This window comes from Camelus ferus, chromosome 19 (assembly GCF_009834535.1).
Source record: "Camelus ferus isolate YT-003-E chromosome 19, BCGSAC_Cfer_1.0, whole genome shotgun sequence".
Lineage (NCBI taxonomy): Eukaryota > Metazoa > Chordata > Mammalia > Artiodactyla > Camelidae > Camelus > Camelus ferus.
In genome coordinates this window covers 39,716,131-39,979,076 of record NC_045714.1, presented here as the reverse complement: position 1 = coordinate 39,979,076, position 262,946 = coordinate 39,716,131, and the positions used below count along the sequence as shown (strand labels likewise).

General features: G+C 43.7%; 1 protein-coding gene across 1 annotated transcript; it reads right to left on the bottom strand.

Annotated features, from left to right (window-relative positions):
• Window positions 1-26,942: 26,942 nt before the first annotated feature.
• Window positions 26,943-170,890, bottom strand: CTNNBL1 (catenin beta like 1). Its single transcript, XM_006188621.2, is given in 17 exon segments — window positions 26,943-27,135; window positions 37,753-37,825; window positions 38,059-38,196; window positions 51,105-51,185; window positions 53,699-53,796; window positions 83,286-83,467; window positions 100,396-100,517; window positions 100,519-100,545; window positions 101,856-101,914; window positions 102,151-102,223; window positions 109,521-109,612; window positions 112,561-112,654; window positions 120,198-120,295; window positions 129,477-129,616; window positions 138,291-138,397; window positions 142,138-142,326; window positions 170,740-170,890. Coding segments are annotated over 17 exon segments (1,692 nt in total). The 5' UTR covers window positions 170,770-170,890; the 3' UTR covers window positions 26,943-27,046.
• Window positions 170,891-262,946: the final 92,056 nt, after the last annotated feature.

Genomic DNA, 262,946 nt, shown 5'->3' with positions numbered 1-262,946 from the left:
GCGCGCTCGGACTCAACTTTGCTAGCCGGTCGGTGGCGGGGTCACAGGGGGGCAGGTGGGGATGGGGGTGGAGTGGAGAGTGATGTAGGGTAGGAACCTGGGCTGAGTCACAGGAGATCTGCTTAGAGCCCTGCCTCAGCCTTTGCCTCCCTGTGTGATCATGTCCGAGCGTCTTACCCCAGTGTGAGCTTCAAGGTCTTCACCTGAGAAGTGAGATTAACAGCTGCCGTCAGGGATCCTGGTGAGCATTTACGAAATCGTGTTTATAAAGCGCTAAGTGTAATGCGGCCCTCATGGTAGGAGCTCAATAGTTATTATTGTTGCTCCCCTCTCTGGGACTCAGTTTTCGTGTCTGTGTAGTGGGCGTGAGGCAGGCCAGTTGCTGGGTCTCCTAGTTTAGAGCTGCTAGGCCCTGAGTGGTGGATTGGATCGCCCCCTTCTGGACCGTAGGGCTCCCTTCCTCGGACCGATGGGCCTAGTGGAATGTTGGGCAGGTGGCGGGGAGCAGGGAGTTGTTAAGGAAGCCACTTTCATTCCCAAGAGCAAGAATCCAACGAGAGCCTCTGATTCCTTCTCTGACCGTTTTACTGGGGCTGTTGGGACAGACTTTCAGTACAGACACAACGCGGACCTGTGGGCCCATTTAAAAGATGATGAAGCATATTAAATCAGAGAAGCAGTTTCTCCAAGGCCTCAAAGCGAGTCTGTGGCGAAGTCCCTGACTCCCGGGCAGGGTCCCTCCTACTCTCATTCCTTGTGCTTCCCCAGCCTCTTTCCCAACACGGCCCTGTCTGCCGCGGTTTCAGCACCACGGAGGAGGACAGCGTCAGTCCAGACACCCCGTCTTTTCAATCTCACTGACCGCACCGTCACCCCACCCCCGCTCTTAGATGCGAGGATTCAGCACCATGACAAACCTTCTGATTTCCTCCCCTGCCCTCGCAGAATGGGAGTCAGCACCGCAGATGTCCCACAACCCTATCCAGACCACAGGTGGATCCAACATTATGGACAGCACCCCAACTTTGAGAATGAGGTTAGAGCCCGAGGGACAGCCCCCCACCCCGTCTTTACTCTGTCCTCGCATACCCCTTTCCAATACTATGGCAGGCAGTACTCCAGATAGGGCCTGTGGTCGCCAGCCACAATCCAGTTTATTCAAAGCTATAGGCAAATTCAAAACTATGGCCCTGAAGTGTCGCTCACTTACAAATACTGTTTCAGTATTGACGCTCAGCAGTGCCTTCAACACCACAGACAAATCCCTGTCGTCATCATCCTTGCTGTTTCCAGCCCATATTCACAAGATGAAGAGGTCTCTCTCTCTCTCTCTTTTTTTTTTTCCTTTTTCCCTGATCAACTCATTTCTCACTTCCTTCCCACATAGAGGTGGTATTTAGACTATTCTGGGATGGTCAGGCATCTTGGATGCTACAGAAGCATTTCCTCATTCATTAATTCACTTGACCTTCACTCCCAGTGAATAGACTTCATTGCCCCCATTATAAAGACAGAGAGAAATTGAGAATCTTTAAGATTACATAGCAATGCTTTTTCACTTCCAGCCTAAGGCCTCTCCAGGAGAATGTGATGTCAGGAATGGAGCTCAAACCCAGGACTTTCTTCTCTTAAACCTCAGATTGGAGGGAAGGGGACACAGGCAAGGGAACAGGGAGAAAGAGGAGATTAGAAGAGAGAAAAGAAAACAGGAGACTGTGCTTGGGGGAGCTGCAGAGAAAGGAGGTCAGTGTGGGAGAGCTGCTCTGTGACTAACCCACTGACTGACCTTCAGGAATCCTTTCTCCTCGTGGTCTGGGACAGGGTTAAACTCTGTAACCTCTATGGTTCCTTCAAGGACAGACCTCCAGGGATTTTATGAGTTTGAAAAGGCTCATGCTGCAATGGCTCTGCTCAAAACCCCCCAATGGCCTTGCTTATAAGAAAAATCCTGATGTTTCTAGTTTGTATTCAAGGTCCCAGGCTCACCCCTTGAACATACCTTCTGCTCCAGGCATCATTCCCCTCATGTTCCCTCCCTGGAACATGCCCCAGCCTCATCATGTCCTTATCCTTCCCAGTGCTTCCCCCTCCACATGTATGCCTTTCCCTTCTGTCTAGCTGAGTCTCCCACTGGCCCAGGTCCAGTCTTCCCACAGGAAGAAATACCTTCTGCCTTCTCCCAGTCCTTAAGCCTCTGTTGGCCCATTATTGTCTACCCAGTGCCATGCTAAGATCTTTGATTATCCTACTCAGTCCTCAGAACAACTAAACTGTATAGGGTAGAGTGACCTTAGACAAGTTACTTAGCCTTTCTGTGCCTGAGCTTTTTCACCTGTAAAATAAAGATAATACCTCTAACACAAGATTATTGTGAGGATTAAATGACTTGCTACATGGAAAGCACTTAGAACATAGCCTGGCACATACTAAATAGCAATACAGAGGAGACAGTAATATATAGTAAATATATAGCTCTATACATGTTGAGTATTACTGTCATTACTATTATTATTATTTACAGAGGAGTAAACAGATGCTCAGAGAGGTTAAGTATCTCTCCCAGTGCTTCACAAGACAGTTGCAGAGCCATGATATGTTTGAGCACAGAGCCGATGCTCTTGGCATAATATCTAAAAGCACTTCTAGTTCAACTCACCCAGCTTAGGAAACTAAGACCCAGAGAGGATGAGTGAATGGAAATTCTCAGAGTTACACAGCCAACCATGACAGAACCAGATCCAGGACCTCTTGTCTCCCAGCTCAGTGCTCTCCCACTATACCATATTGTCCCATTTGTATTTCCTGCAGCACCTAAACTGTACTTTACAGTTTGTAAATCACAATTATATCCATGATCTCATATAATTCATGCAACAACCCCCAAGGCCACTATTCTTACCTTCCATCTTTTACAGATAAGGAAACTGAAGCTCAGAGAGATGAAGTAACCTGTACAAGGTTGCACAGGGAAGCAGGATAGAGGCTAGATGTGAAAGGATGACTGCCCAGCCCATATTCCTCCTCTGAGAAATTCTGTCTCTTTTCTATTTTGTGATCCAAGTGCAAACTGCAGACACTGTGGAAGCTAAGAGCCTAGTGGAGGCACAAGGTAAACAAAAACTATTCCAGGAAACAGTCTCTAGGAATTCACTAGGGTGGGTGACTGTTGTCACTCATTTCACTCTGGGAATTCTCCAGGAGATAGTAAGTTTCCAGTCCCTGGAGGCAATTATACGAGCATCTAGTGGTCACGTGGGTGCCATGAGGCAAATATCACTGCTATTTCCATTACCCAAATGAGGCTCAGAAGGTGAACATCATATTAAGCATTTCAGTCAGGAAAGAGGATCTTTTTAAAGTTCCCCCCAAGCAGGGGATCTTGCACTGTCCCCTGCCTCTGAACGAAGCTCCCTGGAGAGTCTCCACCATTCCCTTGACTCAGAGAGGCCACCCTCCCTTTCCTCCTTGAGATGTGTCACTTGAACACCATGGCTCTGTCAGTCGTAACAGCCATAAGATTTGTCCTTTTAATCCAGAATCAATAACAAATTTCATTTAAAAATAAATTAAACCAGGCATTGGAAATCATTCACCGTGTGGGCCAGGGCCCTATATAGCGCCGTCTAAATGGCTTCCTTCTGCTCATCTATCAATGCCAAGAGGGGGGGAAATACCTAAGCTGCCTGATTCATGGAGAAACTGCTTGAATGTATCAGCCCCTAACAATGAGCAATTGAGCCCCGAGTTGCACCTTTTAACACACCAATAACATGTGGAGCACGGCTTCATGAGAGCTTATCGGAGACCCCACGGTCGCTGGCTTGGAGGGATCCCATTTATAAGGGGGAACAATGGCTTCAGTATGTAGCCACCTAATTTCCAGAATGCATTACTGAGCTCAGAGGAGCCACGGAATTCTATTAACTCTTATCTGCCATGGGAGGGTATGAAACCGGCCGGGAAATCCAGACTTGGCAGAAACAGGCCCAGAAAGCACCAGGGCTGACCCCAGAAAGTGGGTGAACAAACCCAGAGGGAGAAGAGGGGGCAGGCGGGGCCCTGGATGTGTGAAAATATGTGCGTTAATAGAGCTCCGGTTTCCAGCGATTACGTTTACATCAGCGAATAAAACTTGGCAATAAAACATCGGAGCTGCGTCTCAGACAGCATTTCCTTTTACAGCCTGGTGTATTTCACTCATTATAACAGGAGGCAAGGAGCTTGAGGTGTCCCCATTTCTCCCCCTTTAATTAAATTTCCTAAGTTACTGCCCAAGATTTGGATAAAGCAAAGGACTTACAGCTCTACAAGTCGCCATCGTGGCTCCCACCCCATTCCTGTGATAGCCCTGACTGTACCAGGTTCCAGTATGATTAAAGTGAAATACTGTGGCCATTGCCTGCCTGGGCTCTGGTTTGGAAAAGGAGATACAGCCTCAGGAGAAAAACTGGCCCAGGCTCAGAAAAGAGGCCTGGATTCTGGGACTGGCTTTGCCATCACCTTGCTGTGTGACCTTGGACAAGTTACTTCCCCTCTCTGAGCCTCACAAGTTCCCTTTTCCCCAAATATCCATATTGAGGCTTTTAGAATTGATTTGGAGCTAAGAATGCACATTGAGATACACCCCGTGAATGAGATGACTTAGGAAGCTTTAAAAAAAATTAATGCTCAGACTACGCCCCAGGGGTGCTGACCCAACTGGTTTGGGTGAGGCTAGGCTTGGGTATCAAGCTTTTCAAAAATTCCCTAGGTAATCCTAGTGCACAGCTGGGGTTGAGCACCACTGACCTAGACACAGAGTTATGTTAGCAGACTTTAGACTCTCTGGGGAGGCTGGTTGTGCCTGCAGAGGCCCACGCCCTATTCCTGGGGTTCCTTTTTCAGTCTGGTGAGGGGAGATATCTGGGAATCTGCTGGCTCACCAAGCACTCAGGTGGACCTCATGCAGAGATCCAACAGGCCACAGTGAGGACCCTGACAGGGTGGGAGGACAGGGACTCCTCTTCGTCTGTTCCTTGAACTGCACCCAGCCAGCCTCTTGGGGTGAGGGAGCCACCTGCCCCAGCCCTGATCTGGAGGGCAGCACAGGGGGCTGAGCTGTGACCTCCCACCCATGTCGGGACACTCCTCTCCTCTGATGACTTATTTCTTTATCCGTTCCCCTACAAGCTGGGCAGGAGCCAAGAGTGGCCTCTACAGTCAGGCCATGTCCCAGTCACTGTGAGCCTCCAGGTTCTGACCCTTCTGCCCCTTTGGCTCACCCTTGACGCTGCCCAGGTTCTCCCATCTGCATGGATTCTGAGCCTTCATCTGCACTCTTCCTCCCTCAGAACTTGTGGGCCAACTAAGGAAGCCCCTAGCTAGGCTGAGGGCCATGCCCGGGCCAGAAGCCAGGGGCAAGGGGAAATCACCCAGCCTTGTCCCTGCCCCTGCCAGGCTGAATAATCCCAGGAAGACCCATGGGGCCACTCTGAGGTTTTCCTTTTGGCTTCCAGCCTGGATGGACCACAAAGAGTGGGGACATCATCTAAAGCCTAGAATTTAAAATATCTCCGTTTTTTTTAACAGAGAAGGCTCATCAGGATCTACCACCGTTGCCCCATTGTACAGATGGGGGAACTGAGGCCCCAAGAGGGGTGAGGACAAGCCTAGGGTCTCATAGGGAGGCAATGGCAGAGCCAGCCCAAGGACCCAGGTCTCTTGACTCCATCTAGGTTCTTTCCTCCACATGTTGCTGCCTAAGGAGAGCAGACAGAATCCATCATCACTCCTGCTGCCAAGCACCCCTCCAGAGCTGTCCCACTCTGGGGTTTCCCAAAGAAGGCACCCCTCTAAGGTCCAAAGAATATCTCTAGGGTTTGGCCCTTGAATTTGACCCAAGCCCGTAAATTGCTCTCTACCAAGGCCAACAAGACGTACACGAGACATATATCTGTGTTGTCCCAGCAAGGAGCCCAATGATAATCCTCATCAAAGGCAATTAATTGCATCAGAAAGACTGGGGTTCCTAGGGCCCTTCACCCTGCAAACCAGGGTGCTTATTAAACAGGACAGGACAGCAGGGTCTCTGCCAATTTTGAGACTCAGCCTATGGGAATATTTTTAAAATCCTGAAATGACTTTAATGGCGTGGTTAATGCCAGTCTAAACATTCCATGGCTGTGAGTAATTAGCTAGACCAATTCTGTCCAATAGAAATCAAATGTGAGCCGCATGTGTAATTTTGAATTTTTCTAGTAGCCATAGTAAAAAGTAAAAAGAAATAGGTAAAATTAATTTAATAACATAGTTCATGTAACCCCAAAGTATTGTCATTTCAACACATAATCAATATAAAACATTACTCCTGATATAATTTACATTCTTTCTATGTAGAAGTCATTTGAATCCAGTGTGTATTCACACTGCTGGAGCATCTCAATTCAGACTGGCCACATTTCTGGTGCTCAGTAGCTATGTGTGGTTCATGACTACCTTAGTGGACAGCAAAGAACTAGATCACTCCAAGGGGAGGCCGGGGCTGGTATCTCCATGGATCCCACACAGGGGGAGGTAACAGGCATCTACTGAGCACTTACTGTATGCCAGGCACCGGAATTGATATCATTAAATCCCCACGACAAGTCTGGGAAGGAGGTAGTGTTTAGCCTATCTTACTGGGACAGCTGAAGCTCAGAGAGGTGAAGTGACTGGGCTAAAGTCACACGGTGGCTAGAACCAAGGTTGCTGCTTCAGGCTTCTGCTGTTGGAGCCTTTAGGTAGCTCAGCAAGGTGGCAGCAAGAGCTTATTCATATGAGCCCAACCCCTCAGGGGTTATTTCCCTCTCATTTCCCCCTCTGTGGGCCTCAGTTTCCTCATCTGTAAAATGGGCATGAAATAGCTACCTTTTAGTGTTGTGAAGATTTAATTTAAAAACATGGTAAGTACTTGGCATATGATTAGGCACATTCTAAGTCCCCAGCAAACAATGGCTGAGGGTCACGGTAACACAGAAGTGATAGCCTTTCCCAGGATGTGTGTGTTCAGTTTCACTCAGCCAGTAGCAGCTGAAGCCTCACTGTGTGCCGGGCCCTGCAGAAGCAAAGTGATGAGCAAAACCAGCTCGGCCCATCCCTCAAGTACGTCCCAGTCCATGGAGGCGACCGGCACAAACAAGTTCCAACAATCACATTTGTGTGCTCATTCAATAATTAGTTTGTGAGCACCCACTCTGTGCCAGGATCCAGGCTGGAGAACAAGACAGCCGCCACTCTTGTTCTCATGGGGTTTCCATTGCAGTGAGGGCAACAGAGAGTCAAGAAAGAAACATGTTATGTGGCAGTTGACGGTCAGTGTTCAGAAAAACAGAGAAAGATAAGGGGCTTCAGAGTGGAGGGACTGTGGTTTTAGATTAGATGGTCAGGGCGACATTTGATCCGAGGCTGGATGATCTGAACGAACTATGTTTCAGGGAACACGAACATCAAATGCAGAGGCCCTGAGGCAGGAGTGTTCCTGGAGTGTTTCAGGAGCAGTGAGGAGGCCAGTATGGTCAGGGGGCAGCGAGGAGGACAAGGGCAGAGAGGTGACTGGTGACGGGCCCAGATCACAGTGGGTCCTATGAGGTGTGAGGAGCACCCTGGTCTCAGCCCGAGTGAGAAGATGAGCCCTGTAAAAAGAGTCACCAGCAGGGTCCAGGCCTTGGGACCCTTGGGTCTAGCTCCGGTGCTGAGCGCTCGGTGGGCAGCCAGACACTTCAGAAGAGAAGAAAACAAGCAAAGGCGCTCTAGCAGGGGAGAGGGCTAGGGACACCTGGGGCACAGACAAGAAATCATGGGGGCCTGGTCCCTGTCTTCAAATATCTGAGAGAAACAGAGCCCTCTTCTCAGGCCCAGAGGGTCCACTGAGGCCCCACATGTGGAGGTGACATGTAAAGTCTATTGATAATAATAGAGGCAGCGGTAGGTAACTGACACACATACAGCAGAGAACAAAGTACTTCTCACATGCCTTTCCCTCTGGTCCTAAAACAACCCCGTGAGACTGGCTCTTTTATTCCCATTTCACAGGGAGGACACTGAGATTCAGAAAGTTGGGTGACTTGTCCAAAGTCACATGTAAGTGAATGTCAGAGCTGGAGCCCAAGCCCAGGCTGAAGTCCTAGAATATGCCCGGTCATATGCCAAGTGCTTATCATGTTTTTTAGTCAAATCCTCATAATACTGAAAGGTAGCTGTTTCACGCCCATTTTACAGATGAGGAAATGGAGGCCCAAGAGGTGCCCAAGGTTGTGTAACTGGCAAGTGCAGATCCAGGGGCCAGCTTGTCTCTTCCTCACTCTGAATAGGAACACGTCGGCCCTGTTGGGCACTGAGCTGAGTGCTTTCTGTCCACTGTGCTCCTTGCAACAACAGTGATCCAGTGAGGTTGCACCACTGACACCCCTGTTTAATGATGAGCAGCCTGAGACTTAGAAGATCAGAGGTGTGCACAAGATGACACAGCTGATGGCCATCAGGTGACCTGTTGGCCTGAACTCTAAGCTGCAAGAAGGTCCCTTCAGTTCCTAGGGTGTTGTTTGGGGCCAAAATCCCAGCTAGAGTGGAGAGGGTCAGCCTGGCCCACTCCTTCTGATGTTGGGATTTGGCACTCCTGTCAGGTGGACCTGGGAGTCAGGCACGCCTGGCCTTAATCCAGTCCTGTTCCCCTGAATTCTAAGTCACCTCTGCCAGCCATCCTCTCTGCACCACAGCTTTCCCATCTCTAAAATGGGAGGGCTTAACTTGATCATCGCTGGAGAACCCTTCCAGCTCAATACTCTAGAAGGAAATGAGGAATAGTAACTTGACCAAAACGCACAAGGTTTCCAACGTAGATCTCTAGAGACCCAGGACTTTGTTCTCTGCAATGAAGCAAATGCCCTTTAAAACCAGAGCTGGAGTATCAAACCAAAGGAATGACATTCTAATGGTGAAATTTCAGGCAAGGATGAGGAGGTGGTAATGACAAGTCTAGAGCAACTTGACCCAGACTGCTGGACCTGGGTGGGGACAGAGGGGTTTCCCCAGGGGTCCCGGCTGAAGTGGAAGCATCATCAGGTGTCCTGGGTCTTTCATATTAATGATCAGGAGACTGGATGGAGGTGCCAGGTAATTATATTTAAATGGCTGGAACCTGCTCCAGGTTTTCATGGCACTCACCAAGGCCTGTAAATCATGCCACAGCAGCTCTAGGAGGGGATAAATTCCTCTCTAATTCAGGAACATCTCCAGCTGGGATTCTGAATGCAGCACAGCATTTGGGGGGGGGGTGACAACTTTCAGAGCCTCCCCCCTCCCAGGGAAAAGCAGCCTTCTAGGAGCAGAAGAGGGGGTGGGGACACAGCAGGACGAGCAGAAGCAGCTCAGGATTCTGGAGCTGCAGCCCTCTGCTCCCCTCCTCCCCCCACATGAGAAACCAGGTTAAGAACAAGGCACCTTCAGAGAGCAGAGAGTTCCCAGGACGGTGTGACTGTTTTCATTTTTTTATCCAGCCAGCCAGTCAGCCAGCCAGTATTGATCATCTATCCAATATCTTCTCTTTGCTGGTGCATGCAGTGGTGAGAATTCACCCACTGTGTTCCAGTCTAATCTGTGTGAGCTTGGGTGAGTCTCTTCACCTCTCTGAGCCTCAGTTTCCTTGAAGGAGAGACATGCACCTTCCCTCTCCCAACCCTAGGGCTGTTGTAAAAGCAGATGAGACAGCATCTTGGCATCAGTTTAACAAACAGGCATTGTGCCTATGGCTTTAAATCTGTCATCTCATTGAAACTGCCCAGAGAGGAGGGCTATGATTTTCCCCATTTTATGATGGAGCAACAGAGACTGGAGAGGATAAAGAAACTTAGCCAGAGTCACACATTGGCTTATTCTTGCTAACTTCTACCCACAGTCACTGTACTTTTCTTCCCATGCTCCCAGCCAGCCCTTTCCCCCAAACCTACCTGCTCCAACACCCTTGAGGATACACTTCCCGTGGGGGTACACAGCCCCCCATGTGCGGGGCTGTGTGTGGCAGAATAGAAACCAGACAGAAGCAGGCTTGAAGCCAGGCTCACCCCATCCCATCTGTGTGATTCTGAGAGAGTTACTCAACCTTTTTGTGCCTCGGTCTCCTCATCTCGAAAGTGGAGTCGATGACCCTCTAGCTTACTGAGTTTCATGTAAAATGAAGTGAGATGTGTATGAAAAACCAGTCTTCAGCATCTGGCACACAACAGAGGCTCAGTAAGTGTTAGCTATTGGATCTGTCTGTCCTTGCTGTCTCTAGGATAATCTATAGCTGTCAGGCACTCATTTTATTGCTTTACCTCACTGTACAGGTAGGCAAATGGAAGTCCAGAGACTTCTGGGACCACACATCCCATGAACAGGCAGAGACAGTCCTGGATCCTGGGCCTCCACCTCCCTCCATCACAATCCTCCACCCTGTGCCCCACTGGCTACTCACCACTGGGGGAAGTAGATGCCTCAGCACTGAGTAGGCTGGAAGGTCTGTGTCCCCAAGGAAGCCACCTTTGGCCATAGGTCAGATGTGCATCCTATGGGCACCTGCTCCACCTTGGCCTCAGCATTTCCTGCATCCAGTATTCAATCACTGTTCCTCTTCCCTGCTCCCTGAAAAGATACTTTCCAAGAATCACCATTCCTTTCTCCCATGCTTCTGTCCCCACAACCAGGTGGGGTGTGCAAGGCCCCACTGCCTCTGTCCCACTCCTCACCCCACCCCAGTGAGGCAGGGACGTCCCTGTCCATCTCTCAAGAGGCAGCTGGCCAACCACCTGTCTGGGTTTGGATCCTGACTCTTGCCTTTTCTGGGCTGTGTGACCTTGGGCCCTTTCCCTCTCCGAGCCTGTTTCCTCACCTGTAAAATGGGAATGAAAGCAGAGCTTATCATGAAGGGTCACTGTTGAACTAAACAGCCATCACTCAGACTGCAGCACCCGGTAGATAACTGGGCTCAGGATCCAGAATGGGAGCAGTGAGACCCAACTTTCCATGTCACTGTTCTGATTCAGTGAATGTTCTCAGGATGGGCTCCAGCTCAGGCCTGGAGAAGTCTGAGGAGTGATGGAAGCTCAAGGCTTCAAGGCTCTCGGGAGGATTCCAGCTCCACCAACAGGGTGAGGCCAGTGACCAGGCTATGTGGCCACTGGTAGCACTGACAGGGAGGGGGTGGTCTGTTCTGTTCTGTCCAGCCCTGGCCTCTCCCAGCCCTGTCCCCCACCGAGTCCCAGAGGGACACTGACTCACTGGCAGGGAAGAGGGCGTCAGGGAGGGGCTGGCCTGCAGACCACACATCCTTACCTGTGAGCTCATCAGCCTCTGGGGGACTCTAGTCTGGCTCAGGCTTTCATCGGCCCTGACCAAGTATCTCCCTCTCGAGAGCCCTTCTCCTCTTGAAAATCTCCCCAAACATAACACGCCCCCGTCCCCATCCCAGGTTCTATCTTCCCCTCAAGCCTGGCCCCTCCTCTGGGTTTCCCATCTCAGGAATGGCCCCCAGCCACCCAGCCCTGTGGCCCTTGAGATGGACTCCACCCCCAAGCCCTGTCTCTGTGTGTGTGTGTATCTCTCGCTCTCTGGAGCACACACTTCTCCCTGCCCTCCACCCCTTCCCTCCCCAGCTGCAGGAAGCCAGGCTCCCCTATCCACCCACACCCACCCCTCACCACAGTCACTTCTCCCATAAAAAAGCTGGAAAGGTGCCCTTTTACAAATGCAAATCCTACCAACCTCCCCTCCTTAAAACTGGACATGCTTCCCACTGCTTAGAATAAACTCCAAACAGCTTCCTTCTGCGACCTCACCTCCCACTGGCTCCCCCTCACACTCTCTTCCAGCCATTTGGCCTGCTGGTGGGCTCTAGAATGTACCGGTTCCCTCTCACCACAGTCCCCTCCCACCACATTTCCCTCTGCCAGGAACACTCCCACACCTCTTTCAGAGCTTGGCTCTAGTGCCACTTCCTGGAAGGGCCCACTGTTCCTCTCACGGGCCCTCCTAGCCCCTAGCCCCTCCTCTTTGCATCCCTGCCACCCCCAGCTGGCCTGTGAGCACCTCAAGGGACCAGTCTGATTCTCCTCACTCATATTCTCTGAGACACACACACGGTGTGGTCTCAGTGAAGGTTGTTGAATGAATGAGTGAGGAAAGTAATGGATGAATGAATGGAGTCGACTCTTCAGCCTGGGGAGCAGAAGATGTGGGGCACAGTGAGGGGGGCAGTATTTCAGCTGCAGGGGAGCCCAGACCCTGCACCCACCGACACCCACTCACTGTGTCACTCTGGGGTTTTGGTCCCTCTCTGGGCCTCAGTTTCCCCAGAAGAATGAGGGAATTGGATGATGTGACCTTTAAGGTGCCTCCTCCATTGGTCTATGTTCTGGGATAGGAAGGAAGAAGGCAAAGGGCTGAGCTAGGGCCTGGAGGTGGGGCTGGAGGGAGGGACACCAGGTCCACACAAGGACAAATGTTTCCAGAGTCAGAGCTGTCCTGCTGCTGGATGGGCTGCCTCTGGAGGAAATGAGCTCACTACTGCTGGAGGTACGTAAGTTGGGGGGGTTGCTGTAGGGAGGTCCCCACCCGGCAACCGCACTGCCTAGGAGGTTGGACCCATGTCCAGGCACACAGCCTGGAACTGGGAAAGACACACTCTAGAGGTCAGTCTCAGCTGTGTGACCTTGGGCATGCTGGTTTAGCTCTCTGAATCTCCCAGAGCACCTAACGTAGAAAAGAGTCACAGCCTTGACCTTGCAAGGTTTTGAGCTGATGCACGGGGCCTGGAGCTGTGTGAATGTTTGATAAGCCTCCACATCTTCCCATCCCAGCCTGTGCATCCAGGATGCAAGGTCTGGCCATACCCAGGACAAGCTGTCTTCTTCGTCCCAAGTCCTGCAAGGGCCTGCCCCCATTTCCAGGGTCTCATTGTGCCTGGGGGACCCTGGCCTTGACCCTGGAGCCTAGAAGAAAGGGCACCCTTGAGAGGGCCCCTCACAACGCCAGGTGCCTCCTCCAGATCCCCAGGTCTGTGATTTTTTTCCCGCTGCCCCCTCCTCCCTTGCCTCTGTGCAGGGAGCCCCATCCTTTCCACGCCTCCCAATCACGGCAAACTGCCTCATCAATCATGTTCTCTCTAATTAACTTCTAATTTACCTCTTTAGTCAAATTTGTTTACAATCAGAGACAAGAAAACACGCAGCAGCTTAAGGTGCGGCGGTGGGACCAGCTCTGGGGATGGGAGGGGCCAATCAGCCCTTGGCCGGGGTGCCAGCCCGGGGAGGCCTGAGGGCTCTGACGGGCAGGGGTGGGGGTGCTGCTTGGCCCAGTGGCCTGGCCCCCAGCACCCGTAGAGGCCTTCCCTCCCAGCTGCGATTCACCCTGCCCTCCCCACCCACGTGTTCCCCTCTCTCCAGTTTTTCCACCTGCCCCTCACTGGCTGCGTGGCCTCAGAGTATGACTGGACATCTCTGAGGTTCTGTATTCAGGTTTGCAAAGGGAGGAGTAAAAATCACATCACTCACCTTGCAGGTGGCAGCCCTGCCCAGCTGTGCCTGGACCCTGAGCCCAGAGTGGAAGGAAGACAGGCCTTGTTTGTTTGGTTTTTGTTTCTGTATTTTGGATGTTTTACATTTTTAAAATTTTGAACTGATCTCCAACTTACAGAAAAGTTGTAAACATTGTACATGATAATGCCATCACCACCGAATATTTCAGTGTGCATTTTCTAAACAAAAACATAGTCTCACATAACCACAACATAACCATCAGAATCGGGAAATTCGTGTTGAAACATCACAGCTGTCTAATTTCAGCCAGGGCAGGAGTTTTAATCCCACTGCATCATTTACTGGCTGTGTGACTCCAGCCAAGACACAGGGCTCCCCCTAGGCCCAGTTCCTGCATCTGTAAAGGGGGTGGGTGAGGCAATAATCCTATCTCTATCTTGCAGGGTTGCTGTGAGTGGGAGTTCAATGAGCCAATGTGTGGGAAGCAACATGGTGGAGGCGGTGGGGGTACTGCCCCCATCTCTGTGTTCAAGATGGAAAGAGCAGCTGAGGGAGGCCAGTAACTTGTCCCAAGTCACATGACATGAAGCCCAGGAGTCTGCCCTGGGAAAGCCTGGCCTGGAAGAGGCAGAACCCCAGGGTCATGGGTGTGTCTCACGCTCTCCAACCAGGGATGGGGAACCTGAGACTTTGGAAAGCTCAGTGACTTTTTTCTTAGGCCCCTTGACCTACAGTAAGGTGGAAAGTGAAAAGCAGGGGGCAGGTGAGGGGTTATGATTATTAATGGCGCACCAGTAATACTAATAGCAACTAAAGAGCAAGTCACCTTGGAGGAAGCCTCTGGTGGGGGCTTTGGGAAAGAGGATGCACTGATGCTGGGCGCACAAGGCTGGTACATGGGACGTGGGACTCTCGGGGCGGGGGGGCGGTGTGGACTGTGAGCCATCAAGGATGTGGGGTGGGGCAGGGGGACACCTGCTTGGCCATGGCTTCCGGCCTGTCTTCTCACAGGAGACCCCCCTCCTGCTGACTTCCATTCCCCTGCTTCGCTTATACATCCACCCACTGGCTCATCCAGTTCTAATTTTCTCACTGTTTCCTCTGCCTAGAACATTCCTCCAGCTCCACCCTTGGCTGCCCCTGTTCACCTTTCAGGTCTCAGCTTTACCTCACCTCCTCCAAGAGGCCCTCCAGCACCACGTTACCTCAAGTAGATGTCCCTCCACCCTGCCATACACACTCTCTAATTTGCTCTTTATCTCATTAACTCATTTTCTTTGCTTTACCTGTTTCTATCTGAAATTATATCATTTCATTCTTTTCTTTTGGTTGGTTTGGCTTGCTTTGTGCCTGTCTCCTTCCACTCATAAATTCCTAGAGAGCAAGGATCTTTGTTTTGTTCCTTTCTGTCTCCCCAGAGCCCCGCAGGGGCAAACAGAAGGTGCTAGATAAATATGGTGAAATGAATTTTGAATTCACCCATTCATTAGTACCTGGTGCCTGCTGATGTGGGGGACATGAAAATGGAAACAGACCACGGTTCTTCCCTCACCTGCTCACAACTTGGCCCAATATGTAATTGCAGGATCTCAGCAAAGCCCAGGCCCCTGCATCTAACACTCTGATGGGACAAAACCTCCTGAGACGGCCCTCGGCGGGGCCCTGGCCAGAGGAGAGGCAGCACCCAGACAGAGCCCTGGGTCCTGCCTGGGACAGAGCTTTGGGGCCAGCCCAGTGTGGGCTCCAGCTCAGCTCTGCTCTACCTCGTCTGGCCCCGGAGGTCCCGGCTGGAGCCCTGAAATGACATCAGTTTTCCCTGCGGTTCTGGAGGAGGCTCTGAGAGGGGGCACTGCTCCAGCCCTGAGTGCACAAGCTCCAGTTTGTCCCTTTGGGGGTGTGTGTGTGTGTGTGTGTGAACCCCAGCTGGGGAGCCCCTTCCTGGGGAGCAGGGATCTTATTCAAGGACCAGGAGGTAAGTCCTGTCCGGAGACTTCGGGAAGATGATGGCTTCTGCCAAGGGGGAGGGTGCCTCTGCTGTCTCGCTGCACTGTTTGTTCATATTTCTATTTCCCTGCCTGTGTTCCTTGTTCCAGCCTGTGTAATTAGGTGTCCAGGGGTGTCTCTGATTCTGTTCCGATAGAATTTGCCTTGTTTAATCAGGCAGAGGATGGCTGCCTCTGACAGCTGTTTTTCCCAGGGGGGGAAAAGAAGGCTGTTAGGGAAGGGGTGAATTGGGAAGCAGCAGAAATCAGGTTTCTTGGCTTGAATTCACCTTTGCCACAGACTTGTGGGTGACCCTGGTGCCTGTCACTTCCCCTTCCTGAGCCTCAGTTTGCCCATCTGTAAAATGAGGGGAGTCAGATCCTGTGATCCCTCAGCTGGGAGTTTGAGACACAAGGGTTGGAGATGCTGCCGCAGTGGGGGGTGGGCCAAGTTCAGGGAGAATCACTCACTTGGGTGCCAGAGAAGAGGCATTTAAATCCAAGGTGGCATTTTTATCACTGTGTTCTTAATTGTAATTGCCATTTAATTAGATTAATGATAATTAATAACAGTAATAATGTACTGTCCTTTGTCTGGGACGATGACATTGCAGACCCACCATCCCCAACTGCACGGAACCCCCTCCTCCTCTCCTCTCCCCCCACCCCTCCTCCCAACTTTGTCTCCCTTCTCACATGTGCTCGGCATGTGACCACTTCTTGTTACTATGGTCACGTCATTAGACCATGAAGAGCTCCAGACAGCTGGGGACCAGGCCAGGCATCCCATGCCCCCCAACATCCACCCACAAAACACAGAGGGACCAACCCAGAGATGCGCTAATATAGGCCGGATGGAAGTGGGGGTAAGTGGTGGGTGGGTGAATGGGTGGTCCAAGAGATGGATAAATGCATTCATGAATGACTTTAGTCTCAGGCCAGGGGAGGTGACCAAGCTATTCAGCCCTCTAGGGGACCCACCTCTGCTCTCAGCCCCCTTATCCCTGACCAAGCCCAGCCCACTCTAACCCCGTACACATAGCTCTCAGATATGTCTCCTCCTCTCCATCCTTAAGGTCACAGTCCTGCCTGAAGCCACCAGCCTGCATGCCTAAACAGTACCAGCCCCCTTCCTGCTCTCTCAGCCTCCTAACCTACCCTTTTCCATCTGTTGTGCGTAAAACAGAGTCTTTCAGACACATGCAGTATGTGACCTGCCTCTCTCTCTGGTTCAGAACCCTTCCAGGGCTCCTCTAGGCCTTCAGATAGGAGTACAAACACTTGGCCTTGGCATCTGAACTTTCCTCATGTGGTTCCTGCCCATGTCCCAGTCACCTTCTCTACTACTGCCCCACCCCCCTCCCTACCTCGCTCCCTCTGCTCACCCATGCTCAGGCCACCCCAGAGCTGTCACACTTCCTCCAACACACTTCCCTCCCTCTGGGCCTTTGCCGCGTTCTTCCCTCTGCAACCTCTCCCCTCCTGCCCCACTTCCTCTCTCCATCCAATTCTCTACCCTTCATGATTGAGTTCAAACGCCACCTCCTCCACAATGCCCTCCAGGATGCCCCAGGAAGAATGTGCTACACTGCCCACCTGCTGTATTTCTGTATGTCTTGACAGTATCCTCTCCCTACCCCTCGCCTGCCAGGTAGGCTCCCCATTTCCCACAAGAATGTTGGGATGTACTTTTCTGACCATTCTTGGGCTTTGAGTTCAAGTCTCAGCTCTCACCTGGAATAGCCTTGTGACTCTCCAGCCTCTTCCCTTTTCTGAGCCTTGGTTTTCTCATCTATAAAATGGGCTGTGGTGACAACTAATTGGATTTGGGTCTGTAAAGCCCCCAGCTCAGAGCTGGACTCTTTCCTGCCTCTCTACCTCTGCCCACTCATCTCTGCTCCTGAAAGCCCCTCCTGTCTTCTCATCCTGGGGAAATTCCACTCTCCCTTTTATTCCTGGGCCAGAGCTGCCTTCTCCTGGAAGTGGCAGGGACCTTCCCAGATATAACTCAGTTCAGATGTTCCTGGAACCTTTGCTTTGCACCCTGACTCAAACTACTTTTGTGTCTGCTGCTCTGACCACTGTGAGCCCAGGCTGGGTGCCAGCCACTCCAGACAGTGAGCCAGAGGGACGCAAAGGACAGGAGGGGCCCAGATCCTGCTCCACATGGTGGCGTTGCCTCCATGCAGGAGGCCAGAGTCTCAGTCTGCCTGTCACTCCATCATTCATCCTCTCATCCTCCCTTCCTCCACCCATCCCCTCCCTTGCTCCATGACTCAGTGGTCATATTCCACACATTTCCCTTCTCTGCTTAAAACTCTCCAATGGCTTCCCATTGCATATGAGAGAAAATCCTAACTCCTTACTCTGGCAAACAAGGCCTTGTATGGTCTGATCCCTGCCCCTCTCTGCAACCTCATCTCCCCATGCTTTCCTTCTCATTCCTATGGCACATCTGGCTATTTCTCACCATGTAAACTAACTCCTGCCCCAGGGCCTTTGCACTTGATATTTCTTTTGTCTAGAATGTTATTCCCAACTTCTCCTGGCAGCCACTCTGCTCATCAGTCCTGTCTCAACTCCAATACTACCTTCTCAGAAAGGCTGACCATCCAGACCAGAGTAGCCACCCTTCCTTCCAGTCACTCTTTTATTTCCTTTATAGCTCCTAGCACCACCTTAAGTGGCCTTGCTGGTTTATCTCTTACTTGTTTACTTCTGTCTCCCCTGCTTAGGAGGCAATGGGGCAAGGAGCAAGTCTGTCTTATTTGTTCTCTATCCCCATGGAGTCTGGCACATAGCAAGTGCTCAGAAAATATTTGCTGAAGAAATGCTGCGGGAGAACCTACAGGATGGCAGGCCCTGTGCTGCAACACAGAAATGGATGAAACACAGCCACGCCCTCAGGCAGAGGGGAGGAGCCAGCTCAGGGGAGGCTCACTGGGGACCTGGGGAAGGTGGGGTGTGGGGGGAGAGGAGCTGGGGGGCCTCAGGGCTGAGGGCAGAGTGTGTGGGGTTCTTGGCACCTCTGCTTGTCATGCTCTGGCTGATGGTGGTCATGTCTGCCTGTCTCTCCCACGAAGCTGGGAGCCCCCTGAGGGCAAGACTTGTGCTCCGCAGAGAGGGAGCTGGTCTTGAGGAAAGAGAAGTCAGCAGGGGTTTGGGAAAGTGGGAAGTGGGGCAAGTCACACAGAAGGAAGGGCATGGACAAGGGTATGGGGTGGGGGAGAATCAGTGAGGCCCATTTGTTCAGGCCCACCCACGGCACTTTGGTTCAATTCCCTGACCTCTTAGAGAGCGCTTGTTACATACAGCACACTGCTCACTCTTTGTTCCTGAAGGACCTTGGCTTGGGAGTTTGCTGATGGATGGATTGACGCCCTCATGGGTTTGCACCTTCATTCTGGAAGGTATAAATAAAGATGAGTCAGCTCACAATCCAGTGGGGAAAGTGAACAAGAATATCCAATAAGATAAGGGTACTGGTGAGGATGTTATGACCTTTGGTCAACACATTACAGATGCTCAAGTACTTCCTAGATATCAGGTCATTGTTGGTCTAGACAGTGAGCAGTATTATAGCACTGTCGCCCCATTTTATAGATGAGGAGACTGAGGCTCAGGGAAGCGAAGTGACTCACCCAGGGTCACACAGCTGGGGAGCAGCAGGGCTGGATTTGAAGCCAGGTAGTCTGTCTCCAGCATCCATGCCCATGTGGATCCACAGGGTCAGCTTGGGGAAACTTGTTTGTCCATCTTTTAATCTTTCCCAATTACAGAGAGACTTTTACTTGCAGCTGCTGAAAACAAGAACCTGTCCTCAGGCTTTGCTCCCAAGAAGGCTGGAGTAAGGTCGGGAGGGAAGGCAGCTGGCCCAGGCCACAACCTGTTGTGGCCACTTAATGAGCTTAACTGATAATCATGGGCTCAGGCGGGTTGCCAGTTGGGTCTGTCTGTTTGGCCAAGGTTCCTGGCCTTAAACCCACCAGCCGGGGGAGGGTGGCAGTGGGGCCAAGGGAGGGGCCTGAGGATCTCCAGTTATTTGAGTGCTGGCAGCCATGGTCAGCATCAGTGACTCGGCTGTGTGACCTTGGGCAAATTCCTTCATCTTTCTGTGCTTCCTTTTCTTATTTGTAAAACGGAGGTGAGCGTGGCACCTTGGAAGAACCTACTGGGATGCTGCAAGTTGCTGGGGACCTTCGGTTCAAAGACTACCTGGCATGTAGTAGGCACTCAGCAAAATTTCCACCCCAGTCCTTCGAAGGACTCAAGGAAACAATCCCAGCCCCACCACGCTTGAATAAAGCAGAAAAAGGCTGTGAGGTAGGCTGGAGACCTGGACTCTTACCTGGTTGTCACTAACTGATGGGGTGACTTGGATCCTAGTCCTCTTTGGGCCTCAGTGTTTTTATCTGCAAAATGGTATAATAATAGTCTCCATATCACAAGAATGTGGGGAAGACCCAAGGAGCCAGGCATGTAGTCAGTGCTGAATAACACTGCTGATGCTGTGGTGGTTTTGGAGGGCTGGATCTGCTGATCCTGTGTGATCTCAGGACAGCCACCTACTTTCTTGGGGCCTCTGTTTTCTCATTTGTAAAATTGACCCTAAGGTCCGCTTTCCCTAAGCTCTGTTGTTCCAGGAGTTCAGCAATGTTAATTACTGCTTCCTCTGAGACCCACCTAATCTGCATGAGATGAGGAGACAGTAAAGTCCCTGCAACCAGGGGAGGGCAAAGGTGGGGGCAGGAATTCCGGTGCCCATTTCCCAAATAAAGCGAGGCCCCTGGATTTCAGTGCCAAGCTACATGTCCCTGCCCACTGCTGCCTCTTGCCTGTTCAAGTTGTAGGTCTGTTGCAAAGATGGACCAGACTCCCCTGGGCCCCAGGAAGGCCTGGGGAGAAGGGCCTGGGTCTGGATTCTCCAGGGAGTGGGGCTGCGTCAGCTAAGAGAGGAGGCAGGGCCTGAGGGTGGGTGGGCAGATTTATTGCAGCCATCCCTCTCCCCCTGCAGCGCCTGCTTCTAATGAAATTTTACGGCAGGTGGAAATGATACAACTCTGCCAGCCCTAAAAGCACTTCTATTTATTCATTAAAGATATTTATGTACTGAGCAGCTCTCTCTGCTGGCCCCACCTGACTCCTGCTGGGCCTGTGAAGTTGCTCCCAGTCCTCAGAGCTGGGGGAAGGCTCCCTGGGGCAGGGGCCCCTCCCTGCAGAGTGACTGGTCGGTTCTGCCTCAGCACATCCCCAGTGCCCTTGTCTCTACCCACTACTTCCTCCTGGACCAAAGCACCAGTATCTCCTCTTCCTGGGTCTCCCGCTCCATCCTGGTCTCTGCAGTGTGTCCTCTACTTGAGCAGTCCCTTTTCAAAACCAGAGCACATCCCTTCCCTGCTCAAAGCCCCTCCACAGTCCTCAAGGCCCTGCAAGACCTGGTCCCTGGTCACCTCTCTGGCCTTACTCCTCACCAGCCCCTGCCTCACACTTGGGTCCACAGTGGCTTCTTTGGGCTATTTTCTGGAGGCTGGTGGTGCTTTCTGTCTGTCTTGGGAACTTTGCACCTGTGCTTTTGCTTGGAACCAACCCTCTTCCTTCAGCTCTTGGGCTACCCAGCTCCTTGGCATCATTCAGAGCTTAGCTCAAAGGCGTCTCATCAGAGAGGACTTCCCAGACCACCCAACCTCAGGGTGGCTCCCCTAGCACCTAGTCTCCATTGCTTTGCTCTGTGTTTGCTCCTTGATGATGCTGAGTTATCACTCTGTGTATTTGTTTACTTGTTTATTGTCCTTCAGTCTGTCCCATGAGGACATGAACTCTTGATGGTAGGGATGATGTTTGCTTTGTTCCTACACAGCTTGTGGTGGGTGTTCAGTAAATGATGGTGGGAGGACAGCTGAACACCTGGGTACCATGAGTTGGTCACAGGTGCAGGGCTCCCCAGGATGGTCCCTCAGAGACCCTCTCAGTCCCCACGTGAAGGGGAGCCAAGATTCCAAGAGTGCTCGTCTCACAGGGGCTGGGCTGGGGGCCCCTGGTCCTCTACCCTCCTGCTCCTGGGTGTTTCCTGGATGCACGGGCTTGCTGAGGCCCCAGGAGCTGGAGCCAGGCTGGAACCTTCCTCAGCTGTGGTCAGACTGTGGTCCTGGTTACTGTAGACCCACCCCTGGTGGCTTTTCCCCAGCTGATCTTTAGGGCTTTAGAGCAAAGACTCTTCCCAGGGGCTGTGGGAGGCCTCCTGCAGCCTTCCCACTGCCTTAGGAGCGGTGGCCTCACTCAGCTAATATTGATCTATGTGGTGCCTGGGCACTTTCTGGACGAGCCTGCGAGGCTGGATCTTGCTTGAGGGGTCAGAATGGAGGCTTCACCAACACCCAGTGGTACCTGTTTCCCCATCACTTGAGGACTGAACGAGCCTGGAAGAAGCAGAGACTTGAACTGGAACAAGCTGACTCTGGACCCACATGGCCCCTGAGCTCCCATAAAGCCCAGGACATCAACACACAGGTGGTTCCGTCAGGTTCTGCCACAGCCAGGAGCTCATTCAGCCCCGGCCTTGCCAACCTCAGGGTAGCCGGGGCATCCAAAGAGGTAACTGAAAACCCCCAGGTCCCCAAAGGCCCCTTGCCTTGTTGTGGCCCCGTCCTTGTGCTGGTGCAGTTCCCTCTGCCTCGAATGACTTTCTTCCTCTTAGTTTTTAAGACTCACGGCCAGCCTAAGGCTCCTGTGAAAGTCACTCAGGACACAGTTATGGTGCCAGGGCCTGTCTCTCCCATCTCTCCCGCCAGGTTTGGGGGCCCCTCTCTGCCCCCTACCTCTACTGCAGCCCATAATCGCTCTCTTGTGACACTGTCTGGCTACTGTGGGGGAGTTCAAACTGCCTTTCAAGCTGGAGTGCATGGCCCAGTGCCCAGCATGGGGCCTGGCACAGAGCAGGTGCTCAGCAAACGTTTCCTGGGGATGACTGGGAGGAGACAGTGACATTAATGTGGGATGAGGAGCGCAGAGCAGGGAGGTGCTGGGAGAGGGGTTTGGGCTCCAGGGACGGCAGAGGCAGGGTGGACTCTGGTAGAAGGGTGAGGGCGGGAGGTAGGCAGGGACCCTCTCTCCAAGCGGGCATGAAGATGGCTCCTCCTCACTGCTGCAGAGGGAAAGGGCTCATGGCAGGTACAGGTGAACGTTACAGCTGTTGCTCTGTTGCTCTGTTGTGGCGGAGAGAGACAGAGGTGAGAGACAGGGAGGGAGCAGGGGCCCTGCAGGGCCTCTAGGGGCTTCCATCATGAAGTCAAGCTGGCTGCTCCTCTGGGGCTGCCCCCACACTCCCCAGGCTTCTGCTTCCAGAGTGATAGAGTGGAGCCCCTTGTCTGCCACAGAGTTGGGGGGCAGTGTGGCTCTGGGGTCAAGAGTGTGGGCTTTGGAACCACTTTGCTTACGTTCCCCTCCCAGCCTTGTCACTTTGTAAGCCACAGAGGCTCTCAATCTGCTTTCCTCATTGGTAAAATGGGTCGATGATAAAAGTACCTACCCCTGGGGGGTATAGCTCAGTGGTAGAGCGAGCGCTTAGCAGGCACAATGTCCTAGGTTCAATCCCCAGTATCTCTGTTAAAAAAAAAGTACCTCCCCCTCACGAATGAGGGTTAAATGTGCTCACTGGAGTAAAGCTGACAGCAAGAGCCCAATGAGCATCAGCTAATATGGCACACACTGAATAAATCCATTCTTTTGAGACACTGAATGACTTCACTCACCGGAGAAATGCAAACAGACAACAAACTGTTCCCGAACAGAGAGGCAGAGACGAGGTCGGTGAACAGGGTCACAGAGGGTGTGGGGCGGCCCTCACCGACACCCTCGATGGAAGGAGGGCAACGTGACAATACCTACGCAGTGAAAAATGCACATTCTCTGACTTAGCAATTTGGCTTGGGAATTTAAGCTCACACATGTGTGAAATGACGTTCTATACAAGGATGTTCACTGCAGCACTGTAATAGTCAAAGATCGAAGACAACCTAAATGTCCATTAACGCGATTAACTAAATTATGGTACAGCTCTGCAATGGAACTTGGCTATTAAAGGGGTGGGGAACCCTGAGTTTGGTGGATGTAGAGTGAAAAGCAAGGTGCAGAATAGAATATGCCACCATTTGTGTTAACTCTATTTTCATTCACTTGAAAACACCTAAGACCACCTCTGAAAGGCTATTCCAGCTCATTAGCAGTGGCTGCTCCTGGGGAGGGGCCGGGGAGGCCGGAGACGCAGCTGGCAGGGAGATTTATGCACTGTATCCCCTTATGTACCTTCTGAAGTTTATGCCAAGGGCGTGTGTTACCTCATCAAGGAGAGGTGACTGGAGGAGTGCTTGCCATTTTCTCGGCACAGATAACGAAGGCCCACTGCTGTGATACCAACCACTTTCCATGTGCACTAAGGAGCAAGACAGATTGAAAAATGTGGCCCTGCTTTTACCTCCACTGTGGGGTAAGAAAATCTAATCAAGAAGTTTTTGCCTTTAGGAAAGCAAGTCTCGTCTCTCTGTTGACACTGAATTGACGCTCTTGGTAATGGCAGAAGATGCCACCTGGGCACTGGTGCTGCTGTGAGGGGTGACTGAAGGATGCCTTCCAGCTTCCCTGACAACGCATTTCCCCTAGATAAAAAAGGAATGCAGCCTGCATGCAAATATCTCTAAATTAGACGTGGCCCATCTTGCCTCCTGCCGCTGAATTCAGGCGTGCCGACCAACACAAACATAGCAGCGAGCTGCGAAGGGAGAGGAAAATGAAATCCTCACTTCCCTTATGAAGACATTCTGCCTAATATTGTTTAAAGGCTATTTTATTGCCACGTTTAGATAGGAGAAGGAATATTGCCCCTCTGGGATGCGATGTCCTGGACTCAGCTATGGGCACGAGGATACACACAAAGGGGCTCTGTTTGAAGGGGAGAGCTTGTGAACCCCAAGAGTGGCAGACACAGAAGTCGAGTTCTGAACCACAGGGCAAAGGGGGCCTTTACTGAAGCCCAAGAAATTCTCCCAGAGGAGTGGGGCCGCTCAGAGAGGCAGTCTCAGCCATGAGCAGACACAAAAGGTAGGACACACCCCAGGAGTCTAAGGGTGAGCAAGGCTAGTGATGAGGATCTTCCCCTTGTTCTTGAAGCCTTTCTCAGCCTTGCATGGCGCTCTGTAAAACGGGCCAAGGTTAAGATTTTTCCTCATCCCGTCTCCTTGGTTCCCAAACCCCTGGAACTGTACACTGCTTCTGAATCCTAAAGGATTACCTTCCCCTCAGGCCCTCCCATCCCAAAATCAATGGAAAAGGGGACCACTTCCTCATTTGAAGGTGAAGGTGTGAATTCAAACTTCCTTTTAGCACAGGAACTTTACAGAAAAAGAAAACCTTAGAAAGCAGCCCAACATCAGAAGCAGGGCAGAGTGGGGTGACTGTTGCTGAGGGCGTGAGTGGCCTGGAGTCCTGACCACCTTCTCTTCTATGTTGGCCTTTGATGCACTTGTGGGAAGCCTGGGGCTTTGGTAGAACACAGCTGGGAAACTGCTGAATGGAACTTCTCTGGACAGATCATCAGGTGATAGCAGTTGCTTCTAAGGACAGGGAGGCCTGGAGTGGGGGGAGATGGGAGGGGAGACTCCTCACTGTATACCTTTTGTTAAATTTTGAACTCTGTACCGTGTACAAGCATTACCTAGTTAAAAACAAAACTTAAAAAGAAAATAAAGCTGAAGGACTAATGATATCTAAAGCATGAAAAAAGTAGTTCAAAAGTCTAAGATTCTATGGGTTGCATCTGGACATGCTTTATTCTTTGTGAATTCATTAAATCCCACATGGACAGTGGAACAGATCGAAGCAGACTGTGGCAGTCAGTGATCCGTGATTGTCTCTTGGACAGAGGCAGCTAGGGGGAGGGCAGAGCATGGGCTGTGGAGTCCGACAGACCTCGCTTTGAAAGCTGGCTCTGTGCTTACTGGTCAAGGGCCTTACACAAGTTACTTACCCTCTGGGAACCTCAGTCTTGGCTTCGGAAAACTGGGGATAACGATGCCGGCAAGGCTGCTGTGCAGGTTAGAAAGAACGGATGTAAATCGAGTAGCACATAGCAGGTGTTTGATACATGGCAGGTATTATCATTGCAGAAAAGTGAAATAAAAAGAACCAAATCCAAAATGTGACCGTACGGCAACTCTAAGTCTGTAACAGGCCCTGCAACACGCTCTGGCCACCTCTCTGCTGGAACGCTTACCTCCTGGTGGTGACTGGCACACGGCCCATCTTCCCACCGGGCAGGAGGTGAGCAGCAGGAGGGCAGGGCCTGTCTCACTGTTCTATCACCAGCCCAATCCAGGCGCGATACAGGTGCCATCTTATTCAGAGTCCTTTGGGGGACTGCCTGGGATAGCAAACAGGTTTCACTGGCAAGTCAATTCTGGCCAGATGGTAGTGGCTGCCGGAGGAGCGCTGCCCCTTGGGGCTCCCTGAGCAGCGAGAGCTGCTCTGACTGAATGGTGGCCACAGGCACAACGCAGGGCGTGTGGCGTCCCCTGCAGCCTATTCGCTGACCCTGGGCTAAACACTTCATTCTAAATTGGTTCTTCCACTCCTCACTCATGAGGACCCTGTTCTGTGTGATGGATTAAGATCAGGCTAAAGGATGCCGACTTCTGTAAGGGAGGAGACCAACCTTCTCACAGTCCCTGTGAAATGGGTGCAACTTGCAATTCTGAAGCCACAGACTTATGACGGAAAGACAAATCACCAAAGGGGTATTACTATCCACACTTTGCAGATGAAGGAGTGGGATTCAGGAAGGTAAAGGCACTTACTCAAACTGCCACAGCTGGTAGACGATGTGGCCGGGATCTGGACCCAAGGCCTGCCCACTCTAAAGTGGTAGCTCGCTCTCATTCTGATGCTTGGAACCACCTGGAAGCTTAGAACAAGTAAGTACCAGCACCCGGGCCGCACGAGAGACTCCAATTTCATTGTTCTGGGGCGAGGCCCAGCACTGATACATACTTTTAAGTCCCCCTCCCAGTCAGAGTGATTCTGATGTGTGACTGGGGTTCAGACTGCGGCTCTGAGGACCACACACTCTGGCCGGCCTTGCAGCACCATGGAGGCCCTTCCCAGGATGCTTCTGCACAAGCGATGTGCCTCGTGTTACACACCCGGGCTCTCTGTCAGGGCTGGAAGCCCCAGAGGGGTGCCTAGTCCATGCCCTTCCCTCCCCAGCTGCAGATGGGCAGCCTCGCCACAGTCCCTGGGGCAGCCACAGTGGCCACTTTATCCCTGATCTGCTCTCTGAGCCTCAGTTTGCTCACTGAAAGGGTGAGGCCAACCGCTACCCTTCCTCAGATGTGTCCTGTGACAGCTGCCAGGAGGAGGTTAGAGGGTACAAAGAATGCCAGCCCAGGAATACCAAAACTAGCTTTAATTTGTCCAAAAGTCACACTGAGCTGTGTAAAAACTGCTTCTGGGGGAGGCCCAGAGAGTCCATGCCGCCCAGGGCCAGGGCCCCTAGAAGCTCTCCAGCAGGCCCAGGACGCGCTTCTGCTCGCTCTCCCGGAACTCCGGGCTCCGGCCGTCCCCGATGTTCTCTGCGTACTCTGGGGAGACAAAGGCAGCGTCAGGCGCGGGTTGGAGGTGTGGGGTCGCTTCATATCCCTCCCCGAGCCCCAGCTCCAAGGGGGTGCGTGCTGTCTGGTGCCTCCAGCAGCGCCTGTGGTGGCAGCTGTGGCCAAACTCCCTGGTCCTGCATTCGAGGCCCTCCCCTCTCCTTGCTCACAGTCCTCTCCGAGCGCTGGCCTTTACTCACTCAACACACACAGTGGCTGCACACGGGTGGGCACTGTTCCAGACCGGTGGTTCTCAGCGCGTGGACCCCAACCAGCAGCACCAACACCGCACAGGAACTTCATCAGAAATGCAGATCTGGGGCCTATTCAGACCTACTTTTTAGGGAACTCTGAGGATGGGGCCCAGCAGTCTGTCTGAACAAGTCTTCCAGGTGGTGCTGATGCTGCTCACGCCTGAGAACCACTGTTTGAGGCAATGGGGATAAAGCTTGCGATCAAAAGAGATGAAAATCTCTGCACTTGTCGATGGAGCCTACTTTCTAGTAGGGGAGACAAACCAGAAAGTAAAGGAAATACATAGGGTCGCTATAAGAAGGCCTCACAGAGACGGGAGGGGGGGATTTGACTAAAGGCTTCAATCACGTGTGTGTGGGACTATCTGGGAATGAGTGGCAGAGGGACAAGCAGGGCAGGGGCTGGGGAGGGGAGCGTGCCTGGTCCCTTCAAGGGTGGGCAAGGAGGTCGGTGTGGCCAGGGCTCACAGCCAGGGGAGGGGGCGGGGTGCAGGTTGTGTGGGGCCACCATAAGACCTGAGCTTTTCCCCTGAGATGGGAAGCTGCAAGAGAGTTTTAAGCAGATGAGTGACATGATTTGACTTTTTAACCAGCTCACTCAAGCTGTTGTGTGGAAGATACCCTGGTGGGGGCAAGAGCAGAAAGAAGGAGTTGTGATTGAATGATGGCTTGGACCAAGGAGGTCATAGTTGAGGTGAGAAGTCTTCAGATTGTAAATATATTCTGAAGGTGGCTCCAGCAGGATTTACTATTAGACTGGAAATGGGATGTGAGAGAAAGAGACACTGAAGTCACCGAGAAATAAGACAGAAAAGTGGAGAAGGTGACAGTGAGCCCAGAATTCCTCCAGGGAACTAGGGGAACAGCTGTCTGCACCACCACAGAGAGGTACAGGGGTACAGTCCACTGACGTGAGAGTCAAACAGCTGGGCGTTTTCGGGAAAAAGGAGGAAGAAAGAATGGTCTAGACACGCCGAGGAGGAGCATGGAAGACCCTCCACTGTCTCCAGTGGACAAAGGCGTGTGGGAGAAAACAGGCACCACTTGAGAGGGCCAACCCCAGGGAGAGGCACTTTCCGTTGGAGCAGGAAGACAAAGGAAACACACCTAAGAGGCATGGGGATACAGGAGATGATGCTGACGACAGAAGATTTCTAGAGGACATAATCAAAGAGCTTTAAGGTGGGTAACTGTATGGTCCAGTTTACCTGGTTATCCCAGCACAATACTTAATAATCCTCTACTTTATTCCCCAAAGTGTCCTGGTCCCCCTAGATTATGTGGTCACCTGGTTTTAGGAGGTGAGGAGGGGTGGGATATGGCACAGAAATGATGTGTAGAGTTTAGAGAGTGCAGGGCCTGAGTGGTGAGCAGGGGCCCTGGGCTTCCTGTGGTGACTTCCAGGAGCAGGGAGACAGAGCTTGGTGGAGGGGGAGGGAGGACGGTGATCCAACTCCACTGCCAGCTGACTGCGCCCTGCCCTCGCCCTTGGAGGGGAGATGGTGCAACACTGTGGGCTGTGTTTGGATCCTGCCTCTAATTCACAATCCTAAGTGGCCTTGCAAAATCTCCTCCTCTGAAAATGTACATAAAGAACCTAGTAAATAACGGATGTTCAAGAAACGCTAGTTCCCTCCCTGAGCCTGCTTTGCTCAGGCCAACAATGCCACTCAGAGAAATCCCACACATCCTTCAAGGACCATCTCAAAAGGCAACTTCTCTGTGAAGCCCTGCCTAGTCACCTCTCAATCCTGCTCCTGTCCTCAGGCCCCTCGTCTCCATCACAGGCCTGACTTCTAGGTCATCCTCTCCTTGTCCCCTCTCTCCCTCTAGACTGAGAGCCTCATGAAGGTAGGGGCCTTTGCCTTACTTTCAGCTAAATTCCCAGCAGAGCCTGGCTGAGAGCCAACTAGCTGTTTGGTGCAATGAATAAGCCCTCAGAGCAGTTATGAGATTGACTGCGAGCACACCTGCCCCCTGCTCCCTGACTGGGGTGGCCTGAGACGGAACAATAGAACGACTCTCCTGCAAGAGGCATCTGCCTAATAAAACATCTGCTGATTCAAATCAGACAGAGACTGGGGAAGGAGAAGAAAGTGTGCAAACCCTCCCCTACCTCCCACCGCCACCATGCTGGGGAAATAAGCTTGCTCCGGCCGCTTCTTCATTTTCCCTCTGTCCTCTATATTACTTTGGACATGTGCCGGAAAACAGGATTTGGGATTCACACATGTGCCAGCTGTGTGTCTCCCCCCGGAAATCATCCTTTTCTGTTAGGTCCATCCATCACCTCCAACAGTCAAATGGCAGTGACTCCTTCTATTAAGGCTCCTTAAAGGGACGGCTAGGGTGCTGGGAGAACAGGAACTGGGCTACCAAAGAAGGCTATGGGCTGTACGTTAAGTGGCATCTCTCACTCACGTGAGAATGATCTAGTCGCTGTCCCAGGAGAGACCGTTATAGCATTCAATACCCTCAGAGGCATGGTCTGAAAGCAAGAGTCTTAATGGATTGAACTAACACTTTGCTCTCCTCGTGTATTCTCAGACCTAGGAGAGAGGGACGTGGAGGAACGTTTGATCCTTTGGCGCAGTAATTTTCCAAGGAAAGCCAGCTTCCCTAGAGGGACCTAATCTCTTTCTAGGGATGTGCAAAGTAGAGGAACAGAGTCTGGATCAGTCCTCTAGCTGAATCAGCCCTACCGAGGCCTTAGGAAAACACACGCCACCATTGAACACAGAGCACCCGTCCGATGGACGGGTCTCCTCTTGTCTGTGTGCGGGGAAGGACGAAACAGTCAGATGCCTGTTCTCTGGGAACGGGCTACGAAGGAACTGGGCACAATCTAGAAGAGGGGCTGTCTTGCACACAGCGGCATGGGAACTCACATGTAGTGAACACTGGTCATGTGCAGGCATTTATATCTGTTGTCCCACTTAATTTCTGCAGCAATCCTATAAGGCAAAGAGCACCATCTCTGTTTACAGATGGGGAAACTGCAGCTGATTAGAGAACTGAAGCCACTTGCCCCAGTCTATAATGGTTCAGGAGCTGAGATTCAAACCAAGAACCTGTGTGAGAAGTGAAAATGGCACCTCAAAATCCATGGGGAGGTGGGGGAGCTGGTTCCCAAAGTGGCGCATTCTTACCTGAGCAGTATTGCACCCTGCCTCTTCCCCATCCTTCAGGAGAAAAACCTCCACAGCAGCCCAGCCTTGGCAGGGCATCTGGCTACAATGTCCTCATAAAAGGTAAAGCTCTGGAGGGACTGTCTTGTGGGAAAGGGGCCTCAGTGGCCAGAACAGATGTGGAGTGGGTTGCTGGGGCCACGCTCTCTCATGCTCTCTCATGCCACCAAATGTCAGAGCTGCCAGGTTCTCAGGAACGTACCAGCCAGGGTCCCACAGTGAGCCAGGCGCAGGGCCAGGCACAGGACCAGACCTGATGAGCCCTGGTGCTCTCCTACTGCCCCAGCAGCTGGCACCAACGGTGCACCTCGCCGCACATCCTCCACCCCTTACCCCAACTCATTCTTTGTTTCCAGAGTAGAATCCTATTTGCAGCAAACCTTGGTGGTGCCAGCTACTTCTGGTTATTACAGCTGCTACAGCAGTTTATAAATATTGAACAGGTTCCTCTCAGAGGTCTTAGGAAAGAGTTCTCTTTGTGTGTGTGTGTGTGTGTGTGTGTGTGCGCGCGCGCGCGCTAGATGAAGGGAGAACTTTGGGGTTGGGGATAGAGGAAGAGGGGGAGTCGGGCTGGAGAGTGAGAAAGGTGGTGTGTACATCAACTCCCTTCTCTACTTCCCTAGCATTTTCAAATGCTCTTATAATAAAGGCTTTGATGGAGCTCAAAAACAGGCAGCAGTGCTGAACGCATAAATATTAAAGCAAACTTTAGACAGCAGGTTTACGATTCAGACATGGAATACAAGCTGTTCTGTTTATGTTAAGAGGGAGAGGGAGGGGGCACCCGGGCTGGCATTTGAGGAAGAACTGTCTTCCAGGACAGAGACTTGGACCAGTACTCACAAGCCTGGTTCAATCCCTGGACCTTAAACGCTTACCCTTTAAAAAGTGCAGGAGGAAGTGGGAACAGGAAAAAGAGGGATGCCAGTATTTTTAAGCTGAAAACACTCGAAGACATATAAGTGATCACAAAATACAAGCTGGGAAAGTAAAATCCATGAGGTCTAACAGAGATTCCTCAATGACAGCAATGGGCGTGGAAGGTCTAACGTCACACTGCTCGGGAAGGAGAACGTGCTGGGTCTGCTGTGAGGGAGTAAGTTTCATCAGGGTGTCATTAAAATGAAACCCACTTAAAGGAGAAGGGAAGGAAACCGACCCTTTGGATGCTGGCAGGGTCACATTCCCATAGCCCACTTTCCTAGAGACATTTTAGCTGGTTGGAAAAGCACCCCCGCCCCCCAACCAAGCCCTGAGGAGGGTGATCTGGGTGCTGGTACAGGCTCTCCTGCCTGCATCTGAGTCCCGGCTGCTGCCAGCTCTGGTGAAAGGATTAGGCCAAGGAAGCGAAGGAACTGTATTTACTGAGTAAGTGTTCTGTCCCGGGCCCCCAAATGCATCTCAACCTCAGCCTTCCTTGGGGTAGTATTCCCTTTCGGTTTGTTTTTTACAGAGTTGAGGAAACCATGGCTCAAACATGTTATCTACTAACTTTTACCCCAAGTTACAAGGAGCCAGAATTCATGCTGGTCTGTGCATTCTCTGTTTTACTTATTCCTGGGTTAGCTCGGACACGAATCACAACACTGGAGGTAGCTACGCTCTGAGGCACCCATTATGTGCCAACAGGCAAGCACTTTACCTCTAGCATCTCATCTAATCTTCACAGCAACCTTTTGAGGCAGGTTACCCCCATCTTACAGACATGGGGACTGTGGCTTAGAGACAGGGTAGGCAGTTGCCTAAGGTTAACGCCCAGGCCTCTCTCCAGGATCCTTTCCTGCCTCTGAAAACCCTAGAGGCCACAGTAGCCACATCCCTATGTATCAACATGTCATCAAAAGATAAATCCTATCAGCTTCTACAGCTTTAATATTACAGAGGCAAAGAGTTACCAAGAGCCCCAAATCAATATGGAAATACATGTTTATGAGCTTCTAAGAAAAGACTCCAAGCCATAAAGAACACAAGCAAATCAAAGGCCAGGAGCCAGTTTCTGAAAGCATTTTGAAGTCTTTGGCTCAGTCTTTTCACCACCAGTGAAAGAGTTTTGAGTCAGCCAACCTCTAAGCTTTCCTCTGCCAAACAGCCCAGCAACACCCGATCTTGCAATAAATTTCACCAGTGCCTAAAACATTTAAGAGACTCACCAGAGGCTTCCATGCTAACCCTTGGCACAAATATTTTACTAAGAAGTATTCCCAGGTCACAGCTCCTACTCCACGTCCAAGGAGAGGACGACTCAATGTACAGGTGCATCTGTCTGTGCAGGTCTTTCACATTCACAGGGACAGAATGCACAAGGGCGGTTGCCAGGGGCTTGGGGAGGAGGAGGGTGGGGAGTAAGTGTTTAATGGGTACAGAGATTCAGTTTTGTAAGACGAAAATAAATTCTGTGGACAGATGGTGGTGATGGTTAAAATGGTAACTCCTATGTATATTTTATCAAAATTAAACAAAAAAGGCAAACACCTCCTCTGTGCAGCTTCCCTGGATCGTCAAGCTCCTTTTAGTCTCCAGGAGAACTAACCGTGCTTCTTGAGTCCCACTCCAGTCGTAGCACTGACCTCAGTCTGCTTTGTGTTGTGGTTATTTATCTCACCTGTGATGGGAACGTATTCCCCTTGGGACAGGGACTCCTAAGTGTCTCAGTCATCTCAGGAGTTCACCTAGTGCCCTGTGACGCCAGGGTGCTTTGTAAAGGAAGACGCCCTGAATTTTCTTTCTTAAAATGCCACAGGAGTGTATCAGCCAATTGGCACAGTTAGACCTTTTCTTTTTGCCAGATGGAAGGCCGACTGCGTATAGGTCTGAGTCTGGATCCAGTCTGCAATGTTAAAAGTGACTCGGGTAACATCCCCTTAACCTCCATGAGTCTCGGTTACCTTGTATGCAAAATGGAGACTGTAACTCTGCTTTTAGGGCCTTTGTGAGAAACAGACTATACATGAAAAGCCTGGCACAGAAGTGGCTTGGGAGTGACCACTCTACCTACTGTGGCCCCAGATTTCTGGAACAGTACAAAGAAGCCTGAAGCAGCACCCCAGTATGCACCCCCAAAAAGCATTAGCTGAGCCCCTTCTCCACGCCACTTGTGGGCCGGACACCGGAAGACAAAAGGCGGGACGGCTGTCAGTGCGCCTGCGGAGCATGTGGTCTGATCCGTCCCTTCTCTGCCATAGAGACCGTCACCCCCTAGGTGGGCACCACAGGCCTCAGGCCAGAGCTGCCGCCAGTTCCAGGGAAGGCTGGACTTTGGGAACACCGAGTAAGCAGTCTGCAGAAAGAGGGACTTTAATGAGCCATCAATTATTCCCAGCTCTCTTGGCACCCCCACAGAAGAGGAGGAAAGAAAATTGTGAGAAAGGGACCGAAATATAATGGGAAGAGTCCCCTGCTGGGCTTGCCTCATCAGCGTTTTCCTGAGACCTCAAGGGATACATCAGCTGTCATCCTGCCAGCAAAACTTAGGAAATATGTAGGCCATAAAATCAAAGAAAAAAGCTTGCATCTAATTAGTATGTTAAAAAAAAAAAAAAAAAAGGAAGCAACCCAAACTGAAAAACAAAATTAAAATCAAAGAGGACAGACTGATGAGCTGGTTTCCTTTATGAGGCTTTGTTTCTTCACGCATTTTGATAGAATGAAGGGTGGAGGAAGGAGGGGAAGGGACTGAAGGCTTTTAAGGGGTGGGCCTGAGCAGAGCTCAGCTGCCACCCTCATCCAGCCCCCCAAAGAAGCCTCACCACAGCACTGCCCTGAGGGTGCTCCCTGCACCATGTCCCGGGGCTGCTGAGAGACAGGTCTGTGGCACACACCCACCAGCCGACACAGGCAGACGTGTGAGCCGCGGCGGCAGAGGCATGCTGGCGAAAGGGGGGGGGGGTCGAGAACCCTTTATTATATAAACTTAACCTCCCATTGATTTTTTTCTTCTTTTTTAGTGGTCAGAGTCCTGTGAGGGTTTCTTTGACCTGGGCAACGGCATCTAATTCCCTGGCTTTAAATATCACCTCTATACTAATGACTTCAAACTGTCCAAACTAGCACCTCTCCAGCCGTCATGAGAACGTCTACTGTCTGCTGGCCAACAAAGGGATGTGGGTACCACCTGTACCCCTAAACTCACCCTGTACCGAACAGAACACAAGAGCCTCGCCCAGCAATACTCCCAACCCCATCCAATGCTCCAGCCTCCCCACTCCTGCTTGGCCTCCACTGACATGGTTGAGTTCTATGAAGGCCACTGATGTCCTGTTCTCCTGTCCTGCCTTGTGCCTCTGCTCCCCCTGCCTGGGATGCGCCTTTCCCTCTGGGACACCATGCCCAGTCCTGGGAGGAGCCTCTCCCTGCTGTGGGACTCCTTGGCATGGCCTGTGCCTCTGTTACCGCCACCTTATCACTCCCTTAACATTCTGTTCACAACTTTAACGCAGCACTTATCACATTATAATTAGCTCCGAGCATCTCTCCCCACTAGACTGCGAGCCCTCAGGGGTGGGGATCGTGCTTACTCCTATTCTCCCTTGTACCTCTAGTGCTGGATACAGAGCCCGGCAGCCAGCACTGCTAGCTGAGTCGCTGCATTTCACTTAGCTTGAATTATAGGTTGGTCATTTCTACATCTATGTCCCCCAGGAGACTCCATGAGGGCAGGTGCTATGTGACACCTTAGTAGACAGTGTGTAGCGCTGTGCCCAGCCCTGAGGAGAGTCTCAGTAAACATGTGCCAATTTAAATTCACACAAGGGCAGAGTTTAATTCAACAATGTTCACATATTCACCGGGTACCCATTATGTGCCTGGCATTGTTCTAGGTGCTGAGGAGACATGAGGAACAAGCCAGACAACGTCCCTACATCATGGTGCTTACATTTTAATGTATGAGACACATAAAACAAGTAAACAAAGACATAAATAAAAATAATTACAGACTGTGATAAGGGCTAAGAAGGAAATAAACTTGGTGCTATGATGGGAAATAACAGATGGAGAGAAGTGGATGGATTCAAGATTGAGACTGGAGGCAGCAGAAACGGCAGATTCACTAGTGAATTGGCTGGGAAGGGTGATGGAGAGAGAGCTGAAGGGCTGGACTTAGGTCTGGAGATATGGGTCTGAGAGTCTAGACAGAGGTGGGGAAGAGGAACAGGAGTTGTGGGGATGAATGCAGCACCTGCAGGCTGCTCACTGGCTCGCTCACCTGTTCATCCACCCAGACACTCAATCAACAAATATTTGGTACCCAGGATGTGCCCAGCACTTTTATAGGCACTTGGGGGAATAAATGAGGATCTGAGGGAGACAGGCTGGCTCACAACAACTGAAAATTCTGAATAACCTAAAGTGTATGTGTCTGGGTTTCTGGAAACAACAACAACAAAACCAACCACCTACTACATGTTAGCACCTGTTAAAAACACTTTTCCTTTCTCAGAAGATCACTGTTTTGATTACAGGGATGGAGGTGCAGGGAGAAGCCTAAATGCAAGAGAGTAGGGCTGAGAGTAGTAAAAAGTTCTAATTGAACATGTGGGCATTAAAAGTAAATGCCACTTAAAGGCTGGGGTTGCAAATCACCACAGCTACACCTTAGGGAGGAGGTGGCATGACACTCTGAGCAGTAATTCATGTGAGTGTGACACTGAGAACAAGAAGGGAGCACCCAGGATGCTGCTATGGAAGATGCTGGGTGAGGCTCAGGAGCGGGTTCCCCTGAGGCTGCTCTCTGAGGGAGAAGACCATAGATTCCAATGCCTCAAATGCTCCATCTGCAAAATGAGTCTAGTGAATTTACCCTCCCCACCTGCCTGGAAGGGCTATCCTGGACATGTGATTTCCAGTCCCTATGTTTCACTCACACTGCTCCTTTGTTTTGGAATGTTCTTGTCCCAGCCTCTAAGACACAGCTCAGTGTTACTACTCCCACAAGGCCTCCCCAGGACCCCACTTATAATACGATGATGATAATTATCATCACAGTATTTTACAATGCTCATAGTAGCTAACATTTACTGAGAACTTACAAAGAGTCAGACATTTTCCACGTATCATCTCATTTAATCCTTTCACTCATTCCATGAAATCCCAGATGGTACCCTGTCCCAGGTAACACAGTAAATAGCAGAGCCAGGATTCAGTTCCAGGGGCCAGATCCCAGGGCCCACGGCTCTTCACTTCTCTTCACTTTATTATACATATCATTTATCTCCCTATTTCATGTCCCACCTGTAATGGGAGTTATAAGCCACTTACAGGCAAATCCTTTGAATAAATCTAGCCTAATCCGTCACCTTAGAAAACTGGCAGAACAAGGGTCAGAGAAAGAAATGATCTGCCTGCAGTCATGTCCATCACGAGTCTCTCTGAACCCTGGAGTTATCAGTACCATAAAGTCCAACATGGGCCTCTCTACCCGCCACATATGTGAAATCTGTGCGAAGTGGCTCGAGGGTGGGGCTGCATCAGAGCTGACTGAGAGCTTGCTAACCGACTGGAGGCCTCTTGGGAACCACTCCAGCTGAGTCAGGTCCAACCAAAGATGCAACAGTGTTTGAGGGACTCCCTGGGGTAGGTGAAGGAAACTCACTACAGCACTTTAGGTGTGCTGGGCACTACACTGGATGCCGTCATACAGCATCACATGAATCTTTGTAAAATTTCGAGATTATGCTCACACTGCTGGGGGAAGGCAGAGCTGGCACTGGAAAGCGGGCATGCTCTTTTTACTACACCACACTGCCTCAAATTCACCTTCTTCTGCCTTGCGTAATTCCAGGTAGTTCCTGTTATTTCCTGGTTTTTTCCCCTAAGAAAGAAATTTCCTTCTACTACATGTAGTTTAGAACTGGATTTTTGTTTGTTTCTTGTTTGGTAGTTCTTTTTGTTTTGTTTTTTCTTAAAATTTTAACAAATATTTCCCCTCTCTAGTGCTTCTTGTTACGTGTTTTCAAAATTCAGGAACTGGAGGGTCAGAGGCAGAGAATAACTATGTTAGTCTTCGGCATTCTGACAAAGATGACCTGGACACACAGTGAACTGGACAACACACTTCAGCCTGCAGCACAGAGGATGCTACACACCAAATTCTGGGGATATTGATAGAGACAGAAAGTAAGCATCATCTAATCCCCTGGAGCCCCAGACACAAGCAACATCCAACTCACCCTTGATGATGTGCCTGACAATCTTGATTGAGCTTCCTCGCATATTTAGGATTTGGTGAACCCTCTGGCGAATCTAATAAGGGAAAGAGTGGGGAGAGAAAGAAAAAAACATCATTTGTCCTGGGAGACAGCAGAATATACTGTATTGAAAGTATTCACCTCACCCCCATCCCTGAAAAAGCAGACCTGTGTAGAGTGAAGGAATTCAAGGAGAGTGTGACTCACTTCTTTCTCTGAGAGCCTCTGTGGGGATGGACAGGCCCAGCTGGAGGCAGCCCCCTCCTACCTGGGGCAGCCCGCTCCTACCTGGGGCACGTTGGCATTGCAGATCTCTGCCATGATGTAGCAGATGTGCTGGAGAACAAACAGCCCCGCATCCAAGCGCCGGAGGTAGAACTCATCCTCGATGTCATTGTCGATGATTTCTCCACGCCGGACCATGTCCTAGAAATGAATGAACATTTGAGAATGAAAGTTGGACAGTGAGTGGAGGAGGAAAGAATAGGTTTCTAGTCCACCCGTAATACACAAAAGAATAGCAGCTACAACAAAAACAACGAAAGAAAAACCACTCCGCCTTGATCTGCCTCCTGCTTCTCCCACCATTCTAAAATACCTTTCTTATGTTCTGTCAATGGACGAGAGGCCCAGGAAGTCAAGATTAAAGCCCATTTTCTTCTATATGATGAGTCAAGGCCAACATGGTCTCATCCACATATTCACACTGAAAAAATAAGAGTTGATGGGGACACAAATCTAAGCTATTTATCTGCTTCTTCTATGCATTCTTTCCTCTACAGTTCCTGCCTCCACAAATAACCTCTCTACAAGATATACTTAATTCTCTTCCCCTTCCAAATCAAGCTATACGCAGGGAAAAGAGGCACCCTTTCTCCACAATTCTGTCTTGGTACCTGGTGATGACACAGGTACCCACTCCATGTGTCACTTTCAGCTTACATTTTGTCAGATGCAAAATGCTGCCAACCTTTCCATTTCGTTCCACAAGTTCAACACTTCCTCAAGGCCAAAGCCCTAATGAGTGACAGAAGTCTCTTTCTTAAACCTGTGTAACCCCAGACCCATCAGAATAGACGACTGTCCCCATATCTATTCCTCTCTAGCAGATTCTTTTTTTTTAAACAGCTTTATTGAGATACAATTCACATACAATTCTCTCATTTAAAGTGTACGACTTAGCAGCTTTTAGTATAGTCAGAGCTGTGCAGCCATCATCACAATCACTGTAGACCATTTGCATCCCCTCCACTCTCATAGCCCCCATCCAGTTGTTTATTACCACCTCTGCCAAGAGAACCCTCTCCCCATCTCGGGGCCTTTACTGCCTTCTTCCTGGGGGTTCTGGGGTGTCTCTCAAGCCGAACCCCATTTTCAAGCTACCTCTCCCACAAAGCATTCCCTGATTATTCAAGGCTAACAACTCCTCCTTTCCAAAATTCCTGAGAGCACCCTCGACAGGCCACTCCATGACACGTCCTCTCCTTGCACGTCACATTTACACTGATTTCAGTCATCATCAGCTCCTCCCGTTTCTATCACTCCCTTTATTTCACGAGGGTGGGTTGTGAGCTCTGTGAAAGTGGGGACTGAATTTTGTCTTCACATCCTCAGCGCAGTAAATATCCACGCAGTAAATGAAAGAAAAGAGACATCTCTGTTTTAGGCTGTCAGCTCTCAGGAGTCAGAACTGGGTGAGGGACTCACTCTGCACGACTAGCAGGCTGGTCTAAGGCGACAGGTGCTTGAATACATGCTTTTGACGACAACAATCCATTTCTTAATTCTGTCAGTGGTTTTATGGCCATGGTTCCCTCTGATGACTCAGATTCCTGTCACTGACAGAAGCCCTTGGGACCCTGCTTTCCACCATCCCAAACTCAGAGGAGCAATCATCAATCTCCAAGCAGGATCCTTCAGAGACTATTTAGATGCAGATAATGCACTTCTTTATTTGCCCAGGAGGCCAGCCTGTAGCAACACGAGGCTACTTTTCATTTCGCTCCTAAAGGCCTCTGTCTGTGAGGCAAAAGAGGGCTCCAGACTTGCCGGGCCCTGCACTGCCTGGCAACTCACCCGCACTAATTCGTAGCTTCATTTAGTAGCAAATTCCTTGGTAACCTGGTAATGGTGTTAATGTTCACGAGGTAGTCATGGAGCACTGGCCTGATGTCCAAGGAGTTTAAATACAGAAGGGCCTCTTTAGTTTCTCATTTACTCATAATCATAACTTCCTACTCCAGAACTCCTAAGAGTTCGGCAGCTGGGGGCACAGGAAGGAAAATTACTCTTGACTTCTACTCATGCAAAAAGCATTTGCTGCTAATACTTCACATTTCTATAATGCTGCAAAGTTTAAAGCGTTATTATATATATGGTACTTATTACCAAATTTAAAGAGAGCAGGGAAGGGATTATTAATCCCATTGTACAAATTAGAATCCAAGGCACACAGAGGTTAGGTAAGTTGCTCATAATTACATAATTACCAGTTACTAGAATATGGGCTCCCTAGGGACAGGAATCCCGTCTGATTCATTGCTGAGGTGGAAATGAATAGCATGAAGCAGAGTGTTCAGATCTGGACCCTGCTATATGCCTAGTGGCAAGGACACCTTTCTAAGCACTGATTTAGGGTAGAAAAAGAATGAAAATGGAGGTAAAGGGATACCCTGGTCTTAGTCACCGAGGAGCTGATTGTCTGGGAAAGTCACAGGGATGTGGAAAATGACCAGAAAGTAAAGGGACACAGTGCACTCAAAATTTAAAGTAATTACAAGTAGTAGGTGCTAATCAGGGTTGGTTAAGATGTTAGGGCATTGGGAAGAAGTGACTTTTGGGTAAGGTTTCAAGGCTTCTGATTGGCAGACAAAGCAGAAAGAATGCCTTTAAGAATGAAGGCATTCCTGTGGTCTGAGGCCTTACGCCCTGCATACTTTCTGCTCAACACCCTCCCCCCCACCGCCCCCATACACACAGCACAAACAGGCCTGCTCTCCCTTTCTGGCCTTCTAACCTTTGCTTGTAATGTTGGTGCTCTCCCCACACTCAATCTCTATCATAATAAAGTCTAAAATGTGATATTCCTTATAAAACTTTTCCTGAGATCTTTAAAAACTTCTCAGAGTTTTCCAACTTGACATGATTTTTTTCATTTCTTAAAACCCCCAACCTTGGATTTGTACCTCTTTTATGGCACCTTCCATGGTCTGCTCTGTAAGAGTTATTCAGATGTGTACCTCTTTCCTGTGTAGGTTCTTTGAAAGAGTTGTGTTTTACTCATCTTTGTACCCTAAAAAGCACCTTGCAGGGTACTTTTTGCATAGTAGACCCTTGAAAAGCATTTGTGAAACAGGATTGGAAAAATGCAGGTAGAAGTTCAGCACTATTAATATGCTGTGGTGGGGAGGCTCAGTCAGTGCTTTGGAGGGCTAGCTGGTGGGAGGCCTGAATGCTCAACAGAGGAGTGAGATACGAGAGGCTGCAGACTACACCGTGCAGGAAAATGTCATGATGAGAATATGCAAATGCCTGTATGATGGACACACTGGCTTCAAGTGTTGAGAGGCAGGCAGGGTATACAGCTAGGAGGCCACAGTATTAGCCTTTGTGAGAAGCAGATCAGATGGGGAAGACAGGAGAAGAGCGGGGTGGAGAGACAAAAGCCTTAGAGGTTTGCAAACATGGGAACTTGGAGTGAAACACATTCATTCACGCACCTGGTGAAGATTTCCTGAACGTCTAACTATGAGCCAGGTGTTATATGATGTGCTGGGGGTAGTAAAGAGAAACAGGACAGTCTACATAATCAAGGACATTGAAGTCTAATAAGGTTAATAAATATGAACAAACGAATTTTACTTTAATGTAGCAATGGCTATTATGAAGGACCTCTCATACTGAGTGCCATGGGCCTCCAGAAGAAGGACAGACTGAGTCTGTTTTGGGGAGTCAGGAGAGTTCAAGGGAAATACAACATTTGAGCTGGATTCTGAAGGAGCCTGACAAGCTGGAAGGAACATTCTAAGCAGAGGGAAGAGCAGCACAGGTTAAAGCACAGAAAAGTCGCCTTGACCCGGGTGGGAGAGAATAAGAGCGCACATCACTGTCACCGAGAGAGAGAGGACAGAAGAAGGGACTATTTCTTTGCTTCTTAGATCCTAGCTATCAGGCAGCTCATAGTGTTTGATGGATTACTACATACTAGGCATTGTGTGAGGCAGTCTGAATAAGAACCATTGCTACCACCATCTGTCCAGCTCGGAGGAGCAGCTAACGTTGACTGAGGGCTTATTATGTGTCAGGTACAGTGGCAAGTGCTTTCCCTAAACTGACTCCTTTACGTCTCATAAATATTGCAAAGTAGGGATTATTACCCCCATTTCAGAGGAGGAAACTGACTCAGGCAGAGCAACCTCCCCAAGGCTAGTGGGTAGCAGAACTGAGATTTAAATCCAAGTCTGCTCTTTTCATATTACAGTGTTAGTGTGGGTACAGATTTCAGAGCTGTCTGAAGAACAAAGGAAGATAGTAAGAGTGGTCGAAACGCTAAAGAATGGAGTTTAGCAAAATTAACTTTTTCCGCTTAGGTCAGAAGTGCTCCTGGTGATCCTCCCTTTTCTGCACTCTTTACCACAATCTGATCTCCTTTTAACCAGACACACTGCACCTTCAAGTTTCTCTAAACATTGTCATGTAGGAAGACCAGACCCAAGAGAGCATTGCCAAACCCTATTTTTAATTCTTTCCTCAGAACTTCAAGATTCTGACAACATTCAATTCGACATTCTACTTTTAGACACATGGCCACATGATTTGAAAGTGAAATTTTCAAATGTAGATCTGAGATATGACTATAGCTCATCTCCAAGAAAGGCATCACCATCACTGCATTGAACATGCACAAAGATGAAACAGAGATTGGCTGCTAAGATGAAGTTTCTGCCCTGACAGTTTTAGAAGCATCATAGAAACCAGGATGCAGAGAAGGTGACTGCTGTCAGGATAGCACCTTATCTAGCCTGTTACAACTCTGTGGCATGGAATATTTACTGCTGAGTGGATTCAGGGAAGTCGAGCACAAAGGTATACTCCATGTTGAAAGGGAAATAAGAGAAGCAGGGTGATTTTTATTCTGATGGAAAATAAGGAAGTTTGAGTACAGTTCTTTTAGGCACATCTTCTCAAGTTTTGGTCTGTTTTAAAAAGAGGTAGGATGTCACTTTTATTAACCACCTGTCTTACTATATGTGAACAGAGTATAAACTTCTTTAAAATGGATTAATGCATGTTTGGCTCCTTTTCTGGGTTTCTAAGACACCAGATAAAATTTTGATCTTGAGATAAGGATGTGATATGGTTCTCTGGATATCCCTGTGTGAGGAAGAAGAACCAGAAATCTGAAAGAACAAAGCAAATGAGGTAAGATCCCAACTCTAATGCTAACTTACTAGTGTCTGCAGGCAAGTCATTTAACTTTTCTTGGCCTCAGCTTCTTTGCTTGGAAATAAGAAGCCTGAGCTAGATAAAGGAAGGGAAATAGGGTTCATGAGTGCCACCTCTAATCCACTGTAATGACTCTTAAAATGGGAATATGATTAATTTGATTAAGGAGAAATTCCAAAAAACTTGAGTAACCTCTTGAGTATTGTAAAGATACTGTATGCTACAAAATTTCAAAGTAAAAATCTATGTATACATTGAATTGCATTTGAAATAAGACATGAGGGTTAAGATTTAAAGGATGTCTCCCACCAATGAATTCATTCAACTCTCGCCTTTAAGAAGAGTGAAGGTGACTGTCTCTTTGTGAAGCAATGACAACTCAACATCCACATACAGCACTTTTTCCGGTTCAGAGCAGAGGATCTGCACTAACCTCACTTGCTGTACATGCCCTCGGGTTGAGTATGTACAGCAAGTATCATTTGCAGATTTCACAGATGGAAAAATTGAGACAGATGTCACTGAATTTTGGATAGAGACTTGAGTAGAATATGATTTCCTAGTCCAAGACCCTTTTTCTGTCAGTTCTTTGACTCTAACAAGAGATGGGTGGCAAAAATGGAATAAAAACAACAGCAAAATTTCCTGGGTCCTCACTGTGTGCCAGGCATTCTGCTAAGCACTTTGATGGATTTCTCATTTTCCCCTAAACTCCAAGAGATAAGAACCATTACTATTTCCACTTTCAAATTAGAAACTGAGGCTTACAGAGGGGAAACCTCTGCTAAGGTCACAAAGCTCATAGTCGAGTAAGTGTTGGAGACAGGATAAAAATCCACGCAGGTCTGGCTCCAAGTCTGTGATCACTTCCACAGTTCAAAGTAGAAAAAAATCTTTGCTTTATAGACCTTTTCTGGTATTAGCATATGAGCGAATAGATGGGATTTTTTCTTTATGCTATTTCTGGGAACTACTGTAAACTAGCAGCATTAAATGTAAGGTCATCTAGCTTCCAGGTCTGTCTTTTCTTTATAAAATGAAGAAACTTAAGAAAGAGGAAGGAAGAGAATCGATAGCTAGACCAGCAAACTCTACATGCGATTTGGGAGAGTTTAAAAAAAAAAAAAGACACTCTGAAGAGTTTTATTTTGTTCATTCCATAAGAGAGGGCTAGAATAAAGACCTAGATGGTAATTCAGTGAACAGCGCATTAAGTGGAACAGACTTGCAATTCACAGCAGCACGGGCCTGTTTGGGGGCTGCTAAAATAAACAGATCCATCTCCAAAGATACACAAGGAGGTAGCACGTGTGGCATCAAGGTGCCATTTCTGCAGGGCTGTGTGTGTTCCGCCCCTCCCCCAGCCACATCCTCACTTTAAATGTTAATCTGTCTTCTGGAGCACTACCAAATCGCTAACTTTCAGGTGCCTCCATCTCTCTCTGCAGGCAAGTCGCAAGCCTCCAAATGAGTCTGTGGATGCCATTTCTAATCTGTCCCCTGACAGACAGGTGGTGAGCTGCCCCTCGCTGATGGGAGGAGACAGTCATAAAAGAAACTGCTGTGAAGCCAAGAGGAATCCCTCTTTTCTTAATAAGAGGGGACATGACTCAGAGGCCCAGAAGGGGTCACAGTTACAGTCTGTAGTCATGGGCAGGAACTGTCCCACCATTTAGAAAAGGACAATTTCCTTTTTACTTCCAAAGCAAGGGGAGAATTTAAACCATGGGAGTGATAGGTAAGTGGAGAAGGGAGAGGCACAAATACTAGCAAAACAAAATCTTCCTTCAAGAGCTTCGAAAATAGAGCAGTCTGTTAGAGAGGAATCCTAGGGACTGCTGGTCATTTTCAGTGGGGGAAACAGAGGCTGGAGAATTAATAAAAGGGATATTTTTTTTTTGAGACTACTCAGCTAACTGATAGCAGCTCTGAAGCTCTGATAAGAACCCAAGGATATCACACCAGTTTGCCCTCAAAGGAGAAACTGACTATGTGTTAGGCCAGCCTTAACACATGAGTATGTCCCTGGTTTTTATAAACAATCTCATTAATCTTCAAAATGACCCTCTAATAAAGCTACAATGAAAAACACACACACACACACATACACACATGCATACACACACAGAGCAAAGCATTTCCCCAAAGAACAGAGTTCATGTGTGGCAGAGCTGGGATTTAACCTTGGGCTGTAAGATCCCAGGGTTCATGTTCCTTTTATGATGCCATGATGCCTTCATCATTAGCATGCCTTCAATTTCTAATTTTACTAAAAACAAACAAATAAATAAAACAACTAGATTGCCCACCTGAATTCTGACAACATATACGCCAGCCTTGAGAGAACCAGGGCTTCTGTGAAGTCAGTATGGGAGACACTGTGGACCCCACTGAGAAAGGACAGAGAGGATGAAAAAAGCAAAACGGAGTGCTTAGGCCACACTGCAGGGTAAGTGGCAGAGATGTGGGACCCGGACTCAGGCCCCGCAACTTCTCCTGCAATGGTAGAAAGGATGATTGTGACTGGGAAGGGGGCAGGGAGAGGGCAGTAGAGAAGGGTGAATGAGCAGATGGCTAAATCTGTCTCGGAAAGAAGGACACAATAGACAGGGAGAAGCACCAGCATCCCCTCCCCCACCATCTGTGGCTTCTACTGTCTGTTAGCTGCGTTCTGCCAAATTCATGGACTGAGACGTGTGGGAACCACCGGCTTAAAGAACAGCTGAGAGGAACTCTCAGCAGGATTCCCTGTTTTGAAGCTTGCCCCAGGAGCTTCCCACACTGTCCCTGGAACAGTCAACGGCAGCCTCACACGTCCACTGCCTCCACATCTCCCAATGCTTTACCACCACGCATCCCACACATCCATTCCTGGGCCTTACATCCTTTGTACAGGTCTTTAAGTGAGTTTCAAACACTAAGGAAATAGTCAAAGTCTGTTTCCGACATCTAGTCCTGTGGATACTGTTTCATTACAAGGAGTCCATCTTTCTCTTTCCAGGATAAAGCCTGGGATGATTTAACTGTGGCAAAATTAGCATGCAATTTGTAAGTCATTATGGTGCAAAGTATGTGGCGAGAACACTTTATTAAATAAACCTGCTGAGAATAATTTTCCCAGGAACTAAAAAAGGAAAACCTCTCTCCAAGGCTCTCCTCCCACTTTTAAAATCCCTACCAATACCTATGTAATTATGCCTTACTTCTGACACTCAGAAGCCTGGCATCTCTACATGCAACTAACAGAAACCAGAAGGAACCCATGAGAAGTCAGGATAGCTTCCCAACAACAGGGACCTTGGTGTTTTCTGAGCTTCGTGTTGCTTGGGGAGTCAGGTGAAATCTGCTGAGACAAGCACCCTGGGTATTTACAGATCACAGAGAACTGCTGCTCACTAGAAGAGTCTTAAGAATTACATGCCCTTTAAAAGTTCAGGTCACATCTTGTTAACCAGGAACCCCAAGGGTATGTTCAGATACGCTGTGGCCCTGGAGTCGCGTGGACACTGAATATAATGTGAATGCAGTAGGCAACTGCCAAGACGTGGAAGGCTTTGCTAGTTACCAAGTATTGCAGTAATGTGATCCAAACTGGGTGTGTACAAAATTATCAGTAAAGCTTGTAGATTGTTCTAAATAGGAGTATTTTTCTGTGTTGAATATAGCTATAGTTATGCCACAGCATCCACACAGCTATACTTAAATATTTTTGATGATTGGGCTAATAACAGAGAAAACAAAAATTAGGGTTAAAAATGACAGTTCTGACATAATGTAGAAAGCCCAGGACCCTCTGCCTTCCTTAATACCCGTGGACAAATATTAACTTTATCTCATGAGTAGTGCTCCTCCATTTACTGCGTGTTAATCACTATGTAAGTCCTGAGAATATGATGAACAAGAAAGATTACAGCCCCAGAGATAGAATAAACAAACAAAATAATTACAGGTTATGAAGAAGCACTGGCAATGGGGGCACCACTTTACATACGGCGACCACTGAAAACCTCTCTGAGGGGGTGACATTTAGGCTGAGACCTGAAGGTGGAAGGAGGCACCAGAGTGAGAAGAGGCAGGACAGAGGGAGAAGCACAGGACATAAGGCGGGAAGTCAGTGCACAGTGGCAGGGGAGGAAGGGGGACAAGCAGGGAGGGCTCAGGTCACACATTGTCTTGCGCTACCAGGGAAGTAAGAGAATGCAAGCAGATGCAGAGGGTGGTGGTATAAATGGTCTTTACAGAGAAAAGCTTCTCTGGCCACCTCTACACCCCAGGACCTGTGAAAGCAGCTTTCATGTGTGTTATATCTACATCACCAAATGCCTAAATATGTAATTCCTCACACACCCACAGGTTGGGACACACATCTTAAAAACAAAACACAAGGAAGGAAGAAAACAGCTGGAGTAGTTAGGCTGTTTGTCCACAGCTGGAGAACCAGAAGAAGCCTGGCTCTAAAGCCCATGTTCCCCCCTCACACCCTCTGCTCCTGAAATGTAACATCACTCATCCCAAAACTCAACTTGGCTCCCCACTGCCCCTCCTTTGCTCTCGCTCCTCTCTAGTTTGAAATGTCCTAAAAGTCTTTTCCTTTTAAGGTTCAGCTCAAATCCTGTCTCATCCACAAAACTGTTACAGGAAACTCGAGGAGCAGACGGCTTCCCCCGCCCCTCGGACTCCTCCGGCCCCCGCAGCAGCAGCAGCAGCAGCAGCAGGAGCTCCTGCGGCCCACGCTTCTGCTGGCACTTCCACCCGTGCTCACCCCCTGCTGTGTCCCGCACGGAGCAGGTGCCTGTGAGAGACATCTGCCAAATGACTGGACTTTCTCCAGTGAATCTTGGTCAACTGCAAACCACGGACACTTGTACTGTGCCCACGGGAGTCACCTGTACTGTGCCCACGGAAGTCTGAAGTTTGTAGGGAAGATGGTGGCTGTGAGACACTAAAAAACGTCAATATCTGACCCTGTTATTTAAGGTTTTGTTGTTGCAGACTTGGCAAAGTATATGAGGTATTTAGTCATTACTGATCTGACAGTCAATGTCATCAAATGCCTGAGAAATAAGCATTCAATTCAAGTCAACAAATATTTGCTGAGTTCCCAATGGGTGTTGGACACCCAAGTTTAATGGAGGTTGGATAAGGTGACGTGACAAATTGTTTATGACTTAGGAGAGAAGACTGCATAAAGGAGAGACAAAAAAGAGATGGTTTTGTTCCAAGTCACTTCAGGCCTGTGAGGCGGCTTCATCTGGCAGGGCGGAGCCTGCATGCTGGCATGGAGCACCGCTCACAAATGCATCCCTCACTCCCACCCCGCCCTGACTCTCTGAGCAACACTGAGGCTGCTGAGCACTAACGGCCTTGGAATGTTTGCCAGTGCCCAGCAAAACGGCCTTGGCATCAAGGAGACAGATGTTTGTCAGGGCACGGCAGGGGCCCTGCGCCTGTAGCACACGGAGGCACCGTGAAAGCTGGGGAGAGTGGCTGCAGAGATTTCTCTCGTCAGTCCTAATCAGTTTCACACCCTCTTCAATGCTGATAATAGATAATATTGTGGGAAGCAGGCCAGGTTTCCTAATGGCTACACAAAGCTGCTTCCTGACCCCAACAGCTTATTCTGGTCTCCCTCAAACAAAACAAAGCAACCCCCCAAAACAAAGCCTATTTCAGCTTCACCTCAAACGAAGCACCTGATGGTGCCAATGCCCTGGTCTGCTAAGACAACTCCTGGGACATCTGGCAAGGAGGATGCTCTCAGAAAAAGGACTGCCTGGCTTAAAAGTTACAGAAGAATTCCTAAGGAAGCTAGGAAGAGCTAGTTACAGCAGCAGCTTTTACTTACTGAGCAAGGTATTTCACATACTTAGAGCTCAGTCTTCTAACAGCACTGAAAGAGAGGTGTCATTTCCATTATACCAAAGCTCAGAGAGGTCAACTCATTTGTCCAAGGTCTCAGAGCTAGGAAGTGGCAGAGTTCAAATTCAAATCCAGGCTTATCCGACCCCTACCTCCCGTGCACCTTTTCTACCTGGCTGCCGCTGCTCTACACAAAAGACAGTTGCTGACCAACCTCTCACTGCGCTTTTAATCCATTCCATTTTCAAAAAATGGCAGAGTTACCAAAGTGCGTTCATCCGAACCTCAGGGAAAACGTCAAGCTGAGGGGATTTGAGAAATTGACTTTGGACTTTGCTGATAACCACGTTATAGCTAAGAGACTGGAGCTACCTGAGGCACGGTGACAAGGCATGGCTGGGCAGTGATTTAGAGGTGGTGCCTGCACTAAAATTCTAGTTTCTCTGACTCCAGATGCTTCCTCTACCACCCCTGAAAAGCTTCTTCAGCAGGTAACATGGGGGATTCTGTCAGAGCTGGAGTTCTAATTGTCTCATGGCTGTTTCCCAATGAAAGTCTAGGGAAAGTTCAATTTGTTTCTAATTATCATTCAGACAAAGAGAAAGAATATATTACTCTGGCATTTTAACAATCACTAAGTGTCCACCATGTACAAGTTACCATAAAGAGAAGAAAAGATGAAAAAGGAAAGTTTAATCAAACAATAAAATAAAGAGGGTGAAGTGTGTGGAATGAAAGGACTGTGTGTGGAACATGCTAGTATCTGAAGTCCAGCCTCAGAATTTAGAGCCTGCCATTTACCTTGTAGTATCACCATATAAAAGAAGAAAGTCCCAGTCAATCAATTCAATCAATCAACAAACATCTGAGGACTCACTAGGTTTAGGGAGCACAGGGAAATCACAAGAGTGATAAACATGGTCACCCCTCTACTGGTATTCATAAATGGAGGTTTATTTTGGGAAAGGGGATGGATGGATGAGACGAGGTGAAGAGAAACAGGGCACAGACAACAAGGTCACTGTCTTCCCCCCAAGCTCTAGTCTCTCACCCTGGCCTGAGGCCTGAGGGAAGATGCTAGAGTAACTCCCATACACACAGCTCTTGCGCACGGCTCGACTGCCCCATCACAGATGGGAGGGGGTGCTGGAACGGGCTCTCCCACCAGGGAGGTTCAAAAGCGAAAAGAAGGTGATACAGCAAAACAAGATCACAAGGAAAATGAGTCTACTACAGACTCTGAAAAAAGCAACAAAAGGATCATTTTGCAGTGTGACCAAAGATTGAGGAATGTCTTGTAGGGAAGAGAATACATATCGGACATTAACCAACAGACACGAAAATCTGCCCTGATTAAAGAGACAGATGAGAAAGCTACACAGGCCAGAGATGGCAGAGGGCAAAACAGAAGCAGGTGAAAAATACAGGAGGAAGGATAACTCCCTAGGTAAGCAAGGCTCCGCAAGAAAAAACATCTAGCAGGTTTCATTTCCCTCAGCAACGGTCAGCACAAGACAATGCGGGTCAGTCACTTTGAAACTGGTGTGCAGGCTTTGCCACAATGCACTCAGCGTCTCTTCTCGAGGTCTCCAAGTGTCACCTGGATTCAGTGACTCCCAGTGCCCTTGTAGCTCTTATCCCCGTAACCACCGTTCCTGCCAGTGCTTCCCTAGGACTACAGAAGCCAGCCAGACACACTCTGCCAACACACTACCAAGTCACAGCACTGTACTGTGGTCAGATTTTCGAAGAGAAGCTCTCATCAAGGGTACTTGTGCTATCACTCAGTCTCCCGGTGAGACCTGGATCAATCGTACAATCCATCCTCCTAAGGGACTTCACACCCATTAGAAGAGCAGTTATAACCACTGGCAGACTGTCAACTGTTCTGCTCTTCCAGTATGTTAGGTGGCACACAAAGGTGGAGGGCACCCCTGCTCTTGTCTGTCCTGTGGGAAGATAGAAGGTGCACAAGGGACCAAAATGGAGTGCGAAGCAATAGTTGGCAAAAGATAGGCAGGGATACATACATGTTTCTCTCCTTCAATCTTCTTGTCGGCCACCTGCATTGCATCCAGATATTTAAAATGCAATTCCATCAACCTGTCGACCTGAAAGAGAGAGATTTCACAGGCGTGAGTGAAAAGGAAAGAGAATATCAAGGCAAGAGAAGAGCAGAGCTCCTATTCATCTCCCTGTCACCCCTCACAAAGCAAGAGCCGCTCTACCACTTCTTGCCCTGGATCTGAGCTTTGCTTAGGAACACGTAGGAAGGGATCAAAGGGCTGGGGCAGAACAAAGCAAACACTTGGCATGGAGGCAGTTTGAACACAGACCCATTTCCAAAGGACACTACGCATTCCCAGCCCTTCCAGGATTCCCATGAATTCAAGTTGTTAAAAACAAACAAATAAATAAAAATTCAAGTCCCTTCTTACAAAGAGAAGGAGCCTGAAGTTACATACTTGATATTCACTTAGAACTTTACAGAAATTTCTTTTTCCAAACTGAAACCTTTCATGTTCAGATTCTGCCCCAGAGCTGATCTTTTTTTAAAAAGGTCTGAGTAAAATCTTTTTCGTTGCTTTTGAGTCAGAAGAGAGTGCAAGAAAAACTCCTTCAGCAAGTTAAAAAAAGGCCTTGACTTTTGCTTAGCAATAACCTAAAAATCAGTTTTAAACTTCAAACGTGGCCTGAGGAACAACTCAGCAGGTTTGAAAAAGTTCCATTTATTCCCCCCTAAGATTTCCAAAAGATTGAAAGAACACTATCTCTTTTACCAGGCTGGCACCACCATGGAACTTGGCAACCCTGGTATTTCCCCAGGAGCTGATGCTGATTAACAGCAGACGTTGCTTCAACCTGGCATCAGACAGTCCAGGAAGGCTGTGCCCAAATCTTCCCTGGGTAACAATGACGACCCTAAGATTTTATATACTTCAGTTTACAAAGTATTCTCATAGCCATTATTTTTTCTAAACTTTAGAAAAACTTGATAAGGTAGGCAGGGAAGATAGACAGCAATCCTAATTTTAAAGATGAGGAAACTGAAGAACAGACATTAGATGATGTCACCAGGGTGACAAGATTGCTAAGATGTTCTGTCTCCTAACCTGATGGCCTCTCTCTCACTTTTTTTAAACAATTGAATTTATTCATGTTAATCACATGGGAGCAATTGGTTTCACTGCATGTTAAGAATTTCTAAAGCACTGACTTGGTCTTTTCCTCCTCATCTTAATGATCCTACAGAGATGGTTTCAAAATATTTGGGGTCAAGAATGTCTTCGAAAAGAAAAAAATAAAAATAAAAAAACCAAAAATCAAAAAACAAACAAAAAGAATGTCTTTGAAAAGCTCATTACAGTTTTGTACCCTTGTCTCCTCCCCTCATAAAAGTACATACACATAGACAAAATATATAATATTTTAGGTTCCTTATGGACACCTAACATCAGCACATGGAACTCAGGACGAGATTCTTTGGCTTTTAAGATAGATGTCTATCTGCTCACACTCCTTTCAAACTCTTTAACCTGATGGCCTCTTCACCATGGTATATTATAGTGAGGGTAGAAAAAATGGTTACAGGTAGGCTCAAAGAGATAGTCTTAAATGTCTCTCCAAAGTAGGAAAAAATTTCAGCCTCACCTTGGACAAGGGAAGGAAAGAAATTATTTTAAGTTAAAAAGGGGGCTTTGGTTCTTAATTTTATTCATCTGAACTATCTACTTATGTTTAGTGTGATAAAATACATGGGTTTTCTGGACTCAGACAGCCTGGGTTCAAATCCTAGCTCTGCTTCTTGTTACTGGTATGACCTTGGGCAAGTCACAGAATGTCTCTTAGCTTCAATTTCCTTATCCGTAAACGTGAGTAATACTGTAGTACCCAATCCACGGTAGTCATTCAATAAATCGTAGTTCTTATTACTGTTAAAAAATCCTATGGTTTGGCAATTCTACCTAATAAAACTGAAAAGTGAAAAAAAAAAAACTTATGGTTTGGTACTGTAGAAAACAACGCAAAATATCTATCTAATCTCATTTACACGATCATTTCCATGTTCTGTAGCCCATCTAGGGCAGGCTCTACCGTTTTCTATCATCATGTCATTTTCATCATCACTACCATCAACACCACCTAGTAAGACTTCACTTAATCTTCCTCTCATTGACTCTTCAACATGGGTATTAACATCTCCATTTTAAAGCCAGGGAAAGTAAGGCTCGGAGTGGCACACATCTTGAAAGTAGCAAAACCAGGTTCAAATCCAGACATGTGAATCCAAAGCCTATGCTCTCATTCATTTGTAAGGCTGTGCAAGCTCCCTCTCCCCCAACCACAATCCTATCATAATCCACTCTCATTGGGTCTAAAAATCCCCCTAAAGTGCTAGTTGATACCAACCTGAGGTTTTACTACTTCCAGGGGAATGCATTTGAAGACGAGAGACAGAATAACCAGAGAAACCTCTGAGAGCCAAAGCAACGGGGCCCAGATGCTGGAGTAGATATTTTAGGACAGGAACTCTCAACCCAGCACCCCTCAGATCACATCTTAGATAGAGTCCTTCTATCCTCGCTGGTCCTGGTCCCATCTTTACAGTCCAACAAGCACCTACCTTCTCACTGTCATTTTCAGTGAATTTATTCAGAAGCCGAGTTCGCTGCTGCCCTCTCAGGTTCCGCAGGAGGGAAGCCAGGATCGAACAGACATGCTCTGGGTTGGGAAGGAGAAAAGAGAACACGCTGTGATCAGAGCAGTGATTATTACCTCTCTTCAAGCCTGGTCTGGTTCTATTGAAGGAGGAATAAGCAGGCCTTCCCTGACTGCTGCTATTGATCAATAAGACAAGAACCTAAACTGCCAATGGAACACTGAACTGACTTTCACATCGGGCACAAGAAACATATTCAAAAGGGATGATATCCTCAAGGACAACTTGAGCGAGTGAACTGAAACTTAGAATTTCTATTCTGCCTGGAATTAATTGATTTTCATTGTCCACAACAGCACCTCAAACAAATCCCCCCATTTACAGAAATAACCTGTGAATAGGGTATGAATACTAGCCATACACGTGCATAATGAACAAATCAGACATTTCTATCATACTCTCAAATTACCTTATAACCTTCCCAAGTAAGTATTCCAGAATTAAGTAAGAAATATGATGAGGTCCCAGTGCTAGCACTTACATTCTGGTGCAGCTAGAACCCCTTCAAGTTTAAAAGCAGCTGATCAGTAAGTACTTCAAAATGATAACAATGTTTTTTAAGTTCACATAACCTGTGGGCTTCTATTACGAGATACTATTTTTTCTGCCCAGAAAAGAAGAGAGTAATTGAAGGGTTTACTACAGGTTTCAGCTGTAAAGAGATTCTTTTCTTTAAAAAGAATTTTTAAAAATCAAGAATAATGACCTTGAAAAGGAGATGGCAGAAGTCTACCCAAGGAGAAATGGCAGAGTAAAGTTTATTTTGAAATAAGATGCCCAGAGCATGGGCAACAAATATTCTATTTGAAAACTGACTGAAGAACATCGCCATATGCCAAAGTTCCCTTGAAGTCTCAAAAAAGTCACTTGACTGTTAAAGCCACAAATAAGCATTCTTATGGTAGCACAGATATAATTTTGTATTTGTTTTTCTCCTCACTTATATCAGAAGCATTTCCCCCCACTTCATTTCTCTAATCTCTTAATGCTAGAGCTATTCCGCCCTTAGACTTCTATTTTCTATCTTCCATCACCTCCCTGGGGACCTCATCTAGTCCCACAGCTTTAAAAACCACTTACACATGCTGACAACTCTCAAACGTGTGTCTATAGGCCAGTCCTATTCTCTGAACATGGATTCATGCATTCATCTGTCTATCTGCTCTCTCCACTTGGTTGTCTAACAGGTCCTTTAAACTCCACAAGTCCAAAACCAAGCTCCTAACCTTCCTTCTCAAACCTGTTCCCCACCATCTTTTCCACTGAGTTAATGGCAACCAGGTTTTCCAGATTCTCAAGCCAAAAACAGTGGTGGTATCCTTGATTCTCATCTTTCTCACATGTCCCACAGAAGACTTCTCAGCTTTAAATTACATTCAGAATTCTATCTCCTCTTACTACTGTCCCCACTGCCATTACTCTGGTCCACATCACCATCATCTCTTGCTTGGAATACTCAACAGCCTACTGTGGGTCTCTCCATTTTCACCCTTGCATCCTCTGGCCTAATCTCCATAGAGCAGCCAGAAAACCTAAGTCAGGTCCTGTCATTCCTCTGGGTAAAACCCTCCAATGACTCCTCAACTCAGACTAAGTGCCATTTCTAACGTCAGGCAGGCTCCTGCACTGGGGACTCTGTCCTTGCTCTTTCCCCTGCCTGAAATGCCCCTCACCAGAGTATATGCACGGCTCAGTCTTCAAATCTAGTTTTACTCAACTGTCATCTTCTCAGTAAGGATTTTCCTCAACCACCCTGTTTAAAAATGCAATGCCCGAATACCACCAAGTCTTATCTGCTTTATTTTACTCTTCAGCATGCATTATCTTCTCAAATACTGTATAATTTACTTATATGTTTTGTTCACTGTCTCCCTTCAATTAGAAAAAAGCTTCTTGAAGGCAGGAATTTTACTCTGCTTTGTTCATTGGTATATCCCTGGTCCCACAATGCCTGGCATATACTCGGTGTTTTGGAAATACTTGATGAATGAATGGGAAGAAAACAGGCTCTCAATACAACTTTTGGGTGGTGGGGCATGGGGTGGGGCAGGACAAACAAACCACTCTTGAATTCTAGGTATTTTTCAAATACCTCTGAATAGCTTTCACCTTTTAGTATATAATGCCTATCCTAGGTTCAGCATCTTTGCATTGGTAGTATGCTCTCCAACTATCAGTTACCAAATGGTCCTTAAAGATATTTTGCATTTGGGAGTAAGTAGATGGCTTTTTCTTAGGGAGCCATCAGTTTCAATAAAATATCTCTAATCAGTAGATACAATTTTTTAAGTACAAAGTTTTTCTTAAAATATGCTATGGACAGAGATATTATTTACCCTCTCAAGACCCCAGGTTCACCTCAACTTTAACTTTTGTTGTGAGGCTGGGATTGAGGTGGTATAACCTCCATCCTGAACAAAAGGAAGGGGCAGGGAGCAGGAGCAGGATGAGATGAAGGTACAAAGTGGAGAGTGGCCAGAACAGGACCTATCTTCACAGGAAGGCAAAACACATCATGAACCCAGGGTAAGGACAGTGAATCAAGACAGCTCAGCCCAGGGTGAGAAAGTAGAGTAAGCAAGGGACGTCTTTGGAGGCTCATGTCAGGCAAAGTCCTGTGACCTCTGTGTATGTCCAGGAGAGAAGATCAGAGGAAGGAAGAGCGGGAGACATAATCAGTTCTGTAATCTTGGGCCAAGCCACTGGATGTGGCTCTGATCTCTTCAGCTGGTGAACAATGTGGGACAGGCCATAATAAATGCAGTGAATTTTAACAAGCTTAGTTCTGAAACTTTGAAATTACTCTGCATGACAACTGGCAACAGCCTCCATGTATATATATGACAATCTGACAACCACAGAGGAAGGAAAAAAAATCAGCCAGAGAGTTCTCATAGATTATCTGGGCCAAATCTCTTATTGTATAGATGGAAAAATCAAGGCCCAGAAAGTGTCTTGTCCACACAGCTAATTAGTGAAAGAAGTAGAACTCAAACTTCAGATTACTCACTCAGTCATTTACTGACTATTTATCTCTGTGCCTGGCAAGCACTTGGTGATCAGGGCCCCCAAACAACATAGTATCCCTAACCTTAAGGAGCTCCTTGTTTAGTGGGGACAACAAAACAATCATCACAGTGCAGTGTGACAAGTTCCATCACTGAGGTAGGCAGAGGGGGTCTGGGGAGCACAGAGGAGGCACAGCAGACCTATAAGAATACCCACTGGTGGTAACAAATAATTGAAAATCTTAAAACAAAACGTAACAGTCATAGCTGACAATTAGGTAGAGAAGAGAGAGCATTCCAGGCAGAAGGAACAATACATGTAAAGGCCAGTTTGGATGGAGTGTCACATACACATGGGAGAGGAGAGGTCAGTCGGGTGTGGAAAGGCTGCATCATAGAGAAAAGTTGACAAGGATCCATCGATGAATTTTAAGCTTGAGAGGGACAAGATTAGACATGAGTTTAGACTAATCCTTGGCAGCTGGATTCCTTTAGAGATCAGTATCAGGAAAATACTTCTCTTTCTTGATGAATTTTTTGTGCTTTTTATCTGGGTTCCTTCTTTGCCTTGGCTACAAGGAAGCTCAAAGATGAGTTTACGCTCAATCAGAGGAAGCAACTTCTTTCACTGTTTTATTATTGATTCTCTCCATCCTCCACCAAGGATTTTAAAATAAAAGCAATGGATGCGTGTGGTAAAAACCAAAGAATACAAAAAGGTATAAATGTCCTCAACAAATATTTATTAAGCATGCACTAATGTTTTTCATTTCCCATAGTCTTCTCACTACCCTTTTCATCTCTTCAAAGGGGCAAAAAAATCTACTAAGTATCTTGTGTACATTTACAGATGAGGGGAAGAAATATATATATACACACACACATACACAAATATTATCTACTGTAATCTTTCCATATCAGCACACAGTTCTTCTCCTTTTTTTTAAAGTGGCTATCTAGAATTCCATTGAACTCATTTATTATAATTTAACTAATGTTCCAATCATGGGTATTTAGGTGGTTTTCAGTTTTTGGTTGTTTGATTTTTGCTATTAGAAACAATGCGGCAATGAATGTCCACACCTACAAGTATTCTGGCATGTATACCTTTATTTCTGGCCTGGCTACACTTCTGCATGCATAGTCTTATGGCAAATTGCTAGCAGCAGAATTGGTGAGTCAAAGCTATCGACATATAAAATGCTGAAACACTGACAAACTGTCTTCCAAGAGGGCTGTATCAATTATACTTCCACTCTCAGTATGTGTCCGTGCAAGTTATGTATGTACATAACACACACATGTACACACACATACATCACACATACATACTGAGAGTGGAAGTATAATTTTATATACATATTGTAAAAGAGTATCTGTTATCCCATATCCTCACCCAGGTTGGATATCACCCAATTTAGAAATTACGACGAACTGGTAGGTGAAAAATTGGATCTCTTTTGATTAGCATGGTTTTCTTCTTGTTATGAATAAGGTTAGACACGTTTTCTAATGTTTACTGACCATTTATATTGCCTTCTGTGTGAACTGCCTGGCTTTACTCCTTTGCCAATTTCATTTCTATGAGCTCTTTGTAAATGAAGAATATTACTTTTTTGTCTTATACATTGCAAATATTTCCCCCAATTTGACATTTGGCTTTTGACAAATTCTTATTCAGAGCTAAGATTTAGTATCCCCACACTGTTTTGCTGCAAGTTGCTCCAAATTCCTATTTGAAAGTAAGCAGGGTACAATAATAACTGTCAACACTTTATTGTCTATCGATGACAGTAGGCTTCTTTGACTCTGTACACAATTTTTGTTTTGAATCCTCACTACTAAGCAATGAGAAAGGTACTACTCTCATTTCTGTGTTCTAATGCAGAATCCAAGTGTCAGGTTAATAAACTTATTTAAGGTCATGCCCTTGAGTAAGTGATGGGAGCTAAGATTTGAACCCACATTGTCTCAGTCCAACATGTAAGCTTTTCCTACTAAGTTACATGCTTCCCAAATATAGAACATAATCATCAAAGCTTTAAAGAAGGAAAATAAAAGAGATCAGAAACTAAACCACGCAAAGCCTGAAAATGTGCTTCGTGTGGGGGCTCACTGTGTAAGGCACAAGGTAAATGTGGATTAACAAAAAATTCAATAGTTTTAATGAGAGGAAAATGAAGCAAATGACCATATGGAGGTAAGACATGAATAACAACCCCTCTTCTCTCTTTTACTGAATTTATCTTTCCAGAAACAATTTCTAGCAGAGTCCAAATAAAGAAGAGACTGTGTTTTAGGTAGTTCCACAAATACTGAACCAGAACCCAATAATTTTCCTGTTTATTCTTGGTGGTTAAGATGGATGAGAAGGAGTTGCAAGAGAATGTTCTTTATATACCTGAACAAGATGGTGTATGGGGTCCTAGTGTCAGAGAGAGGGTATCAGGAGCTGTAGTTTTCAAAGAGGAAAATATAATATATAGAAGAATCATTTTTGGGCAGGGAGGGGGGAACTAGATCACATTAGCATGCATTTCCATAGTTCATCCCAGCCTGGAGCAGAAGATAACTTGATCAACTGCAGCGGTATACTAAGAGTAGATGACATATACCAATTGTTTTGGATTTTAGGTAAAGGACAGGTGGTCCATTTCAGGAAACTCGAATCTCCTTATGCTCCTTCCATCTCTCTCTCTCTCTGGGTGGTACAGCTGGCTGTGGGTCACTGGTGCCTGTCAGATAGGAAAACACTTCACCCACCCCAAGTTTTACACACAAACACGGTTTCATTAGCCACTAATAAATGTAGCTTCCCCAGGAACAGATTTCAGCCCAAGGTGGTGTCAATTTTTCATGCACCAAGGAGATGGGGAGAGCTGCTGGCACAGAGAGCAGGGGAGATAACAGGTTTATCTGCTGGCCAGCACTGCTCAGCTGCTCTGTCATTTCGACAGGATAAAATGGAGGTGAAGGATGGCTATGGAGCTGTCAACACAGACGGGGTGGATGCAGTAGCTCCCACTGCAGAGAATAACCTCTAAGGCAGGGCCCAGGAAGAGCAGAACAAATGAGTGCACACACATGAAAGGAATCCATAAGGCTCCAGAGAAGGGAAGGCTAATAAGCAAATCTACACTTTGAAGTCACTAGGTGAGGAGGCTGGGGTCTCGACGGAGTATTAAAGAGCCAGTATGAAAAGTGTGTGCCCGTGTGAGTCCCTGCCTGCTGGATGTCTTGTTTAACAGTCAGACAACTGGCTGCCTCAGACACCAGTCAGTGAAACTGCCTAGAAGGATGGTTCTGGCCCATTCTTCCCTCAGCTCAAATCTCTTCTTTCTCAAGAGCGATTAGCAATGGATTAGAGTCCTGGGTATATGCAAAGGGGCTAAAAGTATGATTCTCTAGGGTCAGAGTTCTGTAATTTCAGAGCTAGAAGGAGAATTAGAAATGTTTGGTTCAATTTCTCTGGGATTTCAAGCACAGAAACAATAGTCCTGACAAAGGATGTGATTTTACTTCTGGTCAAAAGTATCTCTCTAGGCTCCTGAAATCTAGATCTGTAATTTGTCTTTTTTTTTTTTTTTAAATCATGACAAATACTTTTGAGAATTGGATGACCCCTTATACATGTTATCCCCTCTGAAATATACACACAAATGTCACATTTCCATGGAGTTACAGAGTGTTCCCATCTCTTAGGGATGGCTCCTTGTGTTCAGACCCATGGTCTCGTATACCCAAGCCAGAGGTCCTTCCAGAATGGCACAACCAGACTGTGGCAGTCACTCTAACCAGTTTTCTTACAGTGTGTGTGCCATTTTTGTTAAGAATGAGATGGAATAGCATTTTCCATCCTCATTCTTAAAAAAGTATGGTCCAAACCCAATAGGTTAACATAACTTCTCTCTGTGAGGAGAGCTATTTATCCACAACCAGGCCTGTAAACAACTAGGCCTATCAGGGCTCAACTGCTAAGAGATACACCGAAAGGACTAACTCCCGAGCTAACCTGCTCCAGAAATGCCAACAAATGAGTTAGTTAATTTATTGTGAATTTATTATGTGGGGCTTTAGGAACGGACAGGCTTGTATTCAAATTTTGCCTTAGGCACTCACTACCTGGTCAAACTAAACCATGGGCATACTGTTTAATCTCTGAATCTCCGGTCTCTTATTTGTAAAATGGGGCTGTCCTTCCATCTATAAAATCCACTGTGTCAAATGAGGTATGTGCACAGTAGGCACTCAACAGACATTAGTTTGAGATTCGCTGGACTGAAAAAGAGCATCACAAGAGATTCTCTCACCCATGCAGCCTGTCAGAAGTTACCATGCTCACTCCTTCATATTGCATCCTGATCACATGGCCGCCACTGACCCACTGGAAGTGCTCCGGTCAGCCTAGGTTATTCTAACTAGCTGCTGCTGAGAAAAGTAGGAACTTAGATCACTTGACTTCTTCAGCTGGCAGTGCTGTTTCCTACAACTCAAGATTTGTTCTAACCCTAAAATGGAGCAAGGCCAACTTCACTCAGACTCTTTAATCCCACAATAAATTAAAATAAAGAGCTTACGTGTGGCTGTCTATAAAGCCAAATAATACAAGATTCTGGGAGACCTGCAGACAGCCCTGAGGTGGGTAGTGGCTATTTACTAGTAAGCTGAAGGACACAGTGCATCTAAGCAGAGATGGTCCTTCCTTTTAATAAAAATAAATGTTCTTTGCCATGGTAATCATTTGCCTTTTGATCTTGCTGCAAGAACTGAAAACACAACACATGATCTGCAGAGGAAATGAAAAAGATCTTCTCCTTTATGAGTTTTATAACCACAGAGCAACTAATTTCAGGGCACAAAGTGGTACAGACACCAGCCATCCCTTTACTCAAACTTCTGAGAACCTACTATGTGCCACGCAATGTACTCAGTCCTGGGACTGCCGAGATGAAAGGAGGTACCCACCTAGAGGAGCCCATCTGCATCGTCTTCTGAGCAAGGCTAAGAAATACAGCCACAATTGAGCTCACAGCTGACTGGCGCACAAGGATTACGCAGAGCACATATGTGAAGGATCCCCTAGCTCAGCTGGGGATGCGGCGCAGAAAAGCAGGGAAAGGGGAGGGGGTGCTGTGCAGATTGGAAGTTAGGGAGTTGGAACTGAGACAACAGGAAACATTTTTCTCAGAGACTTTTGGGAGTGATGCAGAGCTGGACGTCACACAGCAAGTAAGGATCCGTGAGCTCACAGCTCCAAGTTTTCTGTGGTAAAGTTGGTAGACAGGAGCTGGGATTTTGGGTTCTAGGGGCACATTTAATTCTTGAAGCACAGATCTGGACCATATTCTCGAATCCAGGGACAAATGAACTATTCATATTAACAAATCTCCCCAGGTGAGGATTGGGGTGGGAGGTGGGGAAGAGGAAGAAGGTGACGAGGTCACAGTAACAATCCCCAAATGTGACCTCCTCATCCTTCTGTGCCAGGAGAGGTGCCCCCAGATTTCAGAGGTGTCCTGCTTGCATTTCTGTAGGAATTTAGGCCCCATGAGGCAGGGGAAGATGACACTCACCAGAAAGGAAGAAGAGGTACTAACAAGCTGAGCTGGGCCACAGTGGGAGGCCTCCAGGGATCTTTGGCACAGGGACTGACACTGATCCATTCATTTATTCATGAACAGAATCCTATAACATGTAAGATACAGTGTTTTGGGACAGAGACAAGTCAGACAATGATCCTGCCCTCTGGGTGCTTACATTTAAAATTACTTGACAGAAAGTGATAGTGAATGGGAAATGGGCAGAACCTACTAATGAGGCAAATACTCTCCCAGTGATGATACTGGGGCGACTGGTAGACAAAGCGGCCCCTGAGCTGACCCTTGAAGAGAAGCAGGGAGGAGAGAAGCCTTGATAGGAGAACGGACAATGGGAACAATGGTGTTCCAAGCAGACAGACAAGCATGAAGTAAAGGCGTGAAGTTGGAATGCACAGGGTGTGGACAAAGAACTGGAAGAGATGAGTGTGGCAGGAGGGGAGGGGGGATGATAGGATGATAGGTAGTTAGGTTGGAAAAGTGGAGGTGGAGTTCAGATCACAGACAAATATACATGCTGGACTATGGAAAGTGGACCCAACCAACATCCTGATGGCCTGGCATTTAAATACTGGCCCAGCCTGGCTGGCTGGGGAAAGAATTCAGGACTGCTCTGCCCACCCAGCTGCAGAGTCTGCACCTGCCTTCCAGTAGCCCAAATGGTTAAGAAAGATATGGGTCAGTCAGAGTTCTATTCTTAGGATGGAAATGGTCCATGTACTTCAACTATCAGGTCCATGTCATGGCCAGATCTTGCAGGGCCACTTTAAAATTCAAGGCCATGCTGCAGAGCTGCCTTTGTTTCCATGGAACATTTAAGGCCATTAGCTCTTTTGTTTTAAGGCTATCATATGGAAGTGATCTCTCATTTCTAAAATTAAAACCATCTCCGTCTTATTGCTGAACCTTGCTGCCCACCTCCCCCTGAGCTCCCCCAGATGGAGAGACATCCTGCTTTCTGGTAAGACTCTAGATGCAAACAGGATGTTTAAAATACCCTAATTAGATCAATCTTGACTTCAGGAGTGGTGTATTGGAATATAGATTAATCTGTTCCATGCCTGGCACTGGCATTTGAAGTAGCAGGAGGCCCTGTCAAATCAAGCCATAACATTACACTCCTCTGCCTTTATTATTATTTTTTCCCTTTTTATATTTCATTATAATGGACATCTGCTTAGCAGGGGATGTGGTAACCCAAGAAAAGTCACGCATATGTGCTCAGCCACTCCAGTTGAACATTGATGCAAGTCAAATCAAACACTCTTCTCAAGACAGATGGATCTGTGTTAGCATCTATATATAGCCCCTTTTAACACATACACAAAATATATGTATTTCTATTCTTCAAAAACATTTACTGAATCCTGGCAGGCACTGGGCTAGAAACTGAGGACTTAAAGAGGCAACATTTATTGTAAACCTACTATGTCCCTAAGTGTGCTTTGCACGCATTACTTCATTTAATTTTCTCAACAATCCTATGAAACATATTTATTATTCTCCCCATTTCCATTTTATAGATCAGAAACTAGAGACTCAGCCAGGAAAAGAAATTTGCCTCCCAGGGTTTCACAGCTAGGAAGTGACCTAATTAGTTCCACTGTAATAAAACTTGATCACTATGCTGTACACCAGAAACAAACATAACATTGTAAATCAACTACAATTAAAAAAAAAAAAAACAGCATTGCAAAAGTTAGCTATAAGAGGTACATTTACATAAAAAAAGGAGTAACTGACTCCCTGAGATGGTCTGGATGAGACAAACTCTGAGGAATAAGGAGGAGTTTATCAGAGAGATAAAGGGGGAAAAATGGCATTCTAGGTAAAACATGAGAGGTTTAAACACATGGGGATATGAAGGAGCACAACACAGGATAGGCTGCAGGGGTAAGTGATGGGATGGCAGATGAGGCAAGAGAAGTGGGCAAGAGCCTCTGGACTTTTTCCTACAGGACCTATAGAATAGTTGATGGAGAACAGGCAGCACGATCAGATTTCTGTTCCAGCAAGATCATCCTGGAAGATTTATAGGAGTGCACACTGGAGGAGAAGCAGGACCAGATCCAGACGGTTACAGAAACATACATACAAAACAAACAAACACAATATATTACATTTGGACATCTGGGTATATCTAACAGTTAGTTCTCCCTAAGCAAAACCTGAAATGGTTAATGATCTTTCAGAAAGAACCCCAACTTCCTTGCCCACTCTCTGGGAGAAGAAGGGTAGTGTGACATAAAGAATATCACAGTAAAGAGACGTGGGCTTCCAGTCCAAAGACTGAGAAAAATCTTCTATGTGACTCTAAATAGGTCTCTTTTCCACCTACTCTCTGGCCTCAATATCCTTGATTGCAAAAGGAAAGAAGCAGCTTGGACAATATTGTCAATTCAATGACAAAATTCTAGTTATCAAAAAAAGATGTGAACAATTATCAAATGACCCGGCAATTCCACTCCTTGGTATTTACTCAAGGCATAATGAAAACATGACTAGAAAAAGACTTGTACAAGAATGTTCACAGCAGCTCTATTCATAATGGCCAAAAACTTGAAACAGTTTGTCAACAGGAAGAATGGAGAAATATATCCGCCCAATGGAATACTACAACATGGATGAAACTCAGAAACAGTCTGCTGAGTGAAAGCTTTACCTGCCTGAGTCCACTGACAGGAGGTTCCAGGTGAGGCTAACCTATGGTGAAAATTTCAGAACAGTGGACCTTTGTGAGGCTGGGCGGACAGATCTGATTAGGAAAGGGCATGAGGGAACTTTTTGGGGTGGTGGTAATGTTCTGTACCTTGACAGAGTATGTATTTGTGCAAATCCATCAAATGTTGGCATTCAAGATCTGTGCATTTCACTCTATGCAACTTTATTTTTAAAAATTGAACTCTAAGTTAATGATATTCATGCTGAAGTGCTTAAGGGTGAAGTGTACTGATGTCTGCAACTTACTTCATGCATCAAAAAATAAAATGGACAGATGAGAGATGGATAGATAAATGACAAAGTGAATACAGCAAAATATTAAGAATCCTCTAGAATCTAGGAGGTAGGGACATGAGCATTTGCTGTACAGTTCTCTCAACTTTTCTGTATGTTTGAAAATTTTCTTTGAAAAAATGTTGGGAGAAAGAAGGCAAGAAAAAAGTGAGAGATGTGAACTTGGAATATAAACGATGAGATTCTTAAAGGCCGTTTTTCTAAAAAGTAGTTTTTAATATGTCTGTTGTTTGAAATTTTGAATGCGTTTTCTATTGAAAAAGGCCCACTGAAACCCATTTAACCTGAAATATAGCCAAAATTAATTCAGTATTCTCATTTTTCACTTGCAGCAGTGAGATTATACAAAGTGTCTAAGTACCTACTGGGTGCAAAACAATATGATAGGTGCTACTTTTTGTTGATTTATTTTCACTTCCCCATGGGATTTCTTTCCTTCCTTTCAGAGTCCCAGTAGCACCAGGAATTTAGGAAAGTGTTTTTTAAGTGCTAGCTTGACTAATTTACAGCCTTGAAACTGTGGGAAAATGGGTCTTCCAGCAAGAAAGGGATATGTATGCCCAAGAAATGCTTCTTTTTGCTACACAACTCTTCTCCAAGGACTCAGAGTGAAAAAAACTGGAGTGATGTGGTATCTAACACTCCCTCTCAGGGCCTGAGCTGAGAGCAAGAAGTTCCCTCAGTCTAGTGTTCATAGACCAGGGAAGGCCCATATCTCAGGTGGGTTGAAGGAGAGGTCCATGAAGCTTTAAGTACTTGCCACGTGCCTACGCAACTGTCCCCTGTGGAAAATTACTCTGATCTGTAGTTTTCTATGCTCCTACAATGTGCTTTGTCAGTGAAACAACAGTATCACTCCAGCAGTGCAGTGTGGATTTGGGAATGCTGGTTCTGGGGGGCACCATGAAGAGTGAGCTGGGCACCCATGACTTCAGGACCTCTGAGAAGGCCTGGACAAACTCTGCTCAAGGGAGATGTTCTATACCAAGTGGCAGCATCCTGACTGGCTGAGACGCCAGCTGCCTACCTAATTTCTCCTCTTATTTCTTATTAATAGAACCTGTATTTATATGCTCAGCTTAAAAAACACAAACAACAACAACAACAACAACAACAAAACTACAGCTTCCCTTATAGCTAGGTATGACTGTGTGTCTAACTTTGAGTCAAGACTTAAGATGAACTGGTGTTTGGGAATTTCAGGAGGGTACATGTCCCCTTCTGCCCTGTCCCCTCCCCATTTTGGTCTCCTATGGTTTGGAATATAGACATAATAACTGAAACTCTAGTAACCATCTGGGACCATCTTGAAAACAGAAGCCACTTTTATAGGTGCCTGGGACACATTAACAAGCAAGCAAACATCTTTGGCCCCATGATAAGGAATAGAATGACAGAAGGAACCTGGGCCCCAGATGACATTTTGAAGGTGCCAGTCCAGTCCTGCTGATCTCTGGCCTTGTTTTACATGAGAGAGAATTAAACCTCTGTGTTCTATTATGTTTAAACCACTGTGATTTCCAGTCTCTGTTACTAGCAACCAACTACAATTCCTGATACACTTATCTAGTTAGTTCTTTTCCAGGAAGTCCAAAGAGAAACTGTATCCTGAGAGTTCAGGTATTTACCCTAAGAAAGCTGAGTGTAGTCTCACTCATTTTTGGAACCAGCCACACATCCCGGTGGGTAAAGTCCTAGAACCAGGAGTAACTGCTGGTGAAAAGGTACATTCCTTTCTTTTCATCTGTCTTGAAGGATCTCTTTAGAACATTTTCCATTATATTCTAGAGAACCTGGCTGGGAGGACTGATACAGCTTAAAAAAATTTTTTTTTCTTTTTTTTAATTAACCCTCATTCTTGTAATGGCAGAAAATAAATGCCTGGAGTCTCGGCATTTCTGTTTTCTCTCTGCATTCCCACCAATACTCACATTAGCAGCACCCACAGCTGGCAGTATTCTGAGGAACTGGTATGAGATGGCTCAAGTACGTGGCTTCTGACTCACCACACTGCGTCCTTTAGTGAGCCCCCTAGATGAGGCCGTCTGAATGTCAGGCGTGGCTGGTTACCGTTTAATTTCCTTTAACACATCACTTAGGAGTATTTCATCTAAATTATTTTAAACTGACTCTGTGGCCTAGAAGACCTTTCAGGGTTAAAAAATTACATAGTTACCACTCCTCTCCCTACCCACCCTACAAAAAACATAATAAAAGAGTCCTTTTCAGTGGTTAGTTTACTGTATTCTCAAACAAGCCTAAAAGGCTAGGGAAGCACGGCAGAACCCTGGCACAGCACAGATCCAGCACACACGGGTTAAGTACAAGTGCCAGAATTCTCCCGCATTCTTCCCTCACCAGTGACTTGTTCGCTATTCCAATTTCCCACTTTCCAAGTATCAACCTGCCTTAGAGCAGGAGAGTTAATAATCACAGCCCCAAAGCAAGGGAGGTGTTTTCACACTCTGAAAAGCCATCCCTGGATGCCTGCTATAGATCAGAAATTCAGTTTAGAAAACAAAACAAAACTAACCACCCCCCCGCCCCGTTCCCAGGGCCTTCAGGGAACCGTCTACACCGGCCTCTTCACTACTTTCACCTTGTTCACCAGTCCCTGCCTTTGCTCTCTTCCGACAGCCGCGGGCTCCTCCTCCTATTTATTCTTCCCACAGTTAGCAGCGACGTCCTCCTTTGGGCTCCTGCAGCCTCACCAGCTGCTGGGCTCCACGCACTCTTCCTCCAGATTCCAGGGCTTCAGCTGATTTCCACAGAAACCAGAAAAACCTGCTCACAGCCCCAAGGCGACTTTATGTTCATTTTTTTGAAGTGTGACTTCTTAACCCTTCCTTCCATCAGCCAGTAATATAGCAGAGTGAAAGGACAGAAGGAATTTCAGCACTGCACTAACTTAGTTCTCTCATTTCCAGTGTGAGAGTAACGAACTAAACCATTCTATAATCTTGCACACACAAAAGCTACTGGGAACATGTGCAGTCATATCTGTGAAAATGCTTCAGGATCATATTCTAACTGGTATTAGACTCACAACACGGAGGAGATACAGGAACCTGGTTAATCCTAAAAAACACTCTGCATTTGTGAAGACCGATTCCATGTTCTGTTCTACTAACAAGATATCATCAACAACTGGCAAGTATATGGAGCATTTTGCCATCGTCATTTTCCCACAAGCTAATCTTTCCACACACCCAATGCAACCATTTTACAGTTGTACAAATAAAGAACTAAGGGCCTGAGAGATGTATGTGCCTTTCCCAACGGGTCTTCCTTAACAGGAAAGAAACATTTATCAGTGTTATGTGTCAGGTTATTGTGCTACGTGCTTCACATACTCTTTCTCACTTCATGTTCATGACCACCCTTGGAGTGAATTATTCTCCCCAATTACAGATGAGGGGAAAAAAGGCCCAGAGAGGTTGTGTGTCTTATCCAAGTCTTCAGAGCTAGTAAGAGCTAGAGACTGATCTGGCTGGCTTTCTTTCCTCTGCCCCAAGTCTGCCTTTCTAGGGGTGAACTAAACTTACAGCACCCAAATTCCCAGGATACTGGTTAGCAAACTGAGTTGTGAAAAATACGCCCATTTTGAACAAAGCTATAGCTGAATGCAGTGTCCCTTTGCTTTATACAAAGCAGATGGTTTCTGGAAAAAACTGACTTCAAAGTAATTTCTGTGAAACAAATCCTACTGGTTTATTGCTCTGGAACCCAAGATGCATTCCCAAGGAAAGAATTCCCTAGCCTGCTTCATCATAAATATCTGGTAAAGGGGAATGTGAGCAGCCTTGGCAGATGTGCCCTTGCTGGTAGCGGCATTCCAGAACCGTCATGCTACGGAGTGTAGACTCCATCCTCACCCTGTATTGAAGCCCTCAAAGTTGATTAAGCAGCAGAGTCACATGATCAGCTTCTAGCAGTAGCGAGGCAGTTCATCTGAGCATTCTAGGACTGTGGAAGAAGCAAAGATGGACTGGGGAGAGGAGACAATTCCAATAGTGAGCCAGTTAGAGGAGAAAAAATGTTGCAACCATCTGAGAAAGGAACTAAAGGAAATGAGGGTTAGTAGGGATGATAGGAATTACAAGATTAAATTTGAGGTATTTATGATTATAACTGACGTCATCAAATGAACTCCAAAGTAGAGACTAAAGGAGAAGTTTGCCTTAGGAAGACCAAAATTGGGATTAACAGAGAAGAATCTACAAAAGGTTTTGAAAAATAAAATAAACTTAGTAGATTTATGAATGACAGCCAAGGAAGACAACAACATGTGGGCTGCAGCTCCTTCCTTTCTCAGTTTTTGAAGATTTAGGCACATACAAGAGCTATGATCCTGTGTCTAGGGAGTGTCTGCTGGGCTGGGTGGTTTAGAAGACTGTCTTGGTCTGGCTGTCCTGGTCACCCTCTACTGGCCTTGACAGATACAGTCAGCAGTCTGGCCCACTGAGCTTAGACCCTAACCCTAAGACCACAACACTGGAATCTGCCTTTTCCAGAGTTCCATCACATTCTCGGTGCCGACTACATGCCATTTCCTCTGTCTAAAAGCTCTTCCCTTTCTTGTCCGCTTAGGACATTCCTACTCGCTTTCAATCTTTCTAATCCCCTCATGGAAGATTTCCAAGTAGACTGGAAGCCTATTTCTTCCTTTAGTGCTTCCATTTGCAACTTGCACCCACTCCTTTATAACCTTTATAGTATTGTATTGTAATTATTATTTGCATGCTATCTCCCCACTGGAAGGTGAGTGCCTCCAGGGCAGAGGCCTGAGGTGGTTCAGGTGTGTTTCCCAGGATCTAACACCTGTCAGGCATCATTAGGTATTCAGCACTGGCTGAAGAACTCTAGAATGAATAAACTCAAGGAAGGGGTCAGCTGAGGTTTCCTCTGGGCCGCCTTACAGACAAAGGTTATCACAGGCTTCCTAAATGACTCCTAGTTCTGGATGGACAACTTACAATGAGCCTCCTACGTCATCAAGCTATGTTCAGACATGGGTATCTCTCATTTTAAAGCTTAATCCTGAGCTTATTACTTGCGAAATGCCTTCTGTAGCCTGGGACTTTTGATAGAGATAAGACATGCTGGGAATACACATTTCCAGATATACTGCTTAAATAAAGACCATGTTAGGAGGAGACGGGAAGAGGGCTAACATTTGTTAAGCACCTACTATATGCCACAATAAATCTGAGAGGCAGATATCAACGTCTACTTTAATGTAGCCCTGCTACTCACAGTGTGGTCAGAGGACCAGCCGCAGCAGTACCACCTGGGAACTGGTCATAAATACACAATTTCAGGCCTCACCCAGACCTACTGAAGCAAACTCTGCATTTTAAAAGATACCCAGGTGATTTATCTGCAATATAAATATTGAGAAGCACTGTTGTAGACGTGGTATATCTGGGATCAATGAAGTTAATTAACGTGCCTAAGGTTACTGTGACACTGTGATTTGCAACAGAAATATATATCTGGTCTTTGTCCCCTTTCTGGCAGAGAATGCCTAAAACCCTTGAAATTTCCCGATTAGAGCCATAAAGGTGTCCCTTGTTATGTTAATGAGGTGACTTTTTAAGGATAGGGATTGGTTGCTAGGAGAGCCAACCGAGTGATTAGAGTGATTAGAGCAGCAATTTTCCAGTCCCACCCCCAGACCTGGGAGGGGAGAGGGGCTGGAGATTGAATCAATCATTAAAGGACAAAGATTTAATCAATCATGCCGATGTAATGAAGGCTCCAAAAAACCCCAGCAGGTTGAGGTTTGGAGAGCTTTCAAGGTGCTGGGAGAGTGGCATTCGAGGAGGAGGGCCCGGAAGCGCTGCACCCTCCCCATGTCCTGCCCTACCCATAGCTTCCATTTCACTGTGCCTGAGTTATATTCTTTCATAATCAGTAAGTAAAATGTTTCTCTGAGTTCTGTGAGCCGCCCTAGCAAATTAACTGAACCCAAGGAGAGGGTCTTGGAAACCTCTGATTTATAACCAGTTGGTCAGAAGTACCAGTAATAACCTGGACTTGCCAATGGTGTCTGAAGAGGGTGGAGGGGGACAATCTTGCAGGACTGAGCCCTTAACCTGTGGAAATCTGATGCTATCTCCAGATATACAGTGTCAGAATTGTGTTGAATTCTAAGACACCCTGCTGGTGTCCAAGAATTACCTGCTGTTGATATGTGGAAACCACCCCCACCTCCATGTTGGACACTGAGTCTTAGAACACCTAATTTAGTTACACAACCGGTATAAGCTGGGATTTGAACTCAAGTCTGCATGTTCTATGAGTGCTTTTTCCTCTACACTGCTATGAAGAATCATGCCAAGCTTACAGCTTAGAAAAACACATCTAACTTAATATAAAGTATATACAAAAAACTTCATTATAACAAGCCTCATTATCTCAAAAATTTGCTTTGAAGTTATAAGAAATTTTCACATCCCACATTACAAAAATACCAAAAAAGAAAAAAAAATTCACATCCCACATATACCAAAAAACTTGGTAATAGAGCTTTTCTGCCCTGTCCTGCCAATATTATAAATTTTCCTATTTTATTTCTAGAAATAACTAAAGCACAGGATCAAGAATATAGGCTTTAGGTTCTAGCAGATGTTAATTTAAACTGTGTGCATGATTTGAGAAAGCACTTAACTTCTTGGGGGCTGTTTCCTCAGTAATAAAACAGGCTAATGATACCCCACACAGAGCTGATGTTAGGGATAATGACATCATGGATATACTGGAACACAGCAAATAATAAATGTGAGACACCATCACTGCTATCATCACCAATAGGAACCTCAGCCTGGCTGGCACATCACGAAAATCAGCCTGTTAACGAGGCAAGCAAACATTGTTATTCTACAAGTTTGCCAGCCAGCAGGCACACTCAACAGAGACATAATTTATTAGTAATCAATACATTTAAGAAAGTTGTAGGCATATTTTTTAGTGATTATCAAAATGATACGCTTAATTTATTTTATGGTAACCCTACAGCAAATATGGAACACATTAACCATATTTTCTTTCTACTTTAGAGCTAGAAACAAGGAGGAAAAGTGTTACGAGGGAAAAAATGTAAGGAATGTAGAAGAGACAAGGGAAAAACATTGAGTGTAATACACATCACCACCATATTGTGCATGTGCATAAGTTTATAGTATACAAAGCACTTCCCTATATATTATCCAATTCTCACACACTGAAATACTATTACCTTCCTCTTTAAAGGTGGGGAAACAGGTTCAGAGAGGGCAGACTCGCCAAAGTCACAGAGCCTGTGGTGGAAACACAACTTCAAATCAGAACCCAGCACAAAGCTCCTTTCTAATAAGCTACTTAAGGGATTTAAAGTTAACTACTCTCAAACAGAGGTCTCAGCTGCAGAAAATCACCCCCATGATGGTTCATAGCAAGGTTCTCCAACCCCATCCCCAGTGGTGACCTCCCCAGCCCAACCCAACACTATATCCTTTAATAGACCAGCATCTTAAAAGAGGTAAGAGCTGCTTCTCTTTAACCTGATACCTGAGAATAATTTGTTTGGAGAGCCTTTGTTTGGCTACCAGAAAACAATGTTCAACATCTTTCCAACCTCCTTCTTATGCTAATTACAGTTCATCAGCATCTGGACACCCACAAGCAAAATCAATCTGACTATAAAAGCCAGCCAAGACTTTTTCTTACCATTAAAAAAAAAAAAGACTGCAACATGATTAAGTACACAGAGCATTTCCCCAGCAACCTGCAAGCTGCTGCATATATAAATCACATCTAATATCACCAGAGTCCAGGAAGGTGGACACTAACAAACATCTCACACCTGTAACTGTATTCTTCATGAGCAGTGAAATGTATACAGGTTTATTTTCAGTTTATCCTCTTCCACATCATCTGTTAGATGCCAACATGTCTAACACATTAAAACAGTCACACATTAAAAAAATTTTGAAAGGCATCTTCACTTCCCCTTATATTATAACCAGATGAACACAGATGCTTTAGCCTTCAGTCCACGCCTCGTCTCCTTACCATCCTGAAGTCCCAGCACATTCACAGTGCTTGGAAGAGCCAACATCATCATCCAAGCACAGCTTACCTTTCCAAACTGCCATCACCTCCACAAGCTAATCATTTAACCTGAAATCTATCCTGCCTTCTAAAAATATACAGTCCAGTTTCCTAATTATATTAAAAGACTCACCCTTGTCAACATGCACATGACACACAGAGTGAAAACAGCAGGTTACAAAATAGCATATACACCATGGCTCCATTTACACAATTATATGCACATATGTACAACCCCCACCCCTAACAGATGTTTGAATGGATGGTGTCAGTGATGCTTCCAGTAATTAACTGTGGGTGGTGAGACTGGGGGTGATTTTTACTTTTTCTCCCTTCTTTTCCACAATGTTTGAATTTTCTACATTAGGTTATTTTATTCAAACTCAGAAAAAGCAATAAAGATATTTTTAACAAGCCTTCCTCTAAAGACCCACCATGTCAGGAAGCTTCTCTTGGCACAGAGAAAAGTAAAAAGTATGCTTACCAAGGCTTATGCTCTGAGCATTCTGGCCAGTGGGTCTCAGCACTAGCTGAGCGATAGACTCCAGAGCATCTAAAAAATATAGATGTTTGGAGTTCTGATCCTCAGATTTTCTGGAGGTGGGGCCCTGGCATGTGTATTCTGTCAAAGCCCTTCGAGTGATACTGATCAGTGAGGGTCGAAAACTACTGACTTACGGCTCATTCTCAAGGGGACCAACACAGGGAGAAAAAAGGCCCGAGTGCTGGGTGAGGTGTTTAAAGGCAGGCAATTCAAAGTAAGCAGATGGGGGTATTCAGGAATGTTTAGGAACAGAAATTGAAGGCTGAAGTACCACTGAGCTTCAGATATGAAAGGCCACTGAGAAGAGAGGAGGCCATTGTACGCAGATACACCCTGAAGTTGGAAGGCAAGAAGAGGTGAACAAAGTATGGCAGGGCAAAATGTTTGCAATTGAGAGACAGAGTTTATGCAGTACTAGGGGCAGGACTACTGATAACTTAAAAGAAATTGCATAGGAAAAGACACCAAGCAGTTTAAATTAGTCCCACTGCTACTGAGCAACTTTGATTTATGATTAAAAGAAGAAGAATAAGAAGAGCAGTGCATATGATTCACTTTTCAGAAACCACAGAAAAAAATTAGCTTAAAATCCTAGTGGGGCCATGTACTAGATGTGTCTTTGGAAAATGACAACTTCTCTATGCCTCAGCGTTCTCACCTGTAAAACATGGTAATAATACACGGCTCACAGGGTTCCTGTGAGGATTAGGTGTAATGATATAATGTTTTTACCTGATAGGTTTTTATCTGATGATAGGCTTTTGCCTATTAGAGGACTCAACGAAAAAAGCCCCCATATGGTAACATTAGGAGGCACAACCCAGTAAAGGCTATGTGTTGAATTTTAATAAACCAGGTTATTACAAACCAAGTTTAATAAGCCAGTTAATTACTGCCTAGCCCCTCGGTCATTTCCTCATTTTGGCACCACCTAATGCTAAAGAAATAACCTAAAGAGGTTTGGCTATTTCTCTCCTGCTTCTACATTTCTGCTATTTGTTTTACTTCTATAAAGGGGATATGCTGCGTACTAAACTATTTCTATAAAATTCAATCAAGATTATAAATGAAAACTAACAGAGTCATATTGACAAAATAATAAATGTACCAGTGGAAAATTCTATATCCAAAATAAGAATTCAGCTAATGTGGCCACTGAAGAACTCAGTTTCTACCTGGAAAAATGAAAAACGTGTGAGAAAAACAGGAATGATAAATGTTTCTCCTTCATCCTTTCCACCCAGGCCCTCAATATCAAAATTGGGTTTGCGCTAAATTAGCTGAAATACTCAAAATATCTAAAATTAGTACTATACCTATGACCTGTAAAAATTTGAGGGAGTCCTTTTAGTGTAACACAATAAAATAACTGTAAGAACAGCAATAACTATTAACATTAATGAATGTTTGCTATGTGCCAGGTTCTGCCCTAAATATATTAACTCTGTCAATCCTCACAACGGCTCTGCAGAGTTCTTCTAGGTCTGGTTTCTGCTTAACTAATCTAATCTTTTGCTCCATGCTCTTTTCACCAAGGGCTGGTGCCAAACTGGCCTCAGAGGGTACTCCTGGGAAGCTTAATAAAAGGCTACATTTTAAACAAGATTCCAGACGATTCTGATGGGCAGCAAGGTTTAAGGCTCACTGTAGTCTGTCCCTCCTATCTTTTATTTTATACACGCTGCTTTTTTCAGTTGACATTGCTCCATCTGGCTAACTCATACCTAAGATTTGGCTCAAGAATCACCTTCCTTTCCTTCTTCCTTCCTTCTTTCCTTTCCTTCTTCCACTCTCTCTCTCTCTCTCTCTCTCTCTCTCTCTTTCTTTCTTTCTTTCTTCAGTGGAGGTACTGGGGATTGAACCCCAGACCTCGTGCATGCTAAGCATGTGCTCTACCCCCAGGAGCTACATTTCTAAGATGGGGCTGTTTCTAATCTCCACCTGTTCTCTCACTGCCCAGGCTAGATTAGGAGCCCCTGCTCCATGCTCCCACCCTGCCTCACACTCTCTTTTACATTTTCCCTTGTACTATAAACACAGGTTTCTGTCTCCATAGCTGGACTGTGAGCTTGTTCACCTTCCATTAATAGCACCAAACCTGGCACAGAGAAGGAGCAAACGGTTTGTTTAATAAAAGAATGAATGAAGTCTCAATGACCTACCTTTAGGACTCTTATTCATAGAAACAGATCCTCTGCACAAGCATCAACTGAAATAGAAGGTCTGGTACCTCATTCAAGACGGGATGAATTTTGACAGGATCAGCAAAACCAAGATTATAACTGAGGGTCCAGATTAACAGACCATGATAAACAGTGGCTGTCTTATCTCTTGGTAGCTCTTATTATGACCTAGCTTGTCTATACATGGAGTCCTGGTCCACAGCTGGGCTTCACACCCACAAAAGCCAAGGAATTTGCAACCTACATGTAAACATGGAAACTGAGAGAGGTAAGGATGACTATTTTTGAAAGGAGGCTGATATGCAGTAACTGTATTACCATTTATTAAATGTCCACATGCTAGAGATTATGCAGGATGCTCATGATCATTATTCTTCACACAAGAATTTGAGAAAGGTTTTATCAGGCTTGTGGACTGAAGAGGTATTCAAGGTCTAGAAAGAATAAACTGCCTAAGGCCACCAGCTAGTTTGGGGGTAGAGCTGGGATTTGAAGCCAGGTCTGTTTCCTACAAAGACAATCCTCCTTCCCCTACTCTGTGCTGCCTCTGGATACCAACCGGAAGACCAGTGGAGCCACCATGGTGTTGTAAGAAGCTTTATAGAAGCAGACCTCAGTTCAGATCCTGCTTTTGTCACTCACTTGCTGAAAGACATTTGGTAATCAACAAACTCTCTGAGACTTATCTGTAAAAAGATGATAGGAATGCCTAATTCATAAAGTAGGTATGCCTGTAAAGTCCTGAGTATATTAGTAGATGCCCAGTAAAAATGTGAGCAGGCCATTAACCCATTTCCCTCTCCTCCAACAAAAGAGAAAACCAGTTTCTTCCAAGATGGCAGGTACATCCTGTTTCATTGTCTTCCTCAGTAGCAAACAACTATGCTGTGCTCTACTTGAGAAAGGCCTGTGGGTTAATCCTTAATATGACTGGAACCAGTTAGCAAGCCAGATGTGCAACACTTAAAATCATCCCCTCAGGCCTGACGAGAGGAACCCTAAGTCCAAACACATTGCTTATTTCAGCATCCTTACATTCTGTCATCCGAGGTCAGGAATGAGACAAGCAGCTGGAGAGAAAGAGAAAAGAAACTGATCCAGAAACGACTCAGTTATCAGGTTTTCAAATAGCAGCAAAAAACAACAGCCAGATATTTCCATTCCTTGTTTAACATAAAGTGCCTGTTAGTACATGGCTTAGTGCTACTCTTAAAATTAAACACCATTTACTATTCACTTGCTCATTGTTTTGAGCACTAAAACCAACTCTGTGTGACTTTCAAGCTTGGGGAACACAAAAAAGTGGGGTTGGGGGAATCTTTGAATTCTCTGTTTACGTTATATAGAAAAGTGACGGACCTGGGGCTCCCTGGTACGTCCTCTCTGGGGGAGTTTTTGTCTTACATTTCACACAGGACCTGCATGTTTATAGTCTACCCCTACAGAATGTCAGGTTCAGGGAGGAAAAGGATTTCTCCAGGTAGGGTACTTTTAAAACTACCAAAAGAGCAGAAGGAAGAGGAATACAAATGGGAAACCTAACCTCATCTGAGCCACTAGCAGGCACTGTGCTAAGTACTTCATCTGTATTATTTCATTTAATCCTCACATAGCAACCTTGTGAGATAGATCCCAACATTATACTAATTTTACAATGAAGGAAATACAGGCTCAGAGAGGTTAAGCCCAAAGTCATACAGCTAGTAAATGAAAGCACCAAGACAGCAACCCAAGTCTTGTCCTGTATATGTGAGGAATACTAGAGTTAAGCATGGTGTATTGATTTCTGCCTTGTGTGGCAGAGTAGAGGATGGTGCCATTTACCAAGACAGGAAAAGCAGAAGAGACCTGGGCAATGAAGGAATGAGTATGATTTTCAATGAGCTGAGTTTGAGTATCTAGTGGAGTTGTCTTCTGGTTAGTAACAGAAACAGACTCATAGACATAGAATACAAACTTGTGGTTGCCAGGGGGATGGGGGGTGGGAAGGGACTGGGATTTCAAAATGTAGAATAGATAAACAAGATTGTATTGTATAGCACAGGGAAATGTACACAGGATCTTGTGGTGGCTCATGGCTAACTAGAATATAACAATAGATGTATGTATGCTCATGTATAACTGAAAAATTGTGCTATACTGCTGGAATTTGACACAACATTGTAAAATGACTATAACTCAATAAAAAAGTTTACATAAAAAAAATAAGCTGCACTGATTAGAACTTGGGGTGGAGACAAGGCTGAAGATTTGACAATCAGTGGCAAAGACACAGAAGTTAAAGCTGCAGGTAGTAGATGAAACCAAGAAGAGTAAGTGGAGTTAAAAAAAAAAAAGAAAAAGAAATAGGAGAAGACACCACCAAGCTATGCAAAAAATGAACACCTGAGGGGCAGGACAAGGAAAAGAATCTGGAGATGGAACACTGGGAAAGAGCAGCTTCCCCCTGCCCCACCAGGGCAGGCATTCTATTTTGTTCCTATCGTATATTAGGTCTTAAATTCTGAACATAGCAGGAGCCCCAATAAAAGTTGGCACCAAATGATGCCATGCCGTTGCCACAGCCCACCATGAACATGTTAAAAAGGTTTCTTTCTTGCCTAAGTTGGTTAAACGCCCTTCTGTTCTGACTGCAGGAAAAGTTTTGCTATTTCCCTCTTCTAACCCTGGTAGGTGGTGGGAGCTCTGGTCTGCAATTCCTCACTGTTAGAAGCCCGAGAAGCACCTGGCAACAGCATACCTCCTGACTTGAGGAGTCCGCCAGATTCACTTACATTTCTTTGCAGATGACAGAAAAGTATTCTTTCAAGCAGTGACCTGTTATCAACTGCTGTCATTGTTGATGAGGTAAAATGTGTGCCTATGCCTCATATGCACACCACACAACCACACACTGCTTGCTTGGTAGCTCACCCCCCCTTAAAGCTCATAATAGCCTCCAGGGAGCCATGTTAAAACAGCGCAATTAACTAGAACTGCTATAAACTCAATAACTCACCTACCTAATGAAGCAATACGAGGAAAATTGGACCTATTTTAATAAGAATTTTTAAAAGAGACAAGAAGTAAAGGTCAAATGCCATTTCTGGATCCCAGCTCTTTTCTCCTTCCCTCCTTGTCTGAAGCAGCTGATACCAAGGAGACAACATACACTGCGCTATTCTTCAAAAAACCAAGGAGGTTGCCAATCATGCTATTGCACCCAAGGGCACATTTTTTTCTTTCCAACCCATCCCCCAAGCTAAGCACCTCCCCCGATCTATTTCTGAAGGTTTCATTATACAAACCTGAATGGATTTCAATGGCAATAATCCTTTTCCGTCTCCACCCCAACTTACAAAAGGAGAACTAAATTACCAGGAATTCTGGGTTTTAGGGGTGGTGTTTGCTTCTCTCCTCTCTAGAGTCTGCTCAATCTAGAGATTCACCTCTCTCAGCCTCTTTTGTTGGCTTTGGGAACAAAGATGTTTTTAGGCCACCCCACTATTTAGCATATCACGAGTCCTGACATCCCAGCAAGAATGAGTTTGCCATTCTCATGCAGCTGTCACATAGCAATCAGACCGGGGGCAATAAAACCCACACTCCCAGTTCTCCCGCAGCCAGTCTCTTTGCCTGGCTTCCCAGTGGCCTCTTAGAAGAATAGGTATGTCTGTCTAAGGCCAGGGTAGGCAGAACTGGAGACAGATTTAGTGCAGAAGAGATCTTAACACTTCTTGAAGTGCCTAATCTATTCCGGGGTCTGTGCTAAGCTTACACGTGTCACCTCACCTGACCCTCAAATCCACCCTGTGTGGCAGACCTAGCATTTTACAGATGGGGCAACTAAGGCTCAGAGAGCTTAGGAATTAACCCAAGACCACATGGCTGATGAGCAGTGGCCCCATGTGTACCACACCAGGCTATACTGCTACTGTAGGAATCTGAGGACGGTCCTGAGAGGTGACAAGGGCTGAGACTGGACCAGGATGAACTCAACGCTGATACGCGACAAGCCCCTGAGTTTGACAAGAAAAGGAAGAGTGCCGGGCAGCCCTCCAGAGGGTTGGACTGCCAAGCTGATTCCCAGCCCACAGTGCTTTATTATGAGTTGTTGGATTACCAAAAGCTTGTCATAGGGTGGCTTCACCTATAAGGAAGTTCTATCCATAACATGGCTCTTAAGGGCATGGCTCTAAAGGAGGTGTGGGGGTGGGGGGGAGTGTTCTGCCATAATTTCTAAGCCCATGAGACAAAGAAAAGCTTAAGGCCAGCAATCTACTTGTTTCTGCTTCTAAACAAGCTGGGTCCAAGACCACTCATCCCAGATGTATGACCAACAACTGTCAACTGTATTGTCTCAAACTTGCAGGGTTCTGGGAGAGCCCCCAGTCCATGTTTGTCTTCAACGAGCAGTCTTTTAGGGAGGAGGTTGATCATTCATGTGGTCAACGAATATTTACTGTGCATCCTCCACATGTCAAGCGCCAGGCTAGGCTCTGGGACCCAGTGGTGACAAGGCCACTGGTTTCATAATCTTTTTTTTTTTTAACACTGTTTTAATTGAGTTATAGTCATTTTACAATGTTGTGTCAAATTCCAGTGTAGAGTACAATTTTTCAGTTATACATGAGCATACATACATTCATTGTCACATTCTCTTTTGCTGGGAAGTTTCCATAATCTTAGGGGCTATGAAGTCAAAAGTCCTGGGGCCAAGAGTCCATTTAACAAGAGGCTCTATTCCAGCCTAGGAATCACATTATGCTTCCCTGAGAAAGTGACATCAAAATTAAGGACTTGGAAGATGATTAAAAGCTAGCTAGGCAGACAGGTCAGAGAAAATTGTTGCAGATGGAGGCAAGAACATGGTGGAAACCTGGGGGCGGAATGAATGAGGCATGTTTGCAAATGCTCCTGTGCTCTAGCTTACCACACAAACCTGGTCCACTTGCATCAGAAGGGTCAGCACATGAACAGTAATCCAGAAGACAGGACAAAGAAACCTCGCACAATGCACCCCTGCTCTGCCCTGCCTCCATTCTCACTCTACCATTCATGGCCAGGAGCAGGAGCAGCTAGCAGCAGTGGGAGGTGGCCAGGGCTGTGTTTTCTCCTTGGGGTTCATTTCTCTCTGAGTGCTGGTGTATTCAGGACGCAGAGCTCATCCTCACCAGCCATTACAGTCCAAACATGTCTTCCAGGAGCTGTCTTACCAAGCCATTGCCCTCACTAATATAATGTTATGAAATTCCTAATGCAGGTACTCTAAAGCAAATGTACTGTTACCAGCACGCCACCGGGCACATTTTTCAGAAGGAAAACAGCTGCTCACTGAATCTGTCGCTTCTCAGCAACACGCACACAGAGCAAGAGCCTGGTAAGGGCTGTTTTCCTTCACTTTCTTTGAGCATACTGAAGATACAGCACCAAGTCTCTCAACCGAATCTAGCAGGTCAGCCACACACAGTCCTTGAGGAGTCTCCTGGATTACAGGAAAAAGCCTTGACAACTAGGGCCTGTGCCTCGGGATCTTAAAGTTCAAGTATCAGAGCTTCTAGTTCACTTGTCTAGTTTCTACATTGTATAGACCAGGAAGGAAAACGCAGTTCAGAGAAGTTAAGCAAAAGGTCTAAAGTCACACAGCTAGTTAGCTGGAGAATTATAGCTTGCTTCCTTTCTCAGCTGATTTCCTTATCTAAAAAAACAAGGCTACCACCATCTACTTTACGGATCGGGAGTCCTAAATAAGACAGCACACAATGCAGCAGCACAAGGAATGTGGCAGGTTTTCTATGAATAGTGACTCTCTCCAAAATCTTACCTCCTAGATCTCCAAGACCACCCATTCCCTCTCCTCTAGTCTCACTTTGCTGAATTTCCATTGAGGAAAGAAAAAAGACCAGCAATAGGGTTAACATGTTCATAGTGGGTGTTTGGTTAGTATCTGATTTGAGGTGAATTGAACTGTCTCCGTGTCCTCACAGCTCCAATCCACAGCGCATGCCAGGCCTGCTGCGTCTGAGAGCTGATTTGGTCAGAGAGGGTATCACTGGAGGTGATCACGGAAAGCATGTCACATCACCTTCCCTTTAGCCACTTCAAGGTGGAAGAGACTAAGCCAAGTCAGTTTGAGGAGAGACAGACAGGAACTCTCAAACTTTTATCTAGGATGGTAAGGAATGCAAAAGATCCTGCAGAGACTGATGCCGTCCTACCAATCACTGATGAGAAAAATCACCCAAACCATGGGACAAATGTCCACTTCTGACAAGACAACCAAGTTAGCCAGCTAGCAGTTCAGGTTTTCCCTCCTCTTTCAAAAACGCCTCCTCCTCACTCCCCTCTTTGCCATCCCCCCACCACACTATCAAATAACCATCCAACCATGTAAATTCCCTGGTGCAAGTGTCTGTTAGGCTCCAGCAGAACTGTCAATGCTCATAAATCCCGGGCCTTCCAGACTGCACTGCGGCAATTTACTGGGGGGAGGGATGCGGCAAGCCACCGGACAATAGGAGGAGACTGGCCTAGCAGTAACTACTCTGGTTACAGCACCGAAATTCACGGCATTTTGCTGGGAGTGTGCACCATCAGGGAGGAGAAACATAAAAGGGGGAAGCTGGGCTGTAAATAGTTTATTTCGGCAATTCCTGATGTTGGCTGAATCATACTTTAATACAGAAATACACGAAAGCACTCCTCTGGAGGTGACATGTGTTGCCACCTCATTACTCTTTTCAAAAGGGTCTTCTATCAGAGAGACACCTGGCTACAAATTATAGTGAAGAAAACAAAACCTTCACGCATAGACTTATTCACAGGCCAGAAGGAAATGGAACCACTAGGAGTCAAACAAGCAGAGAACCAGTGCAACAAAGGCCATCAGTGACCTCGGGTCTCTGGGTTGCTTTTCCATACAGAGAAAAGAAGATGAAAAAGAAAAAGGTAGCACTCTTCCAGCTAAGAGTTGACTCCTCAGCTGCACAACAGAACTTTCATAGTAGCTTCTCATTTCCTCATTTTTCCTAATGCACTTAAATTGGGCTGATTTTCTTCAGTGAACCCTACCTTCATGCTCCTTCTCAGTGGTTCCCACTTTCTTGATCTTCCTGGGAGATTTCATAAAAAGGGGAAAGATGGTTCGTAAGCCAAGAATGTCAACAAACTTGTGGCAATTGTCTGTGCCCTCGGGTCCAATCATGGCGTGGTCCAGCACTTTCAGGGCACTGCTCCGGGAGATCTTCTTCTCTCTGGGAACAACAGAGGTTTCATGTGAGGCATTTCATGGGTATGTTCTAGCCTTTTTCATTTGTTTTTAAGTTGTATTTACTGCAGTTCTCATAATAATGGAAAAAGAAAAACAAAACAATTAAATGTCCACCAGTGAGAAAATTACTACATTATAGTATATCTACATGAAATATTACACATTCGTTAACAATAAGGAGAGTCTGTAATAGAATGAACAAATTCTTATGGTCAGAATGCTAAGCACAAAAGATAATATTAAAAATTCTACATGATGCATTACCTCAATTATGTGAAAAATATGCATTAAGAGAGACCGGGAAGAAAAAGATCAAAATACTAACAGGTTATTCCAGGGTAGAGGGATTATGGATCACCTATTATTCCTTTTCCTTTCTCTTTAACAGCTCTACCAAGATAGAATTCACACAACAAACAATTCACCCACTTACAATGTACAGTTCAAAGGATTTTAGAATATTCACAGATATGTGAAACCATCACCACAGTCAATTATAGAACATTTTCATCACCCTAGCAAGAACTCACCTATCCTTAAGCTATCACCCCATCCTAGCCCTAAACAACCATTGATTTACTTTCTGTCTCTATGGATTTGCCTACGCTAGGCATTTCAAGTAAACAGCACCATACAATATACAGCCTTTCGTGACTGGCTTCTTTCACCTGGCATAATACTTTCAAGGTTCATGTTGGAGCACGTAGCAGAAGTTCACTTTTTCTATCCTTAAATAACAATTGTATGGAGATGTCACAATTTGTCTATCCATTAATCCACTGATGGACATTTGGGGTGTTTTACCTTTTGGCTAGTATGAACAATAATTATGAATAATGCTACTACAAACATTCACATACACATCTTTGTGTAGAAAAATGTTTTCATTTCTCTTCAGTATATGTATATCTAGGAGTGAAATTGCTGGGGTACCGGGTAACTCTATGTTTAAACCTTTTGAGGAACCGTCAGACTTTTTCAAAGAGGCTGCACCATTTTAAATTCCCACCAGCAGCATGTAAGTGTTCTGATTTCTCCACATCCTTACCAACACACTCATCATTTGACTTTTTGGTGCCAGCTGTTCTGTTGGGTATGAAATGGGATTTCATTCTGCTTTTGATCTGCATTTCCCTGATAAATCATGATGGCTATTTGTATATGCTATCTGAAGAGATGTCTATTCAGATCCTTTGCCCATTTTTAAATTAGTTTATCTTTATTACTGAGTTGTAAGACTTCTTTATTCTGGATACAAGTCCTTTAACAAATAAATGATTTGCAAATATTTTCTTCCATTCTAGGTGATAACTTTCCACTTTCTTGATAATGCCCTTTGAAGCATAAAACTTACCTATTTTTTCTTCTGTTGTTTGCTTTTTTGATGTCACAACTAAGAAACCATTGCCAAACCCAGTATCATGAAGATTTACACCAGTTTTCTTCTAAGAGTTTCATAGTCTTAGTTCTAACATTTAGATCTTTGATTCATTTTGAGTCATTTTTTGTATATAGTATGAGGTAAGGGTCCAGCTACATTCATTTGCATGTGGATATCCAATTGTCCCAGTACCATTTGCTGAAGAAACTATTCTTTCTCTATTTAACGGTCTTGGTATTCTTGTTGAAAATCAACTGATCATAGACACATGGTTCTGGATTCTCAATTGTGTTTCATTAAAGTATGCCAGGGCCACACTGTCTTGATTACCACCACTGCCTTGCAGTAAGTTTTAAAAGTGGGAACCCTACATTGTTCTTTTTAAGACTATTTGGCTATTCTAAGTCCCTTGCAATTCCACATGAATTTTTGGATCAGCTTGTCAATTTCTACAATGACGTCAGCTAGAATTCTCATAGAAATTGTGCTGAATCTGTAGATTACTTTGGGGAGTACTGCCGTTTTTAACAATATTAAATTTTCTGTCCCATGAATGTGGAATATTTTTCTATTTTATTAGATCTTCTTTAATTTCTTTCTACAATATTTTGTGGTTTTCAGAGTATAATTTTACAGTTCTTTTGTTAAATTTATTCCTAGGTATTTTATTCCTTATGCTATTATAAATGGAATTGTTTTCTTGGTTTCATTTTTGGATTGTTCATTCCAAGTGTATAGAAATACAATTGATTTTGTATATGAATCTTATATCCTGCAACCTTGTTGAACTCATTTATTACTTCTAATAGATTTTGGTGGATTCCTTAGGATTTTATAAATACAAGATCATGTCATTTGCAAACAGAGATAGTTTTACTTCTTCCCTCCCAATCTGGATGCCTTTTACTTCATTTCATTGCCTAATTGCTCCGGCACAGCTCTAGTACAATGCTGAATAGAAGTGATGAAGGTGAGTATCCTTGTCTTATTGCTTATCTTAGGGGGAAAGGACCCAGTCTTTCACAATGAAATGTAATGTTAACTGTGGATTTTTTACAGAGACTATCTCAAAGGTTGAAAAAGTCCCCTTCTATTCCTAGTTTAAGTATTTTTATCATGAAAAGGTGTTGGATTTTGTCAAATGCTTTTTTTGTATCTTATTACTCCTTTTGCTACTTTTCAGTGTCTTTCATTTTTCCATAATGAATATAGGGTACTTTTTAGAATTAGAAAAGATAAACTATTAAAAAAATAAAGGTGATTTCCCCCTCAAGTCTAAAGGTCATAGAATAATCCTGCACGGGCTACTACTCTTCTCTAAGGAGTATAATTTTCTATAACCTTACATTGTTTTCTTTGACACTTCATGAGGTAGAGAGGAACAAGTCAGTCATTTCATATCTTAGTATAACTGGTAAATCAACCAACCAAGCCAATTTTCAATATTTACTGAGCACTTAGTATTGTGGCAGACACAAGAGAAAAACAAAAATTAAAGATACGGTTTCTGCTTTTAAAACAGTTAAATCTATTTAAGGAGACCAATATGGAATAAGCAAGGAAAAGTATAAGTCAGCATATAATTTTCCCCCATGTATTTACTCAATCCACAAATCTTTACTGGATACCTCTTATGTGAACAGGACAGATCAAGTCCCAGTTCTCATGGGGCTTCTATTCTAACTGCAGGAGACAAATGGGAAATCAAGATACCTGACAGTGGTAAATGTCATGGAAACAAAGCAATGTGAAATAATGACTGAAGAGGATATTTTAGGTTAGGTTATTAAGGAAGGCCTCTTTAGTAGTAACATTTGTATTGAGAGCTGAGAGATGAAATGAGTTGGTCACGCACATTTTAGGGGCAGAAGGAACAGCAAGTACAAAGGAAATGAGCGGGCATGGTCAAAGAACAGAAGGCTAGCATGTTTAAAGCCTACCAAGGATCAGTGTTCCCAGCTTGGATCAGAGAGGGAAGCATGGCCTATATCAAAGGTCATGCCACCTAGTCTTGTGAGATACAATAAGGCCTCCAAGTAAAAAACTGATTCTAGGAGTTATGAAGACACAGTCCAACATGTTTGTTCTGAGACTATTATGTGTTAGTTATTTTAGAGTGAGAGGGAGACATTACATGTATTTGGGGGAGTATGGGAAAAGACAGATACACTGTAACACTTGAAAGGTGAGAAAGTAAGAGTGGTGAGTGTGGGCTACTCATTAGTAAAGCCTAGAGAAGAGAGTTCATCAGCTTAAGAGGAAAGTCAGGGTAAGATTTTCTTTAATTATTATTTTTAAGAATATGGATAATTTAATCATATTTTAAGGTGTCAAGAAGCCAATGGTGATCAGGAAACTAAAAATAGAGGGGAGAATTAATAGAAGGAGCAAGGTGGTTGATCAGGCAAGGAGAAACAAGCCTAATCAAAAAGGTGGTAATAACATAACCCAAAGCCCTTTGTCCAATTGTTACCTGAAAGCCAAAGAAGAGGAATCAGAAATGATATCCCTCTTTTGTATAGGAAACACTATTAAAACATTGTACTATTAAAGTGTTAATGATGCAAAGCATGCTATCCTGGGTCAGAATAGCCAGCCAAGGACTGGGTCCTAATGAGTGCAGGAAAGGCAAGTAGACAAAAAGCTTGCTGAAGGCATCTTTTGGTGCTAGATCATCCCGGTTTACCTGAGACCATTCCATTTTCAGCACTGAAAGTACAACATCCTGGGGAACCCCTCAGTCCTGGGCAAACCGAGATAGTTGGTCATCCTACCTGGTGCCAACTTCAAAGGATCAGGGATGTACTGTGAATATTTCTGCCTTTATTCCTTTGCTGTGAGACTAATCAAAATAATCCATAGATACTCACAAATGACATTCAACCCAACTACTGAGTTTAAAAGAAAAAAAAAAGGCTACCACTAAGCATGCAGGCTCCATGCAGCAGGCACGGCACTAGCTGTTAGGAATTATAAGCTCTCTGTCTTTAACCAATTTAAGAACAGGTAAACAAAAATAATTTCAAAAGCCCGAAGCAATGGAAATTAAATCCAAGGAGGTGAGAGGTAGAGATAATTGACTTTATCCAGGAGAAATCTGTGAAGGTATCAAATGGAAGGGTTGACATCTGAACTAAGTCTGAAGAATGAGCATTTGCCAGGCAGAGAAGGGAGAGTGTTGACACGGGTGGTGGTGGTGGGTAAGCTGCATGTGCAAAGGTGCAGGAGGTCTGTAAGAACATGTCACTTGGGGGAACTGGAAGTAGGTATGAATGACCAGGGTGGAAGATGACTGAGGGGAGGTGGGCAGGAACAGGTCACAACAGGCCCTAGATGTGCTGCCAGGGAACCTGGGAGTCTATGCCATAGGTGTTGAGAAGCCATGAACTGTTTAAGAAAAGGAGAGCACTACATGGATAGATTTTAGAAAGCTTAATCTGGCAGTAGTGTGACAAAGAGACTGGAGCAACAGAGATTGGGGTCGGGGAGCACAGTTAAGAGAATACGACAAGAGTGTAAGTGAAAATGACAAGGAGTGGTAGTGGTATGAACAAGGCATATTTGTGAGACATGGAATCTTAAATATCAGGAGCAGAATAAACACATTTCTAAATTCAATAGGAAGGGGTTTTTTGGCACCATGAAGAAATTCTAAAAGGAAGCTAGGCAAATAATATATCTATTTTCATTGCAGCTAGACTTTAGCATCCTACTCTACAAGCTTAAATTTACAAAGGTTATGACTAGGGCAGATAATCATGTGAAAAGAAATTAGGAAACTGAGATACAATATCCTTATTGTTTAGTCACTCAGAAAAAGTCCTCTTGAAATGAATGACGGTCATGTAACAGGGCACCTTCAGTTACCATTCAGCATACACTCAAATCATTTCACATATAACACAGAATTGTTTGAAATACTAAAGGTAAAGGACTCTAGTTTAGCCAAGTCTCTCTTTTTCCCCTGCCTAAGCAAATTCAACAAACAAAAGATTTTAAAAGTAAAACCCTTCTTCAGGTAGGCAGTGTAAGACACGTTTAAAGGGGGCAGTAATTGCATATTGATCACCATTTAGGCAAGCTGCATGGAGGTGAACTTTGGAATATTCATTGGGCTCAAGTTCAGGCTTTTAGCAATCAATACCTGTTTGGCCTGACTTTCTAGGGTTGACTTTATTTGAAATATTTATTCTACTTGAAGACAAGTAGTTTATCTTAGTCTTGGCTGGGTTCATCAGGCTGTCGATCATGCCAGGACCAATGTGAATGCTAGCCTCTAGACAATGGGTGGTTGTGGGAAATGACTGAGAGTCATCTACTGCTCCCTCCTCTGCGAAGGTGAACCTTCTGAGGAGGAGAGGTGGGGAGAGGGAAGTTTCTGTTGTTTTAATTAGCTTGTTCTTTCTTATAATACGGAAACACTTTGTAATTAACATGCATTCTGAGTATAGTTTTTTTTTGTTCTTTCTTCAAATATTTATGAGGTCCCTAACAGGATGCCAGGTATTAAGCTGAAGATGTAGAGAGAGGCACAGCTCATGCTTCTGAGGAGCTCAGTCCACGGGGGAGACAGATGTGCAGACAATGGTACACTGAGAAGAGCCAAGTACTGCAGTGGAGGTGTACACAAAGTAGGACACAAATGCAGGAAGGAGGGCTGACTATGTCTGAGTCAGGGAGGCCTCACAAAGGAGATGATACCTGAACCAAGCTTCACTGGATGTCTTTCCCAGGCAAGCAAAAAGAGAAAGGGTATTTCAAGCAGAAGGAAACAACAGCACATGCAAAGACAGCAGTAAGCATGGAACAGTTGAGCACTGGTTAGAACAAGCATGTGAGGAAACTAACCAAAGCAGCAGAAAGGAACCACCTGAAAGAAGAAGGGGGAAACAATCCCTAGAGCTCACCAAGGACCAGAAGTAGTCTTTGTTCCCACCAGTTGCAATGGAAAAACCTTGTGAACTCCCAGTTCAGCAGGTAGAGTACTTAGAAAGGTACTGCTTTAGTAATGAATTAAATTTGCCATACATTACATGTTAGTCTGGACCCAACTAATAGAGATCAAAAATAAGCTTCAAAAGGAGCAAACCTATTTCCAAGTAATTTAACTACAATCTAGAACAAAGTTCAAGAATATTTATAAGGATGCAAAAATAAAAAAAATCCAAGTTATATCCACAACATCTGAATTTCTTTAAAAAAAAAAAAAGAATAAGCATCCAGGCATTCAAAGAGCTTAAGCATGTTAACTAGAAACAGGGAAGATATTAAAAAGACTCAAAGTGAACATCTAGAGAAGAAAAACACAATGTCTAATGAAAAATACACTGGATGAGATTAATTGGAGATTACATACTGCAGAAGAAGAGTGAGCTTGAATACGTAACAACAGAAACAATCTAAAATAAAATATAGAAAGCAAAAAAAACTGATCACCAGTGATCTGTGGCTGGACAACTTCAAACAGGTTAAAGTATATTTGACCCTTGAACAACATGGAGGTTGGGGAGCCAACCCTGGGTGCAGTTGAAAATCTGAGTATTTTATAGTTGGCCTTCCAGACACAGTTCCTTTGTACCCATGGATTCAACAACCATGGATCATGGCTGACTACTTAAACAAAAATAACAATAACATATAATGGGATTTATAACATATGTAGGAGTAAAATATATGACAACAGTCGCACAAAAATCACAAAAAAAAAGAAAAAAACTTTGTTCTTAAGAGTAAAAAAACTAGAAACCTAAATGTCCATCAACAAGTTAATAAACCAACTGTGATATATTCATAAAATGGAACACTACTCAGCAAATAAAAAGGAACAAACTACTGATAGATGTGGATGAATCTCAAAATAATTATAGTGAGTTAAATTGGGCAGGTCAAAAAAAAAAAAAAAAGAGTACATACTGTATGATTTCACTTACATAAACTTCCAGAAAATGCAAACTAACCTATGCACATAAAGCAAATCAGTAGTTGCCTGGAGACACTGAAGTTGGGGTGAAGATTTATGGATTACAAAGGGGCACAAGGTAACATCTGGGTATGACAAATACGTTTGTTATCATGCTTGTGGAGATGGTATGATGTGTCTACACATATCACAAAACTCATTCATTGTATACTTTAAATATGTGCAATTGAACTATATTGGAATGATAAACAGCTCTGTAGCTGATGGAAGGGCTCAGATAGGTCCTGTACCATTTCCTGCCAGGTAATCCCTTTTCAGTTTAATCTGCCTTCTCAGCCATAGCACTTTCTCATTTATGAAGAGGTAACACCAGCCTGGAGGGCTGTTGGAAGGATTATTTAGTGCTTTTGAAGCATCTTTCAGGTTTGTAGAGAACAGGGGCAAACTACTATTATCCCATCCAAGTGAGAATGGAAATATTCAGTGAGTAGGGAAAGGGATACTTGTTGGACAAATAACAAGGAAGATCTGTGTGTGCAACTTGGAACACAAACTGGATACAGCCCCATCAGGAGCACAGATGACTTCTAAAAGATGTTCATTATTATTTTGCTTTCGCAGCTGAATCTAGAGACTGAAGGTCAGAAGAAAAGGTTCTAGCTCTTAAAGCAACACCACAACAATAAGAAGAACAGTGACAACAAAACCTTCTGTAAAGGACCATAAGAATAAAAATGCAGCAGAGTTTTTGGATCCTCACATGTTCATTTGGAACAAAAACAATAAAGAACAAAACCAAGGGAATAAAATTTCAAGGTTAAAAACAATTCCCCAGGCTGGTATACCTACCTATATGCTTTGGTACAAACTTGTAACCCCATATTGGACCTGCAAAGACTCACTCTGCAGGTGATATACCATCACCATTTTATTTGTTTTCTTTGTCAGAGACACATTTTTTTAGATTAAGGAAAATCTTACTGAAAAAATCTCAGAGGAAAAAAAAAAAACCGGTGGTTCCTGAAATGGATGTATCTGTATACCCTTCTGTTTCCTTTCTTTCTTTCTTTTTGACTACACAGTTAATAACCAAGATGGGTTCACTGTATTTCCGCTAACACAACCCCAAGTTGCATTTGTACACATCCCTTGGGGATCACGGTGGTCTCTTCTTTTTCTAACTGGAACAGGGTTTTACAACACAAGTAATAAGCTTCATGTCAACATTTTCAAGGAAACTGACAGTGTAATTCTTCTGTCTCCCACTGGTTTTGTTGTTTCTTAAAGAACACTGAATTATTTGATATAAACACATACTGTTATAAAGTGCTTGGTGGGGGCAAGAGGCAAATGATTTGGAGTATAGTCTGTAATGAAACCTAATATATTGAAATCTTCTATTTGTAGCAAATCTTACCAAAGAGAGACATCTGTAACCAAGAACATGGAAACAGCAAACCAGTCTCTTTCCAGGGGCAATGAGGGCATTTTAATAGCTCTGCCTTTATTTCCTGCTAAATTGTAAAATGGCTATACCTTCGTAAGAGTAATTTAGCCTTATTTCTATGACTTGGGCCCTCTAAATCTCATCATCACTCTGTTAAACTGAATACTAAACTATAATTCTCCTAAATTTTATTTTCGTCTCAACTGTCCCTGACTACCAAAATAGCACTTGGTTCATGTTCATTATTTTAACTCTTTTGCTGCCAAAGAACATCCAAATATTCTGTCTGTATCCTAACTCTTGACTATCAAACTAAAAGAACGGGGCCAAGCTGCCTGACACACAGGAGCAGGATTTTCTCCAGCAGGGACTCTCTGGTTCCCTCGTCCTTTCAGTATACAGGTCCACACTGCCCACGAAGCTCTGCATCTCCCACCCTCACCTCATTTTTCTCTTTCCTTATCAAAACACTAGGGCTGAATAAGGAGTTCCCCCCCACCACTTTTTTTTTTTTTTTGAGTTCTTATACTCTAGGATGGCTACCTGCTGCTTTTTTCACAGCATGAGTTCTATTTTTAAATATCACCTCAGCAATCTTTTCTTCTTTTTCAAAATGTCTTCATCTGTCCTTTGGCAGAGATAGAGAAAACAACAAAAAATAGTCCCTTTTTTTTTCTTATTGATTCTGTCAAGCACTATGAAATCCAGGTGCTCTTTTAATATAGGAATGAAAAAAAGTCAGCTGCCAACTAAACTAACACTGGGGTGGAAGGGTAAACCAGAGAGGAAAGGCCTGCAAGGTGATGGCAAAGAGGTACTAGCCTCTAAACAGTCTCCAGAAACAAAAGCCGAGACACTACAAATCTATGTGAAGGATTTCTTTGAACACTGAGTATAAAGGTTATAAGAAATAAATATCTAAACCATAACCCTGAAATACGTAGGAGGATGATGGAAGAAGAGAGTTGAGAAGTTCAAGTGTTCCAAAGGGGGATAAACTGAAGTGTGGACACTTGTGTTGGCTTCTGCTCTGAAGCCCAGCATGGGCACAGGCAAAACAAGGCAGTGAGCCCAGGACAACAGTTGACGCCTGGATTCCCTGCAGCCTTGAAGATCAGGTTGACAACCACTCTGTGGCATGTTTTATGTTCTTCACACACTAAAAGATTTCACATGGGAAAACAGGACTAAATATCTCCAGGCAGGAGTCTGCATTCTCAGCTACATGGCTTTTCATAAGTTACTCCTCATCCCTTGGGTCTACCTATGGGATCTGCCAGCAGTTCTGTGACTCCAGGATTCTAAACAGCAAAAATGTTTCTCAGATTTTTCTCATTCATTTAGAAAATATTTATTGGGAGTAGTGTTGCTCGGTTCTGGGGGTGTGAAGAGGTTGGCCTGTCTCTGCTCTCGAGAGTCTTACAGTACAGCCAGAGACAAACAGATGCTTCCCGCATAGGGTGGTAAGTGCTCCCACAGAGGTGCACGAGGGATGCCAGAACCTCATCTCAAAATCTCGGGGTGGGGGGGGAGAAATGGGTGTAAGGACATGGCTAGGAGAAGTGATATAGGGGCAGAAGTTTCTTAAAGAAGCTTATCCTAAATATCAAGGGTGAGCTACCCTTAGAAAATAATGAAATGTGTTAAGGAATCTAAAATAGTTTGGTTTAGAGAGTAGGATGTAAAAGTGTGGGAAAAGGAGAATGAGAAGAGATGGCCACAGGAGAGTTAGGCAGAGGCCAGACTCTGAAGGGACTTGATACCCTTTCAAACGTTCATAGACAAAAAATAAAGCTTCATTTTTTAAAAATTAAACTTCAGTAATAGAAAAGGAACAGAATAATTTCTATGTTTATACAGAAGAAGGAAAATGATGAAAGAACAAAAAGACAAGACAAAACAAAACCATCGAGGTAATCACTAGAACAAAATAAATGGAAGAAAAGGACCAAACATAACAGTCATTACAACAGAAATAAATACATTAAATTCATCTATTTAAAGACAAACTCTAATATTGGACTAAAACCCTAAAAAACAGCTACATGCTGTTATGAAGAGTCACATATAATATAAAACGACAAAAAGTTAAAGATAAAAGGAGAGGAAGGGATACAATAGACAAACACAAATTACAAAAGGATTCAAGACAAATTCATTACGTGCAACAAAGAGGGTATTCAATATTGACAAAATATACAATTCAAGATTGAAATAAAAGTAATTAGCACTTACTTGCTGAATAAGCAAGTAAGAATATAACAAGCCAAAAACTTCAAGAATAGAAAAAACTCCACAATTAGTCTAATTCTACATTCAGAATTTGACAGATTATTAAAAAAAAAAAAAAAGAAAATTGGATACAGAAGAGTTAAAAGTATATTTAAAAATTTATTTAGGTGATATTTATAGTACTTTGTACCCTAGGAACACAAATTTTATTCAAATGTCCATGGAATATACACAAAAACTAGCCATCTACAAGGCCACAAGTGAAATCTCAAATTCAGAAAGTAGGTATTTTTCAGCCTATATTTTCTATTAATATAATAAGAAAGCAAGACTTAACCACTTGAAAATGTGATGAAGCTAAGCAATTTTAAGAGAAAAAAATTTAACCTGAAATGTTTTTGTTTTTAAATAAGAGAAATATTTTAAAAAGCATTAACCATTTAATTCAGAAATTTAGAAAAAGGGCAATAAAACAAAAAGAAAAGAAAGTAGAAAAAGAATTAAAGCCAGAAAAAAAAAATTCCTGAGAAGGCAAAAAAATAAAGTATCCAAATAAACAAAATACCAAACCAAAAGCAAGAATAATCACTATCATTTCTAAAAAATCTGACTGAGGAAGAAAGCAAGGAAATTTAAATACATAACATTAATTATGATAAAAGGGACATAAAGTACAGAAGGTGAAAGAGAGGAAATGAAATGGAGGATACGGAAAAGAATTGTATGAATACAAGGACAAATTATATTCATTAACTTGAAAGTTTATGAAATTGAGAATTTCAGGAAAGTATAAAATATCAAATTGTCTTAAGAAAAACTATAACACTGATGACAGAAATCAAAGACCTAAATAAATGAAGAAATATACCATGTTCAAGGATTGGAAGATGCATTATTACAAAGATGTCCATTCTCCCTCAAATAATCTATAGATTCAATGCAATTCCAATCAAATCCCAGCACGGTTTTTCTATAAATTGACAGGCTGATTCTAAAATTTATACAGAGAGACAAAGAAACTAAAGAACCTGAACAGTTAAAACAATTCTTAAAAAGACATTAAGTCAGTGGATTCACAGCACATGATTTCAAGACTTAACTATGAAGCTATAATCACCAAAATAGGGTGGTGCTAGGCAAAAAGACACACAGATCAATGGAGCAGAATAGAAAACATGGAAATAGACCTACACATATAAGATAAATTGATTTCTGACAAAGGTGTAAAGGCAATTTAATGGAACATGGATAGTCTTTGCCAGAACTGGACATCTATATGCAAAAATAATAAATAACACCAAGAACCTCAATTCATACCTCACACAAAAACAGAAATTAATTTAAAATGGATCACAGATCTATAAATGTAAAACCCCAAACTGAAAACTTCTAAAAGAAAATATTAAAGAAATGCTTTGAGATCTTGGGTTAGGCAAACACAATTTATATACCATACCAAAAGAACAACTCAAATAAGTTTATAAATTATACTTTATCAAAGTAAAACTTTTAAAAAGACACTGCTAAAAAATGAAAGGGCAAGCCACAGATAAGGAGAAAAGATTTCCAAAGTATGTATCTGACAAAGACTTGTATCTAGAATAAAGAGCACTTAAAACTCAATATGACAACCCAAATAAAAATCAGACAAAAGGTTTGAAGGAAGATTTGACTTTAACAAGACATAGGAAAGGCCGATATGCACATGAAAAAATGCTCAATATCATTAGCCATCAGTTATACGCATATTAAAACCACACTACAAACTCACTTAAATGGCTAAAATTGAAGTCCGACAATACCAAGAGTTACAAAGGATATGGAGCAACTGGAGCTCTTATGCCTTGCTGGTAAAAACTAAAATGATACAATCATTTTGGAAAACAGCTTGATAGCTTCTAACAGTAAACTTATATTTATTTATATGACTCAGTCATTTGTCCAAGAGAAATGAAAATACCTGTTTACCCAAAGACTTTATTCACAATAGCAAAACACTGGAAATAACCCAAATGTCCATCAACAAGTGAATAAATAAACAAAATGACATGCTGGAATGAAGAAATATAATGCAATACTCCTAAGTATAAAAAAGAAACAAACGACTGATATATGCAAGATGAAGGATTTTCAAAAACAATTTGTTGAATGATATAAGCTAAACAAAACACATACTGTACAATTCCATTTATATGAAATTCTAGAATGACAAATAGTTGCCTGAGGCCTAAGGTGGACTGTGGAAAATAATGACAAAAGGGAGCAAGAGAATTTTGGAAGGTGATAAAAATAATCTATACATGCACTGTCCAATATGGCAGCCACCAGCCACATGTAGCTACTGAGCATCTGAAAAGTGGCTAAGTTTTAGATTTAAATTGAGGAGCTAAAATTTAAATTTATTTAAATTTAAGTTTAAATTTAAAAATTGATACTTGATTCAGTTACTGGGAAACATTTAAGGATGTCTAGAAAAACTTAGGTATGGGAATAGACTTTTTCAATTTTATGTAAATTTTATGAAGTCTAAATATAAATCAATGAAAAATTAATGAAAATTTAGCACTGAATTGAGATGTAAATGTAAAATAGACACTGAATTTCAAAGACAGTATGAAAAAAGAATGTAAAATGGCTTAATAACTGTATTTTTTATTGATTACATGTTGAAATGATGATTCTTAATATACTGGGCTATGTGAAATACATTATTAACTTTATTTGTTTCTTTTAAACTATTTTACTGTGTCTACTACAAAATATAAAATTACGTATCTCGCTTGCATTACATTTCTATAGAATAGGGCTGTTCTATACATTCACTGTGCTGAAAACAAAGGTGTGTGCATCAGCCAAAATGAGAACTGTACACTTAAAATGAGTGTGATTTATTGTACATAAACTATGCCTGAATAAAAATGATAAAAATATTAAATTGGGTAGTATATATATATATATATATATATATATATATATATATATATATATATCTGTATGTGCTAATTTGTGTGTATAAATGATTATCTCATTGTTGACCTTTCCTTATCAATAATCAGAAATGTAAAAAGAAAATTCACAAGGTATAGACATGCAAAATTAACTGTTCCTCTTAATAGTTAATACACTCAGTTATATTACCGTTATTTAATGTCGGCCTCTCCCAATAGCTATTGAATTTCTTGAAGGCAGGAATACTGTCTTGTTCATGTCTGTATAAGCCTAGTACTTAACATAGTAAGTTAACCCTAGTACCTCCTCTAAAAAAAAGTAAATAAATAAATCAATCTAATTACCTTCCTCCCCCCACCAAAAAAAAACAAACAAGTAAGCAAACAAAAACCACAGCAAGTTAACACAGCACCTTACCAATGTTTTAACATGCAAAATTATCCCAGACACTTTATATACAGTCTAAATCCCACAAACCCCCTGCAAATTTGGCATTGTTATTTGGCATTCTCAGTTTTCAGATGAAAAAACTGAGGGTCAGAGGTCAGAAAGGGTAGGGTAACTCACCAAATATCCAGAACTAGTAAGTAAAAGAGCTATGTTCCAAACCCACACTGACCTCAACTCCAACGCCCTTTCTTCCACACTATACCACCTCTCTAGGTGAGCATTTCATAATTGTTTGATGAGTGCCTGAATCAAAATAAAGATTAGCATTTAGGGGCAATAGAACCACAGAAATTTTCCTGAACTTTTAGTGTTACAGCTTCATAGTCTTTGAACGAGTCCCCTCGAGACAGGGAGCAACTTGGCAGCTCTTCCCAGAAAATCAGGAAGCATGAATCTAGTATGAAAAAAAATTTCGTCCTATTAAACTTTCCATTTGGGAGCCTGAAGAAGAAAAATAACACAGAACAAAGAAAATGAGAAAGAGAAAAAAGGAAATGCTGAATCTGCTAATATACCTAATTAATGAGAAAGAATTAATCTAACAGTTAACTTCAGCATTCAAAAACGAAAAGTTAGGAGATCCTAGAGAGGAAGTTTCTAAGTCTTTTGGAACTCCTTTTTAATTAGGCTCCCAATCTCAGCATTCCTGTTTGAATAATCCATATCTCTGGTTATTTATTCAGCTCCCTACTGCTGCACATTTCCAAGCCATATGCTACAGGAATACATCACCTCGTATTTGCTCTCAACCATCGAAAGACACTGGCAGTTCAGACCTTTAAGAAGCTTAGAGAAAAGTCCCTGCAGAGTATAGTTTTAAGGTTAGAAGGCCCAGGAAGCCAAATGCATCTTCTTTATATGCTATTTGCTTGAGAAAAGGTAGGTCATTTCAACAAAAGGACAGGCAATTAGAAGGGTAAATGAGACAAACAAACAAAAGACTCAAGAGAGTAAAGCTAGCAAAAATCAGCTGAACACTGAAGGCCTCTGAATAATTCCAATGCTGCTCTCTGCACTTTAAAATAAAAATTTTAAAGCAATTCCAAAAAGGAAGATTTTCCCATCAATCCAAGGTCTGGTATGTACTAGATAAATGAGGTCTACTGTGCCCCCACTCCAGCTCTACACAAATCTTTAAAGAGAAGATATTTTAGAAACATAAACCTTTATAATCCTAAAAACAAAAATAGTTTAAAGCATAAAAATTGTAGAATTTGTCATTGGAGAATTTGTTATAATAACAAAACACTGGAAATAACCTCAATATCAATAACAGAAGATGATGAAGTAAGCTATATTCCCTTAGAGTCCATTATGCAGTTATTGAAAACTCTCAGGAAGATTATGGCACAGCACGGGAAACAGCATGTAAGTTTAAAAAAAACAGAATAGAAAATTACATGCGTGGTAGGCCTAAAAAGCTGTTAAAAACAAGAAAAGTTACAGAAAAAAAGACCAGAAAGATTATGCATCCAAAGTTGGCTTGTGTTTCAGTAACAGAGCTATTTTTAGGTTCCGGATGCAGGAATTCTGTCTTATTTATTTCCGTATAAGCTAAGCACTTAACATAGTACCTTATCAGTGTTTCTAACAGCAGTTTTGCATGTCTATATTGTAAATTATATTTAGTAGATATGTATCAAATTTATAAATAATTTTTTTCAAACAAGTAGTTTAACAGAAGTTTCATTGTATGTGAATACAAGTTTCAAGATGTGGACTCTGGCTCAAGTTCATAAAGAATAATCCCATAATGATTAGTCTTCCAACCATGCAAACATGCTCTTGTATGTCTCAATTTAAAAAACTGTCCATTGACACTATAACACCTTCACCTCATTTCTCTCTTTCCCTTCCAAGCTAGATTTCTCAAAAGAGTTATCGGTAACAAGTTACCTCCCATTTACTTCTAACTTCAGGACTCTGTGAAATATACTAACATGGTATCTACTTTAAATACTTTAAGGAATCAAGGCATAAATAATAAGATACACAAGGAAAGTACCATAAAGAAAAGTTCTAGAACTGTCTTGCACACTTTCATGTTTCCTATGCCAGGCACACATCACATGCACAATTCATTACTGAAAATAATATATAATGAAAATATGTACAAATGAGAAATATGAATGACATTCTGCTGTTAATAATAAAAATACAGACAAACATATGGCATAGATAGGTCTACGTGGGATATAAAGAAAATTGAGTTGTTAAGAAATTAATATAGGATATGTCTGAAAGTTAATGACTACAGCTCCGAAAACCTATGCATTAAGAGAAAAAAAAAAAAAGTAAAAAAATATTTCCCTTCAATGGGACACAATAAGGGGCCACAAACAGACCAAAATATACTTTTTATTCATCCAATCTAACTTTAGAAAAGACCATACACATACCTGAAAACTTTATTGTTTTATATATCTAGGAAACTTAATGGAATAAAATATCACAGCTACACGTTCTCAAATTCAGGTTAACAGTGAGGAGCTGTTCAAAAAGAGATGGAGAGATAGGAGATACGAAGCATACCTGAGCATGAGATTCATCAGCTGAAGACCCTCGCCCTTCAGGAAGCGCTCACGATTGGAACTGAGCATTAGGCAGGAGCAGAGTGAATCGAACAGATTCTCCATCATCTCCTGCTCCTCAGCAGGTGCTAGGATTGTGTCTTTTAAACACCTGTAAAGCAAAGACATCAGAAAGCACAGAACCATAAGAGAATGTCTTTTCATCAACCAGCACTCAACAATTTCCAAAGCCTGTCTGTCCTGATTACCACCCAGTTGAAGAAACAGAAACTTACCAAACAAAATTCTCATCAGTTTCCATTTTAGAGAAACTGGGTTTTCTGATTCACAGGTATTAAATAAATGTCTTGTTCATGTAAAAACCAAAACTCTCAACTGACCATTGTGTCCATGAGTGACTGATAGTTGCAAGGAGGCAGAGCCCCACCCAACCACAACCCATCTCTTCCCCTTCGAAAAGAAACCACAATCCAGAAGGGCAAATCTTGGCCCGATATAAGGAAGAGTCTCCTAACCATCAGGGCTGCTAAACTGCCTCGTATACCAGTTGTGGCTCTAAGTCATGGGAACAGCTCAAAGCACAAGTTTTGTCTTTTCCAGAAATATATGGCATGTTAAAAGGAAAAAGCCTTTTAACAGTGTATGCATATCCATACAGTCTCTTACAAAATGATCAATAATCTTGCAAGAATAGGACAAGCACTTTCCCAGAACTGGAAACAGATTCACAATTCAAAGATCTATTTTTTTAGGATGGAGGCCAAGTCACTCAGGCTGCTGGCACCAAAATGGAAGCTGTATGCAAACTGACATCTCAGACACTCCCAACACTCTCAAGACTTAATCCAAATGATCTATTTTCAGTCCTGGTTTGGGAACAGTATGGATGAGATTTGTTACAAAAATCCTAACAGTATTTTCAGAATGCCAGCAGAACATCATTTCAACTGGATTTATATTTATTACAATGAGCAAATGGCAATTCCTGATTCCTTATTCCAACCTCCAATGCCACATCCTTCCCTCCCCTCTTCTGTGACCTCTATCCCATTGTATTGGAAGTTGTACTCCTGGAGCTTATCTGGATCCTAAGTGAACTAACTCCATGTTAGCAGCAGATTGACAGGAAAGAAAATGAATAATCTTTGGAGTGGGTCAACTGAAAATAATTTGGTATTCTTGGCCCAAGAACATACACTTAAGCAGGAAGTACACCTCTTTTGGACTGACAAATATCAAAAGTCCACACCAGATACACAGTGATATCTGGTTATAAAAAGCAAATGACTAAGAAAAGGAGACAAAACATGTACCTCCAATGTAGTCTCAAACCTGCCAACATACCCCATATGGCTTGCATCATATGGCTTATTCCTTCCCGAAACTTCCAGCTCCACCCCCCACTTAAATAAAGCAAGCCATGTATCTTCATGGCAGACAGGAAGCATAAGAATTACTCACGGATAACTGCTGAAGAAGCACATCGATTCCATCCAGCTCCCCAAGCAATTCCCTGTTTTCTAAAAAGGGAAAAAAATAGGAAGAAAAAAAAATGAAGCTAACTGTCAGATTTTACAGCCGTCTAACACTGATACATCAGCAAACAAAATCAATACAGCTTGACAGAGTACAAAAGCTGCACAGAGAGCGAGAGGGAGAGCAAGGGGATGCCAAAGGCAAGAGAGCTTGCTGTCATGATCTGAAACAAGCCTGGCTCCTATCCTAACAGTATATCAATACCAAGAGGGAGCCTCACCATCGTTGTCCTGGAGCAATATGGCCAGTACTTCACTACAATACAGTTTGTTGGCGTCGAAAGGCATCTTTGCCTGTGGGGAAATAGGAGAAATGAGAAAAAATATTAAGGGGCCTTGCTTCCTTCCCCAGGACCAATTTTTCATAAGTACTAAGATCTGAATTAGAGAGAAGTATACATTAGAAAAGGGAAAAGGCAGGTTAAGGGTAACACAATGTCTGCCTCTCCTCTCAAGAGACCAGACTCAAGTACTACATAGTAAAACCATAAATGGTAGAAGTACACAATGGTTCTTACACTCCTACTGCCCAGTATGAATGTCACCTCCTCTGTGAGGCCTTCCCAGATTTCCCATTTTGAGTTCAGGACAGTTGTCTAGCATATAGTACATACTCAAATGTGAACTAGATGAATAATGGAAGTTTTGAAATTTTAAGGCTAAAATCCATGAAATTTCATCACAAGCTACAATCATAAAATTAGGCTACAAATTAGCAGATAGATGATCAGAGAGGCTGAAAAGAAAGCAAGTACTTGTTTAGATTAGTTGAATGTCTTTATAACAAAGTAGTTCCTTTTGGATTTTTTTAATGCTGAAAATTTAATTTGAAACCATAAGCCTATCTGCTCGTGGACCATAATCTGCCTACTATTTAAAAAGGAAACCACATTAAATATGCAGAAATGTGTTAATATTTTAATACCCAAATTACTATCCACAATTCTTCCCCTGCAGCATGCTCTGCTACTTGGAGTTGCAGAGGGGACACATCTACTGCAGAGACTATCTTTCATGGCCATCCACATTGCTGTTTCAGTAGCGACACTCAAGTATCTCTCCACTTAACAATGCCCCTCAGATAAAGGTACACAGAGAGGAGCAAGCCTCATTGATGTGTTTTTATGTACTGTACCCTTGATCCTTTAAATGCAGGCACCTAGACAATGACTGTTAATCAGCAGCAGCCTTGCTACTTATCCAAGTTTTTGAAATGACAAATAATTACTGTACCTGGAAAGGGAAAGTGTTTATTCTGGAGCTAACACCTTCATCACCTTAGCACCATTCACAGTTCTGTTTGGACATTGATTTTGTACTTAAGAGGGAAGAGTGGCCCTTAATGAAGCAACACACAGCATCTTTTCAGTTCTCTTTGCACGTCTTCCTCATCATGCCTAAGAGCACCCCATGGGATTTCAGAAGGCTGACCAGGTATGACCCATCTTAGGTTAAAAGATCTGTAAATACAAGGTCTTACATGTGCTGACTACAAGGTATACTCCTTGAGCAAATTTAAGGCCTTGTTTCAAGAAATTCAGTGTAACAGCCAGGGTTTAAATGGATTTTTCACTTTAAGAAAAATAGTTTTATACAAATCAAAACACAATAGTCTAAAGCCAAAGGGTGAGCATCTCTATTGGAATGAAGGATTTACTAATGAAATTACTTCCTCAAACATTTAAGTTACAAATATTGCTAGTTTAAATGATTTAAGCCATACCAGCTTATACACAGCTTTTCAAGGGTCAGGGTTCTTGTTTGAAACAGGTACACTTACTGAAAGAAACCAAACAACATTAGGCCACTAGAGCAATAGGCTTTCTATGGTTCCAATGCCTCTTGTCCTTCATTTGATTTTATAAACTCCTGTCTCCAAAGTAGGAGGGAGGTTTCCTCTTTTTTCAACAAATATTTATTGGGCACTTGCCATATTTAAGACAAAACAATTGGAAGTGATAGCAAACAGAGGCGATTTGACATGAACATGGTCCATTGTCATGGCATTTTTTTAAATTATGCTGAATTAAAATCAATTTTATCAAGTAATACAGTCATGTTTAAAAAAATAAGGACATGAATCTGGGATCAGACACACCTAGATTTAATTCATGAGCATGCACTACCTATGTGACACAAGTATGCAGTTCCCAAACTATGTGCCAAGATCCCTGGGACATCATACTGAATTCACAGGGCATTCCAAGGATTCACAGGATTTCCAAGGAAAGCACAGTGACATCCAATATCTGTTGAATAGTGAGTGCATTAACCACTAGTTCCAGGGTACACTTCTTTTGATGACATCCTAGCTTTGTGAAGCTGGGTTTTGGTGGTTGCTGTGATAAAAGAACTGTGTGAAAATCAATGTGGAATAGGAATGAAGGTGGTGGTGTTTACTCTGATTCCAAGGTTTTAGAAGTTGTGCAGTACTCAAAAGGTACACATATCTACTGGTAAGTAATTGTGGTATTTAAGATGAACTAAAAATGCTTTTAATTCATGTATATTATTTTCTCAAATAGATACTAAATTGTTAGGACATAAATATGTATTAAACTGTTTGGACCTAATTCCTTTAAATGGGACTACTAGGTCCTTTTTGGCACAGGACCCTGTAAAAACAAAATTACTAAGACACTAATGGCACCATAAATTAAGAATGGTCATCTACCAGAAATTGACACATTGTAAGCGACTGTAGTTTAAAAAAAAAAGAATGGTCATCTATGACCAAAGAAACATTTCTTGGTCTCAAGTTTCTTTATCTGTAATATGGAAATAACAAAATAACAACTTCTTTGGAGAGTTACTATGAGAATTAAATATATAATATGGAAGTACCTAACACACAGTAGGTACCACAAGTTTTTCTGACGTCTGGAAATTAGAAATATTCAGGTTAAAATCTCAGTTCCAACAGTTACCAGCTATGTGAGCTTGGCCAAGTTACTCTGCCTCGCTAACCTGATTGATATCTCCTATGTTAAGCGAAGCTGTGGGCTAGATGGGGAAGAAGGAGACTAATCTTTCATGTCTAGTCAAAGACAAAAGTCACCAAGGAAGTTTTATTTCTGTTTAAATCTCAGTTAGAGATGACAGCCTCCAAGCCTGCAAAACACCAAATGCCAAATTACAAGGGCATTTAGTCAGAATCAGCAGACAGGAGAATTCATTTAACAGGTATAAGGTCTCTTGGATTTTGCAGAGTTAGCCAATGAAGGTTGGGGCTTCTAGGTCTCTCTTCTATCCAGGAGCCTGGTGATCCTAAATCTTTCAGCTGTCAGTGTAATTACAGAGCCAAACATAGGTTTGTACTCAGCATGTACTAGCCCTGAATAAAATTAAACTTCACCTTTTTGGGAGCTGCTGCTTTTTTGGAAAGTACGAGACAATTATGCTACCACCCGCAGCAAGAAGCTGCAGGTTATTTCTGCCGCTCACCTCTGGTACCTGGAACACACAGGGCACATTCAGACACATCTATAGTCCTGTATAATCGTTAAGGCAGCTTGTGCCCTGCACAGTCCCAACTCTTGGTCATAAGAGGCTAAGGACTTAGCATCAACCAGTTGTACATGTAGTATAGTATAGCCAATTCTCAATTCATGGGCTCAAATGCTGAATATGACAACTGTTTTTGAAGCAGTGATTTAACTGGGGAACAAAAAAAGAGTCTTCACTTAGTTTCCTTAGAAAAGAAAAAATAAAACTTTTGGTTTTGCTGTTATTGTCAATAGTACACAATATCCTACAAGTTTGTATTCCCCATTGAAAAATGAACTGTGATGCAGCATCTCTCACACTACTGCTATCTGCCACTTAATGAAATCCTCTGCAATGGGTTTCATCCTCATTAGCAGTACAAATTAGTGAGGTTTCATTTAGAGAATGAAGAAATCCAAGAGTATCTCTATATACTGCTGGGCTACCAGGACAAAACGGAGACTCACTGACGTGCCACTCACTTAAGAATTACTCAAGGACTACTGAACAAACATGGAACAGTCCGTTACATAGCAAGGTTTTATCAAGCAATGTAAACATTAGTACTTTATGATGGAGGTTCTCAGACTTCAGCATGCATCAGGATCACCTGAAGGGCTTGTTAAAACACAGATTATTGGCTCTTCCCCAAGCTGGGCAAGATTTGGTGGGTCAGGGGTGGGTTCAAGAATTTGCATTTCCAACAAGTTGCCAGGTAATTCTGGTGCTCCTGGTCAGGAACCATACCTTGAGAACAACTGGGAAGAGATGCAAACCTGATGGAATTCCAGTCCCTGCCCTTAAGGAGCTTAAGGACATTTGAAGAAAGACAATGAGTACAGTACAAAATACATAAAAGTCTGACAGGTGATGAAGAAAAAATGCTCCATGAGGTAACTGTCACACAGTTACTGGTATATGTTAGAACCCAGAGCTGCCAAATTCCACAGGAGAACCAGTAGAAAAAAACAAAATGGTTGATATTCAGAAAATAAAGAAGGCAGAATGGGTTGGTGGCAAAGCAGAGCTATTGAAAGGGTGCCTGAAGAAAGTGTGGAGGCTTGGTTTTTAATCCTAGCTCTATCTCTAATAACTACTATGTATTTGGGCAAGGTACTTAATCTCTATAGGTCTCAATTTTAAATTTTTTGTCTGCAGTAGAAGTTATAAAATTCCCTTCAGTTCAAAAAATGATGGAGGCTACATGGAAGAGTAGCGATTTAAGCTGGTTAATGAAGATTACGTATAACTTAGAAACACATAACAAAGACAGGAGTCATTCCTGGTGGAGGGAGGAACATGAACAAAGACAGATACAGAGATCAAAATAACTGCTGACCTTTGCGGAGCAGGGGATAGATGAAAGAGACGTGTCAAAACCGAGAAATGGAAGGGTCAGATCAGGCCAGGAAAAGGGACTTTAAAAAGTAGGCACAGAGTGGGATCTGATGTAGAGGGAGGGCATCAGCATCACTGCAGGAAGGTTCTTGAACATGTAATGGCGCCATGAAAATGGAGTTTTAAATTCGTCTGGAGTAGTACAGAACAAAAATAGGTAACAAAAATGTTCACATCTCTAGAGACCAGTAGATCTTAGTGAGGGCTGTATATTATAATCACCGGTGGAACTTCTCTAAAATACACTAAAGACAGAGACTGAGACGGTAAGTCTTGGAATCCATATTTTTTAAAGTTCCACTGGTGAAAGTAAGGATCTGGTTCCAGTACTGACTCTGATTCACCATGATGTTTATGATGGTGAAGATTACAACAAGCACTTTCCCAGATTATGAGAATTAGGAGCAAGGCATTGCTTCTAAAAACATGCCTTCTTGCTGGCCTCACCCTTAAGCAGGACCTTCACTCATTAATGTTGTGGGCAGCACAGGATTATTCTAAGAGCACTGGCTTACTAGTAAAATAACCAAATAGTATTTTAATGTTTAGATATCCTAAAACCTTGAAATACTTTAGAGGCAGCAACATGGCTATTTATGCCCTGAGGATTACATAAACATGATGCTTGAAAGGCATGAGTCCAAAGCTTGCTAGACTACCAAATGGGCCTCTTTACTACTCTCATAAGGGTAATGGAATCCAAGCCAAACACTCAAAGGTCAATTTCCCTTTCTGTTACCGAGTCACAAAAAGACTGGCAAGTTTCAACACCTTTCAAAAGGCAGATGAAGCCTTACATTCTGGTTTAATGAAAGATCCTCGAGTCAGTATCAAGTCTCAAGTAACAGAAAAATTGGTCCTGACTTTACAGAGACAAAAATTGGATTATTTTGTATATTTTAAGGTTGCAGCACCAACCCATGGCCACCTCATCACAACTCAGGTCCCTGCCATTTACCCCATCCCATTAACTCTATGCTCCAATTTCCTCTCCCCTACTCCTCACTCCCAAAATGTGTCAAGGCTTTGGAGAACAAAGATTTGTTGAATATGGAGAAAAGAAGAAACTGAGGGAGGTGTGAAGGTAATTACATGGGGAAACAAGTCTAGTTCTAAAAACAAAGGACACCAAGACTCATGAGAGGAGGTTAAAAGGAAGCTGCATGACAATGAATGAATGAACCAAACCTGATTTTTTCCTGGAAGGAAAGGCGAGGGTGTGTGTGTGTGGGTGGGGAGTTGCAGTCTACTGAGCTATGCATTAAGTTTAGACTGCCAGGCAAATGTGCCCATACCCACTGACGGTAACATTTAGGCTAGCTGAATATCCTCAAGTCATGTTATGTATGTTATAGATTTAATGGGAACAAATGTTTAAATAAGTAGGACTGGAGGAAGACTTAGATTGTCAGAGAGGGATGGAATCGTGGGGCATTTGATATTTTAGGCAGAATCTTCTTCCTTAGTCCTGCCAAGTAGCTGGGGAATAAATCTGACCTGATGCATCTCAGACCCTCTGGATCTCTATGATCCTCTGAGATACAGCAAGACCATGACTACTTAGAGAATTATTCTAGCTACAATCTAGTGCCTCCTTTTCACTGAAAAGTTGGGAATCCTTGCCTGCCGAGACCATTTCAGTAGCATACAAGCAGTTCTAAACTGCCTCCCATCACACCTTTGATTAACCCTATTTTGACAGAAGCTCCTGCCTCTCCCTTTCATTTATTCATTGGTACAGCACTAAATGTTAAGAAGATGGTCAAAAGAACCATGCTAAGAAGGAAAGAGGATGAATAATTCAACAGAGATATGAACAAAGAATATAAACAGAAAACTAAAAGAGATGAATACAAATGGCTAATAAACAACTGGAAGCCAATATACTTTTCTCAGTTTTAAAATTCCAAATTAAAATAAAATTCCAGTTTTCACTTATCAGGTTAACAAAATTTTAAGTCTGATAATACCCAGTGTTGCTAGGGGAAACAGACCATCTCAAATCGGTGGGACAACTGATAGAGGACAATTCTGCAATATCTACCCAAAATGTTAGTGTGTATACCCTTTGACCTACCAAATCTACTTCCAGGAATTTATCCTACAGATAAACTGCCACAAGCGTGCAAGAAAAAAAAAATGTGCATGTGCATTGTGCACGTGGGGATATTCACTGCGGCATTGTTTTGCAGTGACAAACTTACAAACAGGGGAATGGTTAAATTAATTCTGGTACAACTGTAAAATGGAATACTAGGCAGCCATTAATTCAGTGAAAAAATATCAACTTGCAAAAGAAAATACTGTGTAATTCTATTTGTGAAACACAAACACTCCTATTTACACACAGACAATTTCTAGAAGGATAGATAAAATACTGTTAACAGTGGCCGACTCTGGGAAGTGGACCTAGAGGGAATCAGCAGAGGGGAACTTTTATTTACAGTTTTATACCTTATGTACCACATGAATTTCTACTGACAACATGTTTCTATTATTTTCAAGGGTACTAAAGGCTATTTTAAAAACAAACAAAAGAGGAGAAGCAAAAAAAAAAAAAAAAAAAAAAAAAAGAAGCAAGAGGTACCAAAAGATTCCCAAACCAGGGCATAAAGCCCAGGAATAACAATCTGTGCCAATGACCCAGCATGAGCCATTCCCAGAGCAAAAGGAGGTTTGAGATGTGGTCGCCCATGGCCAAACTTACCTTCAGCCTCTTCAGCAGCCACTGGAGAAGACCCTGCTGGGCAGCCTCTGTACACATCTCAGGCCGGAACTCAGCCATGTTTTCCACAATAGCTGAAGAGAGACAGACACCGGTAATTTGAGAGGGCAACTTTGTTTCCATCTACAACAAGCTTCAGTCCTACCACAGGCATTTTATTCCTCTTCCCACTTCCCTGTATCCTCCCAGCTAGATGCTGTTGTCATTTTTAGATTAACCAAGGAGATGCTATTTTTTTTTCCTTCAAGTTGTGTTACAAATAAAACTCATATCTGAATGTGATGGAATTCACTAAAGGAGTAAGTGAAAGATTTTCTGTGTTAACAGGAAACAGCACTACAGCCGAACACACAAAAGTGTGAGTATCTGCCTATGAAGACCCTCTTAGTCTCATTTGTACTACAGTCCCCTAGACCTGTAACTAAAGAGATGGGGGCAGGCAGAAGCCTTAAGGAAAAATAGGGGGAAGAATCTGAAGCCTCTTTCTTTCCTGTTTTCAGTTTTTTTTTCTCTGGACTCTGCAAGAAAGGCAAGCATGATCTTTTAAAATGAACAAAATAATGTGTATACAGGGGAAAGGCCAGAGGTCAGTGTCAGGTACTCAGAAGCAAACATAATTGGTCCTGCTGTCTCCTACAACAACCAAATTATTGTTCAATTTTAAAAAATTAAACATAAGGAGGCAAAAAATGATTATACGATTATGATACTAAAAAAGGAGATATTAAAAAAAAATCTGTTGTCCCATTCTAATGCATCCAATGCCTTCATTTCCTTCAGCGCCCCTTCTGCTCCATATCCCAGGCTATGTTACTTTCACAAAGCAGACAGAGTTCTGTGTTCTCTAAGCACAATGCCCAGAACACACTGGCTCTGCGTTTTGAAGAGAAAGGGCTGAAGAAACCACTGTACCTCCCATCTTCTTCCTCATTCTTTCACCCACATCAGCCTTGCCAATGGCAAGGTAAAGAATGACCAGGTGGCCCCTCAGGGAGTAGGATACAAAGTTGTGGGGGCAGAGTAGCATTGAGACCCCTGAGTGATGAAGATCATTACAATACCTTAAATTACTTTCTCACATTTTCTCAAGAAATCAGCTCATTCATTTTAATCTCTTATGCCTTTAGCTTATTCTTCTGCTTACACTTTAGATAGCTTCCTGATGTCCACTAGGATAAAATCCAAACATCTTGCCATGGTTAACAAGGTCTTCCATAATTTGGATAAACGTATTCCACCAGCCCCATCTCCCACCACCCACCACTCCTACCTCGTGCTGCCACAGTACATTTCTAGTCTTTCCCTAAAGCTCTTGCTCATTCATAGCTTTGCAAATGATACTGCCCAGCCCAAGGGTCCCACCTCACATTTCTCCATCAAGATGCACCTGTCTTCATATTCAGCCCCAATCAGCTACCTGCTCCAATATCCAGCAATTTGGAGACCACTCCTCTTCACTTCTATGGTCCTCCCCACTGACGCTATTATACCATTTATCACCCTGTACTATCTTACCTTTCTGTTCAAGACTTTCCCATCACTCTGCCTCTTAAAACAGTAGAACTATGCCTAATTCATCTTTAATCTACCCAGTGCCTAGCATAGTGCCTAACATAAACATCAGGTGTTTAATAAAGAAAAAGCTGAGACCAGACAGATCTCCAGAGACTGCCAGGTCAGCGCTTTTCCCATAACACCAGGCTCTTTTTATTAACAGTTAAGACTTTTGATAAGCTTTCTATTCAGCAAAATCCAGCATTAGGCTAACAGATGGTAATGCCAAATTCTGGCTCTAGACTAGAGCCAACCCCCAAATTACAGATTGTCGTGTTCCCTCTTCTCTTACTCCCTAGGTGCTATGTCTTCCTCCTTCTTTATGGTAATCTTCACAGTAGAGAGTATAAAACTACAAGAGAAATCTGTGGTAGGCACAAAGGAGCTGAGAGAAAATCTAATCTCATCAAAATTTCTGCTTCTGCGGGGTCTTGTTCATTTCTCAAACTCTGCTTACAGATATGTCACCTCTGGTTTTATAAGACAGCGACCAGTGATAAAGAGGACTACCCAAAAGCACAATTCTAAATAGGCTATTGGTTCAGCAACTTTGCAGGGGGAAAGACTGGGGAGACTGGAGGAGAAGGTGGAGGAGGGGAAATACTGCAGAGGAATCCACTTAAATGAACATATGATAAAGTAGCAGCCAAGTTAACAGGAATATTTCAACTCACAGTTTAGATGGCAAAGTACACATGAGAGAGAAACACTAACTCTTTTTCAAATAAAATGTCCTGTAAAGGTACAGGCATACCTTGGAGATATTACAGGTTTGGTTCCAGACCACTGCAATAAAGTGAATATCACATAAAGCGAGTCACATGAATTTTTTGGTTTCCCAGCGCATATAAAAGTTATGTTTACACTCCACTGTAGTCTATTAAGTGTGCAATCGCATATGTCTTTAGAAATGTACATATCTTACTTTAAAAACAATGTACTGTTAAATAATGCTAACCATCATCTGACAATGCAGGGCTGCCACGAACCTTCGATTTGTAAATGTAATACCTGCAAAGTGCAATAAAGCATAATAAAATGAGGTATGCGCGTACACGGTTGTTCAAAAGTTTGAAGATAAGTGGGAAGAAAAACCATCAGAGGAGATTCAAAAATTGTAAAATACACACTTTGCAAAGCAAAAAAGAAAAGAAAAAAGAAAAAAAAAGAATTCATCCTACACAGACTTCATCCTAACTTTTGGAGGCAAAGGCCTGCTAAGGGAAGCAGTTTTTATCCAGGAAGGTTACCTACTTAGTGGATTTCTTTTATTACCTGCAAGCCAAACCAAAGCAGCAGTTATATGAAATTTACACAAGGGTCTTCATTTCTGAAAAGGCAGTTTAGGAGCAGAGAAGAAGAACACTCTCCTGCTGTTGACTCTATTATGAAGGAGGAAGGAAATGAGCTCCAAACCCCAAAACAAACACAGAGAAACTCAGGGAATGCTGGCCACCCTCCCCCTTACCCAGCGTGTTGTGGACGCCATCCGCCTCTTCCTTCACAGACTCATCCAAGCGCTCCAGATTCTGCACTAGCAGTGCTACCACTTGCCCGTCCACCTTGAGCAACAGGGAAGCAAAAGGGATACACGTCACAAAACAGTCCCCCAAACCCCCCCATTCTCTGAATGAACCAAGTAATTATCTGCCATATCTCTCACCCCATCATCTCTTTTGAGCCTTGAAGTGACCCCAAGGCAAGGAAAGAGCAGGCATCATTAGCCCTAATTTTAGACTGAAGCTTAAGGAAACAAAGAAAATTCAAGATTACAAAGTTATTGAGTGACATGCTAGCACCTGAACCTAGGTCTTCCGAAATCAAGTCCTGTGCTCTTTTGACTTTTATGTGGTATTTAAACACCTTAGAAAAATGTCATCTTAAGTCAACAGTTCATTTGAGTCAACGTACATTTGTAGACCACAACACTAAGATGTTTAATTGGGAAGTTTACTTGCCATACTTTACACTGCCCTCAAAATTTAGGGTTAAACTCAAAACATTCTTAACTTTCCACACTAAGCTTTTATGAAACTATTACTTCTGATGAACTTCTGATTCCTTCTTGAAAAGGATATTAACATAATAAAATGCCTTATGTTTGTATTAATTTAATGCATAAGAAAGTAATTATATTTCTCTTATTTAATTTGATTCACATAACACTTACAGAAAACTTTAAGTAACCACTTCATATAGATGATATTCAAGAGATTAATGATGGAGTCAAGACCACACAGCTTCTAAGCAGTGGCAGCAGACGCAAAACCAAGCAACCTTCTAAAATGAAATAAGGCTTATACCACTTCACAAACCTTCTGGCACAACGTGTGCCCTTACAGAGACTGCCTTTGGGGAACCCCGAGGTACACCAAGGAAATAAGTAATGAAACACCTAATAATAAAGAAGTGATTATCTATCTGATAACTCATTCCTAAGTCATAGCCAATAAGTAAACCTATATTGGAAGATAAGATACTGCTACATATCCATATTTATAACCTGTCTCTCACTGTCTCAGTCTCTTCACTTAGGAAATAGGAATAAATTAGTAAAGATTAAATGAAATTATGTGGCATGCCTTACGTTGGGGTCTGATTCAAAAGTTAAGTAGAGAGTTTGAATCTAGCCCTTTACTTCTTGTGATACTTGATTATTCATTGTTCATACCTCCCGTAGGCTAAGAAAAACACAAATTCTTTGAAGGCAGGTACTGCAGCCTCATTCATCTTGGTATGCTCATCAAAGTCAAATGCAATACTATACATAGCAGACATACAGTAGTTTTGCTAAATTTAAATCAACTGACAAAACACTTAGTGTACCGTAATCATATTTTTATGTCTATTGCTCCATTTATTCTCATGCAATCCTCACAGCTTTTACAAGTGAGAAAACAAAGGTCCAGATTGGTTAATTAGCTTGGCCAAAGTCACAAGGCTTGCAGCAGAAGTGACCAACTCTGAGACTATTTTTTTCCCATCATACCCTATCACTTCGATGTAGGGGGAAGAAAGGAGACAAAAGAAAGGAGGGAGAAGGAAATGATCTCATATTCAACTGACACTTCCTGAACACTTGCATTTAAGGCACTCTACAGACACAACTCAAACTCAGCCTGAGGCTGGAACAATGGCAAGAGAGACACGTCTCGAAATAAGGCCTCTACTCCTTCTGAGTGTGACTTAAGGGAAGCATCTGGATGGGGGAAAAACTGAAATTATTGACTACTCTGTGATACCTGAATCACAAATGAAACAGGTTTATCGAGCCTTTCCTTTATGCCCTGGTTTGAGAAACAACTGAGAGATATTAGCTGTGTATTTGAGGGGATACTGATGCCAGAACGGAGAGCTCCTACAAATACGAGAAAGAGCTGTTTCCCCCTCTTATATCAAGGAGATATACAATCATGCTCTCAGATGTCACAGCCAGCAAAAAGCTTCACCAAGGAAATCCACTGCAAGGTTTTCCTTAATTAATTGGACAATTTGGGTATGTGAGAGAAAACAGAACAGCATCTGGGGGAAAAACATGAACCATGTCACAGTTTGTTTTTCCCTAAATCACCCCGATTGACTTGTAATCTGCCTGAATCCTAAAGCAGCAGACACTGCAACTCCGCTGGGTATCACTCTGCTTGTCAGTTCTGCAAACTGCTTCACCAGTTTCAATTGCTTATTGCTGCTTTATCTGCATTATCCACCCCCGCCCCCTTCCTTGATTCTTACTTATGTTACCCATGTCTGCTGTCTGGAAAATGGTGGGGACAGTGGCAGGAATCAACACATTCAAATCTCAGAACTGAATGGTTATTGGTAATGGGTGTCTGGCTGAAGGAAATCTTTTTTCTTGCTACAAAAATCTAACTTCTAACAGCCCTTTTAAGCTTGCAAAGTGTGAAACTTTATGTTTAGCTTGGTTAAATGTAATTTTATCTGACTGCAGGAGGGTCAAAACAGTCAAAATACATCCAGCTGAGAAAATGCTTGGAAAAATGTTTATATCATGCATAGCTCTGGATATCATCTAGTAAGAAGTACAAATTAGTGTTCTGTCCCTCTAACCCCTTGAGCCTACCACCTTCATGTCCGTTTCTCAGATCTGTAACTAAGTCCTAAAACTAGAAACAAATATTGCTTAGGGATTAAAGCATCAGCCAGAGTAACCCTGGCCCTGGAAATCATGGCTGCCTGAAGCCTGATAAGCCATTGGTTATTTCTGCTTATTAGCAGGTTTCCCAAACAATACTCCACTAGGTCCTACTGAGACAAAGTTCAAGGGCATGATCAGGCATACTTTTCCACTTGACCAGAGAGGTTAGATAGAAGAGAAGAGAAGGAAACAAAAAAACAGCCAAATAAGGAGAGATGAGAGGGTTTGAAGGATTCTTTTTCTATCTTGGACAATCTGCCAACAAGCTTTCTCAAGAGTTTCACTGGAGTTTTTCTACCTACTATGACTTCTGGAAATTTCATACATAAAAAAACAATAATAACCCCTTTCTCCCTGGCCCTCTTCCCCAACAACGCTGATTCTTGACCAAACAGTAAATTTTGAAAATACATATAGTAATATGGTCACGATGTAAAACTAGGCTTGCCACAACCTAACTAATAATATATTTTAGCTTCCACTCTTGCCCCCCTGATCCCTCCACAATCCATTATCCACACAGCTCCCAAGAGTGGTCTTTCTAAAATGTTAGGTCAGGCTACGTTACTACTCCCTTGCTTGTGATCCTCCATTACTCTCTCTCACACTGGCAATTCCACCTGAACTTACTACAAGGCCTACAGAGCCCAGCGTGGTCTGGCCTCGACCAGGCGCTCTCCCTTCACCCCAGCGGCACGCTAACAGTACGAGCCTTTTTTCCGTTCCTCAAGTATGTCAAGCTCATTTCTTGTCCTTGGTCATGCCTAAATGGCTGGTTTTCTTCTTGTCATCCAGAACTCAGGCCTTTACTGACTATCTAATCTAATGTGATTCTCCAGCTGCTCTACAGGACATCACTCTATGTTAATTCTCTATGTAATGGAGAGTCACTGTTTTCTTGTTTACTTATTCAGTTTCTCCCTACACTAAGAAATGAGATCCACAAAAACAGACTTTCTCAGTCTTGTTCATTGCTGTATACCCAGTTCCCAGAATCCAGAACACACCAAGCATTCAATAAACATTTAGTAAATGAATGAACAAATGAATTTTGCTTGGAAACAAATACAGATGAAAGCGAAGATGTTAACAGAAACGGGAAGGGATAAAAGGGATGAGTCCAGAAATTTACATAATAAATATCCTTAGAGCAACCGAAAACCTGCCAACCACAGCCTCACCTGAGCAGCACAAATGCATTGCCCACTAGCCCAAGCCAAAACAACATGAGGCTTCAGAGTCTAACATTTAAGTAGGGTTAACTGAGGGCAAGAATGAGTACAGGGCAATCTCCTGGCTCACCACATCAAAGCCACTTTTAGTGAAACTCTTTACAGCAAATGGTGGCTCCCAGCCACATTTCCACCTCCTCTGGTGGTGACAGCTCCACGCACCCACATGTGGAAGCCTCCCTACAGAAGCTATGGACACTACCTGCAGCTCTGCAGCCCCTCCTGGTGCTTCTCCATCATCAGAAGGGATCGCTCCCTCCTCCTCATTTCCACAGAAGCTTGCATCTCTCACAGGCATTCTTAATACTCTGCCCTGCATTAACATCATTACCTATTTTGTTCTTTTTTTCCCTTCCTTTTTCTAACTAAACATCTGTCCTCCTATGTCTCATTTAGACCCACACCCTTCAAATGTTTTTTTGAGTATTTATTCAAAACATTTTTTGAACATTTGTTGAAATGAAAAAAAAATGTTTGTTGAACTCAACAAACATTCACAAACATTTCACTAAGTGGCATATGATACATATCATTTTAACTTGACATTTACTAAGTATTAACATGTTCCAGACATAATACTTAATGAAGATAATGACCATCATCTATTGTTTACTCTGTGCCAGACACTGTTCTTAAGACCTACTAAATATCTCACTTATTCCTCACTTCCGCTATGTGCAATAGGCACTACTGTTATCCACATTTCACAGAAACAGGAACTGAATATGGAGAAGTTAGGTAACTTTCCCAAGGACACACAGCTGGTAAGTGACAAAGCCACCACTCTGGCTACTCCCCTGATGGGGATCACATCTCAGGAAAGACAAACTCACAAACAGATGTCTATAAGCCAACATGACAAGTACCAGGATGTAAAAAGTGCTGGGGGAACCTAAATTCTACTGAAGCTTTTTAAAGAGGCTTAAGATTTAAGTGAGGCTTTAAAGGATGAATAAGAGTATTTCAGTTAGCCCAGGAAAAGCAAGGCTTGCCAAGCTGAAGGCACATGTGAGCAAAGGCAAGAGACTGCCAAGTACATGGTAAGTTTTGAGACTAGTAAGTAGGAAATGGCTATAATCTAATTATGACTCTCAAGGAGTCCAAAGCCTTCTTCAGAGAGGCATGCCAGAGAATTATCATCAAAGCAATATAGTCTGGTGTTGACCAGTCTTCAAAAAAGAGTCTATTTTCTAGGCTACCAGATCAACTTGTTACAAAGCACAAATATTCACCTTTCGTATAAGAATAGCAGTGGATGTAAACCAAATTTAAAACCCCAAAGATCCCTGAGAATGCCAGGACAGCACTCTCTCCCCACAAATGTGCTATTCTATTGCTTAGGACTTCCAACTGGGAAAAAGACCAAGGCAATAACTGCAAACTGCACATCACAATAAGTTCTGCTACATGCCCTCTAGCCTCTGCTCATGTAATTCCAGGCCTCTGATACTGGCCCCAAATTAAAACTACGAAGACAACTCAACCCTTATAATACGAAAACACTTATCAAACTTCTTCCTGAATGCAGCAGCACAAGGGTAGAAAAAAAAAAAAAAAAAAGACCACCAACCAGTTCTGCTCTCTGATATTTACCGATGGCTCCTGACTGGCTGTAGACAAGCAAATAATATACGGGAGTCTAGAAACATTCAATTGTCTGTGATTCACACCAGCACCACTAGGATAAAGCTCTAAGAGTCAAAAATCTTAAAATAATAAAAAAGAAACTAAACAAAACAAACAGAAAATTCTGTAGAGCAGCTACCTAATGGCTCCCCAGACTGAGGATGAACTGATTCTTTCCAAACAAACAATAAAATCTGCAAGATCCAGCTTTTGTTGGTGGGCTTGGCAACACAGAAAACACAAAGGGGGCTTCTGTGTGAACTGCTGTTTCTGAGTACGTTTTGCAGGCAGCAGCCAGGCTAGCTATTCCTCTCTCCTCTCCTCTATTCACACAGGCAAAGGATGATAATTAAAATCAGCCCAGGGACCAGGCAGGAAGGCTCATTCAGGGCCACTGTAATTAACCTCTGGAAGGTAAGACTACACAAATGACACTGTGGGGACATGGAGAAGGATCAAGTGCCACAGCCTTCCGTCAGATGCCCCTCCAAACAAAAAGACACCCCAACATCCTTTTCTTTCTGCACAGTGGCTCACCGGAAAAATAAAGGTCCTGAATTCTACAAAAGCGGCAGTTCGCTCCAGGAAGGAGCTTAAAAGAAAAATAGCCATAGACATTTCCATCATACTCAGTCACAAATAGCCCTGCTGGACTCCAGCCTTGCTCTCTATAAGAGACAGTTCTTCATATCCCATGGGTTGACAACCCCTTCATTCACATCAAATGCCAGCTGCAGGCATGGCACATGGGAAAGTCTCGTGTCAAGATGTTGAGAAAGAAAGGGTGAGGAGGTGGTGGGCAGTGTAGCAATGGGGTCTCAGAATCATCTGGGGCCCTGGTCCCAGACATTCTGATTCAGCAGGTCTTGGGTCGGGGCAGAAAGTAGCCTAACAAGCATCCCAGATGCTTCTAATACAAGTGGCTGCAGTGATCTTTGATAAATTCCACAAACGGCATCAAAACCAGAACTGAGTAACATTTTTAAACAGAGAGTAAAGCCCAGACAGCAGGAGACAACAGAAAGAAAGGAAAAACAACAGAAACTTAAGGAGAGAAATAGCTTGGTGGGTGGACAGAGTGCCACAGGAGGTATCAGCATAAGAGGTTGGACTAGGCTCACTCCTGCCAGCTGTGGTGCCTTTTCAATCTTAGAACCCTCTCTGATGACTGGCAGAGGGAAACTGGTGTGGTGGGAAACAGGGAAACAGGATGGCAGTGGGCATCAGAGTAGGCAGGATCTCATCTCAGCTGTTACAGGGACTGGCTGAGCGAGAAGGGGAAGGTTTCACTTCTGCATCTGGGTTTTCTCACGTGTCAAGTGAGTTGATGAGACTGCCATCGGTTCACCTCACATATAAACTCCTTTTGATTGGCTGCTGCCTGGAATAACAGCGAAGGAAGATTCTGAGGCTTTGCCTAGGCTCCACAAAGAGGTGCGCAGAAATTACCTGACCCTGCCTTCCACAGTCAGGGCTGCTACTCGGGTCTGGATGAGCTAGAAGGTTTGTTCTCATTTTTAACACTCTCCGATTCCCTACCTATAAAATAAGCAATAATGATACCTGTCCTCACTAGCGCTTGGGATTATAAAGCCCAGAGGAGAAAAGAAATTCTTTTCTGTGAATGTTCTTTGTAAAAATGTCAACACCACATTTTTAGCAACACACTGGGGGCAGGGGAGCAGGAACACGGACTCAAAGAGAACACGGTTCAAATCCCAGCCATGTGACCATGGCAAGTTGTTTTGCCTCTCTAAGCCTCAGCCTCACAGCTATAAATGGGAATAGTAACAATAATACCCTTCTGAGAGGATATGGTGAGGATTAAATAAAGTGTAAAAGAATGAGAAAAAGCCTGCCTGCAGCAGATATATAACAAACGCTAGGCCTGTACAACCCCTTCCGTAAGACAGTTCCAAATAAAAAAGTACCCCACGTTACGTTTTCTTTTCTTACTCTCCTTATTCAGTCTAGCCTTGCCACAGAGCTCTCCCTCACACCCACCCCGTGCGTGCCACTCACAGAGACAACGGTGGGAATGATGCCAACACCTTAGACACCTGCAAAACCCCAGAGGGACGTGCAACTTACCAGAGCATCAATGAGTACTTCTGCTCCCTCTTCACTCTCATGGAGGGTGTCTATATCTGTTAATTCCTGAAGCAAATCAACCACAGCTATGGACACATGTGAAAGATGTTAAGGGTAACACACACATACAAAATCCCTACTGACATTTTATTAGAATATTTGGTTCCCTTCCATTTCCTAGTCAATCGCTTCATCGCGGTTTACCTTTAATACACTCTAATTTTATTAACATCTCTTCAACAAGGTTCTACTCACAATGGGCGTTCAATAAATGGTGGTAACTGCTTCACTTAGTCTCTTTTTTTATGCTGCCTTCCTGGCAACTTATTCCATGGGTTCACTGCATTTTCAGAAATTTCAAAACTTCAAATAGATCACTTGGGAGGTGGCTTTTCCAGTGAGAGATAGGCCAACACCCTTAATCTTATCTCGTAATTTAAATTCTTGGAACACAGTATAATCTTAATTACCTTGTACAGTTCCCCTTCAAAGACAGTAAAGGTTTCGGAGATGATATGGCTGGTGTTCACCAAGGAGCCTTCAGAAATCAGGGCACGACAAAATAGGTTTAAAAGGTACAGGGAAGGATTTACATTGGACTGTGCTAGACCCCACCAACCTCCCTTCCCCTTAAATACCATGTGGCTTTGGTCATAAAAGGAATGAGAACAACGATGATTACACACTAACAAAAATAGAGAGAAAAAGGGACATACAAGAGAAAGAAAACATGAGTGACAGAAAAAAAGAATTACGTTTAAAAACTGGAAACCAAAACTAAACTAAGTTTCCCTTTCCTCAGCCTGGACACATATACACACACACAAACCCTCACTCTGTCAACCAGCATTTACTGAATGTCTGTGATGAATAAAGCACTGTGACAATGACAAAGGCAAATCCATTCATTCTGGGTCCGTTTCCTCATCAAGAAGATGAAGAAGTTAAGATAATCAAAAACATTTTAAAAAATTACACACCCCAGGCAATTACCAACATGTGACAACTGAGAAACACAGACACCTGAACTGCAGGTGTCTTGAAAAAGGAGCAAACTGAACTGGGAATCAGGAATGATTCACTAGAAGACTGATCAGAAAACAGGCAAACTAAATAAAAAGATAAAGGCAGGTAGGCTAGAAAGCAAAATGTCAGGAATAGAAGCAGAGATTAGACTGCACAAAGGCATATGAAGAGGAAAAGAAAGGTTTTGGTAAGGGAGGGGAGGGGAGAAGAGAGGGGAGAGAACAGAAAAAATTATAACTAGAATTACATGAAGAAAATATTATTTTGAAAGACTAATCTAACAGTTGTGTACAGGATGCACTAAAGCATTGGGGTATTGGGGGTGGGCAGATCGGGGTGCAGGGAAAAGCCAGGCCTGGAAGAGGAAGGCCTGTTCTGAAGCTACCACATATGAGAGAGTCCAGAAGTGAAAAAATAAGGATCAGAATCAGGGCAGTTTCACTAGAAACAGGAAAGAAAAAATAAAAAGGATACAGGACATATTAACAAGAATGATAGGACTTGCTAACTGCCAACTGATGTTCCGGGTATTTTATGAACTTCTTTTGTTAAAAGAACAGTTATTTGAAGGTTCGTTTTATTTATCTATAACTGATCAGCTGACCATCATGAATAAGTAATTAAGTTGTATTTTATTCTTTTGAACTTTAAAGTGGTATTTACCCAAAACATGGGAGTGCTATGACACTCGATGTGTGTAAAGAACTTAAAGGTCTTTGGACAAAACTCCTTCACGCTTATATAATCTTTACTAGCTGTTGACACAAAAGACCATGAACCATACTTCACATACGGTAAGCCAAAACACGTTGTTTGAATTAATTAAAACAATAAAAATAAAAAACAGGCTACTACCAAACTAACCCCTAGAAACCTTGACTAGGAGGAATAGTTCTCCCTCTCTGTACACCTCAGTAGTCACCAGTCATTAAAATCACCATTTTTTAAAAGTCATCATTATGCCAAACGTGGTGCTACCAAATTCTTACAAAGGCATTGTAAGTGTGATCCCCATTTTACAGGTAAGAAAGCTAAAGCTTAAGTAACTTACCCAAAGATCACTGCAGTAGTAAGGGATAATGTTAGGTCCATCTAATTCTGAAAACAACACTTTTGCCACTACTCTTCATACGAATGCACTGGGGAATATATATCAGGTTTAAACAGGACTAGTCAGGTAAATTCTAGCTATTGACCTTACTGTAATCACAGAGAAAAGGACTGTCATTTATTTTCACCATAGATTATTTAAATCCCAGGAAAAAGAACAAAATGCTAACAGCTCTTCCTCATTCTCCTCATCTAAGAAGCTCCCATATTTACTCTCTTGAAAAGTTCTTAAATATGAGATGTAAAATCTTACTTATTAATCTGCATGTTTAATATGCCTGACAAGATTTCATCTATCCACCCATCCATCCATCCATCCATCCATCCACTGAAGAGTCAGATGTCTACAGGACAAAGATGTGAATTGGGCATGCAGTAAGTACTACCATTACATCCCTGGAATAACACCACGCACCACTAAGTACTTATCAACTATAATGCAATGATTATTAATTAAATAATAGCATCCAGAGACAGGTGAGGTATAATGAAAGAACAACAGATGAAGAATCAGAGCAAACTTGAGGACAGGGGTCGTATCATATTTATTTTTGCTTCCTATCTTTAGTGAACGGAACTATCCCCAAATTATTATTAGCTATGGAATCTTGCTCAAGCCCCTTTATCTTCTTATAGCTTAGTTTCCTCATCTGTAAAAAGGTGGTAAGGATCTCTGGCCAGCCTGTCTCACTGAGTAACTATAAGGAATAAATGAGGTTCTGTGTGTCGAAGGGCAAGTAAGTCAACGTACTGACAAAATAAAGAAAGCTCTATAATATAGATTGTTGTTAGGCAAGTCTTACCAAAGAATGGCCAAGATCCTTACTGTTACCTTTGCTTTTTCTAAAGCTTCCAAAACCTAAAATTTAAGCTAACAACAGAATGATCCTCCCTTCCTGGGTCACAATGGGCTGGAAGATCTAATTTTATATTTCAGCTATGCCACAGACATTCAGATTGATCAAGTCCTTTTTCAGCCTCTAAGGTCTTGTGGGACAGGTATCATATTTTTCTTTGATTATTCTTATACCATGCTCACAAATCGTTCACATTAAACCTAGGAACTTAAAAAAAAAAAAAGGAAAAGAAAATTTGACAATGGTAGTGGTTTTATATAGGAACAGGATAAATGTCTAACTTTTACCAAGAAAAGGCATTTCTTATAATGGTCCAGTGGATACCTCCTTGCCTACACTCCTACCTCGGTTGAGAAGTCAAACAAGAAATCAGTTACCAGCTACTAGGTCTGGTAAGCAACTCATCAATCCTACCACTAACTGATTTTACATAAATTCCCAACTTTCACCAAATAGCATTTTAGCAAGGCACTAATGAGTCCATAATTGTAATCACCAACTCCCGGGTAATATAATATGACCCAGAAGATAGAGGTCATTTGAAGACCAGAAAAAGGAATAAGAACTGAAACTAAAGATAGACAGATGAACTCTCAATCTTGATGAGAAAATTCAGCATGGTCTGCCAACCAGCCAGCATTTCTTCACAAGCAGACGCTGGGCATGGGTGATAAGTTTTTCCACTGTAGTTACAATTTCATTTCACAAGGTAAAAGGCTCTCCCATCCTAGTGTAATAGGAAAACAGAGAGTCTGTCTCTCTGCGAATTACTAAAACACAGTTTTTGATAGCCTATTTTGTCACGTCAGGTAGAAAGGCCATCCCACTCACTCCCTCTGTACCTGTCCACTACTGTGGCAATAAGCTAGTATAATAAGAAGTGAAGTAGAAAAGACCAGCTGGGCACATAATGGTCCATAACACAATGACTCTTGTAAAAGGAAGAGTGTTTACTTCCACATTTTGGCTCTAGATATTTGCTTTTTGGCCTGATCTCATGTAGAGACTTGGGATAAAAACTGAGCATTAATTTCATTAATCTCCAGTGAGGTATGTCCATAAGGAACAAAATTATTAAAAAAAAAAAAAAGATAAAGAGGAACAAAATGTATTAAGCAGATGGTTTTAAAACAGTCATTTCAAAAAGGCTTCCTTAAGAAAAATGAACCAGTCTAGATTCACAGTATATAACTAATTTAATGGAATAAATGTGGGGTTTTAAAAAAACTTTTTTCTTTTATTCCTAGACTAGGACAATGATTAGATATAGCTCAATTAATACAGATGAATTTCAAAACACAGACAAAATGGTCTTTTTCTCCTTTTAAAATAGTTGGCAGAGAACTACCTAGAATGAAACTAGACTCTTACTTTTATCCCAATCCTAAATCAAAATAAAATGAGGAAGAAAATGCACTCATTCAAGATGTATTAAGACCTACTAAATGCTAGTGGGCACTATTATGCCACAGGAGAAACGTCCAAACCAAGAGTACAACCATCCTGACCTTCCAAGGACATGGAATGTACCGAAAACTCTTAAGCAAGATCAAAAGTTACATTAAGAAGTCCTTTTCCTAGATTGCCATTTTGGCACTTTTTACCTAATCTGACTTACTTCAGAGCATACTTAAATGGCTAAAATATGGATGGTTTATCAGTACAGATTATTGAGGAAGTTAGACTACAAATGAGAAAAAGAAGTCAATTCTTTTCCATGTAATTTTGATTCTAGAAATACCAAGATGAGAACAGCTTCTAGAAAACAACAGGTTGAGATACACAAGTCTTGTTAGACAGTGTTTGCAGGAAAGCACTGGAGCAACAGCCATCTCCCTCCCAGTCCAATTAGAAGAAAGCCCTTAGGAGGCTCAAACCCTTCCCAGCCCTACTCCTGCTCATTAACACTGGGGTCGAACGCAAGGCACCCCTGACTATTGTACATACCCTCTGGGGTAATATGGTGTGCTGCAGTTTGTTCCACTTTAGCATTCTCAGACCCAAACTGCTCAAGTTCAATTGATCCCTGTTGGCCTAAAAAAACTGTCTGGTCTTTATTTTCCAATTCCCACAATAATTCTTCACAAAATCCAAGAGGACAACTTTGCAAGTTCTCCTGGATTTCTACAGTCTAAGAAAACTAAGCAGTAATTTAGAAAACAATACTGCTAATGGCTACTCCCTAAAATTACTCCAGACCAAAGAGAGCTGTCCCACCAGCACCAAAGATCTACTCTGTGACTAACAAGCCTCTCCCTCCCTGCGTATTAGTGTGCAGGCCGCTGCGCTGATGCCTTGTTAACAGTGCAATGAGACCTCATTTTTCTGAATCACAAATAGGTGGAGAGAAATCAGACTTTGAAAAAGTTGGTTTAGATTACTCAATATTTTTATTAAAGAATAGGACGCTTAGCTGGGAAGCAGTAGTCATGATTAAAAAAATAATAGTAAAGTCATGGACCTGATATCCTTGTAAGTTTGTAGGAACTATATGAGCATATCAGCTTCCAACATGTGAGGAATGGCAATTTCCACTGACAAGGCAGAGACCATGAAAATAAACTTGAAATGCATACTAATCTCCACATCTATCAAAAGCTTACCCATCTCTAACGCCCAATTCCCTAATCACTGCCAAGCCAGGGATGACCTACGTTTTCTTAGAACTCCAATGGTATTTCCTGAGCATAACACTCGAAGGGCACTTACCACACATAGTAATGTGAATGCTTTTGCTACTGACTGGAGTCATTATTTCTTGTTTCCCTAATAGCACCCAACAGGGCTTATTATCCAAAGAAAACAGTAAATGCCGTGATCTGTCACAAGGACTTGAGAAAGGATTCCACTGACTTGTCACTCAAATTGAGAACAACAACAAATGACATACAAAATAAGATATTTATGGATTTGGTGTTGTGGTGATTTTTTTTTTTTTTTGTGATAGCAGAAGGGGTGATCAACCACCATCTGGGGTTCTATTTTCCCCTTTTTATTCCTCCCTGAACCTTTAGGCAAATTGAGTAATTTTGGCTTAAACTGGGCCACAGAGCTGATTGTTTAGCAATATCTTCAGAAAATATCTTCAAATGTACCTTTGATTGTATTTTTTCTGTAGAAACACTCCAAAAAGGTTCACAAAAAGGGGCTCTAAACATGTTTAAGTGATTTACTTTAAAGGAAAAATTGCTTTAAAAAGCAATATATCTAAAAGGCAGCAGATGTTGGATCCCACCTTGCGTCCCCTCCTAATGCATTCAGAGTGACTCTTCAATACTGTGTGAGGGGTGTGCCCCTCCCTCTCTGCCCCTTACCCCCAGAGGTGCTCTTCACAAACCAGAATTCTGCTCTGCAGCCAGCCGATGGCTGAGTTCCAGCCTCTCAAGGGGGCAGATGAGGCACAGAAGCGCTGACAAGCCCTCACCAGCAGCAGTGATGCAGAGCGCTAGAATAAACTCTGAAGCTGCTTCTCACGGTTGAAAGGACAAGGCACAAGCTGTTTTCTCACATCCTCTGCCTCTTAAGGTTACAACAAATCTGCCTCTCTGATCCAATTAAAATCCCTATAGTTTATGTTTTCTCAGAGAAGGACAAAGCAAAGATGACCTGTGCTTGCTGGGAACATAACCAGCCATGTGTGCTCTTGGCTGATAAATGAAGAGTTAAAAAAGATTAAAAATTTAAGTCATGACTGCCACAAAATTGTTTATTCATGGTAAGGTGTTTCGGGCAGTTACAGCTATACAACAGTAAACTGTTAACAACCGTTTCCTGAAGAAAAATTTCCATTATAGATCACAGATAAGACAAGCAGCAGAGTGCAAGGCTGCTGGGACAATGCTCCAACCGACAGAGGGTATGTTAGACTCAAGCCAAGAGGGCCTACCCTTTCCTGAAACCACGTTCAAGAAAAATGGTACACTGAGGATGACATTTACCCTAACTGCTGCATCTAATTAAAATTAGGTAATTAAAAAAATTTCAAATGCACTTTAAATTTGATGTAGGGCATAATTAAAAATCGGATTTTAAAAAATATCATTAGGGCAGCAGGGTGAAGGTTAGCAGACAAGAGGGAAGAAAAACAGTTTAGCGCTTAGAAAACAGGAGGGAAATGGCAGTCTGTCAAAGTTATTACAGAGGGACTTGTTTTTCTCCTTTTGAAAGACCAGAACTTAACAACTTGGAACATCTGTGCCCTTGCCTTTCCCAAGCATGCCGACGTCGAGCACACTTCTTGTGTCAGTCTTCTCCCCAGCAGGATCCAGGCTGGTGAATCAGCAAAATGTCAGTATCTTCACATAGCTGCCACTATTATTTTGAGTTAGCAGGAATAGAAAAAAGAATGAGAGCTGTGTTTCCAGAAACAAAAGAGGTGGTTTCTGAATTAACACACGAAGTAATACATGACTCTGCAATTCTGTCACGGATGTAGTAAATCCTATAGGGAAGAGACCCAAGGTGCACTAGAATGGACACTGGGCTGGAAATCAGGGGCCTGGAGTGCCAGCCTCAACCTCAACAGCCGGCTGCCCAACATCCAGACCTTAGACTTGTCACCAAGTAAATAAGGCACTAGGCTAAGTCATCTCTAAGGTCTGTTTGGATTCTGAAACTCTACCGGTCCGTAGGCAAATTGAAATGTGAAGTCACAACTGGAACTCCTGGTTCCTAGTTCTGTGAGGACCGGTGAGTACCTTGAACAGGGCTAATCATATGATAGATACCCAATATGTTGACTGACAGATGCTGCTTGAGCATCAGTGAATCCTATGGTTCCTCGGGTCTAGCACAACGCCTGGTATGTAGTAAGTACTCAAAGCATGTCTATCAGACGAATTCATGAGACCCATATCGACCTCACCCAGAAACAAGCTAACTGGCTAGGGTTTTTGTACAACCAAGAATCTCACAGCAAACCCTGGGGAACACACGCATCAATCTGGGGACTGACAGATTCTTAATACTAGCATTACATGAAGTATCAGAAATGGCTTAAGATCACCTTTCAAGAAGCCTGCACTAACATTACTCACTGATTTATTTCTATGAGAATTATCAGGCAGGAAAGAACCTAGTCAGACATGCTCTCAGGAGAGAGATTACCAGAAAGATGAAAACAGCATGAAGCAGCAGCAGATTCCCCATGAATACCCTCAAGCAGACGGACTACATTTGTCTCTTACCTTCAGAAATCTGGATTCAAACAGAACACCTATCAGAAGGGAATCTGCTTTAATGACCATAACCCCAACCACAGGCACATCAAAAACCTTTTCCATTAAAGTAGTCGCACATCTGATAGCAATGCAAAGTATAAAATAGTTTTGGAAGTCACAATTTGGATTCATTTATAAGTAACATTTACTAAGTACCTACTATTATTAGAAACTGCTTAGCATTAGCACTTACATGAACTCCTTTAATCCTCTCAGGAACACTGAAAGGCAAAAGTGTTTTTGTTTTTGTTTTTGTTTTTGTTTTGTAAATGCAGTTTATGAATATAGACAGTATCATTCCTACAGAATAGCCTACCACATTTAAGTCTTGAAAAGTACGGTGACAAGTGAAAAAAAGAATTCATAATTTTTAGAATCTCCAATAATTTAATGTTCCATGTCCTTAACGCTGTTAGACCTGAAGGTACCCAGGTCTCGTTACGTCGCAGGGACGTACTAAGGGCTGGAGGGGCACCAAATTTCACATAATAAATGACACTGGGAGTCAAACCTAGATTGTCTGTTTAGGTCTAATGTTCATTCAACAAATACCAAATGTTATGGTGCACCCAGGCTTTTTCTAAAAGAAATTGGGAAGACAACAATGGACAAAACAGAAAAAAATCCCTGTCTTCCAGGACATTCCCATGTGCTTTCTAGCAGGGTTCACTGCCTCCCCTAGTCTCAACTCCACTGGGCCATCAGTTAGCAGAATGATGTCTAGAACAACAGATTCAAATCCTGTCTGGATCTGCCTATATAAATGGGCCCCCAAATCAAGATCCTGAAAAATTAATGTTGTTGATATATGAACAGATACATCACGATGAATTCTGGTACTAATAAGAACAAATAGGGCAATTAAGGATTGCCTAAGATTTATTAATAGATAAAAACCAGACTTTCAAATGAGTAAAAAGCAGCATGTGTTTAAAGATGGGAGATAATGAGAATGGAGGTAGAACACCAGACATGACAACAGACATCAGCAGAGACAGACAGAAGAGAGTAAACAGCATTCCCCAACCATGTCTGTCTTCCTATTGAGGACAGATCTGAAAGGATATCTGTATTATCATGTCCAAGCAACCCGAGAAGAGACTGAACAGCATTCAGCTCTACCAGAAGGTGGTACAGGTCTGGCATGGTGGCCACCACATGCATCTCCTGAATGATGTCATTTAGGTCCAGCTCAGATTCCATAAACCTAGGAGGAGAAAACAAGACAGCATCATTGAAAGGGAAGGCGTGCTATCAGCACTGAGGAGCAAACAGCAACATAATCCAGACAGAGACAATCTGTCAAAGTGTCTACAACAGACCAACCAAGAGGTATGCTCATCCAAACACCATACTGTCACACAATTTCCTTGGGAAATCGATTTCCTCATTACAGAAATCAATCTTGGATTCAGATCTCATTACAGGGTTCCCCTTACTCTTGTAGTCACACGTTGTCTTTTAGAGGCTCCCAAAGCATTTTACAGCATTAAATGATCTGCCCACCAGTTCTGTGATTGGCTACCATTACCCCTTGGTATGGCAATTCACTGCCCTGAACATAGTTATCCTGTAATTCAAAAAGAGTTTCTCTTACTTGCCACTTCAGACCAAGGGCCAATTGTTCCCTTTAGCCAAAGGAAAACACTGAGGTTCTGCTGCCATCTGGAAATACTTCCCCTTCCCCCACATCCTTTCCATTGAGCCGATTAAAAGGAAGATCTCAAAGTAAAGCAGATATAGTCTGGCATCCTGTAATTACCACCATTTCTGAAGTATGATGATACTTCACTTACATTTCCACACCTGAACCTTTCCACAAACCTATGCCCAGGCACTAAAAACAACTGCTTTGCATTCACCTCTGCCCTCTGCATACCCTCCCCCAGTGTTTGACACAGAAGAAATGCCCACTAAGCCTTTGATGTACAAGACAGGAAGGTTTATTCTGAGAAGGAAATGAGCTAATCCATGTAAAGCAATTCAACAATACCTGACTGAGAGGAACCAGTGTTTAAATACCCTAGAGCCAGACTGTCTGGCTTTGAACCTCACTTAGCCACTTGGCCTCTCTAAGCCTCAGTTTCTTCATCTGTACAATAAATGAGATGATAAAGTTACCTAACTCACAGGACTACTGTAAGAAGTAAATGAATAAATACATCTAAAGCACTTAAAAATGTCTAGTATATAAAAAGCACTCATTTCTATTACTTCTACTACAACTATTGTCATTATGATGTCTATAGATATGCTATTATGTCTACATATAGACATTATAATGTCTAAATTCTTCTAGTATGTAAGCTTCTTAAAGACAGGAATTTTATTTTTTGTCTCTAAATATCCACAGATGCCTGCTTATCTGAATTGAGGCTACAAAGAAAAGGAACATAAGCAGGGACTCTTGAAGTCACAAAGGACTCATCAACTTCCAGACGCTGAGGAGATGGGCAAATCCCACCTCTCCAGAACTCTGGAGATTCTGTAAGAAACAAAATCTGAAGACTATAATTCTTTAATATTATAGGGAATATAGACATATTTTAGACAATATTCCTTACCACTGTTTTTCCTCATTACTATTTTAACCATAACATTTATATACTTTTTTCTGATTATAAAATACTACTTTTTGTAAAAAACTGAGAAAAGAAAGACAAGCCCTGAAAAAGTAAACAGAAATCATCCATAACTTTATTAACCAAAAAGAACCATTGATAATACTCTGGTATTTTTAAGTCCATTTCTTCCACTCATAGCCTCCCCATCCCCATCCCACACCAAAAGCAGCCTACACGGTATAGGTTTAGATTTTTGCTGTTGTTGTTAACAGAGGCTGAAAAATTCCTCTTATCATTAAACATTCTTCTACAACAGGAAAAGCCAGTATCTGCCACAGCTGTCAGTCCTTCCACTCTCACTGCAAAATTACTCACTGAGCACAGCATCTTACCTGCTGAGCCCTAGATATGGCCTCAGAATCCTTCTCAACGTAGTATTCCGAGAAAAGACTACCAATCAATCACAGAGAGGGTATTGGAGATTAAGCCTATCTGAAATTCCTATTCCAAATAACATTAAATAGCATTTTAAAAAGCTACATGGTATTCCCTTGTGCAGATGTACCATAATTTATTTTACCAATCCCCCTTTGTCAAACATTCAGATGGTTTTCAATCCCCACCCCCATACTAGATGACACTAGGATGCATATATTCATAATTACTGTGTTAGATAATTCCCAGAAGGGAAGTGCCAACTCAAAGAGTATGCATAACTTAACAGATTTTGATAAATCCCACCAGAAAGGCACCAATAGTGTATGAAGTGCCTGTTTTCCCCCTTGCTCTCTTCAAAAACAGTATTATCTATTTAAAATCCCCTCCAAATGAGATGGGAAATGTAACTTTTCTTAATTTTGCATTTCTGATACCATGATGGTTAAAATTTTGTTAATGTTTACTAGCTATTTGTATTTCTTCTTTGCCCATTTTTATATCAGGGTGCTCATCTTATTTACTGATTTATAAGCACTCAATATATTAAGGAAATTAATCTGTCATACATATGTTGCAAAAAAAGCCATTGAAAAATATCTGCCTTTTAATTTGTACATCGTGCTTTTTGACATAAAGGTTTTTAGTCAATCTTAGCCTTATGATCCCTATTTTACATGTATTCTGAGCAAGGTTTTTTTTTTATAGATCAGATCAGATATATTTTATGATGTACTTTCATGTTTATATATATTTAAATGTTTAGGAGAACTAAAACTGAAATTTATTTCAGTACATAATATAGGGCAAAGATCTAACTTAATTTTCTGCAATATCTGGCCAATTGCCCCAATACCATAAACTATCCTTTTTCCACAGATCTGAAGAAATGCTACCTCTATCATACACTAAATTTTAATGTGTACTCTAATCTGTTTATGGGCTTTTCACTCCATTTTATTGATTTGTCTGCAAATGCCTAAGCCAGGATCATACTTCCATATTGTTACAGTATATTTTATGTCTGTTACTGCAAAACACTCTACGTTAGTATTCTTTTTGAATGCTTCCTTGTCTATTCTTACAGGCTTATTATTCTAAGTAAATTTCAAAACTATTTTTGTCAAGACACCCCCCATACCACTTTTTTTAAGGCTCCTTCCACTGTGCTTATAAATAGATTGATTACCTTTTAAATCACCAGTTCCCTAATACCTAAAGTGTGGAGGCCAAATTAGAATCATGGCTTGGAAGGGCTGGTGCAGAATCCAGATATTCCATGGGGCAGTAGATCTTTGAATCTAATGGGCTCAGCAAACCTCTAAGGCCTATTTGCCTTACCAGGGTAGTTTTGTTTTGTTTTGCATTTTAAATCTGATTTTTGGAGAGTGACTTGACAAAAGATTTTTACAGTTCACTAGGAAGAACTGGCAAAGGATACTGGGCACTAAATAGTAATAAACAAAATCATGTTGATTACAAGGAAGAGATTTGGAGACTTCAGTGATAATCAGTGGCTAAATGTCAGCCTGGAGAGAAGCCTCTGGAGGTATCCTGCAGGGCTCCATCCTTAGCCCTGTTTAGATCAACTGTATTATTTTACTGTTAGTTTTTGATCAACAACTTGGGTGAAGATATATAAAAGGCAAACTTAACAAATGTCATATAACACAAAGCTTACAGGACAGTGAACACACAGCTGATAGAATCAGCTCAGAAAATTCCTGTCAGGTAATGATGATGGGCCTAATTTACCAGAAGAAAAGCTACCTAGGATCCACATAGAGCACTGCATTGAACCAAAAAGTCAAATACAAATGCATGGGGCAGGAAAAGATACAGTTTAATAAGAGGGCATCTGTAGAAAGGACTTGTTGGTTTTAGTCAACTGTAACTGCAATACAATCAGACCACTGAGCTCTGAGCACTGAGCACGCTCCCTGGTCCACTGGAGAAATTCAGCAGATGCCTGCCAAATGGAGGAGCAAAGGAAAGTAGCTGCTACAAACGCTGCTGCGGTTTTAGGCTGCTTAAAAGAAGACAAGATAGAGTTATGCTGATTAGATAACCCTAAAAGTCTGTGACATCTGTTATGGGAATCCTACTTTAGGAGGGATATGGAAACTAATTCAGGGAAGCAATTGAGATTATAAAGAGTCTAGATATTCTCTCATATAAGAAGGTCTTGAAATTATTTTTCATTCTGAGTTGAAATCTTAAGAGTCAGAGCTACCAAGTGATGACACAGGTTTCTTTGGAAAGTTAGATCCTTGTCACTGGGGGTAATTAATAAAGGGTGATATTTTTTAAAAAATCAAGAATTAGAAGGGAGAAATGGACTGTGTGGACTCTGTGCGCGCCTTTCAGTCCATTCCAACTTTCAAATTCTTCTTCCAAATACACACTCTTAAGTCAGTAATTTTAAGTTTAGACAGTCAGAAAATTACCAAAACAAAACAAGCAGGTCAACTGTGAGCAAGGAAACGTAATAAAAATACTGCTGGGGTCTGGTGTTACATGAATAATGAGGTAAGTGGGAAATGTCTGGAGTTGGGGATGAGAATGACATGGGCCACACCCCCAGTCACATTATTTACTGCCTGTGTAATGATTAGCAGTGTGTCAATAAGCATTTATGGGCACATACTAGGTGCCAGTCACTGTGCTAGGTACTGAGGATATAACAGATAACAAAATAATCCCAGCTGTTAGCGTCATCGAGATCCTAGCATAGAAGAAATAAAAATAATCTATTACAAACAGTTAATTGTAAGGATATCTGACGCTCCCCAGGAAAATTGCCTTTGGAACACAGAGCACGGGGCTCCAACCTGGTCAAGGGAAACAAAGAATGTTAACTAACCTGTCTCTAAAACTCAACTTCCTTCATCTCCCTAGCTGAATTATAGGGAGGACTAAAAGATAATAAAGTGCCTAATGACTGTTGACACATAGTGGGTAATCAACAAATAAGGTACCCTCAAGCTTGCTATGCTATAACAAAGAAAATTCTTCTCTTTTTGCTCACAAAGTATAAGTCTACTCATTTAAAGCACACACTCCAGCATCTGCAGAGGGCTGTCTAGGGATTCGGCATATCTTTAGCAACAGATGACTCACAGCTGGGGGAAAGGATCAAGCTAGAGGTCAGTGGGAAAGCAAGAGCAACATATTAAAACAGTAACCCAGGCTGCGATGGGGTCACTGATTCCATCTGGTATGACGGGGAATATTCTGCTGGCCTGCCCACGTACATTTGCTTCAGACCAGCAGGATGTTCTCCTTCAACCAGAAGAGTGAATTTTAGCAAATGACCAGCAACGTTCAAAAATATGATAAAAGCAACAGAGATTTCTGCAATCACAAAACCAGCTATTAAGTACACAGAGAACATGATGCTACCTACACCCAGCCAAATCAGTAGTTCTCACCAGAGTGTGGCCCTGGGAGTTGCAGGGTCAGGGTGGAAGGTGGTTGGAGATCCTTTCAGAGGTCTATAAGATCAAAACTATTTTTTTATAATAACTCCAAAACATTATTTGTCTTCTTCACTCTCATTCTCTCAAGAATGTATGGCGGAGTTTTGCAGAGGACTATTCAACATGTGATGATATCACTGCCCTAATGGCTAATGAAATATGCACTAGAATTTTCTAGGATAAGCACTTTGGAGTACTCAATAATTTAAGAGCACAAAGGGGTCCTGAGATTAAAAAATTTGAGAACCACTAAACTAAATAATTTTGCCCCTGCAAAAATGAAGAGAAAAACTACTAAAGGACTTACTAGGGAAAGAGCGCACTCTACTTGATGTGATGTTTGGGAGAAAGATCACAGTGCAAAGCAGAGGATGCATAAGGAGAATTGTCAATTGAATCTGAAATGCAGCCAAATGAAGAGAGGCATTTTTGGGTATGCAATCAAAATGACAATTGCATATATGGGAAAATAAATTTGAATGTTTCTGATCTCAACCGGAAAGTTTCATTCAAATACGCTCTAGCAATTTTCATCTTAATTGCACTTCGCTGGTCTAGAGAATTATAGAAGACACTACACAAGTAAGAATTCAAGAACTCAAGGTTAAAACACAATGTAGTTTCCTAACTGCTTTTGGACATTAAAAAAAAAAGTTCTTTATGCATGATTTCAATTTTCAAATGTTTCAATTTAAAAACGAAGATGGTATATAAATTTTGTCTGAATGGAAAACGCTGTTGATTTGTTTAAAATAAAATAACATTTTTTAGAAACCAGTTCAAGAATTGTAACATTAGAGAATCTGTGGTACCTAAGATGTAGATGGTGAACATAAGCTGCAGAAACTCATTGCTCTGAAAAGTGACAGAAGTATGTCTACCAAGTGGGCAAAGGCAATGTTGGCATCCCAAGAAGTAAATTCAGTTTTTTAAATTTCCAGTGTCATCAACCTATGGCATAGCTTCCTTATAATGTATCCTTAGGTTCCAAGCAATGGGGATATAGTAAAGATAACATCAACTGTATAAGATCTCTCATGTTTACTGAGTACCTACAGTATGGCAGGAACTGTGCCTAGGTACTACAGAGATAAACAAGAGACAATCCACCTCCTAAAAGGAACAGAGTCTAATGCAGCAAGACCCCTGAGTAAAGAAATAACAATAAAACAAATGGCAAAGATGTTAAAGACAGATCGCATTCATTGTAGGCAATAACATAGGAAAAGAGATCTGCTTGTGAGAGAATTAAAGGCTATAATGGGGAATTTGGCAGTAGCTGTCAAAGTTTAAAATGCACATGCCCTTTAATCTGGGAATTCAACATTTACGTATGTATCCCACAGAAATACATGTACACTAAGACACATGTACAGGGAGGTTCACTGCAGCATTGTTCATAAAAGTCAATATTTAAAAAAACCAAATGTCCATCTATAGAAAAATGATAAATAAGTCATAATATATCCAAACCATGAAATACTATTCACTAGTCACAAAACATAAGGTCAATATGCACGTACTAACAGTGAGAGATCTTCTGTTACGTGACCAAAAAAAATCAAGGTGTAGAATACGTACAGTATGATTTATGCAGGAAAAAAATTGCATATTTACATATATATGTAAATCAACATACAGAAAACAATCTAAAAGGATACTCACAGAAGTGTTCACAGGCGCTATCTTTAGGTGAGGGAATGGGAAGGGGGTGCAGTGAAAGAGAGCTTTCATTTTTTATTCTACTTTTGCCCTGTTGGTATTTCTTATGATAATCTATTCATGTACTACTTTATAATCAAACACACACACATGCACACACACAGGGCAGTATGACAAGCACAACCACTGTATGGTGGAGAGCAACACAAAACCTGATAGGACTCTGGTGTTGGGAGAAGTGAGTTCTGATCTAGCTACTCCTACTGTCAAAGAGGGCTGTGGCCCTGGGTCCAGTAACCGGGTTCTCCTCCCTCTACCTCCCTCCTCACCTACAGTACAGAGAGAACACAGTGGACCATGTTAGCCTTACCAGGTTGCTGGGAGAACTGGAAGCCCTCTGATACCTCTGTGCCTTTGTTCATGCAAGTTACACTGCCTGCCATGCCTGTCCATGTTCTTTTCTGCCTAGTAAAAATCAGAATCACTCTTCAAGGCCCAGCTCTTCTGTGAAGCCCTCTATAGCCTCCACCTTGGTATTCACTGCTTCTCCCTCTTTGCTCCCACAGTACTCTGTTTGTATTCCTTTTAAAGTGTACTGCCTTCTACCATGCACTTATAGTCAGTCTCCCTAGTAACCTATAAACTTGAGCGCAAAGACTACTATTCAACTCTTAATTGCCTAGGGGCCTTGGGCATATTAAGATTCATTAAAAGTGTATTTCCTGGGAGGGAGAAAGACAGGGAGGGAAAGAGAGATTTAGGACATTAAAATCTGTAAAATTATGAAAATTCCTTTACTTAGGATTCAAAACTGATTGAAAGCTATCAGATTCCTTATTATAGCACTTCAGAGTGCACTGAGGAGCTGAGACAGTAACAACCATACTAATTATCATTTCATGAGCACTTACTATGTGTCAGGTATTGAGCTAAACACTTATCCTTATTCTCATTTATTCTTCACAACAACTCTGTGATGGAGATACTATTTCTTTATACAGATGAGACACCTGAGGCTAAGAAAGGAGAAGTGACTTATTCAAGGTCCTGTGGGAGTTACACCCCTATCTGTCTAACCCCAAAGCCTTTGACATTGGACATTTTCTCAACGGTAAAGCTATCACTAACGGCAGCCACGGTCAGTTTTCTTTGGGCCTTGAAAAGAATAACACAGAAAAGACTTAACAGGCCTCACCTTTAGAAGGGCCTGGTCCTAGGCTGTCATTTGGGAGCCTGACTTTTGAAACGTTCCCTAAGTGATAATGTTTTGCTCCTCTGGGGCACTGAACATCTGCTTTCCTTCTCAGTCTGGAATTCTGGTAGTTGTTGCTGGCAGAGAATGCCATGATCTGTCTTCAATAAATACCCCGGCCTCAGAGTCTCAAATGGGCTCCCGTAAACAGAAACACTGCACATGTGATGATGTATTTCACTGACAGAGAAAGGTACACATCTGCCCGACCCCTCCCAGTGGAAGGGAGCACACACAGGAAGCCTGTACGTGAATTTCTCCAGACCTCCTGACATGTCTTTTCCCCTCCTGATCCTACTGTGTACCCTTGAGCACCACTGACTCTGAGTCCTGTGAGTACTTCTAGTGATTTCCCAAACATGTGGGTCATTCTGGGACTCCTGACCCAAATCACAAAAACCAAAGTAGACAAAACACACAAAGAGCAAAACAAAAACAGCAAACACAAAACCTCAGAGGAGAAAGAATATCAGCAAAACATTGCCTTACTTCTCTGGATTGTCTGGAAACTTGATCCGCAGCTCTTGGTTTTTATATGATCTTTTTTCAAACGTAAGGATCATTTTCTTCACCGAGCTTTCATCCAATGGTTCTTCCTGGTGTAAAGGGACAAATGCAACGATTTCAGTCCAAAGAATTTCTTCTTCACTAATCACTACTTCTTTCTCGTGGCTCTTACATACCATTTTGTCACTCACCTTTCTAAGTTAAGTGCACAGTACATACTTTATCCCCGCCATTAGAATGAGGATTAAGAGTCTACATCATAGGCTACTTTGTATCATCACTCTGTGTGTCACATTTACCACAGGACATTCAGCTTAAGGTGTTAAAAACTCACTCATTCAACAAGTATCTCTTAAGCATACAATATGGCATGGAGGAAGCAACAATATTAAATAAACATTATTTATCTCGTCCTTCACATTTGTTGTACTAGCTAAGATAACAGAGGTTTAAAAGAACTCGTTCAAGGTCAAACCCTGAGTCAGTGACAGTGGCCCTCAATCTTTTCCCCACAACGGGTCAGCAAACTATGGTCCACAGGCCAAAGTCAATTTACTGCCTATTTTGGTACAGCACAAGAGAAGAATGGTCTCTGCAATAGTCACTGCTTCGTGTTTCTTACACATTACTGCATCTGGTCCTTACTAGCTGCTAAGAAGGGAATCAGACAGGTTCCTGGAATCCTGATAATAACAATAAGAATTTAGTAACCTTGCTTAGAGAAAGCATAAAAAAACTAGTAGACCATACAGAGTTTTCCTACTTCATAAACTAGAAGAATACCTACAAAGGTAAATAAAACGAATTTTTGAAAACAGAATCATTTCCTCCCCAAAAAATCTATGCTAAAATTTCAGAAATATTTTCTCAGTATATTTTCCATTTCAAACTAATGTGCTGTAATGCACTCTGCCTCTTTAACACTCTCTCAATCCCTAGCTTCATAGCTTTGTAGTCGCTGACGATAATTCACACCTAAAAGCAATAAAGAAACTACTATTAAGAGAACTGGAAATAGACTCTTTTGGAAAGCATTGAATCATTCCATAATTTTTTAAATACCCAAAAATGTTAGTTATTATTTGATTAAATTTCAATTTTTATACATTGGGCTTTTAAGTGGGAGATACCTATAAATTCATTTTGGGCATGACATGTTTCTTAGATTTTATCAATGACTTCTGGACCCTGAGGTACTTTGTTGGACCACCACCCACTTCCCAGTGTCTACAGCTTTAAAGAGAGCTTCCCTGACATGGCAAAAACTGAAATTATTGCCATGGCTCAGTCAGGACTCAGAGTTTAGCTTCACCACATACTAGCCACATGGCATATGTTACTTGGGTGAATATAATCCTCAAACCCTCACCAAGACTAATTGATTCCACCTCATAAGTCGTTCCTGAAGTTCATCTATTTAGCACTTAGAATAAAATCCCAAATCTTTCACATGACCTATATGAGAAACATCTGGCAGGATCTGGCCCAGATAATCTCTCCAACCCCAAACCCCTGCTGGCAGCCCATGTCTACTTGTTCACTGCTGACTCTCCAGTACCCATTAGAGTGCCTGGAACATAGCAGGCATCAAACGAAGATCTGTTGAAGGAAAGAAGGCAGAAAGAGAGGGGAAAAACATCACCTGTATCTTTCAAGGTCATAGAGATGGCCTAAAGTGATGAGGTACGTAAAACTGTTTTATAAACCACATGACACTATATTAAGGTAAGCTATTATTGTTACTATTCGCAGTATTGCTAATGTATCCAACTTACAGCTGGGATTTAACTAAAATAATCTAAATTTCTAGGAAAGGGTAAAATCACTTTCAAGAAACCTCAATATCCACAGTTTTTCTTTCCCTTAGCTAACATCCTGCCAATCCCTGTAGAAAAAACCCTTATTAGTGTTAATAATACAGCTCTCTTAGGATTCCCAAAGTCTTAGCCTCTCCAGGGTTTGGCCTTCCCTCCTTTAATTTCTCTCCAACACTGGGGAAAAACGGAATTATCAGTCTTCGTCATCAGCCACAGCAGTATCTCCAATAGCTCAATGTCAGAAACCAGAGGGAGATTTCAGAAAGATGAATGCTGGTGATGTAGCACAAAAAGGACAATAATATTTTACAAGTTCACGTGACTTTACAGGGGCAAACATCACTTGTTTTTCATCAAATGGGACTTTGGTGGCAGTGAGAAAATAACTCCTGGACTTGTAGCCCTCCATGTGTCATTTTTACAAAGCGATCTCTTTTTCCCTGTCCCTTAACAGAAGGACTGGTCCCACACTGCATTTCTGTCTCCCGGGCTAGAAACCATTTACCCATGACAGCTACTATCCTAATCCTCCAGTATCAGGCTTGCCCGACACGGGAATTATACCTGCCAATTAACTGCTGCTGCAGGGCTAACAGATTGAGCAGAAGCTAGTGAGGAGGGAGGGAGGGAGGGAGAGGGAGAGAGGATGTGCTACACACACTGTTTGTCTAAGGCTGGCAGCGTTGCTGCCCTCGGGAGGAAATTCAGGACTGTCTCCCACCAAAGTGTCCCCATCTTTTAGGGGCAGACCCCGAAACTGGCACTGGTACAAATCCTAATGAGGAGAGTTATTATTATAACATAGTAAAGACCTTTTTGGAATATGAATCAATTTTTTTTTCTTCTCAAATTCACACTCCAGCTTCATTTTTTAAATCCAAACTTAGCATCGTGTCTTTGAGGGAACCAAAAAACAGCTGGCTCTTAAGAATCTATTTCCATAATTCATATTGAACAAAATGCCAGGGTGAAATAACATACAAGCTAACACTTAAGGATTTAAAAAGACACAAAGGTAAGGTCATTTTATTTTTAATCACTGATATTTCACATTATTCTTTTCAGCTTCATTCATTTATTCATTCAATAAATATTTGTTAAGGGCCCAGAGCTTGGCATTGCTCTGAATGCTAGAAATACAGCTGTGAACAAAACAGAGCCAGTCCCTGTTTTCGAAGGAGGTCGAAGAGAGGACAAAGAATGAGTAAAGTAAACAAACAGGGATTTCAGGTCATGGTAAGTGCTGTGAAGACAATATACAGAATAAAGTGATGAGAGCATGAGAGAATGACTTGCAGGGCTACCTCGGAGACAGGAAAGACTTCTCTGAGGAGGAAACATCTGAACTAAGACCTGAATGAGAAGAAGCCAGCCATGCAAAGCATTAGGGGGAAGAAGAGCATCCCAGCAGAGGGCACAGAAGTAAAAAGGTCCAGAGGCAGGAAGGAGTGCAAAGGCCCTAAGACACCCTGAGGAAGGGCAAACAGAAAGCACCTTAGGCATCTCTTTCTCTAAACTGTATTTTTCCAGTCACACCTAAATACCTAATCCCTTAGCTCCTTGAGTTTCTTCAACTTTGTTGCCTTGCTAAGGCCATTTCAACTGCCTAAAGAGCCTTTCTCCCACTTGTTTGATAAAATTCTACTCCTCTTTCAAAGACTACTGGCTATACTTAAACATGTAGGTGCCCTCTCTGTGTCCTCAGTACAGACCAGGAAGCCACCCTGACCCTCCTCAGTCAATACCAATAGGCCCACATTTCAGTGCTTGGGCCTTGATTATAACACATAATCCAGAATAATTTAAAACCTCTATCTGTAAGGTTCTTTACACTTTGCAAAATGCTTTCCCCACTTCATTATTCCACTTAACCTTCATGTCAACACTGAAAAAGGTATTCTTCACCCCATTTTACAGATTAAACTGGGAAGCTCAGAGAAATTAAGTATTTAGCCCAAAATTACACTCTATAGATACTGTGTCGGGGCCAAGCACCTCAGCTCCCAGCTTACCTCTTCCTCTTCCTCCTCACCCTCTCTGTCAATAATCTGAAGCAGCCTTTTTTTGTCATCATCTGCTTCTTCTACCACAGTCATTTCCTCCTCCCGGTAGCGGCCACGCTCTCGAGCACCAGCCTGTCTCCGACGCATTTTCAGCTCTTCCTCTTCATCATCCCGGGGACGTTTTGTGCCCCTGTTGGGCTAAGAAAGAGAAAGAAGAAATACAGGATTTTAAAGCTGGAAAAGACATAGAAAGGCATACATAGTAAACATTCTTAAAGCTTTCAAGAATTCCCCGACTGAAAAGTACCATAGCATACAGTTTCTCCCACAAAATGGAGTAAAGTTCTAAGTGGTTATTTTTTACACCCTTAATGATTCTATAAATACAAGATTAAAGTCACCTACAAAGCAGCTGGCTTTTATTTCTGACAGAATTTTTTCAATAATCCAAAGCTTATCACTTCACCAAAGTTCCTGTATATACAGAAATCCCAGGGAACAAAGCCACTTAGAGATGGGGATGCCAGGTTAGGCTCAATTTACTAGTTAGGACACAATCCCCAACACCAATCCCTCAGTATGTGGTTTTAATTCAGGTCTAAGAAAGATTATAGTCACTCACAAGTAGTTTAAACAGAGAATATTACATATTGTAACTTCTGAGGGTCTACAACACACTAAATTCCTACTTTACAGAAGAGATAGTAAGGCCCAGAGGTCAAGTATAATCCAAGGTCACAAAACCAGCAACAGCACTGAAATCAGAACTGGGACTTCCTGACTCCTAGCCCAGGGCTTTTCCCACCATACTGTCAGGACCTCATTTTGCCTTTGACAGTGCAGTCCATGGAGGAGTTCTTACAACTGCTTGCCATTAAATTGGAATAAAACAGGGTACTACTGAAATGGGCCTCAGGGCTGAGGAGGAACAGACACCAACAGCCCAACTGCACCAGTCAGCTTGGATTACCACTCTGCAACTTTGGGCATGTCATTTAACCTCTCCAAGCCTCAGTGTCCTCATCTACAAGTGGAGATTATAACACTTTTCTCTGTGAATTTAAAAAAAAAGATGCTTTTATGTGTGTGTTTTTAACCATGTTTTCAGCTCTACTGAAATATAACTGACATATAAGATTGTGTAAGTTTAAGGTATTACAAAATGATGATCTGACTCACACATATTGAGAAATGATTCATCACCTCACGTAAGTACCTTTTTCTTTTTCTTTTCTCTTTTTGATGGTTGAGAACTTAAGATCTTAGCAACTTTCAAGCATATAATACAGTATTATTAACTACAGTCACTCTGCTATACATTAGATCCCCAGAACTCATAACTGGAAGTTTGTACCAGTTTAGTGAAAGAACCTAAACTGGAACAGTACTAAACAAATACATAAAATTATTACCATGAGTTAGTTAATCCATATGATTCTGTCTTCCCCAACACAAAACATCTGTGTTAGGCTCTTCAATGAGCTCTTCTTTATCTGTTATAATAACTGCACACGCCAACAGTGTGCTAGTTGCAATGTGGTATGTTACTATCAAAATGAACAAAGTGCCACATTCACTACCAACCGGCTAAGTTGTTTGGTGATAACAGACAAATTCCTACGATAGTTACTCATCTCACCTTGTGACTTAGAGCCCACCCTGTTACTGCACTCTGCTGTCCCAGTGGTGCAAATTCATTCCCCTCTATATTCTTGCACCCTGCTGCTTCCACATACCAGGTGCTTCAGTAAGTCTAAGCATATGACATTGCTTAGAAAATTCACATTAGACAATTTGGTTTGTGAGGTACCACCTGCTATTTTTCACTCTGTTCCTAAGTCTCCCTGGGGTAGATTATGATTTCATATGCTCATACTCTATTTCCATAAATACAAAATTACAAAAATCTATTTTCATCATTACTGGTCTCCACTTTAAAAAGAAGAAGAAGAAAAAGAAAAAAGAAATCAACATGCCAGTAACCATAGAGTACAAGAAAAAGGAGGTGGTGGTTTTCCCGTGAGAAGGGGAAGGAGGAAGCTTACTCCTAAAGGAGGACAGGCTTCAAACTAGGAATGTGTAGCGCCCCAGCAGGTAAGGAACTTCAGCCCCCTGGGAGCGTTAATTCTTTCAGGCTCATAAAACAAGTCCTGCTGTGGTTCTGATTAGCGTGAGCCTGCTGCACCAGCCAAGTCAGAGCATGAGCTCCACAGTTCTCTGCGGAAAGGAGGTTTCTGGATTGTTTATCACAGGGCAGAGAGAAAAGGCAGTGGACCACAATTAAAAGGAGAAAACTAAATACTGCCATAGTTAAGAAATGCAAAATAGAACAATGGCAATGTCTCTTTTGAACACATCTTCCAATCCACTTCTGCAAAGCAAACATTTCAGAGGTTGGGGAGGAGATTTGTTTTTACCCCTAATAACAATTTCCACAGAAATAGCACTTCCCTTCTGCAGAACTTACAGTACTTCTTTCAATCTTCATCACATCTCTGGGGATGAGAAGAAGTTAACAGTTCTATTTTATAAGCAGGGAGACAGGATGCCTGAGATCCTTTAATAAACTCTTGGGAAGATAACCCGGTGCCTTCTAAAAGTTGAAACTGATCTCTGGGAAGCTTGTCAATCTACCATGATTCCAGGACCTAACTGAGACAGATCTGGAGGACTTTCAGGCAAAAACATATACCTATAAACATAAGTCATACAAGACCCTGGCCAAGCTAAAACAATATTGTTAAACTACTCAGTGAACAAATAATTTATTAAAGAATTGAAGGCTTGAAGGATCCTCAAGCAATCATCCTGGCCCAGTACCAGTCCCCAGCTTCCCTTAGGGTAGTGTCTAAATGGGAACACAGGGACAAGGCCAGAATGGATTTTCAAGACAAGGACAGCTTTGCCAATCTTTATGAGTAGGCTAAGCACATCCATAAGAGGGCAGCCTTTAGGTTCACCCACTGTATCTCCAACCTCCTTTCCTCTCACACAGGGTATTCAGCTTTAGCTCCTCGCGTGGAGGACAACTCGGTGGCAGAGCACAGCAGCACCCACTGGGATGCTGTGACAGGGCTCCTTCACCAACATATCCGCCCCCATCTCCCTGTCCAACAGGTGGATAAGCTGTCCAAAGGTCCTGATATATTTTATTTCAGCATTTTTCTCTCCCAAGGCAAAATTTCAAGAACTTGTTCTTTCCTTCTCTTCTCAACCCTCAATTCTCTCTTTTTCAGATACTAACACTCCAAATAGAGAAATTTCTACTCACTTCTGAATTTTGACCATTTTGAACAATAAAGGTTAAAATTCATTTCTTTAACAAATACATATTAAGTGCCAACTATATATAAGGTACTGTGCTGGTGACTGGGGACATACGTGTAAATAAAACAAACATTGCTTTGCTATCAAGGGGCTTAACAGTATAGGACATGGCAGTCCAATCAAAATACAATGCAAGCTACAGATGTAATTTTAAATTTTTTAGCAGCCAAATTTTAAAAAGTAAAAAGGAAATTAATTTTAAAAATATATTTTATTTAATCTAATATATCTAAAATATTATCACTTCAACATGTAATCAATATAAAAAATTACTAATAAGGTATTTTACTTTTTTTTATACTAAGTCTTTGGAATCTGGTAGATGTATTTTACACTTATAGTGTATCCCAACACAGACCTAGCCCCATTTCACGTGCCCACAGCCCTGTGCAGCTAGTGGCTACAACACTAGACATCCCAGGTCCAGAGAATTTTCATCTAAGGGCTTCCTGTTTTCTGATAATGTCAAAATGAAACTGGCTTTCTGGCAACATTGAATGAAATATAGATTCACATAAAGCTGAAGTTCTATTTGTGAAAGATCCCTATTAAAAACTCTGAAGCTAACCTAGAAGTAAACTTTTAAATTATATTTACCAATATTCACCACTGAGAGAGAGATCAGTTATACAAAACAAAGCAAGAATACAGAAGTGGGGAAAAACCTAGGAGCTGTCAAACTGATTTCACTACAGAAGAGCCAAAGAGCTCCGTATCCGGAAAGGAGTTGTAACACTCAAAGCCGGTCAGAGAGGCCAACAGCTCGGGCCTGAGCGCTCCTTGCATCTTACACAACCAGTCCCAAGAGGATTAAGCTGTTCTTACCAGTCACCTTTGGAGATTAATTTGTTTTGGTATCTGAAAAGTGTTTGGAATCCCTCAAAATGAAGGAATGACAAAAGAAACTGTTCTTAATAAAGTCATTTCTCTGCTTCTGCTGCCCACAGCAGAAAAATGATTAACTCTTAACTTCTGATGTACTAGGATATCAGCCTTTAAGGATTTTTACAATCTTCTACATTCCTCACCTTACTCCCAACAGGTGGTGAGTGAAATAAATGCTCATGAAGCATTTGCCACCATCCAGTGACATAGCTAGTACCCTTTCTAGGCTACATAGATTCCCACTTGCTCAAAGCTTATAGGAAGCTCCAAGAATATATATATAAAATGCCTTTACTTTCCAAAAATCTTGAAGCCTAGTGTGTGTGTGTGTATGTGTGTGTGTGTGTGTGTGTGTGTGTGAGTATGTGTGTGTGAGACAGAGAGAGAGAGAGAGAGAGAGATGATATACATATACTCATCCCCCTGGAAATAGAAATCACGACATCTCCACGAAAACTTTGGAAAAAAACAACTAAATTAGCAATCTGCCTAGGATACTCCCTGAATACTCAGACAATATCCAACCTAAGCTTTAGGTTTCATTTCTCTCTCTCTTTCTTTCTCCTTCTCTCTCTCTCTTTTTAATTAAAAAGCAATGAGAAGCTGTAGCTGTAATGAGGGGCTATGGGAAAATGTAGTTATATTGGGCTCAAAGTAATGTACCATAGGAAGAGGCTACATCACCAGAACGAATCCTAAATTAAAACTCCACTATGAAACCAACTCCATTTCCTCTGAGCATGCAATCTATATTATCACATTTATGGTCTGTCTCGACCTCAATTAGACTTGGGGTGGGGGGAAGAAAGGGGACTTCTATAATAAGCAATAATGGTATCATTATGATAAATTATGAAAACACACAGTGCAATTATTAATGTGAAGAGCACATTTGTACCAGGATATGGCAGTGTAGATATGCACTATGGAGGGAACTTCTAAATATAGCTCAACGTTCCAAGTTACCCAGCTAAGAAATGGAGTAACTTTCGTAAAATGTACTTTCATGTTAACGGAAGAAAAAGTATGTTCAATTTTATAAAAGAAATGGAAAACGTCAAAGGAAATCTTCTACAACTTTATAACCAACCAAGAATTCTTCACCTAGCACCAAGAAGGTCACATATCTTCAAAAAAATGCCTTTCAAGTTGGGGCATGAAGTGCTGTTTCCTAAATATCAAACAATAGGAAAGACTCAAATTTGAGCTGAAACAGATAATCTAGTTTATCCCTCTCTTTATAGAAATAGGGGAATCTGAGCTTGGTAGGTTTAAGCAACTTGTCTGTGGTGGAGAATAATGTAAGGCTTCTAATTCCCAACATAGCGCTCTTCCTTCTTCGCCACAGTAACGAGTCACTCCTAACCTGTCTGCAATGGTCATATGCTATCTGGAGAATGAGTTTTGGAGTCAGATTTTCCTAAATTCAAATCCTGGTCCCTCCACTGGGCAGCCCTGAAAAGTAACTTACCCATTCCAGGCTTGAGTTTTCTCAGTCTATAAACTAGGAACGACCACCACTTTCACACAGACATTTATGTATATATGTATTTATGCACATAAAGGCCAATGTTACAAAGTGCTGATCACAGTTTAGCCCACAGAAGACAATACATTTATCTGTCTTTGACACACCTGACTCAAAACCAAAGAACCTCAAGGTTAAGGGTGTTCACCATTAATGGGTTTTAAAATGAGGATTCCTTTTTTAATGTCACAATATTTGATAGACCCCACCCACAGCTGCACTTTTTAGTATCCAATGATTGAGACAAGACACAATGACAACAAATTGATTTCTATGTATTTGGTAATACTTTTCATTGAATTTGTGTTTCTAATTGCCACGTTTATGAGGGAGAAGACAGAAACAGAGAGACTAATTGATTTTGAGAGACTGAGATTCATTCTACAGAAAATGCTTGTGTCATCTAAATTCACAACCTCTTGCAATAATTCTGAGGCACTAGACAATTCAGACTTTAGGAACCCTTGATTTAACTCAGTCATCTTTCCGAGGTTTGAAACCCCTTTAAAACATTTCTGCTAGGCATACGCTGAACCTTTCCTAACACTTTCAGTGACCAGAAACTAAACCTCCCTAAATTGTGCCCCTTCCATCTCTCAGTCACTCAGAGAGTTTATTAAAGAGAAACCTTTCAACCTACAATTTTCTTCCATAGATTCCAATCTTTCTCCTTAAAGCAATATAAAGTAGGTTTAGTCTCACTCTCACATTAAAAAAATTTTTTTTTATTATTTTAAGACAGTAATACGATTTCATTCTTCCTCTCTCATTACCTTTTCTTTTTCAGAATAAACACTTCTGATATGGGGGAGAAGTGTGCATGTAACACAGAAAAGAAAGGGAAGTATACACATAATTAAATTCCTTTCTACCATTATTTTGGGATTTCATAATTTTAAAGCTTTCTGATTCCTCTTCAGATAATTAGACATATGGAATGTCACAAACCCAAGCTTGTGGACGAATTGGTCTAACCAATTTGAAACGTTCAGAAATCATCTGCTGTTAACCTCACCTGATTACATTTTGTCAGAATGAAAAGGAGTTTTCAAACATTCATTTTTACCAGATGGTAGTGAGTGGCCTGACCCAGAAGTTACAGATGAGCTGCAGTAATGAGTTTTCCCTTGCCTTTGTTGGCTGCACATTCACTGGTGACATTTTACAAGTAGGGCTTCTGGCTCAATCAATATTTGCAGGCATGAAACCTGCCAAAGTTAACATCAGGGCTCCCTTGCAAATTTGCTTAAGGCACCAGAACTGAAAAAGCTCACAATCTCTAATGCTGCAACTACCATCAGCCAAAGTCATCAGAGACAGAAAATTCTACCCACCTCAAAGTGTTGTTGTGATGCTTAAACACCTTACAAAGGGGCCTTACGTAAACTATAAAGTGCTATACCAATGTAAGGGATAATCATCATATTTTTAAGAAATATCTGAGCGACAATTCCAGATATTCAAATATAATTATATATTATGCCATTGCAAGACTTAAAACTTAAAAAAAAAATCAATGAATCATGGAAATTTACCACCTTTATTTTCTGGAAGAAAAAATAGGTACCAAAAAACTTCTCAAAATCTGAAAGCAAAGTCATCGCAAATATAAAACAGAACCTTCATTTACTTAATTCCCAATTTTAAAAATTACAGGCACCAAGACCATAATAGTTACTGGAGAATGTGGATTTTATCAATGTCCACAATGAAGGGAGGAAAAAAAAATCAATGTATCAAAAATTAACATCACCAACAGTCTCACTGATGATCTGTAATCTGATTGGCTGACAAGCAACATGAATGTGATTTATGACTTAAATCACTAGTCATGAACTCTACTTAATCAATTTTTCCTACCAAAAAAATTCTTACTCCTTGTTAAAGCCTGAATATATCTGTCTTGCTTCCAAAGGGTGTGCAGATTTCTTTTTTAGAAGTACAAACTATTCTTTATTGTCCATGATTTACTTTGACATCTTCTCTGATTAATACTGCAGCTGCATCAGAAAGCTGAATGTTGATTTGGTTTCTTTATTTATCAAGGCTAACAGAGGCAGATACTTGTAAAATCATTCTAAGGTAAACTACCTCCATTTTAACAGACATTATGAATGTTTTGTCAGCTGCACCAGAACCATGATCATTCATTCACTCAGAGAGTGTTTACTGAGCTAATAGAACCTGAACATCACTCTATTAGGTGCTGAAGGGAATATGAGACATCAACCCAAGAACAACAACAGATCTAAAATAAGTAATACAGTAGAATGCAAAGAGCAGCAGACCAATAATCAGAAAAATCTGGGTTCTAGTGAATCACTTACAAGTCACATGACCTTAGATAAGTCATTTGACTTACTAGCATAAGTAAGTCAAATGCTCTACCCTTGCTCTGCTACCTCACAAGACTGTCTTTAGTAAGATAACAGAAAGTAAGATTAAATAAAATAAAGATACAACACTATGAAAAGAAAACAGAGCCTAGGATTCAATTCCTTTTAATGACTGCTAACTGCAAAGTTTTATGTATCCAAGAGACTTTTAGAATTACTTAAAATCAGGGTTTGACAAGGAATACAGTAACAATTATGATTACAAAAGAAAAAACATGGAGTAGCCCACAAGCATGTAAAAAGGGCCCCAAGTCTCATTAGAACAGGGAAATGCACATAAAAACCATGAGGTATCATCAGGTTAGCAAAAATTAAAAAAAAAAATTAAAATCTCGCAATACCATGTGTTGGTGAGGATATAGAGAAACAAACTTAAAACTTGCTGATAGGAATGTAAATGAGTACGGAGCTAACTGGTGATACCTAATAACACTGAAGATGCATACATTCTACGACTATCCCAGCAAGTCTACTCCTAGGTATATATACATTAGAGAAATTCTCAGACATATGCACAAGGAGATATTTAAAGAATGTTCACTGGAGCATATCTGTAATAAGAAAAAAGAGAAGAAAATGTCAATGATCACTGGATGCATACATAAGCAGTAATCATAAAAAACAATGTATGGGAATAATAATCACCAAATTTAGGACAGTGATTGCTTCTAAGGGAAATAACAAAATTGGATTAGGGAGGCATATGCAATGAAATGGGATTAGGGAAGGGTACACAGGACACTTCAACTGTATAATACTTGACTTCTTAAAAAAAGATCAGAAGTAAACTTGGCAAAATGCTATTGTTACACACACATTTAGGAGGAAAAAAGAAGGACCACTAGAAGCTAGCAGGGAATCATGCAGAACAAGTCATGCCCAACTGGTTGCAGTCCCTTGATATGTTACTGCTGACTAAGGGTTTACAATACCTGCAGGGTACCTTTATCTCAACAAGATCTTTCACAAAGTCACTCAAGTGGGCAGCTGGAGAAATGTGGGTGAACAGAAGCACAGATAGGTAGCTCCACAATAGGTTGAACCAAAAGAGTTATGAGCAATGTAGAGTCCTTTGTTTAAATTCAAAATAGCAAATATATACACTCCCTACCAGGGGAGATATGACTTAAAAAACAAGTCATTCAGGAAAGAGTTGACAATTTCAGTAAATGCTAAATTCAATGAATCAACAGGATGGCCAACTTTAATTTTTCAAAAACCTAATGCATATTAAGGGTTCCCTATTAGAAGTATAACATCCAATTCGGCTACAGTTCCGTAGCACTGCGTTAGCCATCGCATTTTAAAAAGAGGCATTACAATCTCGATATTGCAAGAGCAGGATAGTACAGGTCTAGAAACCTTGTTAAAGAAAAAAAAATCAGAGAAGATTCAGGAAGGCACTCAAGAGTCACCTTCAGTTAGTTAAATGATGCCTTGGAATGGGGTAAATACATATAGTGCTACCATGAATAGCAGATCACCTTCTTTCCCCTATTTTTTCCAGCTAGAGAGAAATCATACTCAGTCTTAAACCCCAGCTCAAAGGTCACCTTCTCTAAGATTCTTCCAAACGCTCCAGCAAGATCTCTGAGCTTCCTCAGCAGGGGATCATATCATACTTGTATCAGCACACAACACGTGCACAAATAAATCTCCATCTCCTCTACAAAGTCATAAGCAGGGTCCTCAAGGGTAGATGCTCTGAGATCTGACCCTTGCTGCTAATACCTCAGCATGCAACAGTGCCCCACTCATAGCAGGTACTTAACCCATGTTGCTAAATCAATGAGACAAGGGAAGAGGACAGCTAAACCAATGAACTACCCAAGAAACATAATTTACTATTAGCAAATGTATAGAATGTATACATGTTCTCAGAATTCCTTGGGTTATTAGAAGACTGCAACCAAACAGAATTCATCTGTTCTGCATCTATACATTTTAGCATTTCATGCTGCCCTGGGCTATACAGCTTAGTAAATTTTCTAATGGTGGAACCAAGTGATATTCAGAGGGTAAGAATAGTAAAACTCAGATTAAGACAAAGAGTATTTGTGCAACCTCATAATCTACAGATGAATAAATTAAGACTTAAGGAAGTGACAAGACTTGAGCCTGAAGCCACAGAGCTGGATCTGGGATCTAACTCTCACTTTTGCAGGAGCGGTATACACAAGCTCTCAATCCTCTTTCCTTAGTCATAACCTCAGAAACTATCATCCTAAAGGCATGATTTGCATCATCTCTCCCTGCTGCCACCATCTTTCAACCAACATTAAAATCCCTCCTGCTATTTTCTACCCATGCTGTTAGCCAGGAAAGCTCTTTTCTGTAGTTGTTCCTTGCCCGTTTGGAAGTTCACTGCCCAAGAGAGCTTAATGTCATTAGTCTAAATGGAAACTGCAGAACTCCCTCCTCTGGGTCATTTGGGGAACCCACACTGAGCCCAGGGGTATCTACCATGAACAGCAGTCCATTTTGATCTTTAAACATTAAATAACAAACTAATATGGTAAGACTATTTAAAACTATTTACAGTTTTAAACCAAGGTTCAGACACAATAATTTCACTTTATTATTTAGGATGACACAAGGTTTAGGTATTTTATAAGTATATGCCACAGAGGCTGGGGGAAGCTGGGCTATGCATTCAGGAACCAGCAGACCCACACAGTGGCTTTGCAAGTTACATGGCACACCTGTTACAGGTACTTATGCTGACAGAGAAGTCTCCAGCTAGTGGAATACTGCTTCTAGCAATGGACAATTTCATTAAGATTAAAGTGGGGCAAGGAAATCTTTAATCACTTTTTCAGTAAGTTGCCTCTGAGGTCATTGCCAAGACTCAAAACTTCATTCCTCTTTCAAACAGGAGTGGTTGAGGGGGAAAGGGTATATACTAGCAAGAAGACAGACAGGAAAGAAAAAAGTGAAGATGTTTTGAGAAAATGGGAAGGGAGGAATACTCAGAGGGTATTAAATGGCCTGGGACTGAATGAGTGAGACCAGATCATAAACAAGAAACAAGTCATTTTATTCACTTACAAAATCTAGGTCTTCCACAGTTGCTCATTAATTGCTTAAGGGTCCCAACATGGCTTTGATGTTAGGAGCCTATGACATCAGCTATTACCATTATTTCTTCTAAAGCTTAAAACTTATCCACATAAGTCTGTTACACAATAGCTGCCACATTTATTTCAAGGAAGACAGAGCTCACATGAAACTTTGAGTATATGGTTAAGAAGAGTATTTTTCAACATTATGGGTAATACTTTAAAGTCTGAAAATGTAGCATGATCATATAATATACTTTCCACCACTGGAGTGTGGATTTACCTATCTCAGCTTGAAGTACCTGGTGTTATGGCCTCAATACACGCCTGCTGATGAGTCCATCGAAAACAATGAAAAGAGATGGTTTCACGTCTGCTTTTGTCTAAGACGCACTTTATTTTCTTCAACTCAAAGGTTTTACTATTTCTTGAAGCTTTACAACAACTAAAGTTAGCAAAATACCTCCATTCCCAATAAAGCCAAGGATAGTAAATGAGTTATTCTTAAGAGTCAGAAATATTTCCTTTACCCAGAAAATAGAGAGAACCCTGACCACCCCATGTGAAATATGATCAAAAGGAATTCTCTGGTGGCCTGGGTGAATGCCTCTTGCCCACCTACAGATTTCCCCTATAAGCTCTATCCCCACTACCACTGCTTACAGAAAGGCTACAAAACTGACTTCAAAGTGATTTTAAACTAATAACTGCTCACTTCCAGAACATTTTAGGATACTCAATTTCCTAGAAATAGCAACTAATAGACCAGAAAAGGCAAAATTCATACCCTGCTAGGCAGGAAGAAACTCTACCAAGGGTTAAGATAATTAAATAAGTGTCTTATACAGAAAAAAATAAATAATAGAATGAAATAATTGTTTTGAACTATCTCTCCCCCTTTTAAAGCTTTTCTTTGAAGCTTGGTAGGCTTATGATAAGAAAAAAACTTAAGATTGACTGCCTTTTTTAAAAAAGTACTTTAAAATAGTGCAGAGACAACTGGTTTTTTTGCATCATGCAAAGACATCATCACATGTTATAATAGCATTACTGTCTTATAAAGGGAAGCAAAGTGAATTTTCATAAGCAGGTTTCCTCTGTGGGTGAATCTCTAGTGAGTTACAACCAACTCAGAGAGAGCCATCAAGGCAAACTACCCATTAGCTGTCAATTTAGAATGACCCAAGAAAGCTAGCCCCAGAGCTCCATTGATATCTTTTCAACAACCTCTTAATGTTGTTTATAACACCTGTGTTAAAGCAGCCTGACATCAATCCTACTCACTTGTCTCAGACTGAAATTACTTAGAAACTTGAGAATTCTGGTAAACACACCAAAAAACAGAGATATCCTGGCTGAAAAACCCTGAACACAAGGGAATTTGGCCACCTCTTTTAAACAAAGCTGCAAAGGTAAGCCATGGTGGGTCTCAATAGGCAAAGTCAGATATAAATCTCACTAAGAGCTTCTTAGGAGGCACTGAGGTCAGAGAATCACAGGATTTAAAGAAACCAGAAAGAATTCCTCCTACAGCTTCCTCACCAAGTGATTATCCAAGCTAATAACAGTGATCATTAACTGTGTGCTTATTACATACCTGGAAATTCACATTTCATTATCTTTTTAATCCTCGCATAACCCTGCCATGTAGGTAGCACCATTCTCTGTTTCTTCAAGTGAGGAAACCAAGGCTCAGGTGGCTTGCTTAGCAAATTGCCTAAGGTCAAAGAGCCAGAAAATAGTGGAGATGGGATTCAAATTGGTAGTCTAAGCCCAAAGTTCTTGCTCATACTACTACCGTGTGATTGGGAAATCACCCTCCCTCAACTGATTTCTGTGCTTACTGCAGATCCATTTCCTGAGGCTACTCAAACTTAAGCGAGATTTTAGCAGCTCTACCACTTTTAATTTTAGAAACCCATGGGTGTCCCAGACCTGTACAAAACAAAGTGCATAAGAAATGATGCTAAAGTAGTCCCATTTATAGGGAGCATGGTGCAGAGAGAATGGATTTTAGTGGTCAGACACCTAATTTTGCTGTTACCAGTGTGTGACCTTGGGAAAATCACCACTGTCTCATCCTTGGAAAAAGCTCTCACAGCATGAGAAGAAATGCCTAACCCAGAAAAAGTACACAATAAATGTTTAGGAAAAAAAAGTCAAATGGAAATGGATATGCCAGATATAACCAACATGTAATTAAAAACCAATCTTGTTGTATTACCTCTTATTTTTTGCCTATAAGGCGGGGTAAAGAGAAAATAGCAAGTAGGGCCCACAGTAGACTTGGCGTAAGTCTTTGGCAAACAGATTTTTTTTTTAAAGCAAATTAATTAATTAATTAATTAATTAATTAATTAAATAAAATAAAAAATCTTTGGCAAATAAATGGATGAATCAATCTCTTGCTTTGGAGTCAGAGACAGCTCTGGCCTTTTAAAAAAATTCCAGTCAATTCCCAGGTTGCTACAGTATCAGAATCGAGGTTTTATCAAAATTATCAACTGTTACTTGAGACAAGTTTCATCCAACTGAGTGTTTCTAGTGTCACTATCATTCACAAAAACAGCTGAATATACTGTCCATCAAGAAAGAAGAGATAAGAAAGAGGAGGCAACTGTGGAGGTGCTAAGTCTTAACATAAAAAGATATCTGCAAGAGACCCGAAGTCAGCCACCTGATCACAGATTCACTGCTTCATTCACTCATTCCTCATTCTTTTCTTTCTTTAGTCAAGAGACATCTATTGAGTATTTACCATCCAGCAGGCATTGATCTAGTAACTGCCTTAGAGGAACTCAAAGTCCAATGGGAGGAAAGATATGCGATCAAGTGATTTCAATAAAGAATTGTTGGGAAACACAGTCTCATGCACGCAGTATGTCAAACCCCACTCAGATGCATAAAAATGGACCTTAGGCCTGGAATTCGACTTTACAAGAGATAAGGAGCCCATACAGCCTATGCCTGGTCTATCACCTTGTATGGGAATATGTTTCCCTGTTTCAGGCTCAGCAAGTGTCCCTTCCTTCTGCTTAAGCATGTCCGTCAATGGCCTTTAGTCATGCTACTAGCTTTCAGGTCTGGGTCCTTGTGCTGCAAGAAAGAGGGGTGCACGTAGGCCAACTGCCCAGCATCAAAAGGGGAAGGGCTCTGCTAGTCACAAGGGACTGACGTACACTGCTGGAGATGACCTGGCTGTCTCTTCTCTATGTGAGTAAAGCATTGTTTCATCCAGGGCTTGACTGTTTCGCGTTTTCCTTGGCAATTCCAATTCCAAGATGCAATGGGCAGTGTTTTAAGGCCTCCCCTGGGATTGGTAACTAATGCATGGCGTTCTGCTTCCCTGGATTTGATAACCAGTGCATGGTGTTCTACTGGACAAAAATGATACACACGGTAGACTGGAAGCAAGTACAAGGTAGGGTGAGGGTAGCATTCTGCTACATTCTACTCTCTAGGGTATCTGTTCTGAAGCTACCTTCATCCACTGGAGCTTACTATTAGGAAAAAGATTCTACCACCTACTTCCTGGGTGTCTTTGGGTAAGTCACTAAACCTCTGTTAACTCTCCTTACTTATCTATAAAATGTGACTAAGAATACTGATTTCCTGGGGTTGCATTTAAGACGATATGGAATAACATATCAAATAAAATCACACAATGCCTGGCTCTCATGGGCTTCAATACCTGGTAGTTCCCAGCTTTCTGTTTTGTTCTTTTGGCTGGGTGACATATGTAAGAGAAAACACACATTCACTTATTTCACTAGAAGTATAACAATTTCTACAAGCTCCCCTATGAGCTGTTTTTCATTCACTTCAAATCAGGAACATACTAACCCTACAAGTGACCCTCTTCCACAAACACTATCTATCAGTTGAAGGCAAACCTGCCAATAACGCAGAGGCAATACTTCAAGCCCAGCTGCAAACCTACCTCCCGATATTGTCCTGTTGGGCTTGGTGTCATGCTCCCAAAATAAGCCATACTCACTGTACTCAGTAATCAAAAGTTAAGATGGTTAGAAGTGCCTCTGCCTCACACAAGGTGAACCTTGGCTAAAAATTGCTTTTTTCATTAAAATAAGACTTCCTCAACCTCTTGCTGACAATCACAACTAGAACGTGGAGCCCAACAACAGGCAGTTAACCAGTCTTTATCTTGCTCTAATGGTCGTTTTAAGCACACAGAAAAGGTAGCAGGAAAATTACTAATTTAAACAAAATGTTTACTCTTCTAATTATGGGACAGGCTCCAAGAAGATGTAAAGTGATTTGCAATCTTCATTATGGAAACCCCACCGACCACTGGCACAAGTAATGTCAGCCAGAAGGCAGACACCATCTCTCTTTCCCCCACTGAGCCTTCTGTGTCCTTATAAGTTTTGGGGATAGAAGAAGAAATCTTTGGAAAAAGAAAAAAGATGAGGTAGAAGAATCAGAATTTCTGTCTCCCCAAGTTCATTATGCTGAGTGAGGTGGAAGGATCCCCAGTGATATGCCATGGAGATAATATTCAGAGACCACCTTAGCAAGCTAAGCAGCCTGAGGGCCTTTGAACTCTTAAGTCTTGTAAAAACTGCCCAGCTCAAGTGGTCTTAAGCAATTCTTTTTATTTGCTGAAAAATCCTGTCATCAAGGGTAAGAGGTGCATAGAAAACTAGGTGGTACCCACCAACAGCACCTCTGGTCAGAAGGAAATCTGTTCCTCTGCAGATACGCTTGTACCATTGCTAATTTGTGTTATCTCTGCCCATTCAGATCTCCTAGTGCTAGCTCAGGGAAAAAAGTCCCTGCCAACTAACTCTGACAAGTCTGATGGCAGAACTCCCACTGGAGAACCAGCAGAGACAGCAAAGGCAGGCAATTATTCCCTTTCATTAGAGAGAGTTCTTTTTAAGTTTGTTCGTTTTTTTTAAATTTTGAAAACAAAAAGTAGCCATTCACAGCCACTGCTCACCGCAGTCACTTATACAACTGGCAGAAACTGAAGTTTCCCCCTAAGCCAACTGAAAAAGATGTCCTAGAAGTAACCAGAAATGGCTATGCCCCTTTAATTACCCACTGTAATGTAAAACCAGACATGGAGAGAGGATGGCCATAGCAAATCTGGACAAAACAGTGGTGATATTTAATCATCAGTCCAGACCATCTGCAACTGTTTTGCAGAAGCACATAAAGTTTATGTATTCCAAAGCTTCACACAAGTTACCAGGTGCTGAGGGTCAGCTGCATTGTCCTCGGGCTGCTTTCTTCATTCTCTCCAGGGCAGGGTGCTCAACAAAAGGCACCATGCCCACACTGTCTGTGCCAAGCCTGGCACTAGAAGAGTGTTGCTTCTTGATTAAGCCAGAACACAGATTAAATGTTCAGAACTGGAAGATTCTGAAAACAATCTAGGCGGGAAAGCAATTAACCCAGGGAGAGCACCACTTCAGCTGCAGCCCTCTGCAGCACAAAGGTGAATTCTACCCGCCTTGAACAACCGAACTGGCCAGATTGCTCCCCTACAATCTATTCTCCACTCTGCAAACGCAGTGCTCTTTTAAAACAACCAAATTGTGTCACTCCACAGCTTAAAACCCCTAATGGCTTCCCAGTGTACTGACAGTAAAATCTAAACATTTTAGGGTTTCCCATCCTCCCCACAGCTGACCTCTTTCCTCATCTCTGTCCCCTCCTCACTCACCATGCTGTAGCCATACTGCCTCAAACATGACAAGCTTATTCCCACCTTAGGCTTTTGTAGTGGTTTTCCCCTTGGTTTACGTTGCGTTCCTACAGCTCTTTATGTGGCTAGATCCTTCGCATCATGCATTCTCAGCTCAAATGTTACTCCCTCAGAGAGGTCTTCTTGAATCTTCTGGTGATCCCCCACCACTCAATTACATCAGCCCATTTTCTTCCCTTCATATCCCTATTTAAAACCATCTTGTTTTTGTTTAACTAGTTTGCATTTTTTTTGCGTGTTTAGGTGTTCTTATTTATTTGCATTTGTTTTGTTTGTCTTCTTTATTGTCTGCCTTGCCTCCCTAGATATAAGTTCCATAAAGACAAGGGACTGCAACTTTCTCGTGTGTCTATTCCCAACGTCTAGTATAACGTCCTGCATTGAGTAGGCATTTAATAAATTTGTTGAATAATTAAAGAGTGAAAGATTCAATATGGATTACTAATTCAAATAAAATTTACTAGCCCTCAAAAATCTGGACTGGCCAACAGCCTGACTGTGAGCATATGTCATAAAGCCCCTAGAAACATTAGCTGGTTCTTCGCCAAGCCCTGGTGAGTGACTAGGAGACAATGGCAAAAGGAGACAAGACCAAGATGGAGAACTTGTAGGCTCTCAAAGTTGCAGAACTAGAAAATCTGCAAGCCTCTCGGGTAGCATCTTGCTCAAACTGTCCTTTCACAGGAGGATCAGGTGGGCTGACAAATGGTGATTACCAATGCACTGGGGCCAAAGGTTGGGTCTTGAAGGTCCAGCTAAGGCAGGGTACACCATATGAGGTACACTATATGAGGTAGTTTCAGTCCCAGCCAGGCAGAGTCCTCCTGGATAAGGAAGCAGTTGGGAGCCAAAGAGAAGATGTACATACTTAGTCTAAAAAAACTGGTGTGTGTGTGTGTGTGTGTGTGTGTGTGTGTGTGTTGGGAGAGGGAAATGAGAGATAGGGCCAAGGGCCAAGCACAAGACAGGAACTGGGCAGAGGCATGAACAGGTCAGGAACAAGCACACAGGGTCTCAGGTGATTGCTACAATTTAGACTTCATGGGCTAGTAGGTGTATGAATCTGTGTAAGACTAGCTTAAAGATATAGGATCAAGGCAATCAGACAGGTAAATGACTCCCCTCCAGAAAGATAAGAAATCATGAAAGAAAGGGGCACTCCACAGAAGGCCAGGTAAACCCCTATCTGTGAGTTCTAGTTTCTCCTAACAGACTCCTGAGTAGTGGGCAATAGCAATTGCTCAGGTGTTCTTCAGTCTCCAAGATGACAGTGATGGGTAAAAAGATGTTAGAGGAAATGCTAAATGGAAAATGAAGACAAGTTACACTAACATGACTACTAGCATCACGCGGACTTCAGTATCTAACAGAAGAGCCCCACAGTTTTACAGTTTATCCAAAGATGACCAAGAATCATTCATCCAACAACCTCAACTTTTCATGACACCATTAAAAGAAAGCAAAAAAGGCCCTAAATAAAACCCTATTAAACAATAACACTAAGGAGTGACAGCTGACACCAAAATGAAGCAAGAAAAACTGTAAGTAGGCACAAGAACTCAAAATCTAACACTCCAAAGTGTTTTAATGTAGGAGTAAAAGCTTTCCACCCCTCAAAAGGTCAGGAAAGAAATTGAACACAATTAACACGTGTTCATAATAACGAGCCTAAGACAACAGTGTGACCTACTGAGAAAGACAAGAATGTGTATGTTTTAGAAAAAACTCCATACAAAATGATGAAAAATTCAAGTTTTAAATATGTGAAGGAGGAGGGGACATAATCACGGAAAAAAGCACTTCTCTGAACCCCATTTTATCACCAAGTAGTTGAGATCCTGAGGCAAGTCACATTCCCTCTCTGTGCTCTGCTGTCCCCGTCCGTAAATAGAGGAGGTTGTGACAGATCATTTCTAGGTCCTTCTTTTCCAGCACTCTTGCTCTACTTCGAAACTTCAGTTATCTGGAAAGTCTGTTTATGAGGAACACCACATTCTCCAAAGACACTAGATAAAAGTTAGTGCAATTCAATGCAACCTGTATTTTCAAATAAGGAAACTCATTATGGGCTTCTTACAGCTCCAACCCTCAGTTCCTCAATGGCAATGTCTTTTTCTTGTCCTCTTTCGTTGCTGAGTTTCAGCATTCTGTTGATTCTTTAATTCTTTAGCATCGCCATCTTCCCCTACCCAATGAGTTACTCCTGTCAGAGCCCCCACTCCATGTTTCAGCTTCTCTGCCAATAATTATGTAACTGAAATGCTCAAGTTTCCCTTATTATTAATATGGGACACTATTAGCTGTTTCCTTGGAAGCATTAAAGTTCAAAGAGGACAGAAAAAGATAACACAGCAACTGTAGCTGCAATTCTTTTCCTTTTATCCAAAGCTGCAAAGAAAACAGCATTCCAAAATGACACACCAGCAGAGGGCTGATATACTATTAATGTTTAAGTCTGTTAATGATCCCAAAAGTAACTGCAAACTTAGTTACTCTTAACTGAGGGGGGTGGGTGTCAAATAAAAATGTAACTAATCTTCAATTTTATGTACTAACAGAATGAGCACATGAATAATGCCAAACAAAGTGTTCAATAATCAATCATACCTGCTTTGGGAATACAGTCAGACACAGTCAGAGAGAAGCCTCCTAACATTCTGTGCTTGATTTCAAATCCTTCTCAGTTCAGTCAATGGCTTTGGACAGTGCTGGGTAGTAGATAATCTGCCTACAGGCAACTGATACCCTAAAATGAGCTAAGAGAGGAAGATGCACTGTGGTAGTCTCACTAGATCTTTCACTGAACTCAGGATGAAGATAATCTAGTGTCTATTTACCAACCCACAATGGAGATGGGGTTCTAAAGTTAAACTTTAGGCCAATACATTTTCAGAAAAGTCACTCCTGGAACCCTGTGGAAAAGAAAATATTTTTGAACTATTCAGCTGAAATACTAGACTCAAATGACTGACCTTGGAGAAGGTAAGAGAATTTCTGCTGTACCTTCTCTGAATTCCATTTTCTCTACAGCTATTCAAGACTCAGACCAAAACCAACCATTTCTTCCTTCAGGAAACTTAAGGGAAAAAAGAAAAGAAAAAGAAAGGAGTAATTTGTAAATGAGATCCCTGGCACTAGAAAAGAGGAAAACTGAGATCTCTGGGTAATATTAAAGAGACCTGGGGAAAAGAATTACTGTGCTGGTGACATAATTTTTGATATCAGTGACTGCTAACTGCGGTAGAAGAGGGTTACACTTTAATCTACTGAGCACAGTTCTATGCTGTGGCATGTGTGGGTGACAAACTGTTCTCATTTCCTTTTATAGCATGCTAAACCTTAATCTCCAAGAGACCAGTGACCTTGGGAATACTAAGGCAGCTTTATAGAATTCGAGAAAAAACATTTTTTTTCTTTTGCTACACCATATGTGTTGTTTATAATTATACGATTAATAAAAATTCTCAGCTAACACTGACTGGGCACTTGTGTGTCAGGCACGGTAATACTTAGCCCTACCCACACTGTCTCATTTAACCCTCGGTAAAGTGGAGATTTTTTAAAAGATGGTGGGGCAGAGACAGACAGCTGTTATATAATCTCCATTTTAAAGATGAAGACCTGAGGCTTAAACAGGTTAATTAACTGACCCAAGGTTACATAGCTACCAAGTAGCAGAGGTGGGATTCAAACACAGGCAGTCTGTCTGACCCAGAGTTAGTGTTCATCCACAACACTAAGCATTAAAAGGCACCTAAATGGGCACAGTAAGAGGGCATGTGCCTTAAATTATTTTCTCCAACAGTGCTGACAAGCTATTTTGAAACATCCTTATTCTCCAGTGTAGCCATTTTTACATATGAAAATTTTCTTATTGGGGTCTTAGAAATTCAACCCTCCAATTTTAACAGTAACTCCCCTAGGGAGAGACTGCAGAAAAGGTATGGCTGTCTTCCTCAAGTTCACCTCCAAAATTAGGCATCTCAACAAGACCTATCTCCAAGGAAGCTGAAACAGGTAGGACTGGAGTCTATGACCAGAGAAGAGTATTGGCACACAGAGGAAATAAACCCACATTCATCACGCCAATATGAGATCCACAAAGACAAAAGTAAGACAGACTACTTATCTGACAAAGTCTCAAGAGTCTAAACTAAGATGGTGGCAGCTGAATTAGAAAAGAAGGAGTAGCAAGAAGACTCAAGAAACAACTCCTCCTCTATGGAGCCTTTCCAACTTCCTGATGGCTGAGCCACTCCTACCTCTGCGCCATCAATATCTTGTTCATGCTTCTACGAACAGCAATGGCGCTCTGTACTGGATTATCAGTTTTCAGATCTGTGGGATGCTCCCCCTTAGACTGTAAGCTCCATGAGAGCAAGAACTGTGACTTACACATTTTCAGATCCTAACACCTTCCTGACTCCTGCGAGAGGAGTTAAACCTCTGCTCGTGAGCTTGTGTTTTCCATGAGGAAAAGAACCTTGTCTTTCATCTTTTGAGCCCCTTTATCTTTGAGAAATAACTCCAGGGCTTCTTTCAAGTCTGCTGAACAGCTACAGCCCTGACTAAAATGCAAAATCTTGGGTAGGTGATGAGCAGGCGGGTGGAGGGATGCAATATTTGATACTAGAACATCCAGCCAGAATGTTCAGTAAGTCAGGACTAGTGTGCTGTTTTTCTATATAAAGGTGCGGTGAAAGACAAAAGAATGGATGAGTTCCTCTAAGAAGATGAGGAACAGGGTTAAAGAATCAAATTCTAGTGAAGAATCAAGAATAATGAGGCTCAAGAAAATATCTGGCACAGAGGGCATTGGTAACCTTCAAGAATAGGTTTTAGACATTCTACAAATAACTGACCAATATTCTTTGAAAATGTCAAGACTGTAAAAAACAAGGAAAATAAATTTAAATGCAATGTGGGATCCTGGATAGGATCCTGGAACAGAAAAAGGACATTAGTGGAAAAACTGGTAACATTTGAATTAAGTCTATAGTTTAGTTACTAGTATATGAATGTTAATTTTCTAGTTTTGATCACTGTGCAATGGTTATATAAGATAACCTTAGGGGAAGCTAGGTGAGGAGCATATGGAAACTCTGCTGTTTTTACAAATGTTCTGTAAGTTTAAAATAAGGTCAAAATAAAAAGTTAAAAAAAGAATATAGGTTTTGCAGCAAGAGGAGCAAAATGTAACAAGGAAGAGTTACAGTTCGGTAACTGAAGTAACAAATTTGAATCAAACTTTCTTGAAGTCTTAACACTAAAGCAAAGAGATGCAAGTCAGCAAGCAAACAAGATATTAGAACAAAAGTTTATCCAGAAGAGCATATTTAAAGGCAGGTACTGGTTCATTCACTCAATCACTAAACAACCATTTATTAGGCATCAATTATGAGTGAGACATCCTGCTAGGTGCTGGTCCCTGTCTCTAAGTTCACTGCCTACTGTGCAAGGAGGCACATAAATAGAACGTATTTTGTGAGTATGAAAAGAACACACCAGGGGAAAGAGAGGATAGGAAGGTTGCAAAGTGAGGAAATGAACTTAAGAAAAAAATGTCACTCAGGAGATGAAAAAGAAAACACCCTGAAATGGGACTAACAATGAGAATAGCTCTTTATTTGTTATGTATAGTCCCCCAATAAATAGCAATAAGTAACTTCAAAAACCACTAGTCTCAACTATCATGCAAAAAGAGCCTATTTCACAATGCTATAAACTGACATCATGATTAGGATAATATTCTCAGGATTACAGGTAAAATGGGGGCACCACAGAATGAAAGATATATTTGAGCTCAAGTGTTCAAGCTTCCCATAACGTTTCTTATACACACACCATCAATAAAAAACACAACAGAAAACCTCAGTTACAAACTACAATACTACCTTAAGAAAAAGAAGCAGATAAGGGATACAAATGATGAACACATATAAGGGGGAAAAAAGCTTATTAAAGCAAATGAACTCTTTATATACCTACTAGATTAATGAGAAAAAAATTAAATTATGACAACTAGTAGTATCAAGATTGCAGTAGCATTGGAACACACACTGCTGTTAGCACTGTAAAGTGATAAAGAGTTAATCCTATATGAGCACAATGTATCGCCTGACATATCCGCAGCTGAGACAACCCCATCAGCTCCTGCCACTCCCGTTCATTTACTCCAATACATTTTACTCCTATGCTTTTGCTCTCACTAACCCTAGTCAAGAATGACTCTCAGCCTCCTTCACCACCCACAGAATTTCTGTTCATTCAAGGCTAGGATTCCAATGTCATCTCCTTTTCTCCAATGACCAAAGCATCCATTCCTATCAATACATCCCCTCTCCAAGCATATCCAATCATTCCTTCCATTGTGCTTTCATAACACTTAAAAATTATGAATTTTTTAAGGTCCAAGACCATGTCTTAATAATTTTAGTCCATGCAATCCTTAGCACAGGAGATGATGGCACATGATAATTACTAATGACAGGTGTGAGGGGGGAAATGACACATGAATAAAAAAGTTCACTGCAATATTATCTCCAAGAACAAAACCTGGAAACCACCTAAATATTCAATTATAGAGGAACAATTTAGAGAAAAATGGTTGGTCTATCACTCAAGTAAAAATATACAAACATTAAAAATAACATGAAGACTATGTAGAAACAAAATATTTCTGGCAGTGTTAAAACCTAGAACACAAAGCAGTATACATACAATGGTTTTAGACATGTAAAATACATAAAAACTGTGGGAATATAATAAAAATATTTATTGGATTAAGGTAGTAGCTTCCCTTTTCTCAGTACTTTCTTTTAATACTATTCCTGTCAGTTTACTGTCATTAAGATTTTTTATTTCAAAAGAAAGAAATAAGAAGGGGAAAGAAGAAAGACTATTGATTCCTACAAGCCCTTTCAGTCCAAGGAAATGCTATATTACTGACTGATAGGTGACAAGAGGAGTGGGTGTCTGCAGTATTGCCAAACCAAGGGTCCCTAACCCCAATCTGCCTCAAAGAGAATACTTCTCACGTCACAAAGCAAGTCATTCCCACTGAGCCAAACTGCACTGTGAATTCTTTCTTGCAAAACTTCGGAGGTAAGAACTTTTTCCAGACATCTGTGGAATTAGTATTAATGAGAATGCCCTGGAGTTCACATACACGCCTATGCAGCAGAAACTTCTCAGCCAAGGAACTGTTGGGCACACTTCTTGATGAGATGTCTAAGCCTGAAGGCATCAAAAAAAAGTACATTTCCATATTGGGAACATAACTGGTTTCCTTTTTAAGACTTTTTCCACCACCTCCTGTCCACATTGTAATTCTTCTGTCTTCTCAAATGAATAGTTAACATATGTCAAGGATATAAGTCATATACCAAGGCACTTGCTCCTTAATTCTATTACTAGAAGAACCAATCTCAGCAGAAAATTGGAATCTTCCCATGAAGTTGCCCCAAAAGTGAAATTTAGTAAGCACCCTCAAAAAGTTAAATACTTTTAATAAACATTTTTTGATATTATACATTTTCTCTGTTTACTTTAGTCTCTGAATTTTTGGAAGGAAAGAACCAAAAGTCATACAGCTCAATCTCTTCATTTTACAGATGATAAAAAAAGTGATGTACAGAGAGGGGAAGTGACTTGCCCTGAGTCACCCTGATAAATAATGATAAAGGTAGGATTAAAACTCAAATCTCCCAGATTTTCAGTTCATTCTACTACATCAAGCTTTTTTTATTCCTTGAAATCTCTGAAGCTCTTGGCCTAAATAATTAGTATCACAGAATTTTAAAGCTAGAAAGGACCTCAGAGAAACTTATCTAATCCCCTCATTAGGCATATGAGGAAACTGAGGCCCAGAAAGATTAAGCGATTTGCTCTCAATATCTAGACGGCAGGGGAAAAGTAAAACTTAAGCTCAAAAAATTGAAAACTAATGGCCATAAGAAGGGAGGAGAACGTCTCAGCCAGAGAATATTTTAAGAGGAATGTAGATCATTCTAGACCAGGGGGTCTCAAAGTATGGTCCCTGGACCAGCAGCTTCTGCACCACCTGAGATCTTATTAGAAATGCAAATTCTAAGGCCCCAAGGGAGACTTACTGAATCAAACTCTGGGGATGGGGATGTTCAAATCCGACCACTTTCTCCCTGAGAAATGAACTTCAGTGGTCACATCGAGCCTATTTTGTAAATGATAACTATAATCAACAGCACTTAAGATTTATCTATTCCTCTATGTGTGTATATTACTTAAATTTTAAATGTTCTTTAAAATCTGAAAACAAAGTGGAAAACTAGATTTGGGTACTCAGTTAGTTCCAGTTCTGGCTCTGCTCCTTACCGGCTGTTTGTCCTTGGGCAGGTAACTGACCTCTCTAGCTTGTGTTTCCTTTTCTATAAAATAGGCATGCCACCTACCTCAAAGGGCATGTTGAGAATTAAATGTAAGGACATATCTGAAAGCACTTTAGCTCAGCATCTGGCACAGAGCAGGCAGGCAGTACAGCGCCGTGGTTAGGAGCTGCAGCAACGAGGTAGGCATTTTTTGTACCTCAGTTCTCTCATCTGTACAACAGGGATTTAAAACAGTACCTTCCGCAGAGAGTTTTCACAAGGATTTAGAGAGATGATGCAGGTGAGCAATGCATCTTTCATATCTATAAAAAGTTACTGTTTTCAAAGAGCTTTTGCACCCATTAACTCAGGTGATCCTCACAACTTTCCATAAAAGGATGGGCACATGTGATTTATTACGGACTAGATTCCAGGCTGTACCGTCTTTTATGAACAGGAGGAGTGGACATTGACAGAAAGAAAATTGCATGAATAATACATGTGGGGAATGAACAGAGCTGGAAATAAGGAGACTGGGATTCTGGCCTCAACTCTGCCACTACCTTGGCCTACAACCTCAGGGAAGTCCCTTTAACAGAAAGGGGTTCACTTTTCATCTGTGAACAAGTAGGTTGAATGAGGTTATCTATAACATCTCTCAAAATAAAATTCAACTAACACAACACTGTAAATCAACTGAACTTCAATAAAAAATAAATAAAATAAAATAAAATTCAAAACTCCTTATCATAGACCACAGGAGGGCCTCTACACAGTCTGTCATCCGCCTACATCCCTGACATCACCTATCATTCCTCTGCTCACTCAGGAGTTCCAGTTACATCAGTTCTCCTTCTGATCCTCCAACGGCTGCACCAGCTTCTACCTCATAGCCTGTGTACTTGCTGTTCCCTCTAAGGCTGATCATTCTGTACTTTTCATCAGTCTTTTAAAGTCTATTCTTGAAAAATCCTTCACAGGCCATATTATCTAACACAGCAGGTTCTGTCTCCCACTCCCAGGGGTTATTTTCTTTAGCAGCACTGTCCAATAAAAATATATTCAGAGTCATATGCAAGCCACATACATAACTTTAAATTTTCTAGTAGCCACAGTTTAAAAGTTTTTAAGAAGATGATATTAATTTTAATAATTTTCTTTAAGCCAGCGTATCCCAAGTATTACCATTTCAACGTAGAACCAATATAAAACTTAATATATTTTACAATCATTTTTTATACTAAATCTTGGAAATCCAGTATACAGTTTACACATGTAGCAGATCACAATTTGAACTAGCCACATTTCAAACGTTCAACAATCACACATGCGCAGTGGCTACCACACCAAATAGCACAGTTCTGAAGGATACCCTGTGTATCCTTCAAAGCACTTATCACAATCTGAATTTCTCATTTGTTTACTCTCTTATTTTGTTACCTCCCCACCAGACTACAAGCTCCACAGGAGCAAGAACTTTGTTTTGCTCAGTGTTGTATACTTAATGCTTATAGTGCCTTGCACAGTACATATTCAATAAATATTTGTTGAGCAAATGAATGAACCTCTGCTAGCTTTAATATTCTATGAGTCAGTGGGCTCATGTGTATGCCAAACAGGCATACAACCACTCATTCAACAACCCCCCTATTTCCTTTCTTCTTTCACGGTCAAAGCTGTTTTAAAAAGTAAATCACTTGGCTATATATTTCCCATTGTTTACAAGTTCTTTCCCACTTGGAGATGTCTAGAGTCTCCAAAGTCAGTTCTATGTATACTGGCTGAGGGAATAAATGCATGAATAAAATTGTTAACATTTATTGAACGTTTACTCTTTGACAAGTATTGGTCTACACACTTTATATTTTACAACAGCTTCACAACAGACTTACCTGGTAGGTACCATCATTTCCCCCATTTACAAGATGAAACCAAGCCATAGAGAAGTTAAGTATTTTGTTCAACGTTACAGCAGCCAATTAGCAGCAAAATAGAGATTCCAAGCAACATGGGACTACAGACTGATGGCTCTTAGTCACCTATTCTCTACTGCAGACCTGTCCCATGGGAATGTAAGGCCAGCTATATATGTATGTTTAGTAGCCACAATAAAAGACCAATAGCTACAGGTAAAATTAACTTTAAACATATTCTGTTTCACCAATTTTACCCATATATGACCATTTAATCAATATGATCAACAATCAAAGTAACTGATAGGATCATGCAATCAATATAAAAATTTTACCTTTTATTCCATACTAAAATCCAGTGTGGTTTTATATTTTGATTACTTCTTTGTGGTTTTACATTTTGAGTACTTCTCAATTCAGACTAGTCCCATTTCAACTGCTCAACCTATGTGGCTAGTGGCTACCATACTGGACATTTAGGAAGTCAAAAGAGGGGGGCTAGGGAGGAGGGCATAGCTCAGAGGTAGAGTGCATGCCTAGTATGCACAAGGTTCTGGGTTCAATCCCTAGTACCTCCATTAAAAATAAATAAATAACCTCCCCCTCACCCCCAAAAAAGTAAAAAAATAAAATAAAGAAAAAGAGGGTGGTTAAACTTTGAGCTAACAGCCAGAAGACTTCAGCTCTGATCTCAGCTCTGACTTGTTGAGCGACTTTGGACAAGTCCTGTCTATCCTCTGGGCCACCACTGCCCCACAAGTACTCTGAGAAAGTGGGACAAGAAGATTCCTAGGGACCCTTTCCATGCTAAAATGTCAAACATCTCCCAACAGGATCCATCCCATGCTAGAATTTCAAACATCTCCCAACAACTGCAGTTAACATGGGTCCAGCTTGCTACACTTTAAAATCAGCTTTCAGGTCCATTAGTTGATACAGTCCTCAAACAACACTAACAGGTAGCTCTTACTGTCTCTGTTTTAAACATACAAAAGCTGAGGCCCAATGAGGGTGACATGACTTGTCCCAAAGCCACAAAGCCAGTCAGTGGAAAAGCAAGAAAAACCAGTGCTCTCCCACCACGACCACCAACTGGGGACAAGAGAGCAAAAGGGAGATGGTTGTGCAAATAGTCTGGGGCCTTCAGAAGAGTTGAAGGGAGCCAGGCCCTAGGGTAGGGTGAGAAGGGGCCCAGACTGGAGTTGAGAAGAAGGGGCTCGGGCCTTGGGAAGGAATGAGTTGAAAGGGCCCAGGAGAAATTCGAAGGAGTGACGTGAAATGAGAGGCTACGACCCGGGTGACATGAGAGGTGAGGGGACCAGGGCCTGTGGCTGAGGTGAGAGGAAGTGAGATGAAGGGACCCTGGTCCTGAGACTCCTGTCCGGGTAAGGACACGGTCCCCCAGCCCTCCTCGTCCCTCATACCTGGTAGCTCAGAAGTTCGCCCACGTCCATGGTTCCAGGTTCAGCCAACACCGGCTACTCCAATTCCCTCCACTCACCACCAAGCCGCGGACCCTTCAGCAGCGCCTCCAGCCACACTACCGCAAAGCGCTGTGAGCGGGGCCGCAGAGCCAATGAGGTAAAAGTGCGAACGACTCGCGAGTCAGCCACACTGCGGTAAAAAGGCAGCGCTACCGTAAAGCGCGCTGCATTTGACGCCACTACTTCCGCCCGGAGCCTGAAGGGGCGGGGAAGGGGGCGGAGACTTGAAGGAGGGCGGGGCTATAAGAAAAGACAAGAGGAGCTAAGATTTACTGCGCTCCCTCTATGTGCAGGGCGGAAAGGGTGTGCTCTCACAATCCATTCAGTGACTAGGGAATTTTATCATTTTTTCCTCACCTCACAGATAGGGAAACTGAGGCATAGAACTGTACTATCCGGTACGATACCCACTAACCACATGTGGTTACTGAGGGCTTGAAATACGGCAAGTCTGAAATGAAATGTACCTTAAGTGTAAATAAAATACCCATTGGATTTCTAAGACTTGATTACATGTCGAAATGATATTTTAGATATATTGAGTCAAATAAAATAAAAGATTAATGTCACCCATTTCTCTTTACTTTTTAAACGTGGTTAGAAGAAAATGTGAATTACACATGTGGCTCTCTTTGTGGCTTTCATTGTATTTCTATTGGACACTGCTGGCTCAGAAAGTGTATTGTCCAGGGCCATACAACTATTACTGGCTGCAAAACTGTTGGTGATCACATTGCCCTCTCTGGGCTTCTGTTTATTCATCTATGCAAGGTCCAATGAGAACTGGATGATCTTGTTCCTACCCAAATGAAGTAAAAAGATTTTCTGTAGGAAAAGTTGCCCATCCTTGAAAGAGAATCATTCAAAGAGTGCATTTGAGCTCCTGGGATTTAAACAAGGCTCTATCTTCAAAGGATGTTAAGCCTCTCTCTTAGTCCCCTTGGCCATTAGTCCCCTGCTCTTTGTGTTCATGATATTTGTCTTAGTCTGTTCAGGCTGCTATGAAAAATATATATACACTGGCCGGCTTATAAACAACAGAAATTTATTTCTCACAGTTCTGGAGGCTGAGAAGTCCTAGATCAAGGCACTGGCAGGTTCATTGTCTGGTGAGGGCCTGCTTTATGGTTCAGGGACAGTGTCTTCTCACTGTGTCCTCATGTGGCAGAATAGGGTTAGGGAGTTTTCTCCCACCTCTTTTATAAAAGCACTAACATAAGGCTCCACTGTTATGACCTAATCACCTCTCCAAAGCCTCACTTCCTAATACAATCATCTTGGGAGTTAGTATTTCAATTTGTAAATTTTGGGAAGACACAAACATTCAGACCATAGCAATATTTACAATCATTCACCCCATCTCATCTCCATGGTCTCCAGTTATACAGAAATTATTTTTATTCCTCAAAGCCAAATCCTCCCCTCTTCTGCCAAGCCACCAGCCCCTACACCTTAACCAACTCCTTCTCACCCTACAGGTCTCAAATGTCACTTTCTTAGAGTAACCTTCCTCAACTCACCTTTAGTCCAAGTAAGCAACTTCTCATTATTCTCTTTCCTAGCACCTTCTCTACTGCACATGTATCTCAATCTGTACTTAATGGTTGATTACTTGTTTACTGGCAGCTTCATCTACTGGACACAGGCTCCATGTGAATTGTATATGTCATGTTCACCATTATATTCTGGTACAAAAACTCCAATAATACAGTGCCTGGTGTAGGGGGAGGTTCCACAAATGGGCCTTGTGGGTCATGGTAAGTAGATTAGATTTTACACTAAGAGCGTTGGAAAGATCTTGAAAGGTTTTAAGCAGGGGGAGTTAGGTGATTGGGGTATAGTTTTTAAGAATCACCTGTGCAATCTGCTTTGAACTGAGATACTTGAATGTCTTTTCCGCTCCTACTCAGCTGTGAGTATAGACTGCCTCATTCAGAGAGAATAGTGGGAGTATACCCTTTGGAGCTGTCCACCCTTTATAACTATGTCCTAGCTCTTGGTAGCTGGAGCCGGCTTGTAAAGACAGGCTTGCAAGAGCCTATGATTAGATTTTCAGGAAATTGACAAGCCAATTGACATCAGGTTGGTTGCTTGAAATTGGCCCTGGTGGGAGTATTTACATCAAGGAACTCAACATATGGTACAAATCAGGGTTAGTGGTTTTTCAGAGAGCTGGTTGTTAAACATTTACCAACACACCACTAATTCTGGTTCTAGTCAAATTTCCACCACATCTACCTGTGTGCCCTTGGGCAAGCTACTTTCTAAGTTGCAGTCTCCCCATATGTAAAGTGACTTATTCATTCAGCAAGTATTTACTGAATGCCTACTCAGTGCCAGACACCATTCTAGGATCTGAGGATAAAGACATTTATAAAGAAAAAATTCCTGCCCTCTTGGAATCCATATTCTAGTTGGGGAGAAAATCTAATGAGGAAGATAATGTTATGATCCTCATTTTACAGATGTGGAAACAGAGGCAAACAACTTTATCTCTATGTGCCTGATTGCCTCACCAGCAAAGTGGAGATTCAACCAAATTTATATCAGAAGATTATGGGGAATTTATACAAGACGCTGTGTGCAAAGCTCTTAGCTTGGTGCCTGGCACAGAAAAGTACTCAATCAATGTTTGACGTTAATATTATGAGTTGAGAGGGAATTTGGGGAGAGGGAGCAGGGAGGTGGGAAAGATGAGATCATTCCTTATATCCTTTCCTTTGCAGGCATTCAATCACGTCTGTGTGTTTTTAGAAAATGCCTTAAAATATAGAATCATAAGGCAAAAGCCTATGAGAACCAGGTTTGGGGAGCACCCTGTAATGAGGATAATGTACCTGCCAGGGATGGTTTCCCACAGGAGGCACCATTTGGACTGGGGTTTAAAAGATGACAAGAGTTTGCCAAGAGGACATGGTGAAAGATTGGTGACCCAGGCAGAAGAAACGGCATGAGCAAAGATAAGGATGTTGGACAGGGCATAGGGTTTGTGGAGGGACTGGTGGGAAGTAAGGCAGGAGACGGTGGCTGGGGAAGATCTTGGATAGTGAGGCCAGATTTAGCACATAAAAAATGTAAGACACCCAGTTATGTCTGAATTTCAGTTAAACAACAAACAATTTTAGCATAAATATGTTCCATGCAAAATTTAGGAACATACTGAAAGCTTTTTGTCACTTCTCTGAAATGCAAATTTAGCTGGGCATCCTGTATTTTATCTGGCAATCCTCGTCATGGAGGAACTTGGAATACCACATTAAGATATTTCAATTTTACCTTGATGGGAAGGTCCATTAATAATTCCTTGGGAACCTCCCCAGAGATGAAGTTTGGAGCACTCATCCTCCTGGTCTCAGCTTAATGTTATCACATCAGAAGCATTTTCCTTGAGGATAAGGACTATGATAATCGCTCTCCTCTCCTCCCCTCAAAATTCTCCATCAACATTCTTGACTATTATATTCAGAGCACTTATGACTTGTGTTTCTATACTTATTTTCTTTTCACTCACTGGGGGTCTGTTTTCTCTTCCATATTCTAAGTTCCAGAAGGCCAGAGATCGCTGCATTGCTCACCAGGATAACCTTAGAACCTAACACAATACCTAGCACTTAACTGGCACTCCCTAAAGTTGTTGATTTAATACATGGTCCAATCAATCTACTAATTGATACATTCCTGGCAGTACTACTTTCAAATCCTTTCAAATCCCTACCCCAGATCCTAACTATATGCTATTCCAATTTTAAAGATGAGGAAATGGAAGTTTAGAAAAGCTGTGTGTATGTCAAGTGAAATAAATCAGACCAAAAAGCTAAATACCATATGATCTCACTTGTATTTGGAATCTAAAATAAAACAGAACAAAAACAGGCTCATGGATGCAGAGAACAGATTGATGGTTGCCTGAGGCAGGGGTGGGGAGTGGGCAAAATGGGTGTGGGGAGCCAAAAGGTACAAATGTCCAGTTATAAAATGAATTAGTCACGGGTTTGTAATGTATAGCACAGTGGCTATAATTAATAATGCTGTATTGCATATTTTAAAATAGCTAAAAGAGTGGATCTTGAAAGTTCTCATCCCAAGAATAAATTTTTATAACTATATATGATGACGGATGTTACCTGGACTTAGTGTGGTGATCATTTTCCAACATATATAAATATTGAATCATTACATTGAGCACTAATATAATATAAATTTTCCTAAAAAAAAAAAAAAAAAACTAACAAGGGCGGGGGCGGTTCATGGAGGAGAGCTATGTGCCATGCACCAAGCAGAACAAAAACATGTGCTAATGGTGATGATTTGAGAGTGGCATCCACCAGAGAGATGGGAGAAGGCCACCACCCAAGAGACCAGCTGCTGGGCTGTAACCTTTTTTTTAAAAAATGTAATGTGGAAGAATGATCCCTTCTAGAAAGTTCCAAATAGCAGTGGGCTGCCTAGATTCCTTAAACTTCAAGCTTTTGGTGCTCCGAGATGTAGTCAGAGTTGCTTCCTCCATCTTTCATTGCCCCAGTAAATTATTTGTTGGAACAGCCTTTAAGAAAATATCCTCAAAAAAACACTCATAAAGTATATTTATCACCAATATTGAGCTCCTACCCTGCAATCATGGGCTGATTGGAAACACATAACAGTGCCGAAGAAATCCAGGCTCCTATTCAGGCACTAAATGAGTAGGGAAGAATTACAGGGTAGGGAGTGGAAAGGGGGTTATGTTTTCTGGGGAGCAGAATGCAATTTCTGGGGTTTGAGAGGAGTCCCTGTTCCTTCTGCCTCTCACTCCCAAAATCCAGGTCCCCGGATCCTCTCTACTTTAATATTTTTAAATGGTGAAAATGAAATATAGAGAGTTTAGTTACTTGCCCACAGTCATAGTATTAGTAATTGGTGATATTCCAATCCAAGCCTGTCTGACTATGCACCGAACAGTAAGGATTTGGGCTCAGTTAACCTTTCAAATGGCACTGACATTTATGATACAGGCACAGATGATTATTAAATGCTAAAGAGTAATTATCTCTTCCAGCAAGCACTGGTCTCTATTAGAGACAAGGGCAGTTTATGTTCTTAGATACACTGTGAGCCAAGTAAGAATTCAATAGTAGTGGATGGGCAATGAAAAGGAATTATTTGGAGGCTTTTTTTTTTAAGGCATGATAGTAGAATTGAATTATGTTGTTACGAGTCCTAATCTTTTAAAGATACATACTGAAATCTATGCATGAAATAATATGATGGCTGGCATTTGCTTCAAAATAATCCAAGGTGGGAGCAGGTGTGGGTGTGGGTGGAAGTGTGGATGAGAGGGTGATTGGTGAGTTGATAATTGTTGAAGCTGGGTGATGGATGCTTTGGAACTCATTATTCTTCCTGCAACAGAATGGCGGCAGCAGTTTTAGGCACAACATCAGGAAGAGTAAGAGAGATCGTCTTTTCCTGATGCTTTCTCTTAGAAAAAAGGGAGAAGGAAGAAAGGCTACAAGTAGGGACTAACTTTGTCCATTGCCCAAAAAAGGATTCTCCAGTCACTTACGTAGGACTGGAAAAACCATGAATATCAGTACTCACAATGGCTCATAAGAACGTAATGAATTTCATAAACCCCTAATTCTAATGGGTTTATCCCCTCATCAGTGCCCCACCCACAATGATCCTCATGAGTCAGACATTTCAGAGATGCTTTTATAATAAGGGATGGGGAGAATCATTAATGCAATCAGTATTTGGAGTCACTGAAAAAGGACATTGGTCAAGACCACGTCTAGCTTAGGAAGCAAGCAGGCTCCTTAACCAGTGAGCTGAAGGAGCTGTTTATTACCCAGCCTTAGTACTAAGGACGTGGATTCGTTATCTATTGCTGTGTAACAAATTACTTAAAAACGTAGTGGCTTAAAAAACAATGAACATTTATTATCTCACACAGTTTCTGTGGATCAGGAATTTGGAAGCAGCTTACCAGGACAGTTTTGGATCAAGGTGTCTCTGGAGATTGAAGTCAAGATGTCATTCACTCCCAAGATGGCTCGGTCACACGCCCAGCAGGCTGGTGCTGCCTGATGGCCAGAGACCCCAATTCCTCACTCTGTGGATCTATCTGGCCAACCAAGTGTTATCATAACATGATGTCTGGCTTCCCCCAAAGCAGGTGATCCAAGAGAGATCAGGGTGGAAGCCACAGTGTTTTTTGTGACCTAGTCTCAGAAGTCACGGTCCATCATTTCTGCAATATCCTATAGTTTGCACAGATCAGACCTATTCTTTGTGAGAAAGGACTATACACGACATGAATGCCAGGAAGCAAGAGTCACTATTCCATCTTGGAGTGGAGCCTCCATATTCAGTTAAGCTCTCAGATGACTGCAACCCCACTGATATCTTGACTGCAACCTCATGAGACATGGGGTGCCAAGATCATCCATCTAAGCTGGTCCTTACTTCCTCATCCACAGAAACAGTGAGATAATAAATGCTTTGGTATTTTAACCTCCTGAGTTTTTAGGCAATTTGTTATGCAGCAATAGATATACAAAATCGAAGCAGGTTAGATGCCCAAGAGTGACATTCCCATTGTTGGCTGCCACTGTGACCTACTGATAAACTGAGCATCTGATTAATACCCATTAGACTCCCTGAACCATTCCTGGCAGATATCAATGAAGGCAGAGGATGGCCCTGCCCTCCAGGATGGCTGGAGGGAAAGCTGCTAAATTTACACCTTCTCTTAGAGAATTACAATGCATGTTAGTATATTAAAAGTTCCAAGCAGTCTTGTAGGGCGAAGCCTACAAGACTCTATGTTTTCCAAGCCTATGTGACCACAAAAACCATTTTTTATGTAACATCTGTGGAAGTAGTGTTATAAGAAACACATTTTAAGAAAAACTGATCTATGTCAACCTCCTCAGAAGTTTCTGAAAACCTGCTACCCAGAGGGAAATCTCAAATTTTTGCTTAGAAAAAAAATCTATGCATATCCATGTATGTATTTTAAAGACCTAAATTCTTCACGCCTAACACCCTGAGCATACAAATGATGTCCCATCAACAAAATTAACATTCTCTGACTCAGAGCTTCCCCCTGCACCAGTATAAGCCCCTCGGCCCAGATCTCCTAAAAGACTGAGTTCTTTCTGGGCATGCGTATACCCATCTATACTCCTGGCTGACCCTCTCCAGATCCTCAGCTCTGACTTCTGCATTGGCACCTGCTGCCCCCAAGTCACTTGAAGGGAGCCTCGCTACTGCTACTGGTACCCTGCCGAGAACGCTGCTCTCTGGAGCTCTAGAAGCTGCAGGACCCCAGAGGTGCCACAGTCTCCTGACTGGGTCCTCACAGCGGCAGCGCCAGACCATGTCCTGTAGGGACATGGGGTATAGGCATCACTCCTCATTGCTAGGTGGCACCTGTCATCTGGGCCCTACAGCAGTTCTGCTTGTACCCCACATCTCATTCCCTCTGCCCACAGCATCTCTCCCTAAGAGGGTCAGACTTCATCCCTGAGTCAGACGAAGCAGCAGACACTACCCTGTTCTCCCAATTCCCCATTTACCCTCGGACACCCACATACAGAACCTCAAAGAATCTTTTCTTTCCTGTCGCTCCTCTCCCTCCTCTCATCCTCCTCTTCTTCCTCCTCTTTTCCTTCTTCCTCCTCATCTTCATCGCCCCCATCACCTAGCTGGGGTAGGAGGAGAATTCACTAGCTCATTAGTCTCTAAGCCCTATTGCTGGGACCCCTTCTCTGAATCTTACATGAAGAAGATACAAAGGCTCTGAGATGTTAGTGGTGATGATCTCTGAGTAGTGGGCTAAGAGTAGCTTTAATTTTCTTCTCTCTGCTTATTTGTATTTTCTCAATTTCTATCCTGAGAAAATACTACAGAAGTAAATAATAAAGAAAATATATATCTATAGAGGTAATAAAACAAAACCACTTTTAAAATTCATGCTATTTAAAGTTATTCGTAATGCCACATCTTGGGCTTTGTAAAATTACATAGATCTATTTCCCCTTGGATGCACACTGTTCCCCTCGCCCAATACACCTCTAATCCTCCTATTTCCCTCCATGAGAAATAACTACTGTTGGTATTTTAGGAATAGGTTTTTATAGAGCTTGTTACATTTTATATTTATATTTATGTTATATGGTTTTGTTTATACCACCACCTTATTCCAGAAAGGATTTAAGGTGGCTTATGAAGATACATAAAACACAGCAAGACAGCATAAATTAAAAGAAGGTGTAAAAAAAAAAAAAAAAGGACACTATGAACTCATCTACAGAACAGAAACAGACTCGCAAACATAGTAAACAATTTTATGGTTACCGGAGAAATGGGGTGGGAAGGGATAAATTTGGGAGTTTGAGATTTACAAATATTAGCCACTATATAGAAAAATAGATTTGAAAAAAGTTTCTTCTGTATAACGCAGGGAACTATGTTCAATATCTTGTAATAATATTTAATGAAAAAAATATGAAAATGAATATATGTGTGTATATGCGTAACTGAGACATTGTGCTGTACACCAGAAACTGACACATTGTAATTGACTGTACTTCAATTTAAAAAAAGAAAGAAACATCACAAAAAAAAAGGTGTAAGAATAAAAACATGGAGAAGGGCATAAAACAGAGATAGAAATGCAGCTAATACAAAAACACAGAGTCCTGCTGGCTTGCTCTGGAGAGGCCACTAGTTGGTTTTCAGCAGCTAGCTAGCAAATATGAAAACAGAAACTTGTCCATCGATTAACTGGCCCCTCCTACTCCAACCAGCTCATCTTTCCAAATTATGCTCCTATGGAACCCTTCCATGAACTGGACTTCCATGAACTTGTTCTAAAATTCAGTTGTGGAGATTGTAGGTCTATTCATTGAGGGAAGGGTTAATAGGCAGAACCGCCTTCATTTATGATTTTTCCCCAGTGCATGTCCCCCAAATTTACCACCTGCTCCCACTGTTCATGGCAGAGATTAGCACAAGATGGTATTTGATTTTTGCACAAAATTATATGTTTACTCATTTAAAAAATGAAAATGTCTTTATTCCATTGTATATTCTTGCCTCCTTTGTCGAAGATTAGTTGAAATGTCCATCAACAGATAACTGGATAAAGAAGATGTGGTATATTTATACAATGGAATACTATTCGGCCATAAAAACCAACAACATAACGCCATTTGCAGCAACATGGATGCTCCTGGAGAATGTCATTCTAAGTGAAGTAAGCCAGAAAGAGAAAGAAAAATACCATATGAGATCGCTCATATGTGGAATCTAAAAAAAAAAAACAAAAAAACCCCAAAAAAACCCACCAAACAAAGCATAAATACAAAACAGAAACAGACTCATAGACATAGAATACAAACTTGTGGTTGCCAAGGGGGCGGGGGGGGGGGGAGGGATAGACTGGGATTTCAAAATGTAGAACAGATAAACAAGATTATACTGTATAGCACAGGGAAATATATACAAGATCTTATGGTAGCTCAGAGAAAAAATGTGACAATGAATATATATATGTTCATGTATAACTGAAAAACTGTGCTCTACATTGGAATTTGACACATTGTAAAATGATTATAAATCAATAATAAATGTTAAAAAAATGAAAATGTGTCATTTTTTTCTTCTTTTTTTTTTTTTTTTTTTTGTTTTTGCTAGCAGAGAGACAGGGGAAAGAATGTGTCACTATTTCATGGCATTTTGCAAGGACGATGATTTCAAGGTATTTCTCGATACCCCCCAAAAAGTTGGGGAAGGCCCAGGTGGTGGTATCTGTAAGAATTCCATTAAACAGCCATGTCTGAGCACCTACCAGGTACCTAGCACAGTGCTGGGCACAGGGAAAGATTTAAAAACAAGTATAATAAAGCATATGCCTTCCAGAAACTTACCATACAGTGGAGGAGACCTACGCATCTTGATATTTTTTTGTCACTCTGTGATTTATTTTTGAACTACCTTTTTCCCTAGCTTCTTAATTTAAAGGCTAGAGAATCAGACTCTCAATTACATTTATTCAACAAATATTTATTGAAGGCCAATTAAGAGGGAAGCATTCATCAACTCTATTTTGTGTATGTTCTGGGGGCAGAATCCTGGCCCTGCCACATCTGGCTGTACAACCCTAGGGAAGTCAGTTCACCTCCCTGAGCCTCTTTTCCATCATCTATAAAATGTGTGTAAAAATAGTATATTAATCAAAGTAGTCTAACTGCTGTAATAAACAACAAAATGGATGTTTATTTCTTGATCATATAATAGTCCCAACATGGATGTTTGGCACATGGCCTTCTACACATTGACTCAGGCATCCGGGTGCTTTCCATCGGTGGCTTCACCATCCCCTGGGGCCCTGAAGACCTTTGCTTCCAGTTGGTGGATGGGAAAAGAGAACATGGGGGGTTGTGAGATGCATATTGGGGCCTAGCCTGCCTCATCCCACTGCCCAGAAAGCAGACACATGGATACTCCTAAGTACAAGAAAAGTCAGGAAATATAGTCTCTCCGTGAGCTCACGAAGAAGAGGGAGTGAGATTCAGTGAACTCTTAACTGCCTCAAACACCTACTCCACAGTGTTATCGAGGATTCTGTAACGATAAATATGCCTAGCATACAGTAGGTGCTCAATTAATGAAGTCATGTGCTATGTTTGTGCAATAATAGCATTATCTATTAAGCATCCAAACCATGTATCAGGTATTCGGCTTCTGTTTAGTCCCATAGCCTCCCAATAACCACACGAGGCCAGGCGATTAACCGTCTCTTTACAGATGAGAAAACTTAAGACTCAGGGAGGTTAAGCAATCTGCCCAAGGCCACACAGCTAAAAAGAGCCTAACCAGGATTCAAACCCAAGTTAGTGTGACTCAAAAGCCTGTGACTTTTTCACCAAATCATGATACCAATGGAACACACAGAATACACAGATATGGGCCACAGGAAGTGAGCTGCCTGGGGCTAGTCTTCATAAAAGGTTACATACAAAAGGAATACATACATACAAAAAAACAAACTTCAAAAAGTTCTTTGGCAAAACAGCAGAGGGGCATTATTGAATAATAAGCATGAAAATTTCCTAACAATCTCCTCACCTATTTCTAGCCCCATTGTCTGGTCTATGTACTACCAGCCCAAATCTCTCTTCTCTTTTTGGTCTGCTTCTCTCTTATCTCCTTCCGCTAACTTGTGTCCTTCCTGTGTGAATCACTTTAGGCTCTTAGTTTCTTCTGAATTCATCTCTGTATCCAATATCCCAACTGCCACACAAAAAAAAGACTCTACAGAATCCTCATTAATCCATTCATTCAGTCAATACAGTATTTATCAAGTTCTATACACCAGGCGGTATTCTGGGCTCTAGGATTCAGATTCTGGTAGAGAAGACTGATGCTAATCGTATAATAATCACACAAATAAAGACTCAAAAGAGAAGGAACCCAGTTCTCTGAGTGGAGAACAGAGGCAACATGACCCAGCCTGGGAGATGGTGCTGGGTTGCCCAGAGATCTGAAGGATGTATAAGAATTATCCAGGTGATATAGAAGGACCAGGCAGTGGGATTGGCATATACAAAGGTCCTGTGGTGGGAGAAAGCACATTTGAGGAACATACAGAAGAACAGGATGGCTGGGGCCCAGGGAATGAAGGGGAGAGTCGGGTAAGGTGAGGCAGCAGAGGTGGGCAGGGGCCACCCCAGTGAGACTTTGTAGGATGTAGAAAAAGAACTAGGTCTTTTCCACAAAGAGCAAAGGGAAGCCATGAAGGCTTTAAGTCAAGAAATGTGTCTGTATAGAAGATGTGTTGTCAGTGCCTCTCACCCATGTGCCCTGGTCCCTACACATTAGTGTACACTGGGCAGACTCCCAGCTCAAAATGCCAGCACTTGTGCTTTTTCACCTGAGGACTTGCTCTGACCACTGGAATATCAGAGGTGCCAGAGAATTAATAGTCCATCCCCACCCTCCCACTCCAGAGCAGCCCCTCTTCCTGATAGGACTTCATAGTTAAAGGCCTAGCTCCCTCACTCCTCAGTTGGGATAACTCTGAGCTATGATGTGTTGTTCACTGGCTCCCAGAGGTCCTGCCGGTGTTTCCTGGGATCACACCCCAAATAAACTCTGTACATCTGAATCCTTTTCTCAGGCTTTTGGGAGATCCCAAATAAGATAGTCTACCATAAGGACAATGGGTTTGAGCACAGCAGGGGAGGATGGATAGACCAGTTGTCAAGGCAGGAGATGCTTGGGGCTTGGACTGAGTGGCACTGAGCATGGGGAAAAGTGGAGGTAAAATTAGCAGGACTAAGATATACAGTGAATATGCAGGAAAAGGAAGAAGGCGATGTGAAGGCTGCTTCCTGGGCTTTGTCCTCCCTAGAAGGGAGGGCAAGGGGAAAGGTCGAGAATACATATGTTAATATTTTTGTCCGTGTCACAGAACAGCTTGTAACCACCAGATTTTCTGGAACTCTCTGCTGTCTTCTCACCCTGCCTTGACTCCTCAGACTCTAGAACAACCTAGCTGCCATCATCGGGGGAAGCCTGCATTTTCTCCTGCAGGGCAGGATCCAATAACAGTGTTCTCATCCAATAAAGGAGGCTGACGCACAGGGACAAAATATTGAATTAAAAACAATACCAGAGCTACTGAGCTCGCGCCACCCCTGAACTGCCTGTGCGTGCCTTTGCTCTGCAAATTGGTAACAGAAGCCCCAGGGAAATACTGTCCAGGAGAGCAAGGAGGAGGGAAGGTGGAGGAATTGGGGAAGCAAAGTCAACTCTTAGCCACAGTTGGCTGAGCCAGCACCCAGGAGCAAGGAGTCAGCTGCCAGAAACCCAGCCCTAAGCTGGAGGCTCTGGCTTTGGTCCTGTCTCCATGAAGCTACCTTCAGGGAAGAATTCTGAGATCCTCTGAGATCAGGCATTCTTGGGTTTGCAGCCTGCAGGCTGCAAATCCACCATAAGAGTTGACTCTGTGACCTTGGATTAAGTCCTTAAGATACTCTGAACTTCAGTTTGTTGTTGGTGGTGTTTCAAGGCTCAGCACATGCCAGCATTGTGCTTAGCGCTCATTTAACCCTAACAATGACTCTAGTCCCATCTTACAGATGATGGAACCAATGCTCAGAGGAGTCAGTTACCTTGCCCAGGGTCACATTGCCAGGTGTAGCCAGATTTCAGATAAAGCAATATGAACCTTGCACACGACCTGTTAACCAAGCTATTCTCCTTCAGATAACACATCTCCTATTTTCAAGGTGTTGGGGGATCCCCAGTGCCACTAGAAGTGTTGGCGGGGGGCAGCACTCTCTCTCTTTCCTTAATACAGCATTTAGTCTCACACCTTGCTATGTTCTCTCTCTCCCTCCCCTGCTTCCCCTCACTCAACTCTTCCTTTCTTTCCTCCAACCAGTTCGCCAGCCCAAATTACAAATTCCTCCCCTCGGCCCTTGGTCAGCAGCTTCCCACAACCATATCGTCTCCTTCTAGCTGCCTGAACTTGACATCTTTGTGCTTGTCCACAGTCACGCTCTAAGGGGCCTCACCTGCCTCCAAGGAGGCTTCTCAGTGTATCCCCCCAGCCCCCAACCCAACCAGCTATCATCGTGAAGAATTCTGATGCCCACTGTTAAGGTGATCAACATGTCTCAGCCGTGTTTCAAAAGCCTGAAGCTGAGATGGGGTCCGGAGTGGAGCTGAGGGTTTGGACGTTATAAGTATCCTGGGGCTGTCGAGGCTGAGCCATGGAGGTAAATGAGGCCACCCAGGGAGAGTGAGTGTGGTAAAAAGGGCAGAAACCCTACCAGGACCTCGGGGATTTGTTCAGACTCCTGGACAAGGTTGGAAATGAAAATAGGGAGGTGGTTGCACAAATCCATCTTCAGGGCAGAGACCCTGAAATGGGGAGGGCCAGCCAGGTCCTGGGCAGCCCAGGAATTTGGGAGAGTGTCAGTCAAGAATCTTGTCACTGGGACAGAAATTCAACTTGAACTGGTCAAGGCGAAAAGGAGAATGTACTGGCTTCCTGTGTCTAAGAAAGATTGACTACTCTAGGCTGAGGCCAGGCAGTGGTGCTCCTGGGCCTCAGCCAGTCAGGCACGTGGGCTCAGAGGCTGCCAGGACCATCTCACCGTCACTTGCTTCTGCTTTCCTTGTTCTCTCACACTGCATCCTGACTACTTTCACATAGTACCAAGCATGACTACCTGTAGCCTCCAGATCTAAATCCCATGGCTTGTAGCTTAGAAGCTTGGCTCTGCTGCTAGGTTTAAAGATCCCATGGAAGGTTTCTGATTGGTTTAGCTCTGGTCCAGTGTCCACCTCTGGCCCAATTAACTATGGCCCTCCCAAGCGTGAGCTTTGAAAATAATCGCTTGGCTTGCATTGTTCTTACATCAATCAGAATGCTTTGGGCTGCCAAAATGAAAACACCAACTTAGCTGATTAACAATGAGAAAAATGTATCAATTCAAAGATTAAGTTCCAAGGTTTGATGGCTATAGGAGTCATTCATTCAGCAGCTCAATGATGTCCAGTCCATCATCCCATCGCATTGTTGGTGTGTAGGATACATCCACCTGGTCACAAGATGGCTGCCACAAATCCAGGCATCACAGACAAATGTGATCATACCCTGCGAAAGAGGAGGGACTTTCTCTTTCTGAGCAAGAAAACCTTTCCCAGAAGCTCTTGAAAAAAATGTTCCTTATATCTCATTGGCCGGAATTGTTCCCATTCCTGTTTCCAAACGAAACACTTACAAGGGAAATGTAAACTTCATGAACGGCTTGATAGAGCCCTTGGCCATTTGTAGGAGGATGGATTACCTGAAAAAAAAAAAAAATCAAGATTCTGTTAGAAAGGAAAAAGAGGGCAGTGACCAGTTTTGGCTAAACAAACAAAAATGCATGCTACTCCTCTCTTTCCTCTTCCCAATCCCCAATATCCTCTTTCTCTATCAGTTAACATTTTATTCACCCTTCAAGAATCAACTCAAGTATCATTTTTTCCCTTACTTTTCTCCATCAGATTAATTGCTTTCTACTGTGCGTCCAAGGAGCCTGGCGCATGCTACTTCCATGGTCTTTATTACATCCTTATAGAGAGAAGTCGGGCTTTGGAGTAACTGGACCCAAGTTCAAATCGCAGGTCTGCCACTTCCTTCACAAGGAACTTGGGCATATTGCTTCCTCTCTTCAAGCCTCGGTTTCCTCATCTGTAAAAGTATGCATTCCTTTTTAGGCAGTCTGGAGGATGGAGGCAGGTAATGTGTCTGGGAGTATTCCATAATCTCCTTGGAAGGAAGGAAGAAAGGGAGGAAGGAAAGAAACTATCAGGCTGGCCTAGGCAAAACTCAACTCTCAGCAGGAAAAGCAAAAGTCATTCCAAGGTGCCGACTCTATGGCCCCCTTCCCTTGAAGTTCCCCTCCCTCTGGGTCTCCCAAGAAAGTAATTTTTCATCCCCAAAGTCATTTGGCTTAGAGAGAAGGGGGAGATGTGGTGGCAGGGTCTGTATTGTGCCTGCCCTGCTGCCATCCATCACCCGGCTGACAGGAACTCACCTCCCACAAATAAAGTTATGACAAGCGTCCCCAACCCATTCTTTCAGCCATCACCTCCCTGCTTCCATCATCTCTGACATTATAAGCCATCAGCCAAGCTGTTTGTCACATCTCTGACAGAGTCTTAGCATAGCAGGGCTATGGTAAGGTATGGCTGGACTCAAAGATGGGTGTCCTGTCCGCACCCACCACTGGGGATCTCGAGCTATTTCACATGTGCTCTCAGGAAGGGTTTCTCCTCCAAGGGGCAGGGGTCCAGAGGTGAAGCAGAACTGGAGGGGAACTAAACATTCATTCATTTATCCATTCAGCAAACATTAGTGAATATCTCTACCGTCCTGAACCCATGTGAGGCACAGCTGCAGCCACAGAGAGAACTCACGCCCAGGCCCTGCCCTAGAGCAGTGCCTAGTCCAGCAGGGGGGGTAGAAACAAGCCATGTCAAGAGACAATGCCAGCACAACTGTGGCAGAGGCAGTATAGGGGACTAGTGGAGCACAGAGGAGGGTAGGTACATAGGGAAGCCTTCCTGGAGGAGGTGGCATTTGAACTGAGACATGCAGGATAAGGAGGAAAGATGTGTGAGGGGGCAAGTGTGAGCAACTCCTTGAAAGGTCTCCTTTCTTCTCAGCAGCTTTGTCTACTTATAATAAAGAGCAGAGTGGAGTGAGGTTTAGGGATAGGAAGAGAATCATATTCCAGACAAATGGAATGGTATGTGCAAAGGTCCTGTGGTAGTTTTCTAGGGCTAATTACCACGCATTTGGTGACTCCAAACAACAGCAATTTATTCTCTCATGGTTCCAGAGGCCAGAAGTCTAAAATAAAAGGAATGGCAGGGCTGGTACTTTCTGGAGGCTCTGAGAGAGAATCGATTTCCTGCATTTTTCCTAGCTGCTGGTGGTTGTAGGGAAGCCTTATTGTTCCTAGGCTTACAGATGCATCACTCCAGTCCCTGCCACTGCCCTCTGTATCCACATGGCCTCCCCTCTGGGTCCTGTCTCAAATCTCCTTCTCTTTTCTCTAAGGACACCCGTCATTGGATTTAGATAGAGCCTACCCTAAATCCAGCATGATCTTATCTTGAGATCCTTAATTATATCTGCAAAGATGCTATTTCCAAATAAGCTCCCCTTTGCAGGTACTTGGGGTTAGGACTTGGATATAGCTTTTTCAGAAGGACACCATTCAACCCAGGACAGACCCAGGGGCCAGAGAATATGGCATATGCAGCAGACAGAGAGTGGTTAAATGTGGCTGGAACATCTGAGACCGGGCCAATTCAGATCCCATCTCTGCCACTAATAAGCAGATGACCTTGACCAAGTCCCTTGACCTCTCCGAGCCTCCGTTTGCTCACCTGCAATGTGAGGTGCCCTCCGGACCTCTGAGGACTCTGGTGAGAGTGAAATGTAGTCATTCCATTAAAGGGCAGTACCTCAATGGGGGTATATCCAAAAGGGACTTTTTGGTTGCTAGAGACAGAAGCCAACCCACACTGGCCTATGTGAAAGAGGATTTATTCACTTATGGAGCTAAAGAGCCCAGGAGTAGAACTGCTTCAGGCTCTGCTGGATTCAGGAGCCCAGATGCTATATATTTAGGATCCAATGTCTTTCCACCTCTCTGTCTTGTGCTGCTCTGCTTCATTTCACATTCCCTGAGGCTGGCCCTTGGTGCTGGCTGTCTTCTGTGGACCCTGTAGATCTGCTCCCTACCCTGGTCCACTCTGCTCTGTGGAGTGGAGGCTGACCTGCATGGACCGCATCCACAAGCTCCCTTGTCTCTGGCTTCCAGTAGGGTTTAGCCAATGAAATGCAATGGCCAGCGACCAGAGGGAGGGAGGAGATGAAGGTAGACTGTTTCTTTTTTCCGGTCCCTCCCTGTGAGTTCCCTCCACCAAAGCCCCCAGCTCCTGCCAGGAGAAGCCTCCTGGAGCCATAGCAGTTCTCCTTGTATTCTGTAACCACATGCTGCTCTTGCCCTTCAGACCTAGGGCTGCCAAAGACTCCCCACGATCTAGCCTGGATGAACTGCACCATCCTTTGTTGGATTCCCTAAATGCTGTTATAATTCCCTAAACGCCTTTGTTAATAACTCCTTTATTACACTCTCCTGAAATTTCAGTTTGAGTGTCTCTGTTTCCTTTAAGGATCTTATGTGGTGCACCCCTAGCAGCTCATGCTCTGCTTGGCTCCACTCTCCTGGTGGTAAGTAAGCCCCATGTGGCAGACTGTGACACGTGTGGCCCTCCGTGAACCAGGTCTCCCAGTCTCTGTGCCCTTGTGAGTTCCCTCCTACAGTGAATGCTGGGCTTGACCACATGACTGTCTTTGGCTAATGGACCCAACTCTATTGTTCCCTGGCCTTTCCAGTCCAGCCACAGCTGAGTGCAGCCACCTGAGTGACCCCAGCCAACATCATGTGGACCAAATCACCACTGTCAATCTACAGAATCTTGGGAAATAATAAATCATTGTTGCTTTAAGCCACTAAGTTTTTGGGGTTTTTGTTACACAGCAAAGAATAACTAAAACATAGCAGCAGCTCCAGTTCTACATTGTTGCACGTTCAAGGGCAGCTCGAAAGAACAAAACTTTTTTGGCAGCTCCTGCGAGAGTCCTGGCATCACTTGGATTGGTTCCCTTGGGTCATGTGCCAACTACTGAGCTAATTGCCTGGCCAGAGGAACGTGATGTACTGATTGGCTCAGTCTGGGTCACATGCTTTATCCTGGAGCTGTAGGTGGAGCCCCACTTAGATCACTGGACTGAGAGTTGGGGAGGGGATTCCTAAAGTAAGATGAGGACAAGGGAGCTGGCTGCTAAGGACACTTTATGGGGGTAAAACTAAGGGAAGATTACCCTCTGTGCTCCCCATCCAACTACCATTTGTGCTTACAAGATATGGGTAAAAATAGATCCCCAGTATGAAAGACGTCCTAGGATGTGATAAGGACACCATAAAACTTTGGCCATGGACAGACCTAGCTTTTAACTCTCACTTCCTTTTTGGAAGCTGCCTTTGGCAAGCTGCTCAACTTCCGTGAACTCTTCTGTAAAATAAGTTAGTTAATTCCTGCACAGATGCGTGGGGTGGAGGGTTTAATTAGATCATGGCTGTTGTGGTGGACAAAGAGAGGGGCTGCCCAGACACCCCTTCAAGGAAGGGCTTGCTGCCCAGCGTGGGGAGTGTGGCAGCAAACAGCCTCCAGCTGTCAGCTCTTCCAGGTCTGCGTCAGCTGCAGAGAGCCACCTGGCCTCAGGTCACATCCTTCCCAGGACAGCCTGCATCTGGTCCCAGGGTGAGCCGGGGTTTCATGGCTTGGCCACTGTGGCCAGTGCAGACCCACCCTGCTGGGCAATGCTCATTCCAGAGCGCCCTGCTGGGTGGGCTGAGGCTTTGCAGAACCCTGCCCTGTGGCCTTCTTGCTGTGCCCAGTCCTGCTTCATTCCCTTTTGTGTCACAGTTGCTGATCCCTAATAAATATCCTGCACCCCAGACTCTGCTTCCAGAAATCCCAATCAGCTGCAAGTGCTTAACCCAGCACTCAGCACTTAGTGGTCTGTTGTAAAGGTCTGCAGAGTGAAAACCAGCTCCTTGCTCAGCAGGATGAGAACAGGGAAACAGAAGGGACAGGCGACAGAGGCTGGTGTGGGGACGGCCAGGCGTTAAGCAGCTGCTGTGGAGGAAGGGGCCGGCAGGCTGGCAGCGGCAGCTGCTTCCTCGGAGGGGAGAGGAGAGTCTCTCCAGGGGCACCTGCTCCACCCCCACACATCTGCAGCCTGCTGCCCGCCAAGCAAGTGGATCAATTATGAATGAGGCCTCACACGTCCTGGCAGGCCTGAAGACGGGGCAAGTCAGGGCTCTCCTCCAGGCTGGTCCTGGCCCCAAGTGGCCTGCCTAGGATCCTGAGGACCTGGCGGCCTTTGGAGAGGTGGCAGAGACCACTCAAGTCCTAAAGCAGAAGTCCCTTCCTCTTTTTGTAGAATCTTATAGAGTTCAAGACATGTGGAAGGGGAGAGTCAGCATTCCAGGACAACCATCACAGAACTGGAAACAACTCTATAGTCCTGGAACAAGGGAATCTCTGGTTTAAAGGATTCCAGTATTTTCAGGCCAGAAGGGGCCACACGGGCTCTTCACCTGAACATTTCTCTCTCCGAGAACTCTGAGACCAGACCCTAATCGTGTGGCCTGGAGGCACCTCTCACCTTCTTCTAGGTGCACAGGAGAAAAGAACAGACCCTACAGGAGGTGAGGGCTTAGATAGGAGGGAGGCTGTCACAGCTGGCAAGAGCATGGGATGGGATGGGATGGGATGGGATGGGATGCAGGAGTCACGTGGGAGGGGCTGTCTTCCTGAAAGTGAAGGCTTCAAATGATAAAATACACGTAAAGCACCTGACAGACACGCTGTAGAAAATATGCTACTTCACTTCCCTTTTCCTTCTGTTCACAATTCTCTGTTCCCTATATTTCAGCATTATCCATTCACCCTGAGGAGTTTTGGGAAAACACAAAGTTATCTGGAAGGGAGACACTGGACTGGCTCCCCTAACCCAGAAACAATCATCCATCACGACGTGTGGGGACATGTACTCAGTACAGGCCAGGACTCTCTGCTGTGGGACCAGGAGGATGGATGACTACTCATAGACAGAAACTCAGGAGGGGACTATTTGTACAGGGTTTTGAGAGTAAAAGAGGAGTTCACCAGGCAGAGAGGGTGGTGGTAGGAGGAGAGGAATTCCACATACTTTCTGTGCCTGTTAAGTGAATTGCAATTCTAATCCGTTTCTTAGAGATGAGTCCAAGCAGCCACCCTGATTTTACAAATGGCAAAATCGCCTGGACATGGGCAAATCCAAGCAATCTTCACGTTTATTTCCTGTTTCTAAAATCCCCGAGCCAGGAATACAAAGGGAGCAACAATGTGTCCTGAGCCCAAATTAGACCTTGAGATGGAGAGACATTTTCAAGAGTTGGGGCCAAAATGAGGAAGTTTTTGACAAAGCTGAATTTATTCCACTCAAAGATCTGTCTTTATTCCCAAGATCATGTCCTTCCTACTTTGAAGGTGTTTTAAAAATGGCCTTTCATTAATGAAGTCATGGTGATAGTAAGTGATCGTTGTAGGCTGGATTTATTTTTTAGTGTTTTCACTTAGCAAAATAAGAAGTTAATAACCCTACATTGGTTCTCAAAATTTTTTTCTGTATCATACCATATCATCCTGAAAGCTCAGATTTTCAGAACCGCTGTTGGAAGCCATTGGTGGTAGAAGGTTCCTTCTCATCATTTGGACACTGCTCCCTGTCACCTCCCTAGAGTGACCCTCCCTGTTGATCTTGCCTAAAGTGGCATCTTTCCCCCTCCCCACGTGTTTTCTCTGTTTCATCTCCCTGTTTCTTCCATTGAGAACATTTACTTGCTGAAAGCATCTTGTTAATTTGCACAATTGCACACATGCTTATTTACTGCATCTTCTCTAGCAGAACGTAAGCAGCACATTTTGTAAGGTCAGGAACCAGGAACCATGTCTCTCACGCACTCTCCCCAGCACCTAGCACCAGTTCTGGATGCATAGGAGGTGCTGGAGAAGTGTTTGTGGAAGGAAGGAAGGAAGGAAGGAAGGAAGGAAGGAAGGAAGGAGGAAGGAAGGAAGGAAGGAAGGAAGGAAGGGAGGGAGGAGGGAGGGAGGGAGGAAGGAAGGAAGGAAGGAAGAAGGGAAGGAAGGGCGAAAGGAAGGACGGAAAGAAGAAAGGAAGGAAGGAAGGAAGGAAGGAAAGAAGGAAGGAAGGGCGGGCCATGGAGCTTGGGCACTCAGGCTGGAGAACATCAGGGGCAGTAGAGGGTGGAAGATGCTCCGGGTACCCCATCCTGTAGCTCCTCATCCCACCTTTCAGCCATTGCCATGGTACACAGCACCCACGCACACTGGCAGCATCCTCCTTCAAGTGTCTGCTCAATCTCAGCTTTTCCACCTCAAGGCTTTCTTACAAGTGCTGGTCTCTTGCTTAGCCCACTCATAGGCACAGCCCAGAGCTACAAGGGAGCTCATGCCCCCTGTGGCAATGCTTAACCCCTGGGGAATGGGAGTTGGTGGATAAGTGCCCCAGCCTCCCATCCTTTGTGTGAATGATTCCACATAGTTACTCAGAGGGTCCTCCCAGGACTGAGCCCCAGGAGTCCACAGCAGCGACCACCTCCTTCCCTGTCTCCCACTCCCTCACTCCTGCTTGCTGTGCTCACCTCCCAAGTAAATTCCAGGCACCAAGTCCTCAAGGCTGTGCCTTGGAAGACCCAATCTAAGACAGACTGGGTCACTCTACTCCCTTGCATCTCAAAAATTCCCTTTCCCTCATTCTCCCCTCTGAAGCCCAAGTTCCACCTGCCCTGCTGTTCCCAGGTGACTCCTAGAGAACTACCCTGCCTTGTCAGTCAGACAAGCTGGCAGGTCTTGACCATCTTCCAACCTGGCCCTCATTCTGAGAAATTTCAATGAAGGGACTTGGCACGGCACGTTGGGGTCCAGGTGCTTTGGAGACAAGAAAGAAGTAAGAGGCCTCGCTAAAGGAGTCTGTGATGATTAAATCATCTGCTGTACCTGGGCTCCTCCCGCCTTTTGTTCTTTGGCCAACACATTACCTCCAATCCATTATCTTCCCTTTCTTCTCTCGGCCTCCCTAGCCTGCAGCCACCTCGCAGGGTCGGCCAACCTGGGCTGAAACCATAGGACAGCTCAGGATGGCTATAGAACTTTATAGTTTACAAAGGACTTTACAGGCTTTTCTACTCACAAGGCAATTCATTCATATTATCATCAATGTTGTTTTAATACAAACATTTATTAACCTCCGGGAGAAGTTTCCCTTATCTTGCTAAGTAAGAGAATAGCCTGGCTAGAAAAGTCATGTCATTAAAATTCATTCATTCATTCATTCTCCTTTTGGTAGCTTCTCTGCGTCCAGGTCCTAGGGATACAAGATGGAACCCTTCCCACCAGGAGCTTGTAGCCTGATAGGCAAGGGTATGAGTCTAGGTCTAACCAGGAAACACTTGAATATTTACAAAAGAGGAACTTTAATCTAGGAAATGGGAGGCAATGGAAGAGCCAAGAAGCCAACTGGACACCGTGAAGGAGCCCAAAGATGAGTAACAGCCGATAGCTGCCACCACCCCTGGACCTGAGGGACAGAAGGCAGATGGAGTGCCAACAAATATATGTTGAGCATCTCCTCTAGTGCTGGCCATCGCTAGACTGTGGGGATACAAACATGACCAGGACAGCCATGGGACTTGCCCCCACAGAGTTGGCAGTCTACTGGGAGAAACAGACCTTGAAAAATGTATAAGAAATGATAGTGTGAACACCATAGCAAGCAACATGCTGTGACCAAGCTTATCCTGGCTGTAAAAGGAGGCGTGTAATAGAAGAACCTAACCTAGTCTGGGGGCCAGGGAAGGCTTCCTGGAGGAGGTGACAGTTAAGCTGAGAGTGAATGAGGAGGAGGCATTATATAGATCCCATGTCACAAACTCTCACCTCTACTGGGGCCAGTGATCAAATGCTTGGCCATATTGCATGCCCAGCTTGGGCTAATCCCCCAGCATCCCTGCCGAGGACCCACCTCTGGCCAGCCACACATGGACACACTCTTGGCTGAGACAGTCCCTGGCCCACTACTAGGCCTGGTGATACTACCTAGGCCACTGGTGACGAGAGATTCCTGCCGGGGCTAGAGCACCTGGAATGCATTCAAGCCCAGCACACGCCACTGCCTTCAGGAACAGCCCAACCAGCACTGAGGCTTGTCCTCCAGGCCCTGCTGGCCGCCTGGAGCCTTGGCAGACAGTCAGGAGGAGGCGGCTGGGAGGGAAAGACAAAGAGAATTCGATTTCCCTTTTGCTCCTGGTTCCCTATGTTCAGTCCAGATGCCTCCAGATCTAATTCTGAATAAATAATTGTACTGAGTAACCCGGGTCCCTTGGTGATTAAGTAAACACGCCAAGGCGGTAGAAATTGAATTAGTGTGGTGTGCTCAGCCATTATTACCCACCCCTTCTCATGAATATTAATGAGGGGTTATTAAGAAATGTAAATGATGCCTCAGGGGGTGGGAAGGTGTGGGGGGTGGGTCAGGGTGAGAGGACAGACTGTTCAGAAGGCAGCGTGATTGAAGGCATTTAAAAAATTATGTCAGATCTTTCTCTTCTGCACCGTGGCAATGTTTCCGGATGCTTCATTTTTATTAAAATGAGGGTAAAGGAACAAATTTTAATTTGAGGATAAAATTAGCATTTTCCAAGCAGTGTTGGCGGCAGCAAGAACATATTTTGCCAGAAAATGGACATTCAGGGCCGGGTGGTGCCGGGTTGGGGGAGCCGTGGCTGATGGACGATTAATCCTCTCAGTTCATCTCCAGGCAAGGGAGTAAACAAATTAATCTCTGAATGAGGAGCAGCCTGGAAGATGATGGAAGCCTGGAGGACCCAGCAGTGTCTTTGGGAAGCCAGGAGGTGTCACCGAGGCCTAGGATCGCCTTTACTGCTGGTTCAAAGAGGTTCAGCACTTGTTTGAGGTCGCTCAGCAAGGTAGGGCACTCCGGCTGGGTTCTACAGGCAAGCTGGGAACCAGGCTATGATTCCTAGACAAACTTTGGGCCGAAAGGCAGCCTTTCCTCCCACCCTTCTCACTTGACCTCCAGGACCTAGTGGCTGTCTCACCTCTGTGGCTCCAGCTTCTACCCTCACCATTCCTTCCCAATCTGTGCTGCCAGATTCATCTCCCTACTTTCACTACATTTTGTTTCTGCTCCATCACCTTCAAGGGCTCACTATTGCCCTTAGGCTGAAGATTAAACTCCTTCTCCCAACATTTAAGTCCCTCCCGATCTGACCACAAACCCACTTTTCCAATTTAAGTACCCACTGCCCCCTCTCAGCTGCAATCAGATGCATCTAGGAAGGTGAGAGGGTGAAAAGAAAGGAGAGAAAAGGAAGGTGGGAGGACAGGAAAGAAGGGAGAAAGGAAGAGAGGGAAAGAGGAAGAAAAAAGAAGTTAGTGTTAAGTATCAGAATATCCCTTTTTTGCTGAATGTGTTAGTTAATAATGCTGATGCTGCTGACTGATGACTGTAGTAATTGCCATCATCTCTTGGGTGCCCCGTCTACGCCAGCCACTGGCTTAACACCATTTAATCCTCCCACTGTCACTGTGAGGTAGGCATTGTTACCTCCGTTTTACAGAGAAGGAAATAGACATCACACACGTTGTAAATGACAGAACCAGCCTACTGGACATAAAAAGCTGAATTCTTAACTACTGCACCTCCCACCTCACATGGCAGTCATTACTAGCCCCATTTTACAGATGAAGACAGGAGGTTCAGTGAAGTGAAGTAATTTGTCCTACAAATACCCGAAAGAGACAAACAAGCAGAAACAAGAGGAATCAAAATTCCCTAAGCCAGCCTTGGTCCATCTTCATAAGCACCATTCCTAAGAATAAATGCACTGAACAGCCTGGTCTCCCTGCTTTCCCCAGTCAGTGGCATCAGGCACTCCAGAGGAAACTCAAAGGCTCTCAAAGACCAAGCCAAGCCGTGCCCTCAACAATGTCCACCAGATGAAGCCTGCAGGTTGGCCCTGCAGGTTCCCAGAGGCATCCTCACCCAGGGCCACGAACCCCAGGCCTGTAGGACGAAGCCCAGATGTGGGGTCCTAGCACTCAGCCCCCTTTGCTCTGCTCTGCACAGGAAAGAGTGAATATGATCAGACTCATGCATTTTAACGACTTCCTCAGCATGTCTCGCTCCATGTGCTCTCAGGAATAAAGGCTGACAGGTGCAGCTGAGTTAATCAGAGTGGATAATAGAGGAAAAGACAGGAATCACTGGCCAAATTGCAGCAGAGAAAAATGAGGCAAAATCATGAGATGCAAGTCAAAAGTATCCAATTACAGAGTGATGATGTTTAAAGGGCAAGAACCACATTCTCAGTCCCCTGGAAGTTCTAATGCCACACTTACTGTGAGGATGTGTGGACAAGTAGTACATGAGATCATTTCAGGCAGTACACACATGAACATTTTTTAAAATTTGAATAGGTATGTTTGCTGTGTGTTAGGAAAAATATAACTAGCACATAAAATTTGATGTATATTATTGTCTGGAATGAATCATCTAAACCTCACCCAGAGAAGCCATTTCATTGCTAGTCAATTAAAAGAAAAAATATTTTTAAAAATATTATAGTAGGAAGAAAAATATGGTTAAAAAAAATATTAAGTCGACACTTACGTGACTGAGTTTTGGGAAACAATATTTTGGTTCTTTATTATTCAAAGTGGGGTCCATGGATCAGCAACAACAGCATCGCCCAGGAGCTTGGAGGACATGCAGAATCTCAAGACCTTCCCTAGACCTACAGAAGGAGCGTCTGCATTGTAACAACATTCCCTGGTGACGTGTATACATGCTCATGTATACTTTGTTTTGAAAGCACTGATCTATCTTATGTATCAATGGGGGCAATGAAGACTGTTTCAGACTTAGTCCCAGGGAAAGAGACTGGACTGGGATTCCTTTCCATCCATGAGACTCTCTGGTTCTAAAACATTTAAAATTTCATAATTACAGAAGAGGAGACTGAAATCCAGAGAAGGCAAATTCAAGATGGCACTGTGTGATTTTTGTCAACTTTGGGACCAGTCCAGGTCTCCAAACATCTTGGCTGGAGCGGGAGGAAATTGTTGACAACAAAATTGCTGTCAACAATGAGACGTGACTTTTTTTTAAAAAATGATTATTTTAAAGACATCACAAGGAAAGAAAACTATAGAACAATATATTTTATGAATGCAGATGTAAGAATCCTCAATAAAATACCAGCAAAGCAAATCTCGCAACATATAAAAAAGATTATACACTATGACCAGGTGGGATTTATCCCAGGAGTACAAGGTTGGGTTAATATATGAAAATAAATTAATGTAACACCCCACAGCAATAGAATAAAGGACAAAAACCACATGGTCATCTCAATAGATGCAGGAAAAGCATTTGACAAAATCCAACACTCTTTCATGATAAAAAACACTCAACAAACTAGGAATAGAAGATAACTTCCTCAATCTGTTTATCAAAAAAAAAAATATACCTAATATAGTCAATGTGACCAAATACATTTTCTTCCTAAGATCAGGAACAATCAAGGATGCCTGCTCTCATCGCTTCTATTCAGGATTATACTGGGGGTTCTAACCATGGCAATTAGGCAAGAAAAAGAAACAGAAAGCATCCAGACTAGAAAGGAAAAAGTAAAACTATCTCCATTTGCAGATGGCATAATCTTATATATAGAAAATCCTAGGGAATCTATATTAAGAAAAAACTCACTAGAACTAATAAATGGACTCAGCAAGGTCACAGGATACAAGATCAATTATCAAAAGCTAATTGTATTTCTACACATTGGCAGTGAACAATCAAAAAATGAAATTTATAAAACAATTGCATTCATGATAGCAGCAAAAAGAATAAAATGGTTAGGAAAGCTTATAGGCTGAAAACTACAAAATACTGTTAAATTTAAAAAGATCTAAATAAATGGGAAGACATCTTCTGTTTATAGATCAGAAGACTTAATATTGTTCAGTTGGCAGTGCTCTCCAAACAGAAATACAGATTCAATGAAGTTTCTATCAGAATTCCAGCTGAGCTGGATTTGATTTTTTTTTTTTTTCAGAAAATGACAAGGTAATTCTAAAAATTATATGGGATTGCAAGGGCTTCAAATAGCCAAAGCAATCTTGGAAAAGAATAACAAAATCAGAGGAGTCACATTTTCTGATTTCAAAACTTACTACAAAGCTAAAGTAGTCAAGACAGTGTGGTCCAGGATAGACATGCAGATCAATGGAACATAACTGAGAGTCTGGAAACAAACCCTTACATTTACTGGTCAATTGATTTTCAGCAAAGTTGCCAATGGGAAGGAATCATCTTTCCAACAAATGGTGCTGGAACAACTGGATATCTACATCCAAAAGAATGAAGTTGGGTCCCTACCTCACCCCATATGCAATAATTAACTCAAAATGGATTATAGCCCTAAGTGTAAGAGCTAAAAGTATAACACTTTTAGAATAAGTCAGTCATAGGAGCAAATCTTCATTGGTTGGTCTCTTAGAGCATCAAAAGCACAAGTGACATTCGTTCACACAAAAAATTGTTCACGAATGTTTATAGCAGCATTATTCCTAACAGTCAAAAAGTGGAAACAACCCATATGCCCATCATCTGATGAACGGATAAATAAGATGTGATATATACATACAATGGAATATTATTTGGCAATAAAAACGAATAAAATACTAATATATGTGCAATATCATGCTAAGTGAAAGAAGCCAGTCTCAAAGTACTGTATATTGTATGATTCAATTTATATGAAATGTTCAGGATTGGCAAATACATAGAGGCAGAAAGTAGACTAATGATGGACTAGGGCAGGGTCAGAGGAGGGTCTGTGTGGATTTGGGAGGAAATCAGAGTGACTGATAATGGGTACAGTATTTCTTTTGGGGGTGATGAAAATGTTCTAAAACTGAAGTGGTGATGGTTTCCAATTACCCTGTGAATATATTAAAAACCAGTTGAGTTGTACACCTTATATGGTGAATTGTATGCTGTGGTAGCCCCTCAAAGATGTCAAGGTCCTAATCCCTGGAACCTGTGAATATGTTAGGTTACATGGCAAAAAGTATTAAGAATGTAGGTGGGATTAAGATTGATGATCAGCTGAGTTTAAAACAGAATAGAATAAAAGTAGACCAGGAAGATTGTCCTGGATTATCCAATGGACCCAATGTTATGTCAAGGGGCCTTAAACATTGGAAGAAGAAATCTGAGGAGAGAACCAGAGACATGGCATCATGAGAAGGACTCATGTCAACATTGCCGGCTTTGAAGATGGAAAAAGTTAACTATGACCCAAGGACTGCAGGCACACTCCAGAAGCTGGAAAAGGCAAGGAAACAGATTCTCCCCTAGAGTCTTTGGAAACACAGTCCTGCTGACACCGTTCATCTTATTAGCCCACTGAGATTGGTGCCAGAATTCTGATCTACAGAAGCACAGCACATTTTTGTAATTTTCAGCCACTAAATTTGTGGTAATTTGTTGCAACAGCAGTAGAAAACTAATACATATTGTATATTAGTTATATCTCAATAAAACTGTTTTTAGAATGATTATTGTCTTAGGCTACATAAATAGAAGCATGATGTCTAGAAGGAAGAGGGTGATGGTCTCTTGGCAATCTAAGTGAGGCAGACTCCATCTGGAGCTCAGCTGTCAATGCCACACTAGATGAGGAGTGTGAGAAAACCAAGGTGGGTCCAAAGAAAGGTCACCATGATGGTGAAAAGACTGGAGATGATGTTGGGTGACGAATCACCCACTGAGGTGGGGAGGAGTTTAGTGGGGTTGAGAAGACAGGTCCAGGGACAATAGAGTGTGTTATCTACAGACAGGGTTCAGCTTGAGATGAAGATTAATTTTCTTCTTCTTTGTTTTAAAAAATATTTTATTTAATCCAAAACACACGTTTACTTAGAAAAATTAGAAAATACAGTTAAGCAAGAAGAAGAAAAAACACCCCAAATATTCACATAACATTTTGCTGCAGGTTATTAATGCTTCTAGTTGGACCTGCTCTAGGAAGATAAAACCATGTCTGTCTTTTATTGTTATATTTCCAGGGTGTGGCTCAAGGTAGATGATCATGGAATGCTTGTTGAATGTATACATAATGCACACACACACACCTTTTTAACTTACAAAAGCAGGACCCTACTGTACATAATGCTTTATAACCTCCCCCCCCCATTACCAGTATATTACAAGCTTCTTTCCAGTTCAACAAATACACATTTACATTAGAGATGTAATAGATACTGCCAGACTGCAAATGGAATTCAGGGGGTCTGTGAATTTGAATGGGAAAAAATTATATCCTTATTTTCACTAACCTCTAACTGAAATTTCTCATTTCCTTCAACCATAGTAGCATTAGCAGTATCCTTGCCATCGGTAATGATCACAGATGCTTCCACAGCAAATTACCATTGTTACTTGAAATACTGTTTACACTCATCACTCTTTTGAAGTGCCACTGGTTACTACACCTGTCACTAGATCTTGTTATTGAAAATAATAAAGAAGCACTAATAGTACTATAGCATAAATTTTTAAAGATTTAAATAAATGTATTTTAATATAGTCAGTCTTCTTGGAAAGCTTACACATCTTATTTTATACGTTTAAAATCATTATTCTGAGAAAAGGTCCATGAGCCTCAACTAAAAGGTCCGTGGCACAACAGAGGTTAAGAGACTCTGATCTACACTGTCGCTCTTTTTCTCAATTTTTATTCTGAAATAATTTTAAATTTACAGAAAAGTTGCAAGGATAGTGTATGTACTCGTCATCCAGCTTCCCCTCACGTCAACATGTTACATAATCATGTAACATAATTATTGAAGGCAGGAACTTAACATGGGTACAATGAAGATTAAATAATCTTCAAATTGACTTTAAATTTTGCCTGTTTTTCCACTAATGTCCTTTTTCTGTTCCAGGATCTAATCCAAGATCCTACATGGTATATAGTTGTCACGTCTCCTTGGTCTCCTCCAATCTGTCGTAATTTCTGTCTTTCCGTGTCTTTCATGATCTTGACACTTTTTAAAAAGTGTTGGTCAGTTAATTTGCAGACTGTCCATCAATTTGGATTTGTCTGATATCTTTTCACGATTAGATGAGGGTGTGCATTTTTGGTAGAAATAGCACAGGCGTGATGCTGTGTCCTTCTCCGGGCATCACATCAGGAGGACCTGATGTAGACGTGTTTTATTCCTGTACAGAACGGCTGCAGAGTATCCATTATATATTAATTGGATGTAACATATAATTTACTTAATTGGTCCCTTTCCAATAGACTTTTAGCTTATTTTCAATTTAGGGCTGTTACAAATAGCTGCTACAGTGAAAAAAGAAGTATGATGGGCAGGGCTGCCTTTAGAAGCAACCAGCCGCAGCCAGGAGTGGTGATGAGGATTCTGTCCCTGGAGGCATGCAACAGCAGAGTGGCACCAGATGCCACTTCCACTTCCCCACCAAAGAGCATCTTGTGACCCAAAAGACTCACAAATGGCACAGAGGAAAAAGCAAAGGATGCTCTTCTCCCCTGGATCTCCACTCAGTCACCCCATTTCCACAAGGGGAGGCCTCAGCCCAGCTGAAGGGTAAAAAATGCTCCCCAGAACAGACCAGGTCTAGTTAGGATTCCAAACTTCTTGCTCCACTGACGGCTAATTGCTCCTAAGAGCTGAGATCATTGGAGGGGAAAATACAAAGCGACCTAACCTTTGCTGGGCTCAGGGAACCAGCCAGCCTCCCAGCGGAAAGGTCTGCACTGCCACTCAGCTCGACCCTCCTCTCTCTGCTATGGATTGCTAGCGGAGCAGGGTGGCTCGGGGCCCCGCACCCAGCAGAGGAGGAGCTTTGTGACTTACCCAGTCTCAGGATGTTTGGGGGCTGCAAGGGAGACAGTGATAAACCTTCCAGCTGCTGGGTTCCTAAAATGTATGAGGTACAACCATTTCAGAAAACTGTTTGGCAGTATCTAGGAAAGCTAACCGCATACACATTCTGCTCCTAGGTGTACACCCAACAAAATAAGTGCTTTTGTCTACCAAAGAACATTCATATAAACTTTATTCACAATCACCAAAACCTGGAAACAACTAAAATGGGCATCAGCAGAATGAATAAACAAATTGTGATATACTCATACAATCGAATATTACTTGGCAACAAAGTAAAAAAACAAGCTAGTGCTACATGCAACGACATAAATGAACCCCCAGATATTGTGCTGAGTGAGACACAAGAGGTCATACTAAATGACTCCATTTACATGAAGTTCAAGAACAGGCAAACTATGATGACAGAAATGAGAATAATGGCTCCCCTTGGAGGGGAGGATGGTATTGACGGGGAAGGGACCCACTGTGAGGGGGCTTCTAGGATGCTGTTCTCCATCTCAGCCTGGGTGGGGATTCTGTGAATTATACATAGGTAAAAATTCATCAAACAGTATACTTAAGTTTTTATGGCACATAAATCATGCTTTAATTTAACAACATCAACAAAAAGATGAGTGAGAACCAGCGGCAGGCTCTGCTGGCCCCAGGAGGTGGGGAAGGGGGCAAAGAGGGGGTGACAGGCCCTAGCTCTGTCAGGATTTGCTATGGGACCGAGCAATCAGATCAAATTGAGCCAGGCTTTCCACTGGGGAGGGGTCGATGTCGCCTGCCGCCCTTGCCAAGTTACTGTGAGGAGAATTGGGGAGGTGAGTGAGAAACCAAATTCTAAATCGAAAACTGATTTGTGTATTGACTCCTCCAAGATGCATTAAGCACACGCACGTGCCAAGCCCTGGACTGGGCACCTAGGACGTGCAGGCAGGTTAGACCCAGGCCCTGCCCTGGCAGGACATCTCAGAACTAGGCAGGGATAAGGCAACCGTCTGCCAAACCACGATGAGGGGTATAGAGATGCCAGCAGGCATGCAGATGGTAAATAATCGAGAATTGGGGAAGGGAATCCATTGGGGTGGACGTATGGGGATGGCCTCTCGAAAAGAGATGACTTGGAAGAAGACAGTTGAAAGGCAGGAAGGAGCCAAGCCTGCAGAAGGACACTTCAGACAGAGGAATCCGCGAGGGCGGAGACCCTGCACCTGGAAAGAGTCGCACGTGCTCACAGAACTAAAGGGAGGCCTGTGTGGCCGGAGAGGGCAAGCCTGGGAGAGGGTTTCACGGAGGGGCGGACCATGCACAGCCTGGTGGGCATGGGGAGGGTTTGGGGTTTTTTTTGAAGCTTACTGGAAAGACATAGGAGGGTTTTTAATCAAGAAATACGATCTGATTTGTGTTTTTAAAAGATGACTTCAGTACTAGCTAGAAGCCAAACACGAAAGATCATATACTTGATCACTCTATTTATGTGAGATCCAAAGATCTCACAAAACTAGCCAGTAGTGATGGAAATCAAAACAGCGGTTAAGTCTCAAGAGTTGTGGTCTTGCGGCTGAAGGGTTGGAAATGTCCCCTATCTTGGTGCAGATGGGATGTACAAAAACGGAAAAAGCTGTCACAATATACACATAAGACTGGTGCACTTCATGGTGTACTATATTATTTGTGTGCCGTATCTCAATAAAAATGTAAACTAAAATTTAAAATGGCTAACATTTTATTGGCTAACATTAGTTTTAAAAGTCAGTTTTATTGAGATATAATTTCCATGCAATAAAATCCCCCCTTTTAAAGTGTGCAGGTGGATGACTTTTGACAGACGTGTTACAGCAGTATAACCACTACCACAATCAAGATATAGAACATGTCCATGCCCTGCAAAAGTTGTCTTGTGTCTCTTTGCAGTTAACTCCCTCCTCCACCCTAGCTCCTGGCAACCACCGGTCTCATCTCTATGCTTAGAGTTTAGCCTTTTCCAGACTGTCATTAAATGGAATCATTTAGCATTTAACCTTTTGAGTCTGCTTCTTTCATGTAGCAGAATAGTTCTGAGACTCATCCACGCTGTTGTGGATATCAATAGTGTGTTTCTTTTTATTGCCAAGTAGGATGCCACGTATCGGTGTACCACAATTTATTTATCCGTTCACCCACCGGTCGTTGAACCTTTGGGTTGTTTCCAGTTTGGGGCGGTAAGAACAGAGCACTTACAAACATTTGCAGATAGGTCTTTGGTAGAACTATATTTTCATCTCTCTTGAATAAATAAGTTCGTACTGGGGTTGCTGGGATATATGACAAGCACATGTTTAATGCTAGTAAGACGCTGCTGCAGTGCTTTTCAAAGTGGTTTCCAGGTACTAAACACATGATCTTATTTTACTCTCAGCATAGGTGAGGGGAAAGTGAGGCTCAGAGATGCTAAGCGACTTGCCCAAGGTCCCACAGTAAGTAGGTGACAGTGCGGGGCGCCCAGAGGCCCTACAGTGAAACCCCACTATCAAGCTCCCTGAGGGTGGCCGCCCTCACGAGCAGGCCCAGCGGGTGAGGGCTGATTTGCCCAGAGCCAAGTTCAGACAAGTTCCAGACTAAAAATTAGGACCAAGACAGGAGAGACGGTGGTGGACCACGTAACCCCTCCAAGTAAGAAAATAATTAAAGAAGAAGAAAGAAGAACCAGGTAACATGAAAGCAGAGAAAATTGCCAGCTACGAGCCAAGTATTAAGTCATTTGAAGTCAGCCGTTTACCTCTGCTCCCAATATCCCTTGGTCTCTGGCAAGTTTTCAAATTAAAGTGCTGTAGACCCTCTCTCTCCCCAGACCCCCGGGTGATGGGGGTTGGCAGGGCTGGGGGCTGTGACAGAATATTGTCTGGAACCAGCAAACCCCCAGCCTACCCCTAGCCTCAGACAGACCTGGACCCTGGCTTGCTGGGAGGTGGCTTCCCCCAGCCCTAGACAGGTCTGACCCCCGCAGGGCCACAGGGGGAATGGAGGTTAATGAGATTTTGATGAACCTGCAGTTTCCATTTTGCAAGGGAAAAGGTTCAGACCCTCACTAATTAAAGGGAACTGACCTGTAAAATGAGTCTGGGGATGGATGGCAGGGCAGGAGGGCCAGCTGAGGGAGGAAGGCAGCAGCCTTGTCAACACGATCTAGTCAGATGTGGGGAGGAGGCCCAGAGACTAGAAGGGACTTGCCCAAGGACACACAGCAAATCAGACCAGACCTGGGTCCTAAAAGAGGTAGGGAGAATGGAGGGGAAAAACTGAGAAACAGAAGGAGACCAAAAAAAAAAAAGAATTCCACTGACTGCCTATTCAGTAACATCTAACTTTCGCTGCAGGCCATGCTGAGAACCTCATCCCATTATCTCATTTAATCCTCACAACTTCAGGAGGTAGGTATTGTTACACCTATATGTGGAAACTGAGGTTCCAAGTAGTTAAGTGGCTTTCCCAAGGGCACTCAGCCAGCCAGGTCTGTTTGATCCCACACTCTTAGTCACCTTTCCCGATGCCTGAGGTGACCTTGGGTCTCAGTTTACACGTGCTGTCCTGGTTTAAGTATTAAAATGCCCCTTTCACTGTCCAAAATGACTCAGTTTAAGCAAAATATGACTACCCTACCTAGGCGGCACGCTTCCTGTGTGATATGCCTAGCCCAGGATCCAACACAAATTAGTCAAACCTAAATACAGACAACACAAATTAGTCAAACCTGAGACAGACTTCTGTCATGTCTCAGAAATGAAGCAGTAGAGTATCGTGGTAAGAAATTTTAGCTCTGGAGTTAACTAAACAGAGGCTCAAATCCAGCCATATGACTTTGGATTAGTCACTTGACCTCTCTGGGCCTCATCTGGAAAGTGGGGATAACCATGGCTACTTCCCTGAGTTGTGAAGATGATATGAAAAGAGGGGTATAAAGTGCCAGCACATGGTTGCTACAATTGCATGGCCGATGTAGGATCTTAGCCTACGCCCTTTCTGCTGCACCCTGTGGATTTCCACAGTACGTACTGGGTTTATGTTTGCCCTGGGATAAAGCTTGTTTATAGACCTTTCTCCCATGACTCACTTTGCAGGTCCCTGCCCCAGGGCCTTTGCATATACTGAGGCTTTTGGTTTGCCTGTTTTGCTAAAAATCGCACACCAGGCATCATTCTAAGCATATTACATATGTTAACTTACTTAATCCTAATGTTTATAAATAAGGAGGCATGGAGAGATTAGTCAACTTGCCCAAGATCATACAAAGCTGAGATCTGAACCCAATTAGCCTACCTTAAGGGTCAACTCTGCACAGTACTTCCCTCTGTCCTGAAGGTGCTACCCTATTCCCACCACTGACCCCTCCTCTGCCTTTGTGTGAATAACTCCTACCCACTCTGCCTTTGCTGGAATATCACTTCCTCCAGAAGACCCTCCCTGACTGACCAGCCTAAACCACATTTCCCACCCACCCCAAGGAATAATCACTCATCCCACTCTTCATGTTCTCTCAGAGCTGAATTCAGTTTGTTATTCCCTATTTATTTATTTGCTCATTTGTCTTCTCCACTAGACAGTGCATCCAGGAAAACAAGGGCCATTTTTATATCTGAAGCATCTAGAACAGTGCCAGACACATGGTAGGTCTTCAATAAATACTCGTTGAAGGAAGGAATAAAGGAAAGGAGCAAGGGAGGGAGGAGAAGAATTAGAAGCCCCCTAAGGACAGGAGCTGCCTCTGACTGGTGTTTTATGGTCCCAGGAGCCTGGCCTGGGGTCTCCAGGCACACAGGAGGGGTCTCAGTTATTGCTGACTGACTGTGCTGGCAGCCTGGCTGACCCACCTCCTTGGGCCCTGGGGCTGTGGGCAGCCAGATGGAGCAGGGCTGGGACCCCAGCCAGTGCCAGGCTCCAGACAGGTAGGGACTCAGCCCTCTATGGCCAGCAGCCTTTCCTCTCTGGCTACATCCGCCTCCTCCTACACCCGACCCCTCCCTTCTCCCTTCTCCTTTCTGAGATGAAGCCATGAAATGATTTTTCTACTTGAGCAGTTTTCAATTTAGATTAAGAAAAATGTGGTCTGCAGTCACTCAGCAAAAGGCCCTGGCAGCCTTGTCCCTTCAGAGACTGGGGGTTTCTCAACCGTTGACAGCAGAGCTGGTTCTGGAGTTGGGGGAGTGTGGAGGGAACTTCCCAGCCCCTCTGTGTAACCCCCATGCTCATCCTCATGATTTGGCCTCCTCCTGCCTTCTTGGCTAAGGGACCAGGATCTGGAATCAGATAGAATTGGATAGGGTTCAGGCTCTAACCCATGCAACTGTGTGACCCAGGCAGGTTCTGTACCTCTCTGAGGCTTTTTGTTTCATAAAGTGGGTCAACGGTAAACTCTCTAATTTGGTCCCTGTCTCCCACTCCAATCAAAAGGCTCCTTCTTAACCTTCCAGACTGTGGATGAATAAATAGCAAGGACAACACTCGGACTTTTAGCTGGGATATGCCAAGAAACCCCAAGACCAGAGCAGAAAGCAGGAGAGACAGGCTGATGGTGAGGGAGGTCTGACCAGAACAAGAACAGATGGAAGCTTCCAAGGAGGCCCTCAGAGGGCAGAGGTTAACTAGGCCCAAAGACAAGGGCATCTCTGTGGGTCAGGGGGCAGAGCAGGGAGGAGGCAGAACTCTGGGGCCACTTCACTTCTTTCTAATTCTGAAATCTTTACATCTGCGATAGATTTTGTGCTGTTTGTTCATGCTGCCTTTCAAAACGGAAGTGCTTTTGTTCATGTGGGTAAATAAAAGGCATGTATTAATCATAGTTAATACCGCCAGTTCCAAAGTCAGGAATACCTGGCTGTCATTTCCTGTTCCTTCCCTCAGTAGCTGTGTGATCTCAGGCAAGTTACTGGACTTCTCTGAATCTCTCTAAAATAAAAATTTTCATACTGTTCTGTTTCTCTGGTTTTGTTTTCTGTAAATCAACATTACAGAGGTATAATTTAGTATAAGTGATAAAATGTACCCATTTTAAGTGCACATTTCCACAAATTTTGACAAATTTATACACTCATGTAACCACCACCATGATCAAGAAAATAAACATCTTTCTTATCCTAAAAAGTTCTCTTGTGCCCCTTCTCAGTCCTGTTGCTTTTAGTATAAAAATAATAGGTCCTCCAGACCCCAAAACGACAAATCTTGGCATCAAAATAAGCATTCCAAGGAGCACAGTGCTGACGCTGTGACTCTGCTCCCCGCCCCCACCCTCACACACGTACCATCATGTAGACCCAGGGACACTCGTGTTCCTTGTTAGAAAACCCAGCACCACAGGACTCAAGGTGGATTCCCCAATGCCGACTGCCCGTGCTGAGCCACCAGACAGCCCGTCTCTCCCCACACAGACAACAACTCCAGCTGGCAGCTGGCCTCCTGAGCCATAGGCCACGTGTCTTTCTGTCTGATACCTCCAAGAGTCTGTGAGCTGCTCCAGGGAGGCCACGTGGCTGCTGCGTGTCATCCACCACTGTGTCTTCAGGGCCCTGAAGGGGCCTGGTGCACAGTAGGTGCTCGGTAACTCACTGTAGAATGAATGAGTAAGGAGGGGGGGCTGCCAGCCAGAGGACCCCGTGGCAAGGAGCGAGGAGCATCACACCTACCCAAGGGTTTCCCAAACGTCTATCCTTCAAGTCCCACTTTCACAGGTACCAGGCACTATTATTTAATATTCTTTAAATTGGCTCAGTTTTGATTCTCTCTGTGTTTGCCTTGCCTTAAGCAACCATGAAGTCATGGCTTCATCTCATATATATATTTTATATATAATATATAATATATATATATAAATTTTATATATAAAACTTTTAATTTTAATATGGTTTCAAACTTTACAGAAAATTTGCAAAGAACATCCATATTCACCAGTACTATACATGCTACCCCACTTATCATTCTATTTTTCTAATATACCTTATACACCTTAATACAAACACTACACTAGATTGTGTTGCTATTAAAAAAAATACTTGTTGCCCTCCTTAGCAGGTGTCTCCCTGTAAAGGACTGTACTTCCTATCTCACTGTCATCAGGTTCGGCCACGTGGCTTGCTTGGCCTAATGAAAGGTAAGCAGAGCTGTGCAAGTCACCTTGGAACAGAAGCTTAAGGGCCACCACGTGGTTCTGCCATTGTTCTTTTCCTGCTGTCATGTAACCAGCAGCACTGTAGGCAGGGGCTGCCCCTTTAGCTTGATTCTCAGAATGATGATACAGAGTCGAATCAAAGCAGACCCACGACCGACGGTGTGAGCAAAAAACAAAACCTTATTGTTAAAAGCCATTGCGATTTGGGGGAGAATCATTTGTTACCACAGCATAATTCTATTTACACTGACTGATACAAATGCTTCACTATTAAAAGGAAAAATGTTTCTGTACCACCTAAAAATACACAGCACATTTGAAAAACTTGGTATTGGCCATGGTGACCCCAAGAGATATGGTTGAATAGCCCATGAAACAAAAGAGGAAACTGAGGCTCACAATGCTTAAGTTGTTTGCCCAACTAGGGAAGGCGGCAGAGAAGATTCTGGGTACTGCTGTCTGGGGGCTCAGTTAAGGGAGAGACAAAGGAATTGTCCTTTGTCAAAAAAGCCCTGTCAGGGATATCTCTCCTGGACAATCTCCTCTCATTTCAGAGCCCAATCTCCTCTCCTTTCAGAGCCCCTTTCTTCTGTCCCTTGTGCCCCCAGTACCACCAGAAGCCCCTCCTGGCCCCATTCTGGAAGGTTTTTCTTGCAGCTGAAGGCCAGGTGATTCCCTCTGAGGAGATAGCTGCTAACTAAAGGTGTTAACTGCTACTGAAGGTGCCAGCACTAAGGTATTAGCTAATAAGCATTAACACCTCTCAAGGTGTTGGTGTGTTGATAAGGAGCTTCAGGAAGATCCAAACAATTTCAAGAGTCAGAGGAACAGAACTCAAAGGTGGCAGAATTATTTGGTTCTACAGCCCTTCCTGCCCCTATGACGAGCCGGACCCTGAGCCAAGGCGTGCGGCTGACACTGCGCGTGTGCAGGGCTTTACAGTATTCACAGCGCTTGGCAGTCTGCAAAGCACTTAACAGTTTACAAAGCGCTTCCTTATCCATCATCTCCCTTGCTCTCCACATCAGCCCAGTGAGGTAAGCTTTGCTATCCCCAATTTGCCAATGAGTGAGCCGAGATTCAAAGACTGGGAGTGAGTTACTCAAGGTCACATGCTGGGGGTGGGGGGCAGACTGGGCTTGCTTCCAGAATTGTCCGACTCCCAGCCTGGTGCTCCTCCCACGGACCCCAAACCCCCAACATAAGTGAAAGAGTAACCAGCAGGGGCCAGAGCATTTCAGTTCACATCAGCCTTCCTCCTGGATTTAAGGTTGACTCTGACCCCAAAGAGTCAGGGCCAAGGCCTAGGCTAGTTCTTGGAATACTCATGCCTATAGGGTCCCTCTTTTCTGCTAACTTCTATTCACCTTTCCAGGCTCAACTCAGACATCACCTCCTCCTGGAAGCCTTCCCAGATGGTCCTGGGCAGTCTTTCTTTGAGCTCCCAATATATAGGGCACATTGCATTAGAATGATCTCTTTACAGGCTGGAGAAATCTCTGTGTCCCTGGTGCCAGGTATGCAGCACAGAACAAAGGAAGCTGCCATGAATGCTTGTTGAATGAATGAATAACTCCCATTGTTGGTAGAGAGAACTCACTGAAGTGAATGCCATTGCCTGCCCTCCTAGGATGAGACTGACAAAAAAAATGTGGTCATTTTAAAGTAAAGTAAGAGATGAGCTATTCTCAATTCCTTAAAGCCCGATTAATATTTTACTATCCAGCAGAAGTAGTTTTTTGTATCTTTCTGTGTCTCTGTGTGTGAGTATGTGTACAGACTATAGGGGGAAGAAAGGGAGGTTTCAAGGCCAAATAAATTTAAAAAGCATTGGGTGTAAGAGGAGTCTGCTGCAGGAATTCTCAGCGCCTTTAAGGGTAATGTTTATTGAGCATTTACTATATGCCAGGCACTACGCACAGTGCTTTACATTCATTACCTAATTCATTTATATTCCAACCAATCCATTAGCTTATATTATACTAGACTGTAAGCTCTTTGAAGACAGGAGTTCACTAGTTAGTAAGTTAGCTAGTTAATTAATTAATTACTGTGTCCATTTGATAGATGAAGGAACTCTCTGACTACAGAGCCCAGGCTCCTGACCACTGTCTTGCTGCTAGTCTTCAATGTGGTAACTAATGGGCCTGGCAGATCTGCAGGACAGAGTTCTTGCACTTAGCATTTCCAATCTTGATTTGACTCTGGACCTTTTTTTTTTTTTTTTCTTTTTTTAAGGAAATATCTGGAAGGACAGTATCTTGAAGGATATACTCTATGAAATAATGCTCTAGGCTCTGTAAGCCTTAAGGGCAGGCCCCATCTTCTCTGATTTGTCTCCCCAGATCATGGCACATAGAGATTGGAGAGCAAGAGGGAGGGAGAAGCCAGGATATTCCTTCTGATCTTTGTACTTTTTTCAGGGAAAGGAAGAAAGGAAGGAAGGAAGGAAGGAAGGAAGGAAGGAAGGAAGGAAGGAAGGAAGGAAGAAGGGAAGGAAGGAAGGAAAGAAAGAAAAGAAAAGAAAGAAAAGAAAGAAGAAAGAAGAAAGAAGAGAAGAAAGAAAGAAAGAACGAAAGAAGAAAGAAGGAAAGAAGAAAGAAAGAAGGAAGGAAGAAAGAAAGAAAGGAAGGAAGGAAGGAAGAAAGAAAGGAAGAAAGAAGGAAAGGAAGAAAAGAAAGAGAGAGAAAGGAAGGAAGGAAGGGAGGAAGGAAATAAATGGATGGGAGGGAGCAGGGGTGGGCATATGGATGGATGGATAAATGGGTGATGGGAATATGGATGGACTGGTGGATGAGAAGACAGATATATGGATGGATGGATGGGAGGACAGATGGGAGAATGGATGGGTAAATGAGTGAGGGGCTGGATGAATTGATGGGTGGGTAGACAGACAAACATATACATAGGGACTGTGAGGTGCTGTGCAATGGATGCTCAGTAACTTCTATGTGGGTGCAACAACGGAAGCAGGGCTTGATGCTGTACTTGCAGAACACTTCACACAAGATTGAGAAACTATCAATTGTCTGTGTATGTGAAAGAAAGGAGGAAGAAGTGGTGGAATTTATGGAGAGTTTAAAGCCCCACTAAGCCATCCCTTAGCACTCCCACTGCGGGTGTGACTGTAATAGACTATAATAGCGCAATTCTGAAAATCCATGTCCCTAAGAAGATTCAAAGGTTTTAAGGTTCTGTGTGTATAAGACTGAGAATTTAAGTCTCTGTGTCTTTAAGAGTGCTTTACCTCTGCTAATGTGAGATGTACTATGTCCTAGGCAATGTTCTAAGCACTTGACAAAGAGCAGCTCTTTTAATCCCCACAGCCACCCAGGGTGTAGACATTATCATCATCCTCATAATGAGGTACAGAAATATGAAGTAATTTGCCTTAGATCACATAGCTCATAAGAGGCAGCACTGGGATTTGAACCCAAGAAGCTAGGCAGGGTCCAGAGTTCATGTTTTCGATAACCACACAATCTGGCCTCAGGGAACTGAGGATTCATTCATCTAAGTTTCGAAGATTCAGTGCTCAAAGCTTGAAGAGTCTGCAGTTCTGTGGCTCTGAGTGTCTCCACACCCAAGAGGCCAAGGCTTCCTCATGAAGAAGGAGGAAGGAGCCTTCAAAGGCTGAGAGAGAAAGGGAGGGGGGCCCCGGCTGGATCCTGTAGACACCAGCCCTGCTGATGTCAGGTGCCTGGCCGTCACTCTTCCTGTTAACCTTGAGGGAAAAACATATTTGTGGCAGATAACAGGCACGAGGGTGTGCCAGCCCTCCGCCCACTCCTGGGCCTGATGGATGGGCTACACGGGCCCCCCCTGACCTGTGTGTGTACCGTTATCTGCTCGGCCAAGGGAGGCTGTTCATCATGCCGACAGCTCGGCAAGGCACACCTGCTGGGCCCGCATCAGCCAAAGCTGCCAGCATCCCAGGGGAAGGGAGGAGAGGTGATGAGAGGGGTGGGCAGGAGAGACAAAGAGGAGAACCAAGGACCCCATGACAGCAGCACCTCTAGGCCCAGGATTGGCCCATAGGGTGGCACTAACTGCTGGGCATGATGCTGTTTCTCATGGTACCATGGATGTGCTGTGTGACTGTGGGCTAGTCATTTGACCTCTCTGGGCTATAAACTGAGATTAAGCTTTGCCAGAAACCTGAGGGTCATCTTTTTTCTCTTTCTCCTCATGTTCCACAGCCAATTACTAGGTTTTGTCAGTTCTACCTCTGAGTGTGTCATGATCCTGTCCATTTCTCAACATCATCTCCACCAGGACCACCCTGTTTCAGGCCCGAACCTCTTGCCAGGGCTCACTGCTTCCTTTCCTGGTCCCTACACTCCATTCTCCACACAGAAGCCAGAAAGATCTTAATTGCAGAATCAGATCATAACACTCCCCTGCTTAAAATCCACCAATGGCTCCCCACCACACTTAGAAATAAATTCAGACTCTTTACCAGAGCTCTGCAAAATCTGGCTTCCCCATCCCTGCCCATCGTCACATCATACCTTCTTGTCCACCTGCTCACCAAATTCCAACTACACTGCCAAGTCCTCGCCCAGCTCAAGGCCTTTGCACCTGCTGCTCCATCTGATGGGAGAGCTGTTTCCCTAGTTCTTTGCAAGATCGGCCAGCTCCTTCTCATCCACAGACCTCAGCTCAGTTGTCACCTCCTCAGAGAGGTCTTCCCGGCTCTATGCTCACTCGATCATGGCACCAATGTACGCCCTTCTCAGCACTTACAACAACCCCAAATTATCGTGTTCACTTATTTTTGTATTTATTTATTGTCTGTCTTCCCCACTAGAAGGTAAGTTCTGCAAGGTCATGGATTTTTGTCTTATTCACCACTGCATCCCTGAATGCTTCTCCTGTACCAAGCCAGATATTCTCCTTCACTTCAGGGTCTTTGTACCAACTGTCCCTCTGCTTAGAACCCTCTTCTTCCCCTATTTAACTCCAACTCATCCTTTAGATGTACGGAAGACTGTGTTTTCCAAAGATGGTCACATCCTGTATGTTCTTTATAAAATGTAACCTTGATATTCTTCCCCTTGATGTAGGGTGGGCTTACGACTTGATTACAACCAATAGGATGCAACAGAAGTGATACTGGAACACTTCTAAGTCAAGGTCAAGGACACTGACTCTGGAACCCTGAGCCACTATGTCACCAGCATGACTGTCTGGAGGACACCATGCTACGAGGAGGCCCAAGCTAGCCATCCAGAGACCACATGGAGAAGCTCTGAGATTCCATGTAGAGAGAGAAAGAAATACCCGGCTGCTCCAGCCCCAGCCACCATCTGACTGAAACTTTCTGAGAGACCCTGAGCCTGAACTGCTCAGCAGAGCCCTTCTCAAATTTCTGATCCACAAAAACAATAAGCAACAACAAAATTATTGCTGCTGTTTTAGCCACTAGGTTTAGCTTTTAAGCAGCATAGGTAGACAGGACAAGATCTCAGCTTACGCGGTACCTCCTCAGGGAAGCCCTCTCTAAGAGCGCTACGTCAGATCCCCCAGTTCCATTTCACTTTTCTTCATGACACATATCACAGGTGGTAATTATGCAGTTATTTATGTGATGGTTGATTTTTGTCTTCCTTCCATTAAAATATGAGCTCTGTGAAGGGGGAAGGGATCACTGTCTTGTTCTGCCATGTCCCTAGGACCTTGAATAGCACCTGACACATAATAGGTGCTCAGTAAATACCACTGAATCGATGATTTCACTAAAATGTCACACCAGCCCTGAAAAGTGGGCTTTACTCTCTCCATTTCACAGGCAAAGAAACAGAGACTTGGAGATGTCTAGTCCCTGCCCGAGGCCACGCAGCAAAGCAGGAACCTAGCCTGATTCTCTCTGACCCCAGAACCAGGGTCCATCTCCTAATAGGTAGAGGGATGGGGTACAGGCTTGGGATCCTGGAAGTGGGAGCTAAGAGGGACCACAAACATCCTTTTGTCTTATACTTGGAGGAAGAGAGGCCCAGAGAAGAGAAGGGACTTTCCCAAGGTCACACAGCTCATCGATGTTCAGGTTGGGACAGGACCCAGAATCCACATTCCTGGCCTAGAGCTCCTCTGGGTACTTCCTCAGTGCTGTCCTGAAGACCTATCAGTCAAGGCCAAGTTCAGAGTCCAGGAGGGAAAGAGACAGGAAAATAAATTGTCCCTTTAGGGAGAGGAGGGCCCAAATTTCTATGTATAAAACAACAGGGACAAGAAAAGCAATTATTTATAGAACTCTACTGTGTGTCAGACAAGCCTAAAAGATATTTCTCTCAACACACCTATAAGGTATGATCACCGCCTATCACAAGAGGAAACTGAAGCTCAGAGTGGTCAGAGGACTTACCCAAGGTCACCAAGCTGGCAAGAGGCAGGGTCAGGATTTGAATCCAGATCTGTCTGTCACCAGGACTCCTTCCAGGATGCCATCCTGCCTCGACAAGAGCTAAGGGAGCCTTGAGGGCCCATAAGAATGGGGAATCAAGGAAGGCTGCATGGAGGAAGGAGGCCCTGAGTTGGGCTTTGAAGGACACAGTATGCTTTCTAAAGACTGAGCTGGTAAGAGTGTCCCAGGCGGAGAAGGGGAATGTGGGAAAGGCTGCAGGTGGGACCAGCAGGCAGGGGTGCTGGCTGAGGTTGGAGGGGTGGACTGCACTGAACCTCCACAGCCACGGCCAAGGCAGAATCCTGCTGCTCCTTCCCCTCTTCACCTCTGCGGCCCCCTGGTCACCTTCCCCGGCACACACCCCCGGCACCCCACCTCAGCCAGAGCGCAGGCGGGAAAATAAATGAGTCTGTTTATGAAGCCCATAATGTTGCCAGCAAAACAAGGCACTCAGCAGAGCAGCTCGGCACCTCTAATGGGATATTATTTATGTCATTTTCCTCCCGGCGCTGGAGCCATTACCGCCCGGGATGGCGCTCCGTCACCCTCCACTCCCCCAGCGATGTTCCAATGTCACGCTGAAGGATGTGTGCTGCAGTCGTCATGGCTGGACCCGGGAGGGGCGGGGAGTGCTGAGCCGGGTGATGGGGCAGCCCCCTACTCGTGCCAGTGGAATCTAGCTTGTCCTTAGCTGCTCTTGGTGCCGGCCATCCTGCCAGGCATTAAGGATGCTCCCTTGGCTCCCCACTGCCTGCAGATCAAGTCCCATTTCTCCAGTCAGCCAACAAGGCTTCTGGGCTTTGGCCTCTGCCCACCTACCCAGCCTCAGCTCTGGCCATGTGTGCCTAAATTCCAGAACCAGACAGACCTGGTGCTCTAGACCCAGTTTATGCATCTTCTCTGACCGAATCTGTCCCAACTGCCCCCTCTTGCTTAATAGTGAGCCTAGCCTCTGCCTTTGCCTCATCTTCTGACCCAGCTGCTTCAGTGTCCTCGGCCTGAGGACCAGCCTTCACCACGGCCTCTGTCAAGCCCACTGGGATGCAGCAGCTGATGCTTGGGTCCAACCTAACCTGAGGGAAGCTCTGACTCTTTCATGTTCAGATAGAGCACCACATGCAGGGCATGGGATCTGGTTACCCCAGGGGCTTCCCAGAGATGCCAAGTAACAGCCCCCCACAGAGCAAATTAGGAATACTGGCAGTCAGGAGAGAGGACGGAGCCACAGACGACGGATTGCTCCAAGGAATGGAGGCTCACATGGCATGTGACCTGGCACCCCGCCGCACTGGCTCAGATGTGTGGCCTGCTCGGAAACATATCGCTGTGTATTTCCCGCCTTCTCTACCTCCCTTCCCTTTCCCCCTCATTCTTGCTGCTCCAGCATTACACCCCCATGAAGCAGGCAGGCTTTGCCTCAGCCTTTGGGTTCAACCACAACTTCATCATTTCTTGGTGAAGTATCTGGGGCTACTTAAGGAACCTGTCTGAGCCTCAGTTCTCTCAACTATAAATGGAGATAGTAATAGTCTGTACCTCACGGGGCTGTTGTAAGTACTCAGTGAATATCAGGAATGTTTGTTTTTCCTCCTAGGGTATAACTTGTCTTGTGTCAGGCACGGGTCTGTGCTATTTTCACTGCCAGGAACACTTATGACAACCCCATTTATCTTTCATGCTTACCTGAGCTATCATCTCCCCGGAGAACACTCCTTGCTCCCCGACCCTGAGCCCCTCTTCTGGACTCCCCTCCCCCAGCTCCTTTTGCTTCCTCCCTGATTTCGCTGAACATTGTACTGCATTTGCATCTTTCCTTAGACTGAAAACTCCCTGAGGGCAGGGCTGTGTGTTTACCTACCTTTGCTCCCCGAGTACTTAGCACAGTGCCTGGAATATAGTATGTGCTGGGCATACAGTGTGTGCAATGTGTTTTTCTTGAGTGAATGAATGAATGATCTTATTTAATTCTTGCCACAGCTCTACTTTGTAAGGGTTATTGTCTCCATCTCATTTCTGATTTGTCCATTTCTGCTTCCATCTTTTTAAATTCCTTCCTTCTATTTTCTTTGGATTTATTTTGTTATATTTCTACTATCTTGAATGGAGGGTTTAATTAATTTAATTTTTCAATCTTGCTGTCTAATAAATGCTTTAAAGGCTAAAAAGTTTCCTCTGAATATTATCCTGTCTGCCTGCCCCCAGTAGGGATATGACATACTCTCATTGCCTTTCAGTTCTAAATGGCTTGTGTTTTATCTCATTTTATAAATAAGGAAACAGAGTCAAAGGGGTGAAGGGACTTGCCCGAGGCTACAAAATGAGAGACAGGGGCAGAGCTAGAATTTCAGCTGAAGACTGAAATCTAGGCCCAATTCATTCATTTTATTCTCTCTCTCTCCCTCTCTTTCTCTGTTTTCAACTAAACATTTAAAGATAATTGTACATTCAAATGCTGTTGGAAGACATAATACAGAGAGATAACATGCATCCTTTACCAGTTTTCCTCAATGATGACATCTTGCAAAACTATCGTATAATATCCCAACCAAGATATGGACATATGATCCACTGACCTTATTCAGAGTCCCCCAGTTTTACTTGTATTCGTGTGTGTGTGTGTGTTTCTATACAATTTTACTAATGGACCAATGCTCCTTGCTCCTTGTATATCTGGTTTCTGAGCATCATTTCTGCCAAGCTAGAGTTCTCACACTCTGTTCCCAGAAACAAGCCAGATTCTGTTAACTGTGTCCTTTCTTTTTCCCTGGGCCTGAGCCTCAGCTTCCCTTCCCTTCAGGGGCCCCAAGTTCTCTACAGTTGACTATACTTAAGAGCCCAGCCCTATGCTTGGGGCGCTAGTGGCTGACATCAGTGTCTCTGAAGTCCTTTCCTTGCTTACTTGTCCACCTCTCACCATCCCTTCCTGCAGACCACACCTAAGCCGTCCCCTCCCTTTGCAGGTCTCTGGCCCATGGAGGGATGAAGCTGGGAGCCTGCCCAGGGTGGTTTATGGACATCTGAACAGTCCCACCCACATCAACAGCTCTATGGGAGCTGAGGGTTGGACTTGACCCTCCAGTGAGAGACCTTCTGGTGCCACCTTTTTGTTTTACAGATGGAGAAAAAGTAGCTGGAGCTACTTTACTATGTACCTACTATGTACCTGGTACATTCACACTCATTACCATTTATTCTCATTGTTTTACAAAAATGCACAATTTACAGGTGAGGACTGAGGTTCAGAGAGGGAAAGTCACCTGTCCTGGACCACAAAACTAATACATTGTGAGGCTGAGATGAAAATACAGGCTGGTGCAGCTCCACAGGACACAAGGTTTCTACTACGCTTAGTTTTAAGACAGGAGTCAAGAGCATCTCAGACCTTGGAACCAGACTGCCTGGTTCCATCACTTCAATTCTTCTCTGAGCCTCAATATCTCAATCTGTAAAATGGGAATAAGAATTCCTTAGCAAGGATTAGCCCCCATAACAGCTGAATAGAAAATGAGGCCTCCAAAAATGGAACCCCCCTACACTGTTGGTGGGAACATAGTTTGGTGCAGTCATCAAGGAAAACAGTATGGAGATTCTTTAAAAAAACTAAAAATAGGCTTACCATATGATTCAGCAATCCCACTCCTGGGCATAAATCCGGAAGCTCTAATTAAAAAAGGTACATGTACCCCCATGTTCACAGCAGCACTATTTATAATAGCCAAGACATGGAAACAACCTAAATGTACATCAACAGATGACTGGATAAAGAAGGTGTGGTATATATATATATATATACGGAATATTACTCAGCCATAAAAATAATGAAATAATGCAATTTGCAAGAACATGGATGGACCTAGAGATTATCATACTAAGTGAAGTAAGTCAGACAGAGAAAGAAAAATACCACGTGATATCACTTATATGTGGAACCTAAAAAAATCAACACAAATGAACTTATTTACAAAACAGAAACAGACTCACAGACATAGAAAACAAACTTATGGTTACCAGGGGGGAAAAGGGGTGAGGAGGGATAAATTGGGAGTTCAAGATTTGCAGATACTAACTACTATATATAAAACAGATAAACAACAAGTTTCTACTTTATAACATAGGGAACTATATTCAATATCTTGTAATCTATAACAAAAAAGAATATGAAAAGGAATATATATATGTATGTATAACTAAGTCACTGTACTGTACACTGGAAACTGACACAACATTGTAAATTGACTATATTTCAGTTAAAAAAGAAAAAAGAAAATGAAGCCTCTGAGAGGTAAAATGTCTTCTCCAAAGATCTTCAGGAAGTGGGTGGTGAGGGTGGGATTTGAACTCCAATCTGCCTGAATCAGGAGCTGAGTAATTTGACCTCCCCGCCCCCTTGGCCCTTTAAGGAGTCAGTAGGGCCAAGTGTGCAGCACCAGGAGGTATGAGTCAGGACTGAGGGAAGCACTGGCTGGATCAGTGGCCGCAGGACAGGGCCTGGCTCCTGAAAAGACTCTGCCCCCAAACCCCACTCCAGGTGCCTGGGAAGATCTTCAAAGTATACAGCAGGCACTTGTCGGCTGCCCAGAGGGCCTTCCTGTGCTTGGAGAAGTCAAAGGAAGACCAGTAAGGAAGCTTGTTGGAGAGCAGGCTTCAGGGACAGAGGGGAGAAGCCAGCTGGGAGAAGCCATGACCCAAGGACACTGGGCCAGGCTCGGCCCTGACCCCAGCCAGAGACCTAACCCAGACAAGGCCTGTGCGCACAGCTGTCCCTGCCCTGCTTCTCCTTCCTCACTGATGTGGCATCCCTGTTACCTGGACCACCAGTCTCCTGCCCATGGGGGAAGAACTTGGCCCAAGTATTCAGACAACCTGTGGGCTTAAATCACAGCTCTTCCCTACCTGGAGCTGGCACGTTCCTGAGCCTTAGTTTCTGCATCTGTAAATAGAAAAGAATAAGTTCCAGCTCATGGAGTCCACCATAAAGATGAGAGAGAAAGGAATGTAAGGAACATGGCACGTAGCAGGTTTTGAGGAATCCAGGGGCATCTTGTGAGACCTTCTGCCTGTTCACATACATGCTTGGGGAAGATACTTTGGAGAATGGAGTCACAGCAGATGGGTCCTGTCTTCAGGAAATCCACATGCTGAGGTGGAGGCAAGACTGAAGGGGAAACACTTTGGGCTTGGACCAAACAGTCCTAGGTTTGAATCCTGTGTGAGCTTAGGAGGGTTGCGTAACTTCTCTGGACCTGTTTCCTCATCCATACAATGGAGCTCATAACTCCTCTAATATGGAGTATCCAGTGAGCTAATGGAGTTGAAGATGTTGTGTAAACTATAAAGTCCTGTCCAGATGATAATGCTCTCATGGGCCAGATATTCCAAAGCAGACAACTGAAAAGAGAAGATCTCCTTGGAGTGCTAAGGAAATAAGAGAAGAGGGGAGGAAGGGAGGATGCTGACTGAGCCCCCACTGAGTATCAGGCTTCTGGAGATTTCATGGGTAATTCTTATAACTGCCCAGGAGAAGAGGCACTTCCCCTGTGAGTGGCAGGCCTGATATAGAGTAGGGACTCATGGGTTATTCCCTTCTCAGACTTCTCCCATATTTCAGATAAAGGAGCAGACCCAGACGGGTGAAGTGACTTGCCCAAGGTCATGCCTCTGGTAGGTAGAGGAGGTGGGATTTCCAACCATCAAGCTGGGTGAATGACTCGGGTATCTGAGGGTCAGGGATATTTCAGGAGGGGACTGGGGACATAGGTCCCAGGTTTTTCCTCCTTTTTAATTCCCTGGTAATCTTTTGGGGATCAGGGGTGGGCATCCCAGGTGGCCTATGCCCATCAGCAGGGAACCTGGGTCTGGGTACCACTGCCAGCCCCCAGCTGCTCCCCTGAAATTCTAAGCTTTAGCATCTCCCACCTGGAATACCAGTCCTCTTCTGGCAGCCCTCTCTGCCTCCTGTCCCCCTAACCCATCCAGGCCACCTAAGAAGGACATTTTAAATCCCAGATTTGGTCACATCCCACCCCTGCTCATACCCCTTCAGTGGCTCCCACACCCCAGGACAGGATCCAAACTCCTCCTCTCAGCATTCAAGGATCCGTTGACCCCACCCCTTCCACCTCCTCTCCCTCCTCATCTCCCACCCTATGTGTGGGCGCTCACCCCAACCCCAGGAGCCCGAAGCTCCTCCCACACCTCTGTGCCTTTCCTCCTTAGGTTTCCTCCACCAGGAATGCTGGGCTCCTGGATGGCCTGATCACGTGCTGCTTCCTTGGAGACTGTACCCTTGACCTTCCACGTCAGGATCACTTGCTCCTTCTCAGCAGACTCTCAGTACATGGTTTCTTCCCCCATTAGAGCACACGTAATAGTAATCTTAGATCAATAGCCATTGTTCACCAAGCACTCCTAGCACCTGATACTATGCTAAGGCACATTTGAATGCATGCCCTCACTGACTCCTTACAGCACCTTTACCATCCCCATTTTACAGATGAGGATACTGAGGCTCAGAGGTACAGGAAACTCTCCCAAGGTCACACACTCCAGAGCCAGTAATCATAACGTCTCTGTTGTGCCACTTTGCTGTGATTCCCCCTACTGCAAGGGTGGGAGTGGCAGCTGTGTGGTCCATTTAGACTCCACCAGCACCGGACCCAGTGCCTGAAACTGGTAGGTTCATTTATTAGCATTAAGATGCTTTGAATGAAGTACGAGATAACGAAGAGTAGCCAAGTGCATAAGTACATTCTGCACTTTATTGAGCACCTACTAAGTGTCGGGCACTCTTCTAGGTGCTAGGAATACAGCAGTAAGCAAAACACAAAAATTCCTGCCCCCAGGGTGTCTGGTGAGAGGAGACAGTCTGCTGGAGAGCAACAGGCAACAACAACAAAAACTAAATATAGGATCAGTATGTCAGATGGTGAAAAGGGCTATGGAGACAAATAAAGTTGGGAGGAGGAGGATGCACAAAAATGAGTATGTCCACAGTGGAGGATAAAGGTCCCTCTTAGGAGGTCCACTGCGTGAAGTTGACCCAAGAGGAGACAGATCTCCATTTGGGGGTTGAGGAGCAGCATGGAGGGGTAGGGGAGTCGCTGGCAGCAGAGGTGGGGGTACCTGGGAGGGTCCGGATCCCTCCTCCCTGACTCGCCCTTGCCCTCACTCCCTTAACCTCCCTGCCTGGCATCTAACAGGCTCAGAAAAAATGGCCCATGGGAGGAGCCATCCAATCTCTCCTTGCAGCCTCGGCTGTGACGGTGGCAGCACTAAAAGAAGCAGCGTGACGGAAAATGGCCAGCCGAATTACTGCCTCCTCGTTGGCCTTATTTATGGCCCTTGCTGTCTTCGGTCCTGCCCTCTAGCATGGGGCTCGAGGGAGGGAGAAGGGTGCTGCACTCTGCCTGCCTGGTGCAAGATGACCTTGGGGACAATGTCCTCCAGGGTCCCAGAAGAGGGGTGGGTTTTGGAACCTGGGTCACCGCTTTTCGTGTAGCAGCCCCCATGCTAAGGTCACTTCCTCCAGGAAGCCTCAGACACCTCAGTTTTATTCAAGGTGGGGCATGAGAGGAGTCTGACCTTTATCAAGACCTCTGTGCCAGGCATTTTGGGCACACAGTTTCCTTCAACCCTCATGATCACCCTATTGCTCAATCTTAGAAGAGGAAACTGAGACTCAGGGAGGTTAATAGGGTGGGCTCAAGGTCACATAGCAAGTAAAAGGCAGATCAGGATTTGAACTCAGGTTGGTCTGATTCAAAGGCCTTCATTTTTCCCTCTAGAACTCTGGTCCTCAAGGTCACTTTTTATTTCTCTTGCAACTCCTGGCAAAGTCCAATACAAATCATTAGCAGGCTACAAACAGACTAGAATTGGGTCTCATAGCAGTGTGGACTATGAAACCAGAGAAGACCTAATTTCTAGTCCTGACAGTGCCTTTGTAACTTTGAGACTTCAGGCAAGTCTCTCTCCTTCTCCAAACCTCAGTTTCCCCATCTGTAAAGTGGGCATAATAATACCCTTCCTCTTGATCTGTTGTGGAGGGTGGATGAGATGCAAGGCAAGATCATTTTTGGAGAAGGAGCTGTTTGGAGACAGTGTAGTTATGCTGAGATCAAACTCCAGGAAAGGGTTAAGGAGAAAGGAGCTTTTAGTGTTCCAGCAGCAGTAGCAGCATCTTTGCAGCAAACTTCACCTGTTTACAGTCCATTAGAAGCCATTATTGCTGTGTCTGGGGCAGATGCACACCCCTGACCTTGATGCGTGTCTGACAGCCGCAGGCAGCAATCTGGGGAGCAGGAGTCACTTTGGCAGCATTTAAAGGGCCTCTTCCAGTGCCCTTATACCTCCCAAATCCTGGGCCACAACCTCTGAGAGCCAGAGGGCCCAGAAATGGGCCCAGCCTGGGCTCCAGGTGCTCAGGCATCCCCCAGCCTTCTTGGGGATCCCCAGATCACCACCTTGAGTCTGCAAGCTTAGTAGGATAATAGTGAGAAAGGAAGAAACAAATAGACAGCTAGGGCTGCAGGGACCTCAGAGAAATTGAGTTCAAGCCTTTTCCTGTGTGTAAGAAAGGAAAGGACATGCCCAAGGTTGGAAGAAGAGAGGGAGAATGAGAACCGAGCTTCTGGGACTAGCCTAGGCTTTGAGATGTTAATAGTGGGAATTTCAGGAAGTGACCGGTGACATGTTGGCAGTAGGATTGGGCAGAGAGGAGGTTTGGGCAATTTTCACCATGATGCACATGCAGCTGCCACCTCTGGCTTCAAGAAAGGCAGCTCCTGAGCACGGGTGGCTTCAAGCCCACCTTTACCCCCAAGTTGCCAAAGCTTGTGTGAGAGAGGACGAGAAGCCACGAGAAAAGGCGGGGCAGCTGCTACAAGAGGCAAAATCTAGTTTTTCTCGAAGTTCTGCTTTCCTTTTCTGCTCAACTCCCCTTTTCTGTTTTTAAACAACTTTTCTCCAACGTATTTATTGCTCCCAGACTTTCTCTTCATTCCCCTTCAACAAGCTCTTTTCTCAGAAAAGAATTAAAATCTTATTCACACTCAAGTGTAAATGACTGACAACAGCTCTCAGTCAGCGACACTCCCTCCGATTTTAGCAGGACTGTGAAAAAATAAGTAGGAAGATAGTCACACACACCCTGCCTTCCTCACCTAATTACAACCCCTGGTAAATTCTTGTCCTTCAGACCTATCCTCAAAAGTCTCTCCTCCAGGAAGCCTTCCTTCAGCTCCAGGCTGACCTAGGTCCTTCTGTTATATACCCTCTCAGAACTGATGTTCCTTCTCTTCACAGACCTTTGTCTTTTGGTGTGACTACTTGATGACCATCTATCTGTCACTCACATTAGACTATGATGTCCCTAAGGGCACCTTTTTCTCTCCAGTGTATTCTCCAGAGCCTAATGAAGTCTCTGGAATACAGGAAATGCTCAATAAATACCTTTAGAGTAAACACATGTATTACTGAGTGAATGAAACCTGAGAAAGCTATAAAGTCTGGACTCTGCCTTCATTCCATGAAGAACAACCTCTTAGTCCCATGGAAGCAGTGACTCTCTCCTCTGACACTGTAGCAAGTCTTGTTGGCACCGCATCCAGACCCCCTTTCCCAAGCAGGCATACCCATCCCCGTTCTGCTATAGGGTTGAATACCCCCTTCTCTGCAAAACTGCCCCTGGCTGACTGGGGCCACCTCTTCTGGGAGGTTACACCCTTCATCTCCCACCCACGTGGGGCTCACAGACTCTGATGACTGATGATGAGGTACAATCCTATGGTGCAATGCATGCTCCAGAGCCCCCTGTGGATAACCTGACACACCATCTATGCTATTCCCCTTTCCTTTCCCTCTCCTGCTTCCCTCTCTCCTTTACTGGGTTTTCTTAAAAACACTTCCTCAGTAAATCCTATGTATCGAATCCCTCTCATGCTCTGTTTCTAGGATTCTGACCGGAGACAGGCACTTCCCAAGTCTTCCATGGGCTCTAGGTTAACAACATCTCCCTACTGGTGAATTAACATTTACTAAGCACCTACAGTGTGCCAGAGTCCATGCTAGATGCTTTACATTTATCATCTAATCCTCACAATCACCTGATGAGATGGGCCCTATTATTATCCCCATGTTACAGAGGAAAAAATTGAGGGTCAGAGAGAGTACATGACTTACTTGAGATCATACAGTTGATAAATAGTGGAAGAGGGGTTTGAACCCAACCTGTAATGCAGGGTGACTACAGTTGTAATAGCACAGAAAAAAAGAGAAATCAGCATTGTCAGGAGTTGGGGAAGATGGAAAAGTAGACTTGTCTATAGAGAAAACATTTGAGTCTTGAAGAATGAATAGGAGCCTTTCAGGTAGATAAAAGGGAGGAAGAGCATGTGAGACAGAGGGAATAGCATGTGTAAAGGCCAGGAGGCAGATATCTGCATGTATTTCATGTAGTTCCAGCAAAGAATGCGAGGTACATTGAGGGGTGTGCTGCAGATAAAGGCTAGGACCAGATCTTAAAAGGCTTTGGGTGCTAAGGAAACTAGACTTTTCCCTATAGGAAGTTAGATGCCACTGTTGGGTTTTAAGCAAAGGAGTAACGTTTTCCATTTAGGAAAATTACTCAGGTCCAGGATGGAAGATGGATTGGAGAGAAAGACTGGAGCCCAGGAGGCTATTTAGGAGAAAGAGGGCAAGATTGTATTTTAAGGCTATGAGGATCTAGAAAAGTAGGTGAATTCAAGAGAGAGTGATTTGGGAGATAAAAATAGCAGGATGGGGGTGCTGGACATGGGAGGTAAGGAAGAAGGAGGAGTCTGGGATAATGTTGATGTGTCTATCATGGGTGGTGCCACTTGCCGAACGAAGTGAGAAAAAAGGGCATGTCTGGGTTGAAGGATGATGAGCTCAGTTTCAGACATGCCAATCTGAGATCTTCTCCAGGGGCACTGTCCAGGGGGTTCTAGGTAAATGGTCCATCTCTCCTGTAACTCAGGAGAGAGGTGGGAGTTGAAGTTCTGTATCAGAAACTCTGATTGGCTTTTTGTGACATCATAGAAATGAGGAGGGGTTAGTAAAAGAAGCCCTTGACCACAAAAATATTGAGAGTAACTGGTCTAACCGAGTCTTTTGTGTTGAACTTACTGTCCCAGGTGAGCTTGCCAAAATTGAATTCTTTCAACTAAGCTCTTTGGACTTTTTCAAATTCTTTAGGATCATGAGCTTCCTGCTGCCAGGCACCCTCCCCCTACATTGCCTTTCCAAAAAAAGAAAGGAAAAAAAAAGAGGTGGAATGGATGATTTGGGAGCTGAAAACCTCCAAATGGGGAGGTTATATCCTCGAGACAGCAGCATCAATCACCGCATTTTCATTATTAAGTAACATCGAGGTATGCTGGGCTGATTCTGCACCTTATCTGAACCTAGCAGCTGTGCCCTAAATTCCAACTGTGGCGCCTGTCTGCAGGAATTCAGTTGCCTGTGTTTAAAATGAGTGTTAGCATCTATCATTTCCCCACACCAAATGGTTTTGTGTCCGGTGGTTGGCAGCACTAATCTGTCACCAGGGTACTCCACTGCCCGGCTCGATACCCTTTTTGTCACTGTTGGGGGGAGAGGAATGAGAGGCCCCCAGGATGGGGGAAATGTCACTGCGAGGACAATTGCAACATTTGAGACTCTTTCACAAAAAAGGGGAGGGAGAGGAAAAACTATCTGTGTCTATTGCAGGCTCTGACTTCCCAGCTCACTGATTCTGGGCAGTCAAGGGTCTTCCATCATCCAGTCTTTGGGTCAGTATAAAAGTTGGTGGGACCTTGCCACAAAAGGCTGTGGCTCTGTCCGTGGTGCTGAATGCCTTCAGTGTTGTGATACTTCCATTCTCAAGGATGCAGAATTGCAGCACATGTGAACTGAAGAGGACCTTAGACCATCAGATCTGGTATGGCTCAACCTCTTTGGAAGTTCAAAAACCTTTTAGGGCCCTCTACCCAGAAATATATACAAATCCAAAATTTTGCTCATACATACCAAAATTAGCCTATTATTTCATGGGGGTTTTGGACCCCTGGTTAAGAATCTCAGACACAGTTTAAACCCCTCATTTTATATATGGAGAGGCTGAGCCTCATGGAGAGGAGGCTATTTTTCAGAGTCTTCAGAGCAAATGGGTAGAATGGGGCAGTGGTGGTGAATGAATCTTAAGCCAGCTATGTGTAGTTGAAAAAGGAAGGGCTTAAGAGCCAAAAAGACCTGGGTTTGAATCTGCTCCACAATTAGTAGTTACTAGTTGTGTGGTTGGGGAAAAGCACAGTAGATACACTCTCCAAAATTCAGCTTTCTCATCTGTGAAACTGGATGGTAGTATCTAGTTTGTAGGATTGCAATGAGGATTAGTGTTAACAGAAGCAGGTAGCATGCTGCTTTGGATGCTGCGATACACACCCAGTTCCTCCTTCAGAACTGAAAAATTTTTTCCACCAATGAGGGTGCCATCGTCAGAAAACCAACAGCTGTCTGTCAGTCCCCTACAGGGATTGCCTCAGCTGAAGAGAGTTGCTTCACTCAGAGTAACACCTTTCTCCTGGGACAGGCCTGCATCCAATAACTGATGTATATGGCAGTGTAAAGGCCCTCCCCAACTCCAGACAACTGAAATATCATCCCAGCTTTAGAACCATCCGTAGGGTTGGCTGAGGCCTCCGTGGAGGCTGTATCACAGCTGTACTTTCCCTCTGCTCAATTCCAATTACTTCCCTTCTCATCCTGCAGGTTTGGCCCTAAGAACATTCCCTAATAAGCACCCTGCATACAGACCCCTATCTCTGAGCCTGCCTTCCAGGAAATCCAGTCTGTGAGACAGGACCAGATCAGATCCTGTTGGTTAGCAGGCTCTTGGGTATTTTCCTGATGTTCTTGTTGTGATTTGAGTTTAGAAGCCAGGGCTCCTGACTCCCAGTCAAGTGCTTCACTGGGCCAAAAAGCTACTATTTCCCGTGTTTCCATTGTCCCAGCCCTCTTCTCTCAGTCCCCTGGGCTTGGTGCCTTTTGGAAGGAGATACTTGGCCTACTGTCATTCTTTAAATGCAACCCTCTGTTCTCCTGTTAACAAAATGCCTCAAACTGGTCAGAGATGCCTGGGCTACTTGACAGAGAATCATTCAGGTGCTCCTCACTTCCTGCTTGACCCCAGAGATGCCCCTCTTCCCTTCTCATATCCATTAGATCCTCAAGTACACCTGGGCAGTAAGAGCAAATCTGCAACCGAAAAAACTCATATTCAGCATTCAGCCAATGGTTAATGAGCACATGCTGTGTGTAAGGCTCTGTGCTCTGGGGAAAATGGTGTCTAGTCTTATCTTAGGGGGCTCCAGGAATAGATACACTCACTCATTAAGTTGGTTGTTCAACAAATATTTATGGAGCCAAGCCCTCTGCTATCCCCTGGGGAGATACAATGAACAAGAAAGATGTGATCCCTGAACTAAAAAGATCACAGCCTAGTGCCTCCCATTCCAAAAGGGTTTTCCCAGGGTTTTATTCCCCCTTAGTTGTCAAGGACATTTCCTTCTGCAATCACAATCCTTCTGATTTTAATTTAAACTTGTCATGTGGTTATTTTCCCATTCACTGTGGCTCTTATCCCACCTTTGAGAAGACTCCTACTCACCAAGGCCTTACATATCTTTCAGCTTCTCCTTTTTCAAAAACCAGAATCATCTTCTCAGGATAACTCTAGGCTGAATCGGACTGACAATAAAGAGGCCAAGGTCAGAAGACCATTCACCACAGTGGTTCATTGGCATCACTTGGTGACCAGATGGTGTTTGCTCCTAATCTTTGCCCACCCTCCAGGCCTGAACCCAGAGGGTAGGTGAGACTGCCCATCACTGGTTGGAAGCATCATTTTCCTTTATAAAGGGCTGTCTTGCTATGCTTAGTGTCCCTCTGCAAGGAGTAATTATACTTCCTATTAGGAAGATTGGAAAACTGAAGCACAAAGCTGAAAAATGACTTCGCCAAGGTCATTCTACTCTCCTGAGGTTGAAATTCTGCCACTGAATTGAAAGTGAGAAACTGACATATGCAAACACACAGACAGGAAGAGTGAGTGACAGGTAAGAGGACAGGGGAAGACAGGGGCTAAAGAGAAACGTAGATGGGGGACAGAATGAGAGAGCAGCGGAGGAAATGAGAGAGAGAGAATTCAGCCCAATTGATGACTTCTTTGCTTTCCAGAGGCATTTATCTTTCATTTGACCTTATAAGAGTCTATTTGTGTTGATATTTTAAATTGAGGATTTTTTTCTTTTTAAAAAACATCCCTCTGCAGTTAGTACGGTTCTATATTAATTTCTATTCATGCCAGTGGCTTCGGTATTTATTCTCCTCCAAAATCACTGAGTTGGAAGGGACATAGTGAAAGTCATTTGGCTTTGCGTTTGTTTGGATTCAAAGCCTGAGGCCCAAGGGGTGGGAATGGGGGGCGTGGGAGCTGAGGGTCAGTACATTGGGCTGGTAACTAGAAGGGGGTGCCTGGCAGCGCTGTCAGGCACCCAACTTCTGTCCAAACCATACTGTATCCTGCACTGTCAGCTGTGAGGTGTCCCCCTGAGCAAGGGAGCTGTCCTCTGGGCGAGGGAGCCAGAGCCATGAATCCCCTGGGATTCCTGTATTCAACATCCTGGAGATGGTGTCTGAACTGGACCTTGAAGCTTATGGCAAATTAAGAGTCAGTGTGGCCAAGAGTTCAAGTTTGGGCTTGGGCATCTGACCGGGTGTGTGTCCCAACTTTACCTCATATGGGCTGCATGACCTTCACTTCACCTCTCTGGACCTCAGTTGTCTGCATCTGAAAAATGGGATCAGTAAGAAGGCTGTCTGCCTAAGGCTAGTGCAGTGATTAAGGAAATGACTGCTCTTGAAGAGATTTGTATAGTGCCTGGCACCCAGCAGGTGCTCAGTAAATGTCTGTGGGTTGAATGAATATAGTTCATGCACGTGCACAGGAATTCTGCAGGCAGAGGAGGCATGAAAAAGTGACTAAGTACATAGGCTGTTGAAACAAACAGAACTGGGTTCAGATCTGTTCGTCTATTTCCCCGTTGACTAGGAGTCAAACTGCCTGGATTTGTGTCCTGGCTTCACCACTTAATAGCTGTGTAACATTGGACCAATCAATTTACTTCTCTGAGCCTGTTTATTCATGATGAAAATGGAGGTGATAATAATACCTACTTCATCAAGTTGCTGGGGAGACTAAATTGGAACACACATATAAAGGGCTCGGCGTGGTACCTGGCATATAGCAAGAGCTTGGGAAATGTTACTTAAAAACAAAACACCTCTTATAGATGGGCATTCACAAAGCAGAGAAATGCAGTGGAGGACTCTGAAAACAGATGGACTGTGGGTGCAAAGGCCCAGAGGTATGAAAAAACACAGTATGAAAAGGAGGCTGACTGGGAACAATAAGGCATGCCTGGAGCAGAGTGAGTGGGCTGGAGACACGAGGAGAAGTAGCCATGCAGGCCAGTCTAGGGAGCTCTGACTTCTCCCTGAAGGCCACAGGGAGCCACTGAAGGATTTAAGCAGGAGAGGGACATGGATATATTTGGACAGAGTAAGCTCTTACTCCCTGTGGCTATAAGCTTTGAGGGCTTTCGCAATCAGGGTGAGATGTCTCATTATATGGATGAGAAAACCAAGGACCCACATGGGGAAGGGTGTGTCCAGTGCCTAGAGTGAGGCCTTGGCACTGTCACTCCACTATGCCAAGCTCTCTAGGTGCTTCCCCGCCTCAGGACCTTTGCCCATGCTGTTCCCTCTGTCAGACACATTCCTCTCTCTCCACCCCCATGCATTCAGATCTCTGAGACAAGGGCCCTGACCACTAGATCTGAGTCTCTGGTGACTTTGTATCGTGGAAGTTTGTTTTCTTCCTAGCTCTTATCATTGTTTGCAACTGTGTGATAATTTATTGGTCTGATGCATGTCTGTCTCTCTCAAGACTGTAAGCACCTTGAGGGACCTTATCAGCAGTACCTTGTACAGGACCTTCCACACAGCAGACATACAATGAAGGTATGTTGACAACAAGGCCCTACTGTATAGCACAGGTAACTATAGTCAATATTTTGTAATAGCCTATGGTGGAAAAGAATCTGAAAAAGAATATATATATATATATAGTTTCAGGTGAAACTAACACAACGTTGTAAATCAACTATATGTCAATAAAAAATAAATTTAAAAAAATTTTTAAAAATAAAAAATAAACATGTTGAAAGAAGGAGAGAGGCGGGGGGAGGAAAGAGAGAGATTATGAGGTAGGAGTTCTTTATGTCCATTTTACAGATCTAAAGAGGCTCAGATAAGTGAATCTCCTTGCCCACAGGCCCACAGCCGCACCACTAGGAAACTGACATATGCCCAGCCCCAGTAGACTCCCAAGTCTACTCTTTCCTCTGCACCACTGATGACCAACAAGGATCTTGACCTACAAAATATATAGTCAATTATGTAGCAAATGCCCCTGTGCCCAGCATGTAGCTTAAACAATAGAACATTATGGAGAACTTTGAGGTCCCCTGAGTTTTCCTCTTGAACTCCATCCCTCCCTCCCTGCCTCCCCAGAGGTAACCATTATGCAAAATAGGCTGTTTAGCATTTTTATGCATGTTTTTAACACTTTTACTCCGGTGTGTATGCTGAAACAGTGTTGTTTTACATGCTCTTAGATTTTATGTAAACAGCATCATCCTCTGAGTATCTTTCTGCAACTTCCTTTTTTTTGATCAATATTATGTGAACTTCATCTCGGTAGCTCTATTTCATTCATTTTCACTGCTGCATATCAGTCCCCTGTATGAATAATCCATGGTTTATTTATCTATCCTCTGCATTGAGGGACATTTAGGTTGTTCCCAGCTTTATGCAACATGTAAATCTTTTTTCAAAAGAAATATTTTGTGGAGGCTCAACATAAAAAGCAGATAAAAGCAGAATTGCCTTGTTTGGGTTGAGGAAGCAGCTATCTCAAGGGCCTAGGATGGGGTTCTGTTGCCAGGAGGTCTGCAAATATCCCTGGGGCCTCCCCCAGGCAGTGGGCAGGAGGGAAGGCAAGAGGAGGCAGGACAGTGAGAAAGAGGTTGACATTGCCTCTGATTTGAGTCCGCAGAGTCAGATGAGAGTTAGATGTTCCTTGTTGAGTCTTTTCCGGGTCAGTTCAACCTTCTCCCCAGAGGCAGGCACACAGACACACAACTTTCCATGACCCCAGGTATGCACCATGCCTACTTCCTCTCTGTGTCTTACTCATGGCACCTGGTGTGCCCCGACTCCCTTCTTCAAATCCAATCATTCAAGTCCCAGTTCCAGTCTCGACTCCTCCATAAAATCCTCCCTGACCGTCCCAGCCTAGGTCATCTCTCCCAGACAGCTCATCGCCATCTGAGTTGAGACAAGTAAAACGTAGGCTTATTTGGATGTTTGTTCCCAGTAAGTTGAGGCAGATGAACTCCAACCTGTACATCCAAAAGCTTACTATTCGTGCTGAGGCATACCTCTCGAAGTTCACAGAGATTGTGGAGGAAGACCTGGGTGGACTAGGATGCTGGTTGGATGGGGAGGGAGGAGGGAGGAAGAGAGGAAGGGATGGGCATCGACTCAGGCATCATGGACAACTTCATGCTTTTAGTAGGACCAAAGTTTGAATCCCACCCAGTCTTGCTACTTGCTGGGCGATCCTGGGAAAGTAACTTCATTTTTCTGGGCTTTAAAACAAAACTTTTAGTTGTCTGTGCCAGTGGTTCCCAAACAATCTGTGGTGAAGAATCAGATTTTATTTTTCAATCTGTGGTGGACGTTCTTTTGGTCTATTCTCTGATCACACACCTGGATGCTGCAGCAACATCAAATTGCGGTAAACATTTCTACACACCTGCTCTCACTGTCTTTATGCTCATCTCATATCAGATCAAGAATAAATGGTTCTCAGATCAGCGCTGGTCTACAGACCACAATTCGAGTAGCACGGGTCTACACTTGCTGTTTCCAGTTCCTCCCCCACAACCATTCCCTCTCTCACTTTTTAAAATAATTTATTTAGAAGTAATTTCAAACTTATGAGAATAGTACAAAGAATTGCATCTCCTCTTAATCAAAATTCCCCAGTTGTCAACAGTTTACCACACTGCTCCATTTCTACACACATACACAAATTTTTTTTCAGAATTATTTAAGAGCAAGTTGAAGACATCATCTCTAAACATTTTAGTGTATACATCCCCCCAAAACAAAGCACTCTCTTATGTTACCTCATAACTAACATCCAAATCTGGACATCAATGCTGATTCAATATCACTGCCCAATCCACAGACCACTTTCTAATTTTGTCAGCGGTCCCAACAATGTCTCATTTTCTTTTCTTGTCTAAGATCCCACAAGAATCATGCATTGCATTTAGTTGTGATGGTGAATTTTACATGTCAGGTTGACTGGGCTAAGGGATGTCCAGATAGCTGCCGAAACATTACTTCTGGGCGTGTCCGTAAGAGTGTTTCTGGACGAGATTACCATTTCAATCAGTAGACTAACAAGAGCACGCTCCCTGATGTAGGTGGGCCTCATCCAGTGGATTGAGGGCCCAAACATAACAACGAGACGGAAGAATGGTGAATTTGCTCCCTTTGCCTCAGCTAGGACATCCATCTTCTCTCAGCCATCAGCGCTCCTGGTTCTCAAGCCTTCCGACTCAGACTGGGACATATACCTTTGTCTCCCCTGATTCTCAGTCTTTAGGCTTGGACTGGAACTACATCAGTCGTTTCCTGAGCCTCCAGCTTGCTTACAAATGGCAGACTGTGGAGCTTCTCAGCCCCCATAATCATGTGAGCCAATCCCTTATAATAAATCTCTATCTATCAGTTCTGTTTCTCTGGGGGCCCCCGACTAATAAGTTGTCATGTTTCTCTTTAGCCTCCTTCAATCTGGAGCAGTTCCTCAGTCCTTTCCTAACTCTCACGACCCCTTTAAAAGAAACAGGCTTAGCTTCCATTATGACATCCACCTGAACCAGCCACCACCATGAAGGTTGCCCAGTGGAGATTCTCTATCTCTATCATTTCTTCCACAGGGATTAGTTATCATTCCACCATAAGGGAGAGCTTTCCCTTCTAGCCTACTTTTTTATTATTCACTTATTTGTTTGCATCAGCATGGACTCATGGATTCCTATTTTATTCGATGGATTACCATTTGTTACCATTGTTATACATTCCGAGGCTCAAATTGCCCCAGATTTGGCCAATGAGAAGCACTTCAAGCTGGATCCTGTGTGTATTTAGTGGAGGATGGTATTTAAAAAACAGTATGAGTGAGTGTCATTGCTTACAGGCCTCCTCAACAGAGCTACGAAATGTTATGCCACATCTGTACACACACCACACATACCCACACATGTAGACCTATACCTACATCTATATTGATCTTCAGTTCACATCAATACCTCCAATTCCAATTTAATACCTCAAGTTTCTTTCTGGTTTGGGACACCCAGTTCCAATTATCCTCCATATATTTACTGGTTTGCTCAGTCCCCCTGTATATAAACAATGCCCCAACCGTGACAACCCTGTCCTTGGCCCTGCTGCCTCCTTGGTCCAGCGGCCTTTTTAGCTCCTGGCAACACTGTCACCTCCAAGAGAAGAGAAGGAAAGGGGAGGGAGGGAGAGGAGAGAAAGAAGAGGAAGAATCTTCCATTCTCTCTTCAGCCTGCTCCAATCAAGCTGAATCTCCCATCATTCTTCCAAATCTGCTTTAGTAAAAATCACCAATGATGGGGGCAGGAGCAGCAATAGCTCAGTGGTAGAGCGCATGCTTAACAAGCACGAGCCTGGGTTCAGTCTCCAGTACCTCCATTAAGAAAGTCACCATTGACACCCCTCAAGACTGCTAAATCCAGTGGTTAATTCTCAGTTCTCATCTTACTTGCTCTAAAAGTTGAAACAGATACAATTGATTATGGTCTCCTTCTGGAAACACTTTCTTCATTTGGCTTTGCCTGGGTTTTCCCAACTCACTGGCTGCTACTTCTCTGTACCCTTTTCTGGCCCCTCTTCAAATCCCCACCTACTCAGTCTGAGGACCTCAGGGCTCCATCCTCAGTCCTCTTCTCTTCCTCATCTACCTTCACATATCGTCTGTGCCCTGATGTCTCCCAAGTCATGTCTCTACCCAGAACCACGCCTCCCGACATCTACATCTGTGTTAGTTTCCTGTCATAACAAATCACCACCACCTGGGTTACTCTCTCACAGTTCTGGAGGCTAGAAGTCTGAGATCAAAGAGCTAGCAGAGTTGGTTTCTTCTAGGGGGTCCAAGGGAGAATCTGTTCCCCGCCTCTCTCCTAGCTTCTGGTGGTTGCCAGCAACCCCTGGCACTCCTTGGCTTGCAGATATATCGTTCCCATCTCTGCCTCCATCTTCACATGGTTTTCTCCCTACGTGTCTTCACATCATCTTCCCTCTGTGTGTTTCTCTGTATCCAAATTTCCCTCTTCTTTTAAAACACCAGTCATTAAAGTAAGGGCCCACTCCAATCCAGTATGACCTCATCTTAACTCGATTACATCTGCAAAGACCCATTTACAAATACAGTCACATTCACAGGTTCCAAGTAAACATGAATTTGGAGGAGGGGGGACACTACTCAATCCTGTACAATACACCACTCAACATCTCGCTAAGGGATGCCTCATTATACGTCAAACTTAAGACGTCCAGCCTGAACCCCTGATCTTCCCTTTCTGTCCCTAAACGTGCTTTTTCCTCAGCCTTCTCTATCTCAGCCAATGGCTACTTCACCCTTCCAGTCGCTCTGGCCAAAACCCTCTGGGTCATCTTTGACTCCTCTTTCTTTCACATCCCATGTTTAATCCAACAGGAAATCCTATTTGCTCTACTTGTGCCTAGAATCTGCCCCCTTCTCACCACCTTGCCTACTAAAACCCTGGTCCAAGCCTCCACCATCTCTCATGGGATCACTTGTAACAACCTCTTCATCAGGTTCCCAGCTTTCACCATCACTCCCTTTGGTCCGTGCTCCCCACACTAGCCAGAGTGATCCACTTGAAACACAAGTCAGACTGTGTCACTCCTCTGTGTGAAACTCTTCCATGCTGGGTTGCTAGATAAAACACAGGGTGCCCAATTAAATCTGCACTCCAGGTAAACAGCAAATAATTTTCATTATAAGTATGTCCCATGCACTAAGTTAAAAAAAGCTGTTCATTATCTGAAATTCAAATTTAACCAGGCATCCTGTATTTTTATTTAGTAAATTCGACGGTCATGTTCCCACAGCTCCCACCTCATTCAGAGAAATACCCAGAGTTCTTACACTTACTGCCCCACAGGGCCCAGCATGATCTGGCCCCGCCACCTACCTTCATGACCTTCTACTTTGCTCTCCCTACCCTGCGCAGCCACACTGGCCTCCTTTCCAATCCTGGTATATGCCAGCCCTTACTCCCACCTCAGGAAATTTACCTGGTAGGCACTTCCTCTGAATAGTCACATGGCTGGCTCCTCGCTTCCCTCAAATCTTTGCTCAAATGCCCCCCAGTACGGCCTTTTCTCTCTCTGTACTCCCCCCAGACCTTCTATGCCCTTTCCTGCTTTATTTTCCCCACAGCCCTTGTCATCGGCTGATGTATTTTACTTATTTCTCTTGTTTATCATCTCTGCCCTTGAATAGAATGTCAGCTCCACAAGGGCGGAGGTATTTGTCTGTCTCGCTCACTGCTCTACATTCAGAGCCTAGAACGGTGCCTGGCCCATAGGAAGAGCTCAATAAATATTTGTTGAATGAATGGCTTTCAGTTTCTTCATCTGTAAAATGGAAATATCTCCTAAATCGTGGCGTTATTATGAAGATCGCATGAGTTAACAAAAGTAAAGTGGTGCTGAATAAACGCTCACCCTCCCCCTATCTAGGTTCCCTGCCAAATCAGAGATTCTACAAAGGTCTACAAAGGTCTGCTGAGAGTTGGCACTCCTCGGAGTTGCTTCTGTCCTTCTGGTGGCAACTGCTAGAATTACAGCCATCCTGCCCTGGAAGTCCTAACCTGTCTTTAGGGACCAAGTCTAGCAAATCCCCTTTTTAGGTTAGCAAACATGCCCAGAACTCCTGAGCAAGGCTCCCAGGAACAGAGCAGCCACCAAGTGCCTCAGAGACCCCTCCCACACCCCCAGGCCCATATCTTCCTGCTGCGGGCGCCCACTTTCCCCAGCACCTGCCTCTGCTCATTCCTGGGTCTGGTTTTTAATTCCATCTCGCCGTCTGCCTTTGCCTTCATTATCCTCTGCCTGCCACGGAGGGGTTAGTTAAAGTGTCGGAATGATGTCATTTACAGCCTCCTGTTGCTAAGCAACGGACCCAGGTGAGCCCTTGAACTTCTTTCTTAGCTGCTGCAATGTATCTGGTGGAGTGATGGGGGCCCTGACTGGACTATTTCATCACCTGGGACAAGCCTGGTGGCCCCGTCCTTCTTGGGGCTTGGACAGGACTGACCCAAGCCTCTGGGACCCACTTTCCTCAGCTTCCCCTAACTAACCAGTGCTGTTCAGGGATTCCTGCATGTCCAGCCCAGGATGCACATTCCCAGCAGAAATGCACCAGACTTGACCCTACTTTTGAGGGCCTCCGTGTCTCAATGCATAGAGAGTCCCAAGTAGGCCACTATAATCCAAGGTGCAGTATCACAGTCTAGGGTGAGTCAGACTCGCTCTGCCTGCCAAGGAAGCTCCAGAGACGGATGAACAGGAGATGGCCTGGGACAGATGAGGGGAAAGGGCTTTCCAGGGGAGGGTACAGGCTAGGCAGATGCCTAGAAGCAGGAAAAGCCCTGGGTCCTTTGGGCACCAGCTCATGCCCTAGAGTGGTGGCATCAGAGGGAGGGTCTGCACTCAGGTTCAGCACTCACCCTGTATGACTTCAGCTGCATCCCTGCTCCTCTCTGGACCTCGATTTACATCCATCAGGATGCAGAGGGGCTGCGGTGGGGTGGGGTAAGGATTACATGAAATCAGTGTTTTGCAAAACACTATGTGCATGCTGCTAGGGGTATACACTAGGTTTTGGGGTGTTTCAGGATCAAACCTTTTTATTTGTTTTTAATAGTTTAACTATTTGAATAGTTTTAAATTTACTTCAAAGAGTGTTCGAATGATATACAACTAGTCATAGCAAACAAGTGATGTGACATATTCCTTTAAAATAGTTTTAGAAGTTTTTTACAAGCAAGTTATTTTAAAGAAAACTATTTACTAATAATACAGGTGGTACCTAAAGTGATCTGGGAATGTCCAAGATTTCAGAAACACTAAAGCAGCTTTCAAGGCTCTTTCTGCTCTGCTGGCCACACAAGAACTAATACTGCCCAGCACTCTGTGTCACTCCTAAGCCACAACCCCTGGGGTACACCAAGCGAGATTATCACCTTCATCTCACAGCTGGGTCACTTAGACCCCTGAGGGTTACTGAGCATGCCTGTGGCTTGGAGAGCTGGGCTCTGAAGCTGTGCCCATTCCCCACCACAATGACATCACTCATCAGTCTCTCCCAGCTCCCATCCCCAGCACGGGTGTAAACTGTGAATATTCACTGAAAGGATCCAGGAACACATCTGCAAAGTCAGACATGCTGGAGACAGCCCACCATGAGACGCTGGGCCAGTTATTTCCTGCCCCCATCCAGATTTTGGTTTTGCCATCTGTACAATGGGTGTGTGCCCTGTGAGGTTGGGTGAAGGTCAGGGTCTTTTCCAGCTATATATTCTCGGCGTCAGTTTCTGAGGGCCCCTAAATGTTCAGGAAAACTAGGGGAGGAGAGGGAAGGAGGCAGCTGCAGCATCTCAGGCCTTGTTACTCTGTAAATTGCTCTTAACTGCAAAGGGCTCGGAGCCCCACAAGGACACTTCCTAGCTTTGCCTTGGCCAAGACTCCTCCATTGTTCTGGAGGGTCTGGCTTGCTTGAGCCTGGTCTCTGGGGTCTTCTGAGGACACCCCTTCCTCCCTTAGGCCACATGCCTGATAGGGCGACCAACCATTCAGTCTGTCTGGGATAGAGGGGTTCCTGGGCGGCGAGACTTTAAGTTTTAAAACCAGGATGGTCCCAGGCAAAGGGGAATGAGTTACCTCCCTGCTGCCTCGTGCCAGGCCCTGTGCTGAGAGCTTTACTCTCACCTCTTCCTGGAGTCCTCAAAACAAGACAGAAGGTAGGGCTCATTGTTACTATCATGGTCTCACTTGCCAGATGAAAAGAGCAGTGGCTCAGGAAGGAACTGACGTGCCAGGGACAGAGCTGCTAGTGGTGGAGCTGATTTCCAAATCCAAGTCTGGGGGTCGCAGAAGTATAGGTACTTGACATAAACCCCTTCTGTGGCCCAAGAGTCTCAGCATTGGACGTGCCAAGGTGAAGTCAGGGAGGAGGTAGGCGACTGAGTCAGTATTAAGGTCCTGCTCTGGGGTGTTATCTGTGTCCATATGACACTGTTCTCTTTTCCATGAAGACCAGAAACTTGGGCTGTGGTGCCAAACCCATTCCTAACTTATTGGGTAAACTTGAACAAATCACTTGATTCTCTGGGCCTGAGTTTAATTATAACTAGAAAATGGAAAAGTTATCCTGGATCCCCTTTAAGGCTGCAAAGCCATGAAGGAAGCTTAGAGATCATCAGATTGAACTGCCTCTTCATTTTATAGATGAGGGAAATTGAGGCCCAAAGAGAGATGAGATTAAGTCTTGTGATTGACTTGCCTAATGTCAAAACTCAGAAAGAAGCAAAGCCACTTGCACCTCTTGGGGAGTGACGGAAATGTTAGGTTACCTTGATTGTGGTGGTAGTTTCATAGATGTATACATCTATCAAAATTCATCAAATTGTACATCTGAAATATGTGTGGTTTACTGTACGGGAATTGTACCACAAGAAAGTTGTTAAATAAATAAATAGAAGCAGAATCAACATGAAGAGAAAGATACAGAAAGGAAGGGAAGGAGATAAGGAGAGGGAAAGGGTGGGAAGAGGGAGAGACAGATACAGAGAGGGGTGGAATAGGTGAGAATTAGCAGCAGATCTTATTTAGTTTCTGGATCCAGCCATGCCTGAAGTCCACTCAGGCATCCTAGTGATTAAGCCAATAAATCCTTTCTTTTACTTAAGCCAGCTTGAGATATACTTCTCACACTTACATCCCAAAGAGCCTTAAGTAATTTGTACCAGTTCCTTTATCCTTCCATTCAGGGATCTGGGAATATGTGTATTAAGTAATTAATTCATTCATCCATTCAAAAAACGTTTATTAGCACCCATTATGTAATAGGTACTGTGCAAGGGGCACAGTGTGGATATAGTTATAAACAAGTTACCTGGGAGGCCTCAGAGGACTCACAATCCAGTGGGGAGGCAGATAGGAAAATAAATGAGTGCAATGGGAGGGCAAAGGTGAGGCGCCGTGAAGGATGTGAGGGTGAAACAGGGCAGGCTAGAAGACAGAAACAATGGACTGACCCTGGGAAATGATGTAAAATGGTGCAGGAGAGGGATGGAAAGGAGTGAGAGAGGCAGTGGGAAGAAGAGGGATCTGAGTATGGAGCCACCCCTGATTTAAAGATGGATCAGTGCCTACTCCGTTTCTTAGTCCGGGTGGAGCAGGGGTTTCCAAGGTAAGTAAGACAGGACCCCTCCCAGGGTGGAAGGGGAGCCAGAAGCCCACAAGCAAGAGCCTGGGGATATAGTATAGAGCCTGGGAGAGAAGCCTGTCTGCCGAGACACTGAGAAGCGTGGCCAATTCTAATTGGGGAAGGCGATGTCAGACAAACTTATAAAAATCTATCTAAGTTGGGTCTTTTAAATGGAGGCGAGGTGATCAGGGATGGAGAGTGTATTGCAGGCAGGGTTTGGGGGACGGGGTAGACTAGGGCATGGAGCTGTGAAAGAGCCAGTGTGTCTGGACAGCAGAGCAGCCCAAGGCAGACAGAGAGTGCAAATCTCACTCTGATGCTGCTTCATGTGGGTTTTCCTCAACACAGATCCTGAGACACGAGTTTATATGCAGGCAGTATATCTGGGAGGTGGTCCCAGCACAGTGAGGATAAAAGGATGTGAGACCAGAAAGGGTAGGAAAGGAAGCCACTACAGGGTGTAGTTATGAGTGAGCAGCTGCTGTGGGCAACTGGAGCTCAGTCTGGCAGGGGACCCTGGAGAGAGTGCTCGGAAGAGGTGGCAAAACTGTCCCCAGAGGGGCAGAGCAAAGAAGCTAGAATCCTGCCTCCCCTAAAGAGGGCTGTCCCTGAGGTTTTTAACTCACTGCATGTCATGCTACCTCTGTGGGTTCAGCCATGCCCTTGCAGGCCAGAGATGCCCTTGGCATGCCCAGGATCTGTCTACAGGTGACCCCTGGGGCAGGTCGGCAGTGGGGCAGGGCACCAAAAGCATCTGCCTCCACCACTCGCCAACTGTGTGAACTTGGCCTCTATGTGCCTTGGTTTTCTCATCTATAAAATGGGGCCAATAATGGTACCTTCTGCACAGGAATCATGATGCAAAATTCTTAGAACAGGGCCTTGGAAGTGGCTCAGACAATGGTAATTATTATCATTTTTAGCAAACAGTAAGTAGCTCTCAGGGCTGGAAGGGAAGGTGGGGGGCAGAGGAGACAGCAAGAAATGAGTGTGAAGGGGGAAGCACAGGTGGTGAAGTCTGACTCAGAGATAAGGAGGGGAAGGAGCAGGACTTGGGGGCAGACAGGGAGAAGGGAGTTCAGGATGGCTCCCTGAACATGACCTGGGCCAGGTGTTTACTCACAAAAAATGACTTCACGACCTCTCTGTACCAAGCACTGTCCTGGAAGATAAACCCTGGCCTGCAAAGAGCTCTTAGTGCAGGCAGGGAGATAATATTTGAGTGGAAATAATGACAAGTTGGGTAAAAGACATCAGAAAGAGATACGCAGAGGGAGCTTGGGGGAGGGAAGCAATCCTTCTGGGAGGGGAGGTCAGGAGATGCTTCCTATGGGGAGGAGGGGTATATAGGATATGAGCTTTATGGGAAGGACAGAGATATGGACAGGTGATGTGAGGGGAAGGCCCAGCCTAGGAAAGGGCAGAGAGGTGGGAATTTACAGGGAATGGTGAAGGAAGGGCACATGATTCAGTGTGTCTGTACCTCTGACATGGAGACCGCACTGTGTAACCCTCTTTGGAATCAGAGTTATCTTGTCATGTCCAACTCCAGACTATATTTGAGTTTAAAAGTTTGATAGCACATGCTGTTGGTAGAGGCTCTGAGGAAACAGCCCCTCTCCCCTCCAAATGCCAGCAGCGTGTACTGTACAAACCCTATAGAGGTGGGTGAGTTGGTTTCCCAGAAGCAGACAAGGATTCCCATGCATATGATTTATTAAGGGAGTGCTTTATGGGAAGACTGCAAAGGGAAGCAGGACAGGGAAGGGAGGAAGCCAAGCAAGATGCATGTATTAGTCATCTATTGCTCTGTAACAAATTTGCCCAAATTAGAATATGATATCATCAACATTTATTATCTCATGGTTTCTGTGTGTCAGGAATCCAGGAATGGCTTAGCTGGATGGTCAGACTCAGGTTCTCTCAAAAGGATGTAGTCAAGGCATTGGCCAAGGCTACAGTCATTGCAAGGTATGACTAAGAGAGGATGCAGTTCGAACCTCACTCTTCTAAGTATGGACAGGCCTCAGGTCCTCACAGGATGCTGGCCAGAGACATCAGTTCTCAGGCACTGGATCATTCCACAGGGCTGCTCATAAGTCAGCAGCTTGCTTCTCCCAGAGTAAGAGATATAAAAGAGAGAGGGGACAAGAGAAAGCCCTCAAAACAGAAGTCACGGCCTTCTTACAACCTAATCTTGGAGGTGATGTCACATCATGGCCTGCACTCGAGGGCGAGGATTATGCAAAAGTATGACTACCAAGAGGTGAGTGTCTTGGTGCCAGCTTAGAGGTTGCCTGCCACAGTGAGATTTTAGGTAACGTCCCCACCTCAGCCTGGTCCCACAGGGAGCTCTGAAGTATAAATTAGAGCTCGTCCAGCCTCAAAGCCTGGGAACTGGGCTTTCATATTCCTGGGCCAGTCAGTCATTGACTAGCTCCCCCGCAGGGAGACTTAACATCCAGGCACGTTAGTTGTTTCACAGGCAAGGCAGCACCAGTAGCCTACGAAGAAGGTCACAGATGTGAATTATTAGAAACAAAGCACAGAGAAGGGGGGGCACTTACAACAAACCAGTAAAAAAGATCCAAGGAGATCATGGGGGAGTACTAATCGTGTCCCTAAGAGGGGATCATTTGTAAACACTTATCAACATAAAGAATGTCAGCACCCTTAAAATATGCATCTCATTTCCAGGAATTTCTCCTACAAACACACTGAAGAACCAGCCTAAATGTTCATCAGTATGCTCTGACTAAGTAAACGATGGTCCATTCACACATTGGATTATTATATAGTCATTAAAAGAACTAATATGAAGAGATCTCCCAGGCATGTCACTCTGTGAAAAAAGCAGGTGTAAAATATTGGCTGTGTTGGAGAGGAAGGAATTATTTGTACTTGCAAAGGGATGGACATTCTCAGGTAAAATAAACACTAAATTATTATCGGTGAGAGGGAGACTGGGAGCGTGGAGTAGGAGAGAGACTTTTTGATTCTGCGTCTTTGACAATAACTAAATATTTAACTATGTGCATATATTACTTTTGTAATAATTTTTAAACTATTTTCCCAAAAAAAGAGAGTGAATCTGGCAACTCAAGTCCCTGGAAACCACAGGTATGTTTCTGACTCTTTCAGTCACCTGAGCTGGATGTTCTGAGGACCCAGCAAAGTTTTCACCCAACCCAGTGTCGTCACTGGGAACTGTCTGGTTTGGTTCCATGAGATTGTATCATCTATCTAATTTGTTTCTGTTTCGTGTTTTATAATTTACTCTGAAGATTAAATTGTATTTTATATTTCACTCTAAAATTTTTATAATAGCCGTTGGCCAAAAGCATGAGTGATCTGATTTTTGACAGCTTTGTAAATTACCAGCCTGCACCAGCCTGTTCTTGTCTTGTTCCGTCCAAGTCATCCTCCCCACAGCCAGCTCCAGAGCTCTAAGGGGCAAATTCAATTCTACAACTCCCACGGCTGCTGAAAGCTCCCCAGGACTCCTCACTGCCCTCAGCATAAGTCATAATAACTCGAGCATCCACTGACTGAGCACTGACTGCGGCCCAAAGTCCACTTTCCATTACCTGTCTCTGAGTTTTCACAAAGACCCAGGAGGCAGAAATCACCTAAACCATTTGAAAGCTGAGGAAATGGTGCCGCAGAGAGGTGACATCATTTTTTGGGTTCACACAGTCGGGATGTGGCTGAGCCCAAATCTGAAGTCCTGTTTGGCTTAAAGGGCTGGATCTGGGTTGAGAAAGCACAAACAGGGCTGGAGAGGTCAGTAGAACCAGATCAAGAAGTGCCTTCAATGGCAAGGCTGAGGATAATGGCAACCAAGGAAGGGTCTATCACAAGTCCCCAACTCTTTATTTAGAATGAGCTTAGGTGCCCCCGAAGGCCTTCACGGTCACTTCTTCCAAAGAGTGTTTCCTGGTTTTCTAGCCTATAGGTATTCATTCATTCATTCATTCATTCATTCATTCAACAAATTCATGTGCCAGAAACTGTGAAGGGACACAGACCCACATCAAATGTGGTCCTCCATCCAGGAGCTCAGTGTCACCCAGCAGTGACAATTCAGGGATCCATGTTTAGGACTGGAGGAAGCAGAGGGGGTTGTAGGAGCACAAAGGAAATAGCTCCACAGCCTGGGAGGCGGAGTCTGGGTCTAGGAAGATTTCTGAAGGAGGTGCTGCCTCAGCCGAGCTCTGAAAGCATCAGATAATGAGGGGAAATGAGGGGGTGTGGTAGAAAACTGCGGAGAAAGAGTGTTCAGCAAAAGGCATAGAGCATGCAAAAGCCTGGAGGAGACATGAAGGAAAACTCTGAATTGTTTGCTGCCCATCCTCCCATGCCTGGAACAGTATTAGGCACATAATAAGTGCCTAAAGTCAGGCACATAATATGTGCATAATAAGATCAATTGAGAAAATAGAGCATGGCGTGTTCAGAGAACCACGGGTGATTCAGGGCAGCTACATTATGACCTGCAAGGCAAGGAGAAGTCAGCCAGAGGCTGGAGAGGTCTGTAGGGGTCAGATCAGGAAAGGTCTTTAATGTCAAGTTAAAAATTGTGAGCATCAGAGAGACATTAAGAGGTTTTCATTTGGAGGGAGGGGGTTTGCTTGGTTGGATGGATTTTTGAAAGGCCCTCTAGGTCATCACATGGAAAACAAACTGAAAGGGACAAGGCTCGAGGCACGCAGACCATGAGGAGGCTGGTGCTGCCATTCAGATAAGAAAAAATGACTTAGAATCTTATATCCTAACCAGCTACCACTGTCTACCTGTCTACTCAGGCTTACTGAGAACCCTAGAACCTTGTCCAGCTCAGTTCCATTCTCCAGTTTGGGCTTTAACCAGCAGAGAGGGATCCCAGATATCACCCTCTCAGTCCCAGGCACTATACCCCTAGTAATACAGCCAAAGATGGCGCTCGCATCCAGTTAAGCTTGAGGTCTTTTCCATGCATTTCTAGTTAACCGAGGCATAAACAGAAACTGCTGTAGATATTTCAAGCAGCGAGGAAACTGAAGGCATGAAATTTATAACAAAGGTGCTGGGATGGGGAAGCAGAGGAGCAAAAGGTAAAAAAAAAAAGGGTGATACTCAGTTATCCAGAAGCTGCTACCTCTCGGGGTTGAGCAGCCAGCCACTGCTGTGAGGCGGAAGCCACCCCCGTGATCACCACTGGGGCCACCGACACTGCTGGAGCTCACATCTGTCAGTGGTTGACTTAAGTTGTCTGCTGTCGCCACTGCTGCATTTAATCTCCTGCTAGGACTTCCCAACAACACTACCTACCGACCCCAGCTGATGAGATCACCTGGGAAATGTAGTCTTCAGGCTTCCAGTATTAGCGACAAGAGAGTAGAGAGGGGTAAGGTGGCACTGAGACCCATCAGCAAACAACTGGCCCACAAGACCTCTTCAGCCAGCACAGCAAAAAAAACCAAAAAAACAAAAACAAAAAAAAACCCACAAAAGAATCCCTTTGACAACATCAAAGAGAAGTGGATGGGTTTGTGTCAGTTATAGCACCAAGGTGGGAGCCAGACAAATCTTTGGGATGGATGAGTCCTTAGCATCAGCGTTTTCTGAAGCTTAAGGGGCAGCAAAACTCTTTTCCCAGCTGTGGCAGCTGCATGTGTCCCAGAGAGCAGCTCGAGTTGAGGTGAGACCTGTCACACACACATCCAGCAACTGCCCCCCTTGCCAGAGTCCTCCTGCCAGCCCCTCAAGGGACTTCACACAACCACCTGACTCTGAGAAATCAACTCGTGCCCAGGTTTTCATTTATAAACATGACTGAATGACGGCATGCCACTGAAAGAAAAATTTATTACTTACGTTCCCGAGAGAAGGGAGCACACTACACCACACAGGGCCACACGAGGAAGCAGCAGGTTTGGTCAGGAGGCAGGAAAGAGGCGAAGGCATAGGCCACAGCCTTTATTGGAGTTTCTACAGAAAGGGCAGGCGGGCCAGAGCAGACAGCTTATGACTGGTTGGTCTGAATAATTCCAGTGGTCTTTGGGGCACCGGGACTGTGCCTGGTTGTCTGGTACCTGGCCCTGGGTTGATTTAGAGCAGGTGAAACACTGGCTTGGTGTGTGAAGGTTAGCTAAAGGAGGTAGTTCCGAGTATGGACTCTGGACCCCGGAGGAGATGTCAACAACTCCAGCCAAGAGTTTGACCCTGTGACTAACGCCAATGGACAAATTCAGAATCTAAGAAACCAGAGCTAGAATAAGAACGCTGTGGAAAGTAACTGATCTTGTCTTGTTCTCATACATATACCCATTTTACAGATGGGAAAGGGGAAAGGACCTCCCCAAAGTTTTATAGAGTTTGATTCAAGATGGAGACTCGGGTCACCCATTGTCTCTCAGCCCAAACCCTTTCCCTGATTCCTTTAGGCTGGTGTTGGGGAGTATCTGCAAGAGGCAGCGAAGGGAGAAACCGAGCGGGAAGAGGGAGGGGAGAGGGCCAGGCTGGGGCAGCCCGTGTGTCCTGAACTGGCTGAAACCGATCCTGGCTCCGGGCAAGCAGCTGCTGAGTCCCCTTCCCCTCCTAGCCCACCTCCGAGCTCGAGTGACCTCTCTCATCACACAGCCCGCACATTTTTTGCCCTATCCTCTCCATGCCAGCTCTCTGCACTGAGCCTCCAGTCTCATCAGTTTCTAGCCCAAACTGGGCAGCAGATGAAAAATCACCTCTGCAGTGGTGGTGCTGTATCAATATGGCTCCATCTCAGGAACACGTGAGTCTAAGCAAGCTGCCGAGTGACATACACAACGTGGGACCACTATTCATCAGGTCTTTTCTGCCTACCTCTCCTGGAGAGGAGGTCTTCCCTTGACCCCTTCACACACATGCACACACTCACACACACACACACTGCCCACTCCCACTGTGTTCTCATCCCTCAGACCTCAGCTGTAATGCCCCTTCCACAAAAAGGCCTTTCCTTGCCCACCCCATATGAACGGTCTCCTACAGATAATGTCTCTCCCAGCACCTCTGCTTGTAATAATGTATATTTTGTTTGTCCATCTCCCCATTCCAGAGGATGGGACACTGCCTGTCTGGTTTCAGCGTCATCTCCAGTGCCTGAAACACATAAGGCACTTAATAAATGTGTTGACTGAATGAGTGAATGTAGTAATGAATGAATGAGTAAGTAAATTAATGATACTGGGGCTCAAAGCCGAGAAATTATTTGGCAAGGCCCCCAGCTGCTGGAAGAGGCAAAGGCAGATTCTGGGCTATTTCTCCTGCCCCTCCAGCCCCAGGAGCTCAGGCACCAGGGAAGGTCTTCAACGTGAGTTGGGGGCTTACTTTCTCCCACCGCCCCCTTGCCTGGAGTCTCCAATCCCGGTGAAGAGAGAAGGCCCGGGAGTCCCCCTCAGGAGTCCCAGCCGCCCCCGCCCCCCTGCCGCAAAGGAAAAAGGAGGGGCGGGCCGCTCGCTCCCCCCGCCCCCACACCAGGCTCCGCGCGGGGAGGGAGCGCGCGCGGCCCCCGCGCTCCCCGCCTCCGCGAGGCCGCTGCAATTTGCAGCCCGACCTCAATTAGCCCGGTGCCTAAGCGCGCCAATTACCGCGTCAATCACTGCGCCAGAGGCAGCGGAGGGGAGAAACCGAGCGGGAAGAGGGAGGGGAGAGGGCCAGGCTGGAGCAGCCCGCGTGCCCTGAACTGGCTGAAACCGGTCCAGGCTCCTGGGAAGCAGCTGCTGAGTCCCCTTCCCCTCCGAGCCCACCTCCCGAGCCGAGTGACCTTTCTCATCACTATTTTCTACTCCTCCCAGATGGAGGTTGGAGAGCCTCCTCCTGCCAACTGCCACCCACCTCCCCATGCCCCGCTCCGCTCAGCCCCCGCCAGCCTCAGTTTCCCCATCCACTAGATTGTAAACTCCCTGAAAGAGAGCCCGTATCTTGCCTGTCTTGCACACCCTACACACTCAATAAACAGTGACATAAATACAACAGCAAATCTGTTATATGGAAATCAAAACAATACCACAGAAGACACTTGTGAGGATAAAGCATGATGTCTAGAAAATTATGGAGAACTGGCATACGGGGAATGCTCGAGAAATGCTATTATCATCTCCATCCACTTAGTCAAACATCTGAAGGCTCCTGCCTTTGTGCCAGGCTCTGGGCTGGATGCCTGGGACGCAGCGAGGAGGCTGGCCTGGTATACACATAAGTTCATGGTCCGCTAGTTTTGACTAGATTGTTAAGGTTTGTATTCTCCATAACATGCCTCATTTTTCAAGCCTCAAAGGTTTTTTTGGCCTTGAGAAAAATGAGGTAGAGGCACAAAGGGGGAAGAGGAGAATGAGACAGCTCGGTAAGACCACCAAGGAGGTGAAGGCATCCCAGGTCCCCTCCTTGAAGGATGTCCTGCCCCACAAAGCAGACAGACAACAGCACGCGAGGTCCCCTAGTTTCGTTTCCTCAGTATTATTTTCCAGCCTACCTTCTTCTGGCGCTTTGGGGGAACCTCTTCCCGTTTCAACTGTCTGCTTATCGAGAGGCTGTAGTCACCACAGCTGCTCCAGCGGGCACTCAGGCTGGCCAAAGTTCTCCTTTAGCCTAGCCAGCGTGATTGGTCCAAGGATGATCATGTGATTCCAGCAAGGCCAGTCAGAGTTTGCCCCGGGATTGCTCTAAAGCCCTTGGATTGAGCCCTGTTAGATAGGTTTCCCGAAAGAGGGGCTGGAGTCTAGGGTTGCAAGTAGCCGTTTTATGGGCTTGCATAAATGAAGCCACGCCTGGGAAATATGTGGAGAAAGAAACATTGTTCAACTTCTTACTTCTATTGTTCGGGTACATGAGCCAACAAACTGAATCTTGACCAAGCCAGTTGAAGTTGGGTTTCTGTCAGTTGCAACAAAAGGCCTTTCATTTTCCAAAATCTCCACAGTGGGCATGCCTAGTTATTACAATTTTAAAATATAGGGAGATGCTCTTAGAAGTACTTGAGCACAAGGGCGATGTCCACTGATCTCTATTCATTTGTATTTTATATCACTTAGGTGGTGACAAGTGTTACTTTTGTGGTAAGGAAGAAACAGTAACGACTCCTCAAGAACAAAATAATTCACTTCTGATATTGAAACATAATAATGAGTGAAAGAAGTCGGATCCAAAAGTTCATACTGTGTGATTCCATTCGTATAACGTTCTAGAACAAGCAAACTGTGTCTATGGTACTAGAAGGCTGGGGCGGGGGATGTGGACTGGAAGGGGCACAAGGGAGGCTTCTGGAGTGATGGAAACATCATCTCAATCTAGACAATGGTATACATATGTAAAAAGTCATTGAGCTGTGTACTTAAAGACTTGTGCATTTTACTGAGTGTGTTTTAGACCTCAATAAAAAAATTTTAAATAGAAAAATAACGTGTATTCATATCTCTCGGGCACCTTAAAGCTCTACAAACCCCCTTCACTTAGCCTAATTTTATATGGAAAATAAGAAGCCCTTTTCTTCATTGGGATTCTGAAACACAATAACTGAAAACAATATAAGTTAAACATTAAAATAATCAAAGACAAGACCAGGGGGGGCCCAACCTTCTCCTTTCATCACCTCTGGAAAGCCTTTCTTCCCTGCTGAGCCCTCTGGGTATTCTCACCACCTCCAGGTACTATCTCAGAATAAGATGTGAATCAGAGGCTGGTAGATTCAGCAGAACTGCATCCTCTTAGAACAAAGAACAGCCTGGCATTTGGAACAGAAAAAGCCTTGCTTTCCCAGCAACTTTGCAAAAGTGATTTCTGGTATTAATGGGTGGAACCTTCTTCTGGATTGATCCCCTTTTCACAGGACTAATTATAGATTTATTAATATTTATGGACCTCTCATCACAGCCGATAGCTCTTGTTTGAGGACATTAAGCCTTATCTCACTACTTCCAGGAAGGGGCATTTGAAGCCAGCTCTAATTGGGTGACCCGCAATCAAGATAGAAGGGGAAAAAATGACAATAGCTCGCCTGTTGCCATATATTAAAATACCATCCGCCCAGCTTAATGATTATCTTAGAATTAATAATCTTGCTAGCCCCAGTTGGGGCCCTAATAGCAGGGGAAATCGTATTAAATGCTTTGCTAAGAGCAATCAGCTTTTTGATAAGGCTAATGGCCCTGCCCCTGGCTGTTTCTCATCTCTGAGCTCTCTGTTTTCCTTCCCCAGCAGAAGGCCACTTTGTCCACATCACTTCTCATCTAAAGTCAGCATCACCTGGTTCTGTCTCCTGATAGGGCTCCTGCTGCCTCTCTCACCCTCTTTCAATCCATCCTAGGTGCTGCAGTGAGATTTATCTTTGGAAGATGCAGCTTCAACCCTGCCATGCCCCTACTCTACAATCCTACAATCTTCAGTGGCTCCCCATTGCCTACCACACTGAGCTGCATGAATAGGCATCTAGCCTTCCAGTCCAGCCCCACAGCTCCATACTTTGTTCCCTTCAAGGACCCACTGGATGATTACTTCTCTCTTCCCAAGGCACACCCCTGAAGTCAGAGAAATAACATGAGTTTGGGATTTGGACTACCTAGAGCTAGATCCCAATGCTATCACTTTCTAGTTTGATCTTATGTAAAATGCTCAACTACTTTGAGCCCCAGCTGCCATATCTGCAAAGGGAGATAAAATGTTGTCTACCTCACGTAGCTTGTTATGAAGATTGCACGTGATCAAGTAGGCAAAGTGCCTAGACTGGGGTCTGGCATACCTCCAGAACAGATGTACAGTGAATGTTTTGTACTCACCCTCTAATTTTGCAACTTTACATCCCTGTATCTGGAGTGCAGAAGAGTGTGGGGTGTCAGAGCTCAAGGAATTGAGAATTCAGATTCAGGCTTGAGTGATCTTGGCAGATGTCTCAATCTCTCTAAGACTCAGTTACTTCGTCCAGTGAAATGGGTAGGATAGTCCCTCCTAATTATTGCTCTTATGAGCTTTAAATCACAGAATGCAGGCAAAACACTTACAATACTATTGGCACATAGTAAGTGCTTGATAAACATTAATTACATTGTTGTTGCTTTCCCAGTCATCAAAGTACCAGTCAAAGGCCTTCTTTTCCAGAAAGCCCTCCCACACTTCATCTTTTTCTGCCTCTGTCTTATAATGTTTTGTACTTTCCACAGGTCATTTGGATGCTTCCATCTTTCCCCTCTGCCACCTCTTAACTGGACTCTGAGTCCACAGCATGAGACCAAATCATACCCAGTTCTGCACTCTCTCCCAAGACCCATGGTGCCTGACATGAAGTTTGTCACAGAGCAGGCACTCAAATGTTGACTCAATAATGACAGCAATTATAGCTGAGCACTCACTATGTGTCAGGCACTGTGATGGGTACTTTAAAGCAAAGAATTCTTACAGCAATTAATTTTTAACATTCATAGCAATTAACAAGCAATTCACTCCTATAACAATAACAATTCATTCTTACAAACAGGCTCTTTTTTTTTTTTTTTTTTTTTGGTATTAGTAGTATCTCCAGTTTATAAGGCAGAAAACTGAGATGTGGAGAGGTCATACAGTTAGGAAGTAAAGGACTCAGGGTTCAAGTGCAGCCTAAGGGCTGTCCGGAGCCCTTGCCCACCAACAATAGGGAGCTAGAGTTGTCAGTGTTTCCCTAAGCTTTACTCAGGCAGCCCCAGTGGGCAGAGTTGTGGCTTTCTTCCCCCAAGGTGGATACCAGCACTTGCTAGGTGCCCATCTCATTGGGAGGCCTTCCCCGACATTATCTCCTTGTATTGAGCACTATTATCTTCATCTTATAATGGTAGCAACCAAGACTCAGAGAGGTGAAGCCACTTACCTAAGGTCACACAGCTGATAAGTGGAGGAGCTGGAATTTGAACCTAGGCCCAGTGGGCTCCAGTCTCCTTCATGACTGATGGGCTCAGTTAGAAGCATTGAAGTTTTCCCTCCAGTTTTTGCTGGACTACAGCCCTGTCTTGACCCCTATGCCTCTTTCCTGGGACCCTGACACCCAGCTCTGTGGTGAGCAGCCCCTATTCTTGGTGGGCAGGAGGGCTCTGGGCTCTTCCCTGTGCCCTCTAAGCCCTCTCCTCCCCTCCAGCTGATGGTCTCATTTTAATACCAACGGAGTTGCCTTCCTCGGGTTCAGACCCTGCCTTGCCTCTGGCCCTTGTCCTTTTGGCCTAAGGGCACCTGAGCCACCTGATCCCCTCCTGAAGCCTCAAACAATGGGATTGGGAGTCAGAGGCAGGCATCCACTTGAATTATCCTTTCTGGCAACTAATCTATATAATTGCAGAAAAATGTGCTAAGAGCTTTGGGGGTCTAGGCAGGAAGCACCCACCTGGGTGAAGTAGGACAGGGCTGTCTGAAAAAGATTGGCAGCTGGCCCTGGAAAGGGTGAGTTCACCAGGCAGAAGAGGGAAACCAAAGCCTTGAGGGATGTGGAGCAGGAAACACAGGGGGGCATGACATTAATGTTGTCCTCCAAAAAGACCTGGAGTAGAGACTGTGGGTGGCAGAGTGAGGTCAGTCCTTTGGGGACAGAGTGGGGAGGATGTCTGTGATTCCAGAAGATGTACAGGAACTGGGGCTTCCCTTTCCATATTGAGGGGTCGAGGAGCAGTGGAGCGAAGAGCACCCAGACCCCAAGAATAGCTGCCCATGTCACCTTTCTGCTCCCTTCCAGCAGCCGTCACCAGGACAGAGATTAGGTGCTGCCGACAGGTGCCAGGCAGGCTGCTTGCTATCACCAGCGAGGCCCCTGACAGCCGCTCCAGCTGTCTCCCATCAGAGAAAACACACATCTGAGACCAGACTGATGAGGTTGTCTCCAGACAGGCGGCTGCGGAGGAAGGGAGGGGCAGGAGACGGGCTGCTGTTGCAGTGCACACCCTGGCCGTCTCCCCAGAGCAACCTGCAAGAGGCTCTTAATCACCAGAGAGCCTCTGAGGGCCTTTCTCAGGCTCCTTTGACCTCACTGGCACATGCATGTGCACAAATATGCCCTTAAACAGGTCTGAGAGTCCATCTGTGCACCATGTGACAAATATATACACATGCACGGACACCAGTGTAGATGCATCTGCACTGGGGTGTAAGCGTGCACAAACATACATTCACACCAGTTCTTGGGCAGAAAAGCTGCCACAGGTGCACAGATACACCCATCCATGCCCCAATTCCTATGCGTTTGTGAATACAAACATGTGTGCATCCATGTTCACACATGTACACACAGAGTCTAAATCTGGGTTCTCTGAAGAAAAGACTCTAGGGATTTGGATGCTAATAGTTGATCCAAGACCACAGGAAGCACAACGCAGATGACAGGAGACGAGGAAGGTGTGTTAATAAATGATTTGTCAGTGGAGGTCCCCAGGGTTCAGTCCTGCTGAACTGGACACACTCTGAGAGACTATATGGAACACACTTTGAAATTGTGCAAGGAAGTTGGAGTGTTTCTCTGAAACTGCTGCCCCTTATTGGCGGAGTGTTAATCCTGGGCATTAACTCTCCTCTCCTGAGTACACCCAGGAAAGGCCCTTAAATGGAGACACAGAAAGCCATAAGCCTAAGTAAGCTGTCCACAGGGGACCTACAAGATAAGGTCAGGACTGTGCGTAGGACGCTGAAAGTGTCCACTACACACAGGGTGTACCCCAGTACATGGGCTCTCAAAAACATGTAAGGAGGAGGGGTAAAAATACATTAAATAAACTGTATGCATTGATTCCAAGAGACACATTTTAAACATGCCAATATCCCTGAAATTGGCATATGCCCTACAATTAAAAGAAGCAGTGTTATTTTTGGTTTTGTTTTTTAGTACATAATATGTACATAAAAATTATTATCATTAATAGAGTCAGATTTAGTGAAATATATCCACATATGTGCTGCCATGTGCCTGGAGTACCTCTGGAAGGAGACACAAGAAACCAGGGAAATGGTATGGCAGGGCTACTAAAGTTTGTTTTATAACAGTTTTATGTGCCTGGAGTACCTCTGGAAGGAGACAAGAAACCAGGGAAATGGCATGGCAGGGCTACTAAATTTTGTTTTATAACAGTTGTATTGAAATATAATTAACTTGCCATAAAATTCATCCTTTAAAAATATACATCCTGTGTTTTTAGTCTATCCACAAAGTTGTACCACCATTCACCACTGTCTTTTTCATACATTTTCATCACCCCTGAAAGAAATCCTATACAAATTAGCAGTCACTCTCTGTTCCCCACTGCTCCCAACCTTAGGTAACCAGCCATCTACTTCCTGCCTCCATGCATTTGCCTATTCTGGATATTTCATATAATGGAATGATACAATATGTGGCCTTTTGTGTCTGGCTTCTCACATTTAGCAGAATGTTTTTAAGGTTCATCCATGCTGGAATATGTTCTGTACTTCATTGCTTTTCATAACTTAATAATATTCCATTGTATGGATTTAACACATTTTGCCTAACCTTTCATCAGTTGATGGATAATTGTGTTGTTTCCACCTTTTGCTACTATGAATAATGTTGCTATAAACATGCATAAACAAGTTTTTGTGTGAATATATGTTTTTGTCTTGGATAGCCACCTAAGAGTGGAATTGCTGGGCCATACCGTAACTCTATATTCAATCTTTTGAGAAACTGCCAGACTATTTCCAAACAGGCTGTTGCCTATTCTGTTCCCAGCAACAATGTATGAAGGTTCCAATTTCACCAAATCCTTGCCAATATCTGTTATTGGCCTTTTATTATTGTTATTATTTATTATTCTCATCCTAATGAGTATAAAGTGATATCCCCTCCAAGCCACTGATTATTTAGTTCAATTTCTACATGTTTGTGATTTCCTAAAATTCTTCCATTGATAATCTTTAACTTCGTTCCATGTGTCCAGAAAACACATTTTGTATGATTTAAAATTTTTTTTAATGTACAGGGACTTGTTTTGTAACAATGTATTTTCTGTCCTATAGAATGTTCCATATGCACTTGAGGGAAGAATGCTGTTTTGGAGGGGAATGTTCTATAGATGTCTGTTAGATCAAGTTAGTTACAGTGTTGTTCGAACCTTTTATTTTCTTGCTCATCTTCTGCATAGGTGTCCTACCCATTATTGAAGGTAGAGTGCTGAAGCCTCCCTCTATTATTGTTGAACAGTTTTTGCTTCATATATTTGGGGCTTTACTGTCATTAACCTGACATAATTATGTGTTCCTGTGGACTGACCCTTTAATCATTTTTAAATGTCCTTCTTTGTCTATAGTAACAATATTTGTTTTAAAGTCTATTTTTTCTAATATTAGGATAGCCTCTCCAGCTCTCTTTTGGTTCCCATTTGGATGTTATAAATTTTTCTATCTTTTTATTGATAAAGTAGAATCTACGACTGTCATTCTGGCTCTGCTTTCTGTATGTCATGCCTCTTTGTTCCTCTGTTCTCTAATACTGCTTTATTTTATGTTAAATAGATCATTTCTGGCATATCATTTTTATTCTCTTGTTTTTTTTTATTATATTTTGAGTTATTTTATTAGTGGTTTCCCTGGTGATTACAATTAACAGATTAACTTAAAATAATCTAGTTTGGATCAATGCCAACCTAGTTTTCCATAGTACACAAAAACTTTGTTCCAAGTATAGCTCCATTCCCTGCCTTCTTCTTTGTACTATTGTTGTCATATAAATTACATCTTCATACATTATAAGCTCATCAACATAGTTTTATAATTATTGCTTTATACAGTTGTCTTTTAAACAAAAGAAGAAAACAGTTACAAACAAAATTACATACACACTGTCATATATTTGCCTGCATACTTATTTTTGCTCTTTATTTCTAAATTTTTTGTTTCTTCATGCAGCTTTGACTTACTGTCTAGGGTCCTTTCATTTCAGCCTAAAGGACCTCCTTTAATAATTCTTATAAAACAGGTCAGCTAGTGACACACTCTTTAATTTTTTTAAAAATCTGTGGAAATGTTCCTTTTTCTTTTTTGAAGGATGGTTTTGCCGGACAGAGAACTCAGGAAATCAGTTCCCCCTCTCCACGGTTTGTTGTTGCTGCTATTTTTTTCTTAGTGACTTTCCTGGACTAATTCTATAAAGTCTGAATTCTTTGTCATGTGTGGCCATTGAAGTCCCTGCTTATTTAACATGGTGGTCAACTAATATTTGTACAAAGGTTTTCTTAAATGCCCTGAACCAATTACTTTTATAGCCTTTGCCAAGAGGCTGTGTGTATGTGTTGGGGAATTTAAAACTTTGTCTGAGCCTTTACTTCCTGCTTACGCAGAGCCTCAGGTCAGCCACAGGTAAAAGATCATGGCATTCTCATGTCTTTCCATGTGTGCAGATAGATTCCTTCTAGATTCCTCCTCTTTCTGGATGCATCCTTCTAGATTCCCCAGAATATGTTAGAGATTTTCAAAGTCCCTTTCTCGTTGCCCCAATTTTCTTTTAAGATTTTTGGTTAGTCTCTTCTTAGCTCCAATTGGGGTAAAACTGCCTCAGGCAGCTATGATGTTAAACAATGGCTTCTGATTGTTGCCACAAAAGCCCTTGGAGATAGACCTTTTGCACAGAGAGAGCTCTAATTCAGGTCAAAGACAAGTCCTGAAAATGAAGCTTTTGAGCAAGCTGCCAGACAGGTCAAACAATGACAGTTCTCTGGGAATGGGGCTTTTGGGGAGCTCCAAACCTGCTCTGTCTTTTCTAATGGCTGCTAGGCTACTGGTTTATACAGTTACTGCGGCTGTAAGACTGTTGATTTTCAAGTCTACCATGGAGCTGGGGAGAGAGGATGAGATTAAGGCAAATTAAAACATCGTAAAACTCACTGTTCTTCCGATTCAGCTATTTTTCCTGCATAAACACTCCTTGCATTGTTGTATGTCTTTAGTCAATTTCCAGCATTAAAAAAAAAAGTGTATTAGAGAATTTTTCCAATGTTTTCATTGCTTTTATGGAGGATTAGATTTTTGTAAGTCCTGCTTCCACCATTCCAGAAGTCAGCCACTAGGACATTCACTTTTCCTATGTATCTTCTGCATTATATGAAGTTTTCACCAAGTCCAAGATTACTAATCAAAAAATGAAATGTATAGAAAGTCAACAAATGGTATTTACACACATGTGCATGTGCACACACATTGTTGCAGGAACCCAGATGCATAAGCATATTAATCTGTCTGTGACACATATTTGTTCACCCACATGAGGAGTGGCAGGGTCAGCTCTGTGCTTCAGAAACATCTCCCCAACTCCTGGTTGCAATGTGGGTCGTAGAGAGCATGAGATGGTAGGCAGAGAAGCTAGGAAGAAGCTGGGAGTCATCCAGCAATAGTGATGATGTGGCCTGGACTTGAGGGGGCTGCACATGTCCACAGCTCATCACCTCCAGGGGCCCCATGTGTGCACCAGCCCAGGCATATACATATGTGCATGGTCCACGTGTTCAGGCACACATACGTCCTGGAACATACTGTTGAAGGTAGAGGGGGTTGCAGGTCTGGACTGTAAGCCATAAGGGAACTTAGTGAGAAAGACAGGGTTCTAGAGGGGAGGGTATGAGGGAGGTGTGGTTTTCCAGGCCCAATGCCCTGGGCCCACCAGCCTACCCTCTGTCAAGCTGGACCCATAGACCACATTCTGCTCTGGAACATCCTTTTCAAGCTATGCAGATCCCATCCTGGTTTTCCCAGCAACCTATCTCTAGGGCACAGCTTTAACAGCCACTGGGGGCCCCTCCTTTTGTCCCCCTGATATGTTATTAACTCTTCCTGTGTCACCCTAGGTCACTTCTTTTCCCTGTAAACAATTTCTACAGATGAGGGTTATGTTTGTTTCCTGACCTGATCCACCCCCAGAGTTCATCTCATCTTCAGCTCTGGGCCACTCCATGGCAGGGAGCACACAGACAGAGGCTCAAAGCTAGCTGGGTGAGACCCTGGCTGTTACACACTGGATCGTCTTGAATTCCTGCTGACACCAAAGATTACAGGTCTCCTAAGTCCAAGATACTACAATTTGGGATTTTTAAAAATACAATTTCTTTTTACTAAGAATTCTTTCAAACATCTAAAGAATATAGTAAAGACTAATGCATTTACTACCCAGTTTTAATTTATATCTAAATGATGCCTGACTTGCTTCAGTTCTTACCTTTCATTTTTTTCAAATTTATTTTGTCAGCAAACAGAACGCATTCATCCATTCTTGGGTTGGTGAGCAAAGTTTGGGCTGTTTCCAGGTTTTTTGCTATTATGGGCAGGAAGATTATGAGCATTCTCGTCATGTCTCCTGTTGTGTATGTGCAAGTTTCTCTCAGGTATGTACCTAGGAGTGGAATTGCTGAATATTCAGCTGCATGAGATACTGCCAGACTGTTTTTCCAAAGTATTTGTGTCAATCTGCACGCCACCAGCAGGGTCTGACAGGTCTTGCGGGTCCGCATCCTGTGGTACCCTCACAATGGAATGCTCTCCAGCAGTCAAAATGAATGAACAACAGCAACAAGCAACAATAAGTATGATCTTAGTAATACAATAGTGAGTGAAAGAAGGATGCATAAAAGCCACTCTTTAAAAAAATTTATAACAACTTACATACACAAACATACATCTGTATATTATATATACACATTTTATTAGTGATCATCCTTTAAAAGAAAGAAAACGCTGCAGCTACAATTGAAGATCTCTAGATATACCACGCCCCAGTTCCTTTCTCTTTCTCCCCAGCCCCAAAGGAAACACTCTCAGAGAATCGTGTTATATTTTAACTGCTTATAAATGTATCCATACTGTTGGTGAGGTTTTGATATTTACATAAATGATATTAAATCATACATAGCCTGCAGTGATTTGTTTTTTATTTTTCTCCACTCACTATTATAGCTTTGAGATTTATCCAGGTCACTACATGTGACTGAAGTTCATAACCTGTAACAGGTATATTCAGTTTACCAATTTGCCACATTTTATGCATCCATCCTCATATAGAAGGCAATTAAGTAATAATTTCATGATTTTGAAATTCCAAGATTCCAAAATGGTATCTTTCTAATATTTCAGTGTAATCGAGTGATCCTTTAAAAATATGAATCCATTTTCTTATTTCCAGTTGGTGTCCTCCGGGTCTTGTGTTTGCAAAGTCGCAGCCCTGATGAGAAGAGGACTTGGGGCACAGACAGCAGAGGTGGGAGAGAGTTCGATGGTCTGAGGAGGGCCAGGTCCTCAGTCACCCCTGAGACCCCAACACAGTCCCCTCAGCTGGGCTTCAGGCGAGGAATCAGAAGGAACCGAGAGCTCTGAAAGCCGCAGGCCCCTAAGAAAAGAGTCCCATCCCAGGTCCAAGGCTGAGGGTGTGAAAGAACCTGCAGCCAGGTCTGCAGGACCTAAGAGCAGGAGTGGCCTGTGTCATTCCAGGCTGAGCCCCAGAGACCTGGGAGTCTGGGTACACAGGTCTGAAATGGCCTTGCAGAGGCCCCTGCACCTGGCCTGGTGCAGGAGCATCAGGGACACTCCAGACCCAGAGGGACTTCGGGACAGCCGCCCGCCATGGTGACCAGCAACAGGGGCAGCCTGGCTTTTTTTTTTTTTTTCATTTTTCAGTTTTATTAGGCAGAATTGTTACAATTTGCACATATACAATGTATTTCATGTAAATACATATACAGAATATGCTGCATGTATTTTTTTAATTTACATATATGTACTGTTCATTGTTTCTAAGAATGTTTAGAGCTTTAGCTTTTTAAACTTACATAATTATCAAAGGAATAAAGCCAACCCCCAAATAAGAATTAATTCAAAAAGATACATACACTCTGCTGTTAACAGCAACATTATTTATAATTGGGGCAGCCTGTCTTGATGGTGGACAACAACCAAGTGTCAGTTGTCCTCCCCCATGACCTGTGTCAGTCCCCAAGATGTCTTCCAGTCCCGTGAAAGAAGGGAAACCTATCTTTCCGAGTTTCTCCCGCCGGGGCACAACAGGGTCCCCATACGGAAATGACATTGGGCTACAGAAAAGCAAAGCAAGCTACATTCCTTGTACACCTGGTGTGAGTGAAGAATTACACCTGTTGCACTCAGAGTTGAGGAATCTGGGTTTCCAGGACAAGTAGTGCTCCAGGCTCTAAGATTCCAAGCTCTCCAAACCTCAAGGTTTGAGGACAGTTTGGAAGGAGCGAAAGTCTATCTTTAGAGCTCCTGAAGCCTCTGCCAGAATTGTGTCCCTTTTCCTGACACTCCGGGCCCGTTTGGGACAGCTAAAGAATAAAGAGGTTGGAGGGGGAAGCCCCTGATCTCCTTGGCCCAAGACTCTGCCAGGCCTTGGCTAGGTGGGGCTCAGAGACCTGTAGTATCCTTGGTCCATTCACTGTGTCAGAGGGGAAACTGAGGCTTGGAGAGGAAATGCTTTGCCCTGGTCACCTGGCCACCACACACACACCCGCCCATCCCTCCCCTCTCCTCCTGACTTCTTCCCCGGTCCAGGCTGCCTCCCACCCTCTGCAGAGGATAGCAGCCTGCGGTGGGAGTCGGAGGTTGGCTAGGAATGTGTTCCCCACTGCTTGTGTTCCCACAGCCCCAGGGCCTCTCACTGCCGAAGGTTGCCATCCATTTTCTGTCCACCTCATTTGTCCACAAACCATGAAGAAAAATCACTCCCCGTCTCTCCGCCTCAGCTGCCACCATGATGTATGGCCTCCATCAGAGCCCCCTGCCCCAGCGGCACCCTCCTTCTCCCCCAAACCCCCCAAGGCTGGGGGTTGGGGGTTAGATTGCTCCTGAACCAGCTGCCGGGGTGCATTTTAAGAGATCATTCAGGAGACGATGTCCCTGCTTTGTCTTTATGGAGGGAAGACAGTGTAGATGTTACTGATCATTGCTGTGCCGCCCCGGGTAATTCATGTCACCTCTCTGTATATAACTCTCCTCCCCCACTCCCTCCCTCAGAAGCCACACAAGGTCTGTTTACAGCTCTTACTTTATTTGTTCTTTCCATCATCTCTGATGAAAATAACCCTAGTTTCTATTTATCCTTTGCGCCAAGCCCCGCGCTGGGCACTGAGGACCTACAGCCCCCACCCTTGGTGAACGTTGGCATCTCGTGAGAGAGTCAGACATGCGAAAAAAAAAAAAAAAAGCAGCACCCTAGTGTAGAAGTGCAATAATCAACAACTTTCTGGATACATAGGTGCCTAAGGTGAGGACGGGGATCCCTCTGCTGGCAGGGGGGTGGGTGGAGAGTAGTGTGTGTACATAGTTGAGGTCTCTGAGCTGGGTTCTGAGCCTCAGGTTAGGAGCATGGGCTCCGGAGTTGGATTGGCTGCGCTGGTATCCTGCTGTGTGCCCCTGGGCAACTTGCTTGGCTTCTCTGAGCCTCTCCACTGAATTCTGGAGAGCTGGTAATGGGAATCACTCTGGGTGGGGGTATGGGGGGTACTATGAATACCAAGTGAGTACAGCATAAAGAGTGCTAAATATAAAGCTTGGTACAGAAGGTTAGCTGAGAGTCTCACAATTTGTGGAGTGCTAGAAGCTTGCCTAGAGGACAAGGTGAAGGCAAATGGTCGAGGCAGAGGGAAAAGCTTTGGCACAGATGTGGACCTTGGGAAATATGAGCCACTGGGAGATGCTGGTGTGTGGCA